General features: G+C 44.3%; 17 protein-coding genes, 1 non-coding gene and 1 pseudogene across 36 annotated transcripts; 6 read left to right on the forward strand and 13 right to left on the reverse strand.

Moving 5' to 3' along the window:
- Positions 1-19,719: 19,719 nt before the first annotated feature.
- Positions 19,720-33,621, forward strand: hook2 (hook microtubule-tethering protein 2). The gene is made up of 22 exons (XM_076752907.1): positions 19,720-19,928; positions 20,818-20,900; positions 21,455-21,527; positions 21,637-21,687; positions 21,789-21,921; positions 22,610-22,677; positions 23,013-23,078; positions 23,246-23,326; positions 24,922-25,088; positions 25,311-25,451; positions 26,524-26,725; positions 26,881-26,991; positions 27,783-27,870; positions 28,332-28,398; positions 28,777-28,914; positions 29,660-29,747; positions 30,356-30,390; positions 30,476-30,558; positions 30,650-30,753; positions 31,282-31,386; positions 31,475-31,546; positions 31,688-33,621. The coding sequence occupies exons 1-22, from the start codon at positions 19,884-19,886 to the stop codon at positions 31,814-31,816; spliced, it is 2,130 nt and encodes a 709-aa protein (XP_076609022.1). The 5' UTR covers positions 19,720-19,883; the 3' UTR covers positions 31,817-33,621.
- An 874-nt stretch (positions 33,622-34,495) lies between these two features.
- On the forward strand, positions 34,496-36,341 carry trir (telomerase RNA component interacting RNase). 2 transcript variants are annotated; one of them, XM_076752345.1, is made up of 4 exons: positions 34,496-34,590; positions 35,057-35,358; positions 35,714-35,785; positions 35,873-36,341. In XM_076752345.1, the coding sequence occupies exons 2-4, from the start codon at positions 35,062-35,064 to the stop codon at positions 35,978-35,980; spliced, it is 477 nt and encodes a 158-aa protein (XP_076608460.1). In that variant the 5' UTR covers positions 34,496-34,590; positions 35,057-35,061; the 3' UTR covers positions 35,981-36,341. The 2 variants fall into 2 exon arrangements, with proteins under 2 accessions (XP_076608460.1, XP_076608459.1); XM_076752344.1 differs by having other exon boundaries at positions 34,500-35,358.
- A 94-nt stretch (positions 36,342-36,435) lies between these two features.
- Positions 36,436-46,334, reverse strand: ubn2b (ubinuclein 2b). 3 transcript variants are annotated; one of them, XM_076752341.1, is made up of 17 exons: positions 45,645-46,097; positions 44,661-44,789; positions 44,452-44,553; positions 43,725-43,856; positions 43,488-43,591; positions 42,743-43,238; positions 42,178-42,248; positions 41,964-42,093; positions 41,528-41,634; positions 41,332-41,442; positions 41,104-41,247; positions 40,935-40,985; positions 40,800-40,842; positions 39,302-40,597; positions 37,999-38,206; positions 37,367-37,435; positions 36,436-37,102 (listed from the first exon to the last, which is right to left on the reverse strand). In XM_076752341.1, the coding sequence occupies exons 1-17, from the start codon at positions 45,957-45,959 to the stop codon at positions 37,056-37,058; spliced, it is 3,555 nt and encodes a 1,184-aa protein (XP_076608456.1). In that variant the 5' UTR covers positions 45,960-46,097; the 3' UTR covers positions 36,436-37,055. The 3 variants fall into 3 exon arrangements, with proteins under 3 accessions (XP_076608456.1, XP_076608455.1, XP_076608458.1); XM_076752340.1 differs by having other exon boundaries at positions 43,488-43,594; XM_076752343.1 differs by lacking the exon at positions 37,367-37,435 and having other exon boundaries at positions 43,488-43,594; positions 45,645-46,334.
- A 1,629-nt stretch (positions 46,335-47,963) lies between these two features.
- Positions 47,964-50,704, reverse strand: rpsa (ribosomal protein SA). The gene is made up of 8 exons (XM_076753583.1): positions 50,664-50,704; positions 49,913-50,082; positions 49,613-49,731; positions 49,044-49,289; positions 48,580-48,708; positions 48,314-48,473; positions 48,192-48,212; positions 47,964-48,102 (listed from the first exon to the last, which is right to left on the reverse strand). Exons 2-8 carry the CDS (start codon positions 50,043-50,045, stop codon positions 48,008-48,010), a joined length of 903 nt encoding a protein of 300 aa, XP_076609698.1. The 5' UTR covers positions 50,046-50,082; positions 50,664-50,704; the 3' UTR covers positions 47,964-48,007.
- On the reverse strand, positions 49,365-49,504 carry LOC143334760 (small nucleolar RNA SNORA62/SNORA6 family). The gene has a single exon (XR_013078362.1). It is a non-coding gene; the product is annotated as a small nucleolar RNA SNORA62/SNORA6 family (small nucleolar RNA).
- Positions 50,705-52,411: 1,707 nt separating the features above from the next.
- LOC143334090 (mitochondrial glycine transporter A-like) lies at positions 52,412-58,228 on the reverse strand. Of its 2 annotated transcripts, none has more exons than XM_076752623.1 (8): positions 56,714-57,202; positions 55,993-56,069; positions 54,734-54,858; positions 54,420-54,504; positions 54,102-54,281; positions 53,727-53,895; positions 53,452-53,612; positions 52,412-53,319 (listed from the first exon to the last, which is right to left on the reverse strand). In XM_076752623.1, the coding sequence occupies exons 2-8, from the start codon at positions 56,011-56,013 to the stop codon at positions 53,197-53,199; spliced, it is 864 nt and encodes a 287-aa protein (XP_076608738.1). In that variant the 5' UTR covers positions 56,014-56,069; positions 56,714-57,202; the 3' UTR covers positions 52,412-53,196. The 2 variants fall into 2 exon arrangements, with proteins under 2 accessions (XP_076608738.1, XP_076608739.1); XM_076752624.1 differs by lacking the exon at positions 56,714-57,202 and adding an exon at positions 58,150-58,228 and having other exon boundaries at positions 52,418-53,319.
- A 151-nt stretch (positions 58,229-58,379) lies between these two features.
- On the reverse strand, positions 58,380-88,846 carry LOC143334472 (myosin-9-like). Of its 2 annotated transcripts, XM_076753293.1 has the most exons (41): positions 88,611-88,846; positions 77,176-77,507; positions 74,993-75,149; positions 73,743-73,770; positions 73,520-73,613; positions 72,837-72,857; positions 71,339-71,431; positions 71,180-71,243; positions 70,957-71,055; positions 70,676-70,819; positions 70,445-70,540; positions 70,075-70,346; positions 69,737-69,910; positions 69,443-69,616; positions 69,132-69,246; positions 67,762-67,949; positions 67,321-67,442; positions 67,157-67,226; positions 66,902-67,062; positions 66,706-66,814; positions 66,452-66,583; positions 66,056-66,262; positions 65,789-65,926; positions 65,490-65,613; positions 65,171-65,342; positions 64,811-65,023; positions 64,569-64,713; positions 64,258-64,464; positions 63,910-64,014; positions 63,387-63,539; positions 63,020-63,268; positions 62,676-62,888; positions 62,369-62,581; positions 62,056-62,217; positions 61,819-61,947; positions 61,637-61,725; positions 61,366-61,489; positions 61,044-61,252; positions 60,538-60,646; positions 60,096-60,268; positions 58,380-59,977 (listed from the first exon to the last, which is right to left on the reverse strand). In XM_076753293.1, exons 2-41 carry the CDS (start codon positions 77,500-77,502, stop codon positions 59,869-59,871), a joined length of 5,883 nt encoding a protein of 1,960 aa, XP_076609408.1. In that variant the 5' UTR covers positions 77,503-77,507; positions 88,611-88,846; the 3' UTR covers positions 58,380-59,868. The 2 variants fall into 2 exon arrangements, with proteins under 2 accessions (XP_076609408.1, XP_076609409.1); XM_076753294.1 differs by lacking the exon at positions 72,837-72,857.
- A 6,336-nt stretch (positions 88,847-95,182) lies between these two features.
- On the reverse strand, positions 95,183-99,796 carry txn2 (thioredoxin 2). Its single transcript, XM_076751518.1, has 4 exons — positions 99,697-99,796; positions 97,988-98,265; positions 96,288-96,411; positions 95,183-96,090 (listed from the first exon to the last, which is right to left on the reverse strand). Exons 2-4 carry the CDS (start codon positions 98,263-98,265, stop codon positions 95,974-95,976), a joined length of 519 nt encoding a protein of 172 aa, XP_076607633.1. The 5' UTR covers positions 99,697-99,796; the 3' UTR covers positions 95,183-95,973.
- Positions 99,797-109,667: 9,871 nt separating this feature from the next.
- On the forward strand, positions 109,668-117,515 carry LOC143333841 (CCN family member 1). The gene is made up of 5 exons (XM_076752205.1): positions 109,668-109,885; positions 111,430-111,643; positions 112,368-112,808; positions 113,292-113,470; positions 114,839-117,515. The coding sequence occupies exons 1-5, from the start codon at positions 109,835-109,837 to the stop codon at positions 115,142-115,144; spliced, it is 1,191 nt and encodes a 396-aa protein (XP_076608320.1). The 5' UTR covers positions 109,668-109,834; the 3' UTR covers positions 115,145-117,515.
- A 496-nt stretch (positions 117,516-118,011) lies between these two features.
- On the reverse strand, positions 118,012-123,118 carry ddx39ab (DEAD (Asp-Glu-Ala-Asp) box polypeptide 39Ab). Of its 2 annotated transcripts, none has more exons than XM_076752203.1 (10): positions 123,044-123,118; positions 121,912-122,133; positions 121,383-121,510; positions 120,976-121,252; positions 120,706-120,824; positions 120,407-120,538; positions 119,644-119,753; positions 119,296-119,440; positions 118,999-119,146; positions 118,012-118,589 (listed from the first exon to the last, which is right to left on the reverse strand). In XM_076752203.1, the coding sequence occupies exons 2-10, from the start codon at positions 122,117-122,119 to the stop codon at positions 118,573-118,575; spliced, it is 1,284 nt and encodes a 427-aa protein (XP_076608318.1). In that variant the 5' UTR covers positions 122,120-122,133; positions 123,044-123,118; the 3' UTR covers positions 118,012-118,572. The 2 variants fall into 2 exon arrangements, with proteins under 2 accessions (XP_076608318.1, XP_076608319.1); XM_076752204.1 differs by having other exon boundaries at positions 121,912-122,128; positions 123,044-123,112.
- Positions 123,119-124,796: 1,678 nt separating this feature from the next.
- LOC143334633 (volume-regulated anion channel subunit LRRC8D) lies at positions 124,797-137,340 on the reverse strand. 2 transcript variants are annotated; one of them, XM_076753497.1, is made up of 6 exons: positions 131,522-137,340; positions 130,339-130,713; positions 129,000-129,590; positions 128,527-128,777; positions 127,408-127,785; positions 124,797-127,209 (listed from the first exon to the last, which is right to left on the reverse strand). In XM_076753497.1, the coding sequence occupies exons 2-6, from the start codon at positions 130,684-130,686 to the stop codon at positions 126,087-126,089; spliced, it is 2,691 nt and encodes an 896-aa protein (XP_076609612.1). In that variant the 5' UTR covers positions 130,687-130,713; positions 131,522-137,340; the 3' UTR covers positions 124,797-126,086. The 2 variants fall into 2 exon arrangements, with proteins under 2 accessions (XP_076609612.1, XP_076609611.1); XM_076753496.1 differs by having other exon boundaries at positions 130,339-137,340.
- Positions 137,341-138,878: 1,538 nt separating this feature from the next.
- On the forward strand, positions 138,879-145,585 carry LOC143334475 (uncharacterized; annotated as a pseudogene). The gene is made up of 6 exons (XR_013078334.1): positions 138,879-141,959; positions 142,717-143,053; positions 143,313-143,525; positions 144,842-144,991; positions 145,126-145,291; positions 145,389-145,585. The product of XR_013078334.1 is annotated as an uncharacterized LOC143334475 (transcript).
- A 27-nt stretch (positions 145,586-145,612) lies between these two features.
- engl (endoglin, like) lies at positions 145,613-158,004 on the reverse strand. The gene is made up of 18 exons (XM_076753295.1): positions 157,219-158,004; positions 156,831-156,897; positions 156,464-156,584; positions 155,831-156,003; positions 155,302-155,439; positions 154,991-155,165; positions 154,603-154,774; positions 154,371-154,515; positions 153,847-154,039; positions 153,421-153,590; positions 152,420-152,575; positions 150,997-151,080; positions 150,650-150,904; positions 149,801-150,328; positions 149,275-149,419; positions 149,099-149,200; positions 148,059-148,170; positions 145,613-147,210 (listed from the first exon to the last, which is right to left on the reverse strand). The coding sequence occupies exons 2-17, from the start codon at positions 156,855-156,857 to the stop codon at positions 148,061-148,063; spliced, it is 2,694 nt and encodes an 897-aa protein (XP_076609410.1). The 5' UTR covers positions 156,858-156,897; positions 157,219-158,004; the 3' UTR covers positions 145,613-147,210; positions 148,059-148,060.
- A 2,571-nt stretch (positions 158,005-160,575) lies between these two features.
- On the reverse strand, positions 160,576-190,089 carry pkn1b (protein kinase N1b). Of its 3 annotated transcripts, none has more exons than XM_076751832.1 (22): positions 189,465-190,089; positions 173,485-173,785; positions 172,696-172,841; positions 172,035-172,155; positions 170,908-171,053; positions 170,464-170,677; positions 170,105-170,299; positions 169,722-169,831; positions 169,300-169,443; positions 168,957-169,032; positions 167,768-167,909; positions 166,990-167,080; positions 165,307-165,398; positions 164,809-164,881; positions 164,061-164,152; positions 163,767-163,943; positions 163,512-163,574; positions 163,334-163,410; positions 163,025-163,167; positions 162,201-162,308; positions 161,918-161,998; positions 160,576-161,828 (listed from the first exon to the last, which is right to left on the reverse strand). In XM_076751832.1, exons 1-22 carry the CDS (start codon positions 189,489-189,491, stop codon positions 161,625-161,627), a joined length of 2,823 nt encoding a protein of 940 aa, XP_076607947.1. In that variant the 5' UTR covers positions 189,492-190,089; the 3' UTR covers positions 160,576-161,624. The 3 variants fall into 3 exon arrangements, with proteins under 3 accessions (XP_076607947.1, XP_076607946.1, XP_076607945.1); XM_076751831.1 differs by lacking the exon at positions 189,465-190,089 and adding an exon at positions 177,814-178,066; XM_076751830.1 differs by lacking the exon at positions 189,465-190,089 and adding an exon at positions 176,289-176,554.
- A 2,494-nt stretch (positions 190,090-192,583) lies between these two features.
- On the reverse strand, positions 192,584-229,223 carry prr36b (proline rich 36b). Its single transcript, XM_076751666.1, has 6 exons — positions 228,832-229,223; positions 214,060-214,784; positions 213,602-213,680; positions 202,358-202,593; positions 198,846-202,052; positions 192,584-196,048 (listed from the first exon to the last, which is right to left on the reverse strand). Exons 2-6 carry the CDS (start codon positions 214,676-214,678, stop codon positions 195,069-195,071), a joined length of 5,121 nt encoding a protein of 1,706 aa, XP_076607781.1. The 5' UTR covers positions 214,679-214,784; positions 228,832-229,223; the 3' UTR covers positions 192,584-195,068.
- Positions 229,224-234,627: 5,404 nt separating this feature from the next.
- Positions 234,628-244,945, reverse strand: mcoln1b (mucolipin TRP cation channel 1b). 3 transcript variants are annotated; one of them, XR_013078311.1, is made up of 14 exons: positions 244,730-244,945; positions 243,497-243,747; positions 243,159-243,320; positions 242,617-242,773; positions 241,988-242,069; positions 241,772-241,868; positions 241,477-241,576; positions 241,258-241,364; positions 240,419-240,568; positions 240,237-240,338; positions 239,985-240,107; positions 239,147-239,353; positions 238,384-238,594; positions 234,628-238,344 (listed from the first exon to the last, which is right to left on the reverse strand). XR_013078311.1 is itself a non-coding variant. In XM_076752068.1 (13 exons), exons 1-13 carry the CDS (start codon positions 244,770-244,772, stop codon positions 238,460-238,462), a joined length of 1,716 nt encoding a protein of 571 aa, XP_076608183.1. In that variant the 5' UTR covers positions 244,773-244,945; the 3' UTR covers positions 234,628-238,459. The 3 variants fall into 3 exon arrangements, 2 of the variants coding, with proteins under 2 accessions (XP_076608183.1, XP_076608184.1); XM_076752068.1 differs by having other exon boundaries at positions 234,628-238,594; XM_076752069.1 differs by lacking the exon at positions 239,985-240,107 and having other exon boundaries at positions 238,335-238,594.
- Positions 244,946-245,122: 177 nt separating this feature from the next.
- Positions 245,123-248,642, reverse strand: LOC143333781 (trafficking protein particle complex subunit 5-like). Of its 3 annotated transcripts, none has more exons than XM_076752072.1 (3): positions 248,522-248,642; positions 247,104-247,376; positions 245,123-247,028 (listed from the first exon to the last, which is right to left on the reverse strand). In XM_076752072.1, the coding sequence occupies exons 2-3, from the start codon at positions 247,371-247,373 to the stop codon at positions 246,732-246,734; spliced, it is 567 nt and encodes a 188-aa protein (XP_076608187.1). In that variant the 5' UTR covers positions 247,374-247,376; positions 248,522-248,642; the 3' UTR covers positions 245,123-246,731. The 3 variants fall into 3 exon arrangements, with proteins under 3 accessions (XP_076608187.1, XP_076608186.1, XP_076608188.1); XM_076752071.1 differs by having other exon boundaries at positions 247,104-247,379; positions 248,522-248,588; XM_076752073.1 differs by having other exon boundaries at positions 248,518-248,566.
- Positions 248,643-251,171: 2,529 nt separating this feature from the next.
- pglyrp6 (peptidoglycan recognition protein 6) lies at positions 251,172-255,172 on the forward strand. 2 transcript variants are annotated; one of them, XM_076751865.1, is made up of 5 exons: positions 251,172-251,659; positions 252,543-253,364; positions 253,455-253,665; positions 253,769-254,063; positions 255,007-255,172. In XM_076751865.1, the coding sequence occupies exons 1-5, from the start codon at positions 251,212-251,214 to the stop codon at positions 255,025-255,027; spliced, it is 1,797 nt and encodes a 598-aa protein (XP_076607980.1). In that variant the 5' UTR covers positions 251,172-251,211; the 3' UTR covers positions 255,028-255,172. The 2 variants fall into 2 exon arrangements, with proteins under 2 accessions (XP_076607980.1, XP_076607979.1); XM_076751864.1 differs by lacking the exon at positions 255,007-255,172 and having other exon boundaries at positions 253,769-254,981.
- Positions 255,173-256,495: 1,323 nt separating this feature from the next.
- Positions 256,496-277,085, forward strand: wizb (WIZ zinc finger b). Of its 4 annotated transcripts, none has more exons than XM_076751859.1 (17): positions 256,496-256,798; positions 257,334-257,511; positions 257,600-257,801; positions 258,083-258,158; positions 258,743-258,891; positions 258,995-260,656; positions 261,703-262,146; positions 262,980-263,384; positions 265,405-265,551; positions 265,992-266,555; positions 266,647-267,114; positions 267,275-267,775; positions 268,598-269,173; positions 269,252-269,463; positions 271,704-272,028; positions 273,092-273,257; positions 274,091-277,085. In XM_076751859.1, the coding sequence occupies exons 2-17, from the start codon at positions 257,404-257,406 to the stop codon at positions 274,470-274,472; spliced, it is 6,387 nt and encodes a 2,128-aa protein (XP_076607974.1). In that variant the 5' UTR covers positions 256,496-256,798; positions 257,334-257,403; the 3' UTR covers positions 274,473-277,085. The 4 variants fall into 4 exon arrangements, with proteins under 4 accessions (XP_076607974.1, XP_076607975.1, XP_076607977.1 ...); XM_076751860.1 differs by having other exon boundaries at positions 271,767-272,028; XM_076751862.1 differs by having other exon boundaries at positions 271,770-272,028.
- Positions 277,086-281,199: the final 4,114 nt, after the last annotated feature.

The following is a 281,199-nucleotide window of genomic DNA, read 5'->3' on the forward strand; positions in this document are numbered from 1 at the left end:
TAGCTCGGCACAGCAGGCCTGTCAAGCTGTGGATTTGTCCACATGTTGGAAGTGTGCGTAGAGCTGAAGTGAGAAAGACGCGTGGCATTTAAAGAGTTTGGAGCCTGGTGTCTTTTTTACCACCTTTTATCACCAGCGTGTTGGTCTGACTGCAAAAGGTAGTTATCCTAGTAGTGAAGGCAAAGGGTGTGTCATTCACTAACTCAACTGTAATGTGGGGTTACAGGTTATGTTAGAAAGAGACCTGTTGAAGTTTGGAGCTGTATGAGAGCTGAGGGTGCTTTTATATCCGATTTAGAGTAATGATAGCGGCTCTGCTTGTCAAACCCGTCTGTTTTCTCAAAAAGACAATACGAGCATTAAATCATAAACACCGCTTTTTTTCTATAATATGTGTTCAAAACAACCAAGTGCCACAGCAGAATGAATGATATTTCACTTCCATTTTATTCAAAGAAATGTCATGTAACACTAGATTGACAGTGCTTCTCCTAATTTCTTCTACATTGATTGTCAACCGGTGAGGATGCTACCTTTTTCCCCATAGACTGTGGAAAATGTGAAAAGAGTCCAGAACCAGCCTGAGGCTCACTGACAGCAGCTCCAACGAATCAAAAAAAAGGGGCAAAGAGGCAGAGCGAGGGCGGAGCTGAGGCTGGCCGAATGAAGCCTGGTTGCTGAAACCTGGCAGCTAGCTGTCAGTCAGAGCGGCCGTGCCGTGCCCACACCGTTTAGGCATGTTACATTTCAGGCCTCACTGGTATTGCTACTTTAGTTAAGCAAAAAATCAGAGTATTCTTCCACTGCTGGCATTATATCATACATGTAGCCTTCAAGAGTCAGCTTGAGACAAAGTTTTCAGCCAACTCAGGGAGGTTTACCTCTGGCATGAACTCAGCTACAGCCAGCAAAACCTACCTGTGACACACCTGATGCCCACTTCAGGGCCACTTTATTGTCATTAGGGAGCTGCTGCTGCTGCCACCACTGCCATCACCCCTACCCCTTCCGCCATGGTAACACAGACACACAAACAGGAAGCAGCTGTTGCCAGGGAAACAGCTAGAAGGTCTGTGGTGCTTCAATGAGGCAGAGAGTGAGCGAGGTAAGAAAAGAGAGAAAAACGTGGAGGGAAAAAGGGCTGCTGTGGCGGAGGAATCTAATTACACTGTGACAGAGGATAAATAGGGATATTTCCAGCACCCAGTTTGCGTTGATAGAGTGAGAAAATGTGTGTTCTGTGTGTGCCAGTGTGTGTATATATACTCTGATTTGCGCAGATACTGTACCTGCGTCTGAGCCTGGGAATAGGCTGACTGACGCACGCAATGACAGACAAGCTTTGGAGTCCTGGCAACCCTGCTATTTCTCTCTCCCATCGCCCTCCTCTCCCTCTCCATCTTCCTCCTCCTCCTCCTCCTCCTCCTCTTCTCACACCCCCACACCTCCTTCTCAGCTCTAATCCCTCTGTCTCCTCTCTGCCATCGCTCCTCCACGTCTGTCTTCTCCCTTGGCATGAAGTGATTGCATATGGATCGTCACATAATCCGATTCTGTCACTGAGAATAGCTTTGCCTCTTTGGATCACTTAGAAATTAACCGGTTGGACCCAGAATCATTAGCTTAGTATTCACCATGCTACACTGCAATGGCTCACTGTGGGAATTAGTTTCATGGAGGCTGACACGGCTCTCACCTGTGAAATGGTGTTACGAAGTGGATAGTCTGGTTTTTGGATCAACATTAAAGAGCTGGCTCGCTCCTCCAGGTCTTTACTCAGCGTTGACATACAATGCAAACCCCTACGAGCTAAATTTAAGGCCACCTGACTTTGATCTGGTGCCGAGAAAACAAACAGGGATCTATCAAGAGCTACCCGCTTTAAAGCTGAGTACATACACACATGGGCACACACACATTCAAGGAGAACAAACAATAGATGTGTGAAATCAGATAACACAGAGTGGAATGCCAAAGACAATACATCATTTTTCATCTGATCTTCAGATCACCTTGCCATGTATTCATTTCAGTGATTTAACTGTAAGATATCGTTGCATAAAAACTAACAGTTAGACTTCAGCATTGGTTTTCAAGCCCTCAGGAGGTGAACACAATGCAGTGTTTCCAACAAATCAGGGACACAGCCCTTGGATTTTCCCCTTGATTTGGCAAATAGCCATTTCCTGTCTGTGTATTTTTCCATGTTTCCCTCAAACTGCAGCTGCCCGTGCTCTCACTTTTACTCTGCTTGTCTTGGTCAGCGCCCCAAAGCTTTCACAATAGATTTACGAGAAAGGCCCTGAGAGCAGCAGCAGCGCTTGTGACAGGATGCAGAATCCCATACGCTCTCCCCGCGCCTTCAGCAAACCTACTTGCAGTCAGACGGATTCAGAAAGCCCCTCTTGCCGCACGCTCCCCGTGTCGGATTGAGGAGGCTGTGACCATTTCTGCAACTTTCCAAAACCAACAATCCAGCTGTGCTCAGCTGTGCGGAGGTCAGACAGTAGGCTGGATTTGAGCTCCTGTCTCTAGCTCTGCTTATTCTTTTGTTACATCGCTATTTGTCGCTTTTCAGGCGAACAACTGACTGCCACCAAGTCAGGTGGATTCGTCGTGAATGTATGTGCAAAAGTTTCATGGCAATCCATCAACAGTTGTTGGGATAGTTCAGCCTGTCTCAACACACAGCTTACACCCTCCACAAAGGCACAAAGCAGTTGCATGTCATTATACATCAGCTGTGTGTTATCTGTTCGCGGTGTTGATCTGATGCAACAGAGCCACAGGCAGCGTTGCGATTATCTGGAGTAAATTTCCTTTCTAATACACCAGGAGTTTTCAGAAGTCGAGTCATCAAGTTTAAGTTGTGTACGTCAATGAACGATGTTGCTCAATCATCTCACAAACCACAAATCGAGGAAGCCATGACCTCACCAGCACCTTGCTAAGTGTGTGCAAATTAGCAAGGGTGGCGGGGAAGGGAGGGGTTCGAGGTAAAAGTTTAGAAGAGCATATTGTAACTGTTTCCATAGCAGAGGAATAAGAGTAGCCTCCTAGTGTGAGCCATGAGTCACTGGCGATTTTTCCATTAGAAGAAGGTGGTGTTCAATATGTAGTTGTTTTGGCCGGTTTCTTGATCAGACATTCATTAAATGTGTTGACTGACCTGAAAACCTGCACATGCCGCTGAGACTGAATTTATCCATTGATTCAATGTATTTCATGAAGAAGCGACTCCGGTTTGTTTACTAGTCGATACAGTATGTGGATGTGTGAGTTCACACGTACGTATCCTGTCTGGCTATCGAGTTATCTAAAAACAATCTTGAGTTAAAAAAAACACAGTGATGACATGAAATGATGGTAAACCACTCGATCATAGCGCACACCTCTTCAACACGCAGAGATCATGGGTGGATCTGGCCTTCGCAAAGTTATTTTGGCCTGAATTCCATGACCTAATCTAAAAATAACGCAGAAAGGAAGTGATATTTTTCTGTTTTAAGCTCCAACGTCAAGTTCAGCGGTGACATGAGATAGATGTCACGCACCGCTCTTCCTCCCCTCCAACTTCTCTAGAATCACAGAGTGAATGAAGTAACCTTTTACCTTCAGCCTGCTTCCCTCTGAAGCACGGACATGATGTTTGATGATGTCCAGCCTTCATCATGTTGCTGCTTCTCTTCTTCACTTCTCAGCCGTTATCTACATGCCGACGTTTTACTTAAAGCTTGAATGAATCCTGACAATCTTCTTTGTAGGGATGTAAAGAACAACAAATAAATTATCCAGACCTGAAGAGATGAAGAGCTCTGACTTCGAAGTTTCAGGCTCTCGCTGAGGTTTATCCTCAATACATTTTGACAACTGGTGATTTTTACCTTAATGTCTTGTATTCAAAATGGTCCAGGGAGCTTTTTCAGAGCGAAACTTACAGATGTACAGACGACAAATGACAATAGAAAACAACATAGCACAGGAAATTAAGCAATCTAGCCTGATATACATCTAAATACAGACAGGAATACAGATATTTTTGTGATATAAACAGATGCAGATGGCAGTTTAGTTTATTACACGGCTCTCCTTAGATCCCTGTCATAACTGCGGTACCTTTACAGACAGGACTGCAGTTGTCTGGGTATTTACAGTTGTACTGTACTTCTTCTTCACTGACATGCTGCAAAGAAAGATCCTGGCTTCCACAATAAAAAAAAAAAAAAAGCCATATACCGGAAAACCATACACATTCTGATGAATGCACGCCCACGCAGTCAGTGGCAGCAGTGGCATGGAGCTTGTGGTTTCTGTTTGAATTGGTGTTGTTTTATTGTTTTGGGTTTTTTTTATCAGTTCTGTGCCTTTGCCAGATTTTGAAGTGCTTTGCATTTTGGAGAGACTGCCATGCAACCCATTTCCTTTTGGGGACAAACAGAGTGACTGAGCGGTTGATTCACGCCTCTGACTCGAATGATTTTTCATGTTCTGGACCATTGCATACAAATGCCTGTTCTCTACTTTGCAGAGAGCTTGTTTCAGCTCAGTTTCGACGAGAATAGGTATCTCAAGCGAGTTTCAATTGTCTGCACAGATATTTTTACACTGACATGAGCTGAAATTAACATCTCAACTCATCCTGATAATCCCAGAAATGTATGGTACACTGTGTTAGCCGTAATGTTCAGTTCACACAAGTATCTGAATACTACGACAACCACCATGACTCTTTAAATGATCACCCTTCTGTGAGGGGTCTTACGAGCAGGACCATTGTTCTTAACCATCAAAGTTACTCATGCCAGGTGAAAACCCCTCTCTCTTTCTCTTTCTGTGTGTGTGTGTGTTCTCTGACCTGGTTAATGTCTGCGTTCCCCTCACTGACCTGGAGGACCACACAGGTGTCAGACCACCGCAGTGATGATGTCAGACCACCAGAGATGTAAGGAAAGGAAGGATGGAAGGAGGAGAACAACAACATGAGAAAAAAAAAAGGAGCTGAGGAGAAGAGGTGAGGAGGGAGACGCTCTTGGTGCCAGTGATGAGTGTAACTGAAAGTCAGCCATGCAGAAAGTGCTATGTTGGAGGGGCATTTGAAATCTAGATACAAGCACAGGGACAGACCCAGCTTTTCATATTGTACATCACTGAACAATGGTGCTCGCTAGCCCCCTAACATGCAAAGCTACGAAGATGATGTCACGTTCTTTATCCCACTGCTGACAGCAGACAATGAGTTATACAGTGTTAATTATTCATATTCACTACACATGCACTGCTCATGGTTCACCATGACGCTGACATAACACAGGAGCCTGAGTGAAAACAGTCATGAAAACAGCATTCTCAAATAAACTTGTGTGTGAGTGTGTTTTATGTATCTGGACTGTATGTGTGGATTTATAAGTGCAGCCCTATGACAGAGGGAGAAATCCCCCATGGAGCATCGGGGGAAGTCATATTTTCTCCCTCACATGGTTGTCAGTCACTGAACGTCACTGTCCTGGATTCCAAAAGCAGCCATCACTCAAAGCAATACCATGAGTATTTACATCCATATTTTGTGTGTGTTTGTATACCTGTGTGTGTGTGTGTGTGTGTGTGTGGCACGCGTCAGTGCACATTATTTGCATATGTCAGAGCATGTGTTTGAGCCTTGGATGAGTCGAGCCATGTGAATCCGTGTGATTTGCGTCGATGACTCACGGGTGAAAGCCCACAGACCCACTGCCGTCCTCTTCTAACACGAGAGGCCTCTCTGTGGACTTTCTGAACAGGATATGGGAGAGTTGGAATCACTACTGTGGAATCTGACTGCTTTCTGTTTATGGCGAGCCTGTCTCACTTCCTCTGCCTGACCCTAACCTGAAACCTGACTCACAGGATGCACCAGAAGATATAGATGTTACTGCACCTATAGACCAATCTCTGCGTAGAATATAGGCGACTGTAATCAGATGATGTCGGCGTCATTTTGTTAGCTGAACTGACGACTGTCGCTAGCATATTTAATCAGTGGCGGCTCACTTGCACAAGCTAATGCTAATGCTAAAACCTCATGTGTTGGGTGAAAACTTTGCCATCGGCTGACAAGTGGTCATGAGGAGAAATCCAAATCTTGGCAGAGCTGCCTTGCCTCGTTACGGTTGCTAAGCTACGATTGGACAATTGCTGTTTGAGGCGTGTGTGTGTGTGCGTGTGTGTGTGTGTGTGTGTGTGTGTGTGTGTTGGGGGGCAGGGGTTAGATGTACCTATATGTGGACCTGCTTCTCAGTTTCTCTCTTTAGGATTATTCTATAAGCAAATTCACAGCACAGACGTGGGTGGTTGACAGAGAGAAAGACAGACAGAGAGACAGTGTGTGTGTGTGTGTGTGTGTGTGTGTGTGTGTGTGTGTGTGAGTGTGTGTGTGCGTGTGTGTGTGTGTGTGTGTGTGTGCGGTATCTGCACGCTTACTAAGAGAGGAAGGAAGTATGAAAAAACTGATAACAGATTAGAAAGGATGGATAAACACTCTGATAAGACTTTATTGCTCTGTAGGGGGAAATGCAGGCAGAGCAGTAGGAGCTGTAAAGAGGAACGACCGCTTTTAGAAAATCTTCCCTGCTGCTAAATCACAAGGCTCTGCATTAATGACCTACACATGCACAGATATTAAATTCATTATGGCAATCATGTGCTGTATCCTCCTTCTCTCTTTCTTCCTCTCCCTCCTTTTCTGAATCAGCCACTCCAGGCCACAGCTGCCAGCTTCTAATGGCTTCCAGATCTCCATCTCTTCCTCCCTCCGTTCCCCTTCCCCGTCTCGCTGTTTTTCTCGAGCGTTTCAGAAGAACGGGCCAAAGTGGAAGTGGAAATCCGCTGTACTTCAGCCAGTGAGTCAGCTAGCAAAGCACCCGTTTGAAGGAAAACCACAAGCAGGGGTTTGGAGAAGTAATGGATTTTGTTTTTCATAAATCACGGTAGAGGTTGTTGGGGGGTTTTTTTATATTTCAAACGGAAGGTCTTTGATGAGTGTATTAGTTAAATATGTGTGTTTATGCACAAGGGAGCACATTCAGAGAAACGCTGTTGAAGTTATTTACCTTTACTGGAAACTGAAAGAAGCTTGTGTGTAATTGCTGTGGGACAGGATTTGTGCTTTTAACATAATACAGGCTTATTAATGTGTATATAAGTGTGTGTGTGCGTGTGTGCGTGTGGACTAGCTGTGTGTTACACAGACATAAAGAGCGACAGAAAGTTATTTTAAGAATTTTCCACTGAAATAAATCTCATTTTTCACTTTCAGTGATGAGAAAAGTGATGTGCTTTAGATCGGATTTGTTTGTCAAAGGGGATTTTTATATCCGTTCATAGTCAAATGAGTGAAGAAGATTCGATGGAAGGAGAGGGGGGAAGGTAGGGCAGGGGCACCGTGCGAGCTGTTGTTATGAATACAATGTGTGTTTATGACTGAAGATGGACAAACCCCTCCTGACAACAACGGGCACGTCAACAAATAAAGCCTGACAGGTGACACAAAGCCAATAAGGCCTATATGTCACAACTAGCCAACACGGAGCACACATACGCGCGCACACACACACACATTTCAAGCCAAGTATTTCGACTGTATGCACGCACTGTTTTTAACACAACCAGGCCGATCGTCTACCGCAGCTGACAAAGGCGAGAGACGCTTGTCCACAAGAGCAAACACTGCCTTATATCAAGTGCTTAATGACATTTTAATGGCAACAACCATCTTTGTGAAGCAGGCCAGTTTCTGCGACTGTTTTGATTACTCACTCTTAGTCATCATCAGCAGCAACAGCAGCAGCAGCAGCAGCAGCAGCGCAGAGGCCTCATGTGCCACATACCACGACAGCCGCACTGGCACAAAGAGCCCAGTTAGACTGAGGCCTATCAATCAAGTGAGGTCACCGCGGTCGGACTGAGAGGACAGTGGGACGGCCGCCCTTTTGTTGTACGTTGTTGTGTTGCGGGTGCTGACATCATCCTTTGTGTAGCCTATCATTAAAGAGTGATAAATATCCTGTGTGTGCGTGTAGCAGAGAACAGTGGAGAGAGAGAGGCTCGGCCCTGGGAGCTAAACGGCCCCTAATAGAAGGTTTGAGGGTGTTATTGTGCAGCGCGCAGGGGGCCCTCTGGGGAGAGTCCCTAACCACAAAATGATGTCGATGATCAGTTAGTGGAACAGAGCGCTTTAAGGACGAATGAGTGGTCACACAAAAGAGCTGACATAAAAATAGGAGTAGAAAGAACAGCAATAAAATGTGTGGTTTTCTCTATGAGAATTTAAGCACTTTCCATTATGGAGCGCCCCTAAAACTGCTGTAAAAGCTCCTATATTTGAGCCCTGTCATCATTTTACAAGCATTCGTCAGCATGTTATTGTCACACAAGATGAAGTTAGCGGGTAATAAATTTTCAGCATGGTAGCAGATATCCAGTGACTCATCTGACCCACTATATTTCACCTGATCACACAGACTGTTTAACACATGCACACTCACAAGAACAAACCTGAGTGACAAACTGATGGTCGGAGCCAGCGGCCGTTCAAGTCAACGCATGCTTATTTTTTATTCATGCTGCAAGTCTTAACTTGTTATCTCCTCAGGTTTCAAAGTGTGCGCCAACAAAGAGCGCTTATGACGGTGACAGCCGCGCAGACAGCTGCGACTCTGGCAGTAACGTTCAATGTGAGCCACTTGTCAAAACTCAAGAGGGCCCATTGAAAGCATGACGGGGCAATCTGCCGGGGAGCTTTTCAAGCTCCGTGTTGCGATGCCAAAGGGGGGAGCGCCGGTAGAAAAGAAAAAGTGATGACTCACCAAACTTCCCAAAATCCCCCTCCCTCCCCCTTACTGGTTTACGGGAAGTGGAATGCTGTTTTTTTTTTTTTTCCCCCTCCAGTCTCAGACGTTCATCTTCTTGACAAGCTGCAGGGTCAGGCCCTGGGTTAATGTTTGTCTGTGGGACTGTTTCATCCCGCTCTGTGGGGGCCAATCCGGCGAACGGGTTTAATTATGTGAGGCGGACATATGAAAGTTTGTTAGTAGTGCGGGGGAGATGGAGCACTCACTTGTGAAACAGATAAGCCTTTGTTCTGCATCATAACCAGACCTTTTATACCAGTGATTTACACTGGTGAGGTTGGGATTTACAAACTGCCAAATTAATTCACTGTTAATCTAAAAGGGATTACAGGACCAATTCAAATGAGCTGCTTGGTTTTATGTTTCCTAAAGAGATTTTAATAGACCGCACTGTTTTAAGCCACTTAAAGAATTCCATAAGCTGTTCATTTGATATTATTCGATTTTATTTAGCCTGGGTCCTATTTAAACATATTCCCTCAGCCCCAAGGGCCTGGACAAGCTGCTTACAAAGTAGTTAAATGGTGATTTTATGGCATTTAGCCTACATGGAACCAGTCTGTATATTATGGTATGTGCAAGTGTGGGACACAATAAAAGAAACACCTCAGCATTAATGGGCCAGTGTGCAAGTTGTGATGTTCAGAGCACATTTCATGCTTTTCATCAGTAAATGAACTAAGCCCAGGTGTCATGATGCAGCCTAAGAGTGTAACATCAGTCACGTGATGACAGCACTGACCCCATCACATTTGATACTCTGGGTGGATTTGATCTGGTGTGCACAGGCAGGTTTTCAGGAGTTCATTCAGTCTCTGGTCCAGAGTCCTTCCTGTTTCACTGATGTTTTGTTTCCCACAGCTGTTTCTTGTGATGCCATGATGATGTCATACGCCCATCCAGTCTCCCTCTCAGGGTGGGTCCTCTTTAGGGTCAACAAGCAGATTTGAAGGTTTTCAATGGTTTGTGGTGAATCTCTTTTATTTCATAGTGGATTTTCTTTACAAGGACACTTTTAATAACTTTTTATTCTGCAGCGCCACTTCTCATGACACTGGTTCCTCTCACCTCCAGTCAATCACATGTCCCCTCCCTCTTAAGATAACGAGCTCAACAGCTGATACCAGATTTGGCCAGTTAGCTCTCTAGAGCAACAACAATGTCAACGTAATTCTGAACCAACTATCTGCTGATGTAGATATACATTGCAAAGACACATAAAATACCCTCTTCTTTAATTTACATGGCTTAACACGGCTACACATGCTACTTACCTAACTGGCTAACAAGCCTGGTGGGGCTGTGATCTTAGATTATTAGACACAAAAAAAACTCAGACAGACTTTCTCTGTGGTTGCTTTAGCCAACAGGAGATAGCGAACACTGCTATCACTGGCCCTCCACTGTCACCCCATTTACACCTGGTATTAAAATGGAATCTGCATAAGGATACATTACGATAATAAACTGTCCTATCTTGCTGTTGCATTTATACGTGGTGTTTTTAATGCATTTTCATTATCCTCATTGGAGTTCTCCACAGCTTTCTGTGACAAATTTGTGATTATTTGTCAGCTGCTTTAAATTCAGTAAATGTAATACGTTTAGTTATTTCTTTCTTTGTCTAACAATATTTTGTCAGTTTGTCACTGCATGTTGCAGAACTGGTGTGTAAGTTACTCTGTGACAAAATGAATTATCTGCTTTGTTAACATCAGATCAGATGAACAGATTATTTCTTACTCATATTGTTTTCATTTTTCATGCAGTTCTGTTGAATAAAGTCTATTTTGGCACTTTCATGGCACAGTATAATCAGTAATTAGAGGCCTGTCTCTGTCAGCCTTCTCCTTCGCTGTATATTTGATGTCAGCTAAAAATAAATGTTCTGTTTTAAGACTGATGATTAAAGTATGTTGTATGGATTGCGTTTACACCTACCTAAGATTAGAACACAACATGAGCAAGACAAACTCAGGTTGTGGTCAGGCAGGTCCGATCATGATGCATTTACACCTTGCAATAACATTCACTTTTCCTTATCTGGCTAAAGCACCCAGATACAGATCGCATTTTAATACCAGGTGGAAATGGGGTCAATGATGCTAGTAATAATCAAACCTCATAATGCACCCTAGCTAGTTCACTGGCTAGGTAATTATCATGTGTGAGCTTGTTTACATTATTAGATCTAGATACGAAACGTGAAAAGGAGAAAAACGCAAATTTAAGATGGCAACCGACTTTTTAAAAAGTGCATTTTGAAACAAAAGATGTCGACGCCAATAGCCTAAAACCCTGTTATGATATAGAATGAAGAAATAACATTTCATGATAACTGAGTTTTAATGCTCTGTTGAATTATTCCATTAGTTCAACACTGAACACTTTGGAGTTTATATAAAACTACATGTATAACCAGAAATGCAATAACAGTGTAATAGGCTCAACTTTACAAAACTGTTTAGTGCGATATAATATGTGTGATTTCTTTTTCTGTTTTACGCATACAAATATTATGGCTTCTTAAGTTACATGCAATGCAAACTGAAATAAATCTTTTACATTGAACTTTTGAACTTTGCCGTATTTCTCATGTTTGTAGCACCTTAAAATTTCATCAGCGAATACAATAAAATCCGAGATGATTACAGGCATGTTTCCCACAGATAACAGTAACAGTGGTGTAACTGTGAGCTGGGAGTGGGAGTGAGATCATCTGGCTTTCTGTGGTTAGGGAGAGCAGTGCTGCAGGCGTTGTGCTGGGAGGAATTCAGGCCGACCCTAAAGCGCGAGTTGAAAGGTCATGGAAGTTATCGCTTCAGCAAGGCTCTAATCCCACATGACAACTCCCTTTTCAAACACCTTTCAAACTAACCTTTATTCATGCACCTGTAATTATCTCCCAAACCACAGGTGCTATCACTTCTTCTTTGTCTATGTATTTCTTTGTAGCAGTGGTTGTGACAGCCACATACCTTTAAACGTGTGTTGACCTTGTGATAGCCATCGGCACTTCAAAGAGGCTTTGAATTTGCGCTCAGAGTCCGGCTCAGCTTCTCAATCATCGAAGGGGTTTTACCGAACGGAGATCAGAGACCTGACAAGCTCAACGCATGTTTATGCTGCATGATGGATTCTCACGAAATGGGACAACATGTGGGGTCAGCAGCTTTCACTCTCTCAGGTCATCAGTCGGTTGCGTTTCATGGCGAGTCAGTCAGCCGAGCAGCCCTTCCATCATTTGTGTGTGTGAGCTGAGATGACAGTTAGTTCACCTGTGTCCAGATCAGTCACTATACGTGGTTGTCTAAATGGATCAGTCTCAACTGGACAGTCCACTCTGGTTTTGTGCTGACAGTGCAAAAGACAGGTGGGTAAGCAACAAGTGGGCAACCAGGTTAGTGCATTCATGCAGACATACTGTATATGAATATATAGTCAGTAGAAAACCAAGTCAGCCAGAAAGCAGTCATTCTGAGACACGACAAATCATGCGCGGATATTCGATTTATATTTGTCCTAAATCATGTGAACACAGTAAAAATACAGAAAACATAAATGCAAATGTGAGCACTCAGTATTATTTTCATCCTAAATTTATGCTTTGCAGTATTGTATTGAAGGCCAATTCTTTTATTTTCATTTTAACATCGTCTGCAATTGGAACATTGAATTTTAATTTGATTTACTGTGCATTATGCGCAGCCAGTGAAGTGAAATGTAATTTAGCATTCTCAGCAGGATAATTTATGCAGATGCTTCCACTGTGTGTGCCTGTGTGTTTGCATGGTTAAGTGCACTGTGAGTGTGAGCCATATTTGTTGCCCTGCGTGCCCGACTGGCTGCGCTCTGATGTGGATGAGGAAGGACAAAAGAGGAGGGGGGAAATGAGCCTCCCCCCTCCCCCGGTCTCCCCTCTCCTGGCAGTGATGAGGTTAACAGTGGAATTACAGTCAGGCCAGATGCAGGCATGTTGATTGCGGTGGACAGGTCCAGTAAACAGGGCCTGTGTGCTGCTGAGTCAGGTGGAGTGTCACTCTGGGTGAAGGGCCGCGGCTTCACTCAGGCCACACTTGTTGACAACCCACTCTCTGCCCTCTAAGCCCGGCTGTGCAATTTAGGCTGTTAGGGAAGGGCATCAATTAAGCTGGGCTGGCTGCAGAAGACTGAGCGAGGGACTGAAGGGTGAACATTGTTTGGGTGTGTTTCAGAGTCTGTCGACCAAAAGAATAGGGAAGTTGTGCAAGGTTGAAGGTGTGGTTGACTTTTTTGGCATGTGTTGACAACTCATTAGAATCTGGTCTCACACCCAGCAAACGGTCAGGAACAGTGGCGTCTGAGATCAGGTGGCTAGTAAAGATATAGATTCACATCTTTTTCATATGTATGTTAACGTGCACTCATGCACATGTGTGCATTGAAGGAGTTATTGGTGAATGTAAACATTCCTAATGTCTATACAACTGAAAGGATATCATTTCCTAACATAATTCCAAAACTATAGAGATTTAAGCTTTAGAAGATCCTCACTACGTTTGTTAAAGTAAGACTGTGGATTTTGTCTGACATCACTCAAACTGGGATCACCTTAGAAACTGATTTCTCAGGGCCAGTATGAATAGGATTAATTGAAGACACCGATGACAATGAGCTGGGACTTGAAAGAATGTGAACCTTTATCCTTTAATACTGGCCTTACCGACACACAGACGCACACAGGCAGAGAAACGTGACAGACACCACTACCTTACCAATTACTTCACTTTTTTCTGCAGTTTTGACACTGATGGCTCGCTTTACTGGGATAACAGGCCCTCTTGCAGGTCCAGTCTTGTTAGCCATACACCCTGTCAGTGTCAGTCCAGCCAGCCGCCACCAGCACAACCACGCCACCACGTCCTGTTACACATGCAGCACCCCTGTAGGACACAATATTAAGGGTGTGTGGAGTGTGTCTGAAAAGGCAAGCAGGGCGGAGGCAAGACACACCTGGCTTGTGTCCACGAGGTGGAGCGACATGCACGCTCCGCTATTGTTACAGTTAATCGTGGGTGTATGAGGTGTGTTTTCTGGTTTGTGAACATGTGCAGGGAGGACCAAGCTTAAGCACTGTGCCACTAACCTGTTATTAGTTCAGCACAGTAATTATTGCATTCATGACCACTAAATAATACCATATTCAAACTCCTCTAAGCCACACTTCAAGAGGTGATATTTGCAGATATTATAGAGTACTTGCAACTGATGACAGCGATATGAACAGCTCCTGTTGTATGGCAATAAAATAAACAAACACATATTAGCAGGACTCAGAGGGCGTGCACAGTATAAACAGCTGATGTATAAAAGTGAGCAAAACAGCAGTTCCTACAGTGAATAATTCCAGTAAATTTCAGGAAATTGGCGAATAAGGAACTGAGGGTTTAACTTTTAACAATACAGCAACTTGAATGTAATACTTCATCCCAAATTATTCTCAGCAACCCTGTGTTTAAATGCGTTATGTGTCATTACAGTATGTGACAGTAAATAATACTGTCAATATCATTTATTTTCTAGTTCAGTATGAAATTTGGAATGTGAAAACAACATGGGCGCAACAAAAGATGTGACGCAAATAACTAATCTAGGTCACTCTACAGTTACAGCCTAAATACCATATAACACCACATGGATTCAGGATAAGTGTTTAGCACTAATTAGCAATTAGCACTGATTAGAAGTTAGCAAAGTTAACCTTTTACCTGTTTAGCATGATCATGTCAACATGCTCACGATGTACTGTTCAGCCTCTTAAGGCCACTAGCATGACTGTAGGCTCTTGTAAAACAGCCATGACCACATACTGTGTTATATGTACCCTGTGTTAGAATCTACCTTGACTTTTTTGGTAGTTTAATTTCATTTTTCAATAGCCAGCCTATCTTATCATACTGTAATCACGTTGTGCGTAGCAGGCACAGCGGTTGTGGCTTCTGGGCAGGTCGACCCTTTCTGCATACTGTCTGTGAGCCCATGTCAGCGAGATATCCAAGTAATTGCATCCTCCAGAGTCCCAGTGTCTCATAGAATACGCTTCAACATTTCTATTTTTAGATGCACAAGTGTCATGTCAAAACTGTGTCTAAACAACAAAAAGGAATGAAACTGCAACTACTGTCATAAAGTTTAAGACGTCGAAAACCTTGAATATCCGTGGGGGTTTGTATGCTCCGGCGTGAGCTGATTTTTATCGTGAACTTGGCGACAATGGAGCCGACGAGCCTCACGTTGCCCAGAGGAGCATTGCACCTGATACACTCAAGGGGATTGGCCCTAATCACAAGGACACAGGGACTCTCCCTGAGAAGAGGCACTTGTTACCAGACCACTGTGACTCACTTGCGCTGGCCATGTGCTGCCTGTTTGTGTGTGCGTGTGTGTGCCCGTGGTGTGTGTGCATGTGTGTGTGTGTGTGTGGGCGTGTGTGTGTGTGTGTGTGTGTGTGTGTGTGAGACAGAGAGAGAGAGAGAGAGAGAGAGAGAGAGAGAGAGAGGGTGAGGCAACGAAACAGAAGGCAAGACATAGAGAGAGAGGCAGAGACTGAGATAGGAGCTTATCAAAAACACAAACAAAAAGCAAATCAAAACTTGATTGTGCGCTAAGAGTAAAGGTAAGCAGAGCACACCTGCTTTGATTGCGTTTGGGGACGCCCGCTCCCACATCACAGCTGATCCCTCCTCCTCCTCCTCGCCCCCCTGGGCCTCTGGCACAGCAGGTCAAGCTTAAAAAGAACAGAGTGGGGTTGGACTGCTGCAGTCTCCGCTGCTGCCATGAGTCATGTGAAGATTTAGATCAATAAGTATGAGGGTCATTTAGTGCCTGTTACATAATATGAGTAAAACTTTGCTGCTGTTAAGTGTCACAGACACAACAACCACTGAGTCACCAGAGAACTGAACTAACTGGCTGTATATTCTGCTGGGGGAATGTGTTCAACACGTGCTATAATTCAAGTGGGATTTTAGAACTGGTTTTTAGAGGCGGGCACCTTTTCTCTGGGTCAACAGTCTTTATCCACGTGCACGGATTTCAAAATGGACACTCCCTGCGAGGTCCGAGAGGTGAGGTTATTATTGACTCCTCGCCCTTACAAAAGAGATAAATCCATGGCTCGAGAGCAAGGGAGGAGACACGGCCATAAATCTGACTTTTTTTTCCCTCTCGTCTGTTTTACGTGTCTTGACAGCACGTAGCCGTATGTGTGACCTCATGTCTAGAAAGGGGCTTTCTGATCAGACTCCTGCGTGTTTGTCACCTACAGCCACACACCCTCTTATTTTTATTTTTTTTTTTACTCGTGGCCTGTCCATCTCTGCTCCATGGTTTTGTTGTTTTCCTTTCCCTGTAACACCTGGGAAAGCTGTAGGGGAAAAAAAAAACACTGCCAGCTTTCCAACACATTCCAGCTCCAAATGCCTGGGCACAGCCGCACATTGTTGGCATTCTTTCATTTAAAGGTGCAGCAGTTCTTTGTCTCTCCAAATCACATGGTTCTTTCAAATGCAGGCATAAGGGGACCTTTTTAGACATTAGGTTTTCACAATTTCTTGGTGACTTTCGTTGTTGAACTACAGCCTGATTTGAGGACATCGAGGACAAACGCACTTCCCCTTTCAGACATGTGTTAAGACACATGAAAATACTCTGCTTGGTGTCCGATATGGTTTTGCCACAATTTAAAACTCAATCAGCCTCTTACAATAAGTGATGAGGTTTGACATGGACACATGGTTTCTGTCAAGGTCAGGACAGTTTCAGCTGTTGCACGTGAGAGGTTTTCAGTATTTCTGGGTGATGTTCTCACTGTTGGAAAAGATGACGACACGCAGTTTGTGCTCCAATCAGGATTCAACTTCAACATTTGAATTATAATCAAACCATACGAAGTCCTAATAAAGCAGATGTTTTTTAGCGTTAAATCTTGATAAATAATACCTAAATGTTGCTGATTTAGTCATGAAGATTTAATATTTTGGAGAAATACTGAGATTTGAAGTTTTCAGAGGCTTGATATAATCTTCCCTCACTGAAAAATCTAGCAAAGTGTGTGTATTTTTCATTTCAAAAGTTTAACAACTGAAGTCCATTCTTAGTATATATATATGTAAGGCTCTGAGTTTCAGCATGAGTCTTGATCAAGTTGCATATTGGACCAATAAACAACATCATGCTGATGCATATATGTGTTAAACTGATGTTTAAGGTGAGGACAGAGAAACTTTCCCCATCCAGCAACTGAAGGTGATAACAACCTTGTAGTGTCAAACTCTGCACATACATCACTCTGCAGAGTGAAGCTCAAATATTAACAACAAGAATTAACAGTACGCTAAACACATTTTGTGAGGGGAACTTTAAGAAATAAAAGCAAAAATGTGAAACGTAATCTTCTGCTATTTAGAAGAATGTCACAAAACTGTGTGTCCTTGTCGAGTGTAGAACGCAGTGGATCGTTTGCTCTTTGAACTCAAAGAATCTTTTAAAAAAGGAACTATCCTCGTTTTTTTTCCAAACAAGAAAACCACAAGCTTCAAAAAAAAGGAATAATTACTCAATCTTAGCTGCCGGCCCTCCCACCTCCACCCTGCTAGTTCCCCCCAGAGGGATGCAAGTGCGTCAGTGTGAGGTTGGAAAAGAGGAGAAGTAAAGCCTTTTGACTTTCAGGAAGGAAACACATCTGGGGAATAAGGAAAGAGAGAACGGGTGAAAAGAGGAATTAGTGTGGAGGAAGAGGAGCTGTCCAAAAATAGTCAGCCTCCGCTCGAGCCTTGCCTCGCCAGAGCCCCTACCACACCTCCTTCCACTCAAGCATTAGTCAGCCCTGACCTATCCCTCAGCGGGTGACTAACTTCTCTGCTGAGCCCCCTCCCCTCCGAGTCATGAACCTCACTTCCTCCCAGGTGTCCCAACTCACTCAACTTGAGACCCTCAGTCCAGCATTTTCTCTCCTGAAGCAAACGCTACACAACTGCCCTTATAGGATTGAAGAAGTGATTTTACCTCAATCAGAAACTTTCCACTGGCACGCTGTGGGCCCTCAAAGAACCAAATAGGCATGAACAAACAGATAAAATCTAAATGGAATCGTAAAAAATACATAACTGTAATCAACTGAGAGATAACAGAAGTTAACATGATTGAGGTATGACTTATAATAACAGTCAGTGGAGGGGAATGGGTAAACATGTGCATTCCTCTGGCTAAAAAAACCACAAGCAGCAACTCTGGACAGACAAATATGGAAAAGGCAGATGTAAGGAGGTGTTGTGACCACGCTGGTTTTGAATTGGAAGGACCGGAAGACGAGTGATGCAGGTGTTCAACAGTAGATTGTGGTATGTGTTCACTCTGGTGGGTTTGCCAAAGCAAACAGGAAGTGGTGGGCAGTGCTTTGTGATTGGTCACTACAGTCTGATTTGTGACAGCGACAGAGAAGGCAGGAAGCAGACGTGCAGGCAGGGAGATATGCTATGCAGATTACCAGGGAAAGTGAGTACGTGTGTGCCAGCATGCTAATAATACGAGACAGAGGCTTTTGACAGAAACCTGGGAAACTTTTTTCTCTAATCTGAAAAGCACAAACCAGACTGAACTGGTCAGTGTGTTCCCCTTTGGACCATTATATCTTATCAGGTTGTTTTAATTGTAATTCATTTTAGCTTTATTTTCATTTGTTTTTATTGTTTTATCACACGTTAGTATAATTTGATTTTATGGTAAGCATTTTGTGTTGCATTGTATGCATGAATTGTGCTGTATAAATAAAGATTATTATTATTATTAGTTGCAGTAGTAGTAGTAGTAGTAGGAGTATTATGTCATAGAAGGTGTCACATAATAAATTACAAAATGCTAACTGTGAACTAAAGGGTTGATTTATATTACTCCTGCTTATTAAAAGCAGTATTTTGGCTTCTCTTTGTCTTTTATAAGACACCTGTCATGTAGTGGAGCTCACGGTGGGGAAGCCAGTTGTGCATCAAGTTGTTTTCTATAGCTGTTTGTTAACTAGAGCCATCCAGTGGTGCTTTAAGGAACTTTGCATACAGCAAGAAGAAAACAGCAGGGCCATCATGGTGAACTAGTCACCGCTTGTCGTCAGAATTTTCACAAGAAAAACAAAACAATGACAACCAATCAGCAGAATATTGTTCTTTATTTCTACGTCAGTGAGGTGGCAGCTTTTCATAGGAAACAATCACAGTTATTGATCCATACATATTCCTCCCTTTAAAATGGAGGATTTCCAAGTGTTCCCCCGAAGTTTTGATATATTTCCACTGGTCTTGTCTTAAGTAGAAACTGGCTGTGGATGTTTTGGGGGTATTTATGGCGTATTAGTCTCAATAGAAAATACTGTTTTTGATGGGTTGTAGTTATTTTCATGCTTGGATGGCTCTTGCGTTGTATTAAGGTGGCATTTAGGTTGATTTCTGATGAAGTCTTGTTATTATTAATGTTATTTCTAATTTTCCTCTTAATTAATCTTTTTTTTCCGTATTAATCGTTTCATGTTTGCCTGTCATTCATTGTTTCTGCTGCTTATCTTGGTCAGAAAATTGTCATCTCATCAGTTTTCCTGGTTAAATTGATCCAGTAAATTCAATGTAATGTATGAAACTGTTTTTAAATCGCCTGTATGCGAGTCAATGTGATTATGAGAGCTTAAAAAGACAGGAGGCTATTATTATCATCATTATTGTTCTTCACCATGACCAGACAAGCTGACCCGCAACATAATCCGTTTCCATGGGAACGCTCTTAATACGGAAGCTCGCTTGGATAACAGGAGCTGAAACGCAAAGGGGGTAGGAGCAGCAGGAGGCCGTGGCTGGACAATGACTGACGTGGAGAGTGTCAGGAGTGGGTAACAAACTTCGGGAGAAACAAGTCTCCAGAGCAAAGCCCCTCGTCTCGCTGTAAGCTGCTGTGGGTTTCAGTGGACACGGCACAATGAGTCTGGACAAAGCAGAGCTGTGTGATTCTCTGTTAACCTGGGTAAGTTTGATGTTAGCGAGGTTTACTAGCAAGGCTAACCGCCGGCTAACCGGTGACAGCAGGTGTTGGCAAAGTAAGAGGAAAAGTAACGTCACTTCTGTGAGTGAAAAGCTCGCATAATAGAGAGAAAAAGCCACTTTGTTGGTTAAGCAGGTCAACGTGTGAGCAGTTTTCAGGTGTGAAAGTTTTGTGTATGGAAGCTAACTATTGCTAGCTAGCCAAGCTAACTAGCAAGGTAACGTTAAACACATTGGAAGTTTGCTCTCGGTGGTCGGTGTTACCTTGATATCTGTAGCAGACTGACTGCGGCGTCAGCACGAGCTGACTGGCAGAATGCAAACCCAAATAGCTTAGTGTAAGCTTAGAGACTTATGCAGTAATGTAAGGCTATCCGACAAAGTAACTTCTCAAACCCACGGAAAATCCACCTGTTTGGCACTTTTCCACACAGAGGCAAGTGTAAGGCTAAAACCAAGAAACCAGCTAATTTAAATATCTTGCTATGTAGCATTGTAATCCCTCCTAACTACTTAGGACCTGTCATTTAAGTAGTGTTCACAAGACGAAGTTATTTACCTGCATTATTTGTCAGTGGTTTTTCAATACTCAAGCCACTATAATGTGTTTTTCCACAAGTGGCAACTCTCTTTTTAGTAACATTCAAGCTGTTCCTTTGCCAAGCAAATATGTGCATATTATTATTAATGCTTCAGGAGGGCTTTTACGCACATTAACAGATTAAGCAGTCATGAGTAACACATTCACCAACATACATCAGTCTGGTTCCATTTAGTTCAAAAGTTTAGTAAAATGCATCTGTGCATCAAATGTTTAAGCCTTTTTAAGGGTTGCTTCTTTCGTGACTAATTCTTACTGTCCTTCTTCTCAGTTGCAGACATTTCAGGTGCCATCATGCAACAGCAAGTACGACCTAACAAGCGGGGTGGCCATTGCACATGTGCTGCACAGAATGTAAGGGCACACATGTGCAGAAGTATTTGTGGTTATTGTGTTTTGGATTATGTAGCTGCCCATCCTGAACTCAGATGACAAGAGAGTCATGCAGAATCTGTTCCCTGAGATTTGCCTATCTGTGTGATTTGCACTAAATTGCCTTTTGACTTGCACAAGGCCATTATCTATGCAAAATTTAAGCCATTTGAAGAATAGTCTGGATTTATGGTCATCTTTTTCTATACGAAGCTGTGAATTTGTTTTGTACATTTATGTGTTTATTTATTTGTGGGTCTTTTCTGTTCAAGCGCCCCACAGGTAAAACGACAACATCAATATATTTGAATCAAAGCAAATATTCCTTTTCGTTTAGCATCACTTAAACATAGAATCCAACGCTCAACTGCTCTCATGTGTGTGGAGTGACTTTAATGAACTGGTTGAGTCAAATGTCATTGTGCTTAGCAGAAGACGCACAGGGCCTCATTGCCCTGTGGCCTCCTGTGAGTCTTGATGTCCAGAGATGTGTCGCCCTTGTCATCACCAGAGTTCTCTTGTGCTCTCATTAACAGAGACCCCTCTTGGTTTAATGAGACATGGCTAGGCCGGATCAAGGAGGAGAGTGGAGCCAACTGGCGCCTCAAGGTAATTTGTGAAACAGAAGGATATGACAGTGTACCCCACGGTAACACTGAATGACCAAGATGTCTTGGCTTTTTTGTACCTCTTTATCTGATTTGTTTTTTTCTTCCAGGTCAGCAACTTAAAAAAGATTCTTAAGAGCATGCTGGAATATTATCATGACGTAAGAAGATTTTATTGTTTTTATTCATTTTGCCACTTCTAGTTCACGTTTAAATTTGCTCTAACTCAATCCCAATGTCTCGCCCTGCTCTCCATCAACAGGTGCTCGGTCACCAGGTATCAGATGAGCACTTGCCAGATGTGAACCTTATTGGAGAGATGGGAGATGTCACTGAACTGGGGAAGCTGGTGCAGCTCGTATTGGGCTGTGCTGTCAGTTGTGAGAAGAAACAAGGTAAACTGTGTGAAGTAAACAGGGTGTGTACCAAGTCTTGAAAGTTTGGAAAATGATTTGAATATGCTCCTCAAAAAATGCTTGATTTTCAGCATACTCTTTTGTTTCATCTACACAGTCACTCGTATAGTGATTCAAGATTCAAGTCAAATTGGCAAGCCTTAGATAATCATGATCAAAACATACAGCAGTGAACAGCTGGTAAAATAAACAAAGTGACAGGATACAATAATTGCTGTGGCCATAAAGGAGTTCTGCTAACTTTATTTTTCATGATTGCATTGATACTAACAATGTAGATGTGATGATAAACACTTCGAGAGTCTGGAAATCTTTGGTTTGGTATCTTGAAAGTACTTGAAAAACAAGGAGATGCAGCCATCTGTGAAAATTAGCACATTGGATTAACTCAAAGTTGAATCACATGGTTCCTGCTTTACATCAGTCAGGGTCTGATCATCACATGTTGATAAACTGACCGCATGCTGCCCCCCCACACACACACACTAAAGACCATTTTACAAACTGCAGTTCAGAAGAAAAACTGATTATTTGTTATTGAAACATTAGCTTGATGAGCACAAGGTGTCTGAAAATACTGGTAGACGCAGTGCTGGTTAGGAGTATTTGTGTTAATCTGCATTTGGCTGCACCTTCACTGCTCTGTGTCGTCTTCTCCTAAACACAGAGCAAATCCAGCAGATAATGACACTTGAGGAATCTGTCCAGCACGTTGTGATGACAGCCATTCAGGAGGTGAGTGAGCCTCTCGCTTATCCTCCTGGTTCTCTCTACTTTGCATTAATCCTAGCTCTTAGTCATGGTTAATTCACAATCAAAGAAATCCGGATAAGCATAAGACTGAACAGAGTCCCAGAAACCCTACTCTGAGATATTTCAAGAATATGTTTAGTGTTTCATTGGCACACATAGGACTGGAAAAACATTGAACGTGGGGGGAATAAAAACCTGTTCAAGGTTTTTCCAAAGTTATTCAAAAACCCCCATAAGCCTGCTTTTGGGAACACCTTCTTTCATTTTTCCCGTAATTTGGGTTTTTAATTGACTTTCTTATGACTGCTTTGTTTCAGCTCTTATCAAAGGAGCCTTCATCTCAACCAGGAAGCCCTGAGACCTACGGGGACTTTGACTACCAGGTGAAACCCTCAACACTTTCACTCTCCCTCTGTATATTGTACTTCTTCTTTGCTCAACAGATCTGTTACATCTGCCTTTTGTGTTTTCCCTCATTCATTAATGTTTACTCCCTCCCACTGTGGCTAGTATGACACCTTCTCTGTCTCCATTGGTTCTGTGTTTGCAGTCCAGGAAGTATTATTTTCTAAGTGAGGAGGCAGACGAGAAGGAGGATCTGAGCCAGCGCTGTCGAGACCTGGAACATCAGGTTGGTACACCAAATTGCATCTTACTAAGTAAACATTTGCTGACACCTTTAAAGTTAGAATCCTTAAGGGTTTCATCCTGCTTGGTTTGGTGACACCTGTGTTAATGGTGATGGTAACTTAAAGGGAACTTTAATGCTGCGGGACCCAGATTCTAGGGGCATCAAACACTCCTTTAACAGAAATACAATAGCGAGCAAATAGTGTATCTGTTTACAGTGCAGCCAAACAAATGTGCTGCTATATAAAGAGGTAATTAGTGAATATAAATACACTGAATTGGTATTGCTGAAAAACTTCTGACCATAAATAGTATGAAAAACAGATTTTGATGGCATGAGAATCTTAAGTATTATAAATTTAAGATAGCATACTGGTACTTGGGTTTGTTTTATTTACCATTTATCTAACAGCCATTGGCTTTGTCTCAAAGGGCAAACTGTGTTGTGGTTTTAAAGTAATATAAAACCATTTCACCTTTTGTCCACCGGACTTTGACACAGAGGCATAGTTTAGCTGAACTGTGGTTGCAGCATGTTGTTGAATGTGTGTGCCTGCTGCTTTTGTGCTCTGGCCCTTATTGATTAGTCTGCCTGAGACTTTGTTTGTGTTCCCATGGCTTGTTTTTGCACCACTGACTGAGAGGGGACTAATTTAGTATTTTTTAAAGATACATTCTAGTCAATAGTTGCATAACATCAAGATAAAAACTGACACGTTGCCTTGGGATGGAGCAGTAGCCAACAATAATTTGTACTGCTCTCAGCCCACCTGTTTGTTTACTTACTTAGCCCACGCGTTAGGGATTAGTCATTTGTGTTGTTTTGAAAGCTATTTACTGTTCCTGGTCCTGTGCTAAAGCATGCAATCTGTCCTTAAAGTTCAGTGTAGGGTTTTGCTGTATTCAAACTGGGAAGATGTCCAGCAGGTAAGTATACACTCCCCCTTTTTTAATATTGGAATGCCAGCTTGTCTAACTGTGACTCAAACAAAACATTTTATGAGCCTTTTGTTGCAGCTCTAAACTGCAGTCTCTCCCTTTCTCAGCCCAACCAACTTCATCAGCCTAATGTTACATTTCTCCCTCCTGCACCATTACTGTATAAGAAATGGCATTGATGTTCCCCATTGAGCTCTGTGTATTCATCTATTTATATGAGAATCTGGTTTTGACCCCGAGGGCAGTGCTAACAACTTCACTACTGAGAAAGTTATATCTGCCTGAGACATTGCATCAGCTGACTAACTTGCTTTTGACTGCTGAGCATGTGAAATGAGAGCAAAGCTTGTGTTCGAGGTCCTGTAAGCATGAAAAGTGGTGAGTTTGTCGTGGCGTGTCTGTGTTTTACGTCTTTTGTGTGCCAGTGTTGTGGCTTTCTCGTGTTTATTTTCAGAAGGATGTCAATTGTTCACGTCAGCGCTCTTGATCAGTGTCGAGGACTTCTCTGATGCATCTTCTGTGTCTCTTCCACTTTCTCTTCTTTGTACAGCTGTAGACTTGCACCACTTCTCGCTGAGCAGTCCGTGACCTAATCTCCTGGTCTTTACACCTCTTTTTACAACATTTGTCCTCTGTTCCTTTCTCTTTCCCCCACAGCTGTCCGTGGCTCTGGAGGAGAAGTCGTCCCTGCAGGCTGAGACTTGCGCCCTGAAGGAGAAGCTGAGTCGCTGTGACTCCCTGGATGCTTCCACCACAGCCATCACCGGCAAGAAGCTGCTTCTGCTGCAGAGTCAGATAGAGCAGCTTCAAGAGGAGAACTACAGGTACAAGCTGTGACACACACGTAGAGTTGCTGAAAGCAGTCAGCCCTTTAGAAATTCAACATTCAGTAGTCATGTACACATCATGTGCTAACATCGTGGACACATGCAAATCAGATGCTGTTGTTGAGTTGATTTTGTGCTATGAAGTGTCTCACAATGAGTCCTTTGAGAGGAGATTTTACTCATAAGTAAACCGCTGCTCTCGTATCATGTATATGTCAGACTGGACAACAGCAGAGATGACATGCGTGTGCGGGGAGAGATACTCGAGCGCGAAGTGACCGAGCTGCAGCAGCGTAACGAAGAGCTGACCAGCCTGGCGCAGGAGGCCCAGGCCCTCAAAGACGAGATGGACATTCTCAGGTGAGACCAGTGCAGGCGCTGAATTACTGTGGAGGCCAAAACAGTGCATGCCTCCTCACAAGCTAACATAAGCTTGTACTCAGTCAAACTGCAGGGAAGTCGCGCTTGGTGGGCGTTGAATCACATGAACACTGAGGGTTTCGTGTTCTCTGCTTTTGTAGCTTTCCAACAGAGCATGTGAGATTGTGCAGTGTCAAACTAAGGAAGACTTACTGCGTTGAGGGTGTTTTAATGCAGTTCATTCAGAATTAATAAGATTTTTTTTTCTGTGAAATATATTCTGATATAAAGATATAGGTATGTAGATACATATACATATAGATATATAGGTGTGTGTGTGTGTGTGTGTGTGTGTGTGTGTGTGTGTGTAGGACATTATTGTTAAGCAAATAGTTGGTCAACTTCTGTTGCAAATAAGTCAACTAGATGGTAATTATTATACACCTTAAATCAACCTTTATATCAGCCTGTATTGAGAGCGTAAAGCACCGTTTTGGCTAAAAATATGTCTCTTGTCTCTAATGAAAAAGTCTGGTGGTCTTGTACATTTTTTGTTCCCATCAGTAAATCCCATGAAAAGACCAGAACCAACAATTGATCCCTCTAACACGTATTGTCTGTGTAGCCAGAGCCTCCTGTAGCTCATTCCTCTGTGCCCTAGAGCTCTTAACAGAAACTATAAAAAGCACATCAGTGAAACACTGGCAGGAAAATTGAAAAGTAGAGAAGCAAAGAGAGACAAACTAACACATTGTTTTGACCTTTCAAGGAATTTATTGACAGTCTCAAAAAATGTAAAGTATCACCCGCCTTTTTGCTTTAAGCAGTAGTTCATCTATTATCAGTTTACACTCACAGAAACAACTCCCACACTGCCCACACACAGACGTCCATTCAGCTCCTCTCCCTGACATCTGTGTTGATAATATGAATTTCATGCATTGACACTAGTTTGCGTCAGAGTTGTTGGTTTTCAGTGGATAAGTACATATCTACACGGACTTATTGTGTAAAAGTCATATTCCTGTGCTGGGACTCGACGCCTCCCACACTGTCCTCTCCTCCCCCTCAGGCACTCGTCTGACCGGGTGAACCAGCTTGAAGCACTGGTGGAGACTTACAAGAGGAAGCTGGAGGATCTGGGAGACCTGCGCAGACAGGTGCGCCTCCTGGAGGAGCGCAACACCGTGTACATGCAGCGCACCTGCGAGCTGGAGGAGGAACTCCGCAGGGCCAACGCTGCCCGCAATCAGCTGGACACCTACAAGAGACAGGCAAGCCGTGGGTTGGAAGGAGGGAGGGAGGGAGAGTGATACTTGCTCCCGCGTCGACGTCCAAGTGATGTTGAACACAGTCTGGCTTGTGCACGTGTTTGGAAAACATTGCAGTTTTTATAAAGAGCTCTGTTGCTATGCTCTCTGACTTGCAGGCTCACGAGCTGCACACCAAGCACTCAGCAGAGGCCATGAAAGCTGAGAAATGGCAGTTTGAGTACAAGAACCTTCACGACAAGTATGACGCACTACAAAAGGAGAAAGAAGTGAGTCGGTGAACGCTGTCGGGACATAAAAGTTGTGGTGGGCAAAGAATGAGCGCTGACAAAGTGCTTTTAACGTGCTGTCTTATCAGTGTGGAGCATCTGTTTGTAGTGGCTCTGTCTCATATCATGGTCACACACTGAAGCCCGGTATTACTAGACAAGATGCAGCGATCTAGTTTTTATTTCAGTCCTGTGTGGATCAACATTTGTTGTGATTATTACCTCCCTGCAGGAGGAATTGTTGCCAGGCAAATATCGTACTATTCTTCAGTGGACTCCCACGTCCTGTGTCAATTCTAGCACCTTCTGCAATCTGACAGGAGTGATTAATGTCCTCAGTTACTTGTGGGAGTGATTAAGAAATACATAGTGTACTGACATGAAGCCTACATTTCCTTTATGTTACTTGTAGGTCGTGTGTGTGAGTCGAGGTATACCTATGAAACTCGTCGCTCCATGGCGTTTGAGGGTCAGAGCTGGTCTAACAAAACCTAATGGAACATTACTTTTTTTTTTTCTTAATAGTCTTTTGGCATTTTAGCCTTTACTTGACAGTCAGACAATAGACAGAGTAAATGTGGGGAGAGAGAGGTCATGTGGTTTACACCTTAACCATTAGTCCATCAGGGCGCTGTGTTCCCTTTGTTTTACATCCAGTGTTCCTTTCCACACTTGTCAGCTTTTGCTGGATAGAATTTATCGATGTCATTTTTAGCCTAATAACTCCTTTAACACAAACTAAAGCGGTCTGAATCAAAGCTGGAGCCCGTGTCATGTGCTTTGTTCTGTAGCGTCTGATCTCGGAAAGAGACACGCTTCGGGAGACGAACGACGAGCTCAGGTGTGCACAAGTCCAACAGAGGTGCCTCACTGGAGCTGGTGAGTTGGAACTGCGCTCAATTTAGAAACAAACGATTGAACTGCAAGATGGTGAAATACTCAAATGCAAGATTCCTCTTGTGGGAGAATACGTTCACAGTTTTTTAGCAGTATGTGTTGGTGGCTGACCATTAATTAACTTTGCACAGATATATAAAATCGCTTTTTCCAAAGAAGATTCTGAAGTGTTCTCGAGCCCATGTAGTGATGTCAAAGCGGTGAATCTCGCTTCATCAAATATATTGTCTTTGTATTGTTTATATGTCAAAAGGATCAGCAAATTATCACTTTCTCTTTTATTTATGTTTTCCACAACGTCCCGACCTTTTAGAAATGAGGTTATAAAGATGTTTCCTTCATATGAAATATTTGTTTCCCAGAATAAAACAAACATAAGCAAATCGGGCCTTTTAATACAATCTGTTAATTTAGCAGTTGACAGTTAATGTCTCTCTCTGCAGGAGGCTTGTGTGACAGTGGTGTCACAGTGGGAAACCTCGCTGCAGAGATCATGCCTACTGAGCTCAAGTACGTCTATTCTGTTGTATCTGCATTTCTAAGCCACGGTGTGGGGGTTAATGTGTGTGTAACAACCCAATTTAAGCATAACAGATGAGATTTTATTTCTAAACCTGTAACATTGCATTGGTGTCACTATCAGTAGCCCACTTGTGCTCTGTGTTCATCATCTGTAGCATGAGGCGCAGTTGGCGCCTGAAATAGCAACACATGTCAGTGCTGCACGTTTGGCCGGGGCGTTGTCCGATAGCTAGCTCGGCTGGCTCGGCAGACCTTCACTGACCGTTGCTCTCCGACCCATTTCATCTGACCTCCACCTCTTTCTCTGACCCCTTTCTTTCCTCCTGTCTCCCCCACTTCTTGTCATCGTCCGCTCCCTGTCGACAGGGAGACAGTGGTTCGTCTGCAGAGTGAGAACAAGATGTTGTGTGTCCAGGAGGAGACCTACAGGCAGAAACTAGTGGACGTGCAGGCTGAGCTGGAGGACGCTCAGCGCAGCAAGAATGCCTTGGAAACTCAGAACAGGTAGGGCAGTGTGCGTGTGTGTGCGTGTTGTATATCTATATATATTTAACACTACTGAACAAGACGTTGGACTGTATGTTAAGTTTAGAGTAGTCCACCATATTGTGTGTTCCTGGACATTAAGCTGGTTGTTTGGCTGATGGTAGGAGTGCTATCTGCCTAAATGTCAACTCACCCTCTGGACTGTGTGCTCAACTGAGCTGTGTGGGCTGGACTGGAGGACAGACAGCAGAAAGCCAGATTGTCCCTCGACTGTGTGTGTGTGTGTGTGTGTGTGTGTGTGTGTGTGTGTGTTTACATGGCTGTGGGCATGTGGACATGTGGGTGGACTGTGTGTGTGTGTTTGTGTGTGTGTCCATGCAACACCAGGCCCAGGGTGTGGGAAGCATCCTCAGCAACAGTAACAGGAGGAGAGGAGTGGAGTGGGCATGCTCAGTCGAGCAAAGCGGTGAATGGCCAGGCAGCACACTTGGTGGAATGGCTGAACACTCCCTGCAGCAGATGTACAGAGATCCACATGATACTTTGCAAACATCTTCCACCCACAGCATCAACTAAATAACCTTGTGTTTCATCTTTACCATCTGCCTCCCTTTTCTTTGTTACTCTCTCACACAGTGTTCCCTAAACCTTTCCATTTTCTCTCTGTTAGCTTGTTTTTTTGTTTTGTTTTGTTTTGTTTTTTTTGTTCTGTCTGTTCCTAACCTCTCCTCTTGTTCCTCGCCTGTCCTTGTCTGTTTGCTAGACTGAACCAGCAGCAGATCTCAGACCTGCGTTCTCAGGTGGAGGAGCTCCAGAAAGCGCTCCAGGAGCAGGACAGCAAGACTGAGGATGTGAGTGGACAGACTTTCCTTCTCCTCTGCCCACTTTTGCCACTTTTGTTGTAACTCAAATCAAGAGATCAGCCCATGTTTTTGATCTTCATCAGCTGATTATTGTTTCTGTATTAATTACTGTATGGATCTATAGCTGATATATACTCTGATAATACTGTGAAACATGAATTTTCATGTCATTCCAAGAAATCCTCAATCTTTGTGTATTTATATATATATCTGATTAGAGCAATGATGCTTCAGGTCGCACTCCCTGTGTGTTTGCATGACACTCAGAGTATATTGAAAGCACTTGTGTTTGATGTACTTTGATACATGTTGTGTGGGAATTTAACCCATGTTTGCTGTGGTGATTCACTGTTGACGCCTGCCCCTCTCTGTCTGTCTCTCTCTGCCTGCCCCCATCGATCAACTCCGCCAAAATCAGGCCATTGTAAGTACGGCCCACCCTCTGTCCCTGGCCTATGATTTAACTCTTTGACAGCTTGACTCTCGCAGCTTATATGTGTGTGTGTGTGTGTGTGTGTGTATGTTTGTGTGTGGCATTTAAAAACCCTGTGTGTTGGGTTTTGAGTGTAATGGGTTTTTTTCTTCTTCTTTTGAAGTCCTCTTTGCTGAAGAAAAAGCTTGAGGAGCATTTGTAAGTACTCCACTGCTTCTTTCTTTGTCCATGTGGCTTCCAAACACAAGTGAATTCACACACTCTTCATATGTGCTTATTTTAGGGAGAAGCTCCATGAGGCCCACTCAGATCTCCAAAAGAAAAGGGAGGTCATTGATGACCTAGAGCCCAAAGCGGACAGCAGTAGTAAGTCCACTCTCTCTGCCTCTTTGAGCACCTGCCAGTGTCCTCTCTCTCTCTTTCTTCTTCTCACATCGTTTATTTTTTCCCCTTTCAGTGGCAAAGAAGATAGACGAGCTCCAGGAGATCCTGCGGAAGAAGGATGAGGACATGAAGCAGATGGAGGAGCGATACAAGCGCTATGTGGAGAAGGCAAGAACGGTCAGTCCACCTAAAGGAACATGTTGTCCTCAGCATATGGCTCTAAAATAGAAGTGTGAGGGTTATTTTTATCACTGGTCAAAGGGCAACTTCACTGATTTTAGTCATCAGAGGCTGTTTACAGGTGTTGGAGAGTACTGCTGCATATTTGAAAATGGTTACATAAGTGTTTTGAGGCTCCAGAGGGAGCTGTGTGAAATCTGATAAATTGCCTCATGTGATGTCACTTGAGTCAAAGTCAGTTGGGGCTGAAGACTACGAGTTTGAAAATGAAAAAAAAAATCTGGGAGTGAGGAGTTAGAAAGAAGTGAGCCCACTCCCCATCTCTGCCTGAGGCCAGCGGCTTAAAGCTACATTAGCTGCTGCTAGCATAACACACCTGAATCTGACAGAACTGTTGGCGGTGGAGTGGCATTATGGGTAATGTTCGTGCTAGGGTTTGACAAGGAGAAAGTGTGAAATCAAAAAAAGATGCTATCTCTGTCACTGATATAAGAGAGGAACGGCATAAGAAATGTGTGTGTGCAGGTGATCAAAACTCTGGATCCAAAGCAGCCGGCGCCCGCGACTCCTGACATTCAGGCACTGAAGAACCAGCTGACAGAGAAGGAGAGAAAAATCCAGCATTTGGAGGTTTGAGCCTTTGACAGAATGACACAAATGAGGTCACTGTAGCTCTTTAAATGTCACTAATACACAACGATCTGTTCTCGCTGTGCAGCATGACTATGAGAAGAGCAGAGCCAGGCATGACCAGGAGGAGAAACTCATCATTACCGCATGGTACAACATGGTAAGTGAGTGTAGAAACAGTTCTTTGGAAGGCAAACGCAGATTTTTACTGGACAGAGACACAAGTCCTTACTCTGCACATCCATAATTTTTACCCTCAACCCCTGATTCTTGTCACCTCCTCCGTCTGTCTCACTCTCAGGGGATGGCGTTGCATCAGAAGGTTTCTGGCGAGCGGCTGGGTCCCTCCAATCAGGCCATGTCCTTCCTGGCCCAGCAGAGGCAGTCCACCAACGCCAGGAGAGGCCTGACGCGACACCACCCGAGATAAAAGCTCCAGACAGGAGAGCAAATATTCTGAAGGGAAGCATCGAGAAGATGAGGTGATCTGCAGAAGACTTCATCTGAACGCCCTGTACCTTTTTGCCTTTATGCCTTCACTGGATCGCTGCACCTCAGAGTATCCCTCGTGCTGCTACTGCCCCCTGCTGGCTCGTAATGGTACATGAACGTTTCTTTTCTCTGTGGGGCCCCGGAGGAGAGAGATATTGTTTAACTCTGCTGTTGATTTAGAGTTAACCCATAGAAACAATGGAGCAGAAGGAGCTGTAGGGCGTGAAAAGAGGCTGTCTCACCTTTTAAGGTGACTTTTATTTCTCTGTAGCCTCTGGGACTCTGTCCTGTTAGTTTTAAAGCTTTTTTTTTTATCTTTTATCTTCTCTAATAGGATGAATTGTGAACTAGTTTTGTCAAGGTAACAGTGAGAGGAGTTAGTAGGGGTATTACGATTACTGTTATATAACTGATATTGGAAGTGCTGAAGAAGCCCTAAAGCTGCACAGACCGTGGACTGAAAACAGATGTTCACGTTCAGCCGTTAGCACGTCTCCTTGGTTTTGTTAATTCGTTTTGAATTTTCTAGTAGCTTTTATTTTTGTCTTCTTGATCGTGTGTTTTGAGGTGAGTTTGAGTTTTTTTTTTTCTGTCTCAATTTGAAGGACCTCAAAAAAAAAATGTAGATCATGAGATCATGAGGGTGTGTTAATGGCCTTAGTCCCCCCCCCCCCCCTTCGTATTCACTGGAATCGTTTTCTCTAAACTTAATTTTCATTATACGAATTTGTTTCACAAGATTCACCAAAGCACTTTCCTTGAACTGTGGGATTGTTCAGTGCCTCGCAGAATACTCCAAGTACTCCATTTGTGGATGCGACTGAAGTTTGAGATATCTGCAGTGTGAACCCCTTCTCTCTCTCATTCAACACAAATAGATCTTAAAGAAAACGTCCCACTGCAAGCTCATCTTCGTACGGCTTATGATGATGTGACTTGTGCACATGATTTTTCTCAACTCATTTGCTGCCTATGAATTTGATTGATCACTTAAAGATTTTTTCTTCTTCTTCTTCCCAAAGACTGAAACAGGGTTTTGTTTGTGGGTCGGACCTAGTTGCACTCACCACTTTAGACTCCAAACTGATGTGAATATGAGCAAATGTAGGCCGAGTTTATTGCAAAGACTGGAAAAGCAATGCACAATTGAATCCATCATGAAAACACTAAAAATAATGACTCAGCTAATAGCTGTTTACCGCTGCTAGAGCTCATTTACAGTTTAACTGAACTGGAAGGACACACACTCATCAATATGCTGGAATTCTGTCTGTTGTCTGTCTGGCAGGAAGTTGGAGGCGGGTGTAACGGTTGAGCCTGTAATAGACGGCACATCCATCAACACTATGCCTGCCGTCATTTGCGACAGGTTAATTTTCCTTTCAAACAGTCGCAGTCATTTTAGTCTGTCCCATATCAGAGCTGCTGTTTTGTGACTTGTACTTTGTCCCTGTGAATGTTTGTGCTATGGTCTACGCAGACCAGAATCCTGCTGTTTTGTGCACACGTTTCTACTGATGTTTCATTATTTGAGTTAGTATTTATGGTGTTAAGTCATTATCTTTGCTGCACATTTCCATGGCTTGAAGGGGTTAACTTTTTAAGTTGTCAGTGTTTGTATCATATTACTGGTCTAGTAGATTATAGCATGGTGTACTTCACACAGGGATCTGAGACAAGTTAGAGATTTGTAGTCCTGTCTGTTCTACTTTTGCACTACAAATAAATGGGATCTTAAGACAAGAGGTGGTGGTCGTGTTCTCTTTGCCAGTACATTTAAAGTAAACATTAAGAACCCCTTAACAGCCCACACTGACTAAACCATGCACGCAAACTGACCCAGCAAGATCTGAGAGAGAAGACTGATCCAGATTTTACCACCTTGGTTCGTACACTTTAATTCTGTCATGATATAAAGTTCAAACTGATTAGTCAGACTTCTCACATCCTTTGTGGAATGGCCCGAGCAGTTGCGTGAGATGGTGAAAGCATTGCTGATCTATCACACCACTTTCAAAAAGCATGAAAGACTTGATCACCAGCTAAATCTATCTACCCAACAATGAGCCACAAGGCAAAATCATGTACCTTGAACATGACATGCTCGACTGCAAAATGTTTTGTTTGTTTGATTTTACAAATTGTGGTACAAAGTTTCATTAGGGAGATGCATCCTGGAAGATATAAAATGTAGTTGACAGTACTTAAATTTCACTTTTCAGATTACTGTTACTAACTTTTATATACTAGCTGGCTATACTGTATTCTACCCAGAATTTAATGAAGCAAATCCAGAGACAAAAAAAAAAAAAAATTATATATATACATATATGATTGCACTGATTCCTAAGGGAACAGGTCAGATGGGGTAGATAACAGCTCTAGATTAATATTGCTTTCTAAAATATTACAGTGAGGGACAAAGATGAAGTATACGTGCCCCTGTACACGCTCAAGACGAAAGGTTCCACAATCCTGTGGAAGTGCAACATGTTTCAACCCCAACAGTACAACAGTAGTCTACTAAGGGCGCCATTAAGAACTTTGAAAAAAAATGTAAATATCACTTTCACTTCCGGCACAGCAGAGGGCGCCACAGCCGCGACGTGACGTCATTAGCTGAAAGGAAACATGGCCGACAGCAAGTGATGGATGGCTAAAGTTAGCGAGAAGCGGTGGTAAAATCTGCTAACCTCCTCGTCTGCGCTGCAGGTATTCGGACCTGGCTGTACAGTTTGACTGTATTATTATATTTGGATGCGTCACACACATGAATGAAAGTTCAAGTTGAGTTTGTTCGTGCGTGAAGGCCTTTCTAAACCTGGCCATTAGCTCACAGCATTAGCCGCGCTAGCAGCCGAACCAGCGCCTGCTTTTGTTGTTGTCGGGGGCTAGCGTTATGCGATAGAGGGCCCCCACTGTGAAGCATTTTTAGCCTTTGTTATTGCGATTTTTGTTATTACAAAGTAGCATTTTTTTTCCTGAAGCGGACTTAACAACCGTTTAGTTAAACTCCGGGGCTTTTTACATTGCGTTGCGGGTGGGGTCTACTTCGTCTGGCAGCGTGTTTGGCAGCGCTGCTCATTAAAGGCCAACTTCGCAACAAAGCCGTACTGTTCAGTGATCGGGCGTATAAGTGCTTTGAACCGCTGGACTTTGCCTGTCAATTAACGCACAGGAAACATGGATTCAAAGCGGGCACACGGCAAACCTCAAACAAGCGGCGGCGGCGGCAGCAGCAGCGGCGACTCCAGCTGCGGCAGCCCGGCGTCCCCCTCCAGCAGCCCCGCAACGACAGCAAGCAAAGCCCCGGTGCCCGGGGGAAACGTGTTCGCGAACGACGGCAGCTTCATGGAGATGTTCAAGAAGATGGAGGAAGAGAAGAGGAAAAAGGAGACGCAGCACACAGGTGGAGAAGCGAGAGCCACAGAGCAAGGACAGACATCAGTGGAAAAGAAGCCCCCTCCCGTGACGAGCTTTGTAAGGGGTTTGGCAGTTGTAAGATGAGATAGCAGTAGTTCAACACACATCCAAATTCATGCACCATGCTCTGATTGACAGTCTTACTCTAACTGGCACTGGAGTTATTACATTGTAGCTTTTCACACACATGCCAGTGCTTTTATTGTACTGAAATTATTTTATGAACACATTGTGGCAATATGTAATATTTATAGACCAGTCAAGACTAGGGATGCTCCTCACTGATGATGGTTTCGCTGGTGGTGCGGCAAGAGACTAAATGTAGACCTTCTGCTCTGGTGTAGTCTCCTTCATTGGCAGTCCATCTGCAAGGGCTCCTATAACGGTTTCAGTCTTCTATCCCCTAACCCAGGTGGGGAAACGCAGAGGCGGTGTGTTCCTAAAGACCGGCATGGTTGCGAAGAAGCAGAAACACGACACAGAGGTAAGCGGGGTTTGGTGGCTGGGTGGAGATTTGGATCATCTACTCTTGACTCCACCTTTGAATCACCTTGTGCCTCCTCTCCTGCAGGCCGAGCCCGGCAAGAGCGATGCTTGGTCAAAGTACATGGCTGAGGTCAAAAAGTACAAAGCCCACCAGTGTGGCGACGACGATAAGACCAGGCCTTTGGTCAAGTAGGTTCCGAAAGGCAGACGTGAAGCGACAATGTTTTGAGGGGAAAACCATCTGGGAGAAGCTCCGGGAGGGCCGGCCAATCCTGACCTTCTCATACTGCCAGTCCAAGTTACCTTTCACACGCAGTCTTTCACAAACTGCTTAGATTGACAGACCGTTTTCCCTTTTTCTATTGTTTTTTGTCCTGCTTGTTGTTTGTTGGACTCTGCTAATTTGATCTGGTGTCAAAAGGTATTTCAGGAACATCCATTATGGTTAAACATGTTCGGATTTGTCATGTCTGGGTTAAGTTGGGGCTCATTAATACTTGAATTTGATTTAATAGTCAAATCAAGGTGTCAAATAAATGTACACTGCCCATTCATGTGTGGTGTTGTGCCTCAGTTGCGTTTGTCTCTTCTACCACAGGCCCTCCAGAGGAAAACAGTTTGAAATATTTTAAGCTTACATCAAATTACTCCATTGAAGGGAAAGATTTTAATTAAAAGTAGGTTTGAGTTCTATACAGAAAAGAATTCATTCAAGAATTCAAGTACAATGAAAAAGTGTACAGCTCTCATTGGGGGGAAAAAAGCTCAAATTCAATTTGCAGTTTACATTTCTTACAGGTATCAGTGATAATTACATTATGATAAAAACAGCACCAAATAGACACACTGACCATGCATCAGAGAGGGAGACATACAAAAGGCACACTTTCAGTCCCACCACCCACACACACTCATTCAAACCCTCACTCACTCACACTCACTCTCACACACAAACACACACTCGCCTAAAAATCCTGTTCATTCCTTCTCCCTGTCCACAGTGATAAAGGTCTATCTTGTAAACATTGACAAACTGTATTTGTCATTTAACAATTCTATGAAGAATAGTATTTAAAAGTTATCAAATTGTTTTAAAAAGTATATTTAACTGTGGTATTTGTGAAAAGTTGAGCTGATCTCAGATCAAGGATCTTAAGTGGAACCCCGTCCTCACATCAGATCCCTACAAGTCCATCTGTCACAGTTCATCCTGATTTGTCCCAACACTTCATGAGACAGCGTCCGCTGGGCGGTGACTTCCAGCTGCATCATAGATTCTTCCTTTTAGCGTCTCCCCCCTGGCTTTGACTCACATCTGGATAGGAATCAAACAGTTCTTGAAAAGTCAGTGAAAAGCATTGACGGAAACATAAAGAACACATATTACAGAGAGTGGACAACAGCTAAAAATGACTACACAACAGGCATGCGGTTACCAACAGACGAGCAGAGGACAGAACGGGACCAGACAGAAAAGGACAACCTGAGACAAAGCACACCAGACACTTGAAGAGAGAAGGAGGGCGGGGGGGGAGTAAATGGAGCAGGCTTTGAGGGTGGAGGGAGGGTCAGATTTTACCTGAGAAAGCGAGCTGCAAGTGAGGAGGCAGAGCAACCTGAGACCCTGACTGGAGACTCTTATACAGATCTGAGGAGACAGGACAGGGGCACAGGGAGGGAGATGAGGGATGGGCAGGTGGCAACATGATGGGGAGGAAAGGAGGCGGGAAAAAAGAGGAGAAGGAGCAAGATGGCGTAGAGGTAAAGGACAGGTAACGACAGCCAAACAGAGGAGGGGTAAAGATAGAGGTATGAGACAGTGAGTGACAGGCGGGAAAGAACCAACACAGGATTGGTGTAATATTGGTAGGAGTGCAGAAAAAAAACAGAAAAGGAGAAATTTGGGGAAATGAAGCAAACAAAATGGAATAATGTCAAACAGGAGAAAAATCACAATCTGACACACAATATGGTGATAAAACAGATGATGCTCTGACGTACGACACAAAACGAGGCCTATACAGAACATCCAAACAGACGAGCAGAGAAGGCTCCACACAGCGAAGCCTAACGCGTAAAAACACCTTCATTTATCTACCTGACAATATTTTACATGTTCTACTATATTTAGCACCTGCCACCAATGTGTGCGGTGCGTCATGCAAACGTCATCAGAAGCAGCCACATGTCTGCCCTGCGTGCGTCACTCACTCTGGGTCAGGGTGGAGAACGGTGCATTGCTACTGGCTGCAGAGCCGCTGGCTGCCGCGCCGGAGCCTGCTGCACCCAGCTGAGGCAGGTTTAGCAGCGGGGGGAACTGGAAGGGCAGGGACACGGGCACCAGGCCCCCCAGCATCCCGAACCCCAGGGGAAGAGACGAGGCGGAGCCGAGCAGACCGCCGCTACCTGCCGTGGAGACCTGAGCAGACACAGGGCGTTAACAACAGGTTTAATACAAACCGCAGATTCTGGATGGTGTGTCCGGAAACACAGGAAGGGTTTGGAAGCCAACAACAACTTCTTTTCCAACCCTTTCCCACATACTGCATTTGACTTACAGTTCACCCACGTCACAATAAAATATTCTCTGACTCAGCAGAAGTGGAACAAGTACTCAGGTCCACTCACTGTTGTCTTTATTTACTACTGTTGACTGCTGTTTGAAAGCTGCATTGCCCCATGGGAGCATTAAAGTTCTACTCTACTATCCTCTGCTGAGTACTGCAATGTTAACATATTAAAGACCTTCTTTAAATAGAAGTATGAGTATTATCAGCAAACTGTATCAAAGGTAAAGTACTCATTATGCAGTAGAGTGGGCCCTGTCAGTATTATCCTGTATAATGGGTTGTGTAATTATTATTAGTGATGCCTGAACATAAGCAGCAGAGCTACCATGTATATTTATATACAGCTCTGTTGTTCATTTTCATCTATAATAACATAGAGCTGCAACTAATGGAATAATCTGCCAATTCTATTCTCAATAAACCACTTAATGTACAAAAAATGTGAGAAAAAATGTCCATCATAATGTCCCAGACGACGTCCTCTGAATGACTCGTTTTGTCTGAGCAACAGTCCAAAACCCAAAGACATTCAGTCTATGATGATGTAGACCAGAGGAACAGCTGAGAGGAGGGAACTTTGATGTTTGGTGCTTTGACTTGAAGAACGACTGCAACAATAAATCGATTAGCAACATAATTGCCGATCAATTTTCTGTCAGTCAACTAATTAATTGTTTTAATTCCAAAATAATGTAACATTGTAAAAAATTATGTTTTTTTTGTATTAAATCTGAATCTGCAAAGTAAGTACAGCTGAGTACAAATAGAAGGTATCATGGAAATTCTCGAGTTAAAGTACAACATTGTTCTGAAGTACAGTACTTGAGTAAATGTACTGAGTGAATATTACAGATCCAGCTTTGTATGGAGGATTACTGTGGTCACACAGTGACCATGTGCCCCTCTTCGGTGGTTAGTCATCCGGACATGCTGACAGTACAAACCTGTGGCAGCTGAGAGGAGACAGATGACGATGGGACAGACGCGACTGGCTTGGCCCCCTGAGGTGTCCCACCCCCGGGCCTCTGACGCTGGCCTGGGTTGGCAGAGGCTGTTGTGGGGGAGGCACTGGATCCTGAATGCTTGCTTATGGATATGGTGTTAATAAGGCTGGTGTTGGTGGCGGTGTTGTTGGTGGGGGTCTTCTGGCCGCCTGGAGGAGTGTAGCTGCCTTGCCCCGGCTTGGTTACTCCTCCTTGGGCACCTGAGAACGGCGGGCGGAACCCTGTTGCGCTTTTGGGAGAGTACTGGTGTATGGAGGGGGTTGCCTGAGACCTGGGGCTTTGAGAGATGGAGGGGGACACTGAGGTGGTGGTGGTCACAGCAGGGCTGGGGTTGCGGGGAGTGAGTTTGACGATGGGCGGGATGCTGCTGTGGGTGGACTTGGTGAGAGTAGCGTGCATAGGGGTGATGAAGTTGGACTGAGGCCGGGGCTGGGACTGAACTCCAGGGAGCGTCTGAGAGAGGGAGGGGGACGACTTACTCTGTGGGGTCTGGGGAAGGCGAGGTGACTGGAAGGTTTTGGGGGTCATGTGTGAGGGGGACTGGAGCGTGTGTGGCCGAGACTGAGGCGAGGTGATGATGAGAGTGTCACCACTGTTGGCTTTATTATTATTGCTGCCTTTGAGGAGGCCAGAGGTGGGACTGGAGACCCCCATCTTTGATCCTGGGGCCACAAGCGGGGACGCAGTGGGTGGGGGACGTGGTTTAGGTGGCGACGCTGAGGCAGGCGTGTTGATTTTAGCCACACCCACACCCAAAGTTCTCTGAGTGTTCAACACCGAGTGTCTGTGCGCCTGCACCGTGCCCTTGATCACCCCCATCCCATCCACCCTCACCGAGGGCAGAGGGGAGGACGTGATGGAGGGAGGCCGAGACAGAGAGGTGGAGGAAGACGAAGAGGTAGAGATGTAGTGAGGTGCATTGGAGCTGGGAGTGCTGACAGAGTTCTTTTTCTGCTGCTGTAGGATTGGCGTGGCATGGAGAGCAGAGGGGTTGGTGGCGGCTTTGGGTCCATCTGGGGACGGGGGGCTGTCCCCGTGGGCCAGGCCCTTGGCTGCGTTGCCCAGGATGGCCAGGGCCTGGGAGATGGAGTCCAGGGAGGGAGCCGTCAGATCCTCGTCGAGGGAATCGAGACATATGGGCTCAGACGGTGACTGAGGCGGTCGCTTGGCGACCTGCACTGCAGGGGAGGGAGTGGAACCCACTGAGGGCGTGGACCTCTGAACCCACACCGCCTCCTGAAGGACAAAAAGGACATTTACACAAACTGCGTCATAACTGACTGCAGATTGAAAGGACGGGTCCACACTGTTTCACGTCGAACTAATGACATCACTCACATGTGCATATGTACACTTCAAACTTCAGTTGCTATAAGGAACCATTCTATGTGTCAAACACTGCATTCACATGTGACGTGCAGTCATGCTGAAGTCTCACCTTTGGCTTGGCCTTGGGAGTAGGGACCATCTTTTTCTTTGCTCTGGAACGAAAAAAACAACACGAGTGCGTGAGAACAAGCTAGACGAGTCGGAGCTGTTATGAAGAAATGAGTAAATAAGTCACAGGACTCACGTGTAGCCTGTGAGGTGACCGTGAGCCATGGTGCTCTCTTTGAACAGCATCCTGTGAACAGAAAGAAACTATTCAATACCCAGCCAGCCGGTGAACTGAAGCCTGGCTGCAGTCCTGCTAGCTCTAGCCGTTGTTGAAGACCTATAAAGCAGCAGGTAGATACACACACCTGGCCTGCATCCAGCCTTTAGGCCACAGAGGTTTGACTTCAGTCTCCATGAAGGCTTTGAGGTAGTCTTCTAGAGACAGCGAGTTCTTGCCCTCCAGCTCGTAGCAGCTCAGCTTCACCCGCACCAGGTTACACAGCAACGACCTGGAAGTCACGCACAAATCCACAGTGAGGACTCCGTCGCTGCACGTTATGTACATTTACAGCCACCTCCCTCTGTGAACTGACCTGAGTTTGTCGTCCCAGAGAAACTTCTTCCGTGGGCCCATCACCCTCTTCCCTGGTTTCTCCTCGTCATCATCCTCTGACCCGTTCTTCTCTCCCTCCTCAGACTGCTGCCTGTGAACACAGAGACAAACACCATGTAGACGCACCGAGTCCGACTCAAAATCAGAGCGACAGCGGGGTCGAGGCGTGCCCTTACTTTGCCACTTTGGCGATGCAGTCCATGTTGTACCGAGCGATCTGCTCCGGCATCACGCTGCACACCGCCAGCTTCAGCTTCAGCAGGGGCGTTCGAAGGCGGTCATCCTGGGCGACGGGGATGAGCACAGTCAGAAATCTCACACGCATATGCTGGGCAGCGCAGTCATGTGCTAAATATAGAAGTGGATAACAGGCGGAGGGCCAGCGAACGCAGCAGGAACAAAAACAATGACTTTGCTTCCCCGCAGCTACACCTGCCAGCTCACCGGCTCCGAGCCTCATCTGCTGACCAATTTAATAGAACAAACTGAAAATTGATTTGTTTTTGGTTCACAGTTTACCGTTTCCTCTGCAGTCCTCCTGCACTGCGGCCTGAATTGAAATGGCTTTTTGTTTTAATCCTCGTGTCTAAGAATAATATCACTCCCACACACCTGAATGTTGAGGCTGAGCTTCTTAAGGCGTTTGAGCAGGGCTTCTTTATTGCAGGGCACAAAGGCCTCCAGGTGAGAGTAGACGGCTGAACGCACCTCTGCGGGCTGCTCCTGAACCTGCAGCTCAATACTGAAACACACACGCAGGCTCAGAGATGTACAGGGTTTCAACGTGTTTTTATACCAGACGGCAAAAATGAAACTCGAAACTCACTCCAGCAGGATGTTGTTCATGTCCAGAGTGAAGAATTTCTTCCTGCCCTCTTCATCAAACAGACGGGACGCCTGCGCCAAGAGACGAGCGTTAGACAGAGTTAAATCGCGTCTTTGTTCATCCTGTCACACACTTGACAAACTCGGCTATTAAAAATGGCTGTTTGACCTCTTTGTGCCAAACACTGTCAGGATGGTTTTGTGCAGCTGTCGCGTCAGAACCAGAACATGACTTGTGTCGTGAATGTTCAGATTTAATTCACGCTAAGGCTTCAACAGTCAGTTAATGAGTCAATTAGTCAGTCAAAAGAAAATCAATCTGCCGCATAACCGATTCATCCTTTTTGTCATGTTTCAAGCAAAAGTGACAGACACGCTCTGGTTCCAGCTGCTTGTCCTAATTTCATAAATTGACTGAAGTCGTTGGGTTTTGGATTGTTGGTCTGGATTTTGGGCTCTGGGAAGTTCTACTACATATGTTTCACTGTTTCCAGACCAAATGATGAACAGACAAACCAAAAAAAAAAGCCCTGATCTAAAACATGTGACCCAGGGGAAGTCCGTACCGCTCTCAGGTCTTCAATGCGCTTTGTGAGGGGGCCTGGGAGTCCACCAGGCAGAGGAGGGGGGGTCATCACGCTACCCTGCGACACTCTGCTGCCACCTGCTTTATGTGCCATCCCAAAGGAGCCGTTCTCTCCCTGCACTGGACTGGAGGGCTGAGGGGAGTCCAGCATCCCAAAGTCCAGGTCGCCCATCATGTCCTGCAGTATGTCGTTATTGGCCGAGCCCAGCAGCGACATCACGGCCGGGTCGGCGGTCAGGTCGGCCATGTTGCAGTCGTTGCCTCCAGCAGCCTTGGAGTGGGTGTTGAGGAGCGCGCTGTTGGCGTTGGGCACTTTGGTGTGGGGTCGTGGCAGACCGGCTGAGGCCATGTTCTTCTTGCGCATCTCTTCCTTCTCCCTGGTGAAGCGACGCAGCATGTTGGCCAAGTGGAGAGAATCCTTCATCAGCTTCTTCCTCTTCTTCTTTTCCGGCCGATGAACATTCAGGGCTGAAACTCTGCCACGACACAGGAAGAGAGACATTCAACTGACTGGCACAGAGAACGTGGACTGAGCTCAGGAATAAATCTGCAGTGATTAACTTTCCATAAGAGAACTTAAGCCTTGTTCCAATCTATACAACTGGCTCATAAATTAAACTGCATGACCACACAGAGTCGTGAAAAGAGGAAATATTCCACGCATGAAAATTATTGGAGAAACAAGAAGCCGGAGATAAAACACTGAAGAAAACCTAAAAGCTCACCCGGGCTTTGGTACTTTATTCTTTCTGGGTTTCTTTTCCTCCAGAATTCCCCCTTCTTGCTTTTTCCTGCGTTTCTTAATCACCCGCTCCTCGCCATCTTTCATCTTCTGCACACAGGAGGAGAACAGTCGGTTTATTAACACGGTAAAACAAACGGTCAACAACAGACGTCTGACTTCTTAACGTGTGGGTTCTGCCTGTGTGCACACTTTCCCGCCCGCTCATACAAGAACCGACCTTGAAGTGATTATCCTCCGCGCCTGCATTTTCTCCCTCAGAGTCCGACGCTGCCCTGAACTGCAGAGTTCCTGTGTTGATGTAGAAGCCTCCATGTTTTGTGGTGAGAGAGGCCGGTACCAGCTCGTCATACTGAGGCCAGGAGAGAAGTATAATTACTGTTAGTTTTCTTCTACCACTGCACAGCCCCAGCCTTTCACCGGCGCTTAGAAAAACAACAAAAATTACACCGTCCACATCCACATCATTCTTAACTGTGTGCACTTTATACTAATCTCTGTGGTACACTGTTTTTGCACATAGTATACAAGAAGGTAATGTGTTTACCAAGATCTTTCTAAAGCACTTTCACCACTGAGAACAATCTATTTTACTATATTTATTCCAGCACTCATTTCCATTGCAAATTGCATGGTCGGACAATGCCATCCATGACCGGCACACTCTAACAAATAAGTACATAAACAAATAAATCATGCAAAACTGACAACTTAGCTTAGTATCTTTGAGTGTACTTAATTTTGTTACTCTTGTGAGAAAACTTGAACATCACAGGCAGAAGAAATGGAAAACTAAGAGGATTGTTTCAGCACACACTTTGGAATTAAATTTATTTTTGTTTTCACTTTAATTATTCAGAAATTGAAGTGACGATCTATGAGCGATGCAGACAGTGATGTGTTTGCTTCAGCAAAAAAAAAAAAAAAAAAAAAAAAAGGGAACTCACAGCCTCTGAATTGTCTATGAAAGGGTCGGTCTCGTCATAGCCATAGCCGATGTCAATGAGATCCTGCATCCTGTCCTTTTTCTTCTTCTTTGGGCCAGCGCCCTGCAAACAGAGGCCAAATACAGCACTTAGAAAATACACATTAGACATCCACACAGTTACAGGTGTAATAACACTATTCTCAGACATCTTAAGACTACAACACTCACATATTTGTTCTCAAATTTCCTGGCCAGCTCTTCTACCTCCCGCCTCTCTCTGTCATCATCAGCAAAGGGGTCGTTGGGGTCCAGGGGGGGAGTGAGTCCTTTCGGGACTGTTGATCCTGCAAGCTTTACCTGAGGAAAACAAGGAAATTGATAAAGGAATGAAATGAGAGCGAGGGGCTCTGGGTGTTTTTTCTTTACGGAGTGCCTATTCTCACAAATGGATATGAACATCACCAGTCGGACTACTACATCTATGGAAAAACAGCTGTATAAAGATCTGTGTGCAATTACGAAATTCAAACCTGTAAACAAAGTTCAACATCAAACCTGTAATTATAACTGAGGAACTCTCGACTGTTCTGGGAGCTCTGATATAACCGATTTAGCACTTTGTAATACAGAAGCTTCTGAAAATCATGCAAACAGGGACACCTCCCATCAGCCAAAGAACATTTAATGGATATAGTGTAATATTGTCACGGAAAGTATTTGTAACCCTCACTCAGGCAAGTCTGTAATCACACAACTGTCTTAAACTGTGATGTGGGCGCTTGCAAGTCGTAAACAGAGAAACTACCATCTATCCCACATGAGGTGAACGAGTTTCACTCACACAAAGCACTGAAACTCAACATATCTCCACATCTGCCTTACCAATTTCCTGTCTCTCGCAAGTCACCAAATGTCATGGACATGCAATACGCAAGTCGCTGGATTGCTCCTTCAATATGCAACTTCTCATCCTGGTTAACTTCCTGTCTTGATCATGATAAATAAGCATCAGAACAGTAGCTCTCCAATGGGACACTGTGCCCTCTCAGCCCCACATGTGCACAATGAACACTTTAAAGTAAATAACAACATCTGTAAGTGTGACAGCTCAGCCTCACAAACCAAACAGCGCGGCACTCCTGAGGGGAAGCCAGGTTAGGCCCCTCCTGTGCACACCATGGTGCCTACAGCGCGTCTCCACTCACTCCTAACCTGAGAAAGAGTTGAGTTGACCAGCTCGCCGTAGTTGAACTCCGCCGACGCTCGATCATTTGGCTCGGTCAGCGGCAGGTTGAGGCGGACGGTGGGCTTCACCTCCTCGGTCTCGCCATCGCCTCCTTTCGTGTTACCGAACAGACCTCCGCCACCTCCTGACCCGACCGCCGCGGCACTTCCACCTCCATCTTTCCCAAAAGTGATGTCGATGGCCTCATCTTCGCGGCGGCGCTTCTTGTTGGACTCCGGGGTCGGCGGCGAGGTGTTGAAGGACGAGATGGTAACGAACGGCACTTTCCGCGGCTCTGCCATTTGACGCTCTCCGTCCGACGACCGGGCACGCAAAACCGGGGAGCGTCGCACTCCTCTGAGCCGCCGCTGGCTGGAAAGCTAAACCTGGAGATGGTCGACAAGTACAGCTAGCTCGTTGCTCTGCTAGCTAGCTTCCTCAGAATGAGTGCTGCAGGCAACACAATTACTTTTATCTCCTCTCAGCCCGTATTAATCCATATAGTAGTATCCCTGGCACCGACCCCGTCACCTACGAGGGACTTAAACTGTGGGAAATCGCAGTTTTGAGTGCTTCCATGAAATTGGTGGTTAGCTACCGCAAGGAGGATTCTGTAGTAGCCATCTTGATCATTATTATCATTATTCAGTGGCTGGGCGTGCGTATGAAAAGAAAGCGGAAGCCGGGGAGGAAAGGGAACAGCGTTTGTCCAATGGCAGAGCTGGAACACGCCCACCTGACAGACTAGCGCGAACGTGCGGGAGATGATTGTTCTGAACAGGCGGGATGTCCGGACCCTGAATGCCTCACTACTGTTTACTACAAGCAGGATTTATACTGGATGTTGGATGATTAATCTGCCCTGGTTGCTCGTAAAATCCGGAAACCAAACATTTTATTCCCCCATTCCTCCTAAAGATACAGAGATACACTTTACACACAGACTGTATCATGTCAATTTTGTAATATAGCTGCAGAGGAATATTGAATTGAATTGAGTTTTTTGATCACACATAAACATCTGAATAAATAGTTTTTACACCAGAAAAATCCAGGTTGGATTGATTTTTCAGAACAGGGATTTTGCATTTCTCCTCTATTTTACAGTCATGAATGTAAACAGTGCAGAGTACACAAAATTAAATGGTTGCTTTTCAAAAACCTCTGATGTATGAGCGGTAAAAACCTCAGATCACTGAATGTAGTAACAGTAGAATCTAATATAACCCCTGGTTTGACTCTCTTGTTTGGTTTTTTCAGATTTTTAGATGTGTTGGTTGTATGTCACGTGTCCCTGTATGTCTGCTCAGTCCTCTTTCTGGTGAGGTTGAAGATTATCACTGCCAATGTGTCTAGTAAATATGTGGTTTCAGTAAAGAGAAAAAAAACCTACAAGCTATACAAAGAAAACTGTATTTTCTGCTGCAAATGCAGTGTTTTAATAACAGTGAGGTTCAGTGAAAACTAAGACATGTGACCTTTTCGGCTTGTGGCCCTGTACAATAACACAAAGTTAACCAATGATCCCTGGAGACATAGCATGCACGCAAGCATGAAGTTTTGCTTTTTGCCAAAGGAATTCTGCCCCCCATACATTCCTATTCACATAACTGCAGACAACTTGTTTTGTAGATACACTCCTGCAAATAGACCTTGGATTAACCCACTGTATTATTGTTGTATCCTCTTTATCTCTCAGCCCTTCACATGGGTAAACTGTTTTCATCAACAGCTAGTCAAGTGATCCTTCATTCTGCAGTGTGCAAGGACTTTCAGCTTGTCCATTACATTGAGAACGTGGTGGTTTTTGCAGGCCTATGTGGCATTTGAGGTCAGGTATTTCAAGTAAAACATGTCAGCTAGTAGGGAAGTCCTTTGCTTCTGTAATAATACATACTACGGAAAGCACAGACACTCACTCTTGCATCTTTGCCCTCACCTGTGGTGGACTGAGAGAATTCAGTCATACACTTGTGGTCAGTCAGTCTTCATAAGTCTGCATTTACATACTCCACATAGTGGTTCTCACTAAACTCTTCTCATGTCCTCCAGTTTAGTGGTCATTTTTATTACAACTTAACCAAAGTACATTACTTTCAAACTAAACTTCCGTCATAATCATTGGTGCTATTGAAGGATTTGGCTTCATACTATGCTAAACACAGTAAATGGTGTTTTCACTACCAGTATTCATTCTTTAAAATGTCAAGTTCCACTGGCTGTATCATTTGATGTTGATTTAAAGAAATATTACAGCTAACAGTGACCTTCAGAAAAGAATCAAATGAATCAACAGAACTTTAATGTCCAAGTGTAGAAAAACACTTTTATTGTTGCCATTGTTGATGATTTAAGACCAATCAGAATTGGCACCACCCCAGTCAGATGCCTGGGCAGTGGGGGCATTGGACCAGTCCTCTGTGGCAGGCTGAGAACTCCAATCCTCTGCAGGTAAGAAACAGATTTGTCAAGTGGGGAAAACACTACATTTGTATTTGACATTCCATATAAGAAAATATTAGAAAATACTTCACCTGTCTTCACAGCTGGTGCGGCTGTAAGAAAGTCATCAAATAGTTTAAGTGACAAATAAAATCAAATTTCACTTCTGACATGTTTGAATAGTGAAATGAAGTTTTGTCAAAAGACAACATACCTGCGGGGAACTGCTGAATGGGCACAGATGGCACAGCAACACCTTCAGACCAGTCAGCCACCTCAGGCTGGGTGAACTCAGCGGCAGGGGCGCTCCATTCACCCTGGAACTCCTCCTTTCCGACTGCCTTCTCAGCTGCAGCCTGTTCCTCCTTCTCAATCTGCATTGAAAACACACATTAGCATGTGCAATTCAATTCATCTAGCATTATATACAGCAATCTCAAGCCAATGTGCATCTCTGAAGGTATGCTGCATGTGTCTCACCTCTTCAGGGTCCCTGTAGAAGTACAGATCAGGCATGACCTCCCATGGGTGCTCCCTGGAGATGGTTCCCCTCATCCTGAGAACCTCCCTTGCCAACATCCACCACATCAGACCCACAGAGTGGTGACCCTGCAACACAGTCACAGATTAGCTATGGATTACCATTGAGTAAAATAAACACCTGCTGTGATTTTTGATCTTGTATGTTTCATAACGTCCATGAAGCTATGAAGATCTACACAACAGTTTGCCTTTTTGTTGCAAGTTCTCTACATCCGTCCCCCTGTATGGTTCAGAGAGGGGAGGTTAGAGGCCAAGCAGTTTTATTTCGCACACATCCTACACCCCGCACAGCACAGACAGGACAGCACCGGGCTCTAACAGTGTGCAACATGCAAGGATGTAACATTTAATGGCCAGAATCTGTCAAAGTACGATTGATTATTGCATTCAGCTGGTCTCACCTTGTTGTTACAGGGGATGGCAATGTCCACGTATCTCAGTGGGGAGTCAGTGTTGCACAGGGCAATGGTAGGGATGTTGACATAGGAAGCCTCGGTCAGTGGCTGATGGTCAGCGCGAGGGTCTGTCACAATCAGGAGGCGGGGCTCCCTGAAAGCTGCCTGGATCTGATTGGTGAATGTACCAGGGGTGAACCGACCATGGAAGGTGGTGGCACCGGTGGCAGAGGCAAACTTCAGCACCGCTCTCTAAAATGGACAGAAAGAACAAGTTACACTCAAAATCTCAGTTAAATTCTCTCAAGTACTTATGTTTGTATGACAAATTGTGGCTCAGGTCACTATCAAACCCCAGTCATGGGACAACAGTCCTCATGGTGTTAGCGAAAACCCGGCCGGCTCACTCTTGCACACTTCCGACACCTGAACACTGACATCAGTGCCCGGCTTTAACAGTGTGCATGACAAATTAACTGTACTGGTGTCCCACTGTGTAAAGCAGCAATCACCACAGCATAACAAGAGAATCATTCAGACCTCAGATTTTTATAATCTATTTTTTTAAACATTACCTGTCCAGTGTTCCTGGAAGAGATGACACACACATCAGCTGGGTTTTCAATGGCAACAATGGCCCTGGCTGCCAGGAGCAGCTTCTCCCAGGTCTTCTTTAGGTTAATGATGTACACACCTGATGATTGAGGGGGAGAAAAAGGTATTCTTACTATATAGTCTTTTCTAATCTGAGTATCATAGGGGTGAACCGACCATGGAAGTGCTTGGGAGTGCTTAAGACAGGTTTATACTGTTGAATCTGTTTATCATGTCCTGGGGTACAATAAATAACTGCTGCACCATGTTTCACCACTCACCGTCACTTTTTCTCTTGTACACATACTGATCCATCTGGAAGTCCAAGTTGGTGCCTCCCAGATGGGTTCCTGCAGCCAGGAACTTCAGCACATCCTCCTCCTTCATCTGAAGGACATCCAGACTTCCGGACATCGTGACCACTTTCCCTGCGTTACGAGTGATGGGAGAGCTGGGAATAGGACGAAAACCAATGGTCAGATCACACCCGGTTTACATCAGTGTGTGCGTGCCAGCAGTTTAAAGCGAAAACTCCAATTACATTGTGTCTCACGAATACCACTATTTAGTTTCCTGTTACGGGACGTCACAGTGCATATTGACTTCAATCCACGAGGATGATGGGGCTTCAGGCTCTTGCTAAGTACAACAAGCTAATAGGCATTAACTTAAGGCATCCGGGCAACCGAGAGCTTTTGAGAGTGTAAAACCACAAACCAAGACTACGTCCATTTTACCTTATTCTTAGATCTCTAATGGCAGACTTATAATTGTGTTTCGTCAGGAACTATCAAGTTTGGCCGTATTTTAAGTCAGGCGCGAGGGGGACACTGCGAGTCGAGAGCGTGTCGGAAGCTAGCAAGTTAGCTATGATGTTAGCATTATCTATTTTGGGATAATTTAGGACTCCAAACACGCAACAAACCAGGTTTGTGTCGCGCTGTAGCGTGTTTTATGCACTATCTACCACGTCTTCGTCTACTTGGCGTGATTTAAAGGTTTATTACCGAAAAGTGACCGTTTAACACTCACCACGAGACAACGCCGTATGGAAGTCTGACCACACGGTGAAAAAGAGGGCGCTGTGAGGAAATGACGTAGTATAAGTACCAAATTTCCAAGCGTGTGATTGGTTGATTATTGTGAATGGGACGGATGTAGCTCTGCAAGTTCGCCACCAGGTGGGGCTTCAAGCTCTGTGCTGAACTGAATGAGCAGAGGTAACCGCAGGTCAGATCACGGGTCGGATGGTGATCCCATATTAAGACAATGGGGATGGAAAGACCATATTAAGACAATGCTGAGACGCTGACTTCTCGGTGAAAGACTGACCTGTGTTGCAACTATATTTGCTAGAGATAAAGAGTTCCAGGCAAAGGGGACATAGTGTGTACACGATGATACAGCGTGTTGAGAAATAATTTCAAAGAAAAGAAAGAAAGTTATGAATTATACTGTAAATCCTGAAAGAAAATTAACATGTAATGATGAAGCAGTTGTGGTGGGAGACTGAACAGAGTTACGGGCAGATATGTAGATCTGTTGGTAATGATTCAGAACTTGAGTTTGGATGACTGTCAAGGACATTAGAGGAGGTGGATCTTACAAATAAGGTGAAGGAAGAATGGGGTGCAGTGTCACTCGATGGTATAACATGTTTTGGACCAGTTTTCTGGGAAAATCCAGGTTGTCAACACACACATTTGCAATTTGTCCAGGCACTAAATATACCCCATAATTAGACATTGTAAGACAGTGGCAGACTGTAATTCAGGCTGTGAAACTATGGCCCATAATCCTGACACACATTCACACACTGTCAAATTCCACATTTAATGACTGATCTAACAGCCAGTTGTTGGAAGTTCATGCACAGCTTGTTGAAATGCCACAATGACAGTTTAAAAGACAAAAATAGTTAATGCAAATCTTGCCATCATTCACATATTAAATAGATTTATGTATCAGAATAAGAAGTACAAACACAATATTTGGAGACAAAATCAAACAAAAATTCTAAGGAATGAGTCTTTATAAAGTATGCATATTTTATCAAAGTAGCTGATCTTTAATGACTAATTAACTTTGTTTCAGCAGACAGCTCGCCTTTAACAGCTTAATGTCTTACTTTAGCCTGACAGTCCTTCACTCCCTGTCCTTATTTCCCATTTGCCATCATGCCACCACTCCCCCTCTGCCGCTTATCTCTAACAGTGCTATGAAAAATCTTTGGCCTTTGTGTGTTCTGACAGTTCTGTGCAATATGCTGAGCAATATGACTTCCTAATCTCTTGGAAGTGCCTTTGATAGTTTTACACCACAGATGGACCAGTCAGACAATCAGACATTGTTTTATCTCCCATCCAATTAACAAGAGAAAATGGCCTCAGTACATGAACTTGAGTTAGTAGGAGAGAGGTTTTAATTTTAAAAAAGTGGGTATCCATTCAGCTATTAGTCATTTTAATTTAGTGAAGGACTTAATTCACTCCCCCATTGCTGCTATTTGACTAATAAAAGATAACCAGAAGTATCAAAGTAACACATGCCACTGCTTATTTCTGGTTCTGCACACTAGTAGGGGACAGATGAACCTCTGGGTTGAAATTATCTTAATGAGTCAAAGTGACCAGCGTCAAGCCTGAGCCAGGAATTCAGCAGGTCATATGACACAGCTGCCTGTCGCACTCCAACATTTCAGAGGTCAGTCAAGCACTAATGTGAAACTCTCACTCTCTGTTGCATCATTTACACTGAAAAAACGGCTTCATGTTCCACATAGATTTACTGCACAGTGTTTTATTTTCTAAAACAACCATAAAATGGTAGAACAGTTAAACAAGGGTCAGTAGCTTTGCATGCAATCACACTTCAACAAATATCAGAACACAAATCAATGCATTTTAAGGCAGAAGAATTACTATAAGCACATATTTTGTTTCCTCAATATCAGAATATAAATACGCATCATTATTGGAAAGGCGTTTATGAGCCTCTCCTGGTTTTAAACTGTGTCATGGCACGACCACAGGAGGTTAAAGTGCATTATGTAAGTCTGAGTAGTATCTAGGACACTGTCTCGAATCATGATTATTAGTGTCACTGCAGTATTTGCAATCGTCTGCATGTTCCACAACTGCGACAAATCTGGAATTCCCACCGAGGCCTAAAAAGTGGACAAGTCCAGTCCAAATACTCATTAAGGATCAGTACTTTATACAACTTGTAGTGCAATACAGAATATCATAGCAAACCTTTATTATTTCAAAGAGTTACAAAGCACTGGCCAAAAATTCAGCCATAACCCAGCAAAGCACATTTCAGAGAGCAAAGTCTCCACACCTCTCTTGTGATGTGCGTGTTAGTCATTTAGACAACAAGTCTACTCTTCCTTCGCTCACCAGTCTGCATCTCTCATTACAGTGAAATACTGTTTAGTCCCCGAAAGTCTTTGAGACTCTTTTGAGCAAAACATCGTCAGGTTAGCAGTTCCTTCCTGTTCAGTCATTGCTGTCTTGATTTTTTCCTCTTCTTTCTTTCACAAGTTTCTCATCAACTCTCCCCTTCAGGACTTCAGTCCTACACGAGCCATCATTTGCTCGTACACTGTCCACGCCATGGCAGCCATCATGGTCCTCCTCAGTGCCCGTGGAACTGCCCCTCTGAAGAACCCCTGGAGTCCATGTTCCTTGAGGACCAAGAGGAAGAACAAAGGCAGGCGTCAGATATAATCATCGATAGCATCACACAGCCATGCAGTTAAAATCTTGTGAAATGTTGTGACCTGACAATCTAAGTAAAGGAGGAGGGAGACAGTTACCATATAGATGTATCGGATAGCCTCTGCTGTCCTCAGCTGTGGATTCACCTGGACGTGTGTTTTAACCACATCTGCAGGCTGAGTGATCAGGGAGGCCGATACACCCGCCAGGATCCCACAGCTGAAGTTAGCCAGCGGGGCGGACGCAGACGTGCTGATTTCTTCAGAGAAGACAGACAGACAGCAGGCATTTAATTCAAACAAACATCAAAACCAATGACCTGCTTGGTTTTGTGCTGCTTGTTATTACTGAATGAACTCAGGTGCACACTCACCTTTTGGCAATGAGGCCTTGGTCTGGCTGTAGAACATGACGTAGATACCAGAAAAAGGAACATCTCTGAGGAGAGTGGCCATGAGGCCAGAGAACAGAGCAGCAGGACCTTCAGTCCGGCACACACTGCGCAGAGCCCCTGCCACGCTGCCATAACTGTACCTGCCACACTGAAACACAGAAACACACATTTATGTGAGTTTAACACACACAAGACACAGTCGTCCAAATACAGGCAACAAACAAAACCAAACCACACCGTGCAACTCATTCATATGGCAGTTTGATGTTTGGATTATAGTCTTCTTATGATGCACACACACACACACACACACACACACACACACACACACACACACACACACACACAGCTTACTTCAAAGCGTGTCTTGATGACAGTGACCGGCAGCATGAAGACCCCTGCCACAGTCCGGGCACTGCCTCCCAGCAGCACGGCCTCCATGGGCCCTGGGCTCCTGTCCTGGAAGAAGTGCTGCTTTAGGGAGAAGTAGGTGCTGAAGTAAATCCCCACTCCTGGGATGGTCCGAGCAAAAGACTAGAGGAGCAGACGGATTAGAGTGAGTCAGAAAAGGGAAAATTTGAAGCTGCTTAATTTGTGAACAGTTGTTCACACACACACACAGACGACTTTCAATAAGACAGGGTTATGGAGGAAAGACAAAGATGTTCTAACCGGTGACATTCCTTTCCACAGTCCCAGCAGCCTCTCTGTCCGCACCACACTCAGCAGCACAGTCACCATCCCCACTCTGCCCGATCTGGCAGAGAGACATTTAGATAAGTGGATCAATGTCAAATAATGAAGGGGGCCCATGTGCTGCATGTGTGACACAAGGTTTAGCTTCTGTTTATCCACTCAAAACATCAGTTTTGGGAGATCACAAGGCAAGAAAGCATGTGACGGAAGCTAGCAATACTGATAACTCTGTGTGTGTGTGTGTGTGTGTGTGTGTGTGTGTGTGTGTGTGTGTGTGCGCACGGACTCACCCAGGCTGCACGCTGCTCTGCAAAGTCTGCAGACGGGTCTTAACCAGGTCGAGAGGCTGGAAAAGCAGCGTGGAGCATGTGCCGCTGAAGGAGCCACACATGAAGGCTTTGATAGCTGGGTGAGCCTGAGGAGAGGGGAGGGGAGGGAAGGGGAGGTTAAAGACAAACACAAGGAGACAGGAGGTACGGAGTAAAAGGGACGATACGATGAAGGATAGACAGGAGGCAGCTTGATTTGCAGCAGTAGTGTTGCTAACAGGTTTGTGCACTCCTTGAAGTCTCTTTGTTGAGCAATAATTACTTTCAAATCAAACTATTTGGAGTAATAATTACATTCTTTACAGATTGTTAAGTAATTATTTTGTTCATGAGGACCTGGACCCCAGAGATATTGATAACCCACAAGAGATTCCACACTTTATCACTTCCAGTAGTTATGTAAGAAACATTAGTCAGACTGTAATTAGATGGTGGCACGCAATGGTGATACCATTAGTGACCCAAGTGACTGTTTCCATGTTTTATCTTTCCACAGAAATTGAACTAAACTGGAATTCCTCAGTGACTGGTTCTTTGAGCGTTAACTCATCGTTTTATCAATTCTATTTTTTTCTTTGACCCCCACAGCATTAATGCAAGACTATTTTTGCAGTCAGGAAATTATTTACAGCACAGGTTAAACTAACGTCTTTCATGTTAATCTTACTTTCTTCTGATTTTCAGTGTCTACGCATGCTGTGCTAGACCATGAAAAATGAACTTTGCCATGTCTGTTTTGATTAGTCAGCTGTGATGTAACAACACAGTTTGCCTCCCTAAATGTAAGAATGCTGCTGCAGCCTTTTACCTGCCCTCCCTAACTTTATCTGCAGCTCCGCAGCCACCTGTGGACTCCGTGCACATCCACTCAGAAAGACGAGGGTGAAATGTGTCATGATGACTAATGGTTTCCCACTTACATACTAAAAGGCAACGACAAGGACAGCCCTTGTGATCAAACTGAAAAGAATGAAGAAAACCTCATCACTTCTCACTAATACCAGTTAAACTCAACTTGCATTCTGCATTTAACCTGCATTCTGTTTGCACTGGACATTTTTACTTTTAACTTTTAATTCTTTGCTTGCTGTTCTTTTACATTATTTATTGCACGCCTTTAACGTTAAATTTGTGGAATATGCTGGAATTTGTGAATTTCCCTTGGGGATGAATAAAGTATCTATCTATCTGTACACAATTGTTCCGGCTGGAAAACTCACCAGTGACAGTTCCATAGCCATTCAGGACGAAGACGCTTCTTATTGTCCTCCTCTTATTGATTTTTCACAATGCACACCTTAAAAAAAAAAAAAAGAGGGAAAAGTGGCCTTTCAGTGCTGGGATCAGCACTGAACAACATATCATACGGAGCATCTCTTACAGATGATGATGGAGCATGTGCGCGGGCATGCCGTCTGTATCAGGCTGCAGAGGATTAAATACACACAGCAGGCTAAATGTTTAAATCAGCTGACTGACACCATGCTTCCTATTTGTGACCCACAACCCAAGGCTACTCATCAGCTAAACAAAGATCACTGCGCTTCTTATTAGCATGGATCTGCTGCATGACAGTCTGCAGCACGTCTTCCGTGTGAGTGTGAGCTGGTGCAGAGTGTGTGTGTGTGTGTGCAGAAGGCATGATGCACTGGAGATGGATGGATTCAGCACAGGGGCTCTAAAAAGTCTGGTAGCATCACGTGTTTTTTTTTTTCTTCTGTTTTGGTTTGTTGTCTCCAGATGGAAGTTTGCAGGGTTACAACAACACACTGACAGTGTGCAGCTCATCAATTCAGGAAGCAAACTAGATCATGCATGCTGTATTTTCTCCTCAGGCACAAAATGATTATTTGTCTTGCTATGGGGCTACTGAAATGTTTCACGTGATGTCAGGATTATCAATTGAGCCAACAGCATACAAACACTTCAGGTGATGCTTACCCCCTGCAGCCGGTCCCCACAGTCCTCTGCGGTATGAGGCGGCTGCTGCCTGAAGTCTCAAGCCACTAGTTAGCTACTAGCATACTCCTTGCTTTCTTCAAAGGCGTTCATTAACACATAAAGGAGACGGTGAATAAAACACAAAGGGCTTATTTGACAGCCCCCGGTGTGATTAAAACAGTTTTCTTCTTCTTTTTCGTCTTCTTCGTCTCCCTCTGACAATGCACCGGCCACGCACTTTGCTATTTTGTCGCAGTCAATTTTTCCCTCTGTCGACGACCCTAAAACAAAAAATCACCTACTAAATTAAATGTCAGCGTAAAACCTTCTGACCGACTGTAACCACTCCAGCACAGACACACTTGATCCTCAGTCGTCTCCAGAGGTCCGTGCAGCGACTGAAGATACGCCAACCGGTTCATTGATGAATTAACCGGCCGGTTACTGTTTAACGATGCAGCCTGTAGTATATGAACAAGCCCCGCCCGTGAAAGAACTGCTGGCTTCTGATTGGTTAACTAGTACGCCCTCTCAAAAACTTCAATGCAATACAAAATCGCACAAATTGACGAAACACTCAGTGTGATAGAGAAAATTTAAGGATGTTTTTCAGCGCCATCAGCAAAATGTACTCGTAATTTAAAATGATTCATTCCCGAGTGTTACACTATCATAAAGTACAGAATTCTCCGCTTATTATTTCTTGTGCTTTCTTTTAATATTTTATACATGGATGTTCTTTGGGTTTTATTTGCGTAAAGCACACTTAATTGCCACTGAATGCTATAAAATACATTGATTGCTATTCAGTTCTACGGGTTTAGGAGTATTCTTTGGTATCTTCTTGTTCTTTCTACCCCGACTCTATAATATTAAAAGGACTCTATATTTTTGTCCAATAGCGGCTTAAACAGTTACTTCCACCAACCTCACAAACCCCAATATTTTACATATTATCTGCACTACTGCAATATTGCACATACGTCTACGGTTTACATTTACTTATTATCTGAAACTGCACAAATTTTTTGCTGTAAATACTGTTTATATACTTAGTTATATTGTATATACATATACATATTATTATAATATTATATATGTATTATACATTATAATACATATTATATAACTACATATTTAGTTTTACTCAGTTATATTTTTATTATTATTCCTGTTTCTATGTTGTTACTTTTTAAAACAATTGTTCTGTATATTTCATGTTTGTCTGTTTGTTTAATTGCTACTGCAACAAAACAATTTCCCAAATTGGGATCAATAAAGAGCAGTCTAAAGTCTAAAGTCTAAAGATAATCCATCCTTAAATCACAAATGTAGTAATAGCAAAAGCAAAAGAATACTATCATTGTATCATCTGGTGTTGCACTGAAGCCTGTATAACAACAGAAACATGAACAAAATAATATCTGAGTTCTCACCCAACTTTGCCCTTTCTTGTTTACTATTTTGACTCTCTGGTGAAACTGGTTCTGACTTGCTTGCGCTCTGCTGACCGACAGAAAACCGTGACTGCCCTCTGCTGGTAACAACACGGCATTTCATAAACAACTCTGGACTTTGCCTTGAACCCTCTTCTCTGACATAAGCCCTGAAAACAAACCTCAGTATGACATGAAATGATGGGAAAAAAGCACAAGTGTTCAACATGTAGCAGTTTAGAAAGCCTCTTTAATTGAAATTATACCAACATTTGACAACATGATTTCCATTCCAGAGGTGCACACAGATAAACATTAAAGAAGACTTGTTGGAGATGCAGTTTTCCTTCTTTTTTTGGATTTTTTTTAAGAGCACTGTGAGCTGTTATTCTCAAGTAACAACGCATTCCTCTCACTTCCCAGCAGTGTGAGCCAAAAGCCGCCTCTGAGCACAGCCTGCGAGGGGTGAACATCATCTCGTAAGTCTACTCAATACCTGACCGCACATCAACTCAGAGTGCAGTGCACAGAGGTTACGCTGATGAAATACGTCCCTTCCCCCTGAATCTGCCTTTGGTTTGCAGCAACCTCAGTTACTCCTCCATCAACAAGCCGTGCTCGGAAAATACAGTGTGTGCTGTGAGTAATAAGCTACCCCACCACCCCGTTTAAACTTTACCTTCAACGTTAAGAAAAACACTGATAGTGATAAATGTAAAAAAAAATGTCCAGAAAAGAAGCCAACCACCCTGCCCTGTAGACTGCAGCTGTATTTAAGGCCTTAGTGTGTGTTGGCAGTCTGTGCACTCACTAAATGAGCATGTGCACAGTTTCCCCAAAACTTCCAAGCTTCTCTGTGAATGGTTCATGACACGAATGCAGTGGTTTTATAATGTCTAGGCTTAAGTGTTTTCTGTCATCTCAGTGCAAAATTAAGAAATTTCAGCACAATCAAATGCCTCCAGTATGCATCAATGAGTCTCCAATTGTGTTATTTGAAATCTGCTTCCAATTTTATGTCTCCACATGACGTGTGTGCATATCAAATTCGTAAGCTCAAAAAAGCATAGTCACGAGCACTAACTGCAGCTAAATTGATACATTTCAGCATATAAACCTTCATTATAAACTGAGGCGAGAGCGCGAGCATAATAAACATGAAGCACTTCCATTCTTAACCATTATAAAAATTTCTGCTTTAAATACAATTCTATAGATTGAGATATTACTTTGGTCCCCTTTCATTAATCCGTCTTCATTTACGTATACTTCTTTCTCTGTTTTCTCCTTCTTCAATTAGAAAAATAGATCCTAAATCAGGACTATTAGAATTGGAATGTTTCCTTATAAAAATATCATTTTACTGTTTTATTTTTCCCAGAGAATGAAAAATCAAGCAAAACAAAAATTTGGCCCAAAAATAACGTGAGTGTGTGTGTGTGTGTGTGTGTGTGTTTGTCAGCATGGTGATTGTCCCAGTTTACTGGCGTCTGTATGTGTGAAAGTGTGTTAAGAATGCATAGATTGTCAGTGTTGAAGAGATCAGACTGTCGCAGGACTACACTTGGAGGACTCGGCTGACTGCCCGTCTCTAGTTTCAACGTTCTCATGTTTGTGTTCCTCTCTGTTCAGTAGGTACAGTAATGTGTGCTCAGATGTCAATTTGGGTCGGTCTATTTATGATGCAGTTCTAACGGAGTCAAGTGGCACTGCGGCTGTTCATTCAGGCTTGGGCTCGGAGGTCTCGCTCTTGGGCTCGCTCTCCTCGTCGCTTTCGATGCCAGTGCGGGGAATGGTGCGGCGCACGGTGAAGGGGAGGTCGCCACGCCTAAAACAGAAAGGGTGTAAATCCCAACTTTATTCATATACAGCAGGACAATTCAAGGGCTGCTACAACAAGCTGCGTAAAAAACTGGATACAAAAATGAAAGCTGCTGGCTCTCTACCTGAGCTTGTTCTTGAGGGTGGTGACTTCACGGTTCATGGCGTCTGCTGACTCCGTGGCATCCTCCAGCTCCCTCTGCAATTTCCTTCTGTTGGCGTTTGCTCTTTGAGCCTCTTCCTCAGCCTCCTCCAGCTGACGCTTCAGCTGCTTCATGCGAGAGTTCAACTTGTCGACCTATAATTGGACACAGATGAAGTTAGCTGAACAAAAAAAAATACAGTGCTGATAAGCGTTCTCCCAGATGTGGGCTGCAAAAGCACAATGCTGGTCTTCATTATACATCTGACATTCCTGTTAGCAGGAACGTGGAGAGTACAGATGTAGATCAACACAAACATTACACTGATAATACTCAGGAAAGCCACAACAGGGAGACAGAAACAGCCAATGTAACGCTCCTGTGACAATGGTTAGCTTCACGATGGTGAAGGAAAACCTCTGACCTGGTCCTTGTGCTGCTCTGTGTTGCGTCTCTCATCATCCACCTGCAGGATGACTTCCTTCAGTTTCTTCTCTGTACGTCTCACGAGCTTGGTGGCACTCTGCCTCTCCCTGAGACAAGCACAAAGCTGGTCAGTCATAGTGACAACTTCAGTGCAAAAGTAGTATTATCAAAATGTAGTTTAAGTACTCAGAATGCAGAAAAATGACCCACGCCAGTGTTCTACTATCGTACAGAGCACCACGCTTCCCTGCTGGTATGCTGCACACCCTGGTATACCTGCTTGCAGGTCTCGTATCATTAGGTTATTATTGCTGATACATTAGCAAAGGAGTAGTATTTTACTGTTGTAGGCCATTAACATTACAGTACACTGTTGTATTGCGGATATTGTTTTTCCATGTGAAACCTTAATCTGAAAAGAGACTAGTACCTACAGCTGTCAAAGTAAGTGCGGTGTACAACATACAATATCCCCATCTGAAATGTAGTGAAGCAGGCTTATACCTGGTCTCCATGTCCAGCTGTTCCTCCAGCTGAGCGATCTTTGCCTCCAGGGCGGCCATATTGGCCTTGTACTTGGACTTGACCGTGTTCTCCAGCTCCTGCAGCTTCAGTTTCAGCTCCTTGTTCTGACGCTCCAGCTGAGAACGAGCTCCTTCCACACGCTGAGAGCAACTGCGCTCTGCTGTCAGCTCCACATTCATCTGGTCAGTCTAAAAAAAAACATGGTTGGGATGATTTAGTAGGACTGGAATTTGAGGAAAGATAAGAACTTAAAATACAACCATTTAATACAACCAGCTGCTCTACGCTCTTCTCCACAGACCTGCAGCATTGCTTTCTTCAGCCTGTCGTTGACGAGCTCAGTGTTGCACTGCTCCTCCTCCAGCTCTTCCTCCAGCTGAGCAATACGAGCCTCCAGCCGTCTCCTCTCCTCTACAACCTGAGCACTGAGAGATGAACACAGGCAGGGAGGAGATGAGAGATGACAGGACACAGGGAGCGATACAGAATAAAAAAAAAAAAAGCGGCCAATGACTGATGAAGCACACAACTGACAGCTCTGCCACTCTGCTGCAGTTTGATAGATGTCTTACTTCTTGGTGGCCTGGTTGTTAATCTCGTCCTGCAGTTCGTCTCTCTCCTGCTGGGCCTGTCTCTTTACTCGCTCTGCAGCTGCCAGCTCCTGCACAGGGATGAATGAGAAAGAGCTATAAGTTTAAACATGAAACAAAGGCAGGGGAAGAGAACACAGAGAGGAGGAGGTGAGCATGCCGACCTCTTGCATCTGCAGCATTTCAGCCTCCATGCCCTTCAGCTTTTTCTCCGACTCCTTGCTCTGAGCGAGGATCTCCTCTCTGGACATGCGAGTATCGTCCAGCTCTCGGATGAGCTCCTTCATCTGGGCCTGTGGGAACAAACTACAGGGTTAGCATTCCAACACTTAACTGAGGGCATGTGGACACAGCAGTTTTGTGTATTTTGTGTATTTAAGATATTCCAACAACTGACTCACTTGGAGTTTCTTCAGCTGTTTGAGGGCCTCGTCGCGGTTCTTGTTGGCCATGTCAATGCCTCCCTCCAGCTCCTTCAGGTCCAGCTCCAGCTTCTTGCGCACAGCCACGGCTGCAGAACGCTGCTTCCTCTCATCCTCCAGCTCCATCTCCATCTCCCGCACCTGAAGGAGGACACATTTGATTTCAGCCACGTCCCATGACCCATTATTCTGATAGTAATGAAAACTGTTCTAACATACTATATACAGACTGTCCTGAATCCAGCAGAAAGCATATGTATAAGGCTTGGTTCAGTCTATATCCTGTTAGTACCTGTTTGATCAGTGACCTCTTCTTCTCCTCGCCCATCTCGTCACGTCCTGCCAGGTCTCTCTCATACTGGGCCTTCATGGCCTGCATGTTGACCTCCAGACGCAGCTTGGCGTCCTCTGTGGCCTGCAGCTCATCCTCCAGCTCCTCCAGCTGAGTCTTCATCTCCTCCAGCTGCTGCTCCATCGCACGTTTAGCCTTCTCCAGCTCGTGGACCTGCAGTAACGGGGAGCAGGATTTGTGATGAGGATGACAGTATGAATATTTGGCACAAACGCACACCTCCAAAAACACCTTTTTCCAAACTTACATTCTTGCCAACATCATCCTTAGAGGACACCAAGTCCTCCATCTCAGCCCGCAGCAGTTTGTTGTTGCGGTCCAGTTCCTCCTTGGTGTCCATCAGAGAGTCCAGCTCACGGGTTAAAGCCAGTGCCCGGGTCTCCTTCTCACGGGCCTCAGCTTCAGCTCGGTCTCGCTCCTCGGCATAGCGCGCAGATATGTTCTTCTCCTCTGCTAGCATCTACAGAAAGTCAGGATGACAATGTCAAATTACAGTCCTAAAATTTCATATCAGTAAAATTAAAGAAGCATTAATAGCCCCCATCTTTGATTTATATCCATCTCACACACACTGAAAACACATTATGTCACCTGGTCAAACTTCTTCTGCTTCTTCTCCAGGTTGGAGACGATCTGTCGGAGGTGGTCCTGGTCTACCAGCAGGTCATCCAGCTCTTGCTGGAGACGTGTCTTGGTTTTGTCCAGCTTCTCATAGGCAGCACACTTCTCCTCCAGGCGCTGGTTGGTTCCCTCCAGTTCTCGTTGAAACCTCTTCTTCCCCTCTTCAGCTGTCTCTAGACAGCTTGCATCCTGCTCCACCTTCTTTTTCATATCAGCAAGCTATAAAGAAAGAGGTGGCGTCACTCAAACACTCAATGTTGTGAGGCTGATAAGCGCTTCAAAATATCCCTGATGAGGACGCACTCGCTGAAATGAGGGACACGTTCATGTTTCTTACCTGAGCCTGCACCATTTGAAGCTGCTTCTCCACATTTCTCTTGGCTTCTTCTTCCTCCTCCAGCTGTTCTCTCAGGTTGTTCTGATCCTCCTCCAGCTGCCGCAGACGTGTGGTATGTGACAGCTTCTGACGGGTCTCTTCCTGGAGCAGCTCCTGTTGTAAACATGGACATGGAAAGCTGAATGAAATGGAGAAGACCGTTTGATCCTACATGTACACATGAGCGTTGTTTTGCGACTCAGTGTGCAGCAAAGTGTGGAAACTCTGTAACGTCACGTCTGCGATGTGACAGAGCTGTGCCTGGTGAGAGTGGACTTTACAGTGAGGTAAGAGACGTTTATGTCCAGTAGAGAAACGTTTACTATGACAATTATTTACAAATAAAAGAGTTTGGATTTTTTAACACCTCTATTTCAAATGAACATGCCCTGTATGTGCTGGAAGCAGCCAAAGGGATGGCATTGTTTATTAGTTTTCTCTCTGCACATACAGGGGGGTATAAACAGCATGTATGTCTGCTTACCTGAACATCCTGCAGCTGGGACTCCACAGCAGAGTGGTCTTTTGCTGCCTTGATGGACTTGCCCTCCACATCACTCAGTAAGGTGCTTACATTATCCAGTTCAGCCTGTGGACAACAGGACAACAGATGAACCATTGAACAGAAACAACACATCGTAGTAACCACACTTAGCATTTAACACTGTTGTCACATAAAGGGCATCCTTTACTGACCACAGATGTGCTGAGGAGCACAGACACACAGCAGTAATCATCAGTGTAACAGTTGTAGGTACAAACAGCACTGACAAAAGAAAAAGAAAACCCTCAGGCATATCAGTGGCTACTGAAGTGTTTCAAAGAGTTGTACCTGCACTTTGACCAGTTTCTCGGCCAGCTCGTGCCTCTGGCGCTCGCTCTCTGAATGTTTGAGCTGCAGCTCCTGGACCTGGGCTTCAGCCTTCTTTCTGCGATGCTCAGAATCTCCCTTACCCTGCATCAGCGTCTGCACCTCAATGGCTAGCTCGTTCCTCTCGGACTCGAGAGCCTGCTTGGCCTTCTCCATGGACACTTTGTTCTGCAGGGGAGGACAAGTGTTAATGGTTTCTGCAGTCCAAAAAACACGTGCATCTAGGAGAAATCAAGCAGTTGGATAAAGGTTCTGAAAAGATTTAAAATTACCCTCTTGGCCTGCTCCAGCTGCTCATTGAGCTCGTCGAAGGCCTGGCCGTGTTTCTGTCTCATCTCAACCAGCTGCTGTTCATGAACTTTGGCTTCTTCATCCAGAGTCTTTTTAAGGTGTGCCACCTCTGTCTCACGTTTTGTCCTGAGCAGGGAGAGGACAGGTTAATCTGCTTGTGTCCAAACTCAAAGTAATGCCATGCATTGAACTGTTGTAGCTATTTCTCAACCAATGTCGCTACCTTAGTTCTTGCTGAGCGGCGGTGGAGTCCAGAGTGTCCTCTAGCTCAGTCTTGAGGGCCTCCAGCTCTTCTCCCAGGTCCCTGCGGTGTTTCTCTGCCTTGGTGCGGGCCTGCCTCTCCAGCTCCAAATCCTCCTGCAGTTCAGAGAGCTGAGCCTCCATCTCACGGATCTTTTTCTGGGCCAGGTTCTTCTGTGCTGCCTCCTCCTCGATCCTTCAGGGAGGAGTGGGTCAGCGAAAATGAGTAAATGGAGCAGGGGGTGGGGAATCTTTATCAAACGGATTAAAATAACCTACAATACTATTACTGACTGATGGACTGAGTACAGGGTAACAATGGCAAACAATTACACATACAGACCTTGCCAGAGCTGCCTGGAGCTCTTCCTCTTTCTTGGCAAGTTGGGCACGGAGCTCAGCAATCTGGGCCTGCAGCTCCGCAATCTGGTCATGTATCTCAGTGAAGTCGCCTTCCAGCTTGCGTCGGTTCTTTTCCAGCTCCTGTCGCTGTTTCTCCTCCCTGCGCAGACGATCTGATGGGGGGAAAAAAAAGTAAGAAATACAAGATTACGGGGAGGAAAAAAAAGATGCAGAAGGTTCAAAACTGTGACCAAATGTAGACCAGTGGGATCTATAATGGCTATCATATAAGGTATGTCTCCAGTGTCTTCTCTTCCTACCCTCCAGATCTGTGATCATGGCCTCATGTTTGGTCTTAAGTTTCTGCAGGCTCTTTGATTTCTCCTCCTCCTCCGCCAGGTTGGTGGTGAACTCAGAGATCCTATCCTCCAGCAGCTTCTTCTCCTGTATCACAAACAGGGTGAACAAGGGCGAATTAGTGGAGAGAATTCTAACGATCACAGTAGCAGTCACTAGCATCATCTTCGTTTCGTTGTGTGTTTACACCAAAGAAACCACATAATCACACTCTTACTGACAAATCACAATGTCCATCCCAATAGTTCAAGTTCATCCTAACCTTGTTTAGTTTGTTGTTCTGGTCATCTAGAAGTATAACATCCTCTTCTATCTTCTTCATCTTGGCCTCCAAGGTGACTTTCTCCAGCTGGAGCTTCTGTCTGGCTGCCTCCTCCTCATCCAGCTGCTGCTCCAAGTCCTGTGTGCAGATAAATGCCAGCAGGGTTAGCACAGCAAATCAAACAGTGTGCATTCTCTATAGAGAGTCTACAGTGCAAACATATTTAAATAAGTGGGTCTATAGAGTGAGTGAGCCTTTCACACTTACTCCAATATTTTGCTGCATCTTCTTCTTCTCTGTCATGAAGTGAGAGGCACGCTCTTCCTCCTCCTCCAGGCGGGCCTCTAGATCATGGAGGATCTCCTCCAGCTCCTGCTTCCTGGCAGCCAGACGGGCTCTCATCTCCTCCGCCTCAGCGCAGAGTTCTGTTTCTGCCTGAAGCTGCTCCTGCAAGGCCATCTTCTCAGCACCCAGCTGCAAGCACAGCAAAAATATGACTTGAGCACAGTTAGCTTAAATCCAAAATAAACAGCACATACGACATTAAAAACGAGTATCCTGCTTCGTCATCCATCAATGAATCCGATGTGGATGGGCAGGGTGCCAATGCCCTGGCATGCAATAGAAAATGAACTTAACTGAGACTGTGGTCTCTTAGTTTACCTGCTGCTGTTTTTCCTCCATATCTCGGATCTGCTGCTCAGCATGCAAATGCTTCTCCTTTACTTTAATCAGCTCTTCATCCTTGGCAAGCATCTCCTCCTCCTGCCTGCTGACTTGAAGCAGAGGCTTCACCTGAGAACAACACAGCGGAAATGAGGGGAGTTAGAAAAGATGAAAAGGGAAGTATGGGCATGGTTGTGACAAGTACAGGAGCCAAAATGTTGGCTAAAGTGTTGTAGACGATGGAAGTTCACCTTGGTGAAGAGCCTCCACCACTGCCAGTTCCTGAGTTTAAGATAAGCAGCACAGTTCCTCTGGATCACCTTCATTGCAGTCAGCTGCTGCTGTCTCTTGGCAAAAGCCCTATAAAGCAATATTAGACACAGACTCAGAATCTAATCCTGATATAGGCATAGACAGTCACAGACAGTGGTGATCATTTCTTCTCACTTGCGGGCTACGTAGCCTCTGCACCAGGCCTGGAAACTGATGATGATGTCTGTGATCTTCATGTCCCTCTCCTCCTCCAGGTGAGCGAGGACTCCTGCTCTAAAGAAGACTTTACTCTGACCAATCCGGTACAGGTTGGGATCCAGCTCCAGGCTTTTGATCTGATAGGACAGGAAACATACAGATCAATCACACTGCAGGTTAGGGAGGGACTGGTTATTGTGGAGCTTAGCTAGAAGTCTTTAGACCTCTTACCATGAGCACACAGGCCTGCTTTCCATCCATGAAGCCCTTCGGGATGGCATTGGGAGTGAGGATTTCATACCTTGGAAAAGGGGCAGATGACAGGATTTTATTTGTTCTGTCACATACCCTCCAGAGAACAAGACATACTGGGAACAGTGTTATTATTCTGTTACCTCTGTCTGAACTCCTGGAAGACGATTCGATTGGGGAAGCCCTGTCTGCAGATACGGATCCCCTCCAGCACACCATTACACCTCAGCTGGTCCAGAACCAGGTGGGGGTCCAGTTTACCAGCCTGAGATGAGGGGACATTTGCTGGTTAGCAGTGTGGCAAAACAGAAAGACAAACAGTTCTACTCTGCATTACTTATAGCACTTCTCACCAGGAACTATATGTCCATCTTAAGACTTTTTTTCACATGACGACAATGTGTTGACCACATAAGAAATCACTGAGCTCCATGCATTTCTGGTTGTGTGACCGATGTTTTTGTTACACCTGGAGTTATCATACTGGAACTAAAGTGAGTCTCTAGTTTCAGTCTTAACACAGGTTTCATTCCTCAGTTCCTGCAGTGGAAAAGCTCTAATAGGTGGCAACATTTCTCCAATACCTTCTTCTCGTGGTTGGGGATGATGCAGCGAACAAAGTTGGGGTTTGTGTTCCTCAAAGTGGCCATGAGCTTGGAAAGCTGCTCCTTGTACAGCTGGCCCACTGTGCGGAACATGCCCTTGCGTGTCTTAAAGGCACCGGGCATCTCGGACATGCCAGACACCTTATCCAGACCCACAATGCGGTCCACTGAAAGAGGAGACAATAGAGAGGGAAAAAAAAACAGACACAGAGAGGGGAGAGACATTATGTAAGAAGCCAGTGGGGTTTAATTTAATAATTTGAATATTCAACCAGACAAACTCAAACCAAATGCATGTCACAAGGTAGAATGAATATGACCATTGTCTCTCCACTTCCTCTTGGTAAACACACACCAGGAGAGAGTAGAGGCAGTTCATAATACCAGGACCAGTGAAACACCACACAAACAACAAGTGAATGTGGAGGGAAACAGGAATCAGGAGAAGAATGACAGAGTGGAGTCACAAATAGCCAGTGAAGCGTGGAGAGATTAAACACCATGACGGAAAAAAAAACAAAAAACAGTGCAGTGAATGGAGGGGGCTGGTCAACTGTTTACAGTGCCAGCTTGTAGTTCTGAGTGGAGACTATGTGTGATGGGTCAATTAAATATGTATGTGTGTCAGGAAGGTGACAAACGTTGGCGGTTGCAGTGGACATGTATTTTCGTGGTGATAAAGAAACCAAACCAAACCCATGCAGTATATACCCATCGCTGTAGTACCCATGACCAACACCAGGAGTCCCCAAACAACACTATTACACAGAGGGAGAAAAGGAGGAGAGTTCAATGACAGAACATCAAGAGGCAAGACGACCAGATGATTTTGCTACTGCGCACACAGCTGGTTAAAGACAGAAAGAACTCACAAAATCTTAATCTTTGGAAAGTTTACACCAAAAACACATGTTTGAACATTTAGGAGCAAAGGATGGACAGCAGAGAGGACTCATGGTGGAAATAAGCATGTTTAAACAGACAGCAGAGGTAAGAGGGAAAGGTTAAAATGAAAAAGAAACCTAGTCACCTGAGTCTGAGTGGAGAATAGGAAAACGCTGATAAAAATAGGCTCTCTGACAATTCTGTACCTCTGAGACCCAGTAAAAGAAAAAAATGACAGACAAATTGGGCCATACAGAGGAAGAAATGGATGGAAACAACAAGTGGGATTCGAGAAGGTAAAAACAGAGGTCCACATACCAGACAGTAAGAGAGAAAGAAAGCACTATGAAATGCAAAAAACAGGAACAGGAAAGCCACCATGAAATATATTCCCACATCAAGCACTGCCACCACAGAAGCAGCAATTCCTGGGTTAAGACAAGTTAACATCTGCCTCAACTCACCGTCCCTCCAGAGCTCAGAGACAAACTTGTCGGTGGACTGGTTGAGCAGTGTAGCCACGTTGTCATTCAGGGGGTCCATGTTCTTCATCAGCCACTCATCTGCCTTGTAGTCCACCTGAGGAGTTAACATCAGGCAGGAATTGATAAGTTCCTTTGTTAGACTCACATACCTCTGGGATATAAAGTCAAAAACTGGACAAATGCATGACAGAAAAGGCAAATGCAGGTCTAAAATAGCTGAATATTTCTAACAGCGTAGACCTAAGAAATGTATTAAAGAGAATGTATCATAATGAACTCTGCATGTTTACCTTGCCGGCATAATGGATGATACAGAAGTCTGCTTCGTCCTTCAGTTTCTTGGGCTTGAAGAACTTGGGGTGAGTACCCTGCTCCTGGAGCACCTTCTCCACAAAGCTCTTGTCTGTGGCTTTGGGGAACCAGCACTCCTCATCCAGCAGAGCGAGGATACCGGGGGGACTGGCCTGCACACACAAGGGACAGTACAGATCTTACTGAAATACAAAGGCCATGAAGTACTGAAGACAGTGGTCGAACCAACATCTTCAAGAACAAAAACAGGACTTGGTGGTTTTCAAACTCACAGGTTTCTCAATGAGGTCGATGCAGGGCTGCAGGTCCAGGCCGAAGTCGATGAAGCTCCACTCGATGCCCTCCCTCTGGTACTCCTCCTGCTCCAGGATGAACATGGTGTGGTTGAAGAGCTGCTGCAGCTTCTCATTGGTGTAGTTGATACACAGCTGCTCAAACGAGTTCAGCTAGGGGACAAAGGAGACAAATATGTAAGAACACTTTTGATCAACAGCACAAATAATGACATGGATGAGATTTTATATATTTTTTATATGTATGTGTACATACACATCAATTAATGGTACATACTACACTGTTAAGTCATGTACAATTTGTCTCACTTATGTACCTCAAAGATCTCAAAGCCAGCAATATCTAGGATGCCGATGAAGGAGGCTCCCTGTCTCTTGGTCTTGTCCAGAGCTTTGTTGATCCTCATGACGAGCCAGCGGAACATCCTCTCGTATGTGGCCTTGGCCAAGGCCTCCACAGCAAACTCTGCCTGCTCCTGGGTCTGGGCCTTCTGGACGTAGTCTCTGCCCACCTTGATCCTGGGCGACAGGATGGCCCTGGTGAAGTCTGTGACATTCATGCCCATAAGGTGGCTCACCTTCTGGGCAGCTGTTGCACAGGAGACGGGAGGAAGACAGAAGAACAAGACTGTAGTTTCGTAGCAGGACACAGCCATTTAGCTAACTTCAGGTTAGGATAAGACTTACCGGTGTTGTCGGGCATGGAGGCCTGGTCTGTGTGGCGCTCCTTCTTGAAGTTCATGTTCCCGAGCTGCAGCACAGAGGCCACCACCTTCAACATGCCTGCACAAAAAGAACAAACAGGAGCATAAACATGGTTTTATGTTGCACTGGCTCTAGTAGGTAAATATATACAGAGTCCCACTCAAAGCATACAAGACAGAAAGTTGTTTTAAAGTTATTCGCCATCTGCCTCACCGATCTGCTCGTCTTCTGGGATACCCATGATCTTCATGGCCTCCAGGGTCTCTGTAAACAGGTCCTTGTCCTGCTGCCCAGGAATTGTAACATTCCCGTTGGACAGGAAGCGATAATTGTTGTAATTTTCAAGGAGGAGTTCATCTGAAAGGAGAGGACGGTCGAAGTGAGATGAACGGCAGCATAAAATCCTACTGATCACTACTGCTCTGCAAATCCTTGACAAATCTATAATTATAATCTATATAATAATTATATAATCTATATAATATGTTGCTTACTGCGCAGTTTATCCCCGGCCCCTGTAAGCAGGTAGTAGAAGACATGAAAGGTCCTCTCATCTTTGGCTTGGCGAATGGCACGGGATTTCTCCAACAGATCTAGAGGTCAACCTGTCAAGGAAGCGTTTTCTTATACTATCATAACTACATTTCCAGATCAGGTTGTACATTGTAGTGAGACGCTGACAAAATCCTGCAGTAACCCTGACTGTGTGAAGGATACAAGTTTCAATGTTGGCACCAACGATGTAACCGTTGACATCGAAGTTGATCCTGATGAATTTTCCCTAGAGGAGAAAAAAAAAAAGCAAACATTGGTCATTTAAGAAAAGGTATGTGGTCAGGCGGTTAATGAGGAGTCTGATGTAGCGTTGTGTCTTACGAATCTGGAAGAGTTGTCGTTTTTGACTGTCTTGGCATTTCCAAAGGCCTCTAGGATGGGATTAGCTTGCAGCAGCTGCTTCTCCAGCTCCCCCTGGTTGAAATAGAGAGAGCAGCAAGGCAACATATAAACACTTTCCATTTGCCCACCCATTAAAACAGGAGAGTTCTCAGATGGGATGATGATGATGAACCTCATATCACGATCTGCTATTAATTTACTTCACTGTAAGAAACTGATTACTTTACATCTTTTTAAATAAATATGCTGACATAGTAGTATCTGTTAATTTACCCGTGATGTACTTACGTCTGAGGGGATAAGAGAACATGGAGGGTACAAAACATTGAAACAAAAGGTGGTTTGAAAAAAAAAAAAAAAAAGGAGGGATACCATATACACACACACCAGCAATACACACAAACACACCCAAGCATTTTCCCCAAACATAACGTCATGTTAGTGCAAACACCCAGAGACCCTGTGACCCTCATCTGTGACCCATCACCTGTTACCCAGAGCAGAATAATCCAGTAAACCCCAAAGCACAAAACAAACAGTCCATTCAACTTCAATGTCACGTTAAACTTCTTCCTTCAACCTATACTGGCCTTCAGTGACATTTCTGCACCAAAACAGTACACACCATGTGTATTACAAAATGAAATCATAGGCCTATTCGTATAAAGATTTGGCTGACAATTACAGGTATCAATCCAGCAAAAACATGGAATGACATCAGCTAAAATCCAAAATCTACTACTGTGCTGATTCATAGCTATGGCACATATTATATGTTGAGATTGGAGAAGGCATAAGAATTCAAAGCAATGACATGTAATGTACAAATGTTTTCCAGAGGTCTGTGAGCTGATCTCTAAGTGCCCGAAGGCCCTGGATTATAAAATCATTTTCAAACCATACAGCAAATATGATTCTGGTCTATTGTCCTTTAACCGAACCTGTTCATTAAAAATGTGTAGGTCCATGGTACAACATTTACAGTGTGTCTGTCCGGAGCAGACTGAATATCGTGTTGGCATCTGTACACTATGAACACACTGCACAAGCACGTTTTTAATGCAAAAACAGAAAAGCACAGTTAAACTTTGGGCTCAGGTGCACGCACAGAATAGCAATACAAATAATGAAAAATTCAACCAGACAAATATAGAAATACATCTATCAAACAAGAAACATTGCTGTGTTTTTTCAGCAAAGACCCCTCCCTCTTATCCTACTATTGTCTGGCTGAATTTTTCACAGGAACACATACGGCTGCCACTGATCTGCGAACAAACTTCCACCCTACTTCCTATTGGCTGGCAAGACATGTCACCTCTGCCCTTAATGCAAAGGGACATTCACAACAGTGTATTCCAGCGAGGGAAAAGAGAGGGAGGATGAGGGGTGAGGGCGGGGGTGGAGGAGGAGGAGGAAGGTGATGACAGAAGCAAGAGGGGGAGGAAGAGTGAATGGAGGGAGGGAGTTAACTCACATGTGACAGGACCGAGCTGTTCTGTTGATGGGAAGAGAGAAATACAACAACCTCAAAAAGGGATGATAGATGTGGTTCTCATCAAACCCCACCGTGTCGCATCTATCGTTACGCTGGCAGGCCAGATAACAGTAGAGCAGGTTGTTCAGCAAAGCCTCATGTAATGCTGAGTTTTATTTCTCATGAGGACAAGGCAGTAAAATCAGCAAAACTGAACACAACACAGATGAAGTTAGAGCTCCTGTCTATGTAAAACGCCGGAGTGAGAGAAGCCTTTAAATCTGCGCTGCTGTTTGCAGGGCTGGTACCCTTTTCCTTTGACGGCAAGTCTTTTCTGTGGCAGCTGCACCAAATAGGAACTTGTCTACTGCACAAAATATGTCATTTGAAAACAACAGTGTGATGATGGTTTAGCAATCATTAAAACAATCAGGTGCGCGCACACACACACACACACACACACACACACACACACACACACACACACACACTGTTATACGTCCCTGGAGGAATTAGGGATTGTGTCTCCCTTGAAAATGAATCAAATTAAGAGTAACAGCAGGGAGTGAAGTGAGAGACGTAGGTAGGAAGTTGACAGATAAAAGGCATGACTTGGAGGATGTCAAAGAATAATGGGAGGAAGGCTTGAAGGATGAACTGTGTGGATGAGAGGCCGGACTGACCTGATCTTTCTTGGTCTTGTGAGAGGAGGCCACGTGAGCCAAATACTGGATCACCTTCTTGGTGTTCTCTGTCTTACCAGCACCAGATTCTCCTCTATAAGACAAAGAGAGAAAGAGGGTGTTTTAAAACACAGGAGGGAGAAAAAATAAAAATGATCAAAGCACTATTTACAGCTAGTGTGTTGTGTCTGTGTCTATGTCTACGTGTGGATTTATAACTCACGTGCAAAGAATGGACTGGTCTTCACGGTCTGCAGAAAAGATGAGCAAAAGTTGATTATGAAACCTGTGCAGAGCAACAACGCTGCATGTTCTAAGCAAGCATATGTTATCATCGCAGTGCATACAGTTTTTGTATGTACTACAGGAAGTACATTGGCCACAGACAGGAAATCAATATCCGGCTTCCTGTGACTGGAAAGAGCTGCTGCTGGGTTGCTGACTAACTGGCTAATTACCCATCACGTCCCATGTGGTATGAACATTTCATTAGAGCCAAACATGGAGACAAAGAGCACCAATGGGACAGAGGGGAGTTGCTTGGTGTGTGGTGTGCATGACAGACAACACTGCTCTGCACATCAGGAAAACAGGCCTGAAAAAATATTTCCAAGCTAAGAGAGTACATACAGGAGCAGGACTAAAGAAACAGATTACAGTACAATAGCCCTGCAGGAAATACCAGCAAGGAGCTTGTAATGTTCACACAACACTGCATATTCATGTGAGTAATATAGCTTGGGTAAAAGCCTCAAGATAAGTGCAGATATAATCACTGTAAATTAGTGCAGATATAATCACTGTAAATTATAGTCTTAAAAATTTAATTGAGCTGCATCAGCCTCAGAGCACAGAAATATTATGTGCTGAAATAAATTGGTGTCTACTGCAGATTTTTTTTATTTTTTTGACGTCCCTTTCAAAGAATGTGACAAATGAGGTAGTTAAGAGACCCACAGGCCTCATTTTTTAAAATGCAACCTTTCTTAGCTAGAACTCTGAATCAGAATTTTCTGAGACCAGTGAGGAAAGTAAATCATATGAAACACTCTTCTGGCATCACGTTCAATAGTGTGCAGAGATCGGTCCCTACTGTCTTCCACTTGGAGGTCCAAACCCCATGTACAAGCTACTCTCATGCACTTCATTTACATTTTTAGGGAGAGTACTGATACAAATAAACGGACAGTATTACAGTATGTATGCTTACAACCGAGTCTCTTCAGAACCTTATAGTTTATAGCTCTGTGTGGTACCACTCGAGCAGACTAGCTTCACTGACAATGAAATCTTAAAAGACCCATATTACAAGCTTAGGGATGCTAAAATAACTCTGGCAAAAGTTTAAATCAAAGCAAAACAGAAAAAAACACCATGAATGCAGGCCAGTAAAGTGAAGTAAATTTCACTTCATTATTTCCTTTTAATGTTCTCAGACAATACTCATGTTTTATAGCGTAAGCAGTGACTTACCCTGCATCATGCTTCTGTAAGATGTGTCAGTAATGGCGTAGATGTGAGGTGGCATTTCATGCCTCTTCTTGCCCTTGTACATGTCAACAATCTCTTCTGAGTAGATTGGCAGGTTCTTGTAGGGGTTTATGACAACACAGAAGAGTCCAGAGTATGTCTGTGGGACAGATAGAAGTGCCATTTAGAAAACGCTGCACTTGAACATGGAAAGGTCTCCATTTAATGTGCAGAGCAGAATCAGGGCTGTGGACTGGGACACTGGTCGTTTGCTCACGTGAAAGTGCATCCCTTAACATTTGCTTCATTGAGAGAACATTGAGACGTTGGAAGGCCTTCCCATCCCCCACCAACAGTGAGCTCAAAGTTTCTCATGAACCGTGCTCAGTTAACCCTCCTATATTATGTAATGTCAGCCCCACCCTGCTGCAAGTTTAAACTGATGATTGACCTTGGCATTGTAACACTACAGCTACTTGACAGTTCAGCGCAGATCGACATGATACATCTATCTGTTCTGCTTTTTTGGCCCACATTAAAACCCTCCTCCAACCCTGTCTATAAACTCCGCTAAATCACTTCTTTTGTTTATCTGGACATTTCTCCTCCTCCCATAACTTCTCATTTTTCTATGTGCTGCATTCCTGTGCTGCCCTCCCAACATCTCTGTACCAGGCATATCTCCCTCTGTTGTGCACCAGCTCTCCCTTGAGAGAGGGTCAACATAATGACTACAGAGCCTGGAGGCACTCAAACCAACCGTAGCCTGGATCTCTGGGGGGGTGCGCGCAAGGGAGGGGCTTGACTGTGTTGATGTGACCGGGTCACACCACAGAGCCAAAGACACAAAATCACTCCCAGCCAAGCACATGGGGATAACTAACATTAATTATGGCGGCAGTAATAGCAGTTACAACACGATTTACATTCCGTGTCCATCTCGGCAAAGACTGGACCCTGAAGCCCCTCCCTTCCCGTACTCTTTCTTCACATCTCTCATACTCTGGACTGCATTGTTCCCTGCAGCTTCCTGTTTACAAGAGAACTCCAAACAGAGAGAGAGCAAACAGGGAGACCAGAGAGACAGAGGGCAAGAGAGTGCAGGAAGACAGCCTGCATACCATAAGTACAAGTATAGGAGCGTGTTCATGGATTGCACTCTTTCTTTGCAGAGGCAATTTGCACACAGTGGGTCGTCTTAAACAATGAAGCTGAATGAGATAATTAGGAGGTTAAACAGGGAGATAAATTGGTTTGGAGACTGGCCATGGCAGATTGTTTTCTATAAGCCAGTGGGAATTTTACAACAATTAAAAAGGAAAACGCTTTAAACCACGCCAAAGGGACCATTACCCTGATAATTGTTTGGTGGACAAACACATCAAGAAGTAGTAGTAACACAGTCCCGAGGGAAATGTGACGCAGCTGTGTTCCATTCTAACAAACACCAGCATTTTAAATTTTAATAGTCCAAATATATGTCTTGGGTTAAATCACAAGATCCTATAAAAGAAGTGAACGGAGCCACTGTGATGTTATCCACTGGACTACTGATCTGACGCCTCCAATTTGGCACTGTGGCCATTGCCATCTTGTTTTTTGGAGCCAGAAGTGATCATATTTGGATGAGAGGGTGGAGCTGGGGAGGATACACACTGGTATGACTCTATCCCTGATTGGATCTGACTGAGAACCCAAAGAGGCAGTGACTTGGCAATCACAAGGTGGTCACGCCCTAAAGCATACTCTGCTTTATCATGTATTTTACTCTAAGTGGGACCATAATTTACTAAGTGAAGATCATGCTGTATTGAAGAAGACTTGAAACTAGTGACTGAGACCATAAACTCATTGGGAGAATGTTTACTGAGGTAACAAATCAAGTGAGAAGTACGGCCATTTTCTCATAAGCTTACATACACTCAGACTTCTTTTTGCAACCAGTGAAGTAGCCCCCTGATGGCTATTAGAAGGAAAGCAGGTTTAAGGCACGTCGCACTGACTTCACTTTTTGGATCAGGAAGCAGTCCACTGATTTTACTGTCTCAACGGAAAACACTCGCACTGGAACCATAACTGTGAAAGGAACTAAAATTAGCCCTGTTACGTGTCAGCTAAATGGGGCACAATGTATGAATTAGTGCTTTGTTAACGTTATTTTGCATGCATGACTGCATCACACTCACATAAATGAGACCAGAGTAGTATCTCTCCTTCAGGTTATGGAGCACAGAGGCCTCGTTCAGGCAAGTGAGCTCGGCCATGTCCTCAACCTTGCTGAACTTGGGCGGGTTCATCTTCTGGATGTCATCCTTGTTCACCCTGATCTTCTTTCCAGAGTCTGCCAGCTCGACCACACACTCGTCGCCACGCTCCTCCTTCACAGAGCCGGCCTCGAACCCCAGGCGTTCTGAGGGCACCCATACCAGCTTCTTCGTGGCCCAGTCAGCCTGTGCCAGTGGGTTGTTGACCAGATTGCGGTCCACGTACAGGAACTTGTCTGCGGCAGACATGGTAGCTGTTTCAGAGGGAGAGAGAAGAGCATTTGGGGTTAGTGCTGGGAAACTGAAAAAAAAAAAAAAAATTACAGGGGTCAGATTATCATTTTAATGTTTGTTATCCATCATCACACTAAAATCAATTATATATATGTATGACTTCAACAATAGCTGGCAGAAAAAAGGCAGGGCGGATTCATAAAAACGGTTTCGTTTACAGGACCAGACCTTTGCAACCCTTCCTTCTTCACATGCAATCGCTGAGGAATGCAAAGGTCACCACTGATGGGATGTACAACAGGAAGAGTCTGGGCCATTTAGGTCGGGTCGACATAAAACACAACCATGTCAAACAAGGCTCCATGTTACTTCTTGGCTAACTGCTCTGAATACTTAATCAAATCTCCAGCTGCTGGACCATCCATTTGTCCAAGTTTACAGAGATTTAAGTTCATCTCCTGGCAGAGGTGCCTCCAGTTTGGCTGGTAGGACAAAATGTGAGGGAGCATGTCTTTGTTGTCGTTGTCCTTCTGCTTGGGGACAGTGTCTGTTCAGAAGTGGGAGGAGGGGAGCTGACTGTGGGAGATCTTGGAGAGATATCATAAACCTCTGCATGACTTGTCCATGACTTGGTCCTTATCAACCTAATAGCTACAAGGATTAAACCCAGTCAATAAATCAGGAAACAAATGTCTCTTTTGTACATTTTATGGTTCCTCTGAAACGAGAAAACAAAACACAACAATAAAGGAGCAGAAAGCAAGCAACATTTTTTTGTGCAACTCCAGAGTCATCATGTGGTTTGTAGTTTACAGTTTCTAGCATTCTCAAAGTAGTGATGATGTGTTTAGTACATTTAGTACATCAGTAAAACAATACAGTAAATACGTTTTCTTTCTCTAGGTAGCCTACCATCTCTATTTAGGTTTCCTTTAAAAAAAAACATTGGGTGTATAAGTTTGTTTTGATGTCAATAACATTAGATCAAATTCCTATCCCAAGTCCTAATATTGATACGAGCAACAATCAATGAGTGGCAGAGTTTGACCAGCCAGCAACGTTCAGTCTTCACCTCAGATTTTCCTGAGCTGTCAGAAACTGTGTCGGGGCCAAAAACTGGCCCTAGCTTATGTGGTCACAGTCCAGGTAAAGCTCTCAATTTCCTAAAAGGCTTCTGTAGTGGAAATGAGCCACTGGCAACTTGCATGCCAAAAACAGAGCTTGGTAGCTAGCTTACAAACAAGCTTCTACAAGAAAGTCAACATGTGCTGTCTGCTAACAATTTGTTTCTCAACGTCGTGTTGCAAGAAGTGACTTGCTATGAAACGAAACAAATGGTTAACAATGAATGCTGTGTGCAGGAGTTTCATATCAAACATGAGCCGTAAACAAACATGAGTTCATACAGTCATTTGGGTGACAAGCTCTGCACAAGGTGTTCTTGCTTTAATACGCCTCATGAATATCTTGTTGACAAGTTGTAGTGTGTTTAAGCCATAAAGAAAGTGACTAGACAGGTATTACCAGTATCCAGGAAAGAAGAGCGTGCGCTGAGCCAACACGCCCAACTAAAGCAAGTGCACAGAGACTCTTAGGCAATTAACTGAATACGATGTGCTTTCACTGACAAGGGGCACCAAACTTTACCACCTCAATTATGACTCCAACACAGCAGGAGCACGACACAGATTTTTCAGCACCAGTGGGGTCGTTAGCCCGTCTCGATGTTCCCTCACCTCCAACAGAAAACTGACAGCTGGCCTATAGGGGCTTGTTTGCATATGCTGTGTTGCTCATACGCAAACAAGGAAAATCACAGCAGAGGTCAGCTTCGGCAAAGTCTTCTCATAATGTCTGAAATATTAGATTAGCTTGAAGCGCTCCAGATGTCCATGAGTGCATTTTTGCATTACAGTGCTGTCCATTGAAACAAGGTTTTGGTGCCAAATTCTCTTTCTCAACATCGTAAAGCACTGCTCAAAAACGGTTTTAAAGAGACATGTGCATTTCAAGAACAGGGGAAAAACAATGATCTTACAAGCCTTGTGTGTATCCATCTTGATGACAGCTTATTATATTAGATTAACTTTGATGTGACTTCATTTCTCAAACGTCTCTCCAAAATACCTAAAATTATTTTGAGTCCAACCAATACTGGATTTTGAGAGAGATGCCAGTATTTGGGAGTTATCAGACAAAAGTCATTTCCTTTTCACATAAACACATACGTATGCACAAATATGTAGCCTTTAGTCATAATATACAGAGATACCTATATATCTACAATAAACTAATACTGGGAAATATATTTAGGCCAGGCCAATTTACTGTTGGTCTAGGTCTACTCCTGATGTTGTTCTAAAAAAAAAAATGGGAAAATTCCAAATATGCTCTTGACAAAATGCAAACCAACTGTGCAGCAGTCCCCAAGTGTAGTGAAAAACAGTGACAGACCCTTGAGAAGAAAAGTTTAACAGGGTTATGTCGGTCCAGTCTGTTCCAGCACATTAACCCCGATCTGTGAGAACGAAAGCGGGGGGAGAGTCATTCTTCTCATGACCCCTGCCTCCCTCTACCAACACTGTCAGGCTGCACTACAGCTGACGTCCATCACTATCCAACCCGCCTCCCAACTCATCTCCTGTGTACGACCCCATCCTGTAACAGAACGTGGGGCAAATTAGTCCTGCTATACCTCTCAGCTGGCTCCACACTCCCTTCTCTGCCTTCAGACGCCCCCTCTCCCTCTTTAGAAGCCTAACAACCCCCCTTCCCCTTCTGTTTATCCAGTTTTTTCAGGGTCGCATTCCTCCCATACTCACTCTTTATCAGGGAGAGACAACGAGCAAAGGCATTCCACAAATTTCTGTCCTCCGTGGCCCCCCTCCCAACATCTCTCTCAGACCTATTTTCCAGCTTTCTTTCCTCTTTTTGCCCTCATCTTATTCTCATCACATCAGCAGGTCATGTGCGCCTTAAGGGGTTTCACCACTGAGGGGATGACAGCATCAGCTCGGACTGGCAGCACACCCATAGCTGCATAGATCGAATAGACCTGAGTGTCTGAGCGTGCTCCCATGCTGCATTAACATCCACTTGACCATTACTCACTCCAGAACATTTCCAACAGTTGGCCCCACACAGGGTTGAATATGAGCCATGACTGATTATAATCCCTGAAGCTTTGTTGTTTGGCAAAAACAAGAAGTGAAACAGAACAGGCTGAACACGCCCAAAGCTCTGGTGTTGCTTTAGCTTGCTATGTTTTACCATTATACCTGTTGGCCAAGTATGTATTGCTTAAAAATTGACTCACTAATATCAGCAACTGTAAACAAGGAGACTTGTTCACAACAGACTAGAGATGTTTTAGAGGCCGAAACTTGGGAATGGTTGGTAATTTTGTTGGAAAAATGCCTTACATTATTACTAAAATAGTTGTCTATCAATTTTCTGACAATCAACTAAGTATTTCAGCTCTAATTTGGGCAATATTTGTTGATGTCTGCCTCAGTCTGACTCACATGCTTGCCACAGATAACTCAGTGACACACTTCAAACTGCCTCTCCAGAGAGTGGCATGAGGACTAAAATACTCCAGCAGCTATTCTAGTTTGACAAGTGCTGTTCTATATTGAAAGTAGAAAGAAGAGGAGGGGAGAAAGAACTCCCACCAGACAGTTTGATGGAGGCCTTCCCTTGTGGTGGCCAACAGTTATTGTAAGACATGGGTGTTGACTTGACTTGGAGATAAAACGTATATTAACACTCATCACGGCCCGCCTGACTTCCTGCTGCCACCCTGCCAAGTCCTCCATAATCCTATAAGGCATCCCTGATTCCGTGTCACTTTGCAACATCGCTCAGCTGTGAAAGCATTCACTATCTATTCTCTTTAAACCCGTTTACAATGAGATTAGCTAGTCTAGATATTCATAACAAGGATTATTCTTCAATTGAATACATGGCAGAAAGCAGAACGCACAGTCATCCCGAAACCAACCCTTAGCAAAAATCCCTGAACTTGAGTAAGATACCATTTGAGGATAATATTCAAAAACAACTGTGAATGAAAACAGTGTCCTGTGAAAGCAGCAGCCTGCTTCAAAGAGGAAGAGGAACTAAAAAATAAGAGAACAGAGGCCACTTTTAGAAACGGGCATCATCACAGAGACCAGAATGCGGTTGCAAAGTGGAAGTCATGCAGTAGCCAGGACTTTGAGAAAGAGGTGGAGGACAAATAAGGAGAGGAGAGGAAAAGGAAAGAGCTACAGAGTGTCCTTTTCAGTCCCGGCTGTCCCGTTTAGAAAGCAGGTCAGCCTTGGTCTTTATAGAACCGAGGCCATCCATCCATCAGTCAGACTGCCTCTCATTCCTTTCCACCTCACTGACTCTCCCGGAGTTACTGTAAAAACCAGGAGTCGTGACAACCTTTACCACAGCATGACCATGTACAGTCAAATATTCCTGCTCCAGCTAACGAGAACCTACAAACCAGCTGTGCTGTGTTGGCCGCCCCATTGACAGGAATATTAATAGAATGACAGCAAAGTCAATAACACTGAACTCCCACCAAGCGCATCCCACCACAACAGCCCAGCTAGCTTAAACTGAGCCAAGTCTCCTGGTCCTCGGCTGTCCTGCTCGTGCTGTGGATTTCCTTTTGAACTGTTGTCACTCACTGTTTGGCTTCAACTGTTCATATGACTCTTTCCAACAAATACTCCGATCTCTGTTTCTGGCTTTACCACTTTCATCCCCTTCACAGTCCAATGACGTCCTGACTGCGGGGACGCTCTTTCATGAGGGCGAGAGCGGGAGTCAGACTGGGACTAGAAAGGTACCGAGTCAGTTAAAATTCCTTATGGGCTCACACATTGACGCTCTCTCCCTCCCTCCCTGTCTCTCCCCTTCGCCCTCCTTCCCTGAATGTAGGAAGGGTGGGGCAAGGAGAAGAGAGAGGAGGAAAGAGGAAATGACAAACTGAGAAAACTATTTTGCCATTTGTGGAACTTGGTGTGCGTTAGTCTTTCAAAGAGGAGGGAAGGTGGCGTTTCCTTGAGCACATGCTGAGTGGCTCTGTGGACCGAGGAGTAAATTAAGCCCTTGCTGGAAAATACCCGCGCTGCATGACAGATCTACATCACTTTCCACATTACTTTTCACATTCCTGCCACAACCAGGATCCAATTTCACTTGCAACTATAAGCTGGCCAATGCCATCTACCATTTACAACTAGAGGCCCTTAGTAGGTCTTACTAAAGCCCTCAGCTCACCGCCACATCATCTACACCAGTGGTTACCAGCCTTTTCTGTCTGATGTGCTCCCATGATATTAAAGTGGATAGAAGAGGATACAATGATCTCATACAATTGAACTGTCAAAGGGGCCCTTTCACACCTACCTCGTCTCGTTTCACAATGTATCCATTACTTTAGTTATTTCAACTAGGGCTGCATGATATGGTTCAGAAATCAACATCAAAATGCGACTATTTTGACAGATCTTCCGATGTTTCCATACTACTCATGACAATTTTCATTTTAACTGAAATACCTATTGAAATCATGATGATGAGACATTTGTTGGAGTCTGTATCAAACAAACGTGTTTTCTTCCATCTCTCTGGATGATTTGTAGGCCAGGGCACATCAGTGGTTCATAATAATGCTCTCTTGTCACACTTTTGACCTTTAGTAAAAAAAAACAAAAACTGCAGCCTCTGCAATTTGGGTAATATTTCCATTAATTGTTCAGCCCTAATTTCACGATTACTTTACCTTAACATTCTACATGTCTGTTTTACATATTTCAACCATTTGTCCAGTGGAAGTCAGAAGACAGACCCAGTGAACAATTAAGTTAAATGACAGGGAGGGCAAATAATTGGAAATGGGTCTGATGAGCACAAACTTTTCAGGGTCATAGAACAAATTCCACAAGTATCATTCAAACAACTATCTGATTACACCATTGAATGCACAACTGACTGGTTATTTGACAAAACAGAACAGATACTGGACTATACCAGTTTGCCCTTTTACTGAACAGCCTGGCAGTATTGACCATTAGATAAATAGATAGCTGGTTACGTAAGCCTTTTAACAGACGGTGAAAGAATGCAGAGGAGTTAAGATACACATTTCAGTTCGTCAGTTACACCTTCGGTGGAATGCTGAACAGGCATTGTGAAGTATTTGATTTACTCAGTGAAGAAAATATGTCATTACTACTTAACTTTGACTCCCGTGTTCTCACAGTATTCATCCTTTACTCTCATATCGTCCATCCTATCACCAGACAGCCCTCCTTGCTTCACCAGTTTGGAGTATCACTTGTTATCACTACCTAGGGCACTCCCTTTGAGTCACTCATACATGGTACAGGGCTCATTTTAACAATCACCTTATCAAACAATGCATTCAGAGACCTCAGAGAACCACGTTCTAGTTTGATAACCTGGAGATCTGCTGTGTGATACAGTTTGGACTGACACAGGAATAAAATGTCTAACTGAGACCCCTTACGTAGCATGTTTCAAAGTTCACAGTGTGAAGGCAAGTTCAAAATGTCTGGAGATTGTGCAACACACTCATCACCACAAAGTACTAGCCACTTCTCTATGGAGTCACACACCAGACACCAGGTGTGCAGCTCTCACACACACACACACACACGCACACACACGCACGCACGCACGCACGCACGCACGCACGCACGCACAGAGCCACAAACAAGTGGTCTGTCTATTTTGTGAAATGTACAGTAACACAACCGTGCTTCACCACAATCACTGATAATCTCTGTTCTGTTTTGGGGTTATTACGAGATGTCTCACAGCTTCTGAATAAGAGCATGGATTTACTTCATATTTGCATAACCTGTATTTATGCCAATGACTCAAATGTTTCGCAAAAAGAGATGAACAAGACTATCACCTGATATAACCTTCCAAAAACCTTTTTCTACAAGGAAGATGCACAGGGAAATGGACGGCCGAGTACTATCACAGTAACAACAATAAACTGGCACAGAGAGGGCTGACTGTAGGTCAGCAATCTCTGATCGAGCATCATCTTATCATTTATGACCCAAAACTGAAAGCAGAATCATCTACTCAGCCAAGTGATCAACACAAGAGGCGTGGCACCTTTTCTGTCTGTAGTCCAAGTCAGAACGTAACCATTTCCTGGTATTGTTCGGTCCTATTGAAACCTTACAGGTGCGTGCGGCAAAAAATACACAAGGAGAGGAAAGGGGGAATAGACAGGGAACAGGGGTGGCCAGGAAAGGCCTGATGAAAATACTGGCACAATGAGGAAAGAAGAAATAAACAGCAGTGAAAGGAAACAGGAAACCCACAGCAGACACTACTTCAGATATACAGTATATCGTTGTACCCAGTCAGTTCACCCAACCATTTCTGACTGAAACAACTAATTATGCTGTTCTTGTCAACCAGAAGATATATGTTTGGGCAGAACAAAAATAGACGAGACATTCAAAAAAAGAAGAATGTGAATTAAAGGCCACCATTAGTGATATATGGCACAACGTACAGACTGCACATACAGTGTGTGCAAGCTGAGGTGTGCAGTGTTTTGTCTGCATCACAAGCTTTCTGAAATTTAAAAAAAAAAAAAAAAAAAAAAAAGACATCATGTCTTTTTCTGGGTGACTGTGAGCATAACTACATACTGAGAAACAGCATGATCAGCTCTGCCATGGTTAATGGAATCTTAACAGTCTCCGCTCTGACTAGACTGTTTTGCCTGCATGAATGAATATCAGCTGACTGTGTAGGAAACTAGGATATGCATGGCACTTTAGTGCCTTACCAACCTGATTAATTTTCTTTCAAATCAACTTATTGTTTCAGCTCTAGCTCAAATACACCAGCTGCCTGGAGCTTTTTCAGCCTGAGTTAGCCTGACAATCTGGGTGTAAGGGATAATTGAGCCTATGAATGCAGTTAGGTCATACACAACAGATAAAAGACTAGAAATACTTCATATTTGTCAAAAGACCCGTGAGACTTCATACTCGAGCACAACCAAGGGTTGAAGTGCGCCAAACTGTGTCACACTGCACTCTCATTTGCAACAAAAACAAGGGGCCTGCAAAGAAATCTGTCTCAGCCAAGACGACCGTCCTTCAATGAAATCCAGACATCCACAGGCATGTTCACTCACTATCATTCTGAGAAGATTGAACAGCAGTGCACAGGAGCTCCCCGTTCACATCTTAAGACGTCTGTGTGTAATTTTGTCTACCCTACAGTGCATAACTCTCCCAGGGGGCCGTGAGTGCGGACATTACTGACACACGAATGATGGAATGTAACGATCTCTGCAGGGGGCTCCATAACAACACTGAAACTGGCAAGAGCTGGCCTCCAGAGACGCTGTTGCACAATGCATTGACGGAGTTAAATCATGACTCATGCAATAAGAGGATATGACACACCACATGTCGACCAATGTGCCCCCTTTAAGGTTAGGTATGTGTTGATGTGTCTTTGTCAAGCAAAACTGACTGGGACTGCTCAATGAAAGAGTGTACATGCATCTTCCGGAGAAACATCACCATGAGAGAAGACTCCGATCAAACAAGCCACACAGAGACACATACAGACAACTACTGTAATTACTATTTCAACATGAACCATCATTTGCCCAATCATTTCCATGCCTGAGTATCAAAATGTTATTAATGTGGTAAACTCACACTGTGGTCAAATAGCTTCTGGGCAGACTAGAAGTGTATGGTTCTGATTACTACAAATGAGAGCAAAGAGGTGCTGCTCTCACTCGCTATGAGACCACGAACACTTTGCAGAACAAGAAGCAAGTTAGGCTGCAGGAATGCCAGAGTCGGGAAGGCTTCAATGCCCACTCTGACTTGAGGTTGAGTTGACGCAGAATTCCTTTGCAAATACTCAGCCATACAACTTGCATACTCAAAATCAGTAGAGCTTGTGAACATACCAGAGTCTGTTTGCTCCTCAGAGTGCAAACACAATGATGTGCCATCTAACAGAGCAAACAGGAATTGTACTGACAGCACAGCATTTATGTGCAGTAGGTGCTGAATGACACAGCACAGATGAGCCAGATGAGAATGAGACACTTTATTGATCTGAGGAAAGTCTATGACTGTAAAAAAAAAAAAAAAAACCTGTCGGAGATGGGCCCGTGGGAATGAAAAGATCAAGTGTGTTGCTGTATCATGTGCATTAGGCTACACAATCAAATCAAAGTTAGCTTCCTGTGAGTGTTCATGTACTTCCTGCAAACTGAACACTTCATAGGAGCCAGATAACCTGAGGAGACATTTACAATAATCAGAAGATGTTCTTCTGCCTAGAAGTGTTTCCTGGTCCACATTCCTCACCCCAATGCTTTGAAACGTTTAACTTATCAAAGTCAACATTTTGTTCATATTACCTTTGTACTTTATTTAGCTGATATTGTCAATCAGTTTCTTCATATTGTAATTTCAACATTACTGCTTTGGTCTACTCTGTATATACTTCATTAATTTAACCGTCTGTCCATCCTGGATGAGGGATCCCTCCTCTGTTGCTCTTCCTCATGTGTCTATGTGTCTCACTTGATACCCTGTGGAAGGGCTTTTTTTTCCTTTTTATCTGAATCAAGACTGCAACGCTGTGTTTTATAGTTTGTGAAGCCCTTTGAGGCAAATTTGTGATTTGTGACTTTGGGCTATATAAATAAAACGTTCTTAACTTGGCTTGATATTGATACATCCCATAAAATCACCATGGAAAACTCTTATGTAGCCTAGATGATGTTCATCACAGTGCACCGCACTGTAATTAGAAGACAAACCTGGTCATTTTCAGCTGGCGTTCATGTGCATTTCAGGAATCATTCTGACTAAAATCAGGCTCATTGATATAACAACCAATGCCTATTTCCCTCTGTAAAATGCTTTCTGCTGCTTCACTTATCAGCCTGTCCTCACCTCGTCAAAACTGCATTTTCATACTACACACCCAGGGCCCGGGGAAACTTTCAAGCTTAACTTCTTATGGAAACGCCGCCTTCAATTGAGGCATTCAGATGTCACATCCTAAACATGTTTTATGAAGAATGCAAACGTTTTAAGTAGCCATATGTTAATTTCCTTACTTTTAAAAGGAGATCATGCATCTCAAAAGACTTCACAGTGAATTAAAAAAAAATCCATATTGCAATTACAGACAAACAAATATTGATATAATGAGCTTTCAAAATAACCATCTTCCTCCACCTCATAATTTTGTCCCATCCTTTCATTTGTCCCATGAAGGGTGCTCATCATCAAGATAATCTACTGTGTATGTCCTCCCGTGAACTAAATCACAGTCAAATGTATTCCTGGTTTGCTGGGGGCCCCTTGAAAACCCCTTAAGGTCCCCTGCATGCCAGCAGCAGGAGCATAAAGAAAGGCGGAGAGTGCACAGACATACAGATGGCATGGTTCAGTGAGGCTGCTCGGCGGCGGAAAGACACGGCGCCGTTTTCTCAGTCCACCGGTGAACCGCTGACGTCATGCCGCCAGCCAGACATTAGTGGCCACACACAGCGCCTGTTTCTACAACCAGAAAAGTTCAACCCGACCCAAATTAATCCCACACTGCCCCGTGGCCCCGGACGGAGCCGGTGCACATGTGTTCTGAATCCACTTTTCTTTCATTTCTTTCTCACTCGAGCTCAAACTCTTCACCGGCCTTTTCTGCAACTCATTCAAGCGAATCACTTCCTGCCTCCGCCGTTATGGCTTTCAGCTCCTCGACAACTGCCACAAGGCTGATGCTGAATTTGACGACTAGCGTCTCACATGTAGCACACATGTACGTGTATTGGGGTTTGGGAAGAATATATTTATATGCACAAGCTATGTAGCGGGGTGGGGTAAAGTTAAAGAAACCTCGGATTAAATCTGTTAAGGAGGTCTCACTCCACCCCGCGCGGTTGCTGAAGTTGCAGCGGCGAACTAGCAACCGCGCTTCCTGGTTCAGTGCACTTGCTGGAGTGACGGGCAGATTGAATGAGTTACAAAAAGAGCACAGAGAGAGAGCATGGCGGACAAAAGCGTCCAAGTTGGAAATATTACCTGCTTTTTGGATGCAGGACGCCTTTCAGAGGGTGGCTAACGACAAGCGGGTGGCTCAGTCAGCGTCGCCGTGAATCAAACTTCTTTTCCTGTCGACAGCAGCTTCGCAGAGTTCAGGCTAAACTACAGCGCTCCCCTCCTCTCTCTCTCTCTTCCTCTGCTTCAGCCACTCTTTCTATATTTTTTTTCTCTCCCGTTCTTCCTTCTGCCCTCCCTCCTCCACTGGCTGCTCACTGGTTCGCGTAATTTCACTCAGTACGTCGACAGCAGGAGCCGGGGTGCGGTCCAGGATGAGGCGGGCTCTAGCCCGTACGGACCGCGTCTCTGGCCAATGGCAGCCGGCGCTTTGCTAATCCGCACACTTTAGGCCAATCACGTTCTCCTATACTGGAGGGGTGAGAGCCACGGGGCAGGGCAAAAAGCGCAGAAAAAAACTAAACTTGAAAGAGTGAAGAGGAGGGAGGGTGTACAGATAAAGTTGTGTTTAATGAGAAAGGTATGTGCATACTAAGGATTTTTATGACCATATAAGTACCAGTCACTCTCAGGATGGACTGCATCATCCAGGGTCTCCCTCGTGTGTCAACATGGTCTGGTCTGAACACTGTCTGCTTTGAAAGAAAAAGCTTAAGTGATGCTCCAACTGCTCCATACTATTTCTGCTGTGAGGTTGCCAGATCAGACAAATCCTATACACACAGACGTGTGCGGCCAATTCTACGCTGCTACTTATATCACTAATGTGGTGTGATACAATACAAAACAAATACTTTCACACACAAAAACAACAACAACAACAACAACAACAACAACGACAACTCACAAAAACTATGGCAGTATTTTAACTGTCCATAAACTGGACACTTGCCTCTGTCAAATATTGGAATAAAACTAGTTTATTTTTAGGTGGTATATTAAGAGTACTTGCACTTTATTTATCCATGTAAGTGGCTTTCTCCCCTCCCAAATAAGGTCAGAGGTCAGCAGCAGAGCAGGACCAGTGGAGCTGATAAGGATTCAGTGTCTGACCCAAGGACACTGACTGGGGGGATACTGGCTTATAGGGCCTTGAACCTCTCACTTTTGAACAGTTTAAAACACTCAGCGATCATTGTTAAAAGAAATCAGTTTACCCCACCAGCTCATTTCCACTGAAGGAAGTACAATATTCCATATAAGCTATTTTATGCTTGTGTTACGTCATGGGTTCTTATGGAAGTGAAAAAAAATAATCCAAGTTAAATTTTTAGTAAACTGAGACGTTTTTGAATCTATTACACGCATAAATCAAAGGACAGATGAGCTTTAAAACACTCTTCAGTTAAATAGTAATTATAATTCAGCATTCAAGTGGAAATGCCAGTTTGATCATGACAGATTTTTCCAATTCTTCTTTACTGAAATGAAGGAGAAAACATAAGAATTTTAAGCCTCACAACTTCACATTTAAAGCTCCATAACTGCACTTTTCAGCATGTTCTGCCCACGCTCGTGCACGTTGATCTTTTGCATTTATTCAAATGTACCAGTGCATGTCTCAGATAAAGGTCTAGATCAAGACACCTGACAAAATAAAAAGTGCAGTACAGTTACGTGATTTACTCTCACAGGTTCCCATCACTCAAACAGGTAAGCCAAGATTCATGACCAGACACGCTAACACTCTATGGGAACCGCTGCAGGTGATGAGCTAATTAATGTGAGGGAGGGAAACCCTTGTTCAGCCTTCAAATCATTCCTGACATTTGTTTTCCTTGGCTGTGCAGAAAGGCCTGACTTGTTTTTGTGAAGCGAAAGCTATGAAGACGTAAAATAGGTGCAGAGAGTACTGCAGGTGAAATCAAATACAAAGCAACAGATATCTGCGAAATGGTTGTTTAATTGGATGCAGGCAATGAGGAATAAAAAGAGAGGAGTGTGGCAGAGGTATGAAAGAGTTTGAGGTGGCGGGATGGAAAACTGAGCAAAAAAGGGATGAGTGAAATGATGGATGTTGAGCTGAAACTTCTGCAGCTGCCAAAGTCTACACAGAAGAATGGAACAGTACAATGTGAACCTGTTTACTTCAAATACTCTCCGAGGATTCAGATTGGGTGATCTGAGCCCAGTATACCGAGTGGAATTGAAGGCAGAGAGCCAATGCACATGCCACAACCAGCAGGGAGACATTAGCAATGGAAAATAAATATTTTTCACCTTCTCAGTGTGGAACGTGGATTGAACACCAGCAGCTTTGATCAGTAGCATAAACTGAGATGGAAAGAAAATTTAGAGCAGCGATTCCCATCCCAGGGGGTACTAAACGCAGCATGCCGGGGGATACGTGGAAAGACCGCAGAGTAGCTCGACAAATTTGAAAAGAATTTAACTCACGATTTGACTGAAAAGCAGGTATCCACTTCTGAGTCAGCTGTGCCACTTGAACACCACGGGGTGTGAAAAGGGCATGCATGTTAGTGTCTTAACGTTTGGTTAACAGTAACAGATAAATGGATGAAATTGCAAGTTATGGATAAATTGATAAAAACAGCTGATGAATGAATAGTTTAAATAGCTAGCTACAATAATGGACAAATGGTTAAAATAGTTAGATTACAGTTACAGCTTCTGCCACCAGTATTAAGGCCACAGATGCAAACTTGACAAAAACCTGTCTAAACACTGACAATTCAGCTGTATAAAAAAAACAGTCATTGTGTTAATAGTGTTAAAATAATTCAGTTCATATCTGGGAGGGTCCTACGTCTGGAAAACAAAGTTGAGAACCTCCAGTTTAAAGGGAAAGCTCGACTTAATATTTTGTCTTCTCTTCTACAGACAGATGTTGCTGTTCTGAGGTCTAAGAATAAACAACTTTCGACATGACCTGATGCAAATATCGTCTGTATGCAAGACATCAACACACACAGTGCCATCAAATTGCAGAATTATACATTCAGCACACCCAACAACGGCATCTCTAATGCTGATTTACTCCAAGAAGTCACATCATGACAGAGCCACAGGCACGACTGGCATCCACTGACAAACAGGAGAATCACATTTTCAGTTCAAGTGTGATTTATGTTCTCTATGTGTTATTATGAAAGGAATGCGTCTGTGTGTTTTCCTATACGTTTAACAGCTGGGCATCACATGAATGTAGAGCAAAACATTGAACGTTCAGCATGCCTGCCTGGAAAATTCAATAAATCTCACACTCTCTCCCTCTCTGGGATGGATGGGAAATATCCAAAAATTTCAACTGAGGGGTCAAAGGTCACCCTGTCACCCGTTACTTGAGCGGGGCCAGATGCCAGTAGAGGAAAGAGGCCTAGAGGAAGAGAATGAGGGGGAGTAAAGGAGAAAGAGGCGTCGTAGATCGAAAAAACCGTTAGAATAGCACATTTTAATTCAAAGCAAATGGCAACATAACAAAAAGCTCTCGTATAATAAAAACCTCGTGTCCAGAAAGTACATGACTCCACAACAATGGCAGAAGGGAAAACAAACAGTGCCGGGTACAGAAAGAAATGTGGGATTAAAACGCAGGCACGAATTACCAAATATGGACACTTCTGACCTCACTATCTCCCTCCCTCTCTGCCTCCCGCTCTCCTTTTCACTGTGACCTACTCTCTCTCTTTTTCCTTAAGTTGGTTGTAATAGCAGCAGGGTGTGTCTGTAATTCGGGGTGTGTAAAAGTCATTATATCATCCAGCCAGAAAGAAAGGGACCCATTCAGTGACAGCATGTTAAAAGGGTGGCATGTTAACTCACTGACCACTCTTGCTGTGTAATTACTTGTGTGAATTCATGTGTATGGGCATTCACGCTCCAGTGTCTTGGTGAGAATGTGAGTGTCTGCTCCCTCATGCGTGAGACACATATGTGTATTTATGCAGAGTGTATATCCAGAGGCTCAGATCTGTGTCAGTTTCAGAGTACATAGGTTGTTTAGTGCTCCGGTATGACCCACATCCTCTTACCTGACATACTCTGAGAGAAACGTCAGCACATGGGCTTGACTGTGAGCTCACTGTTGTTCATTCCAGCAACCAGCCCTTGTGTTTTATTCAGCATCGTTCCCCAAGACTATTTATGCAGCTTGCCTCGGTTCACACAGCCTCCTCACACTTTAAAGCAAAGTTGTTTGTTTGTGTGCACCTAAAAGACCAGAACCACAAAGAATAATTAAGAGCACCTCCAGCTTTTAAAGCACTGCAATAATGAGATTATGGCAGAGAGAGTGGTTATTTATTCTGTCTTCTGTTCTTTAGTCTGCCTGGTTTCCTCCTCTTTTCCTTTGTAATTAGCACACAGGAAGGAGTGATAAGACACATGTTGACACACAGAACTAAGGAATGTGGAGTAAAGGGAAGGGACGCAAAGTTTTCCCTCTTTTGTTGAGACAACATCTCTAACGCACCCTAAGTCAATATTGTATTATAAGCCACAAGCATGTTGCATGGGAAAAAGATGGAGTGATATGAAAAGCAAAAGTGGTTGCATGGTCGGCCTCGGGTTGGACTTTGTCTGGAACAGAGCGGAGACCTAACAAGGTGGAGGGCAGCGTGTGTTTCAGCTACAAACACAGCCTTGTATTTACTACAAACACACAACGTGCCAGATCTGAGTGTTGTATAGAGTTGCTTGCTCTCACATGCGCAAATTTCAACACACACGGCTAAAGCATTTGGATCGGTGACAGGCAATCTTATTTCACACAAACACACAGCAAACATTAACAGTTTCTGACTCTGAGAGAGGCGGGCAAACAGGGACGGAGAAGAGAAGAAATCTGCCTCTCAGCCCGTTTGTTCAGCAGCAGCTGCTGGCTTCCCCTGTCTTTTTTTGCCTTATATGGTCACAAGAGTGGTGGAGTAAGAGAGAGAGACAGCGGGAGCGAGGATGGAGGTGTGGTCTATTGTTTTTGGCGGAAGAGGTGTAGGGTTACGTGCTGGTCTTGAACCTTTGGAGCTTGTCGTCATCTATTCAGTCACCTCTTTCCCCTGTCTGAGGCCAGACAAAGAGGATGAGCAGACGACATGGGGAGGTGTGGAGGGGGGCAGCCTGGTTCATGAGTGTGAATCCTGAGGCCGAGACTGGTCACTGATTATCAAGGGGCAGAGAAACAGACCGCGGAGGCAGAAAGTGGTTGAAATAGCAGATCATTAACAAAAGGTGCAGTCATGCTGTCTCAGACATCTCAAAACTATGCAGGAATGTCTTTCATCCGACACACAACAATGGCGTTTGTACATCTGGATCACTTGCTTTGCTCACACCTGCTTATGTAATGCCAGTGGAATTCCCCCTATTCAACAAGCACCGCTTGCTACCGAGCAGCACATCCCCAGGCTTCATCTGAAGATGATCTAATCCAAGCCAGGACCACTAAAAGTGCAGATGGAACATGTCAAATGATGTGCGCTTAATAAGCAGTCTGGAGGCTCTCGCCACAATTCTGTCAGCTGCGGGCTCTGTGATGACATGCCAGGATGGGAGGGCAGGCAGGGGTGGGAATGTTTTTCAGTTTGCGAGTCGTGAGAGACGAGGGGATGATGAAACGATGACTGGAAGGGGCCTCTGACGACTGCAGGTGCTCTCCTGTCTCCCTCAGCCTCATTTGACCTCATTAACGTGAGTGCAGGCTATGACACAGAAATGCTTTAATCCCACACTCAACACACACAACCAGTCTTTATAGTCCCTGCATGGAGAGCGTGTGCAGCAGCGCTTCCAAGTAAAACAGGTGAAACACTTGATATAAACATGCCTTGCCCTGCTATTCTGTGTTAATTATTAAAATGTCCAGTCATACCACACTAATTTAGCACTTCAAAACAAGCAGAGAGTCTGAAATCTACAGCTTAGTGGGGTCCAAGGTCCCACACGGTGTTGGTGTAATGTTTACACTGTTTAAAGGCTGGAATAATACACATTTGGACTGGTATGACGCAGCCAGGCAGGTGAAACTGAAGATGAGGGGTTGAACGGGGCAGTCAACCACACGCTGGAGAGGGTCAGAGTCCACCTAACTGCAGCGTATTGTATGTTGACACCAAGTCTGATGGAGTAGAGAAAGGTTGTTTTGGTGGAGGATTTTTTTTTTTTTTTTTTTTTTTTTGTCGGGTCAAGACATTGTAAAGTGAAGATTAGAGAGAAAGAAGGCATACTGTTGATGTGGGGGGACGGCAGAAGGGAGGTAATTTAAAGGGCAGCAGTAAAGGGGAAGGTGGTGTGTAGGCGTTTCAGTCACACTGATGAGAAGGTTGTAGCGACATGAGTGACGCCTACATGTTAAGACGGAGGGCAGAGATGAGAGACATAGGACACTATACACACAGAAGAAACACAGGAACGACTGAGGGCCACTTCAAGTTCATCTCCAACAGTCTGACACTCTGATATGTTTTCCCTGGTGAGAAAGAAAGTCCCTTCTCCTCCCACAGCTTCACTAACGTCACAGCAGCAGAAATCGTGTGCATCCCTCCAGTGCTGTCAAAACCACCACCACAGGGAAAGAGCATAACTTAATAAAGCTACGAGCGTTGTCTTTTTTTTTTTTCCGACCACAGACAAAAACACAATTCAAATCCAGAACATCTTTTGACTCCTTTATTACTTCACTTGGTCATGTTTCTGGTACAACAGAGTTCATTTTAGTAACAAACTAAATCAAACTCATATTTTCAATTCCTGCTTGACTGAAGTTTCACAGTCAGGATCCAGAGACACACGCACACAAAGAAACGCACGTCTTCCTGTCTCACATTGTTAGGCATTATGGTGTAAAATGACCATGTGTGGCTCCACGCTGCTAGAGAAATGCCCCCATCGTGTGGACACAAGCAGGAACTACAGGTAACACTGTCAAAAACCCCATTCAACATTGTCAGGTTTTAAATTAAATCCTCTCCACCACTAAAATCAGACATGTTCATCCCCCATGTTATCAAGTGTAAGTGCAGCACAGCGGTGTATTCCTACAGACTTTTACAGCAAACTGTTAGACACCGGCTCAGCTGCACTGGTAGTGAGAAAAGAACCACAGAGCTGTCACATTATTAAAGAGAAACTGAACTGCTGCAAAATGGAGCTCGGCATGAACTAAAAGGTTGATAGAGGCACACACCCATCACTAGACAAAAGAAGCAGCTGGAGACAGAGAAACTGATGCAATAAGGAAGCTGAAGCAGTGTGTCTTGGGATGGGTGTGTGAGCAGTTGACAGTCTGCCAGCTGGGACTGTTGCATGGTTTTGTTTATCTGTTGACTGTTGCTAAACCGGCTCACAATGGCGGCTAAAGGCCGCCGACCGTGCCAGAATCATACAAAACAGCACCGTAACGGTGGTGAATGGCAGGGTGGGACAGCTGCTTTTATTGTCCAATGATCTTGCTGACAAATGAGTCCAGCTCATCATCATCTTTGATCCCCACAAAATGGTCCACGACGTCACCTCCCCGCATGGCGATTACTGTTGGAACGGCGGACACCTTAAGACAGACCAGGTTACAGGTTATAGGACAAGACGAATAACATCAGGACTTCACAACATGTGAGAATCACATTCTGTGACTGCAAATGATGTCAATTCAGCAACGTTTCATCAAATTTTCTATACAATATTGAACAGAAACTACAATGCTCAAAGTTTTAATGGCAGATCAAACTGCAGTGCAGTGTCTCTCACCCCGTATTCGATAGCCAGGTCTGTGTGATCGTCTATGTCAACTTTTGCCATGGCAACACGGCCTTTCTGTTTTGCAACAGCCTTCTCCAACCTTGGCCCAAGGATCTTACAGGGACCACACCACCTAAAAACACACAAACAGAACCAATGTCAAAGTGCTCGTTCTGGAAAAGACCGGAGGATTGAGTATACTTAAAGTTTTACAACACAGAGTGCATCAGCTCACAAGGGAGGATCATAATTCATACAAACATGAATAACAATGATTATCATGAATGAATCTTAAGAACTTTGTGTGTGCTTGTTCTTCATCTGGCAAAAAGCTTAGCTTTCTTTTTTGCATTTCAATTACATCTTGGCCAATTAAGAAAAATAAGGTCCAAATATTCCTTGTATTCGGCTGTGTGGTTATTATTAGACCTAAGGTTTCATCCTGAGCCTTCTGTGATGTCCTGACAGCACAGAAGATCTATGATCAGTATTACAGTTGCAGTCTTCAGGTGTCCTGTTAAACTGTTGCTTCATTATTTCAGATATGATTCCTCTGTCCTGCTGTGACAGGTCTAAATGTCTTCTTTGAAAAAGACCTATAGGTTTAACAACAAATAGGTTAAACAAGAGTCACTGCCATTTGGTTTTCTGCCTCCTCCAACCAGTCAAGCTGCAGTTTTCATCGATGTCTGTCCACACTCATGTAATATTTGTAGTGTATATATGTATGATTCCAGTGAGAAACTTGCTGTCTTCACTTAAACACTTTTTTTCCAGAGGGGCATAGAGGACTGACAGAGAGCTTCATCACATGGAGCAACAACAGTCACCTGAAGCTCAACATCAGCAGAACCAATGAGCCTGTGGTGACTACAATACTTCAGATATAGATGTTGCTGCAAAGAAGTTACTCATTGTAAAATGTAGATGCTTCACACACATCTTCAACCCGACAGCACAGAAGATCTAAACAATCAGCACAGTTTGAAGGTGGACGCACAAGATTAGAGTCACCAATTCAGTATCTGACCAAATGTGAAATATGGCCACAGTCTTCCCTCTGTTCCTGAGTTATGGTGCTGAATACTGGCCAGAAAATTATTGTGATGTCACAGTGAAGTTGACTTTTGACCTTTTGGATATGAAATGTCATCACTTTATCGTTGTGTCCTTTAAGAATTGTGTGAAATTTTAGAGTATGAATACTTGAGCTGTAGCCAAAAATGTGACAGTGACCTTGACTGTTGACCGTCAAAACCTAATCAGTTCATCCTTGAGTCCAGAGCGAGAGCGAGTGAACACCAAATTCAAGGATATTCCCTCAAGACTAAGATATCGTGTTCAAGAGACTGAGATGTACAGACTGACAAGCCAAAAACTCAACACGTGAGATCCGAGTTTAAAGGGATGAAAGCAACCGCGTTAAAGCTTTATAGATGAATAAACTTAGTATTTATGTATTAGTATTTCAAGGCAAATTTTGCCATCTTTCAATTTCAAGTAAAATGCAAAACACTATATTTGGTCCTCAAATGCAAAGAGCTGCTTGCTTTTTTCACTTCATTATAATTTTTGTCGTAAATTTTACAAACACAAACATAATCTAATTTTGCATTACATTTAATCACATTAATTCGTCTATAACATCACATAGTTGGTCCGTTTGACCAGATAAGTCATCTATGACCATCGATCCCTGAGGTACTCACTGTGCATGGAAGTCAATGAGCACGGGCAGCTGGCTGTTGATGACCCTCTCTGTGAAGTCGTCGTGGTCCTGAACGTTGAAGGAGACTTCGCGGCGGGAGGTGTGAGGAAGGGAGCGAGGCAGAGTGCGTGAGGGAGAGAGGAAGGAGACCCGGGCTGTGGCGGACTGCAGGGAGGTGGAGAAAGAAGAGGAGGCTGTGGTGGCGGTGGGCGCTCGGAGGCAGCGGATTTCTTTCGCGGACAGCGTCCAAATTCTACGTGCTAGCAGCCTGTGAGCCATCTGTGTCAAAGAAATAAGAGAAAAGAACAGAAGAAGAATGTTGACTGACAAGAGTTTGACACTAGCTGAGGCAAAAGCAGAGGGACTGCAAAATGCCTTTACTGTACCACAAAAGAGGACACTTATGTAAAGATGATCAGCTATTATCTACATGCAGAGTGTACTGTACCCTGGGTGGGTGTGTTTTTCTGCAGGGATCATGTGTGTTTAGTAGAAGTGCACACAAGGCTTGACTCCCCCTCCCCCCCATCCATCATTGTAGTCAGCATTAGGTAAGCTAAGAAAGCTCAAACGTCTTTATGAAAAACTGCCACAGGTCTCATCTGACTTAAAATAAAAGGAACATGCAGCATTTCAGGTCGACACCAGTGATGAGCCAGGACTAGGATGGGACCTGAAACAATCAGCTGGTTCACTGAACATTAACCTGCCACAATTTTAATAACATATTAATTACGTTATTTTTATGCAAAAACAACAGAAATCCACTTGTTCCAGCTTGACAGGTGCGATGGGGTTTGATATGATATCACAGCTTCCTGTGATGGGAAGCTGAATGTCTTTGTAATGTGGACTATTAACTGGACAAAATCAGACATTTGAATGAGTCAACTTGAGTTCTGACACTGAATTATTCCTCCACTAACTTCTTAAAATCCAATGAAAATGACTTTTGCTAGCAGCCCTCACTGAGACGCCATCACTGCTTGGCAATTAAAATCATTTTACAGCTCTGGGGACCATTAAAGTGGATCAGCAGCTCACCTCTTTAAGCCAGCCGACAGAGGAAATAATTAAAGTCACCATCAACATTTGACCCTCTTTCATCCAGAAACACCAGCATCTGTGATAAGACCTTCATTCATCACTAGTTTATCTAAACTCTGAAGCAGTTTAGTTCGTTTTTGTGACTAGTGAGGTAACATTAGTTTACTCTATCAAACACTGAGCAGCAGAGCAACTATCATCTAGTATCTGAGTCCTGGCCATGCCTGGTAAACCTGTGGACTCAGAAGTTAAATGAGTTGAGGTTAACATCTTTAGCGGACCGGTTCTCTCTGTAACACAGCCATGTTGCTCTGCTGTTATAACACACTCACACAATCCACAAGGAAACAACTGAGCTTAAAGCTGTCACAATTGTCTTGATAAATAACTCCTCAGTAACATCTAATCCATTAGACACCAACTCGGTCGGTATTTCCACAGCTTACGTTTAGCTGCGTATCTACCGGCGGCTCGTTTCCTCCATTAACCTACGTTACGCAGGAGTTTGCCCTCTTCGTCCTCCTCCTGCTCTTCCCAGCCTTTCCCGCCGTCGACTCCTCTCGTTGTGAAACACACAAATACTCAAACCGGACAGTTTCGCAACACGTTTCCAAAATGTCACACACAACAAAAATTAATTAAAAGAGCATTTCGTGTGTTTACCTTGATGTTCAGCTAGCGTTGATCTTGGCCTCGCGGACCAATGAAGTACTTCCGCTTTGGTGCCGCAGACAGAAAACGGACCGACAAGCTTTTTATAACCTCACGGTCGCAGTACTTTGAGTGGCGCCATCGCCTGGCCAGGCTGGGAAGCACAGGATGAGCGGTAAAACTAAAAGCCATGTAAAAGAGGGAAATTCATCCTTCACAACAATTCAAAAACGCATTATTTCTGTAGTACCTACTGTCTCTGGTGACAAGTTGCTAGGTTCCTTTATTCAACTACTTTTCAGTACAGTTTTGATATGATCTACTTTACTTCAATTCAGAGTGAAATATTGTACTTTTCACTCTACTACATTCACGACAGATTGAGTTTCTCACCTTGAGGACTGAGAATTTAATCTTATACAATACAACACATTGTCAAAAATTATACCAGTTGTTCTTAACCTTTTTGGCTGATGACACTTTAGTTGGGGTCCCTTTCACCAAACTTCTCAGATGGTTTAATTAACCAAAAGAAAAATGCTAATTGCCTCCTGGCTTCATAAATAGTGCACAGACATGAGAGTGTGAATCTTCTCATCTAACTCTTAGCAAGAATGTCATGTCAAACTATTCCTCTAAATCAGGAGCTGCCTTGAAATATGGGCAGCACGATATCATTTTAGACAACAGACTCTGTTGTAGAAAGACAGCCTGTAAATATCTGCGATAACATGACTAGAAGAAACACTTGGGTTTTGTATTTTTCTTGTGTTGTTATGAATATGAAAAATAAAAAAGCAATGCATTGATCCATTTTTAAAATTTAATTTAATTTATTTATTTTTGGTAAATGAATAACATCCCCTGTTCTCTGCTCAGGATTAATTCATAATTTATTGAGATGGAATAGTTGATGGACTGTGCCTTTCATGTCCAAGAGGGCAACAGGATGAAAGAGAGAGAAGGTGGGTGGGTTGTTTGGAGTCGAGATGGGTGTCATCCTAGGCTCAGTGAAAAAAGACTCAAAGAGACTGAACAACACAGAGAGGACCACAGATGAACCATCTGACAGGGATAATATTGTCATCCTCAAGAGGAGAAGGCAAGTCAGTGTTGTAAACCACGTCCAGGAGTAGATGATGAGCATAAGAGGATGGAGGAAAAGCCTTGGTTCTTGGAGTGACTTTGACTAAGAGGCATGGTCATGCATCACGAGAGCCACAAACATCCTTTTGCATGGATGAAGAGTCAGGCTCCCTCTGTGTTGTACGGCTGATTCAAACACGTTTCACTCAGCCGTCACAGCCCTGCTCACTTACTTCTGCCTCCAGCTATTTTCTTTTTCTTTGTGTCACATCTTGTTGCTGCAGAAACGAAACCACTGCCATTTGGACATGTTTTTTTCTTAGAGGAATGAAGCTGTAAAGAAGATTGCTTTTATAAATACAGGGCAAAGTCCTCTTGATCACCCTCACTTTGCACTCTTGTGGATGTGTGCACAGGAAGTATCTGAACACTTTTGAACAGGATGCATAAAAGCATTGAGAGAAGAGTTGGAATTTCAAGACCCTCTTCCAGTCTTGGACCTCCTCCGCTGTTTCGCAGCATCGGACTGCCTGGGCTCTCTGCCAACCTGCCCCCACACAGACGACTGCGCTCTATATTCTGCAGGTCCAGAGCTGTGCTGCCTGCGAGCACACACTCCATTGAAGCTTCAGATACACACATCTTCACGGACATACAGACAGGCAGCCATGCTCGCACAGTCATGTGTCCGCTGGGGTGCAATGATGTGCTTCCAGAGGATATTCAGACCAGGACAGTGTTGAATGTACTTCAGCCTGAAGTGGACTCACATCAGCACGGGAGATCTGTGTTTAGGTCAGGATTTTTTGACACACAGTCCAGAGTGCCAGCAAGCCCTCAGGCACAATGCAGGCAGCAGGACAGACAGCTGTTTTCTCACCTTTATCCACCTGCACGACCCAGTGGCAGAAACAGAGGCAGACAGGGCAGATTGGTGACTCCACTTCAGACATCAGAGGACCCAGCGATCAAAGAAAAGCAGCATCAAAACAGGAGAAAGAGGAGCTATAAGGTGGACTGTGCAGGGAAACAGAAATATGTTGCGCCATCCCTCACTGAGAGAGAAGGAGACGCCAAGCTGTGTGAGTGGCTGCAAAGTCTGGGCATTGCAGATAGCCATGGGAGGGACTCGGTCACTACAAACAACCAGCAGCGGCTGTTTGTGTCCAGATGCAGGGGGGTGATGGGCCACCGGGAGCAAGACACAGCGGCAAGCCACAGGAGAGACAGACGGCCCCATTTCCTACCTCCCATCAGTCAGTCGGACTCCCTCCTACATGTGCCCTTCCTGCTCCCTGAAAATTCCCCCCCGCCCTCACCCCGCTCCTTCCCTGATGCCCCCACCCATTCACTACCTGTACCGCTGCTGCAGCCGATCTCATCGAGGAGGATGTGAGATGCTGTCGGCCAGCCAAAGCAGGGAGACCCCTGACTCCCTCAAGGTCTGCAAGCTGTGATTGAATACAGACCCTCGTTTCAGATTTCTATCTCGTTATGTTCTGACCGAATGAGTTTTTTTTAAACATATTAAGACTGTATGGGTACACTAAAAGATCTGTGAAGGTTATTCTACAGCTTAATTGATTGTTCCCTTAATGAGATTCATCAAGAAGTGGACACAGTAAGACAAACACTTGTACAGTCTGATGCAATCCAGCAAACCATCACTGCAACAAACTGACCTCTATGAAGATACAAGGATTTTGTTGAGTAGTAGGTGGAGCTGTTCATCTGTATGCATTATTATGTCACGTCTTTTACTCCTAACATATTCCATACAGGGGGACACGTAACATAAACTCCTTGCATTATGTAGCCATGGGTACCTGCAGCCCAGGGGCGTACTTCTGCAGTTGGCAGAGGGTATGTGGAAAGATTTCACACTAGCTCAACGAATTTGAAAAAAAGAAAAATTCTGATTTGATTTACAATTATACAAGGACGTATTTATTCTGCTGAACACCATGCGCTGCAATTGAGAGCCCTGATGACGCCTTGACGACACTGCTATGATGACATTGCTATCGTGGGCTGTATCAGGAGTGGACAGGAGGAAGAGTACAGGACACTGACCCAGGACTTTGTCACATGGTGCGACTCCAACCACATGCACCTCAACACCACCAAGACCAGGGAGATGGTGGTGGACTTCAGGAGGCCCAGGCCTCATCTGGGGCCTGTGACCATCAAAGGGGACTGTGTGGAGTTTGTACGGACCTACAAATACCTGGGAGTGCAGCTGGATGATAAAATGGACTGGACTGCCAACGCAGATGCTCTGTGCAGGAGAGGACAGAGCCGACTGTACTTCCTCAGAAGGCTGGCGTCCTTCAACATCTGCAAAAAGATGCAGCAGATGTTCTACCAGACTGTGGTGGCAAGTGCCCTCTTCTACGCAGCAGTGTGCTGGCGAGGCAGCATCAAAAAGAGGGACGCTACACGTCTAAACACTCGCCTAAACACTGAGAGTTCACTTGTATGAAAACATACTGTAACAATATCTACTCTCATAGAATTAATGGTTTGATAACATCAAGTTTAAAGATCAATTCAAATAAAGACATTTGGAACATGATGGGTGGTGCTGATGTATTGGCACTGTGGGGTATGTTAGATTAAAAAGGTTAAGAAGCACTGTTCTGGAAATGTTCATGGCATTGCATCCGTCCCCCGTACGGTGCATGAAATTACTCGACAAATCTCACTTGTTAAGTTATCACAGCGCTGAGAGAGATGTTTATTTCAGGCTCATGGTGTGTTTGCTCTGCTGTGTTTTTCTGTCATGTCCTCAGTCCTCCAGCAGAGGGCGATGTCCATGGAACAGACAGGAGGTGGCGGGGGCATGTTTATTAGACTGTGGCAGTTGGGGCCTGAACAGAGCCGTGCTCTGTGTCCCTGCTGAGGTGGGATCTGTGTGTCAGGACCAGAACACACCGGCCTCAGTCCCTCTTACCGCTCGCCTCACATCCCCCTCCTGCACATGTTTACCCTCAAACGCAGCCCAAACTGTTTGTGAGTGAGGCTCTTTTTTCAACACAGATCGCCCCCCAGCCCTCTTTCTGCCAAATAAACATTGCACCGGAAATTGCAGGGATATCTGGGATTTTTGAGGGGTCCCGGTGGAAAGGAGGCGAGAGCTAGAACAAGGGTGCTCTCTGTGACACCTTGGAGGTGAGGGGAGGGCAAAGACGCAGGGGGAAGGTGAGGGGTGGGGGGGGTGGGGGGGTCCAGAGGGGAGGGCCTGACCTTGCCTTGGGTGGTGGGCAGCTTCAGTAAGATACATATCCACTGACCAACAGGTACAGGTGACCCAGTTTCCTCTGACCCCATCAGGAGCGCCACGGCCTGGAGTGCGTGTTAAGGCTGACCTCCTCGTCACAGAGGGCGCTGTCCCGGGCTAAAGGTCAAGAGGAAACGATACTCTGTGACGCAGAGCAAACTGTGCTGCGTGTCTCCTGACAGATAACGACTTCCTGAGATAGTTGTAACTGCTGCACCTGACTGTTCTCCTCTTCAGGGCTGTTTACTCCCACTCCCATCCAGCCTGCAGTTGGGAATACAACAGCCATTGATGAAGCTGAGGTTTCATAACAGCCTCTGACAAAGCAGGCATGAATGGCAGGGTGTGTTAGTTTTGTCCCAGCTCCCTGCCATAAATCCAGATGTCTTTATTTGATAATAACAGCCCATTGGCGTCCCCGGTGGAAAAGCACACAGTATACAGCCTGCTGTTGAGCAGATTGTGCCAAAGAGATGATGACGGTTGACCTTGTGTTTATTTCAATTAGCGTGAAACTGAATCCGCTGTGATTTCTTAGTCTCCTCACGTGTCCTTTTTCTTTTTTTAAAAGTTGCGATGACTCCTCTTTCTTTCTGTCTACACTTACCATTGGCCTGTAATTTAAATATTCTGTCTGTTCCTTATGTACACCATCTCTTGATTATAGTGGATCAGGCCAAATGATATATATACATATATATATGTGTGTGTGTGTGTGTGTGTAAAAACAGGAATTGTACAAATAGAAGTGCAAATGACTGCCTTTCTCATCTGTCCTTGAATGTCTTAAAACACAGAGCGACACTCTGTATTTACATCACGATGAGTACGCTGCCACACGTCCTGGTGAGAGTGTGGATTTGTGAGCCTGTAACACAGCAGATGTTGACAGGAATGTGCTTGGATGTAACACGTATGGGATGACACACCTGACAGCTGTGTGAATGTTTGTGTGCGCGTACCCTCCCTGTCTCCTTTTTCCCAGCTCGACTCTTTTACCGATCTATGTTTCAGTGTTTGGGAAGTCAACAGTAGAGTTCCTGTTCTTGGGTTAAAAATAACTTTGGGACTTAAATTCCTTGCCCCCCCCTCCCCAACCACCACCACCACCATCCTTTCTTACTGGCACTCTCCTAACCTCTCCCTTTGCTTGTTTTTCTCTCCCCTTTCCCTCGTTTTTTCTTTCTTCTTCTGTTTTGGAACAGGCTGTGCACTCTGTGCCTTTCTTTTTCTTCCAGTCACCTTATTTATATCTGTCCATGTTGCACACACATACACACACACACACACACACACACACATACATACATACATACATAGAAATTTCAGACGAAATATGATGGTAATGATATGTTGATACGGATGCAAAGAACAAATTTACTTCGCTTTGCCAAAGTGGTTGTGCTCTTTAAAAAAAAAAAAAAAACATGTTTTAGAGCCATTTTCAGACAGAGGGAAGGAGTGCAGACAACAATGAGACATATAAAAAGAGAATAAAAACCATAATCATAACAAAAGTAGCGGTAAAGAATAGAAAATATAGCAGAGGTAGAGCAAAAAATAAAACAAGGCTGTACTGAGCTTATAGCTCTAAACACCCACTGGGCCTAAAGTCGGCATGCTAACGTGCTCACAGCGACAGCGTTAACGTGGTGGTGTTCAGCACAGGCGGTGATCACTACCTTAATTCAGCATGTTAGCGTGCTAGGATTTGCTAAGTTGGAGGTTAAAAAGACTCTTTTCACCTGTAGCTAATATCAAGAATCACAAGAGAATAATCTACTGACACTCCCACGTGTATTGAAGATGTGAAGTCTACATTTAATCTGTACGAGCTGGAGTCGTATACTGTCCACTTATAGATTTATACTAACAGGTATCACCTGCCTTTTCATGTACCTGTTCATGGAACTATAAAGGAAGTCTGATTAAATATATATATGCTGCCTTTATTTGACAGTCAGTGAAGCTGGAGATGAGAAACAACTGGAATTTAGAATGAGAAAATAAATAAAAGGCCCTCAGCTGTTCAGACTATGAAAAATTGCAGTACCATGCCCCTTTTTTAATCCCCTCCCCCCTTACAAAGTGTTATATAATAAAGGCATCTGTCTTGCACCTAAAGAAGTGTGGAGTGATATTTTGTAGAGTGGACAGAGGAGACTGTCAGGCTGTTACACTGCTTTGACATCACAAAGCTTTGCAGCTAAAGACATTTTAAATTAAAAAAACGATTTGTTGGAATTCCATGTACGGCTTTAATTCCCTGAAATGATGTAAACTCATGATGAAGTTCTTAAATTCTGGATCGGCCTGAGAAAATCGTGTGTGTGTACCTGTGCACACACTGATGTGTGTTTGCAGGCCGTAGGATATAAAGCGTTGGAGGAGTGTCGCGGCAGGTGTGGCAGCTGCTCTCCTAGACAAACACTCCACACCTGTCTTCCTCTGCCCCTCCTCTCCACTTGCATTCCCCCCATGTACAAACACACTCTTTCTCCCAGACACACGAAGCTTTCCTCACGTCAGCACCACCACCTTTTCTGCCTCACTCACGGTGTTGTGCTCTTTGTGCCACAGAATCAGAGCTGCTTTTGTTCCACTGACCTCACTCCACTATCCTGTTCTATCTACTTTCTAATATTTCCACGGCTCTATCATGTGCCTCACACCTCTCTCTCCCTCACCCACACACTGTCTGCCTTTTATTTCCACTGACTTGTTTTTGAAGGTTTGATCTGTTTCTCACCTGCCGCTGCTCGCCTTTTCCCCCCTGTTTTTACCCTCTCCCTCCCTCCCTCCCTCCCTCCCTCTTCCTCCAATCATTCCTTTGACTTTTTAATAGTAGCGACAGGGAGGTTTTCCAGTGAACTCTTAAAGCAGACTTGTGTCACTTTAACCATTACGAGTTAACGCTCACTGTCAGCTCAGAATGTAAAGGTCACAGCGCAGGGCAACTTCCCAGTAGCAGTGTTTAGTATCCCCAAGAGCTGATGAATGCCTCCACTTTGGTGTGTTGGAAATTCTGCATGTTTGTTTATGTCTAGGATGGAAGCCACCGAGACCAAAGTGGAAAGGACACATTCTTTGATGAGTCAATGGAACTTAAATATGAATACAACAAAAACATATTTCTCTCTCTGTATGAGAGGGTGGGTGCAAAGACACACACTCTCACTCTCACACACACACACAAGCTTCAGAGAGTCCAGTGGTTTTTCTTCATTTTCTCTCTACATGTTGGGTTTGTTTATGCGGCCCTGTTACATCATCTCCGCGCACTGACAGAGAGAGACGGATTGTGTGGGAAGAGGATGGAAGCTTGGCGAATACATAATTTTGCTCTCTGTGTAGGCCTCTGTGTGTGAGCATATTCTGTGTACAGTGTACTGCATGTACGAAGGTATGTATGAGCCACAGGCTGTGCGTCAGGTGTGACCATTACATCAAAGTCACAGAGTCTCTTTTTCTGAAGAATATTAGATTAACAGAACTTATTCTGATGGTATTTCATGACTCTTGTCACCATCTAGATGATTAGGATTTAGCCTGTTGCATAAGAAATTGGCTTTAAAATTAGTTTTTCAAGTTGCAAATGTCTAAGTAGAAGAAAGTTACATAACCCCAGACTTGCTGGTTTGTTAGCCATGCTAGCGGCACGGCTCTATCATGGCAATGTCAACCTGCTGGTCGGTCCGCCGCTTTGGTCCCGACTGAAATATCTCAGCAACTCTTGGATAGATTGCCAGGAAATTTGGCACAGACGTTCACCGTTCCCTCAGGATGTATGCCCCTGAGTAAGGTGTCCCTTGACTTAACCTCTGGTGTTACCAGCAGGTTAACATTTGAAGTTTTTAATAAATGTCTCTGCAACCATTTGGTGGATATAATCACTTGGATGTGTTCACTTCTAACCGGAAAAAGGTTAGCATGCTAACATGCTAAAGCAAGATCATGCATGATAAAAACTGCACCTGCTAAACCATAAGATGTTAGCATTCTCATGTTCATTGTCATTGTGAGCATGCTGGCAAAGCCTCAGAGCTGCTGGCACGGCTGCAGACTCGTAGTCTTGTTGCACAACGTGTATTAGTGTCTTATTTTGTTTTAAATTACAATTTGGTACAAGTTAAAAATCCTGTTTGACTGTCCAACAGATGGTTAGAAGAGTCCCTGAGGATTCAGGAAAAACTTTCAGAACAGCTGTCGGAATTTTCAAGTGGTTTTCTGGGTGTTTATTTTTCAGAAAATTAGATGCTTCAGTCTGTGACTCGAGTGTAATGGTAACACGAGAGGCACAAAACACAGCTAAGTCTGTATGTGCTTTTGTACGTCTGCGTTAAGTGCTTTTGGAGTGAGTTGATGTTATGCAAATGCAAGTATCCCTTCAAGAGGTGTATGCAAGTGCAAGTGTGCAGCACAAGACCACTGAAAGCACCACTCTACATGTAGCCATTTGGTTAAGTGCAGGGGTGGTTTACAGAGGATGAGGAGGGATGATCTTCCCTGTTGACACAAATGACTGCAGGCATCCCTCTGCTTAATGATACATTTTAGGGGAACTGCAAGGGAAAACAACAATTTAGCCACCCACAGTCCCTCTCACTGTACTTCAACAAGCAGCCCACTGCTTGTGCTTGTGCCACTGGTGAACAGTTTAATGTAGTGTCAGTGTGTTTGAGAGTGCATAAATGTTGAATATGTATTTAACCCTCTCACATAGAGTATCAGTGTGTATGCTCGCCACCAGCTCAGGTCCTGCAGATGGCTGGTTTCCTGAGTGCGTGTCTGCGGGGATGACAGGAAGATTATCCAGGCGGTCCTCACCTCCGCTCTGCACTCTTCAAGGAAAACCTTCAAGCAAATGAACTAAATTCTTGTCTGTTTACATGGGTGGCTGTTTGTGTGTGTGTGTGTGTGTGTGTGTGTGTGTGTGTGTGTGTGTGTGTGTGTGTGGAGAGAGGTGGCCTGGGAACCTCTGACTAGGTAAAAGGGATGTGGGGGCTAAAGACAGGATATGGAGGGAGGAAAAGAGAGTGATGAATTGCACGGGGAGATTATCTTAATCATTTTCAACATCACTATCACTCAATCATGTCGTTATACGCAGCTCCAAGGAACACTCTGCTCTCCTTGTACATGTACTTTATCTGTCCAGCTCTTGTCTAAAAGTATTTTTATAAAGTGGGGGAAGGAAATTCCGAGCTGTTTTCCATGGCTGCCCCCAGTATTAATGTAGCACAGACTAGCAGCTGAGTATATTTATTTTACTTTTCACAAAGCAGCAGCCGGACAGAGGTATGTGTGTGAAAAGAACTTTAAAGCATCGAAAATATTATTTTCGCTCAAACATAAATAAATAAACACCCAGAAGCCAGGTCCTCTTTGGAATGTAGTAATTCTGAATTTTTATGAATGACTGCATTCATACTTGGCCACGCCCCCGTCCCGAACCACAGCTCTGCTTGCTGGAGCTCCAAGCCCCGCCCTCTCCCTCCCCGTTGGGACACCTTGGCGCGCGCGTGCCTCCTAATTGGTCAAAGGAAGTCTGGGGTGGGCGTGGCTGCCATAAAAAGCACGGGGCCGATATAAAAACAAGCCTCAAACTTTGATCGATGAAAACTTGCAAGTGATGAGGGACGTTTAAGGACCGTCGCGCATGTCGGATTTAACCATTGTGGACAAAAGCTATTGTTTCTGAGCCGGTGTTGGATTTATTTTCCTGTGACATAAGTTGCTGTTGTTTTAACGGTTTCTCGTCTTCTGTGTGAATCAGCTAACAGCATGGGCTTACTGCTGTTATTTGCTATCTTGCAAGTGGTGACAGTCGGCTTGGTAAGTGTATGAAGTTCATTTTTCTGTCGCTGCTTCATGTAAATACTGAGGACTAAAGACTCACGTGCCTGTGCTGCTGCTTTCGTCTGGTCACATTGCCATAGAGCCTGATCTTTCATCCATCTCCTTGCTGGAGAATATTGCATGTCAAAATAATGGTCTAGCTCTACTGTACACACACTTTCTCCCAACAGGACTCGGTGTTTGTTTGGGGAATATGGGGCAACATTTGATGCTATTTAAAGCAGGTTTTGGGGACCACAAGAGGTCCTTGAGGGATGTTTCAGGGGGCCCACAGGAAAATGAGTATCAGGATAGTTAATGATGAGCACTGTAAAGTAGAAGTACTCATAATGCATAAATTGTGTGTGCATATTATATTATAGGATTACTAATGCATTAAAGTGTAAGTAGCATTTACTGTTTTTACTATTTGAAATACAGTTGGCTGGTTTAAAGTTTAATTATGCATCATCCTCAATAAGATCATAATGTTTTGTAAAATCATAATCTGGAAAGTAACTGGTAGATAAAAGCTGTCAAATAAATGTCCAAGAGAGACCAGTATTTCCCTCTGATATGTGATGAAATACCATGAAATGGAAAGTACAAGTACAAGCAGCTCAAATTTGCACTAAGTTACAGCACTTATTCCACTGCTGCCTATGTCTACCTCATTAGCCACAGTTTAGACACTCATTTAAATGTGAATGAACTGATGAAACTTGGAAGAGACTTCTGTGTCAGGTGTGTTTCTTAACCTGAAAAAACATAACCAATTCACCGTTTTACAAACTGTATGTACGTAAGCTTCTATCTCTGTGTGGCCCCAAAATTACCCGACAGTAATATTATCCAACAGTTATACAAATGGAGACAAAAATACACTTAAGGTCAATATCAACTCACTGCACACTATAAATATCTGCAGGAATAATATGGGACTTTTTGTAGGGGATGTTTCAAGGACCAGGTTATAGCCAGTGGTAATGCTAAAAATGGAAAGCTATTGTCACTGCATAGCATGTAAAGTCATATCCAACCGTCATGCCCACCTGAGGCCCACAAGAGTGAGTCAGTGGCACACCAGGACCTGGCCTGGGTTCAGACCATGGCAGAGTCGGGAAGGGATCCCTTAATGTGATCTGACCATGGACAGTCAGACTGGCAGCTCTCTGTGATCTCAATACCTGCTGGGAGTTGTTGGAGTGGCGCTGGTGTGTGGGGGTGAGAAACAAAAGATGTAGGAGCAGGAAGGGGTGGGGTGGGGGAATTTTGGGTCAAAGAACGTACCTTTCATCCCCACTTGCCTGGCGAATGCCAAGCGGAAGGCGACAGAGGGTTACAGATATCCCTGTGGGGCTTGGGACAGTGCTGGGTATTCAGCAAATGTTTAAGCCTCACACACTTTGAGGAATTTCTGTGATCAGTGTAACATGAGTCAAACTATTGTCCCACTTGGTTCCACTGTGGCTCCTCCTAACATGGAAAATGTACTGTATGAAGTTGGTTTGCCAAAATTCACTCTATGTCCCTTCCTGTAGGTGACTGCTGGCTGCCCGGTGGTATGTGAGTGTCCGGCGGGGCCTCCATCCTGCCCCCCAGGGGTCAGCTCAGTCCCAGACGGCTGTGGCTGCTGCAAGGTGTGTGCCGCTCAGCTCAACCAGGATTGCCACGAAGGACGGCCCTGTGACCACCATAAAGGCCTGGAGTGCAACTATGGCAATGATGTGGGCCGTACCCATGGCATCTGCAGGGGTACGTAGCACAGAGGTGGTGGGGAGGCTGAGAGGGAGAGGGGAAGGCAGGGGCTTGGAGGGTCAGATGCATGAGGAGTTTTTGGGTTTAGATTGGGCAGAGTTTGAAGTTTAGCTCAGGGTTGAGTGGGGGAATGTGTAACTTCAGGGTGGGGAATCTGGCTTCCGAGCCAGGCGGCTGGACTTTCTCTTTGATAGGGGCTTCAAGTTTGAAGCCTGTGCCACGTTTCAAAAACAGAGCACCTTCATGAGCTGTGACTGAAACCTGGCCAACTCTGGGATTTATATAAGTAGTTCAGTGTGTACACAAACAGCCCCATGAAACACACAAACACACATGCACACACAGGGGTATTTTTATATGTGTGTTCATTTGGGGGTGTTTCTATATAAAGGGGGGTATCCGGGGTGTTGTGTGGGGAGTCCCTCTGAGGGACCAAGGGGGGAAGGACATTGTAAACAAGTCAAAATTCCTCTCTGGTCTAAGAATAGAGCTTGCTTCATAAATCTGGAGATAGTGTGTCTCTCCCTCTCCTCTTATCCACCTTCTGTGCATATTAAAGATGCATTTACATATGAGCCTCTTCCTGTTTGTTCTTTTGTTCTGTTATTTATGTTATCATTAGCCTCAGACTTGACTTTGGAGGCTATTTGATATCTGAACACTGTGCTTTTACTCATCAAAGTATTTTGACCGGCCTGTCTGTTTCCTTCCTCTCACTTAGCGAAGGCAGAGGGCCGCTCGTGCGAATACAATGGGAGGATTTATCAAAATGGGGAGAATTTCCGCGCCGGTTGCAAGCACCAGTGCACCTGCATCGATGGAGCGGTGGGCTGTGTGCCCCTTTGCCCCAGCCATGTGCCCCTGGCGTCCCCTTCCTGTCCTGCGCCGCAGCTGGTCAAGGTGCCAGGCCAGTGCTGCCTCACCGTCGACTGCCACAAGGGAACCACCGTCGTGCCCCCAGTGCACCGCAGACCCCAACCTCCAGCCTACCCACCTTACCCCTTCATTCCCTACCCAGCCTACCGTTACCCAAAGCCTTATCCGAAACCTTACCGGAAGCTGTACCCCTACAAACCCAAAAAGGACAAGGACACCCTGGGCAACGAGCTGGTGGAGGTGGGGCGCAAGTGGGACAAGCCCCGTGGAAACAAGCACCTGGCAGGTAAGAGAAGGTGCCGCCGTGTCGCCTCAGAGCGCCGTCTGTTTCCTCTACGCAGTCATGCATCATGTTTATGTTTTAGCCATTTTAGCCTCCTGACGCACAAACGGCCTCACTGTGAGCTTTCCCTCTGCATTTGCGTGTGTGTTAGCATTTATGTGAGGCTTGTTTTCCACTGGCTCCTTGCACACCAGAGGTGCTCTCTCTCTCTCACACACACACATACACACACACTGCTCTCATACAGCACATACCTCTGTCACCCAGCTTTCCCCTCTCTGTAATCACCCTCTCTATGCGTCAGTGTTGCCTGTTCAGTGAATGAGGCTAGTGTGCTTTGCATCTCTGGACCTTTCCTTCGCTCCCACCAACCCTCTTCCCCAAGCTTTACTTTTGCTGATCTGGCTTCTCTTTCTCAGACCTTCCATATTTTTGCCTATCCATTGTCGTTCTCCCTCACACATCCTCCCTTTCATCTCTCTCCAGCCTGGAGGCAGGTGGGAGATCAATGTGTGGTTCAGACCACTTCCTGGTCCCAGTGTTCTCGGAGCTGTGGGATGGGTGTTTCCTCTCGTGTTACCAATGACAATGCCCGGTGTAAACTGATCAAGGAGACGCGCCTGTGCAACATTCGGCCCTGCAGCTCCATGTCAATCCCTGTCAAGGTGAGGAATGTGTTTGCTGCTTTTAAGATTCTCATAAAGGGGTAGATTACAGTCCTTCCTCTAATGGCCCACAACCATGCAGCCCAGCCACTATGCTAAATAGATTCAGGAAAGGATTGCTTTCAAGGGGTCAGATTGGTATTAATATCATGGCATGTATACGGCCCCCGCCCCTGAATCCCTCTGTTGCTGAAGCCCTTCCTAGTCCATTCTGTCTATTCACGGTTCTGTTGCTGTGTGGGAAACATCCCCCACAGGATGACGACAGAGTTGATTTAGGCCACGTCTCCTCTTTGCATTTTCATGCTCAGTTCATGGTTGTCCCACTGTGGGTGAAGCTAATTTAAAGCTTAAACCAGTGGTTCAGCATTTTGGGAAATGCTCCTATTTGCTTTCTGGTGAAGTTAAATGAGGGGATTGATACCACTCTCATATCTTTATGGTAAATATGATGCTGCAGCCAACTCGCTTAGCTTAGTCCAAAGACTGGAAACAGAGGGACATAAAATCTGCCTATCATGTCCCTATTTCTCATTTCAAAAAGCTGAAACTCACTGTAGCTCGTCCTTAGAAACAAAACAGCAGAAATGAGTTTCACATAGAACTTTCAGAGACGTGACAAAGGAAAAACTCCCCCCTCATTTGTCTGCGGGGGTTGGGTTTGCAGCTCTTCCACACTGAACCTGCGACACTGTGGTTGTCAGCCGCACTCCGCGGCTCTTTGCTATGTGAATTAAAGAGCACTCGATTCGCCCACTCTGTTGCTCTCTCACATTTCATACACAACACCCTCAGAAACATTCAGCCTCCCGCCATGAGCCACTCACAAGGCTGATGGGTTGTTGTGCACCTGTTTCTCTGTGCTCTCCCAATGTTTGCAGAGCTGCTGTGGGTGTTAATGTGTATCAGTGTCAATCCTTAACTATTGTTGGCATGCTCCTCTCTCTGGCACTCATTTGTTGTTCTGACCTTTATTTTGTTTTTCCCTGTCTCTCCATTTAACTGGATTAGCTTTGTTAGTCGTGTCTCGGAGCTTGAGTAATGAGTTATTTCATTCTGCTGTGCGGGTATGGCAGTCCTGGTTCCAAGCAAATGGCAATGTGATCCTACAAAGCTTTCACTGGCAAGCAGTGTTCAGGTTGTTCGACATTTCTGAAGAGTGTTTCGCATCACAGCTGAACCAAAGAAAATGTTTTTAGTCATGCTAGTGGCAAGGCTGTAAAGATGACAGCAATGGCTACGATTCACCACTTTTGTCATCTCAAACCACCATTGTGCTTGTCATCATGCCAGCATATGGCTGTGGAGTCTTATTAATCTCCTTTCACTGGAATATTCACTTTTTCTTTCTTTTGTCTTGCTCCACAGAAAGGAAGGAAGTGCTCTCGTACCCATAAGGCCCCTGAGCCACATCGTCTGTCCTATGCCGGCTGCAGGAGCACTCGCCTGTACAGGCCTAACTACTGTGGTGTATGTAGGGATGGTCGTTGCTGCTCACCCCGTCGTACACGCACTGCCAGCGTGACCTTCGCCTGCCCTGATGGTGAACGCTTCAACAGGTCTGTGATGTTCATCCAGTCCTGCAAGTGCAGCGACGAGTGCAACCATCTCAATGAGGCCGCCATGCCTCCACAGCGATGGCTCTACGGAGACACACACAAGTTCATCGACTAGTCGTATCACACCCCCCCTCCCCCAACCTACAGTCCCTCACAAAAAAGACATTAACTCCCCCATAGTGATCCCCATTATAGAATAGCTGTCCTTAGTGTATCTATGAATAGACGCAAGCGAGGTGCACACGTCAAAACATCTTTTCTGGAAGATTATTTGGGGAGGAATGGGGAGAAGAAGAAGAAATCAGATGGGCGCATCTCCGACTTGGAAAGAGCAAAGTGAGCAGCCCCTGCTTTAGCGTAGATAAAAAGTTGCGTCTGGCCTGGCTAGACTTCTACAGAGTTTGACAAAATCTTTATGGAAAAAATGGATGTAACCAGCCACCGTGTTGCTGCCATGCACCAAATGTCCCTTGAACTCTGAGACTTTTGTTGGGGACACTGGAGCAAGAGCTGACAAATACAAGCGTAACTGCTGGTGTAACTTGTTGGTGGTGTGGACTCACATCAGTTGCTGAGCAAAAAAAAGGCCCAACGAACCGACAGAAATTTGGTCTGACATTGCTTTGGAGCCAAATCTGAAACCAGCTGGAATCATATGTCTGTACACTCCAATGACTTGATAAACCAAATGAAGACTCACGGAGAAGACTTGAGAGCCAAGACTGGGATCGTGATGGCAGAGGATGGAGGAGCATCTCAGATGTTCTCACAGGATCTGGCTCGTGTCTTTTTATGGTATTTATTCACTGGTATTTATTGTTGAAACAGACATGATGACAAAGTGGCCTGCCACCAGGGAAGGCGGTGCCGCTATGTTTGGAGCATCGGCGTGGCTAAACGGGCATCTGAGAGGGACAAAACAGCTGAGAGCTGTCAGCTTTGAGAGGGAGAAGAGGACTCTCACAGATCCGGGGCCTGAGCCCGTGGTCGCATCAGAGGTCATAGCGGTCAGATAGCTATATCTAATGATGGATGATGAAGGCTACAGGAGAAGAGGAGTTATGTACTAGAAAAAGACAGAGTTGAACCTGATGGGTTGAAGCTTTGTATGCATTAGTGGGGAATATGTCAAAGGTTGTTTACACAGCTGGACTCATCCCCTGCCTTGCCTCCACAAGAAACTGAGACATTTAGCAAGCACCAGAAGAACAAGCCTGGGATTCTGGCGCCAAGAAGTCGAGCGCCTAATTCTGTGCAAATTACAATCCTGACTCTGAAGGGCAGCGAGAGAAAATCAGCCACTCTCTTTTGCTATAAAAATAAAATTTGAAAACTGTGGGTACTGAGGTAAACATGTAATTTGTGACTGGCGGGTGGAACCGCTGTGGTGCCCAATCTGGCCTGTGATTGAGCAGCATGCCAGCTCACTGAAACGAAACAATAACTCATGCTTCTTCAGGTTTAAGTGGTGTGTTTCTGAGAAGCGCAGTTGAAGGCTGTGTTGTCAGTTGACATCATTGTCAGGGTCAGAAGAGCTTCACGGCTCTACGGAGGACGTGCTGCCAGAGGTCAATGAGAACCTCTGAGGACATTTTGAAGGAGAGGAATTCTGTGTTATTCTACCATTTTTGTGGCCAAAATCCTTGACTACGACTGAAGGACCCGAGCATCTTATTTGACTTGGACTTGAGTTAAAGTTCACGCACCTTACGACAGCCTTCATTTATGTCCTTTTATCTCAAGCAGAAGTAACAGAGGGATTGACAGGTCAATTCAAACTGATTTTTTTTTTTTTTTATCATCTTTAGTGAATACACATTTAAAACAGGTGATTCTAAACTATTTGAAGCACCGTTATATATGTTTTCTCTTGTGCCATAAGATAGTGGCTTCGACGTGTTCTCCGTTTTCTGTGAATCTGGAAAATATTTGCATTTTCTACCATCTCAGCTTTCTTAGTGAAGAAGCTGCTGCCTCTAGCCCCTCTAAGGGGGTTTCGAACTGGTTATTTAAAACGATGTATTTGGTATGCCATGTCGCCATTGCTATTTGCCTTTGTAGATGCTGTGGTTTTGGTACTGTATGTCTAGTTTTGTTAAAGGACACTATAGAGCAGCTATGTACAGATGCATTGTTACCTTCTTTGTAGTTCTATCTGCTGTATAAGGGCCCATCCTTTTACCAAGTTATACTGAAGTAGTCCATGTATAGTTTAGCACTGAACTAAACAGTGTTCGGATCCAAGCTGGAAGCATGATGATTGCATATCTGCTAGTGTACATTAACACAATCTGTAATGATAAGTCAGTGTTTTTTAAGATTACATATTAAAAGAAATTTGTTCACAAAGAGCCTAAAATGTTCAATTTTCCATGCTCCTCGCAACTACTTGTCTTGAAAATCGGTTACCTAGCACACATTTGAGTTTAAGAGTTGGAATGAGTTCATCACTTTGCATTTTTCAATAAAGAAATTTTCATTCCTACATTTGATGTCCAGTATTTTAATATGAAATCATGTAGATATGATCACCTAATGTTGAGTTTCAAGTCATTCTTAACCACACCAAATCTACAGTCATGCTAACTCTGAAGCTGCTTTCTGAGCTAAATGCCAACATCAACAATTACACTGCATGTTAGCATGCTAGGTTGACATGGATGTCAGTTTTGGAGGTAAACCAAAGTAGTGGAAAAATTTTAAAGTCAATGGACCACTGAAGTGATTGGGATTCATCCTCTTGGGCCCATGAATGTACAAAATTTCAGTGGTGGCCAGCCCAACAGATCCATGCTGCTGGTGTGAATAAAATCCTGGCATTGCCAGGTGGTTTTTGCTTGTTTAACAAAACAATTTGGCATTGTGATTTAAGTTTGTGTAAAATTTCTTAAAACCTCAGACACATACTAAGAAACAGATTATTTCACGATACAGTATACTGATGACATTTAAAATCAAAATTGGCAAATTCACCACCAGGACTCCACTTGGTGACTTCTTTTATTGGAGACATTCAATTGGAAATTTATAGAAAGCTGCCATATAAGCTAAAATTGTTTTACTTAATGGTCACAACTACTTGATTTTTGTAACAATTAACTCTTGCAGTGGGGAAAAAAACAAAAAACACAAAACTTCCTATACAAACTAAGTTGAACATTTAAAAAGGGGCTACGAATCACTTTTACATGTCCTCAGAAGTACTTTTCTATAATTTTCCCTGAAGCTCTAATTGACATTGAAATCATTGAATTGGGGTACAGACAAGGAAAGCCCCACAAGAGACCACAATAGTAAAAATGGCATTTTATAAAAAGTTTTAATGTCATTAAGCAAAGGAAAAACAAAAACAAAAAAAAAAAAAACAGTAAAAGACAAATTAAAATCGACCACACCCCTTTGTCCCCAAGGACTGACAATAAAAATAAACGTTTCGTGAACATAGGAACAGAGCAGAGCTTTCAAATCAACAGTGAAGTACGTCTACTTCCAAACACGAGACACAAGATCCATGGAGAGGAGACTTCTGCTTGGCTGGAGGACTCATCTGGACTGCTCGACTAGAGGGACAGAGGAGGAGACACAAGAGTTGAGCATGTAAAATATCAGTGCAATGAGCAACAGCTGAGCATAGCAACTTTTCACCAACAGGTTAAACATGTAACGGCAGTTTCCTTTTGATGAGAGCCCCACGGTTACGTGGCAGCACCAACTGCTGTTTGTAGTTGCCAAGATGTCTCTAAAGGTTTCTAGAGCCAGCTGATTAGCTGTGGGCGATCTTTAGCTGGCAAGATCTCACTGGATTACGGCAACCCAGCAACAGACAGCAGTGACTGTGTCGTTTTAATCAGAAAGTGCTTTGAACTCATTAATTACAAAATTTGAATCATTCAACGGCTCAGGTAACAGGACATGTTTATTAAGGGCATCAATGCACTTCAGCAGCCACTCAGAAATGGAAATACTTACTGTAAGATGAGATGTCAATCTCATCTGGCAGCTCAGCCACATTGACTTCAAAGCGGTCCTGCACATCGTTCAGAGTCTTGGCGTCGGTCTCGTCGGACACAAAGGTTATAGCCAAGCCTTTGGTCCCAAACCTACCAGCACGGGCAACCTGAGGGGTGCACAGAAGGTCTGAGTGAGTTAAATCCCTCATATAGCAAAAATGTAATACCATAGGTGTTATGGCAACCTGGCAAAAGCTTCACAGAACAAACACTGAAGGAAAGACATGTGCAGCTATCACCCCTCCACAGCCCTCACCCTGTGTAAATAGGTGTCAGAATCTTCAGGCATGTCGTAGTTGAAGACGATGTTGACCCGCTCGATGTCCATCCCTCGGCCAAAGAGATTTGTGGCCACCAGGATCCGCCTTTGGAAGTCCTTGAATTGCTGATAGCGAGACAGCCTACGGAGGGAGGGCAGAGGCCAGGAGAGAATTATCAACACAGCTGCTGCAGGCATTACTGGACAGCAACCCCCTTTGAAGGCAATGATGTGTTGAGTTAACTGATGAGGCCTCATGCTCCATGAACATACTTAGCATTGGAGCTCAACAGAACACATGTTTAAGAGGGAGGGTATGCAAGTGGAAGATTGTGTCTCTCTCACCTCTCCTCCTGAGCCATTCCCCTGTGGATGGAAATGGCAGGGAAATTTTGTTCCACCAGAAGCTGGGACAGGGCCATGCAGCGCTGGATTGACTTGACAAAGATCACCACCTAGAGGCAAAGCAAAGGCACTGAAATAGAGCTTCGGCAGCCTTGGCCTGCAAAATTGACCACCGGTTGGACGCGTGATGGGACACCTTCACATCATTGAGTCTGATTTTAAATTACAGTGAAATTTATCTTAGTGACTGCTTTCAAGGAATAGTTAGTCATTTTGGGAAATATGATTAACTTCCTTGCTAAGAGCTAAATGAGAACTTTGATAGCACGTTGATGTCTGCATGTTGAATGTATGCTACAAGCGGCAGCCAGTTATCTTAGCACAAAGATTGGAAACAGCTGTAATTCACCCAATAGCACACACAAAGCTCACAAATTCATGTGATATCCATTCATTTAGTCTGTACAAAAAAAGTGTAAAAACATAAACTTGGCATTTTATGGGGGTGTCAAAACCAGCAACTTCCTGGAGTCTCCAATGGATGCCTAACAACTACTCAGAGCCTAGAAACAGTCTGGCACATAACCCCTGTAAAAACAGATGTCTGTGGAAACCCTGGTGATAAGATTTTAAAGTCACGTAAATAATAAAATTACTCATTTTGTTTTAGCCATTACTTGTATGTTTGACAATTCTCAAATCTAGCAAAATTAAGTAACAATATGCAAAGTGCTATTGGGAGGGCCGTGCACCATCACTTTACCTGGTTGAACTCCAATACATCAAGCAGGTCAAAGAGCTTGCGGTTCTTCTCACTGTCCTTCAGCTTGGAGTAGTACTGTTGCAGGCCATGGAGTGTAAGTTTGGTCTCGTCATCCACAAAGACTTCCATGGGCTGCACAGGAGGTGACAGAGGCTCAGTCAATAAACTTGTTGAGCATATAGTTACAGTAGCACTATGTGAAATTCACATGTGCAGCAGCTATGTATGCAATCAATTTTCTTACAAAAAAACAATGTTATTGGAAATTCTGAGAAAGCAGCGCTTCATTGATCACTCACATCCTGCATGAATTTGCGGCAGACTGGTCGGACTTCCTTGCTCAGAGTTGCACTGAACATCATGACCTGCTTCTCATGGGGTGTGATCCTGAAGATTTCCTGTACATCACTCCTCATGTCTGTTAGACAAAAAGGCATCCAAATGAATAATGGCCATGATCCTGTTTAAATACTGTGCTCAGAGGGTGGGTTTCCTCACCAGATACACTGACGTACAGTCAGTGAGAACTGTGAAGAAATGTCAGCAAACATTTTGAGAAAAGAACACACCTAGCTGCTCCAACATTTTGTCGCACTCATCCAGGACAAAATGCTTGACGTTCTTCAGACTGAGGGTCTTGTTCCGGGTGAGAGCGAGGATGCGGCCTGGTGTTCCGACAACGATGTGAGGGCAGTTCTTCTTCAAGACCTCCTCGTCCTTCTTGATGGCCAGCCCACCAAAGAATACTGCTGCCTTTACTGTGGGCATGTACTTGGAGAAACGCTCATACTCTTTACTGATCTGGAAGGCCAGCTCTCGTGTGTGGCACATGACTAATACAGAGACCTGAGGAGTAGAGATACGAGAGATAAGGACTCAGCTTGCTATGCTGGGACTAGATTTAGAGGGTGTAAACGAATGCTAGTTTTTACTTGATCCAATACATAAACCTTGTGTGCTGAACGTGTGTACTAACCTGTCCATCAACGGGTTCAATCTGCTGCAGCGTGGCCAGCACAAACACGGCAGTCTTGCCCATACCAGATTTGGCTTGGCACAGGATGTCCATGCCCAAGATAGCTTGAGGGATGCATTCATGCTGGACTGCATTTAAAAAAAAACACCAAAACATGATTTAGGGCAGAGCATTCACATTATTGTTGGTGCAACAATTACTTTCAAGGTATTGTACAAAGCACTCAGACATGTGGCGATCCAGCTCTTATGGTTACATTGAACAGGACATGGAAACCAGATCCAGCAAATGCAAAACAGTGGATCTCTAGTTTTTGATTTGTTTGAGACTTCTTTTTTTGCAATGTGTACACTGATGCAACAAACAATAAGCCACTCCTCCAGTTTCCAAGGGCACATCCAGATCTTTTGATCAATGACCAAGTGTCCATACTGGCTAATAACACGGACACTAAGGGTTGGTGTTATTATGACAAAGGAAACAAAGGCCCTATTCAAAGACAACAAGTGAAGATAACAATTCCTCTCACCTTCAGATGGATGCTCAAAACCACAGTCAATGATGGCACGGAGCAGCTCTGGTTTGAGCAGAAAATCTCTGAAGCCAGAGCTGTGGATGGAAACGTAGGAACCCTTTATCTCCTTCTGCCCTGCAGGAGCTGCGCTCTCAGGGGCTCCTTGTGGCTCCTCATCTTCTTCATAATCGAGCAGCTCGCTTTCAACATCGTTCTCGGCCATTGCGTCTGTCTAAACTAGGAGAAACAGAGTTTGTTGTTTTTAAGTCTATGTCTGACCGTCGTCTAGCATGGCTGAACTCCCTCCCCGGGGTGAGTTTTCAGGGGGGCTGTTAACCAAGCCCACCTGTTGTTACCGGTCTTTAAGCACGGTTTCCCCACATGTGCGTAGAACATGTACACTGTTACGTTTGTTCGATGGTTGAAATATATATATTAATTTCCATATGTTCAATACGAGATGGATTCGGTTTCACATCAATTGTGATACTAGCACTGACGTAAAGTCGACACTGAGCGTTAGCATTGTTGCATGCGCCCGGCAAACCCCATTGTAAAATGCGAGGCCGGTGGTTGAGATACGCTTACCAGATTTCGCAAAAACCGCGAATACGCACTTATTAAACCTGGTCTACATTATAGTAACATACAAATCTGATGAGATGTAGCGTTCCAGCTTAGCCAACACGGTCGGATTACTGACCATACCGAACAGCGTTTGAGCCGTGTACAACGCTGGAAAGCTATTGTGTTGCATAACCGTTGCTAACGTGGCAAGCTAACTTGATACACGGCGTCGACTATTGCGCTATTTGACCACCTAAATTGTATGAAAAAGATAACCAGTCAGCATATAGATATTTTTAAAGAATGCGCTACGCGAAATATAAAAAGGCTATGCAAAGACCGAATATTAACAAATATGTGGAAGATTGGTGGGTTGGCTAAGCTATCTAGCTAGTGCTAAACTTCGGCATTTAGCTCAGTAGCACCCTACAGCACACAATGAAGAGAGCCATTTTATTCCACAGTAGGTGAATTTCTTTGCTACTAAAACAAAACTAAGTCTCTTTTGCGACTTTTGAGACACAAACCAAGGCTTTAAATGACTCTAGCTGTTCCACTGAAGACAATATTACATTCTTACCTTCTCGGTGTTAGCTCCACGTCCAATCAAAACCGCATGGACAGGCCTCAGTTGGTTTATACGAGTTACCGGAAGTTCCGCCCCAATTGTTGCGCGTTGACATCATTGGTTTATTTGGAAAGCCACCGGCAACAGCAGCCAGCGATTGGACAAAAAGTGTGCCGCAGTCCACCGCAGTTTAAAAAAGCGGGATACGGCACTGCCGGACTCTCCTGTAAGTGAGGAAGCTTAGACATACATACTGAATGAATAAATCAGCATAATAAAATAGATTCATTTTTTGATTATGCTAAAGAAGAAAACGGGCACTTGTTTATATGTAACTAATATAATTCCGATGCTATTCATTGTACAGATGAAAAGATGCTGTTTCCCGACCTTTGTTTTTATTGTTGTTATGGTTGTATTTTTTGTTTTGTTTTGTTTTTTAACTTCTAGAACGGTTCTTCTTTTTTAATGATTTTTTCATTAATTTTGTTCCCTACTTCTGTTATGCCATTTTTAAAAAAAAATGTATTTATTTATTTATTTATTTTGTTATATTTGTTGAAATTCTCTTTACATCCCGACAGCAATCAATAAATCAGGGAATGGGTTTTTTCAGCTGTAGGCCCATGCTTTGAAAAGATAACTTACTTTTGCCGATATCTCCAACGTTACCAACTCCAGCTTTAATACATTCTGCAGCAATCAATTATCACTTTATTTTCAAGATTTTACTGAAGGCCTGCTGTATGGTATGGAGTCTTGCCTCGCTGATGTTGGTGTTATCAGAATCAGAAATCTTCCCTGCCCTCCAGTGGCTACAGTGGGAAACTGCAGCACAAAATTAAACTTGAAGAGAGCAGCAGCAACACCAGTATTGTGGTAATAAAAAGCAATTATAATCTTGAAGTTGTGTGTAGAGAGCTTTTAAACCTGCTAGAAATGGTCATGCTGGCATCTGGCCGGATTGGATAGAATATAAATACTTTCACTTCCTTTTTCTAGTGACTTTAATCATACCTCTTTGTCTTCAATGTTACATGCTACAACAGAGACACTAAAATACTGGATTTATATTATGCTAACACCAAGGAGGCATATAATTCATCACCTCTCCCACCACAGGCTGATGAGGCTTTGAGGGATTGTTTTGATACATCTGTGTGGGAAGCGCTTTGCTCATAGGGAGGACATTGACAGTCTCACAGTATAACAGACTTTAGCAACTTCTGTTTGAAGAATGTTGCAAACACCAGAACTGTTAAGTGTTTGAGGCATTCTTCACACAGAAAAAACCCTGGATTACTCCTGACATAAAGGCTCACCACAAAGAAAAAAGAAAGTCTGTAGGTCATGAAATAAAGAGGAGCTAAAAAATGTACAGAGATCCACAAGGGAAAAAACAGCTACATGAGGAAGATGGAGGATCAGTTGGAGCAAAGCAACATCAGCGGAGTCTGGAGGGGCCTTGAAACCATCTCCGGCTTCAAGGAACCCAACTCCCAGCCTGTGGGGGACCAGAAATGAGTGAATGCTCTGAACCTTTTCTGAAGTAGATTTCAGACATCTGCCCCTCCCCCCTGTCCAGTGTTCCCTGCCGCAACCCTCATCGTCTACAGCCCCTGTGTATTGCCACATGCTCACCTACAATCCCTTTCCACAACCTCCAGCACCCTTACTTCTTCTTTTTGCACTATGCCCATTCTTATCTTACCTTATTGTGACCAAATGGGAGCAATCAGACACAAACACATCAACAGAAATTATTAATTAGAACAAATAAGTAAGTTTATTGTTTTATAGTGGTCACATTTAGACACTACAACTTCACCTTCTTCAGTGGGAATAAAGTGTCTTAGAGGTATCAAGAGGGGGTATCCATACTCATTTTAATACTAATTATAAGAGCTTCTGTATTAATGATTTACATTTTGTTATCAAACAACATGAACCTTTGCTCCATATCATATATTCATTCACAGCCCTGCAAGAAATACTACTTTTGAGAATATTTTTCTCCTCTTTCAGGTAAAGCATTATTTCCCCATAACAATTATTCAACCATACAACACATGCAGTCTCCTCATCTTACTGTGCATTCCAGGAATAACATGATGTCTACAGTAAGATGTTCACATTTACATAGCACATTGTTTTGCACATGGATGAATGTTTTTTAATCTCTCTGCATGCCTTTGGTTGACACTCATTTCAGTGTGGTACAAAAATCAGTGTGCAGAATGTGTACTCTCTGGGCTGAAACATAAATGCAAATGCATGGTTAATAAGCCTCACATTAAAAGGAGCAACAGGAAAACTACATTACAACTACTTTCTTGTGCCACACCACTTTTCGCTGTTATGCTATGCCCCGTTAATGTTACCAGTCCACAAAAGGAGAAAGGCTGTTTGGTGTGCTGCTTTGTTTGCTGGTGGTGTTTCTGGAAGTTGTGAATGAGCCAGTACAGGAAGGATTGTGGTTGGATCTGTTGAAGGATGTCAAGTTGATGGATCCTATTCATTTTCTACGGAGAGCAGGAGATCCAGCCATGTGGTGCATGATGGATACAGCATGGTGAATGGATGGACAAGTCGCCACATCAGAAGCCATGCTGTTAAAATATTAATCAAGCTGTACTAAAATGCAGCATCCTAAAAGGTTTTTAGTGTAAATGGTTCTATCATCTGCATTATCACTTAGCAAAACTCAATATACACACAGTGAAGTTGCCATGCAACTAACATCAGTGTAGCAGGTAGAAAACCCAGCTCTGCCACACCTGTGTGACACAGAGTCCATGTCCAATGTATTTCTTGGGAAAGAAGTTTGGTGCGTCTGCTATGAGCAGACAACACAGAGGTCAGGGAAGCTTCCAATGTCAGAGCATAAGAGAAAAGAGAAAATAATAAAAGAGGAGCTGGGTTTTTGTTGACCTGGTCAGTGGTGTAATCCGGGAATATCAGTTATGGTAAGTGATCAGAGAAGAGGTTTAACTGTTTACATAATCGCTTACAGTAAATGTTCAGTCTAAGTGTAGCACTAAGATAACTATTAGTCTTATATCTGTGATTCCAGAGCAGAAGAGAAGCTCCACTGTGTAGGAGACAAGTATGGGAAACTGTCAGACTCAGGCCGGGAATGATCCTCTGAGTATGTACCAGAAGGGGGGGCAGAACGGCTCAGGAAGTCCCTGACATGGGGAGGCAATGAAAGAAATAGCCAGTCTTCCACCTGGAGACCACCTGCATGCAGCCCTGAGCAGCAGCCCAGTTCAGCAGGCAATTCCTCCAGACTGTTACCACGCAAGTCCAACCTGCACAGCTGACTTAAAGCTGCAATCCCCCTTGGTAATGAACTAAGAGAGTTGTGAGCAACATTGAGGATGCGCAGCTCCAAACAGCTATTGAACAGCCCAGGGGGAAGACTCTCTACCCTGTTCCGACTGAGGTCCAGCTCTATAAGCAGTTGCAGTGACTTTACCTCCACAGGCAACTCCTCCAGCAGGTTACCAGCAAGCAGGAGCCTACGAAGGCGGCGAATAGTGAAGAGTGCTGGGGGAAGGCTCTTAAGCTGGTTGTTAGATAGATCTAGGAGCTCTAGGCCTCGCAACACACCAACACTGGCTGGCAGTGCCAGAACACGGTTAAAGGCAAGTCTGAGGCAAGAAAGACGTCGTAGATGAGCCAAGCTAAGTAGTTCCTCCAGAGTTCTCAAGTTATTATGCTGAAGGTTGAGCGACCGCAGGTTGGTGAGAGCCAGCAGGGCAGAGGGCAATCGCTCTAGCTGGCAGTCCTGCAGCTGCAGCTCTGTCAGGCCAACCATCCGCTTCAAGCCCGTCAGCACAAGCAGCCTGGTCCCCTCATTGTAGATCTCCAGCCTCACCAAGCTGCATGCCACCTCACATAGCTCCCCAGGGATCCGCTGTAACATGCCTTGAATCACCAGCACACGAAGGTGACGTAATTGGCGGAGGCTCCCCAATGCCCAGCTGCGGCCCACCCCACTGTCACTACTCAGACGACCAGAGAGGTGGAGCTCATGCAGGCTGCGGAGGGAGAGGACCCAGCTGGGGATCTCTGATGCCTGAGTAAAGGTGAGGTGGAGGACCTCCAGACGTTCCTGAAGGACTCCAAGTGCACTGGGATCCACAGCTGCTGTGCAGTGATAGAGGTGGAGCTCCCTGTTGTAGCAATTAACAATCAAGGACTTAATTAAATGTGTAGAAAAACAAGAAACAAGTTTATGTACATCATAGCGTTAAGAGCAACCCTTTTACTGTATTTTTTTTTACACAATAACTAGATGTCACATGTAACTTTTGATTTAGTGTGTATTGTTCGAAATGTGCAAAGCACGATTGCAACACCATAAAACTCACCTGAGTGAGGTCATGTTGGCCACCTGTGCAGTAAACCTGGCATCTGTGATGAGTTCCAGTTTGAGGACCTGAAGGTGGCTGAGGGTGAAGAGGGCTGGAGGGAGGCGAGGTAGGGCCACGAGCTGAAGTTTAGAGCGGCCTTCTGCATCCACACTAGTTATGGCACGAAGCTTCTCCTCCCCCCAGTGCCTCTCCAGGTTTTCCTCTAGCAGCCTGCTCTCACTGACAGGGGACAAAAAAACGGAGAGACGCTGGGCCAGCAAAGGGTCATACTGGTCTAACATGTGTAAAAGAAAGGCCAGGTCATTTCTGAGGTCAGGAACGTCTCTCAGGGAGCCCAACTCCTTCAGTGAGTGGAAGGAATACTGCCGTAGAGAGCTAAGTAGGAACACAGACCAAAAAGAGAATGAGAAATATTTTACACAGAATATACTGCAGCCCAAAACACAGCATTGCACTCTAATCCTATTATTAGGCCTCTGGTATGCTCAAGCTCATCGGCATTATTCTGTTTGAAGGCCCTTTGAACAATCACAGTCTGTTTAGTTCAACAAACTATCAATCAAAAATTTTCCATCTTGTTATTCTTGTTCAAACAGTGCGACAAATTCTAAGCCTGTTTAACACCGTAGATGCACATTGTCTCCCCTTTCCTCCTGTACATAACATATACATACATAACATTTTACCTCACTCAAGTTGCCTGCCTTTCACATGACACTTAATCATTTTATCATTTATTAAGAGAGGGATCAGCAATTTGGGAGAAAGATATTTGACCCCAACAGCCAAACAAGCACACCCTGCTCCCTCCCTCCTCCTTCAGATGCTCTACCCCTCAAATCCATGGACATGCATTGCCAAGACAACGACACCATCAACTGGGCAGGCTGACCAAGAGAGCACACCGGCTCCAGACAGCATTACTCACAATTCTCCTGCTACTATAGCTAACATCACAACAACAGCAAATCTTAGCAAACTGGAAAGTAAGATGTCTATGGTAATTTACCATTACCTGTAACACAAATCGCAAACGTTTGCAAGCAGGACAAAACATCAGCGACCTGTTGGTTCAGTGAAACATAATGTTACCCAAGTAGAACAGAATACACTGACCTGTGTAAAATCCAACCAAGGGTGTAACAGTTCAGCAGGCCGTACAGCCCCAGCAGAGTCAGGTACGCCACCAGTAGTTTGCGTATCAGACAGGAGAGCACGTGGATACACTCAAAGGCAGTGTAGCCCACTAAGGCTTGCTGCTCAGGGTGACAGGTGTGAGTGAAGGAGAAGTAGCTGAGAAGAGGGATGGTGTAACTCACGATCAGCGTTACCATCAGTAGTTTGAATATCGTCTGAGCCAAGTAGACCTGAATAGATGGAAAAAGGGTGATCGAATATTGACTACTGTTGTCAGAATAAACCACACACCTAAAATTAACTGTACTTTAACTCCTCCAGCAGGTTGCTATAGATATAAAGTCCTACAACATCATATCATAAAACATGTTTGAACAATGAAAGAGTTAAAGGAAATGTAGATAGACAGAAAGTAGATGATATTATATCTTGTACATTGGAGAATTTCTCACCTTATAGATGACATCTGAGCTTTCACAGTGGGACCGAAATTTCCGGACCCTTTCGAACAGTGCCCTGGCCTGTTCCCCGTCACTTTTATCCAAGCAGATTACCTGCCTGGGATTGTCAACCATGAGTGAGGGCTTGGAAGGGGGAACATACACCTGGGAGCTGAGGGATACAGACGACATGGTGGAGGTACAGGAGAGTGTGGAAGGGCATGGGGAGGGAGGGGCAGCAGAGGACGCACTGTCTGACCTCTTCAAAAGCGGGCTGTCTGCACCCGAGTCTATGCTTGACCGTCTTGTGCTGGTCACCTGGGGTAAAGATGAACTTGATGAGGGAGGAGGTTTGGGTGATCGCCTCTCCTCCGCCACCTCCTTCTCTTGGATGTTCTCCTGTCGGGCGGCACGGGACAGGGCCTGAGATGTCCAGGGTGACTCGCAGCACTTTGCCAAGATGGCCAAGAAGTGCTCTATGCGGGCGGAGGTGTGAGGAAAGTGGAGCCAGAAGGAGCCGCTAGCTACCAACACTAGAGACTGCAGCAAGGCCATGTAGGGGAAGAAGCGGGAGCACAGAGGCAAAGCCTCATGGTAGCATACCTGGATAAACAGATAAACATACACTTAGACCTGCAAGAATGGACTTTTTTGGCCACTTGGGGCCAGCGGAAACAAGATGAACAACACACTGACATGCTAAAGTACAATATGTTAGAATTTGCCACCTGATGAATGTTGTTCCAAACAAACAGGAGGCAGCATATCAGCAGAGTAACTACTAACTGTTCACTATACTAGTTGCCGTTGCCATCTCCAGCTTGGAAAAGCAACATCTAGAACCAGGGTATTTTCACGCCTAACTCGGAGAACCAAACCAGAGATAATAATTGCTGTAATACTGGAAACAACTAGACAGTTTTACTTTGTTTCTGCTGAGTTTAAATGAAATGTGTTTTATACCGAGTTAACATGGAAATTCAGCTCGTCTTAGTTCTATAAATGAGAGAAACCAGTGTTCAGAAGGTGTATGGTTGTGCTTTTCTGTTTATTACAGAACATAGGTGTAAGAATATTTCCTCTTGACATTTTGTGAGTTTGTTTTGTTTATTTATTAGACTAAAAAAAGTTATGGATGAAACACATCCACCTCACATCTCCCTGCTCTCCTCTTAGCTCTGATTTTTGTCTCTTCCAAAATCCATACAAGTAGTCATGTGATCCATTGTTAAAATACAGATATTGACAATAAGTGCTTAAATGGAAGTAACAGTCAATAATTTAATTGGTTTCACCTGTTCTCTTGCATCATTTTCAGTGGCAAAGGCAACTCAGGCTAGCATTACAGTACCTGGCTAATGTAAACATACTGCTGGTAGACCAGATGTGTGCGCCGACCACGGGCTGCAGAATGAAGATTCGGGCTGTTGCCTGGAACATGGGTCGGGGTCTTTGAAGATGGAGTCAGTACCACATCCCTGCTAGTTGAGGGACTGTGATCATTAGTATTTGCAGTGACAAGTGGATCCAAAGGAATGCAGACCACTCGGTCCCTGGACAGCTGCTCAGTACACGCCAGGACAGATGCCATCAGCATCAGGACCACCAGGTAGTCCATGAAGACCTCCCACCAGGGCTTCAACAGTTTACACCTGCTCTGATGCTGGTTCAGAGGTGCCAGCTCAGACAGAGAAAACATGGCAATCTCTGGGTCCTACAAGGATGACTGTAAGAGTAATTGTGAAATCATTGGGTGACGCACATTGTGACTGATGTAGTGACGTACAAAGATGAGGACAGCTTTCACCATCAGTGTCAACATGTTAAATCAAAATCTGTGACTCCACCAATTCTGTGATACTAGAGAGTCGACAATAGAAACAATCCGGACACGCTGACCATTAGCAGGTTAACTATTAGGACTCCAAAGGCAGATCTAGAAACTACAGGCCACCAGTGTGCAACAACAGCCTACAACAGCAAATATTACAGTTTCTCACTCTATCTAAACATAAGACTTTTGGTATCAGCAATTACACTACAGTACCACAGAACAGTATGTGACCACAGCCTGATCCAGGAACATCCTGATCAGACCACAGACTAAGAACTATCTGGCAAAGATCCTGTCTTAGAGTCCCAGAAAACACACTTTCTAAATCAGCTTCTTAATAGAGTTTTCAGTGTCAAACTCTTAAGAAATAATAGTTAAGGAGACTTACTTTTCAAACATTAACTGATTGCATTTTTAGCTATGAACAATTTAATGTTAAATGGAAATCCGTTAAAAGCAAGCTTTCAGGGCCTTTAAGCAAGCATTTCAATTTCAATAAAGAAAGCAATGTACAAAAAAACGTTCCAAAATCATGTCAAAATCTATTGATCAGTGGTTGAACATTATGAGTAGACTAAATAAAATAGCACAAACATTTCCACAGCAGGCAACATCTCTAAAATCTACTTCTTGGCACAGATACGAATCAGACCTGAACAATTCATGTTATTTTTGGAGCCCAGGATTAACTTTCACCTACCAGAGCGAATAACTTGGTCTCCTGTTTTTCTCTCTCTCTCCTCTGATCAGCTCACAGCCGCCTCACAGAAACTTCGTTCCGGCGCTGTCTGGTTCTGCCGTGAAAAACTTACAACAAACTCCTCCTCAGCTGGACGACACACAGCTTTTCAACGGTTGCCATAGCAGCGGAGGATGTGTGGCTGAAAAATCTGATTCAGCACTAGAAGCCCGTTCAAGACCCGGGGAGCATGCCTGCACACTTTAACGCCTTCAGGACTGACTCTGAGGAAAACATCAGAGGACTATAAGACAAAAGTATGTGCATGGTGTGTATTTATATACAGATATATCAGAAGAAGTAAAAATACATTCTTTGCAGATTGGTCCCTTACTCAGAGTTTTGGAATTACAGCCAGTTGGTCAATTTAAGTTGAAGACACATTTCCATTTGTTAAACCAATATTAAAAGATTTCCTGTGAAATAAAAATGATTATAGGCATTTGCTGCTAAATACTGATTGCGACTGCCATCATCTCTTTTCATGTGCAAGTTGAAAATTTACAACATTGTGTCCAGGATCATCCAGCAGGGGCTGCTGAAGTCTTTGCACTGAGTTCCACTGCAGCATTTGACTTCACAGTTCTAATCCAGTTGGTGTCAGACTGCTCTCACCTCTGCATGGGTGGATGTGTGCTTCTGTAGAATCACCAGGTTTCTTTCTTCAAGGTTACAGAAGTCTGATGACCAAGGATGCTCTTACGTGTGTGTGCGTGAACGTGTGTGTGCAAAGGACGGTCATATGTAACTCTTTGTTTCCTTTGTATTTGGGCCAAGAAGAATGTGGAGCAGAGACTCAAACTGACAATGAACCACAAAGTGATCTACTCTACACAGCTGGTGTGTGTGTTCTGTGTGTCTGTACTGTATGTGCGAGTGTGAAAATGTGTGTGTGTGTGAGAGAGAGAGAGACTGAGTGAGTTTGGGGATGTGGAGTATGGGTTTTATGAACGTGAAGGGAAAAAAAAGTTGTGTGTTAGCTGCAGAAGTGGTGGCAAACAGTGTGTGTGTGAGTGTGGTTGGCATTTATTGTTGCCACAGAGAAAAATCTCGATGAGAACGTGCGAAGGTGTAACTGCGAGGCACAGGGACAATTCGTATAACAGTGTCTACCACACGTCAAGCCCACTGTACTGTAGCAGGGTGTCTTTTTTAGAGACTTGTTAAAGCTAAAATCTGCATCAGAGGACACATGCTGTGAGTGAGTGCAGTCCTCAGAATCTTCACAGTGCAGTGTGAGGCTGTTTTATAGCATTTATAAGATAAGACGAGACAAAATAAGATAAGATAATTACAGTGCACGTGTCACATCTGACTTTTTTGACTCAGGTGGCCCAAATGGGATTACTTACTCAGGGGTGGCATGAAGTGTGTGTGCACACACAAGCAAACACACACTCGCACTTAGCAATAGCATTAATTTACCATTTCTCCTTATTTTTTAAGTCTTCAAAAAGATATTGTACCCCCAAAAGTAGGCTACGTACAAAATAAAATGCAAACACAATATTGATATATTATCAGATTGGTTAAAATTCACCCAACAACTATGAACTGTAATAATTTACAGTATATATCTTGTTTAAGTCAGCCTTGCTCAAACAGGGTGTCTGGCTTCAGCAAGGGTGCGGTCAAAAAATATCATGACATTGCAAATTGTTACAACATACCATGAAAATGCACATTAACCACCTCATGCTTCACCAAAATTTGTTTCACATGCCCCTTTCCTCATGTCACAACTTCAGCAAACGACTACTTAACTACTCACTCTGTTAATAGCTAACAGTTTTTTTTTTTTTTCATTACCGCGTGATGCATGCAGGGTTATGAGAGGTTGAATCAAGTAGTTGGTGCACACAAACTAGCATGCAATGTGTTTTGAAAAGAAAGGCGCCAGAAAGAATCAGATAAATCTGAATCTGAGTCATCAAATCATTATCTGGCGGTAGCCGAACAGCGAGGGGACAACCCTGATACCGAATAAGTTGTGACGCTGTGTAAAACATAAATGAAGACAGAATGCAATCATTTGCAAACAGACTTTGCACAGTTTAAGGAAGTGTTCCCGAGTCCATGCAGTAATCTCCTTTATCCAATCATGTGTTCACTTGTGAACGACTGAGCCTTTCCAGGATGCTTCTTTCATACCCAATCATGATACTATCACCTGTTACCAATCAACCTGTTTACCTGTGGAATGTTCCAAACAGGTGTTTCTGGATCATTCCACATCTTTCCCAGTCTTTAGCTGCTCCTGTCCCAACCCGTTTGAGACATGTTCAAATTCAGAATAAGCAAAAATCGATGAAGCTGATGAGGTCAAACATTAAATATATTGTCTTTGTATTGTTTTCAAGTGAATGTATGTCCAAAAGAATTAACAAATGATCATTCTGTTTTATTTATGTTTTACACAGCATGCCAACATTTTTGCAATCAGGGTTGTTGCAGTAAGATGTTGTATGGTTTTATCTTTATCAGGGATCCATCCTGCCCTCTTCCTCTCTGCCTGGTATGTGGCATGAAATTGTCAAATCAAGCAATGGTGCCGAGCAAACTTAAAATACACCTTTTAATGACTACCATTACTAAAGAAAGGTTGAGAAACACTTGTTTAACTGGTACATACGTGTTCAACTTGTCAAGTTGTGATTTTCTAGGGAATAACTTAAGCAAGTGGCCACTAGGTCCACACTTATCACACAGATATGATATTATATATATTCTCACCTTACTCTGTGTACAAATGTATTTCCAAAAATGTTTAACGATTCCTTTAAACTAAATGTGTTGTTACGTCCTGCAGGGGTCAACTATAACACCAGTAAACAAGATAATATTTTACTAAACAGTCATCACGTAGCTTTAAGATATCTCGTCTCTTCGCTCTGTTTTTTTCTCCTAATGTCACTCTTTTTTTTTTTCTGTTGTTTGTCCCATGATCTCACTGCAGAAGATCTTTCTGAGCTTTCAGCATCTCTTTCAGGGAAATATGACTTTAAAATTAGACAGCAGGGCTGTGGTGTGGCAAGCTCAACAGTGCAAAGGCCCAATGTCCTAACAACACCCTTGGTTTCAGAGTTCTGCTGTGAAAAGGCCTGCGGCTTCACACCTCACACAACCATGCCCATAGGCAGAGATGTTTTGGGTGGGGTTGTGTTATGTGACAGGATTCACACGTGCATGTCATGAAAAAACATCACAAGCATGCCACAGACATTAGCACATCACATAGCTAATATCTTCAAACCTGAGTTTGAAGATAATAATAAACACAATATGCTGCTGCCCAGTTAGTTTGTGATCAGTGTGTAACATTTAGCCAAAATGCTGACTGAGGCCCTGACTGAAAAGGTTAAAAAAGGTTATGATGGCGCCCCTATAGCTCAGCTGGTAGGGTGTGTACCCCATGTATTGAGGCTGTCGGTCCTCTGCAGTGGCCGCAGGTTTGACTCCCGCCTGCGGCTCATTTGCTGTGTGTCTTCCCCTCTCTCTCTGCCCCATTTCCTGTCATGCCTTCAGCTGTCACTTTCATAAAGATTAAGAAGTCCCCAAATATATATATATATATTAGAAAGAAAACAAAAAAAGGTTATGACTAACTATCTAGGTATCTAATGGTTGGTTTACTACTATGTTCAAAGATTTTGGACAAGGAAGAAATTTATCTGCAGTTGAGGATCTAGAAATGCATTTTTTATATTTAAAATGGAAGCAAACATACAACATGGACATCATTAAGAATAAGACAATAAGACAGTGGTCCATAGTATAGTAGGTATTAAACAAATGAGATTTTCCTCTAGTGCCACAATGAGGTTGATATTTCTGGTTTTTGATAAAATGTCTCAACAACTATTGAATGGATTGCTATTAAACGGAGTACAAACACACATGTCTCCTTCACGATGAGTTCTTGAGCCATCATCATGACAAACTTTAATTTGTCTAATACTTTGGTTTATAATCAATTCACGGGAAAACTGATGACATTCCCATCAGCCTCAGCTGTGCGTTCAGTGTAATTAGCAAATGTTAGCATGCTAGTATGCTAAACTAACTGATGAACCTGGAAAAAATTCTGTATACCTGTATACCGGCGGCCTTTGGTGCCTGCTGCTCGAGGAAAAGGGCCTTTCTGTGTGGAGTTTGCATGTTCTCCCCGTGTTCACCTGGGGTATCCTCCATAAAAAAAAATACCCCCACTAAAAACATGCAAGAAGATCACCACCTGCCCAATGGTGACAAAAAGAACTGGGTCCCCGGGTGCTGGTCGGATGGTAGCCCACCGCTCCTGGTCTGCCGTGGAGAAAGGATGACCAGGATGGGTTAAAGGCAGAGGACAAATTTCGCCAGTGCATGGCGTGTGTGTGTGGCATGTGGATGTTACTGTGTGACAAATAAAGAGGACTGTCCCACTGATTCTTCTTAAACATCAGTCATTGTGTCATCGTGTTAGCATACTGACGTTAGCATTTAGCTCAAAGTCTTTCTGGGACTGTAAATGAGGGCATCTGTCTTGATGTCTTGATGTCAATCACAGTATATAATTATATAATAGAAATCATGCATTTATTTACTAGCTAGGCTTGTGGTTACAGGCTCTCACTCTGTATACAGCACCACCAATTTTGCAGACGTGGGCAGTGGCTTTCTTGGGTACCATGTCATTGTGGAGTTCTCACACCCCCTTACCTTTCTGTAACCCTCAATTATCAGAGCGATACAAATCTGTGAGAGAGTTGACTGCATGTGTGGGAGTGGGGATGCCCATCTGTTCACCTGCCAACCATCATCATAATCATCATCAATATCACCAACACCCTCACTTTCATTCCTTAAATGGTGTTGTGACGGTTGTTTAGCAAGAACGGAACGCAACCAGTTTATTTCCATAGACACCACTGGAAGAGCACTTCATCTGACCTCAAAATGCTTTTTGACAGTAAAGACTTTCATGGAAAACACTACAACTGATTGTAATCTGAATCTGTGATGTTTTCAATCTGACAGCAATTGATTGAAAAGAGTAGGAGGATGTGATAAGCCGTAACATAGAAAGAAAAATACCTCAGCAAAATACTTGTTTCCTGTTCAGTGGGAGGCACAGGCAGAGTTGATAGAGTTGTGGCTTTACTTTTGTATATGACTCTGTGATATATTGTGATATTGAGAGTTGGTACAGTCCACAGTTCTCAAAGTTGAAGTACCACTCAGGCTTCTTGATTTCCGTTCCCTCGCCTAACGAGGAAAAGAAAGTCCTGCACTGTCCATAACCTTTGCTCTTTCGCCAACCGAAGTAAGACAGAGTTCAAAGGCTCTGAGGAAACTGCTGTAAAATGGGTGGGTGGGGGCAATCTGGTGACACACAGATAGAGAAGTTGTTGGTCGTGAGAAAGTGGCACAGCGCTTCATTCGTCAATTCCCCTGACTGAAACCACAGCAAGCCACCAGCTGCAGCAGCTTCACAGGTCAACACCAAAGAGCCGATACTGATGCCTGACCCCGAAGCTGCCTCACAATGTGATGTTTCTCTTCCTTCATTTCCTTCAGTTCATTTGATGAAATGATGTCATTTAATGTGCTATAGAACATCTCCATTGCTATCACGAGTGGCATATTGAGAAAGTACCTGAGTGGGTACACAAATCGATATTCAAACAGAAATCACATAGATGTGCTTTGTTGCTTACTTTGTATCAACAATGCTGTATATTTTATTTGAAGCAATTTTAGAAAAATACATTCTTAATTTTATGTAGATGAACATTATCTGTCCATTTATCCATTCAATCCAAATGTGTACCTATGTATTATTCACATTGCCATGCTGTGATGGTTTCTATATACATGTGTAATGCTTCTGCATTACTGTGCTTGGCCCTGTGTATCCTCCAGTTACACATGGACAGTACTACCCATAATGTGCACACTTTTCTTAAAGGAAGATAATATAACCTTTGCTCAGCAGCTGCCATGGTGACTACAAGTGATTACAGGATGAAGGTAAATGCTATAACATAGTAGGACAAGTAACAAAAAGCAAAACTCCTGCATGTATTGAATTGAGGAAGCTAGGAAGTCAACTTTTGATTTTTAAGAGTAAAACATTTTTTTTTGTCTTTCAAAAACTACATAGTCTGATTTTACTGCATGAGATTTGTTGAGGGCCCCTTCAAAGAGACAGGGCCATAAGATACCAGTTTACTGTTGTTTTTAAAGCTGCAGTAGGCATCAACTGAACACAAACAATGCAAAAACTTCTACCACTCTGCTGCCTCTCATCATTCTGCTGAGGCCCTCCCTTCAAACCCACATCTTCAAATGGCAGCAGAAGGAGTTGGCTGCCCTCATGCATTGTAGGGCCCTCTCTCACCTGGCTAACAGCCCGATCGTCTCGCCACGGCCTGACTTCTTAAAGACAACCTTTCAGCACTGCGTGTCACCACGGAAGAGCGCCCCAGACCTCAGAATCAGTTGTGATGCTAAATAACAATGGAATGACAGGCTAGTGCGCACACACACACACACACACACACACACACACACACACACACACACACACACACACCACTCATTGATAAGAGCACCATGGCATCGAACATGATGAGCCTTGTGGAGCCAGGATGTGTTCCCACATGTTTTGTACTATGCGCTGTTGTAGGCAAAAGAGGTATTCTAAATGTATCACAAGATGCAGGATTTTTTCCACCACTGAATCTGACTTTCACTTTCACTGTGCTCTGGCACGGTGCTAAAATGAACTGATGAACAGTGGAGATAGGACGATCAAAGATGAGGCTTTCACCATCCAAAGGGACTCACAAGCACATCTGCATTTGTAGAACAACCAGTAGGAACGCCCTTTCTCTGAAATGATCTGTGATTGGTCAAAATTTCCTGTCACGGACTGACAACAGAGCCAAGAGGAGTTGCAGAAGTCTGGTTTTTCTCTCAGATCTCTTGAATTACAATATGATGAAAAGTTGTCATGGAATGTGATGCCTTCCGCAGCTTTCATAGAATTCACATGCTAGTATTTGTTTTAGCTGTTTGCACTAAGAAACCTTAAACCCCATCAAAAAGTATTTGAAACGGTGAACAGCATTTATTAATATATATATTCAACACACCAGATAACTCATATCACACATATGCCACATTTGTCCTACGTAATTACCATAAGTCATACCATGGTGAGTACGCATCAGAAACAAAGCTACAGGAACATGAGCATTTAACGCCCCCCCCCACCCCACCTCCCTGAGTTTCAGGTTCCTAGAAAGGTAGTTTTTTTTTTTTTTTTTTTAACCACCATCAGGGGAACAACAAGCCCCTGAACCCCTCAAAACAAATGAGGCAGAAACCCACCGAACCCACCAGCCCGTCTTAGCTCCCAGCGCTCCTCTCGTCTGCTCTCCTTGACAGCCCCTAGGAGAGGGTTGCAAGCCCCCCACCACATCAACCACAGTGCTCTGACATGCCTCTCTTCATGCACATCAAGGTGAACTCAGCTCCATCTTAGGCTGCTCACACCAGGAGTCAAATGAGATGTTTGCAAAAATACAGCCACACTGAGAAATGCTATGGTTTTGGTTTGCATGCTCCCGTTGATGATTTGATTTCAATCTGAGGTCAGAGTCAGACCTCACTACTTAAACAAGAAATACAGATGAGTATTTGCAAAATACTTTTTTTCACAAGTCAAGAAAGTGTCATTAGTGATTGCTGAAGCAAGGTTGTTTTAATTATTACTGTCTTGTGAAGAAATGGTAGTTTTATTCCTCTGAAAATTTTTATAAGGGATTTGTGTATTTGATTATGGTGTTCTTCTGCTGCAGTCCAGCGTCATTAATCAGGTAGATAAAATATTCCTGTAGAAATTACCTTAAAGATTATATTCTTCAGTGTGGCTTATAAGTGTTTCTTCTATTACAATAGTCTAACTAACACAACAAATTGAGTGTAACACACACACTCAAACAGTGGTGTGACTGGTTTCATATTAATCATATTTTTAAGTAGTATGTTTATTTTTATTGCTGCCACTCCCTCAGTCAGGAAAAGTGCTGTGCTCTTTATGACTTTCAGCAATGGTGTGAAATTTAAGGATGAGCCATATAGAGTTTACACAGAGCGGAATGCTTGGTACTTTTTCTGAGTGACCATCCCATCAAGACCCATATGGTTAAAATACGGTATATTTTCAGTCCACCCCAGAGGCTTTGTGGATTTGACAGATGAATTAGTATGTCATCTGCATACGGACTGATTTGTGTACTTTCGATTCAGGCAGATAGTATACTTTCCTGTTGTGATAAGATATAGTAAGCAAAGTGTAGTTTGTAAAGATGGTATGAATCCATTATTTGGCAACCTCGATAGGTTTTTGCCTGTCTAAAGATTAAAGCTCTGAAAGCAGTCAATCAATCTAGTGTGGCACTTTAATGTTTTGTATGAAGAGTAGAGACTTTCTTAGTTCGGTTTTTGCATTGTGTACAGGTGTGTATGATTCAGAGTGAGCTGATTAAGGACAAGTACTGATAAGTTTGTCGATTTCTGATCTGTATCTGTATGTGTCTTTGTCATCAGCGTGACTCATTGTTTTTCTCTGCTATGTTTCGGTTAATTATCTAGTTTTTTTTCCCCCCAATTAAAGCCTAGTCATATCAGTTGTGTCACTATGGTTACATTGTGGTATGTGTAATCAGAGTAAAAATTAAGAACTGAGTAGCTTTTTATAATTGATTTCCACTGACTTCTATAATAGTGCGCGTGCCTCACAGCAAGAAGGTTGCTGGTTCGAACCCTGGGTCGGGCAGGGCCTTTCTGTGTGAAGTTTGCATGTTCTTCCCGTGCATGCGTGGGTTCTCTCCGGGCACTCCGGCTTCCTCCCACAGACCAAAAACATGCTCATTAGGTTAATTGGTCTCTAAATTGTCCGTAGGTGTGAGTGTGAGTGTGTGATTTGTCTGTCTGTGTGTCTGTGCATGTAGCCCTGCGATCGGCTGGCGACCGGTTCAGGGTGTACCCCGCCTCTCGCCCATTGCTAGCTGGGATAGGCTCCAGCCCCCCGCAACCCCAAAATGGGATGCGCGGGTATAGAAGATGAATGAATGAATGAATGACTTCTACAAGTGCAACAGAGCAAAACCCAATTTCTTTGTCCGTTGTTTCGTTTTTTTTTATTTTACTTACTTAGCGGAGTTGATACGATATCATCTTCCATCCAATCTCAAATTTGGATTTAAGATTTGGATTTGGATTTTAGATATTTTAACAATTGATTTGGGTCTGAAACATCTGCAGATCATTTGTAACTGGTGAGGAACTGAAGGTGGTACACCATGCGTTTGTAAATACAGATCGATGCAAACCTGCAGATCGTTTGTAAAGGTATAACAAGCACACTGTGTTGAGCGGTTTCCCCTTTGAGTTATTTGACTCAGTCATTACTTATGCCCCTTTTGTATTAATGCACATCTGCATTTGCTTTCTGGCATTAATATGTATTTATGATTGTTCTGGGCATCTCTGGCCACCAGATTTCATCGTTAAAGGGTGTGTGAGCCTGCAGTGATTAAAAGTGTCAGCACAATGAGATAATGCAGAACTAGCGTTTTTTTGTTTTAGTTTTTCTGTTGAACAGGTAGCTAAGACTATGAAGCTGGTGAAAAAAGAAAAAATCTCCCTCCTCTCACAGTTGAAACAATATGGGATGGCTGGGTACCACATAAGAGCACACACACACATACACACACATACACACACATACACACACACACACACACACACACACACACACACACACACACGGTCCACAATCAGAGAGACAAGTTAAAAAGAAGCTAATGTGAAATTGGCACCTTTGTAGTGGTAAAGGTCCACATGTTCACATGAGAGCAGTGAGATATTCAAACTTTCCAAACGATGCTCAGTGTATTTTTGAGTCCGCCCACATGAACAGTCATTATAGTGGTAACTCCAGCCATGACACACACATATTGGCCCAGCAGTAAATTAGGTTTCATCTTGACTTTGGTACATTTTATTAGCCACTTTTATTCACAGTGACCTGAAATGTGCAGTCTAGCAAGTGTCTGGAGAAGACTTTGAACTTGTCAAAATGAGGATAGCAACAGAGGTTAAAATGATTGAAATGAGGAAAATATTTTGAAAGCTATTCATAATTTTTAATTATTTTGTATTTCAGTGAACTTTTGGTCATATTTCCGTCCCAAACCTCCAGCCCTACAGTCCTCAGCAGCCTTTCAAAATCAAATCAAATCTCTTTGAGTCATGTCATCAGTTGATGGGTGTGAGAAAGAGAAAAGAGGACGTAGCCAGCAAGGAAGACACAAGAAACTCTCGAGACGTTCAGCTGCACAATACAGAGGTAAGATCAGCGATTCAGCTGGAATTTCACTGTTACAGTATCAAGTTTATATCTATTTTGTACATTTTTCAACCTTTTCATATGTACCTACAACATGGCAAATTCTACTGGTGAACTACAGCTTCCTCTGCAACATTAGCCTGTGAAGGATATTATTTTCTAGAATTACATGATCGGCAGATTACTAAATTAATAATGTTTATCGTGGAGGCTTGTACAAAATCTACATGAAGTTTTACAGACAAAAATCTGAAACAAGTTCGGGAAAATGAAGTTGCTAGTCTGCAGCATAGTTCAGTTGAGTTGTCTTTTAGTTTTTCTTTCAGGGTTTCCTCTTTCTTTACCTATAATCTGATATCAAGTTAAAATCAGTTCATACCAAAGAATTATTTGCAAAATGCCTTGTGATAAAATAATAAATTCAGCACTTTGTAAATGCAAACTTTATTGATTTGTTAAATTTTGGTCATGAGGAAATAAGATTCAAATCCATCTTGCTGTTGTTCTAAATGTCTAAATAGGGTACACACAGTTCAGATTGAAGTGCAAAAAGTGTACCACAATGCCAGTTTAGCAGTTGTCTGACACCACAGCAGGGTTATCCTCAGTGAAAGCCCTGAAACTTTTGTGCAGGTGCCAGGCTCTATTTGTGAAGGAAACCTCAAACTTTAGCATTGTAACTGAACATGTACCAACAGGTGTGCGACATCTGAGTGTGTGAGGCTCTAAAAGTGACATGAAAGAGCTGACTTTTCAGACTCCTGCAGGTTTGTTCTGTGGGATTTTTACCTCGTCTCCCATCAGCTCCGTCAGTCACCATTCTGCCATGCCACGGTCGTTCCTCGTCAAGAGTAAAAGGACTCATCTGCTTGGCCCATTCAAGGACGCCTTTAGACAACACTCCCAGCCCCACACAGACGCTGACCCGCCTGTGCAGCATGTGATGGGACAGGACAGGAGATATCCTGAAGATGCTGTGCAGACTTTGTCCCCCACGGCAGGGGTCAAAGACCTCCTGGCTGAAGCCTGCTCACCGTGGGATGGGATGGCCGCCCGGTCTCACGGTGCCCCCAGAGATGACGTTTGGCCTTCAGGTACCCAACACTTTCTCTAGCAGTGAAAGTTTTATTTTGTGTGACTGTGAAATTGTTATAAGTGAGTATATTGCTGTGTTGTGTGAAAGTACTGTTGATCCCACTGATTCAATTGACAGTTGAGATGAAGATGATGTGAAGTGTGAAGAACAAAGTGAAACTCAATATTCAGTGTTCATTTTTGTACACTCGAGGCCACAAAATGCTAAGCAACTAAATGAATCTCATTCTCAGCCAGTATCTAAACTCTGAACTAAAGACATTCCCATCATTGTCGTCCTTCTAACACATTCAAACAAAAGCCCCTGTGGAGAACAGAGACGCTCGTCTGCTGGTCACACCTTGGTCTGCGGACAGACACCAGGCATCTGAAAGAGAGAGAGAACTGGAGAGACTGGTCTTCATGTTACTGAAGCACACATCACACACTGACCTCAAATCCCCAGTCAGCGACTGTCCGCTCTGTGTAAAGGTAGGAGGCTGACATGTTCTCACTGTCTCTGTCTTTAGCTGCTTTTATAATGAAAAGAGGAAACCAGAGTGAATAACGACAACTGCCATGACAGAGAAGCTGGCAGCATGTCAGAAGGTGACACAGCAGAGAGGATCAGTGTGCAGAATAAACTAGTGCAGTCTGAGCTGTTTTATAGAATAATGATTGCAATTCGTGTTGTTGTTGCAGACAGATCAATATTTAGTCTGGGCTGCTTTACTTCTGCCAGTTAAATATATGGAGGGAAAAGCGTGCCTTTTCACTCTATGTTTTTTTTTTTTTTTTTTTAAATCTATGTATAAAAAAGCTTTTTTAACTCAATCTCAAAATCTCCAACTGTGGATAGAAAAATTTGTGACTGTTAGTGGTAAATAAAAGTCATTGCATACATTTGTTTGCCTAGTTTAGCCTCTTTTTTAAAATATTTTTGTATATTTACAGATCATTCAAACAAGTTTCATCCCATTAACACTGAAACCTTTGTCAGGAATGTTTCCTCTAAAAGAAAAATAAATGAATTTAACTGTCACCCATCTCTTGACTACAGCCTGATTGATACTGGATAGTTATATTAGTTATGAAAAAAACATAATAATGAATATTAAATAAATACAGCTGAAAAATGCATTTGTCGGTGTTCTCTTGTGGACAAACTGTGGTGTCATGGTGTCATTGTTTCTACATCACCTCGAACATAGCTTTGGTATTTCTTGTTACTGATCAGCTGACACCTACATTAATACCAACACATAGACATATCCGCATATCTGATGAATACGTCAACCACCATGATGGTGCAGCTCATGTGCTTGACATTTTGGGAATTATGCTTATTCACTTTCCGGCAGAGAGTTAGATGAGAAGATTGATACCACTCTCATGGTTGCACAATAAGTATGAAGCTATTGCCTGCAGCTGGTTAGCTTAGCATAGCATAAAGACTGAAAACAGGGGGAAACAGCTAGCCTGGCTCTGTCCATATCAAAATCTAACTAACAGCAACTCTAATGCTCACTCACGATATGTTTTGTTTGTTAAATTTGTACAAACATTAGTAAAAACAACAATTCGCTGTCGTACAGGGATGTGTCAGACTGCTTCCTGGCTCGAAGTGGTTGCAAGTCAACCAGCAGCAACTCCAGGAAGTTACTCATCCCAGTCTAGAAAAAGTGAGCTTCAGAGGTGCTGGTAGGCACATTTCGTCACTGTTACACAGAGCCATGCTAGCCTGTTTCCAGTTTTAAAGCTAAGCTAAGCTAACTGGCGCTATTTCACTCTCGCACTGTCTCCCTCAGTCTCTTTCAGAGGTGCTCATATCAGGAGGTGGCCTGCAGGCTCATGTTCGTGACGACCTCTCTGTGCCATTCACAAGCTCACCCTCAGCCACAGACATGCCGCATGGGCCCTTCGGCTTCAGAGCGATAGGCAGCTATGGCAGAGCTAAGGTGCAGCATACAGTGATAATGTTTACAAGTGCAGTATTTTTTGTCATTTTGACCCATTGCGAGCCCTGAAAGAAAACATTGCTTCATGTCTATGTATGTGGGCATGTGTTCTTATGTACTGTACATGTATCCAGGAGCGTAGCTTTGGCTGCAAGGTGTGTGGAAAGGTGTTCAAGCGCTCATCCACACTGACCACGCACCTCCTCATCCACTCGGACACAAGGCCCTACCCCTGCCAGTACTGCGGCAAAAGGTTCCACCAGAAGTCAGACATGAAGAAACACACCTTCATACACACAGGTGAGTGAACAGAGCAGTAAATAAAGCACGCTGTTGAATGCTCCTACTCTGAGACATTTAAATCCTGCCCTACGTTCTCCCTCCTGTCTGTCCTCAGGGGAGAAACCACACGTGTGCAAGGTGTGTGGAAAAGGATTCAGCCAAAGCTCTAACCTCATCACCCACAGCCGAAAGCACAGCAGCTACCGGCCATTCAGCTGCCCCTACTGTCAGCGCAGCTTCCAGCGCAGGGTGGACCTACAGCGCCACCAAGAGACGCAGTGTGGCTATGGAGACATGTACACTCAAAACTGAGTTCATGATGGAACAAAGCGATGGCCAAACTGGGTGAAATGGTATTTGTAAATAATTTGCAAGCACTTGTAAATGTAAAAACAGAAAAATATTGCAATATTGAAGGTAAATTTCAATAAATCTTGGCTGATTGCTTAAAAAAATCCTCTTGGTTTGTGTTGTTGAACTTAAAAACCTCATGTGTGTATTGTGGATTTGTGATAGGCTTGCAGGCCTGAAAGCCATGATGAGGAAACTCACTGCCAAAACTCATTCATCACTCATGATTGTGTTATTTTCTCCAGGATGTGCCAGGCAACAGTGTTCTTTGAGTAACATCATCCAATCACGTTGTGTAATTTTCAGGAACAATATCCCTCAGAAAGCTGGGAGAATGTGATTGTAGTCTGTGTTCATGCGCATGTGTGTGTGACTCCTCCATTACTGAATGAAGCAGCCGTCCTTAATCCATTACAGGTGGGCATCTGACAGAGATCACAGATGATGACATATTCATCATTCAGGATGACACTTTGACTCCTGCATGTGCACGTGTGTCTGTTTTGAAATTACTTAAAACACATGCAGTAGATGTTAGCATTTGAGCATCTTTCAGCCAAGAGTTTTGGTTTTGTGGATGTGATTTTAATGTTTTGGTTCACTCATGACTCAACAGGCACATTTTGAGCAAAAAAGCTCTAAAAAGCCACTGCAGTGGACCTGCCCAGCACCAAACAGCAGGCAGACACAGCTGGTGAGTCACTAACAGTGGAGTAAAGTAAACACATTTAAGTACTGTGCATAAGTACAATTTTGATAGTTACTTGCAGATTCTGATTAATAAATGTGTGTAAATAGGCAACAACTTGCCAACACATGAGCAACATTAACATTATATCGTGTTCACACCTTGCTCAGCCGTCCTTATGCTGCCAAGGGTCATTTATTAATGCTTTAAACAAATATATTAACATATTTTACTGGATACTTATTCACAACACATCAACTTCCCTTGCTTTATTTGTGTTCCGTGTGATTTGAGTGACACAGCAGGTCAGCATGACTTTTAGCTCTTGCCACATAAACACAAAAGACTCACATACAGATAAATGCAGTGTTGATATCCAGCTGAATCACAGTTACAATACAAATAGTGGAAATGACTCTGTAAAACACTGACTCTTCAAACAGGCACCTCCAATAACCACTCAATTTATCTTTGACCTTGTGTTCCGTCTTGAAAGACGACGACAGTGACGTGGTTTCTGTTTGAGTCACTCCAACAAGTTTAGATCCTGTTGAATCCACATCTCTTCAGGTGACAAGTGGCTGCCAGTTTTGAAATGACTTGCTGTAAAATGGCTTGCAGCAATCAAACAAACGTTTCACTTTGAATCAAACATCAGTAAGTGCGACTGTATTCGCATGGTTTCAGTCCTCTCGCATCTCTGCTGCACAGCGATGATTGCATGAGGAGAAATGCACAAACAGGCCTTGCCCACACACACTGGCAGCTGTGCTCACTCACGCACACACACACACACACACACACACACACACACACACACACACACACACACACACACACAGAAGTTGTTACAACCTCTGTCCCAGTTCTCCTCTGACAGATTTGCAGGGAGGAAATCCTGAGAAAGAGATAAAAGAATTAAACTGTTCAGACATGTCTGGCATATCACAGTTGAAATCTGCAGGTGCTCGCCTGATGCTGATATATTTTCTGGAACTGCTGGTGTTTCTAACCACTAGTTTATTTTAAACGCATCGCTTTGACATTAGGTTCACTCTGTGCCGCCCAGCAGGAGTAACCTGTGCAGTTTTGTCCTGTAAGCTTGTAAAAATGTTTTTCATTTGAACAAAGAGGATTTTGTGACAGATACTGAGTGGCAATGACCAATATGATATGATGTGTGTTGTTGGCATTTTATTGAACAGAAGTGACTCTGTTTTTGCTAAAAGAACTGGTAGCATTTGAAATTGAATAGTAAAGCTGCTGAGAAATGAGGAAGGCTGTATATGCTACATAACAATAGGTATGTTGTATAAATTGATGTCAATTTAAATGTCCAGTGTGTAGATTTAGGGCCATCTATTGGCAGAATATGGCAGAAATGAAATCTGATAATCCTAATTATGTTTCCATTAGTTAAGAATCACCTGAAAATAAGAATTGCGTTCTGTTGTTATTACCCAAGAACGAGCTCCTTATATCTACAGAGGGAGCGGGTGCTTTCCCATGGAGTCTGCCGTGTTGCACTGCCATGTTTCTACAGTGGAACCACAACGGACAAACCAAGCACCGGCTCGAGAGTGCCTTTCATTTTTTGGGAGTTTTGTGGCCACTGTGGGTTCTCCCTCACTGTAGGTAGGGATGAGGCAGGGGGTATTCAGTTGGTTGAAACCTGTAACCTCACCACTAGATCCCACCAAAACCCACACACTGGTCCTTGGAATGGCCGTCCTCACCAGATCTTACCTCTACACGGAGCTGGAGGACTGTTCCGGCAGTGAAGGTGGATTCCAGATGTTGTGGACTCCATGTGTCTGGTCTGTTACGTGACCTTCTCCAAGAGATGTGAGGCGTGTCCCTTCAAATATACATTTAAATAGTCCCTTTATAATGTCTCCACACAACCACACTATCAACTATAAAGAATAGTTAACTTTGATACTTACCTGACACAGAACTTAATTATGGGGATTTGTAACTGTTTTCCTATTAGAGCAGAAACTCTAGAACTACCTTTTGCATTTTTCATAGCCACCGCAGGGGACGGTGAGGTGAGGGATTCACCTCACCACTAGATGCAACTAAATCCTACACACTGGTCCTTCAATATTTAATGTGAGATATATTTCTTATGACTTTATGAATATGTAAGTAAATGGTTTGTGTAGCTCCCTGCTTTCATTTTCTGCTCCATCCCATAGACATCCTGACAACTAGACAGCTGCCTTTAAAGACATACTTTGGAGAGTTACTAAGAGTCCCCAGCCATGCCTGTGGCAGCTCTGTGAGGTGATATAGGCACATTGGTGCTCTCAGCTAAATGCTGCACCAGAATCATGACATGCTAATATTTAGCAAGTATAATGTTTAACATGTTCAGCAAGCTAACATTTGCTAATTACCACAGAACACAAAACTGAGGCTGTTGAGAATGTCATTTGTTTTGCAGGCATTTGGTCATTGATCAAAGTGCTGAATGAATTCAAATTTTGCCAAATTTAGTAGCCAAAAAAATCATCAAAAATCTCCTCAAACCTAAATTGTCCTGTTAAAATAGCAAATGCAAAAGCTGTCATGAACTGGCTTTGTGCTGAATTACTTGTGTCACATTAATCAGTGAGTGATGGCAGCAAAATAGATGTTAATGGATCTGATGCCAAAAAATTAGTTTTGTCCAGCTCACATGTCAAAGGTGGTGTTCATTCAATGGTGTGACTTTGGATTTTGGATGATAATGTATTTGGAACTGTAACTTTTCAGTGCTGAAAGGAAGCTGATCTCATTACCTGTATAACAATAGATGCACCACAGCCCCCCCATCAGACAGACACCCATCCCAAAGGCAGCAAAGATAATTCCCATCACTGGTCCGGTCTGCACCACAGAGCCTAGAGACAGAGTGTTCATGAGGGGGTGTGACAATATGTTAAACAGCTGCACAGTAACATTGAAGAATACTCACTGCCGTGCTCTGGGTTTGGACTGGCCGCTGGGGAGAGACTCAGTCTCTTAGTTCTTTGGCCAGCAGGGGGCCTCCTCATTTTAGGTGCCAGTGAACTAATAGGCTGGGTGACCACCATGGGCCTGGACAGGTTTCTGGTCTCACACTAACAGGTGAATACAGGAGAAGGAATACTGTTACAACCTTGCAGTGCTGTGATAGTAGAAGAAGCACGTGAGAGTGTTACAAAGCACAAACTGTGATTCACTACTACTGTAAGTGGGCAGGTTAAAAACTTAACTACAGTCCTATAATTCACATAAACATTTTGCTGTTTGAGTCAAAGTTGCATGAAAGCAATATTTTATCATTTTTAGCATATATGCTTATTTGCATTCTTGCTGAGAGTTTAATACGAAGACTGATACCACTGACATGTGAATGTATAAGGCTACAGCTCATAGCCTGTTAGCTTCATGTAGCTAATGCTTTGTCCCTACCACGAGTTTGGTGCTATGAGATGTAGCTGTGTTAATTGTTGCTGTACCTGATGTCTGGGTGATCTGGACACGAGTGGAGGGATATGTGTCCCGCCCTGACAGTCGTTCTTCACTGCTTCCTTCATGGGTTCCCCTCTTGTCGAGTCAGAGACACACAGGCGGAGGCTGCAGTGGAGGAACTGCATAGAGTCATTATAAACTGGCCGCAGGATGAAACTAAATCTCAAAGGTTTTATCTCCTCCTCCGCCCTCACACTTGTGCTGCTCTTTTCCATCCTTGCTCGTGTGTCCCCCCCTCTTTTTTCAGCTTTGTATCGGAGTGAGACTTCTCCATCTCTGTCATGTGTTCTGCTTTTTTCCAGGCCTTCCAAGTCTCCCTTCTCCTCTTCCACCTCACCATCCCCTTTGGTGTGTTCCTCTTCCTCTTCATCTTTTGCATTGAGCGTCAGTGAGGGGTCTGAGGAGCAGCCATCCCTTATGACAGTCCAGAAACGAGACTTTTTTGGGTCTGACAGAGGGGAGACCACACATGAGTTCACCTCCACGACATCTATGAAGGGCCCATTGGCTGAAATCTGCAATACGACAGAACAAAACACTGATGAAGGACACTGGTTGTAGTTACGTGTTTGGACAAGATGTATGATATGAAGAGAATCAAACCAATGTAATGATGCACCATGAAGTTAGTTTTTTGTCAGTTTTTATTCTGTTACTTAAATAAATGAGTGAGTCCGAGTACCTCATCCACATAATTTGCAGTGATCAAGATGCTTGTTAAAGTTTAGAATAACAGAAAATCAATGCCAATGAAGTCCTTGGCTTTGAAGAATTGGTTTTGGTGCTGAAAAGGCGAAATGGCAAATAAGTGCAGTATATATGCAACACACACAGACCTCAACAAAGACACGGTGGTCAGCAATTATGACACAGGGGCCAATCCGTTCCTGCTCATAGCTCTCAGTGACAAAAAGCTTCAAAATTAGAGCAGGACCAGATCTGCGTCTGGGTGTCGGTAGGTGGCTCAGTCCTGGGTCAGGCCCTGGACCCTCCGGTGCCCATGGGACCAGGCCTGCCTGAGGAGTGTTTACATCAACATCACCAGCGTCTGCAGGGCTGGAGAGGGTGGGGACTGCAGCCAAACAGCTGAACTGAGGGGAGAAACAGGAGAAACGGGGGGAATAATGAGGATTTATGGTGGTAGACGTACACACAGACGCACACGTATACACAGATAACTTACATGTATGCCGAGTGGAGATTTGGACTTCTTTCCTGTCTCATTGAGTGCAGGAATGGTCTGAGGCTTGTCTCTCCACAATAACACCTGGACAGAGAGGACGCAGGAGAGGGAGACAGGATGGTATGGGATGTATGGGATAACTCACTGCATCAATGTAAGCCCAGTTTTTGACATCTGTTCTCAGCCTGAACAGTACAGGGTACACTCTCATGTTGATCAGTTTTAGGTCCACTGTTGGTTTCTGTTTACGTGCTTCCTCTAGTGGACATCACTCCCAAATAATATAAATGTTCATTTTTATGCTGATGACACCCAGATGTTTGTACTCCTAGAGTTTATAGCCATCTCATCACTCTCAGTAACTGCCTTGACAAGATTTAGTGCTGGATGTCCTCCAACAACAATAAATCTGATATCATGTTATTCTGCACACTCAACTCCACTCTGCTCATCCATATTAACCTTGGCAATCACATGAAACCAAACATATTCAAAATTAGATGTTTTCTATCCTCTGCTAACTCTGCTAACAGATTTTATTGCAGATCAAATAAGAAACACTCAAGATAAGTTGATTTCTATTATCAGGATGATGATTTGAACATGCTGTCTAGCTTGGTAACATAATTATTTTGCTGAGGATAATTGTGACTTCAGATGTTCATATTGTTCCATGCTTTTATTTCATCCTGTTTGGATTCTAACAGTTATTCATGTTTAATGTTTATGTCATGTTTCATTCATGTTGGCAGTTATTAATATGTGATATAAAACCTGATTATTTTTACACATTATAGATTTTTCCTTCAGTGTTTTAACACATAGACCTCCTGCCTCTGCTGTTTGTCACTTTGCCACTTCTCTGAAATTACTTTAGGTCATCCTTTATTCCAATTTCCTGCCATTGAAGTGACATTTTCTCTCGCTTAATTTGCCCGTGTGCCGCATCCCATTTTTAGGCCTTGACTCAGCGCTGTTCAGATCATGGTGACCTGGGTCACGATTCTCACCGGGGACAACTTCCACTTACCACAGTTTCAAGCGTCCATTACGTGCTTTGTTTTTCGTTTTCACCACTGCCTGATCATCTTTGATCTGATTTTCAACTCAAACGTTTCCCTTCTGTGCTCTAAAAGCTTCACTCATTCTGTTTCTGCTGTCTGACTTCTCAAACCACCTCTCTAATTTTCTCTGCCTCCTTCTGATAACATAAGCTTTTAAAATCTCCCACAATTCTATCAAAGTTGAATGACACAGGAAGAAGATAATATGAAATTTTTTATAGATTAGCTTGGAGTGAATTAAACAAATTGAATAGAATTCTGTAAAATACACAACATAGAGTTTAATAGACTCCAAAGAATTAAAGCTACAATCATTTTCTGTATCTCTAATCCCTTTCTGTCCAAATTTCTCATCTTACCATGTTTTTGTACTGAACCCTTCTGGGCTGTCCCAGGAGCAGACCCTCAGTCCCACAGGAAATGACTGGGAACACCAACAGGAAATGGCTCCCATTGGACTGAGCCTGGCACGCCACGTCTCGTAGAGTCACGGCAGCCACTGGGCCAGACAAGCTCTGAAGGAGAGAATTGACGTGAGACCACCAAACTCTCAAGATGAATACTTAATTACATCCTCATTGCTATTTCTGCAGCCATCATAAATATAGTTTTTGGCCATTAGGGGTCAATACAACAAGCTGTAACACAATCTTGTAATATTATCAGCATATACAGTTGCCTATTTACATATCTAGCAGACACACTCTCATTTGGAGTTGTGTTTCTGGCCACCTGATGAATCGGGTGCAATATTCACCAGCCCAGATTTTGATCTCCACTGAAACTCCTGAGGGAAATATTTGACTCAAGCTGCTAAATGCTCCACTATGTTCACCAGCCACAAGCTAACTTTGTGTGTCTGCTGTTAAGAGCAGAGCGACTAATATGCAGTGGGCTTATCAGAGGTTTTTCCTGGAAACCAAGCTTGATGAGAGTGTAGAAAGTGAACCAAAACAGTCAAGTTTCAGGGCATAAAACCCAAATAATAAGTTAAAAGACACTAAAATCCAGCGTAGAGCTGAGGGGAAAAAGTTGGGTGATGATTCTCTGTGGGTTAATCGTTCTTATATTACATATCATGTGATCAACAGGTAATTTAAAAAAGGATTGATAGGAGCAGCTTTTAATATGGTGTTACAAGATTTTAAAGAAAGTTTAGTATACTGTATTTTATTGATTATAGTTAAGTTTTGCTTTAAATAAACATACCTTCCTAATCTGAAGTTGATGCTACAGCAGTACAAGCAGCTGCTATCCTGGTCTTTGTGAAGCCAGTGGATTTATTAAGTTGTGGTAGCGACCTTCTTTCTTTATGAACTGTTTACATCTAACGCTGCATCTAATACTGAGGTATGAAGACCTGCAGGATGTGTTGGTCCACGGTCACGCTGAGGCGCCCGTCATCACACTGCACTGTGAAACTCTCTCGGCCTGCTCCTGCTCTGCCTCCACCATTCAGCCACTGCCTCAGCCTGCGCTCCTCAGCCCAGGGAGGCTTCACAACCAGAGGATTGATCACTGCGGGCCCGTCTGTAGTGCAGACAGAGAGGAGACACAGAGACGGCCATGCGGAAACATTAAATACTCACACTTACACATCAACATATATACATTGATGGCTTTCATTTCTCATTCTCCATTTTAAAAGGGACACCGAGGACTAAGCGAATAATTCTCCTGGATGTAAAGGAAATGAGAGAATAACTAGAGCGGATCACAAAATAGAGCTGAAATGTTCAGGTCACTCACACAGTATTGGAAACAAGAGACACACAGGGGTCCTGACCTGTCCCGCCCCCAGCCAGCTGGATCACAAAGCGATTGGCTAGGTCAGCCTCAGTGTATGAGGTCACCTTGGTGTAGCCGCTCTCACTGACCCACACAAGAAGGTCAGATATGGTGGACAGGTCAGAGTTAAGTGTGCTGGACAGGGTCAGGTCAGGCTCAGGTGGGTCGGGTGGGGATACACTGTTGGAGGACTACAGACAGAGAAGACAGATACATAGACATGATAATATGTACTGTATGTAATGGAAGTACAGCCGAGTAAAAGATGTGTAAGACAAGAACGAGACATGCAACACGTTACAACTTCCTGCAGCCTTAAAATTCAAATGTAGACAACAAGGTGGAGCTGAGGAGTGATGAGGAGGGATGAGGAGGGACGAGGAGGGATGAGGAGGGATGAATCAACTTGCTGTACCTAAAAAAAACTCTCCAGGAGTTGTTTGACGTATGAATCAGGTGACAAATTCAGTTACAAATTCTTCAACCAGTATCTGGAAAAGCAAAGAGAGAGGGCGCCCTTACATGAACAGAGATATGACCCCGGACACCATGAGCCGTAATGGCCCAGTTGACTGGCACCGAACTGCTGAGAATCAGCACAATCTTCTGGGTCTTTGAGTTGGCCACCAGGGGCACAAGAGAGACAATCACCTCCACTTGGAGATACCTGAAGGAGACAAAGAGACAGACGAAGACTGAACTTTGAATATATGCTCTACTCTTGCCAGGACTTTCCAAAGCTGCATGTTCTCACCCACAGAGCCCTGAGCCCGCTGAATGGAGCTTGATCACGTGGATTTCAGGGCTGATCCCATCTGCTGGTGTGTTGGCGCAGCCCTGCACTTCCTGTTGCTGCAGGTCAGAGGTCATGTAGTTGTGAGAGAGGAACATAGACTGCAGCTGGCACACAGCAGGCAGGTTTGGATCTGTAAGATGGAGACAAAGAAAGTTTTGTTTTTAGTTTTTTTGAAAGGGAATGCGAAAGCTTCACACACACACACACACACACACACACACACACACACACACACACACACACACACGCACACACACACACACACACTACTTCAAATTGCCATGGATATCATGATGATTTAATATGATTTTTCGTCACTATTATATTTGGTTTCTTGGTGGCTGACCTTCTCCCAGTGGGACGTAGACTCGATTGCCATGTGTCGTATGTGTCAGAGAGGACAGGTTGCCGTGGTGTTTCAGAGCCCAGCGGTGCAGCGCACGTGGATGAAAAGGGAGTGAACGCACTGTTTGGACATGCAAACGAAGGCTGCGGGACTGTACGCTGGAGTTTGAGGATAACTGGCAGAAAGGGCAGAAAGACAAAGAAGGAAACTTCAGGGGAAAGAAAATGGTGCAATGTAGAAACTTATTGTTATGTATTGAGGATGTCGTATCACACAGATGTGACACACTCGTGACGCACACTGTGACTGACCTGCACTAGCACTGGGAGGTTGGGGGGCAGTCTCTCAGCCTCCAGCCACCAGGTGACTGGAAGCTTGGAGCTGAGCAGCAGGTGGAGGACTCTGAGAGGTGAGGCGGACAGAGACAAAGGCTTCAGCAGCACCGTCACCTGCACACAGACACAAAGCCAGATCTCTGTCATTACAGTGCTCTAACTTCATGTTCATTATGTATAACAGAAGACAGAATCTGATGCATTTTAGACAGTAGAACTCCTATATGGAGTCTGACACTGACAAAATTGAGTAAAAGTTTATCAGACAAGTCAAAAATAGTCAATGCATAATAATGTTGTCAGTTAAAATTAAGATACAAAAAAAAGCAATATAAAGATTCTCCCTTTGACTGCCAATGATTTGGTGAAGAGGCAAACATTTAAACAATTACTTAATAAAACAACAAACAGTCAAATTTGACTCTTCTGTTTGTTTTTTAGCAGCAGTCTCACACTGACTTACAGTCTGGGGTGTTGACCTGCTTGGAAACTGACAGCTCTTTACCCTGTTTCCGGGGCTGTTTGTCACTCTCCCCACTGCAATGACATGAGTCTCCTTGTTCCCGCGCTCTCTCGCAGCGCAGCCCGGACCAGCCTCAAACCTCTCCAGCAGACCCTGCACAGGGTGCTGCTCCCCCACCGGACCAACCACAGAGCATCGCATCTCCACACTCTCAGCTGAAGAGGAACAGCAGATGACTGACTATGAAGTGTAACAAAAATGAAACCATAACAGCAGGGAGGCGTACGACAGTGTTCTTCTATGTCAAATAACAAATCACATGAGTTATGAGTGAGATCAGAGCTCTGCTTCCTCTTCATGCAGGCAAGCTGGTCCAAAGCCTCCATGACTGCAGTCTGCTGAGCCAGGTCTCCAAACTCTCCTCCTGTGCTCTGCTTCCTTTCACTGTATCTCTCTCTGATGTGTGGGTGACACTAACAAAACACACAGTCTAGCCGTGCATACTGACCTTAAATCCCTGCTGGAGGGGAATGGAAAATTTCCCAGAAGACACTGTAACAATTTTCAGTTTCACTCTGACACTTAAAATAAAGACCTTTGACGTGTTGCTGCTAGAAGCAGAGGAAAAGTCACAAACTTGGGTGTAATGTTAACAAGTTCTAATGAGGTTTTTACCTGCTGTTCTCACCCAGAGCAGAAGGAGACAGTAAACAGTCCACCCACACCTGGACAGTGAAGGCATCACGAACATTTGACTGCTCCACTGAGTTAAAGTGAAGACCCCCCTTGCAGCATCCTGGTGAACCGAAGCATGATTAGGCATTAAGACATACAACATGTACTGTACCTCATACACAAGCCAACTTTCAGTGCTTTCTAAATTAGCCAAATCAATTCCAGCGTAGACAAAGTGATCACAGTATGAGGCCGATGTCGGCTGTTAACACAAAAATTAATATAATGATAACACAAACTATGTGCCAAGGCAGTAAAGTGATATGGCCATTCATTCATCTCATCATCAGAGCTGCAACACAAATACCTGAATATCAGTCTGAAGTCTGCTCATCAAAAAGGAAAAAACATCAGCACGCACAGTGTAGAGCCATCTGAAGCAACAGACAATGGATTACAGAGGAACACATTAAAGCAGAGATCTGATCCATATGTGTTAGACTCAAACAGCAGGAAAAGAAGGCAATCAACTAAACATTTAAGTCGATCACAGCCACTAAAACAAATCCTAGAACTTCACAAAGAAAGAAGATATCATTTCCCAACCTCTGCTATAAAGTTTCTGATATTATTTTCATGTATGTGTGTGTTATTCCCAAAAGCCAGCTCAAATCTGCCGCGTCTAGAGTTCATTTCAGGATCCCTGAAAGTCTGAAGCAAAAAATTTCTGGACTAAACATGAGAAGAGGACTCACCTGCGGCACCGCACGGAGGGACGGGAGGACTGCTGATCCAGCTGTTGCACTGCTGTCTTCACAACTCAACACACGCCCCCCTCATTTCCTAAACACGCAGTCACACACACCCTCCGTGAAATGCATCAGCTGTGGGTCGCGTCAGGCAGCTCCACCCTGCAGAGGTGCGACCCGTGAGGAGCACTCCTCAGTGGAAGTTCATTTGACACAGCGAGAGGGGAGAGAAGGGGAGAGAAGCTGGGGAGAAACGACTGAAGGGGCAATGGGAGGGACTGTGGGATGGTGTGACAGAGTGGAGAGAGAGATGGCGAGAAGAGGAATAAAAGGCTCTGAAAACGTCTCCAAGCATAGATGGCAACAGGAAGGAGGGCTACAGGGAGAGAGGGAGGGAGGAGGAGGGGAGGTGGGAGGGCTGGAGGAGGAGATGGAGTTTAACTGGCGAGTGAAATGTTTGGGAGGGGAGTAAAGAGGGGCAACACATACTCAAACTGTGTCCTGTCTGACCCTTGATTTAGCTCAACATTCTGCCCTCTTCCAAAGAAAACAGGACAATTTCTGAGTAAAAGCCAAAGCAGCCTGCAGCCATGCTTCCAGATCCACAGTCACTCCTGCTGCACGTCACAGACTGGCAGTGCTTATTTGTTTTTTATCCATTTATATTAAAAAACAACAACATTTGAGTTTGTTTCTGATGTGTTTGGATGGAGGATGTTTTCAAATCATGCTGCCAACTATTGTTAAAGGGGCACTACTGCGAAACAGCCCTGAATGTTCCTTTTTAAAAGCTAACAACAATAACAACAAAAACAAAAAAACACCCTGATGACATCACAATGACATCATCAGGGTGTTTTTTTTTTTTTTTTTTTAATCTGGGTTTGGCAGCGACTACAAGCCCATTTACATACCCACACTTCTAATCCTGCAATTACCAGTAATAATTCACACAAATGGGCACTTGCCTAGTTGGAAATCCTGCAAGTGTGGGTATTAGGTCAGAATCTGCATACTCTGTGTTTGAGAAGATAGGCGGCAGGTGAGGAATTTAAAGGACACTCGTGTTAACCATCAGACAGGAAGGGTCTAAAGCTGTCCACTTGCATTATGGGGACTGTAGGATCCAGTATATTGTAGTTTGACTCATCCCAGGAACTAAAAGTCAGGATATCTCAGCCTCGGTCGCACAGATTTTCTCCCTTTAAAAGAAAAAATCTCTCATGTTAGTCCCCCAACTATTTCAAATTGCAATACTGGATCCAATACAATGCTGGAGAGGCCCTTTAATGTTCATTTGTTGCAAATGCTTGATGTAATTTTCACATGAAAAGTACAAGCATGTTGCACAGCCATGCCAAAATAAAGCCTCCATACTCAGTTAGAATTTACACACACTGGCTCAGGAGACCTTCAGACAATGTTTCTGATGATGATTGCCATCTGACAGGGAGTTTTGGTTGGTGTTTTATCACTGAAAGTCATTTGTGATTTTTTGGAATAATCAACATGCAGCAACATTACAATTCAGTTTTCTGTTTTTAGAGGCATTTCCAATAATGACACCTGTTTTTAAATGTTATCACTCATTAAATACATCCATACACTCCTGTCATACTGATCATGGTCATCCTTACCCTTCATATTAATATTTTTTACTGGTTATATGTTTTCATTTTTCAGAAACTCATTACTGGCTGTATTGTCTCATCGTCTCATTTTAATTTGATGTATTTTTATTTTATTTATCCATTTGTCAGACTCAGTCTGGGGCTGTCTAGTTGTACTGCTTGTGATTGTGTATTTGACAGTAAACAGCACATGTCTGCGTTCGTGTGTGTCCACATTCATTCCCACTAATAATTCCAAGAATGTTTTTAACGATGACCATTTTAGGACACCATTAATATAACAGCTGGGACCAGGCCCGGTTCTGTATCAGTCTCCTTTCACAAGCATTTACTGTGCAACATCTACCCAATGGTACACAGAGATGGAAAATATTTTTACCAAAGTACTGCAAAGCATGCTCGGCCTTTTCAGTCCTCATATTACAGTTTGGCAGTTTGTCAGACCCCAAAATCCATCTGAGCTTTTGAGAGTTTGGAGAACTGATGTGGACATCAGCTGATGCAGCTTTGTTCCCTGTAGTGGTGTCAGTGTGACCGTGGACAAAATTACATGTACAGCTATCCGCTGTTCTGTGCTCTTCAATTATTATTTTGAAAAACTTTGAAAACATCCATACAATCTGTCATCAGTCAAAACTCTTGTTTTTCTATGCTGGTAGTCACAGTCTTTATGTATATGTAGCTTATTGTGAAGGATGTATGTCATGTCTAACAACAAATGGTAAATGCTCTGTATTTGTGCAGTGCTTTTCTACTCACAGCACTTTTACAACACAAGTCTGCACTCACCTGTTCGCTCACACATTCGTACAGCAGCTCAGCCACCTGCTCATTACGAGCGTTACCCATTCAAACACACACACACACACACACCAATGGCACAACATTTCGCCATTCAGTATCTTGCCCAAGGATACTTCGGCATGTGGACTGCCGAGGCCAGGGGTCGAAACCAGGGACCTTCTGATAGGTGGACGACTGCCACAGCTGCCAGATCTGAGCCCCAGCCGATGAAGAAGAGTAGTATCTAATCATTGTTGGGGTCTAAGTTTTAGTTCAGAATTTCTGTCTTCTGTCAACATGTGCCCTTAATCTGATACTGCAAGACAGTCTTTCTGTCTTCCTCCTTCCTCAACATCAAAATGACTTACAGTAACACACTATCAGCCTGAGGCTGGAAGAAAAATCATTATTTTCTCAGCGGCTTTGTGATAAGACCCCTGACAGTCATCCTCCTCATCACTGACCAAGTTATTCCTTTACTTCAGTGACTTGCTACAGTTGTGTGCGGTGCTTTGGCCGAGGTGTTCCCTCAAGAAGCTGCCCAATCAATGCCAACGTCCGCAGCCTAACATGCTCAGGACAATGCTGACATGCTGATGTGTTGCAGGTGTGTTACCATGTTCATCACCCTTGTTTAGTGCTGCTGAGGCCGACGGGAATGGCAGAAGTTTCTGGAAAAAAAAAGTATTGCACAAATTGCAATTTTGACTTGATGATGGGGCTAGATGAAAGGTTAACGGATCACCGATCGTCATGGAGAAGTCTCACAAATCAAAACCACATGGTGGTGGGTGGTGCTGGAGGGAAAGTTTGTAGGATTCATCTGGCAATGTTGAAACTGCAGAGAGGATTCGGAGTTACAGCGAGGTGTAAAGAAGCTCAAAATTCCCCTCAAACTGTACTGATCAACTGAGAGGAAAACCTGCCAATGACAACAGACGATCAATGCTTCTGTGTTGGGTTCACATCTTTACTGAGTCACAGTTCCGACACATTTCAACAGCAAATGACAGACGAGGAAACACAGATGGGAAGAAACTATAAATCACAAAAAACGAACACAATTTGTAAAATCTTTTTGTCACAGAGAATGATTGTAGTTAAAAATCTGCGTTTTACTGAAAGACAGTGGAAAGAGAAGACAATGAAGAAGGTGTCCTATGTGAGATGTGTGTGAGCGAAGACACACAAGCAGCACCCGACTCGTTCTCCGTCTCTGCTCAAATCCCCCACTTGCTCTGCTTTTTTTCCCCAACAGGCAGCAGCAGCAGCTCTCGTCAAACATAAGCAGAGTTTCCTCTTTCCTCTGGCTCCCCCATGTGTTTACAGGCGGTGCATGATCGCAAGTGATGTGGATACATTCATGACTGAGGCAGGGACACCGTACACAGCGAAACACACACTTAGCAGCAACAAACAGCAGAGATAAAGGGACAAGAGACTAGAGCAAGTGCAGGAAGAGAGGAGACCAACTGCTTCCTGTCAGAATAATCACTTCTCACTCTTCGACTCGAATTTTTAGGATCTCTGATCATTTCAGTACAATTGATGATTGTTTTTTTTTATGCTCCAGTGTGTCGCCAGGCAGAAAAAACAGCAGGATCCATGATTTCATTTTCCATTTGTTACATAATCTGGATTATTTTACGTTATCATCACGACTTCCTCTCCTTTAAAAGCCACTCAGTGTCACAGATCTATGGACCTCTAGAGGTCAGCAGATCTGAGGCGCTGCGCATGTGTGCAACATGCCATCACACTCCACTGATCCCTGTCCACACACGCATGGCCCAGCCAGTCCTTAAACCCATCCCAAACACACACACACACACACACACACACACAGACGGAGAGAAAGAGGACAGTGAGGGTGATCCTCGCCTCTCATTATCACCAAGTTCCTCTCTCCCTGTGCGGGACAGAGTCAGCCTTCACTTCAGTCTCATTTCAGAGTCTGTGGCTGGCAGTGGGCAGCTAATAACCCTGTGACCCCTGACCCTAGCAGAGGTCAGAGACATAGTCAAAATCCTTGAAGTAGTCCTGTTCCTTGCGGGAGAGGGTGCGGCGCTCGCGGGGTGGCGTGAGGGCAGGAGGCTCAGCTGTGAACTCCACGTCAAAGTTGCTGACGTCTTCTTTTGCTGTGATGGTCGGGACAAACGGCGGCGGGACTTTCCTCTGCAGAAGAGCCTCCCAGTCCGTTCCCTAAACGACATCCATGTTTAGTTTCCCATCAAGATGCACCCGCTGCACTCTCAGTACGCCCTCGTTCGGATTAAAAAGTGCACACTCACCCTGAAGAAAGGTTGTTTTTTCACATCTTCTGCATCCTTTTCTCCAGAGCCCAGACGTCTCTCAGGATTCCTTCTCAACAACTAGTAACCCAACAGAAACAAAAAGTACCAGTACTCCATCATTCACACTGTATGCTTTGTTGCCTTCTTCATAAGCAACTAAAAATGTCAAATCATACTGCAGATCTAAAATTTACATATTCGAACAATAAAAGAAAAAAAAGGGGTGAGGTGAAGAAATTCCAGAGCAGGAAGTGACAGAAAACAGTGGGTGGAGTCTAACCCGTCTCATGATGCCGATGGCTTCGGTGGTGAGGAAGCGAGGGTAGCGCACTTCATCGTTGACTATGCTGTCGAAAACCTCCTCCTCATCGTCACCTGGGAATGGAGACTGAAAGAAACACGCGATGATTACATTCCACTCAGGAGGCAGGTATCTTACTTCTCTCCATCTTTCCCTTAAAACAGAAATGAATATTAAAAGGACATCCTGGTGGAATTACTGTAAATAAATGAGACGAGAAGACTGTTGGTCCGTCTCTCGCCAGCTGTACTATCAGTGCCAGTACTTCTGTTTCCCATAAAGCCCATTGCTTCCAGGTCCTAAGAGGACGTTGTACACCTTTCCTCATCAGATATTTTTCAACATCCTGTCATCAGCTGTTCACTCCACCTTTCACTATAAAGACTTTGATCTCCCTCAATCTCTTACTGAGGATCAATAGTTCAGTTCCTGTTCTGAGCTGGAAAGCACGTTTCTCTTTCTGCTGGAAGACAATAGCTTGACATTTTGGGAAATACGCTGATTCACTCTCTTGCAGGGAGTTTGACAAAAAGATCGATAACACTCTCGTATCTATCCGGTAAATATAAAGCTACCAGCCGTTGCCAGTTATCTTAGCATAAAGACTAGAAACAGATGAAAGCAGCTAGCCAGGCTTTTTGATGGGAACAAGTAAATTCCTGGAGGGTCTGCTGGTTGCTTGGAAACTGTTGCTGCAAATAGCCAGACACATAGTCAAACTGTTCCTTTAAATCCCTGCAAGATGTCCAAAGGTGTGAAGACACAGATTAAGATGCATTTCAGCATCTTGGATAGACTCTTACCTCTCCAACTAACATCTCATAGACGAGCACCCCGAGCCCCCACCAGTCGACCGCTCTGGTGTACGACGTGTCTGTCAACACCTCTGGGGCCAGAAACTCAGGGGTCCCACAGAAAGTACTGGTCCTGTCTCCATAACCCATGCCTGAAGAGGAGAAAGAAGTGGAGAGGAAAGAAAGGGGGTTTGAGGGGTGAAGACGGAGAATTACTGACTATGGAAACGATGAGAGACACATCAATGCCTGACAGATAAATCAAGTGTTCTTAATGTACAGAACTGAGGGCTGATCTGATCAACGAAGGACACTCACCTTCTTTACAAAGCCCAAAGTCTGCTATCTTCACAAAGCCCTCTGTGTCGAGCAGCAGGTTGTCCAATTTAAGATCGCTGACAAAAGAAAGGGAGGGGGATTCATGCCAAACATTGAGCGTGGAGAAAAGAAAGCAATCTCTCCTGTAGAGTACATGCTGCCTGCGGAGCGTACTCACCGATACACAATCTTATGGTCGTGAAGGAACTGCAGACCCAAGACCACACAAGCCGAGTAGAATCTGTCGGACAAAACAACGGGCAGAAAGACGGACAACTGAACACAAGCGTTGCTATGTAGTGACGCTTCGTAGCTTAATGGATGCATAGACATAGACACACAGAGCACGGAGCTTTTCAAGAAGGCGCACACACACGCACACACCCTGGTTCTTCTCTTCAACACAAGCATACACACACACTGCAGAACTCACACAGCGCGTGGCTCAGAAAAGACGTCGGCATGTATGTGCATCATGAGGTCTCCTCCTGCCGTGTACTCCATGACAAAACACACATGTTCTGGCGTCTGGAAACATGCAAACAGGTTGACCAGGAAGGGGTGGTGGGAGCCGTTGACGGTCTCAAAGATCCGCTTCTCACACATCAGACTGGAGACAGAGGGGAGGGGGTGCGTATGAGACAGTAATTATGAGGTGAATGAGCTTTGTCGTGTAGCTGAGACTTGAGGTTGTGGTCACCCAGTGATGTGTGATTAAAAAAATTACCTTTCCACTTCATCCCTCGCAACAATGTCTCCCTTCTTCAGGGCTTTGATGGCGTACAGGCTGCCTGTGCCTTTGTACTCTGACAGCAACACCTGAAGACATTTATATTGTCGTTACTGTCCACAAACATCACAAAAAGGCCAAAAACCCAAAAGGGTCATTTCATTTTTAAAAAAGGCTCGGCCCTTTTCTAATACAGCTGGACACTGTAGCTTTTATCAAAAAGGGGGAAATAGTGCATTTGTTGGGGACTATTTTCAGCTGTGGATTAATCCACATTTGGTGCTCTAGTGAATATTTGGGGCAGCAGGATGGTATATGTGGGTATGTGAGTCAAAATAATCTACAGTGTCTGTGTTCATGGTGTTGAAGGAACATGTGACCCAGTGTTTTTTAGTAGGTTTAGGACAACAATGAAGCATGACGGCACAGAGGAATAAAAAATATGTGGGTTTGGATACAAAGAAAATACTGAAAGGATCAATTGGAAGAGTATTTCTGTCTGGTTTGGTTTCATTTAAATCACCAAGCATTGCCACGGCGTCAGTCATTACCAAGAAATAAACTTTAAACCTGCACTAATTCCTATTTTGGTCACCTGGTGCAGTGCGCCTCCAGCGAACACAGAGCAACGTTAGCATTTAGCATTTATTTGAGTTATACTGTTGTTATACTTTGTGACAAGACAGATGTGCCCTTTAGATTAGCAGTGCAACTTTTCCTGTGAGGAAACATGAACTTTGCGTACCTTCCCAAAGTGGCCCCTGCCGAGCACTGCTATCATCTTGAAGTCCTGCAGGCAAAGAGGGCCTCTGTTGGGGCTGAGAGAGGGATTAGAGACAGATTGTAGGCAGTGCATACAACAGAAAATAATACACGTCACACTTAAATGTGCCTCATTTGCTCAACAACACTGGAAAAACATGCTCCACTTCCGTAGCATCCATGCTGTGTTTTGTTATGAAAAAGGCTAACGCTGCTCAGGGTGTGATTCTGTGTTTTGGAGTCCAGCACAGCCGAGGGTTTCTCATTCGCAGCGACATATGCTGTAATCCACATTAATGATGACTTGGCTTTACTACCAAGTGTTAAAAAAAGAGGTTACAACACAGGACCATATTGTGTGTGGGGGTGTTTCTGGTGTCAAGCTGTGCTGGCCATATTGCAAAAAGATATGCACAGGTGTGGTTTCTATGTGTATGTGTATATGTGAGAGAGCGAGCGATGTCCCTGTGTGTTTGTCCACCTGCGTAGAGAGTTCTGGGACAGTGATCTGGCTGGCTGCTCGTGAACAGGGACATCCGGCGAGGACGGGGTCTCAATGACCGGCGTCTGTTCCTGTGAAACACCACAGAGAAGAAGAAGAAGAAGAAGAACAGAGGGGAAGTAAGAACACCAGCAAAATGAAAATATATAGAGCATGTAGAGGGAAATGACAGAGAGTGAGTAACAAAATGAGGGAGAACTGGGGACAAAATGATTGCTAACATCTGGAAGGACCTTCAGTCACAACAGACAGTTATTGCAACACATCATGTCCGGTTGCCAGATCCCCTGCTGGACGACAGCCCCACTCCTCCCCTCTTTCTGTCCTCTCCACTCCCTCCTCACTGCTAATTAGTCCTCTAAAAACATCAGAGTAATTAATCTCATAATACTTCAACCCCATTGAACACACCATCTGCCACAGGCCCTCTCTGACTCTCTCTGTGCTTCCCTAATTCGGTGTCTGTCTGCCGCTTTGGTCTCTGAAATTCAAACTTGCTTTAATTGGTGTAACCAGAATTAAGCACCATTTTGCCAAAAAAATGTACAAGATCCAAACCATCATTCCGAAGGTAGGAAAAAAATCATTAACCAAATAAAACATAATATACTGTATGGTAAAATGAGATTTAATCTCTCTTACCACTCTACTAAATTGGTTATGATTACTTGTGGGGTTCCTCATGGGTCAGTGTTAGGCCCCTTATTGTATATTGGTAAACTGTAAATAGACTGTATTTACATGACCATTTTCTAGTCTTAACGACCACTCAAAGTGCATTTTACAACACAATTCAGCATTCATCCATTCACACACACACATTTGTACACTGGTGGTTATGTGCCACCTGCTCAACACCACATTAGCGTTCACACTCACACACCGATGACACAGCATCAGGGAGCAGTTTGGGGTTCAGTATCTTGCCTGAGGATACACTGACATGTAGACTGCAGTGGCCCTGAGACGACCACTTCGCCTCCTGAGCCACAGCTGCACAAAATGTATTTTGTACGTTAATTATATACGTACGTAAGATAAGAGTGGCATGTTGTACCGTTAGTGTTGAACAGCGCTGTGAAGATTTTGTCTGACTTTTTAGATACACAGAAGAAAAAAATCCACATCATTTTCTACTGTTTCCACTTCACTACTGTTATTCTTGTCTTTTTTTTTCTTTTATCCCAAATTTCAACTTCAATTACGTCCGTCTCTAGATTTCCTCCTGTCGTCTGTCCTCTTCTCTCTCTCTCTCTCAAGTGCTTCCTCTCCTCATTGTTCTCTTCATGCCACCTCTCCATTCCTCTCTCCCACATTATCACCCTCTGCAGATTATGTTCCTCACACCGGGAAATTAACACGGATTTGGCCTTGATCAAATTAAAGCTCCCCTCCATCCAATTATGTCTCATTAAGGCTGTCTCCCTGAGTTTTCAGTTCTCCGTTTCTCTAATTGTTCATGCTTTCTCTCTGCTGTCAGGCCCCTGCTCTGTCTTGGATTTCACTGCAGCACACAGCGCGGCGGCCTATGACTAGAGCACTGTTCCTCAGCCAAAAGCTGAACGTAGGAGGTGAGCAAAATAGTAACATGATAGTGTTAAGATGCCCATCTTTGCCTCTGTCTGCCTCCCTTCCTCTTTGGCTCCCATCACTCTCACTCACCAAGGGAGCGGGTGCGTCCACCACAGCTCTCCTGCTTTCAGCTTTGGGAGGTGAGTCGCTGTCCAGACTCAGCTTCTCCACTGAGATTTCTCTGCAGACACACAAACAAAATGAAGACAACACGTCTGAAACTGTGACTCAAGCCTGTGGAGGGAAATGAATAATGTGTGAATAAAGGAAACGCTTGAAGAACAATAAGATCTGTTGCATGAGTACGATGACCAGAAGCTGAGGTTTTCGAAGCCAGAGGCAACTTGACTCGACTGCAGACGTTCAGACAATTGAATCTGCTTTCCAGGTTTCCACTAAGGTGTTTGATTCTTCAGGTTGTGGGCTTCATTCATGAGGTTGGTTGTTTTAATAACAAAAATGAATCAATGCAAACCTGAAACAAACATGTCTCTTACTTTATATTCAAAGAATTACGTAAAACAAAGTTCATTTAAGATAAATTACGGACATTATCCTTCAACAACTATTAAAAATGGTAAATTATAAATGAATCATGTTTATCTCAGAGTATCATTTAGAAAGTGCATGGCTCAAAAAAAAGGAAAAAACACGAAGATTAAGAAAATGCCTCCTTTTCACACCAAACTTGAGAGTGTGATGCTGTGGTTCATTTCTGCTCTCAGCGCTTCAGATGAGACTTTGCAAACCCAGCTTGTCTCACCAAAGCATGTATGATTTGAAATACTTAAATGTACTTCACATCTAAAAAAAATGCTTATAATTTTAGCATTTTTTGCTGAGTGGCAGGCATACTCTGGTTGCATACCCTGTGCTGTGTGTGAGGGTGTTGCTCGTGAAACTGGGTGTGTAAGCGGGAGTGTTGCCTCCGCTGGGGATGGCATTCCTCAGCAGACGGACCCACGTAGCAATGTCCACATTCATCTGACGAGCACGCAGGAAGGCTTTACCTGAGACACACAGAGTGGAATGAAACTGGATAAATGAAAGGTAAAACACTGCAACGTCTCCTGCTACCACATCTCTTTACTGTCTGTACGTAGGAAAAAGAAACAAAGATCCATTCGTGCCAACTTCAGCATGTGATGGAGTAAGGTGTCCTGTGGCTTTAATGGTGTGATACAGCTGAGCTGTTGCATGACCTGGTTTTGCATTTCCTGTAAATGTTTATAATCCCACTTCCAGAAAATACCACAAGCCATTAACACTTCATCTGCAGCAGCACCTCTGAACCTCTTTGGCTTGTTACTCCTTTAAACAAGGCAGCATCACATACGCAGAATGGGTAAGCCACTCTGTCAGCGGCCCATCGGACTGGATTTCACTCTGTATGTCAAACAAAAATCAGAGATGGTACATTTGTATGGAACAAATATCCTCTCCCTGACCTCAAGGCTGGGAATAAGTGATCTATATTACACTATAATAATTCATTTGGCAGAGGATTTTCAGGATTAATTTGAGTTGTAGTGCCTTCCTAAAAGCTTTACACCTGAATTACAGCCAGCAGTTGATGCTGTGGCAGAGCACCGTCCTCTAAGCAAAGTGAGTAGGGTATCATTCAGTCATTTTAGCTATATAAAACTAACAGACAACCTAAGATCATCCATTAGTAAACTAACTAGGCAAGCATTCATAACTCAAACATATTTAAAGATGCACAACAGAGGAGTTATCACTTAGCAGCAGCAGAAGCTGACCTGTGGGAAGACGTGACCTGTAGATATAATATACAGTATAATATACAAAACTAAGCAACAGTATTGTACAACAGGGAATGACATTTCCCAGCTGAGAAGTTGTTTAACAGTATTGTGTATTGTGTATATGGATTGTGAATGATTCTGTGTGCATTCATTAATACTGATCTGACTCCATTCTAGAGGAGGCCATAGTGTATTTTTCGCAAATCCACCAAATCATCTGATTGTAAGGAGACAAGCACAGGAACCACAGGAACAAGCTGTGTGTGTGTGTGTGCATGCACTTGAACACACCGTGCTGTTTAGAGAAGACTTTCTTCTGCCTCTGGAGTCTGGAGCCTCTCTCGATTACTGGGTTGAAGAAAGTTACCTAAAACAAAAAAATGCGTCAAAAAAGCAAAATTAAACTACAGTGTGTGTCTGCAGTCAACACAGACTACTGTGTCTTTGTGGTAAGTGTGTATGTTACTGTATCTCATGCAAATACAGGTTACAGGTATAAGGAGCCGTGCAGGCTAATATTTATTGAATTCTACCTGCAGCATGCACCTGTCCTGTGCATAAGGTTGATGACTGCAGCTCATATTGGGTGATATGTCCTGTGTGCGTGTTTACTGTTTTTGTGTCTTTCCTGTACCTCAGCCAGCAGCAGCCCCTGCGGCTCCAGTTCCAGCTGGACTCTGTGTCTTTGGTTGTCCAGGAACTCTTCCAGCTTCAGGTATTTCAGAGCGCACAGGGAGCGGTAATCTCTCCAGTACACAGCAATCTCCATCTCCCTAGACTAATCACACAACACAGACGGCAGAGATGTGAAGTGAAGGTTTTTACATTTCAAAACTAAAAGTCTGTCGTTCTCTTGCAGGATTACAGTTCCAGACACAGGGCCCTAAAAGACCCTCTGCTGTTAGGAATACTGCATGTCAAGGGCTTCTTATTGTCAGTTTGACCTTAAAAAAAGCACAAGTTTGTCCAGATGTCTGTTATTGTGTGCACCTTTTCTTTAAAGCCTGATGCAGTGACACCAGGGTGAAAGTTTAGGATGAGTGTGCTGTGTCTTACTCTCTCCAGCTCTACAGTGAAGGTCTGGTCCCAGGCCTGCTCTCCAACCGTTCTCCAAACTGTCTGACCCACCACTGTATTCTCCAGCTTCAGCACCGCACTCACCTCCGCTGCAAAAACACACACACAGAGGACACACAGAGGCTAATTAAGTGCGACGCTCTTTTATTCATTTCAACTGTAGAATTCAATTGAACCATCAATGTGAGTGAAAGAGGGGAAACAGGGATCTTTAATAAAGGTCCTTGGATCCAGAAGGTTTCAAATAAATATCACAAATGTGCTTCTTTGTGTTGAAATGAGGTCAAAGACAAACTTCTGATTCATTGGAAACTGTTCGACAGCACACGTTTAGCAGAGTAGCGAGTGTGAAGAGCACTTACTGGACAGGTCTTCGTTCTTGCTGGGGATCTTGAGGCTCATGCTGCTGCTGCTGCGGCTGTAGAGGCCACTCAGTTTGAATGAGGAGCGTCCATCTCCCGAAGCATGAGCGGGAAGGACCACCGGGGTCCCTCTGCTCCTCCCGGGGATGACCTCCAGCAGCCCCACGCAGCCCAGAAGACGCACCTGAAGAGTACCTGGGAGGACAGAAAGGCGTCTTTGATAAAAATGACCTTGATTTGTAAAGATCAGGGGTTGAACTTTTAAGAAAATGCATGAAGCAGCTCTTGAAAAGACACAGTGAAATAGGAATTAAAACCAAATATCTAATTCAATATTTCCACAGAGTTTCTGTGTCTACCTGTGAGTGGTGATGGTTTGCTCAGGGTGCTGTATTGGTTATGGACATAGGGGGTGCTGTGGCGGGAGCTGAAGGCCGAGGAGGAGGCCAGCACTAGCTCCTCCTTGATGAGGCAGGCCTTGGGATGATCCTCGGGGAGCTCCAGCAGCCTCTGTTCCAGAGAGCATCTGAGCAGGTCCAGACGCTGGGACGACTCACTGAGGCCACACTGAGCCTGCAGACATCATGTTTCTTTGTTGTTGTTGTTGTTGTTGTTGTTTACATAAAAAAGTACTGATCTTGGTGGGGAAAGTACGTTATTGCAACAGCCAACACAAGGTCACAGTTAAAATGTGCAAATGTGCAACAAAAACAGAATATGAGATGGTAAATTCCTGATGAACTGAATAATGTGTGGAACATGTGTATGGTCAAACACACGTAGACTTCAGGTAACTCTCTGACCTCAGCCATGGCCTTCTTGTCTTGGACCTTTCCTGCACCCAGCAGTCGCAGCATGTTCTTGGCCCCCTCGGCCATGGCGTGCTCCACGCGGTAGTGATGCCACAGCTCCTCCACACGCAGCTCCACTCCACACAGGTCCGGCTTACCTGGGACACAGTGTCAGGTTTAGTCAACAGCATGTACAGCAATGCACACAGATGATAAATATTGACAAGTCGGGTGGTTGGCAACAACTGGCATGGCATCATGGCACAATATTTAGATAAAAGAGTTGTTTTTTTTTTTTACTGGGAGGAGAATTTATTGGCTCTTCAGCTGCTAAATGTTCCAATACGTTTGCCAGCTACTTGCTAACTGTGTTTGTCCTCGGTTTGGTGCTGGGCTGCTAGTGTACATTGGCTTTTTAGAGGTTATTCTTTAAGACAGCCGTCTGCTGTGGATGAAAACAATGCTGATGAGGCCGGCGTGAATGTACCAAACCGTAAAGCAGTGGGCCAGAAAATAAAAACCCTTTCCCAAACAAGCAGTCAGTAGTAGGCTTTAAACTGAAGAGACAGCATGTGGGGAAAAATAAAAGCGAGTGGACAGAACACAGACGCCCATTAGAAGCTTATGCCGAAATTAGTCAGCTCGCTGTGCTCTCCAGGATCACAGATGAACTTTCTGCTGCTCTGAGCTTTTCTTTTCCTTCCATGCTTATCCTCTCTTTAATCTCTGACTCCTTCCTTCCCCCCCTGCTTCACCCTGTTGTCATCTCTGACTCAGTCCTTTCAGGCTCACTCCCTTCCTGGCTCCCTGCATCTGTCCTGCCTCCTCTCTAACCTCTGTTAAATGAGGCATGGCTTTTAGTTGTTGGGCAACATCAAGGGGATGCAGGAACATCAATAAGGCTCTAACCTGAGCGAGTGAGAGGGCTGTAATGGACTATGTGTGTGTGTGTGTGTGTGTGTGTGTGTGTGTGTTTGTTTGTGAGACTGGAAGACTGTACACTGTGAAGTTCTGAAGCAAGAATTGATCCATTACTACCCACATCATAAAATATGCAGTGTTTATCAGCTGAAAGAGTGACAGGTGGGATGAAAGAGGAACGATGAGAGTGAGGAGAAAAACAAGAGCATGATAGGTACATTGATTGTCCTCAGACTGCTCCGTGGCCTGCATGGCCTTTCGGATCTGCATGCGGATGATGTCGATCTTTGTCTTGCTGTCCTGCAGCATCTGCTGAGCCGTCTGGAGAAGTTTCTTGTCCTGTGGAGGGACAGAAAAAAAAGAGGAGAGATCAGAGGGAGTAAAGGTGCAAAGAGTAAATATTACAGCAGGGGTGCAAACTGGTGATGGCCCATAAAGATAGCGACATATTTATGCCTGAAAACAAAGAAAACGAAATGAAAAAGTCACTGATGTTCAAATCTACTTTATGAAACTGGACTAACAAGAAAAACTCAGTCACATCCATTAGAATTTTTCAAATATGTATTATAAGTCACGACATAAACTCCATAATATCTCACTGATAACACACTTAAAATGTCAATGAACTAAATAACATCCCTGACGTCACAGTACTGCGTGACGTTTAGAAAGAATGAAGAACGCAGACATCAGTTAGTATCAGTCTTCCTTCCTCTGCTCCTCATGCCTCCCACAATTTACGAGAATGACCTATTTTGAGGCGGCGAATTTTGCTGAAAGGTGACAAGTTTGCACCCGTGTTGCAGAATCTGCAGCAGACAGTAAAGTCAACGGGGTGAACAAGAGTTATGGCTGACGGTTGAGCTAGGTGAATACCTTGGTACCTCCATTGGCATAGATTGGGATCATGTTCTCTGCTCCCTGTTTGACTTTCAGCTCAATGTTTAGCTGTCGCTCCAAAGCTGCGATGCGCCGCTGGTTGGCCGACGTCCGACTGACTGACCCCGGAGACTTGGGAGCGTCTGGGCAAGAGGAAGTGGTTGGATGGTAAGTGTCAGGTTACTGTTGGTGCAGTCCTTACAACATTATACTTCATCCTAAGTCATTTTAAATTTTTTAGCCCATAAACTACTCTTCTTGTCTAATGCAAAAAAAAGGCTTTGATATTGATTTCCTGCCTCTGAGGAAGTCGTTGTGTTCAGTCCTAATTAGCAAACGTTTCACTAAGTCAAAGTGGTGAATACGGTAAACATTATACCAGCGAAACATCAGCATGTCAGCATTGTCATTGTGAGCAGTTATGCTAATCTTAGCATTTAGCTAAAAGCACCACTGTGCCAAAGCACAGCCTCACAGAAATGCTAAGATGAAGATGGAGACTCTTAGTTTTGTTTAGGTTAAAGTCTCGGTGTTTTCAAGACATCATATCTCATCTTGATCTCATCCTCTGCTTGGAGGGTAAGGAGCTCCCAGAACTCAACGTCTCCCAAATCTGCAGAGATTTTCTGCTGCAGTTCTTCTTCTCTGATTCAGCTGCTACGTCATCAAAACAGCACACCCCTGTCCACATTATAAGTATGCTCAAGTTGTTTCAAAGGGACGAACTGGAGCATATCACAGCAGAACAGAAGCTGATAAACCACGTCCCCAGGGCGGATATTTTACCTTTGTTGTCATCAGGGTCCTTGACCACGATGTGTGCGTCCAGCTCCTGCAGCTGAGCGTGGAGGGACTCCAGCTTGCGCTTGGAGCTGCGGAGCTGCGAGTCCACCTGTTGAGCATTTCTCTTGTCGGTCGTGGCCCTGCGCAGATTCTCCGCACCCTCCTTGATCTTCAGCTCCTTGCGGATCTCCCTGCGGATCCTCTCGCGGTGCTCGTCCAGGCACTGTTGCACGCTAGAATCGGAGAAGTCCGAGTTTTGGTCCAGACCAAGCTGCTGGAGCACTGACAGCCCGCCTGGATCAGTCTGAAGGAGAAAAGATGGAGGGTGAGACGGTGAAAGAGAAGGTACAAAGGGAGAAGGAGGCAGTGGCAGAATACAGGAGGGAGGAGGCCTTGTGGCTTGTGCAGAAGATACTGCACAAATAAGGAAAAGAAAGTTAAACTATATTTAGCCTGCTGTGTATGAGGGGGATTACTCAGTTTGAGTTGACAGAGAAACCGATTCAAAGGGTGACACCTCCAGCTGAGAGCGGCTGAGCTGAGGTTCTGACAGACAACACCAGAGACAGCCACCTTGCACAGTTATAATTAAGTGGAGCACTGAGGAGATGAAAGTAGGTGAAAACAGCAAGCTGGTGTGAGTCCGCCACATGTGAAACCTGCAGAGCTGAGACTGTGAGGCAGCATCAAAGCAGAGGCAGCGCTTAAGTGTGCAGAGAGCTGAGTGCTTCCATCAGCTCTCCTCGTGATCGACACCAACCAGATTACAAGCGATCAGGACAGCATTAATACAGGCTAAAATCAATGAGTGTCATGTCTGCTTCTGGAGGGGTCACGAGTAAACATAAACTCAAAGAGGGCATGTGTATAAGAGAGCTGTGCAAACACAATCGCACAAGCTTAAATTTGATAAAAGCCACAGTGAGAGCGCCCCCTTCAGTAGTGTTCTCCACTGGGTGTGAATTAGCGGTTATGACTGACAGCGTTGGAGCTATAATTGTATTAGAAAAATATCTGTATGGGTGAGCAGTAAAAACAGTTCATGCTCTCACTTAGTTTCCAGCGGCCAACCGAGCAGTAAACCAGAGTTAACATTGTTAGCTGTTGTTCTTGCTGTCGGCCCAGCTGTGATCTTCAGCACTGCCTACCTTACTTTGTGATCCTGTACATTACTCCCTGATGTGACTGGAGTCACAGAGTAATGTACAGACCGCTGCTGTGAGTTTTCACAGACTGTCATTTGCCGTGGTGGCCCTCAAATGTTAGTCAACGGCTGCCATGAAAGCGCCCACCCAGAGGCCTGTAGCTTACACACTGTTCCCACAAATATGTCCAAAATCTGCTATTCTGATTTGGAAAATGGAAAAAAGCACAACAGCAACAGGATCCTTACCATTTATATTTCCTTAAACAAAAAATGAGGCGAACTCGAATTTCAATTTGCTTTTAAAATCCAGTTTTCATCCGCATTAAATATGAATTAATTATTGAATTAAAAAACAAAAAAACTAAAACATCTGACCTAATATTCACATAAAAGCCCCAAAACAGCTCTTAGCCATAAGAAAGTTTACTGATCAATGACACCGCTAACCCAGACATGAGGTCCTCATGCACGAAGGCTGGAACACAAGACGGGACAAAATAATGTGAACACACCTGACCAACCCCTGCAACACTTGAACTCTAAAATACTGCAGATAAGTCAATCCCTCTCTGACACAGTCTTAACTGAACATTCTAAGCTTTACAACATGCGGCATGATGCACTGAACAGTTCATGTTATTGCGTCCATCCCTGCGTTTGTTTCCACATACAGTAAACCACACATATAAATCATGAACCTACTGAAAATGTGCTTGAAACCCTGGAGATGCCATGCATTCATTTTGTGTTGTGACATTAGATCTCATCACATCTCTCTCTCTCTCACACACACACACACACACACACACACACACAGACACTGAGACCAGAGTATAATGACGGGGTGCTCTGGGCCTTTCACTGCACCATGCAGCCAGCCATCCAGCTTAGCAGATCTGATTACAACTTCTTAGGTCTCTGTGTCCATCCAGCTACATGCAGGCTGGGGCTACAGCTCTGCTCTCATTAAAGCCATAATCCATCTGCAACACAATACAGTACAACAGGCAGGCTCGGCCAGAGCAACTGACCAAACCACATGGCACACTCCAAAGGCTTGCAGGATTTTAACTACTGCTTTAATGCAATGTTATGTCATTGCACAACTTTGAGCATGTTTCACAAAGTGGATGTGGAACACAGTCATGAAGAGTAATAACGGTAGAAAAGTGACACTTTTTGACTATCTTTAGTGACTATCTTTTTCAAGATGTAAACCTATACAGACACCGCCATCACTGACAAGCACACAGACATTAACAACATGAACCGCTCAAATCCTTAATGTGACAGGCCGGAGGAGCTCAGCAGCGGAGGCCACAGCCATTCAAGGCAGACGAGAGAGCAGAGGCAGTAGCACGCCATGAACGACAGGAAGGGAGAGTTTGTGCTGTGACGCACTCCTGTGCAACACAATACAACTTAATCCCTGGTGTTTTACAACAAAGAACCTCTGGAGCGAGGTGTAAGACAGCTCACACAGCGGGGTGAAATCACAGCAGCAGACAGGAATGAAAACTCACGAGTGATTCAATGTCAGAGAGGAGATGTTTTTACAGGAAGTGAATGAGGAAGCCAACAGAAAAGAGAAGGGCCATAGTAGTGGATGGACAGAAAAAAGGCGGCCATGTTGAAACCTGCTTTGGCCATAGTTGCCTACCGAAGACTCTGTGTCACTCAGCTCAGTGTGTACTGTGGAATCAACCGGTTGATCTGCTGGCAGGTCCTCCAGTACGCCCTCACTGGCCATGTTTGGCCTCCCTCTGGCTTCGCTCCCGGCCCCCTCCCTAACCTCTGTCTCCTGCCACATGCACACACACACTCAGGCAGCCATTGACAGCAGCACCAATCAGGCAACACCAAGCTCTATTCCTGCCTCCTCAAAATCCAGGATGTCCTTCCCGCCGGGAATCAAAAGCCAGTCTAAAACAGGAGCGAGTGAACGAGTTGGAGGAGAGGAAGAGAGAACAGCACAGACCGAGCCCCACCTCGCTGCTTCCTGTTCTGCTCTTTGCCAGATAGAGACTGAGGCGTCATGCACTTTGTGCAGACACACACACACACACACACACACACACATTGGGGTGGTTTTGTAAGTGAGAGAGCTCACAGCCAAACTGCTTCCTGCTTCTGGGTCTCTGAGAGGCAGGCTGTTGTGATAGATTGTGGTCATGTTAAATGGACTATCAGACCATGCTTATCTTTGTGTGTGTGCGTGGAAGTACTGTACATGCATACCTGTGAAGTAGTAATTCTATTATTTACATACAGGTGGATTAAAAAAATAAAGTAGATTGAGAGAAGAGGTCAAAACATTACACGATGAAGCACTTGATGGGCCTTCTACTGAGGGACTTGAGCTGTAAAGAGGGAAGGGCTTCATTGTATATGTTGTATATGAGCTAGCTGAACTTTCCTCACATGAATACTAAGTCACAAACAACACTCTTTCTTTTTTAAATAGCGAAAGGAAAGGACAACATGAAGTGACTGTGCACTAAGCTCTGTCATGTCCTCTTCATGTAACACCACACCATATGGAGACAAACGACACACACACACACACACACACAGGAGACGGACATTCGCCTGCTACGTACAAGTCCGCTGAACAGATTTTTTGGAAGCGGGCACAAAATCTAAATCCACAGCAAAAGCGGAACAACAAAGTGAGTCGTCGCCTCCCAGACATGAACGAGCAGAGATCACACACCGGCAGCGCTGACCGATCGCAGACCCTCGGCCTGCTTCTGACGGCCCCATCGCTGTCTGACTTCTGTCCTCTTCCTGTCAGTGAAAGACACACCGGGTCATGGGTTTGTCTGACTCAGACACTCAGCAGTGTGAGGTCACTGACCCTCCGAGCTCTCACTGTGTGGCAGATGGCCCTCTCTGGCTCTCTATCTCTATCTGTCGTACCACACAAGCTTAAACAAAAGGGTACATGCTCACAGACAGAGAGGGCAAGGGACAAACACACACACACACACGTTCAAAGAGGCACCAAACCACATCTAGTTCTTCTTATTCTGCCACACTGCTGTAGGGAAATAGGAAGTGAAATAACATGAAGTTCTGACAATACATGCAAAACACAGACAGTTTCTCTTGCTTGGCATCGTTTTGATGAAAGACAAACGCTCTGGGTCCCTCATCTGTGATCAGGTTGGACAATATTTCCTTACCAAGCAGCTGTGGCTGTCAGCGCTTCGTCTGCGATGTGGAGCGGCGGCTGCAGAGATAGCAGCCCCCATGCATCCATACTGTCTCACCTGTACAAATGTGGCTGAGCTGTGTTAAATAAATCCACTGTAATGAAACGGAGAACTTAAAGCTTCAAACGTAAACACGAGCTGCTATGATGCTTTCTGTACCTAACTGCTCGTGCTCATCGTGTCTGTGAAATAGAAGTGGTTACTAAAACTGTACCAACACAGTATCAGGAACTAAGATCACATCGGTTTTTACATACAGCTCTTAAAGTTACAGTCTCATCCTGTTCACCTGGCTAAGATTGACCTGAAACACATGCTGTATAATTAATCCCTCAAAAGCCAAACAAACAGAAATCTCAGCTGCTTCCATACTGAATCATAAATATCCTGTGTCTACCTGCATTGAAGCTGCATGATGTTTACACTGGGAGAAGTCCTCAAACCCAAGCCTTCATGTCCACCAATGGAAATATTCTGCATCAATTTTTACACATTTCCCCAGAATATAAGACAAAGTTCTGTGATTTTGTTGGCTGCAACAGCTTGAGCGTGTAATGACCGACTCCCCATCAACTTGCCCATTAACTCACTGAGCCGACACAAGGCAACATAAGCCTTCACTTGGTGTTCGTGGTCATCTGGGGAAATATTTCTCTCTTCAGCTGTTAAATGCTCTGCTATGATCAACTGCTAATGGCTAACTGTGTCTGTCTGAAAGTGGTGTACAGTGGATTTTTAGATCTTTGGCAGTGATGAGAGCGGTGGCAGAGAATCAAAATAGTAAAGTTGTGGGTCATAAACCCCTAAACGACACTAAAAAAATCTGTAGAGTTGAGAGGAACTACAGAATCCAGTATTACAATCTTGATTATAGTCACTGCAATACAGCAATGTGGTTAAAAGTCAATCTTGTCTCATTTTTTCAATGTGGGCGACCGTATCAAAATAAAGCAATAAGCCCAGAGAGGCATAATCAAGGACTGGAACTATGCACTTTCACGATGCTGAAACTGTAGCAGATTGAAATAAATCAAAGCAGGAACAGAGTTTGTTTCAGCTTCTCAAACTGCTTTATGTCCCTGTAAACTGAATATCTTTTTCAGAAAGAGAACAGCAGACATTCGAATTGTAACCGCACATTGTTTTCTAACATTTTATAGGCAAATTTTAACTGATTGATGACACAAATAATCAGTAGTTGCAGCCGTAAATGGATTATAAAGTACAGAACAATATGTATTGTTGGCTTCCGGTTAATGGCAGTCCAGTCAGGCTAAAAACAGACACCATACTGTCGTTCACACAGGACTGTGGTCTGCTGTTCACAGGCCTCCTGACCGCAATGAAACACTCTGTTTCTTTCGTATTATCCTCCCTTTACACTTTTTTCTTTTTTCATGTTGCTCTCTCTTTCTTATCTTTCATCATCTTATTGCCAATCCGTCACGCTTTGTCCTCTGTCACACATTTTGGGTAGCAGACTTCTGCCCCGTGCTGCCAGTGGGTGACAGAAAGCCATTTGATTAAGTTTTAATGGCCCGTCAGCTCATCTTGGCTCGCCTGTGTCTATAAATAGAGATTAAGTCCTTTTTGTTGGGGTAGAGGCAGTGGAGGAATTCTCCAGCTGCCGGGCCTTACTCTGTCATTTTATTACTCATTCATTCACTTACACACTGACACCTGCAATTCGCACGAAACAATAATAATAATGGGGTTGGAAGTGGACTTTCAACCTAATTGTTACAGTTTAGTGTTGCCAAAAATAAGCATCATTCAATAAATGTGCCCTAAGCCAGATATTGCATGGAGATGTTTCATAGTGGGAAGGAGGATTGGGATTTCCAGGATGTTACTGGTGATGAAAATATGTTTATTATCGGAAAATGTGGATTAAACAGTGTAGCACAAGGTCATGATGGGAGATTTAGCGTGTGTGGGTGTGGGCGTTTTTCGCAGTGTGTGTGGCCTTGATGTTGATGAAAGCTGCAGGGACAAATGTGACCTGTGGGCCTGTGATTGTTGAGAGGGAGAAGAGTACACTTAAGAGGCCAGATCTTTCTTAATAGTGGCATTTATCACTTGAATGGCACACGTGTCTGTGTGTGTGTGTGTGTGTGTGTGTGTGTGTGTGTGTGGTATGTTGTACACTGAAACACAGCATGTGAAGGGGAGAGTGAGACAGACAGAAATGCAACTTTAAATTCTCCTCACATCCTGATGTCTGCACACAGCCTCATTCAGCAGGCAGTGGATGGGATTTGGGTTAAGAGGGGGTGGGGGGGTTGTTTGGAGGTTGAGGTGGAGCAGGGAGGTGGGGGAGTGAACAGTGAATGCCAGTTAATCTCTCTAAAGAGACGCACACACACACACACACACACATGCTCATGCCTTCATGCCACTGCACAGAAAATAAAGCAAAGCGATGGATACCAAATGAATAATATCAATACACACTCTGACAGACGAAAAGCTTGAGCACAAAGTCACATTAACACTCGTTTCCATACGCGCATACGCACACAAACACACACACAGAAAGACTAATGTACTGTAACTGGTCGGTAATGAATAAAACAGCACAGCAAGGCAATGTCAGCTGGAAGATCAGAGCACTAACAGGAGGAAATGTTGCTCCTCATAATGTCAACACAGCAGTTCAGAGGGAAGTCTGCGTACAACAGACTGCAGAGTTAACTTCAGGACACTGTTACACTCAGCGAGCAGAACAAGCTGACTCTTATGTGGGTAAGTGGGCCAATTTGACTGTAGAGCTGCGGAGTTAAGTATGATGTTGGTCGCAACTCTCCTCTGCAACAATTTGGTCCGTCGTGGCTGGTTTGTCAAATAACAGACCAAAGACCACAATAGTTAAATTTAATGCTGCATTTAAAGGAATAGTGATTTACACCGGTCTCTTTTCTGAACAGTACATTTGAAGCTACAGCCAGCAGCTGCTAGCCTAGCTAGCATAATGGGTTATCTGCCAGACTATTTCTTAGCCAGGCCTGTTAACAAATGAGAAAAAAATGTGTTAAATAGTGAGCTGCAGAGGTGCTGGTGGGTGGATTTTGTTACCTTTGGACAGAGCCGGGCTTTTTCCCTGGCTCCCGTGTTTGTGCTCGGCTAAGAAAACCAGCCCCTGCCTGCAGCTTCATATTTACCATACGACAGCGGAATCAAACTTCCTATTAACAACTGAATAAGTGTATTTCTCGTCACCAAAATGGTGATCTCTTACTTTAAAGGGGCACTGTGAAAATTACCCTGATGATGTCATCAAAGGTTTTCCGCAGTTAGGCTGGGAAACACACACACACACACACACACACACACACACACACACACACACACACATATATATATATATAAAAAAACATTAAATCACTGCAGTTTTCCTTTAAGACCAGGAGAACTAAACATACCACAAAATTACCATAGCCAAAATCCCTGGCTGGTGTCGAGTCTCATATTACAATTCTACTTTGGGCCTCTATGAATGAGTTAACATCTTACACAATGTACCTTGGACTGAGTGTGTATTGCCTGTTAATCCATAAAATCCCTCATATTCCAGGAGAAATTCTGTTGCCAAATCTCCTTTCGCCGTTTTACAGTGCAACATGGCTGCACGTATGTCCGCTGCACTGCCAGAGCTTGATGAAGGCGTCACGTGCATGAGTGGAGAGGATTCTTCCAGCCTGCGTAAACAGGAGGAAGACTGTGCAGAAGTTTAAGTGAGAGAGTGTGTCTTGTGTGTGTTTCGGCGCACATCTGTCTGTGCGCTGCAGCAATGTCCGCTACGCCGCATGAATGGCATCTTTGTGAAAGGGTCGATCTTCTCAAGAGACTTCAGTAAACGCTTATGTGTTTGTGTTCCCGGCTTTGTCCATTGTGAACTCTGCAGCAACAAACAGTCGCTCTGTTCAGGCCCCTGAGCAAAAGGCAGCATAAACCCCCAATGAGAAAAGCTCTACAGACCACATACTTAATCCACTTCTGTCATGCATGCAACGGCAGCTCGGGAACATGAGACAGGTGAGAGACACTGAAACAATTCAAAAATACAATTTTGCAGACTGAGCAAACACAAAATCTTCAAAAGCAAACAGTGAAGCTGGTGAAGAAGAGCAGGCCCTGACCAACTCAGAGGTAAAAAGGTGCCTGGACTTGAGTCCAGCAGACATAGCCCACTTTCCTCTGAATGCTCCACTGAGCACCACCTGCATATAAAAAAGGCAGCAAACAAAGTTGTTGACCTACAACAGTCAACCTGGATAAGGGTGTTACTCAGAGAACTAATGAGGCACTTCATGGCTTTACAGTCACGGCTGCTTTAACCACTGTCATGCTCCGGTTTTTATCTCTCCAGCCTGGGGAGGTGGCTTTTGGAAAGGAAGATAAAAAAAAAGACAAACAAGAAAATGTGGAAGGTCACAACGGATATGAGGCACACTTGAATGAGAACGCAACCCCAGTCATCTGAGCTGGAATGGAGACGGCTGTAATCTGAAAAAAGGCGTTAAATGTTTGATGGCGTTGAAGTGTTTTCGTATTTAGTTGCTACCAGCTTAAGCGCGAGGCTTGCACGCTGCTATGTGATGAGGCCATGATGCTCACGTGGAGATTTTCTGCAGCCGTCCAACCATCTCAGGGTCCGTATCAACGGAATATCCTACACGTCCTCCTTTTAGTGACATGAGTCTACGGGGACAGAGCGAGGGCTAGAGCCATGCTGCTGGTTCACTCTTACTTTTTCACTCTATACCCAAATACACACACACACACACACACATAAGCATGACACGGTGCTGTGATAGCACCAGGTAGACTGATTGGTGGAAAGACAAAAAGTGCTTCACCGCCATGCACTAAATATAGACTTTCCAGTGTTGTGTTCAATCATGGTTGTTCCATAATTCAGCATCTTACAGGCCTGAAATCTCACAGGGATCCAACAGTTGAAAACATGAATGAGATACATGAGCCATCAGCATATCCCCGACTCCCTGGGACAAATCCAAACTCAGATATTGCGCAAATCATACACAGGACGTTCACGAGAGACTTTAGCAGAGGACCAAACGCATGCATTTAAATCTGTGGTTGTTAAGACTGCCTATCTGTCTCTTACTTATGAATCTAGCAGATAACAGGTCTCTGCCGTGATGTATGGCAGATGCTTTCTTTTACACGCAATATGCTCTCAAGTCATCTACAGCGGTCAGGGGGGGACACAGCGAGCGGAAGGAGTCCCGCTATGTAATGGAATGGTTCAGCAGGCATGATGGTAATGGACATGGAAAGCAGATTAAAAATGATTCTGGCAGAAGGGCTGAGGGGGATAAGAGGTCCATTCTATAATGCACATGATTATCCCTCTTTACTGATGCCGTTGATTACGATAGCGCGGCTCTCATAAACACACGGCAGGCGGAGGAGAAACACACAAGTGGCACAAATGTGTACAAATCTGTATTTTAATTACAGTATAATAGTTAATGAAAGCAAGACCCCATTAGTGAAGGAAAATGTGCTTTAAGGCCGGTGCAGCCCACAGACAGCAGTGGCTCACCTGTACAGAAGCTGTAGGTCTTTAGCTTTGTGCAACTGTGAACACTTCATGACTACCCTGTCTAAGAAGAAGAAGAATCAAATAATAATTTAACATTTTCTAAAACAGCTGCACATACAGAGCATTTGTTGGGGACTATTTTCAACTGCGGATTAAAAAGACTTGATGGACACAAGAAGGTGTATGTGGGATTGACTTTAAACTACAGCTCTCATGTTCATGTTAATGAAGGAACGTGTCCCCCAGTGCAACAGTGCATCTCATTGTTATGTTCTTAATATTTCATAGCTACACGAGCAGTGTGAATGTATGGGTGGAAATGTCCGTCACTCAGTCTGTCTTTGGTCCAGGCTGAATGGACTACAATGAAATCTGTCCATTACCGTATGGCCCCACTGTCCCCTTTAAGATGAACTGTAAGAATTCTGCTGATTCTTCTGCACAGCCTCACAGAACCACAAGCATGTAGACTCTAGTCTTGTTGGACAACATTGGACGTCTATGACACAGAGATATGCTTTAAAAGAAAAAAAGAAGCTTCAAATGTAAAAAAAATGATATTTGGTAGAGCCCTAATACTATGCTGTACTATACTATATAAAATATAGCAAGCTACATGTTACAATGAGCCTGAAACTAGTCCTGTGAAAGAAGAGGATCGAGACAGAGCACATAAAACTGCCACACTGCCTATGACAGATCACACGGTGGCAGCTGCACAGACGACAGTTGGTCAGGTAGCACAACCAGCCGCCACTCATCTCTCCATAACTTTCTCTCTCCTGTCTTTTCTCTGGACTTGCCCCTGCAGACACTGCATCCTATTCTTTAAAGACTATTTATACTGCTCCAGTTACAACTCCCATAATCTCCCACGCACTGTTGACGCTGGGTGAAAAAAAAAGGCAAACTCACAATGGCATCTGGCCGCTATTTGCGCCTCAGTATCCCACTGTTCCAGCATTTCAGCCTCAGAGACTTTAATAACAACAATGGCTCCAGTTTGGGTTACGTTTTGAAGGGTAGGCTTGTTGCTGGACTACCTATCTGTCTCTCCCTCTCAAGCAGGTAATAATAGCCGTTTTTCTTCCCTGTCTGTCTCACTTTTATGGCCTCTGGGCTGACAGAACAGTCAGTCCACTGTTGAAGGCGGTATCGTGGCCGAGCGCGCCGCTGCTCCCGTGAAGCCTCGGGTCTGTGCTCCCCTTAAACCCAACACCGCTCCTACAGCACAACACAGAGGCTATCACATGACCCCTGCACGGTGGCAGGATAACTCATCTCATGTGCCTCAGGTGTAACCACAATCAGGTCACACAGCACAGGTTCCTCTCCTTTCTGATAGTTTTGAACTCTGCAGCTCTCTGTTCCCTCAAAGGTCAAACCCAGTCGATACTGCTGTTAGTCCACCGTGCACTGCATTGTCAGAGTTCAGTAAAGCTGAAGCATATGCAGATTTACTTCTATTGGAATTCATTGTTTTTGCTGCACAATTTCCAGTTATAGTCGGAAGCACCGGCACTGTCTTTATTCATCCATTCAAATGTAATTTCTTTCATTTTTAATAAATTGTGAAGCTCTGTGCAACCCTAGTTTTGTAGAAAGCAATATAAAAACACAATTTTACTTAGTGGAGAACATCATATTCCATCAATGTTTTACTTCCTGTCAGAAAAGGCTACATTACAATACGCTGATGCAATTTCCTAATTTTTCTTATCTGGCTGTTCTGGCTGAGTGTCACTCATTTGCTTAATGTTTCCTTAACAATTTGACTATCATAACCACAACACTACTGTTTAATATCCAATGTTCAAGGTTCATCCTTGACTTTGGAAACACAGTCAACCCGGTCAAACGTTTGAAAGCATCAATATCCAACAAAACATCTGCACATGTTCACTTTAATGCTGTAATTTTCAAAAAATACCACATCAGTATCGATCAGCTTTAATTCTATTTTTGTTGATTCATTAAACAACCTTGATCTTGTTTGTCCCCAGTGTAAGCTATTTCACGAGCACTGCTGAGCCTCAGTGCCCACTGGCTTTACAAAACCACTTTAGCGACCAATCAATGCTCGTTTCTCAGGTGAACACGTGGCTCCTACATGGCTCCCTCGCACTGTGACCTTCCTATCCCCGAGTCATCCTGAGAGAAATGTCATTTCCAGATTGAATTTACGTTACGTCGCTCCCCCAACGTAACACCAATTCTCTAACTTGTCCTTCATAGCAACACATTCTTCAATCCTGTAATACCACAATCCCTTAAAGCTCTAAAACACTCGTACAACCAGCTTAGAAAAAGCCTAAATGTAGCTGAGCACAAGTAGCCACTATAACTAACATTCAGCAGTCTCCCTGTTGTATGTCTTTTTTTATTTTCTTCCTTCTCTTGGCTTGGTATCAATGATAACTAATCCTCTGAAAGCCTGGTCCATGGCTGGCATGTAGCAACAACAGCTGGTGTTCAGACTGGTCAGCTGAATGGAAATGGGCCTGGTGAAGGGTCAGTAGGAGCCGCCACTAGAACGGCATGGAAACACGAGGGAGTCATGGAGACAAGCTTGAAGGGAGACTGTGAATTTTTTAGATTGTTTTCTCTACATTGGCATTTAAGACGTCAGCTTTCCTCCCTGCCACTAACTGGGACTGCTTGATGGCTCCCTAATAAGTGAGCTTAGGCTGGACGCACCTATGGAGTTCACTGATGAATGCCGTTAAGATGTCCCACCGATGCATCAGAGCTGTACTGCAGCAGTTACAAGCTCGTCTACTGGTGTGTCTGGGACAGAGACAGATTTCTGCAGACACGGTGTAATCCTGGATTCAGGCAGGAGGGACTGGATGCTGGGGGGTAGTAAATGTGTGTGAGTCTGTGACTGAGGGCACTAATGCTACCCTCCTAGGAGGTCAGACACAGTGAAGTCCACAGTCTCCTAATCCTATTATCCATAGCAGTGGCAGCTGGAGACACACATTATGGTGAGTATGATGCAAGACATCACTGTGTATTATAACACGTGTGGGGCCATCAGCGGACCTCGGCTTGCAGCGCCGCTATATAGAAGTCAGCTCAAAAGTCTGCAGATGCCATTAAAGAAGTGAGCAAAGTTGCCTCCGCTCTCTGGCATGATCAATAAAAAAGTAATTTGGTCAGGAACTGAAGGAACTGCCTTTGCTCTTCACCACTGATTGAAGAAGCAGCAGCAGCAGCTCCTCTGATTTGCAAAACTCTTACAGATAATAACTACAGGAAACCAACAGAAATAAAGAATTCATGAGAGGGCGACCACAAAGTGTAGAGCCGCCTCAAAGTGTATGCTACGTTATCGGCTCGGCCAGAGCTCACATCCTCAGCGGGAGCCTTGACTTACATTTCTTAGAGCCATCTGAAGGAGAAGGAGGGCGTAGGACAGCGTTAATCCAGGAGCGGCAAACAGGGTAGAGACGGCAGACTGACACCAACAGTTAAGATACACTTCATGCTGATGGCCTCCTGTGCACTGGGGCGTGGGGGCAAGACAGGGTCATTTCAGCTGTGAGCCCAGCAGTTGTGACCTCCAGCGGGACGAGTGTCTGCAACAGCACAGCCCTGATGAGGCATTCAGGAGGAATAAAAGGGAAGAGAGCGACCAAGCCAGCTTAATCACCACACCGCTGTGCCTGGGTCCACTCCGACAAGTTCGTCCTTACATCATTACCGCCGTGGCCCCTCGGTCCCAATCAGCCGCCGCTCACCGACTGTCTGCCGGCCTGCAGTAATGATGACCGAACCCCTGTCACTGTCACAGACGGAGGCTGAATTCATCAGACCGGGTACAAACTGCAGCTCAGGCAATCATCGAGGTGTTATAGATTCAGTCATTAAACCTCAAGCACGTTTAAATGTGACAATCAGCTCAGCAGGACAGGAGAGATAAACAGCTCATTGTGCTGTATGTGACTTCACGAGCTCCTGCAGGTCAATGTCATAATGATGCACAACATGACGGTGAGCTTACAGATATGACAATAATGAGGCATTAAAGGTGCACTCCACCTATTTATGTCCTCTGTGACTCTGGTGGGAACACAGTCTGAGAAAATAACCCTGATGATGTCATCTTGGGTCAGGCTTTGCAGACTATAAATGTATATGCCTGCATTATTAACTGGGGCTGTGTTTCTGAAACATATGGGCATTTCCTAGACAGGGAAAGTCTAACAAAAGATGCTACTGCACTGCATTATGGGTAATGCAGCATTCAACATTTTTGGATGTTGACCCATACTGAAGATTGAATACAGTCACAAGGTGCAATGATGGGGGTCCATGCAGACTGTGAGCATTTGTAGTTCTTTGTTTTGGAGCAAAGATGCAGAGGACTTAAAATGATGAACGAGTTTGGACTCGACGCCAAGCCGTTTGAGATAAATACGAATATGTGAAGTTAATTATTAGGCCTCCACCTTGAGGTCAATGAATGTCTTTTTATGCACCCAAGCAATGGGTGGGTTCACGTTTATAAGCATTTTGGGGTTTTTTTTACCAAAAAAACAAAAACAATAAGCTTCCAGCAGCGACGCTTTGCTGCATAAACAGCTAAAAATCAGGATAACTCACTGTTTTGATTTGGATCATTCTCTTATCAATGTATCAATGTTGTGGAAGTGCAAACACTCCATTTGTGGAGTACCGCTTTAAATGTGCTGCCCTTATTTACAGGAAGCTTTTCACTGATCAATGTGCTGTGGAAACAATGTAAAAAGTGGCCTTAGAGGTGCAGTATGGCCCATGTTAGCGGTTACAGAGGCAGTGCAGCTTTCCAAGAAACACTCCCCGTCCGAGGAGACTCCTAAATGTCAAGAAAGAAGCCATCTTTCAATTACAGCAAATGATTGAGCAGGGTCAGAGTCAGATAGTGTATAGGATGACCTGAGTTAACTGTTTCTTGTACACATTTGCACTCTGGGTCTCACTAATGACTTGTGTGAAGCCAAATCGACACAGGCTGACTCGTGTGGTTAGACACGGGAAATACGTTGTGCACATTGTATTTCTTTCAGCTGTGGAGCCCAAGTCAAAGCGAACCCTGAACCGGCACTCGGCCTTTAATTTTTAACATTTCCTTCCATCGCGTCCCTGACCAGGCTCACACCAGGGCAACTGTAACCCAACCCGTCTAAACTAGACCTAAGGGTCTGACACCGCAACGCCTTCCATGACTCACCCGACTCCACCTGAGGGCAGCTGCTGTGTCACAGATGGGAAATCGTTGCATTTAATCTGTGTCAATCTAATCCGTATGAAGGCTTTTCAGGAAGTAGTGGCTGTAGTGATTTTATTTGTGAAACAGTGTTTGTCCACTTTTGTGTGTGAAATTAAGTTGCTGTAAGGTCACACTAGCATTGCAAGTAGAGTCCACTGTCCTGGAAACATCAGGTCTTTCCCTGATTGGTGTTTGTATATGTTGATGACTGACAGCAGACGTTCAGAAGGGCGGCAGCACCTTTTTTACTGTGATGTTACTCTACTTTTCGTTTTCCAGTTTATAGCAAATTCACTGCTGCTTTTATGCAGTTTTCTCCAATTATTTCAAACTCTTACTGTATTTAATGTCTGTGTTTGGTCACACAGAGTTTAACATACAGCTGGTCAATAATAAAAGTCTTTCAGTTGTGGAAAGTAACTATGCGTTGAGCTGCATCATGGGAACTGTAGGCTTTTAGCACTTTTGGAACATGACCCATTCTAGGGAGTAAAAGTCAGGCTATCTTGGCCTCTGCAGCATCAATTTTTACCTTCCCAACTTCCCGGAAGTGCAATAGTGAATTGACGGATTAGCTTTCGAGAAATCTGTCATCAGACATCAGGAGTTTAACCGTTTCCACCACAGACCTTCTGCTCTCACCACCACTACGACAGATCCAGGTAAAAACACCTCCAGATGTCTGCCACATTGGATCTTTGCATGCAAGTTTAAGGGCTCTGAGCTCTAATGTGCAGATAAACACAGCATCGTTAACATGGTGGGGAACGAAAAAGCAAAATTTGGGAAACTCACTTGTAGCTCGTTGTTATTGGCCATCATGTGCAGCGCGACCAGCCAATTAGATGGCGACGGCAGGTGACTTCGATTAATGTTTGTCTCACTTTACAGCCGTCAGATCATTGTAGAAATTATGGCTGAAGTCCTCCTGTGATTGAATACAAGCAGTCCAACGTTGGGTGTCCGGTACAAAAAAAAACAAAAATAAAAAACACTCAATAGTTCCGGTAAAGTCGCAGTTTGATGTAACGAGTTGCGTGAAAAGCAAGTGAATAACATGTTAACATCGTGGCGTTTGGAGGCACGACAGAGGAGCAGGTGAGCAGAGGAGAGAGGAGACCATCACCTCCCGGCAGCAGGATGTCAACTCTTGGACTCTGATCTGCATCACGCAGCGCTGTCCGTCCTGTGGAAGTGAGAGCGACTGCTGCCGCAGGCTGTCTTCTCATCCTCAGGGCGAAAAAAAACAGTGAGGATACCCGAAACCCACCGGGATCACCACCACACTCTGCTCTGCTCAATGAAAGAAACTAAGGCCATCCTCCCCGCGGCGGTGCACTCCTGCTCGGCTCTGCGGAGAGCTCTGAGCCGGTGAATGATGCTGGGGAGGAGGGAACAAACGTTAAGTCAGTAAAAGAGTGAGACGCGCAACTTCCGGTTACAACCTTCAAAGTAAAACTCGCATTGTATGTCGATTTACTACGGTAGTAAATGTTTGCAAGTAAAATTAGATACAGAGTTGCAACAATGTGTTTTCTCATCACTGTACTGTAAATTGGGAAGAAACCTGGTTAGCTAACAAGCTACACCAGGGAAATTCTTATGAAAACTAATGTGACTCACGTAAACAGTCAAGATAACAACACCGGTAACGTGTGCTAAACAAATGAATGGCAACACACTTACTCACAGCCAACGGTTCGAGAAGCATTTGTTGTGGCAATTTGGTGTCCCATTGAACGTGCAACACATATAAACACGTTTTACCCACAAAGCAAATATATGATAGTATTTTGCCAACTTATTACAAATCAATCCACAGGATTGCATTTCAGCAGACCTTTAGGAGTTTGGGGCGCACCACTCAAATCTGCAGGGGCCCCGCTAGAGGGCGCGCGTGCTACACACAAAAGTGGGGAATTTAATATGCTGCATTAAACGACATATGTAACATAATCTTAAAACACAGTACTGACTAATAGTAAATAATAAGGCGAGTAATAGGCTATTGCATTTAAACAGTAGTCAGTCGTTTTCTATTTTTCGTATTAGCCCTCTCTGGGTATTTGTCATCAACTGTTAACAACTTTATGTGCTTTTATTTCCAGTCCGGCACAGTTGTTCCTGTGCTGTCAGTGTGGCTTCCTGTATTCAGCTTGACATAGCTGTGAATGGGCGCAGATCTCTGCGGCAGCGGAGCGCCCTCCTGCTTCCACCTGAGACCTGTTGATCACATTTAGATCATGACAGTACAGCACAGTGGCCTGCTGAGAGAGCTAACGAAGAGAGCTAGCAAACGCGTTAGCCTCACTGCTACTGATGTAGGGTCAATATGGGTGTTCACAATTTGTGTAGAGGCATATCATGTACAGGCTCTTCATGTATGCTTTAGAGGACATTTATGCCTTTGAATTTCAGACTATGAACTCAGAGTTTAAGCATTCTAGGGTTACAATATCTGTCTTTTTTAAATGAATATATAGATACTAAAGAGCATGGCCACATTAACCCAGGTATTATGTTCAGGAACACTTTAGCAGGAGGAAGGCTTTCTCTCTCAGGAGGCTGATTTACATGTCAAACCCTCACATTTGCTCTCATCTGCAGTGTCAGATGGCGCTCATTTGCTGTCAGAAAATCAGCACAGAGAAGAGAGCCAACTAGCCTGTGCTGCCCAGTCAATGGATGAATGAAGGTCTTATTGCCACCAGAGGAATTTGCTTGGAGTTAAGGGTGTGGCGACAATATGACCACTGTATCACTGGATTCTGTGTCAGATGACAGGAAGAAACGCCCTGAAACATAAGCAGGAGGAACAAATTCACTAACTCTCTGTCATGTGTTCATTACAGTGTAAATGAAGAAGGTGCACTGCAAAAAAAAGGCTTTTGCTCAGGAAGCCAAATTTGGAGCATCTTTGACCCTTTAATACGATTAACAACAACAGTTTGATAAAGAGTGGTGTCTTCACACCGTTGATGTTTTTCTGCTGTTGTGTATTGTGTGTTTTCTGCTCCTTGTTATGTTGCCTGCAAACCACATGTCACATATCAGACAGTAAAGTATTAAACTGAATTCTTCCACGGTTTCATTGACCTCTGACCGTATAAGGTAGATACTATCGGAAGCTGTCAAATCTATCAGATACCATCATAAGATTTTTGCAGTGTGCTCATAAGATACTGGTGAACCATGATGTTTCTTTTTTTTATTTCTAAGATCACACCTGCTTCAAATAACAGTTTTTCTTTTTTTGTGATTACTTTTCCTGAGAAGTTTATCCACATGTTCACATCAGCTGGTTCCAGTGTGACAGATGATCAGCAGCACAGTGCAGTACAGTCACTGATGGTAAACTCTCATCGGTGTGTGAATGTTGCAAAGTCTGTATAATAGCACATAAAGTTTTAATATTAAACCCTGTGGTAGAAAAAAAGTACTCCAATCCTTAATTAAAAATACAAATAAAAGCAACTAAAGGCTGGGAAAATAGTGAAATGCTCCAAAAACACCTGTTGAAACATTCCACAGGTAAACAGGTTGATTGGTAACAGGTGATAGTATCATGATTGGGTATGAAAGGAGCATCCTGGAAAGACTCAGTCATATTGGTTAATTTGACCTCTTTGGCCCTAGAACAGTTATTTAAAGTGAGACTGAGTAACTTTCAAAGACCTGAAATGTCATCTGTGTTATATGACAGTAGTCCTGACAGCACAAAGACAACTCTATCACTACTGTTATCTTGTTCCTGTCTCTTCGTCTATGAAGACCTTTATAACCAAAGTTTTGTGATGTGCCACATAAACATCATGTACTGTACTGTAAGTAGACTGAAAAATGTTATATGGCTTCCTCCCTGAAAAGCAGGCATTACAGGACCAAACATAAGCACCACAACACAAGCACTGACACAGATTTCAGGCAATTTTATTTCATAACTTCTGAGCAGCGATTTTTCACATTTCATCCTGACATTGATTTGACCACTGGCACAAGGAGGACAGCACAAAGAGTTTCTGCAATACAAAAGATGATCATTGCAACTGTTCACTAATCTATTGAAAACGTAAACACTTAAATTGGTAATTGTATTATATGAAAATTAATTGCAAAGTTACACATGAATATCAATATAAGGGAACCTGAGGCACTGTAAAACAATATAGATGCACATATAGGTTTACTCTCATAAATGCATGCATTATTACTGTTGTGCTTGCTCATATACTGTATATATAAGGTTATAAGTTATGATAAACTGGTAAAAACTCTCAGATATGATCATATATGCATACAGCAGCAGTAGCTTTACTGTTTCTACACAAACGTTATTCCACAAAACATGCATTGTGTGGCTGCGGTATAAATTACTAAGTGATTTAGAAAACTATATTCTGTACATGCTGCTTTCAAATGTCATAAATATTAATTTGGGATCCACGTCACTCTTCAGTTTCATATAAAATTGAGCATTTTATGAATAGTAGCAGTGCATAAAAGCGTATTGGGTAACAGATCTGGGTACAAAACAGATCTAATGATTTATTGTAAATCAGCATCACTGCACACTGAACATCGGGTTAGTGTCTCACTCATGCAGCCAACAGGTGGCAGTGTTGTTTTTTTTATTTCCACGGTCTCAGACTGACCTCACCTACCTTGTGCAGACACAAAGAGACAGACACAGGTGCTTTTTCTCTACGCGCCAGACATTTTAAAGTCACAGTAATTGATAAAAGACATCTTGATACGGTGTGATGCCCTGATTTTTCCACTCATCAGTATCAAGCATGGTCCTGATGCATTGCACAAATCACAAAGCAGAGCAAAATATATGGAGAATGTGTAGAAAAACAGTCTTATGTGGAACACACAATAAGTATTAAGCATGTTTGACTACCCCACCACCACCCTCCACCCTCCCACTGCTGTGCCTGGCCAGTGTGGTGCATTGTCTCATCTCAGACATCCTCCTTTCTCTCCCAGCATGACATCATCGGTCACCTCAGAGACTCCCTGAATACTGGCCGACCCAGGAAATGAGGTTACAGCTTTGGAATGTTTGAGGGAAGTCAACAACCAGCACCCTCACCCCCGCCGGTCCAGCACCCTCCGAGCTTTCCCTCTCTTATCCCTCCCCATCGTGGCAGAACAAGGAGGGCCTTCTTCTCTCTCACGCCCCCTCTTCCTCCATGACTGACGACTCCATTAAGTCCATGAAAACCTGGTTGTCCAGTGAAGTCACAGTAACATTTACTGACCGGAGACTGGTGGATGGTGCATGTGGGTGGGTGAGGGGTGGGTATCTGACACACACAATAGCTTATTTCAAATATTCTGTTAGACTGAACTAGAAGGATTTTGGGTTCATACGTCCACAATATGTAAATTGTTAACAGTGCTGCCACTTACCTGTGTAAATACTTTGGCCTACATGAGGGAAAAACAAGTGCAATTTGTCATAGCTCGATCTCTCATTTGAGAGGGAGACCAATATTTGGTCTCAGTTTCTTGTTTGGACATATTGTATATATAAAATGAGACTATACACACAACACATGACAACACATGACAAAAGTGCTTGGAAAGTAGTTGCAGTTCATTTCACAGAGAGTCAGCTGAGGATTGTGCTTCTGGTTGGAAAACATGCTCTAATGCGCCGTCACAGTGTGTAATATGCATGTCTGGGGAACAGGAAGCAAAGACATGGTGCATCTACAGAGTATTTGTTCTAATACGAATAAGGATGTTGATCTGAAATCAATTGGAAGTCAAGCTTGGATGGTCATATGAGAATCTGACTTGTGACAGGATTAAAAGCTTCATGAGGTTATCTGGGAAATCCCTGTATGGCTTCAGATATGACTGCATCGTGTGATATGTTTTACAGTGATTTTCTTCCTATATAAATACAAATCTGCCACTAAATTTAAGTCTTAGGGTATATTGCATATACATGATTAAAGGAATAGTTTGACATTTTGGGAAATAAGCTTATTCACTCTCTTGCAGAAGATGAGAAGATTGATGTCACTTTGTGCTTGTCTGTTAAATGTGAAGCTAGCAGCCAGTTAGCTTAGCTTAGCACAAAGACTTGAAACAGCTAGCCTAACTCAGTCTGAGGATAACAAATTTACCTGCAAGCAGCTCTCAAGCTCACTAGATTAGACCAAGAAGATGTAACATGTAATTAGTGAAAACCTTTGGACAGAGCCAGGCTAGCTGTTTCCCCCATTTCAAATCTTTATGCTAAGCTAAGCTAACTGTTGTTGCTGTAGCTTTATATTATACTGTAGTCTATGCGGTATCATTCTCTCTCCACCAGAAAGCAAGTAAGCGTATTTCCCAAAATGTTGAACTATTCCCTTAACTGACTTGATCATTGGTTGACTGTATTCAGTGCTGGGTCTCCACCTCCACCACAGTCCAGTCTCCAGGCGAGGAGCTGCCCTGGCTATCTGGGGAGTAGCTGCTGACGGAGGTGACTGTAGCAGCAGGAGGGCTGAATTGGGGCAGCAGATTGGGCCACATGCTGCTCTCCAAGGGGCTTAAGGTGCCTCCTGTCCCCACAGGGAGGAGGAGGAGAGGAGGGCAGTCTCTGTCTCCAGACAGCATCAGGGTCTGGTTGATGAGCTGCTGGACCATGTCCACCTTCTTGTTCCATTCCAGCTCCTGTGGAGGTACAGGACGCAGCTGCCTCTGGAAATCCTGTGTGATGCTCTGGGAGTATGGCACCCTCTTCCCTACCACCTGTGTGCTCCTCCTCTGAGCTCCTCTGGCCTCGTCCTCCTCGTCGCTGGTTTCCATGGCTTCATAGATGGTGCAGAGACCGGAGGATGGGGAGAGCATGACTCCGGTTGGGCTCCTCCTCAGCTGCTGCTGCTGTTGGATCTGTTTCTGCTGCATGCGGTACTGCTGCTCCAGCTCTAGCTGCCACTGCAGAACCTGCCTGCGGTGCCGGTGCTCCTGCTGCTGCTGTTGCAGCTGCAGCTGGAGAAGCTCCCTGCGCTGCTTCTCCAGCTGCTTCTGCTGTTCCAGCCTCAGCCGCTCCTCCTCCAGCCACTGCCTCTTCTGCCTCTCCTGCTCTTGACGGTGCTGCATCTCTCTCAGCTTCTGTTGGTGCTGCTCCAGCCTCCTTAACTGTTCTCCACCAGTGCGACTATCAGCACTGGTTTCTATCAAAGGAGCAGGGGTCGCGATCTTGGCGAAATGTGCTGCAAGAGTCGGATCGATGGGCCTCCTATTGCCTGGGACCAATGCCAAGTAGTGGCCATTGGCTATTGGAACAGTAGTAGTGTGGTTCTGGTTTCGGTTGTCTTCCTGGGAGCGTGTTTGCAGCTTGTAATCTTCATCCGCTTCGTCTGTCTTCTCGTCTCCTGTGAGACAGTCAAGATCACTTGGTGCATCCATTAGAGATGCATGCATCAAACAGAACGGGTGGTACAACAACAGAAACCAGGAAGAGGAGGGTTCAGGAGAAATTTGACAAAAGGACGAAGGTGTAACAAAAAAAAGAAAGGGGCTTTCAAAATAAAGTGATGCCATGACACAGGAATATCATATATTGTATCTACAAAGCAGGAAACAGGAACAAATCAAAAGGAGTTACTGCGTATGTTTTCTCTCTAAAGTTGCATTTTCTTTAATATAACCATATTTCCCCCTCGATTGCTTTAATAATGTAAACTAAAGTGCTTTGGTACCACATTCATATGCACTGCTTTGTACTCTTTGAATATGGAGGTTATCATGCAAGACAGCAGTCATATATACAAAGTACAATACACACAACAGGTATTTGAAGAGACAAATGAAAACACGTGGGATTAAACAGACAAAAACATCACAAAGATTGACCCTGCTAAAGTATGGTATAAGACGCCAAGAATGGAACAAATGTGCTAACAATTATGCTATAGGCAGCTGATTCACCTTGTTTTGAGTGCACCTTGTTAACAGTGTATTTCCACAGGGAAAGCAGTGGTGCCCCAAAACACAAACCTGAAACAGGACTTGCACAGTCTCATGAATAATATTAACAACTGAGAAAGCCATCAACGGGGTGTGTCTGACTTTGATATGGAGGTCTGAGGTGTTTTTTCCATGTCAGGGTTTGTGTGAGAAGGAGTGGGCAGGTCAGAGGAGAAAGGCATGAAAGGGAGGAAGTGTTTGGTCTTCTTGAACTTCAGCATTCGGATGCATTCAGGTGGCTCGTACAAAAGGTCAGGGGAAGTTCCAACACATCTGTTTATATGTTTGTCTGTGTGCTGAATGTGTGAGTGGGACATTCAGGAGGATGCAGACAGGTCTGAGTAGGCTTCACCTTGATTGAGTGTTTAAAGCATTTGTGTATAAAAACCTTGATATAAGTATAAGGTGTGTTTCCTGCCTCATTACTTTTGGGTACCCTGTGAAGTTTTTGACCACTAGCAATGCTGTGGAGCAATGTTTTACTACAGAGTCTGTGATATATCAGTGTCAGTATGTTGGCTGATCGACAGTCGGTGGCAATAATGCACCAACAAACGAAGCGATGCACCAACAAAGGCAAAGAAGAAGACTGCAGGCTAGCAGACATGGATGGAAACAATGTAGGATTTGAAATATTTGGCTGTGCAAATGTTTTATGAAAAGGGAAATACATTCAACACATTTGTAAGAGGATGCACACAATGCACTTTGGTGACAGACACTGATTGTCAACAGTTTACAAGAAACCTCCACAGGGTACCTTTAAGTGAGCGCCACTCCAAGGATGTGGTCTGAATGTGATGTGGGTCAGCTAGTGTTGAATCTGAAGATGTCATGAAGGCATAAGCATGCTGGAGAACAGGGCACTGGGACACCATTTGGATCACTTCTTTGATTTGACCAAAATTCCATTTTAGATACAACACCATTGTACAGTGTTGCATCACTTCCTGTTTACCGGTTATTCCCATGGTGAAGCGTAGGAGACGCCATGGGAAATAAGTTGTGTAAACATACAAATACACAGCGACTCAACACAGGGACAGTAAGTTCAGGCATGCTGGATCCACAGGGAAAATAAGAAACAGGAACAAAATGCCTTGCAATGATGTTTAATGGAATTTTGAAAGATAACCTAGTGTGAACCATTCATTTATGAACATGTCTAGTGTTGAACTGTTTCAAATTCAAGGTAGTACACAGTCTTTGTTAGTTAAACATGCAATATACTGTTGAAATAGTAAACCAAACGCCCACTATGAAAACGTTTCAGCGAGTGTAAAGCTCAACTGTGATAGCGATGTAGGACAATGCAGTGTCTCATCACAAATAATAGGCTAGTTGTTAGTCTCTTCTGGAACACAAATGATCAGCTAACTGAGGCTTAAAGCTTGAGCCACTTAAAATCAAATGCCTGAAACACATACTGTACGTGACTGCACGTTATATACCTTAACAACCTATGCAAAGAGCGTAGAACCTCTTGAAGCACACATTAAAAACTTCACCAACTGCAATCTAATACTCCCATACCTACCTCAACAAATCTGTAAGGGCAAAACAGCCGTGTTAATATCTAGCCTTTATTTTGATAGCTAAAAGTCTTGAAACAAGAACACAAACTTTTAAAAGGAGCATCTGACTAGCGCTATGGTGCTGTTGAATATGAAGCGTGTGTACACAGGGTAGGGAGGACCAGGTTTCAACAGAAAAAACAAACAAAAAACAACAAAGAAGCAAATACAAAACAAAAAAAATCATTGACATTTGTTCGGTAAAAACAGTAGGATAAATACACAATGAGTCCATTTTTTTTTCTTGCTTTTTCGGTTTAAAAGCTCAGTCACATTGGACCAATCAGTCAATACCCCATCAGGGGCTACAGAATATGCAGTGTTACTTAAAAAGAACATTCTACTAGAAAATGGTAGTAGCTATTGTACATAAAGGAGTTGAAGCCATACACTCATCAACATGACCATAACAGTATGAAAGAGGGAGGCTTCAATTAAAAATTGCTACAGTCTTTTTTCCATCTCCTTTGTTCATTTTTTTAAATCTTTTCCTACAATCTTGCTCTCCTTTTTTTTTCTTCTTCTAAGCCATCTAACCCAACTGGAGAGAAAACGAACAACAGGTAAAGGGGGAGGGTTGCAGGGAAAAGGTGCATTCCAGGGGTAATAGGAGGGGCTTATACATTACCTGCCAGAAAACTATCAGTCTTATCACATATGGTAGAGTAGTAGGCTGGCTGGCTGTCGCCGGAGTCTCCAGGTTCCTGTGCCCCAAGGTGGTGACTGGGCTCCAATGGATCAACCTCCTCCAGGTGGTCTGCTGCAATCTTTCCCCCCAGCATGTAGTGGTGCTCATCTAGACTGGGCTGGTTCTCTCCAGGATGGCCCAAAGGCATCAGGTCCACGTGTCTGCCCAGCAGGTCCTCTGCCTGGGCAGCCGCAGCAGCTGATGGAAGGGTCAGCTCCTTGATGAGGGAGGGGTCCTTGGCCTCCTCTGGAAGCTGTTCCTCATTCTCCAGGGAGAAGATCCCTGGGCTCTTTCCGCAGCTCTCAGCCATAGAGTGGGCGTTGGAGTTGGATGTGGTGCAGTCGAAGCCATAAGATGCCACAGAGTTGGCTGACTGAGGGGTGGTTCCGCCTCCATCCTCTTCGCCCTCTCCTGCCGCTGTGTCCACCGCCTCCTCATCCTCCTCAAGAGCAGGCAGACTACAGGTGGGAGTAGGGCTTTCAAATCCAGCACTCTCATCCATCATCACTGGTGCATCAGGGTCGTTGATTTGCATTTCACCCTCTGTGTCGCTGGCCTCGTCTCCTGAGGTGGAAGGGGAAGACGGAGCGGATGCTGGAGCAGTTGGGGGTCCTGTCCCTAGGACCTCGTCAGCAGGGAGTGTCTCAGCCTCCTCCTCTTCTCCATCGCCTTTCTCCAAGTGAATACCCAGGTCCTGCTCCATGTCAGGCTGGACTGAAGCAGGCACTGGGGTCTGCTGTTTGTCAGAGTGAGACTCCACCCCAGAGCTGCTGTCATAGTCACGGAGTTCCTCCGGTGTGCTTGTCTCACTACTGCTATGGGCAGGCTGGGACATGCCCATAGCTGGGGCAGCAAGTAGGACTTGAGCCTCTTCAGGGGCTGAGCTCTTTATCTCCTCATGGGCTGACTGATGGTGTTCAGGTTCTTCCTCTGACTGACCAGCAAAGGAAGGGGCACTGCTGTCCAAACGTGCCTGGGCAGGAGACAGGGTGGGCGTCTCGGATTCAGCTGCACCATGGTCAGAAAGAGGGCTGGGCGAGGAAACAGAGAGCAGTGAGGCTGGTTGAGCCCAGGGATCAGAGAAGGGGTTGGTCTGACCCCAGGAGGAGGCAGGGGGGGCGCAAGGCGGAGGACCAGAGCGATTGAAGTTATCCAAACGCTCCTCCTCATTAAAGTCATCTTCATCTGCATTCCCACAGCTCTCTGTCACTCCTTCACTGTGCATCTCTACATCTTCATCCTCCTCGTCCTCATCTTGTTCCTGCTGCTGGAACACTTTGTGATGCTCCTCTACTTGCTCTGAACTCAGGTCCATATCATCCACCCGCTCGTCCTCTTCATCCTCATCTTCCTCATTGGCCAAGGTCTCCACATTGGGAGAACCCATGAGATTACAATCTCCCTCAGAGCCCCGGAGGCTTGAGTCGACCAGGGCGTCTGAGCTCTGGGTGCCTTCCAATATTGCGGTGTGCAGGGTGCTGCTGAGGTCAGAAACTCCCTGCTGCCTACTGCTGGTGCAGCTGCTCACATCCTCAGAGTCCATCCCAGACAGCAGGTCCTCACCGTGCCACCCTGCAGAACCTCCAAAGGCTGAGGACCTGATTTGGAACTCCTCGGAGGGCTGAGACGTGCTCATGTCAGTGGCCATGGATGAAGGCTGATGACCTAGTCTCCTCTGCTCCTCATCTTCATCCTCCTCCTCATCATCATCATCCTCATTTATTTCCTCATCAGCCTTTTCTACTGCCTCCTCCTTTTCATGAGGGGAGACCAGGTGCCTGGAGGTGAAGTCATCCATGGGTGAGGCACCCAAGTGAGGGTGTGCCATCATACCGAAGGCCTCCGCAGATGGGGCAGTGGAGGTAGGCATAAACAGGTTCTCCTTCTCTTCTTCCTCATCCTCCTCTTCCTCCTCCATTGTCTCCTCTGCCTCAAGCTGTTCTTTATTCTCCTTTTCCTCTTCTGTCTGTACGTTCATCATATTGATAAGGCTCTGGGGAGCAAAGTCAGATGGAGCCTGGGGCTGGTTGTTGTCCCAGTGATCAGGCTGGATATGCATATCCAGCAGAGAAGAGGCATTCTGTGCCTCTCTAACAGGAGAAACCGGGCCTGGTGGGGAGCAAGGGGGAGACATGACAGTGGTTCCCAAGGAAGGAACTGAGTTGTTTGCAGAGTCCTCGAATTTGAAGAGGTCCAGCTGGGCTGACACCTGAACATTGGAGGGTGGTTCATGGACTTGTTCAGCTCCTACATCTGGCTCTGGTGTTGGCTGAGACTGTGGTTCTAGGAGAGGTTCAGGAGATGCTTCTCTTGCAGGTTCTGGTGTTGGCTCTCGTATAGGTTCTGGTGTTGGTTCCCGTACTGGCTCTGGTGTTGGTTCTCGTACAGGTTCTGGTGTCGGTTCCCGTACTGGCTCTGGTGTTGGTTCTCGTACAGGTTCTGGTGTTGGTTCCCGTATGGGCTCTGGTGTTGGTTCTCGTACAGGTTCTGGTGTCGGTTCACGTATGGGCTCTGGTGTTGGTTCTCGTACAGGTGCTGATGTTAGTTCTGTTATGGGTTCTGGTGTCGGTTCCATTATGAGTTCTGGTGTTGGTTCTTGCAGTGCCTCCAACACTGGTTCAGCAACTAATTCTGGTGTGGGGTCTGAAGGTTTTTCTTGTACTACTTCAGTATGGCTTCCCATCAGTTCTGGTGCAGCAGATGGCTCCACAGCTGCTTCTGCAGGAGTTTCTGGTTCCTCTGGCCTGGCAATGGCAGCCGCCGCAGTGGCGATAGCAGCAGCAGCTGCTACAACGGCAGCAGCAGCTACTTCCTTTTCAGGTTCTGCAACAGTTGCAGCTTTGGGGGCACGTTTCACAGGAGTTGGAGTACTGGTGCCTGCAGGTTTCTTGGGGCTGGAGGTCTTGGTTGCTTTGGAGCCAGGGGTCTTGGAAACATCCTTGGAAGGTGTCTTACTGTCTTGTGTTTTGGAGCGGTTCGGTGTCTTTATGTCCGTAGCCTTACTAGCAGTAGGCTTTTTGGCGGGGACGTCTGATTTTGAGCCCGATTTGGGAGTCTCAGGTTTTGCTGCCTTCGTTGTAGAGGATGGGCGGGTAAGGGGTGACTCTGAAAGCTTTTTGGGTGCTGCAGTGGCTGGTTTGGTAACATCTGGGGGGAAAACACAGCAGAAGGAATGATTAAACGAGGATATAATTAAACCAGACTATGGCATATTATAATCCTCAAAACACAATACTGAAGCTTTCTGTAGTTATATAACTGACAGTGTATTCACATTAAGGATGTGGAGCATGGAGTTTAAATGGATCAGAGTTCAACTACAAAAATCAATGGATGGTTGCAGGTTAAACAAACTTAATTTCTTACTTAATAGGAAACTCAAAAAAGAAAAAAACCCTTGCAAATGCTCGCTTGTGTATCCCTACTCATTACAATATATGTCTTTTCTTAACCTTTTTTCACAGGAGTTGTATTCCTGGATGTTTGTGATGTTGGAGGTTTGCCACCAGAGGGGGTAGTGGAGGTTGGTTTGGAGGCAGCAGGCTTGGCAGTGGTAGAGGAGGAGGTTTTAGGGGTGGCAGATTTGGCTGTAGTTAGGGAGCTCTTGGTCGTGTTGTTTGTGCTAGCAGTGGGTGGCCGGGTTGAGCCTGTGGCAGGACGAGGTGATGCCGCCGTGCCAGCTGTAGGCCTGAAGAAACAAGACAAGAAGGTTGATATATAGTAAAAGTTACAACAGCATTGAGATCTAGGGCACATAAACTACGTTGACTAAATGTACATTTATTCTTTTCAAATCATTAATATCTCTCTGGTGGTCCAATCTAGGCTTAATTTTATGATCATACAATATTCCCATGAGACACAGATATTTCAGTGAGCTCAATAAGATGGTGATTTCACTATTAAAAATAAGGTATGAAGATTAATTGGAGGTGAGTCAAGTGTTTGAAATTCACAGCTAGGGGCAAACATCAGGTCTCTCCCAGCCTATGCAATAAGTGCCTCAGAATAATTATGAGCAAGACTTTGACATCTCACTCATTAGTCACTTCTACTGCCAGAGGATACCCTAAGAAGCAGCACAAGCACAAGCAAGATTGCGTGCAAAGATTGTAAAACTAAAAAACAATACAATGGTATGTAGGCATATGGACAGGATAGACCGTTCTTAATGTGTGGACAAGCAGCCAAGGCCCTGACCTAAATAGGCTTTCAGATGTGGCACCAGCCCAAATCCAATTGTACTTGTAAACAGGACAGAACATATTATAACTATTTTTAAAGGCTTTACAGTGGCGGCCTGTCAGTTTTTGTATTGATTAAAATTGCATGCTTGCAATGTATGAACCTGGACGACCTGTCATGTCCTCTGGGATGAGTCTTGGAGTCGTTCCAAAGTGCAGGACAGAAACTTTTAGTAAGGCAACTTTTAGTTTTGATGATCCGGGCTGTTGGAATAGTCTACCTGAGGATCTGAGAGCGGCTCAAAGTGATCCGCACTTTCAGCCAATCTCAGATCCTTCACGCTAACTTAAAAGTGGCTTCTGATGAAAATGTGTTATGGTCATGATTAATTTTATTTAATGTTATTCTGTTGTACTACCATTTAAAAATGAGTTAAAGGAGCTATACAAATAAAGTTTGATTGACTGATTGATTGGTTATAACAGGCTATAAGCAAATAGTGGACCATGAGGAATTTGGATTAACTAAACACTAAGTCAGTTTTGTCTTTAGTGTATCAGCATCTGAAACATTGGTAACAACAGGCCCATGTCCATCTCACTCCATCCACCCCATGACAAACTCTGCTGGGGGGCAAAGAAGTTTGGGAGTTGAGTCACAACAGACCCCAGAGAGGCATCCCAACCCCTGTCAAACTCATTCCTGATCCCTTGTCTATACCCACTCCCCACAGGGGAATGACACTTAGGGCAGTGTGCATCAGCCTGCCTGCTCTGGCAGCCTGCCTGGCCCAGAAGCTGGCTTCTATGTCACATCTGAGCGAAGTAACCTACATGTAGTAGTCCTGACAAGGCTGTGGTGTGCAGTCTCCTGGGCCCACGCTACACTAACTGCCTGTTTCTAAAAAAAGAATTGAGCTAGTACTGGCAGAAAGAGAGCACGGAGGTAGCGGGGGAGTGAAGATGGCTGGGACCCTGTTAATCTTTAATACTGAAAGGAGAACAAAAATAACTTCTCCAAATCCCCCAGCTGGATCCATGGGCTGTGTTAAAAGCACACTCATTGTGTGAGGGCACTGATGTAGTGCATGCTATCCACAACCTGGCAAATACAATGGAATATGGTCTGGTAAGATGAAATGAGATTAAAGCCAGGCGGCAACACAACAGGGGTGTGGTCACGTTCAAACAAGCTTTTACTGTTGATCCACATCATCTAGAATTGGCTTTGGGCTAGTGAAAGGTGTGCTGCTAACATGGAGATTGTTGAATCATGTCAATGCAGTTTTACTGATATAAAACCCTTCTGGCTATACAAAACCCTCACTGACTCATTGGTGATGCATTGATTTACTGCTAACCATGTCATGAAAATCAGAAAGGCTGAAAAATGCTGATGAGGAAATTTGCTTTTAAACATGTTAGTGTTCTTGTGGCGAAAACAAAGCCCTTACAGAATTAAATAAATTCCATCTAAAAACTGCATTTACTGCAAAGCTCTGTGTCCAAAACTTAAGTTGGGACACAGTGACTGAGATGGTAAGATTTTAAGGCTAAAAGTGCTGAAAGTAGCCAACGAACAAGATGTTAAAAGGTGAAATGAGAATAAGCTCTTGAAAAAAGAATATTTGAGTCTGTGGTGCCTGAATTAGCGAGTAAAAGATAAGAAAAGAATTACAGGGAAAGGAGAATGGGGGGGATTAAAAGATACAGACCCTGGCATTAGAGATGAAGTATGCTGAGGGGATATTCACAATAATCTGTCTGATAAAAGGAAAATGGATAATCCAAAAAGGCAGGACTACTTCATCAAGAGCTGGAAATGAACCAGGCCACAGAAAGGAGACAAGAGGGAGATAGAGACAAAGCACGAGAGATGGGAAGGGAGGGCAGATAATATTCACCCGATTACACATTATCTTATATCAATGTCTTCTTCTATCAAAGAAAGCATTCTGCACAGTTGAAAACCAATTACAGTATTTAAGACACTGGGCCATGTCTATCGCTTTTCCAACCCAGTTTAGATGAAACCACACCCACTTCCCTACCAGGGTTCTAAATTAACACCCGCCAACCCGCCAAATGCGGGTTAAAATTCATATTGGCGGGTGTAAATAAAAACTTACTAGCCAATTTGGCCGGTAATGCATTAGGCAATCATGTCAGTCAGAGCCGCTCTACAGTTCTTGGTCATTTGTCCCCCGGACAGTCCGTCCTACATTTCCCATGAACACTGACGTAATGCTACGTGATGACGTACAAGACGCCCATTGGCTGTGCGCAGGCACACTACAGTTTGTAGTGCAACCGGCGCGAGAAACCACGGAAACGCAAACACAAAGAAGAAGAGGAAGAATGAACGGCGGCGTATAAACTGTAAAAAAGGAGACTGAGCTAGCTAAAAGTAAAAAGTAAAGTTAAACTAAATGCGTGGTTGGGACAGACGTCTGGGGGCGAGAAGAGGAAGGAGGCAGGGGATGAGAATGTCGACAAAGCGTGCGAAACGAAGAAAAGAAAGTTTAACGCTAAATGGCTGACAGGTCGTGAATGGCTTGTGTTTGATCACGAAAATGCCGTCATGTTTTGTAAGGACTGCCGCATGTACACGAAAGAAAAACAAGACGAATAATTTTGTGGTGGGGACTAATAATTTTGAAGTCGAGGCAGTAAAGGACCATGAGTGCCCGAAGTCATCAGGAAAGCCTAAGGAGTCTGCAATACTGACTGCTGCACTATTTGTGTTTTCTAGTTGTACATACATAATTCAATTTATTACCAATGCAATTTTTTGCAAGTGTTTAAGTCATGGCTGTTACTTATATATATTTCTTATTAAAGACGGGAAGCAGAAACACTTTAAGTTGAAAGGAAAAATACATTTTATTAGGAATGTAATGATACTAAATACTGGAAAAATGTCTTTTATAAAATAATAAATCTGACAGCATTTTTTGTTTGTATAAATTAAATGTTTGCACTTTCTGTGTATATTTTGTTTCATGTGTTGTACTTTCTGTGCATTTTTCATGCCAACAATGTAAATAAAATGATCAAATGCATTCAGTGGCACTCATAATCTCTCTTATTTTCACCGGGAAAAAATTTGGCTAGTGGAAATTCTGATTGGCTGGTAACTTTAGAAGGTCACCAGCCACATTGGCTGGTGATCAAAAAAGTTAATTTAGAACCCTGTTCCCTACACCGAAAGCCTTGACGGCTGCGCTCCCATGGAAACTTCCTTCACATGGCTCAAACGCATCATGGAAAACATTTGAGTCAAGCATAGAGTGTATATTACATGTTGCCCTGCTCATGCCTGTTTCTCTTGCAGTTGGTTTGTAAAACAAACAACCAGTGGCGGTGCTGACACAGCAGATTGTTAGCTGTAGCTTTCCCAGTAAACACTCAGACCTCTTCGGCGGTCGCAGTCCCTGCTTCCCGACCCGCTGCTGCTCCTCTTCGTGTCAATCCTCCTACCACTGCCACTGTCTCTGGGTGAGACAGAGTGGACAGGCCAGTTGTCCAGAGAGTTGGCTGCCACCTGGCTACCACTGTCCACTCTGCCTCGCCCAAAGACACAGCCGCGACAGCCAAAGAGATCGGTGTGTTTACTGGGGAAACTGAAACTCACAGTCTGTGGAATCAGCACCGCCGCAGGCTGTTTGTTTTACAAAGCAACTACAGGAAAAACAAAGACACAACCAGAGAGTACAGCTTCTACGCTTGTGTCTAACTGTTAACCATCAGAATTAACTTTTCCCATTACTCAGCACTCCGAAAGTTACTACAGCAATGTTAAATTCATCAACATCAGTGCATCGCGGTTCCCATCGCACCTCCAGAGGAGGAGTGACCCATATGAGTGCAGTTTCCATGGGAACGCAGCCATTGAGGCATCCGTCATACAGAAGTGGGCGTGGTTTAATCTAAACTGGTTTGGAAAAACAACAGAGGCCACACTAAAATAAGCTCTTGTGTTCTGAGATCAGACATTGTTTAACAACACTTGGCCGTGACTGAATACAGTGATTCATTGATGCTTGAAATATTTCAAGCTTCCATATATTCTGTAATTATGCTCACTGTCAGTCGAATGACAGAGAAGGCTCCAAGAGTAACTGCACTCTTTAAATGATAATAATTTGCATCTAGGTTTAACTCAAAGGGCAGCCTGTAGGAAATAAAAGCTGTGTTCATTGTTTATATTTCACCACAGGTCAGGCTGAGAGAAACAACACTATAAATTGGGGTTAAAGCAAATGTTGAACAGAAAGCCTCTGATGCTTAGTTGCTATAGGCAGACTGAGGCACACAGCAAAATACTTAAAGTTCTCCTCAGTCGCCTGAGGATCATTAGTCACATTTTAGCTTCACTGCAGCTGTGCACATACTCACTGGAGCTGAGAAAAGAGTATGTGTAAAAGCATGGTTGCCTGCTGGTGTGGCTTTGGTTCAATACAACCGGAGTCAGGTTGTGATTTAAATAATGAGATGCACCATGAAAGGGGCAAATGAGTAAGCAGGAGATGAGCGAGCATGCAGGCAGTCTTCCCTGCAGCAAAGACGACAAACTATGGTGGGCAGACCTCCATCCTCTCAGGACAAGCAGCAAATTAAAGATGATGCCGAGTTAATTAAGCACCACAAATATGGAGGCAGGATCTTCATCCTGGTTAAAGTGGCCGCAGCCAACTCAGGAAGCATACAGCCATGTGACTAGCGGCACTTTGAGAATTGTACTGTTAAAAGAAACTGATCAGAGGTCTCCTCTCTAAACGTGATCATGACTGCTGCTCTCCGTTTGCTAACGTACCTTTACGGGACAACTTCAGCTGGAACTCACTGTGGTAGCCACAGTGCAGGAGGGGCAGACCTCTGGTAAAATAGGTCAGCACAAGTACTGTAGTGTGCAGACACAATAATCACTGTACAGGGAGGCTATTAAAGCTTGTGAGATTCCCATGATGAGATGATGAGATGTTATGAGTTCAAATTTCCCTTCCCTCTACCTACCATTTCTGTCACGCCATCAAGAAAGGAGTCACACCACTTGGACTCGAGTCAGACACAAGGCACAAATTTCATGACTTAAGACTCAACAAAATCAAAAATGACTTAAACACCAAACACACAGACAGATATGTAAATATATAATTAAGTAAATTTGCTCAAATATAATTAAAATAGGGATTGTTCAACAGGATCACAACTCAACATCAGAGATTTTTTTTTAATGTTCAGCTTATGTTTGAAAATAGAACAGCTCATATGTGGGTCTGGTAGAGCGAAAAACACACTGCTTTCCACAAAGCAGAGCAAATTCTTCAATATCCATTACATCTGAACACACCCACAAACACACCCATGCACACTCAAACCTTTGTCTCACACTCAAACACACACGCCTCCTTCTGTTCCTCTTTCCTTCCCTCCCTGCGACTCACTTCCCACTAAATCCATTTGGTAATTGGCTCTGTGGCTGAACCTCTATAAAATCATGGCAGCGTAAGACTGCATCACAGAGACATCGGCCACACCCGTAGCAGGACGCAAGATTTACAGCCTGCGCAACATGTCGTCTGCCTCACACTGGACTGTAGAACAGCGTCTGGGGCGAGGACTGACTGCTGCTCACCACACACTAGTGCTGGACCATTACATCAGCAGCAATTTGTTAGATCATGAGGAGGGTTGCATTCAAACCACAGCAATAAAGATTTATCATCCCTGAGGGACCATCAATGAGGAAAACAGCATGACTAATGTGGGAACATGGGTGGCTGAGTGGAGGGCAGGAAAGTGATGGCAAAAAAGGAAAACCACCTGATCACCGGCAGAGAACTCATCCCTCATCCTCCTCTGAGTTTGTACAGAAAGGACTGAATACCCTTGCCTTGTCCTCTAATCTACAGTAGGGCAATATTTCCCTGCTTCACACAGAGATACCCTCTGGTTCCCTGCTTCTTCTTTCCACCTCTGCCTCCCTCTCTCTCTCTCTCTCTCACACACACACAGACACACACAGACACACACAGACAGACACAGACACACACACACACACACACAAATTTGTGCACACAGTTCACGCTCTCTCGCAGCCCTCACACTCTATCTCTGGCAGCAGTGATGGGAGCTCAGCAGGGACACATGACTTATTCAGCCATGTAGCTTCCGTACTCCACTGCCACCATTTTTGTTTTACTTCACTCTGCTGCATCCACAGACAGCAGGGCAGGCAGGAGGAAGCAGCTCAGCGCACGCACCATGTGTTCAGCAAGGCAGCGCGTAAGCCTCCCTTCCCCCTTTACCTCCACATCATACTGAGTAATCCATCGGTAAATTAACACATGCTCTGCATTCTGATTACATGCTGCTCCTTCTATGCAGGCGTCCATGAACAGCACATACATACGCACAATGATGCACCTATATAGCGAATGCACAGCGTGCTATACTGTCCTGTTGGCCAGTTTGCATGCTTCACACCAGTCCCCAATTACCAATGCATAACTGGACACGACTCATCTTTGCAGCTGGCCAAGAAAGCAAAAACTGGTACGTATTTATACACACAAGCTGACACATAAGCAGTTAGCATACATCCCAGCGTGCTGACATGATGTTCAAACAACCCATGATGATTTCTACTTTCTCCATGTGCACTCTAATCAGGCTCAAACTTTTCCTGTCACAAGCTACATGCTGCGGGCAATCAGCTTCAAACAGCAGGTGCCCACACACACACACACACACACACACACACACACACACTTTAGCTGTTAAACACACTTCAATACGCAATCCTAACTTATGGTGCAATAACAATACAATACCACTGACTCAGCTTCAACACTGTCACTGAACTGCTGCAGTTTGTGTTGACAGGTGGAGAGGACTCTGTGAGGGGAGCAAGTCTTTAGGTGCTGAAATGTGACGAGAAATTTCCTTCACTCGTTCAATAAAGTTTTATTTTGACTCTTGAATTATGTATGAATCACAAACAGGAAGTTTTAAAAATGGAGATAAAAAGTAAAAATAATAAAAAGAGAAGTCAGTAAAATAATAAAACTTAGGAGCAAATAATTCAATTAGATTTTAAAGCAGATGAATTAACTAAAACAAGAACAGCTGAAAATGTAATGAGGTTAAACATTTTAATTACCCAAAGGATAAAAATGAGGTAAGCTTTAGATTGTTCTGCACGTTATTCCATGAAAAAACTCTACTTTCCAAGTTCAGGAAAAGCAGGCGGCACCTGCAATGTCATCCAGTCATTTGAGTGGATTATTCCTATAGAAGAAACTTTTTTTTCCTTAAAATGGTCCCCAGTTCAGACAAAATCATGATATTTAAAATTACTTTCTCATCGATCTAAATTCCTACATACTTGTACTCTTCCAATACTTATACCATCCTTAGTAGAGATAAGGAGATAATTGGAATTGATATTTTTGCTTTAGGGAAAACATGAATTTGGTTTTCTCCGCATTAAGAAGTAATTTCTGGTTATTAAGTGTAGTGCTGAAGAGACTTGACAGCTATGTACATTATCAGCAATACAGAAGAAAACAGTATCATCGGCATAAAGATGCACATTACACCTTTTTACAGGAGAAGTGATATCATCAATATAAAGAGTGCAACAAATAGACTCACAACACAGAGAAGACTCTCTCTTACAACTAGAAAAAGTTTTTTATATTCAGCTTTCAACCCATTCAACCCCCAAAAGTCTGTTTTTAAAAAACGGAATGAGGACAAGCTACAATTAAGAGTCACTGGCAGCCTCAACTAAAAAACCTAATTTAATTTGGTTAAAACCTTGAGCTGAATGGGTGGAACAAACACTTGTGAGTGGCCTTAAATTAGATTGATGTCACTTACTGCAGTGAACCTGCATTTGCTCTGCACTTTGTTTGCCTGATAACTGGAACCTGCTGCGGGTGGAATTAAATAAATTCAGCCTCAGAGTAATTGAGAGACCCACTGGCGGGTGTGTGTGTGCATGCATGTGTGACAGCAACAGGGGAAACGGGGTGTGTCTGATGTGGCAGTTAATGTATCCATCGAGCTCTCTACCACTCCGCTGATAGTAGGCCTGAATTAGGGGCGAAATCTAATTAAACAAAAATTTATGACCCTGTCAAAGCACATCACACACACACACACACACACACACACAATGAAGTATGCCTACAAGGGTGGTGGAGGTTTTCTGCCGCTAAATCCTTCTCAGGGCAACACATCCACTGTGTGTAAAACATTTCATACTGACTTGACCTAACAACACAAAATACTGCATCTAAAGTGCAATCCAATCTTAACCTCATTACTGCATTAGCCTCGGCTAGTTTCCAGCTCAGTCTCTTGACAAATTTGCCCATGTTACCTACAAACCTCATTACAGTCTTTTCATTTCAAAGCCTGGCTGGTCACTTGATGGGCAGCTAGGCTGCCTGGGAACATGAGCTGAGCATGGACTATGCAGGTTCCACTTCTCTAAAACCAGGCTGTCTCAAATATATCCATAGGACAGGTGTGATAGATGCTTTCAGTCTGTTTTTGGCATGACTATTATGACATGAACATACATACATCTTTAAAGTGCTGATGGTAACTCTGACAGGGTCCATTTGTGCTGCCTGATTTCGCTGTGTGGTATTTTCACGTCAAAGAAGAGGAGGGGATTCATGTTCCACACAGAACTGGGTGAACATGGTGAAGGTTACGAATGAAATCCCCTTGACAGTTCATAAAGGTCGCACAATGAGCATTCTGTACTGCGGTGGCGATTACCAACGTACCCTTGTGTAATACTTTTTAATGAGATGTTTGCACATCAACCATTGTATAAAGCTGTAATCTGAGTGTAATCTCCACAATCCAACTGCTACCCGTGGCATGTGGAGTGTGGAGGGGGGGAAGGGACCTGAGGGATCTTCATGTGAAACACCTTACTGTCAGGTGGAACGGAGCAGCCAGCATCTTAGTGTGTCTGTTGTATTAGTCTATTGGCTATGGCTAAATAGAGCAGAAACAGAAGAACATATTGAAAAGATGACCATACCTGTGTTAAGTATGTATATTCCATACCACAGTCATATAAGTGCTGTGTCCTGTGGAGTAGAGTCCAGGCAATACAGGATTTCTGACACCAATACCTATTTTAATATTTGACAAAAAACCAGGAAACTATATATCTGCATTTTTTCAAATAAACATTTTTGATAAGAATGTCTTAAATGTGGGTCACTCATCATTACATTTCTGATGCCTCTCTGTCTGATATCTGACCATACTTAGTCTGGTGAACAAACCATGTAGTGGAAACCATTTATAATTTACCTCAAACCTATCTTTGTCATTTCTGTAATACTCTTTCTCATTGGCCGTTAATAAAACTATCCCTTTAAACATCTTCCTGGGATTACCTGCAGTTTACGGTTATTATCCCGGTTTCTATGTGCTGTAATGAGTTTGCTACAAGTAATCTGTCTGACGCAAGTGTCTCTGACTGAACAATGTGTCTACACAGAGACATACCGACATGATGACATAACGCATCATACCGTACGCCAACAGTAAGGAAGAAAAGACTATTGCTCCAACAAACTAACAAACAGAAGAAGAGGCAGCGGGATAAGACACTGCAAACAGAACAGTCAGACTCCCAAAGGCTCTATCTGATCATGATCGTCACAGTCTCAGACAAAGGCCTCTTTCAGCCCCCTCTCCTGGTCTGTGGCCAAGTCACCTCAGGAACCAGCACCATGCAGACAGCGTGATTCAGGTGAGGAGCACATGTTGACCTGATTGCACATAAACACTGGCAGCACATGCTGAAGCACCGAAACAAACACAAGCACCCACTTTTAAGAAACAAGAACTTTAAGGCCATGCTCTTGTTCTCAGTTCATTCTTCCAACAGCTCCTCCTCCCCTCTGGAAATTGCACTCCTTCCCAAAACTTGCTTTATTAATAAAGCTGCTGTCGAATGGTTGCTCTGGTGAAACCCTGCGAGGCATTCCTCTAAGGCTTGTTCTGACATTGGCTGCTTGCTGGCCTACTTATACCCAGCTCTTCCAAGCTTCTATGTGGGGGATCATTGTCCCTCATTCCTCCAGGGTGTTTTTCCTTAAACAGGGTCTTCTTTGAACCTGTAGCCAAGTGAAGCCTTTTGAACCAACTGCTTCTCACTTGGCATGGAGGAGATTTACAATGCTGAACTTATTCCCTGCAGTTCTTATCTATATGGCAATTTATTCATATTTGCTGCTGTTCTGGAGCAAATTTGCTGATTTGTTCCATTGGAGAGACTTTGAATAAAAGGAGCTCACTTTGGACATTTTTGTCTGGAGGATGTCTGAGAAGAGGACCACTTATTGACAGCTGTCTGTGCCTTCCACAGACACACAGGGTATCTCTTTGGCACACTTGTGTGCACTTGCATGTCTACAGACACACTCCGGCGAGGGTGAGGCTTCACTTCTACACAGATGTCACACCTACCTGGCTGTCTTGGAAACAGGAGGCTTGGGTGAGGCAGCAGAGCTTGGTTTGGTGGGAGTTGCAGAGGCAGGTTTGGAAGCTGGAAGAAAGTAGAGAGAAAAAATGTTAAGACCAATAAGGTCAGTATAATGCAGTACAGTACAACAGTATATAGCAACATATATAACAGATAGAGGTCAGGCAGATATATCTTTCATATATATGTTATCAGGATCTAGGGTAAATGCATGTCTACATAAGCAAGAGCCTCTCTGGCGTGTCTAATATGTGTACTGAATCCATCCTATTTGCATCTATCCATATGTCATCACATTACAATGAACACTCAGGGTTGGAGCCGTGAAGACATTTCATGCTAGACTTACTGTGGATGTATTTTTCTTGCAAACGGCCTACATTCTGAACTACACTTGTGTTTCTGCACTGAACTTTTGCTTGGCGATGACATTTTCACCAACCTGGGGGCTTTTTAGCAGCAGCTGCAGTGGTGCTGGATTTGACACCATTAGCAGTTGTGGATGGTGTCTTCTTGGCTGCTGTTGTTCCGGTCGTCGGCTTTGCACCGTTGGTGGCAGTCCCTGTGGCTTTCTTCTCAGCCACTTTGCTCTTGGAGGCAGCGGCTCCGGCCGGGCCTGTTGGTTTTTTGGTAGAAGCTGTGGTCGGGGTGCTCTTTTTGACCGCAGCAGGTGGGGCCTTCTTAGCCTCTCCATTGGTCTGGGGCTTAGACACGCCATTCGAAAGGCGGCTCTGGGATGTGTTGGGCCGTGCGGCAGATGTGGTCTTGGGTGGGCAGGTGGTGCCAGGTTTTGTCTTGGCTGTGGCCTTGTTGGCAGTCTTGGCTTTGGAGTCTCCTGAGGTCTTGCTGCTGGTCTTGGCAGCTGGGGTTTCCTTGGCCTGGTCTGGCTGGGGTTCCACCTGGCCCGTTTCTCCAACAGGTTGCTGTGGCATCTCCTCCTCCACTGGACTGGCTGCCTGGTTGGGCTCCTGTCCCACGGTTGGTTCTCCCTCATTTACTGGATTGGATTCCAATGCTTCCATTGGCTCCAGTGCTGCCGTGGCAACCCCATCCGGCTTCATCTCCCCTTAAGTGGTAGTGGTCCGTCTCTGCAAGCAGGGCTGATGGACTTAATTTTCACAGGGTGGCCACAGGTCTGCAGGCTTTATGAAGACAGCAAGGTCTGGTCTGGAGAGAGACAGGATAACATACAGTACAACACAGTTAGTCAACAGCAAGACCAGACATGAAAAGCAGTTTATTGTCTCTCCTATCAGTAGACAGAGGAATGTTGTTAGACGTAGGAGTAAGATGAAGCGATGGCTCGGACCTTCTTACAGTTTCAGCATCATACACACACAGTCGTGTTTCCATCATTTTTGGGCACATTACATAGAAGCCCAGGCTAAGCCAAGTCTTAACCCTAAAATTCAATGATTTACATTATGGAGACCTGCATTTTGTCCCCATAAGGAAGGCTAGTCCCCATAATGTGACAGTGTTAACAGATTTGTGTTCCCACAACATGAGGAATACATGGAGACACACACACACACAGAGAGACACACACACACACACAGAAATACTTTTATGTTGGTGTACAAAAGTTAGCAGGCTTTGTGGGACAGAAATGGAAAAGGATGTGCAGTAATACTGTATAGGCGACTGAACTGCTGCATAAACTCAGGAGAAGCCTTTTTAGGACAATGTAGCACATTTATAAAGACATAAGCAGTTTTCTAAGTCATACTGGGAGGAGAAGCCTCAGGACACACAATCAGACCAACACAATTTATGATCAGTTGAATCTGCGTACTGTCTCAAGGGCTACAAAAGGAGGGGTAGACAGAGGACATGTCTACTGCAGAGACAACACATTATACAAATAGCTTTCTTTAATTTCAATGCCAACTGCAGTGCAGTGGTAAATGGTCCCCTCTGTGACACTAAAAAGCTCAGTGACACACTTGGCCAGCGTAGCTGCTACAGATTGGCTTCATTTTTTTTCCTTGGTACAAAATGGCATCAAAGCCACTAGTGTGGAAAACTAGTTTTCTGGGATAGCACACTTAAGGGAGTGCAGAAAGCTTTAGCACGCAAACTACACGCACACATGTGTGTTCAGAATGTGCCACCTGTACTTAATGTTAAAGCGTGCAACTTTTTAATCTGTGCATGGATGAGAAATGCTAAGAAAGCCTGCTTCACGCTACTAAGCTAACATGGTTATAAAAAGAAAAGTCAGGTGAAATGGGAAATAGGCGTGGATGTGTTTGCCAAGTGGGTCAAGGCATGTAGCATCAACCCAGAGACAGGCAGACACTTTGACTCATGGGTCACAAACAGAGCAGTCAGAGATATGAGCAACTGAGGACAAGAAGTGGGACGCAAAGCATATGAGGCTTGATAAAGGGAAACCATGTGTGATACGAGCTGTCATATACTGTCTGCATCAATATTAGACAACTCCCTTGTTTTGTTTGCTCAGATACTTTCAAAATGGAAGGATGGAGGAAAAGGGTTTTTTTTTTTACAAGTCCAAGAGAAGTGGCGAGAGGGAAGTAGGGGGGAGTAGCAGGAAACTGGCTTGTCAAAGTTTACAAACAGAGTGAGGGGCAGGAGGCTAAGTGGTGAGACAAACTCTGAGGCAACACAGAGGCCAGCCCAGAGGAAGAGGCTTGGCCTGCGGAGCATGGGAACAGAAAGGGAAGGTGGGACAGAGGGAGAAAAGAGAGACAGGGAAAAAACAAGACGTAAAATGAGCTCACTATTGGCTGATGCTCGCTGGTCCCACTCTAAAATCCAGACATCACTAGTCATCCTAGTTTCCACTGACCTAAACTTGTATGCACAGACTCACTGTCCTATTTCTAGAAGAGGACAGACATCATCTTTATGCCGCCAGCTTTCTGGAAACAATTCCCGCACACTCTTTGCCGTCTTTCTTTCCCTCTTCCGTCATCCTTTACTCATCCTCCAAACTAAATCTCACATGTCAAAAGGCTCTCTTTCATTCTCCACTGATCCTGCCTTTCTCCATATCATTTTCCCCTCCTCGATTTCATTCCTCCCCCACCATGACCGCTCTCCTTCCATCCCTCTGTTCTCTGTTTGCCTTTGCACAGATGGCCAGAGCAGCTGAGCACGACCAGAGGGGGAGAGAGAGAGAAACTGAGATTGAAAAAAAGAAAAAAAAAGTCTGTGTATCCCAAACAACGCATAAGAACGGATACACACAGCTAGTGCCGCCACCCAAAACAACTCAAGAGGCTGAGAGGGAGACGACGGGTAGCTGCGAGAAGCTGTTCATGCCGCACCCTTTGGTCGCAAGGGGTTATTAAATGCCAGTGAGGCTGAAAAACGTGGACAGTTGGCTTAATTATGTCACTAACCACAACCCGTCACAGCTTTTAGGAGTGGGAGGACACCGGTGTGAAAAGGAAGGGTGGACAGAGACAGTGTTTGAGTCCCACACTGTTTTTTATGTATGTTTCTCAACAACCTGTGGTTCAGACTGTCTGTCACTATCCTCTGCACTCGTATCTCATGTAAAGGTATATTATACATGATTTTGCAAAGAGAAAATTCTAAATGTTTAGACTGATACAAAAGTGATCTCTCTCGATCATTACATATGACCCACTGCAACCCACTAGCCTGCAACCTTTGGGTGGTGGGTGCCTTTTTTTTGTGGGACAAGCACAGGGTGACTGCATTGAGACAATACACAGTGCAAAATATGCATATAGGTCTCTCAAGTCTTTACACATCAAACCACCAACATGACGCTCCGCTGTTTGACTAAGACCCAGTATAGCTATCAACACTGTGACCTAAGTCGACCAAGCAGTGAACCAGGAAATAAGATTGTCTCCAATTCCCTCCTCCCTCTTTCAGACTCTGGTGTTCTTCCCACAGTAGACCTCAGCATCTGGCCAGGCTGTTCATTTCTCTGCTCCACTCCAAAGTACCCTACACTGCTGTGTGTGAGAAAAAAGAGTGATAAATCCTGACTGCACGCCACAGCCAGAGGAACATTTCTCTCTCCCCTGAAAGTCTCCAGACAACTGTGAGATTGCGCTTCTCTCTCTCTCTGGCTCTATTGCTCACTCACCCTGGCCTGCGTCAGTAGGACCATCAGTCAGCGGTAAGCATAAACAGGCTAGAAACCAGGGCAGGAACACACTTCAGGAACATACTTTTTATCTACTCTTCACAGAAACTGGAGGTGCAGGGGATTTGAGATGCGTCGAGACGCTTTCACGATTTCAGCAGCCAATTAAACAGACATGACGGTTAAGAATTCATGTTTGGCTTGCTGACAAAGTGAATTTCTCACCCTGCCACTTACCTTTTAAGACCCCACTGACCCTATACATACATTTCTCATGATTTTACTGTTCTTATTGCACCTTCCTTACCAACTTCCTTCTTGTTAAACGTTTGGTCCCTTGTAATTGTGACCACATTAAAAGCATTCTGAACTTGGCTACAATCAAAATGCATTTTCCATTTGTAAAGCTTTGGAATGACTCACAATCATTTCTTCAATGTGTTGCGACAGCTTTGAATGATCTTTGATTGCATCCCAAATTACTGCAGCACTCCTAACTGAAACATCTAACGTAATGTAATGCTATTACAGCTTTTCATTAAATCTAATTAGACTGAAGAGAGTAATCACTTTCAAATGGACCGAGTGAGCTGTTGCCACCAGGGACCACATTTGGTGAGAGTTGACAATTATTCAATTGTTCCTAAGTTAGCCTATTCAGAAGCTGTCAAGTGTTTGCTTACAATGTTAATGCGACTAAACGCCGTAAAGCCGAACCATATTTTCTAAAAACTGGTTGCAAAAGGTACATTTACAAGTTAAATTCCTAAGTAATCGTTTTATTCTGCTTATCAATGGACAATTTTGCTGAGAAATCCCCTGTTTTTTCTACCATCTGCTTCACATTCATGCAATTACACACATTTGGACCACAGAGATGTGTGGCACAACTCTAGTTTTCTCCATTATTGACTGAGCAGCTTCACTAAAGCAACTGGGGATTAAATGTTTTGCTGGTTCACTGGAACCTCAACCACAGCTGCTGATGAGGGATTTACATTACTCGAGGGGTTTACGATGGGATTACATTACCATACATTACATTACATAGTGCTACATTACTCAAGTACCTCTCTCCAATCACAAAATTTAAGAGGGAGCAGTGGGGACCAAGTCAGTCTTAGGTCTGTGCCTTTGACCTGAGGTCCGCCGGTTTGACATGAATAAATGTATAAGGCAGAGAAAACTGAGGCTGTGGCATTCAGACCATCTGTAAAATTCGCCTCACATCCAACGGTCTTCATACTGAAAACTCAGATTGGCTGTGGGAAATCTTCTCTAACACCATCTCTGGTACCGCCATGTTACAAGCTGGCATTTTCGACCCATAGGGGACAGAATGTATTCAATGACCTGATGCATAATGGCTTGTGAGTTAGTGCACACTTCCAGCAGCAGATTTCACCCAGATGGCTGTATGAGCTACATTAGGTCCATTTCAAAACATTTAGGAACAGTGCACCATGTGAAATATTTGGAACTTAAAACGGCTTAAATCTGGAGAGATTTTCCGGTCAAGCTGTCTCAGACCAGGCAGCCGGTCAGCTTTCCTGACCTCCTGTGGCCTGAACGACAACACAAATGCACACAAAGGATGTGCAGGAAAATAACTACTTCAACAGGCCATTGTTGTTATCTTCAATATTCACCTCAAACTCATAGCTGGGGATAAAACAGAGGAGTATGGAAGGTGGAGTGCGAGTTTCACGCTGGTATCCATAAGGTTTGGCAGATTTTTCACTGTAAAAGTCTGAATGCAGTTGACTTTGCAAAAATGTGTTTTGCTGGCCTTCGCATTGTGTCCAAGTCATGTGGTCGCAGCTTCCAAGCAGCATCCCACTCCAAATTCCCCGCGAGCCTCAACGATGAGCTACACAGTCACTGTGAACAAAGGAAACCCACACAAATAAAAAGACACACAAACACCAAAGGCAGTGGACGAAGCACAGGATCAGGAAAGACCAGTGAAGGACACACAAAGCACTGCGTCGTCTATTGTTGTTGTTGTCGTTGTTATTATTATTACACTCAACTGGCTCCAAGCAGTGAGCTAATGACCAGCAAGGTGCGATCATCCTCCGAGGCATCACACCTTCCTAATACAACACTGGGACAGGAACAAAATGTGTGTGCATCCCTGACACACAGCGGTGTTTGGGCCTATACAGTCAATAACTGGAAGACATCCAACTCCACTGAGGGATCTAAGCTCTTCTCACTGTCTAGACACAAACATGCCGTTCTTGAATAATCAGGTCATCAGCATATTTAAACAGAAAACCGGTACTTTGACCCCCTTTTGCATTAAGCACAATCTACTACTGTGTGTGCAAGGGGGTGCACATGCACCAAACATGGCCATCTACAACATGGGGAGGAGTTTACATTTAAAGAGCTGCTCACAGGAAAATTTCTGAATCTAAATGAAAAAATAATTAGTGCAAAGGGTAGCTATGATTCACTGTGCTGATTACAATTCAGAAGCTGCAGTGTGGGTTAGTGAGCTAAATGTTAATGTCAAATCTGCTCTTGGGCTGTGGTGTGTGTGCTCACATCTAATCACAACCACTGTCTGTTAGAAACAAGAGACTCCTCGCCTTCTCTACACAAAGGCCTAGATCAACGTGCTCCCGCTCGCTCCCTCACTTTCGCCAGACAACGATCCAAGGCCATGTATGAGTCGCCGTGGTAGAAAGTCGGCTCTGCTTTCACAGTACAAAACTGTGTACACACACACACACACGCGCGCGCATATGCATTCTGTGAGCCTTCTTCTATCTCCGGGGCCTACTCTAAATAGTAGTCAAAGAGAGGGATTGTGGGGGAAGGAAGCAGTGGTGGTGGTGGTGGTGGGGGTGGGGTGGCGGAGATGATAGAAAAGATGCAAAAAGAAAGTGAGCTTTTGTGGCCGATGTAGCCATCCACTAATGCTGACATGAGCTCATGCAAGCTTGACTGAAGACCTCAAGATATAACTAATGCGTCTGTAAGAGCGTGGAGGGTGTGAGCAAAGACGTCGGCAGCGAGGGGAGAGGATGTTAGCGGGTTGGCTCTGGTTTCTGAAGGCAGTTTTAACGAGCACTGACTGGCCTCTGACCCTGTAATTGACAGGCTTTTATCTTCACGAGCAGCAAACACAAAATACTGTGTTTGCTCTTTGACACCGCTAATAAACCGTCCTCTCTCCTCTGACACAGCCAGGGTGGAACTTAAAAAGCACATCTCGTGATGTAAAGTCACAAATGTCAATGCAGATGACTGCTAGCACTGTCTTGACTGTCCTTGCTTTGAACAGCTGTTTGTTTAATACATGCTACATCATTAATATTATACATATCCATAAACTGGACTTCAGTCAAACCGTTTATTCTTCCTGATTGTGTAAAATGGGACAACAGCTCCAAACTTGTCTGGTCCGGGAAGCCGACTGCAAGATTTAAGTAGCACTGCTTCAATAATTTACTGCTTTCTTGCTTACGGCGCAACTGCACATGGGCAAGTGGGCTGATGCAAGTGGCCGCAGATTTGACACAGTGTTACTTGTGACTTACAAAAAATAAAAAAAATAACATTGAAGGCAAGTATTTTGTTTTTCATCCGTGTGTGTGTGTGTGTGTGTGTGTGTGTGTGTGTGTGTGCATCACTCCTCCTCTTTGCAAGGGGGAGAATGTCAGATTCAAGATGACACATGCTGGCACGGGGCCTGAGATTGTCCATTCAGCCAACTCTAAAGCACAACAGTAGTCTCAGTCAACTCTCCACCCTATTAAGAGCCACTTAGATCCCTGGCTTCAATAGTATAAATTGTACAACCCACAGACAAGGCATTGTTTTCTTTTCAAAAAATTGATAAATTTAACTACAATAAAGTCCTACTCTAGATGAGAATCGACAAAAATGATGTATTCCAAAGAGTGCTGACACAATAAGTTTATCAACTGATTAGCTGGTCAACAAAGAATTAATCAGCAACAATTCTGACAATGGATTCATCAGTCAAGTCACTATTACATCATTGTAAGGTGAATACTTTTGGGTTTTGGACTGGTGGTTGGACAAAACAAGACATCCGAAAATGTCCTCTGGAAAATTATTTTTCTTATTATCTATCAATTAATCAATAAAATGATCAGCAGATGAATTGTTAATGAAAATAACAATTAGTTTTGCAGCCTTAACTTCACTGTAACCTCACAATACAATGATCTAATAATGACTGCAGAAAGATTTAATTTCCCTAAGTTGATGGGGTATCACCCTAAAATCAGAAGTGAGACAAACTGTCAAAAACAGTCCAGTGTCAGTACACAAAATATTTCATTAGCATTGGCGAGGTGGGGTTAAGACCAGGGAAACAGGATCGCTGGCAGAGGGGCACAAATGCAAGAACATGACAGCTACAGGGAGATGCATGTTTACCTCTTAGAAAACTGAATCAAAAGGAAAGATGTGTAGCGAAGACACCCCACTGCTGAATGTTTCAATTACTCTCTGCCAAATCTTGGCAGGACACCAGCGACAGGCAAACAGCTACCATCACTCCTACGCTGTTTGAACAGGTAGAGCACAAAATACAGTTATTTCCACAGGCAGAGGACATGTCAGATGAAGCCATCCCATCTATAAAGTAAGCCTCCTTATAAGCGTACAGGTATGTGACGGCAGTCAAAGATCACAGCAAAACATTTCAAAGCTTCTACCACTTTTATCCACCATCACTGCAACCACTGACTCTCTCTCATGTCACTTAGTCGGATGGTTTCTCTGCGTGTCACCGCCTCTTCCTCAGCCTCATCACACATCAGTGCGGCTCGCTGCTGATCTCTGGAGGAAACCCAAGCCTCTAAGTGCCATCCATGAGCCAGAGGCTGATTATTACCAAGCAAAGCCCTGATGAGAATGTGCATAGGTCCAGATGAAGAGAAATGATAGGCGTATGTGTGGGCGTCGGATGAGGGGTGCTGAAGTTACATGACAGCCAGTTAAATCCAGCTGGGGGTTACCAGTGCTGCCACTGCCTCCATCAACTCGATGCTAATCACAGCTCACACATTCTCCAAACACCCCCGACCTGAGGTCAGGAAACCGCCTCTGTCCTGCACACAAATAAACTCCAAACAAAGCCTGCTGCTCTCCATGGCATTCCCCACAGACTGTGGGAGGGCTGAGCGAGAGAGGGAGAAAGGAGGGAGAGAGTGAGGGAGCAAGCAAGAGGGGGAGAAAGATAGAATGTGGGCTTCCATCAACATGTTGTGCACAGAGCTAATGTCAGAAATCTGGCAAATTATGTAACCCTGTGTCTTTTTTCACTGTTGCAACTTTTGTTTTAACTCTTTGTTGTTGCTCTACTTTTCTCTCTATGTTTTAGGCTTAAAAACATCTTTTAATCTTTATTTTTAGCTGCAGTGATGGACATGGTTTTAGTGCTTTAAATATATCAAAAACAAAAATGCAGCATAAATTTCTGCTGTGTTGTTAATGTTCTAACTCTACCAAAAGTCATGTTTCATTTCTTAATAGAGAATGATTTATGATATATAATGCTGTACTTGCATCTTGACTGTGAGGAGCCCCGTGCTTTTCATTATCCAAAGAGCTTTCACATTCTCTCTTTATTCACAGAAGCTTCCACCTCACCTAAGCATAAATCATGACATACCATTTTTTATCTTGCCTTTTACTCAAATTAACAAACAAAGGCAACAAAATACACTCATATTTATCCATTAAAGTTAACTCCTTAATGGTGAACAACACCGTTGTTCCTTCCATTTGATTTCCATTAGTCAATAGGCTGTCAGGATGCTCTATAAGACAAACTGAGCCAGAACAAAGGCCCCGCTGAGGGGAAGGAACAAGTCTTTCTCTGTCTCCTTGTGTACTTGGCTGCTGGTGTGTGTGAGAAAGAGCAGCAGATTGTGTGACAGACACCTGGATCACAGAAACATGTGATCAGAAAGGCTGGCACTAATCCTAAGGACTCCTTGGAGCTTCACACTGAGATTTTACAATGTCCTCAAGTGATAATTCAGCTGAAATGTAGAGATTACAAGACTATATTCAAACAAACCTCTTTGTTAATTACATTTCTCACTGGAATAAGATACAACAAATCAGCAAAGGGCAAGTATGACTGCTGCAAATGGTAGAGAATACCAATGCCTGTCACAGTTTAGGGCTGCACATTGTGTGTGTTCACACCACCCCCCTCTTTCCAACAAACACCAAACAAGCCGATGCACACAACACACACACACACACACACACACAAACACTCAAACACTGTCCTTCCCATGGAGCGTCCAGGCTCGGAGAAACTCGGCCCCCTGGGGACGGGCAGATTAACACATGACAGAGCTTGTTAACCCTGGACAAAGAGAGACGCTAATCTTGTACAGTCGGCCTCGACAGTACTCGAACAGTACGCAGACACAGCTACGGGGACAGAGAGACAGAGACTCGGAGAAGGCCAAGAAAGACAAGAAAGAACGAGGGAGGGATATGCAGCAGCAACAGAGGCGTCAGTATGTCCCAGAAACTAGACAATACTGTGGGGAGGCAGGGCTCGTGAGTCCGTCAGCCCCAAAACAATAAGGGCAGAGACAGAGCCCGACTACAAACAAGGCCCCAATGGCGAGGGCCCTACTACAGCCTGGCTGAGCTCCACCGCCTGCAGGGACGGCCAGCAGGGCAGCGCAGAGCTCAACTGTGTGGATATTGATCACACAGGAGGAAGTGGGGAGCCAGGCTAGCAGCTCCACAGATGGGAAGGACAGAGAAAGAGACAGAGGCAGACAGAGGAAGTGCATTAGTGAGGCACGTTCCTCTGATGCTGTTAGCTCTCTCCCCTGGGAGATAAGAGAGATAGTAGTGACATGGTTTTAGGAAAGGACAATTAAAAAAAGGGGGGGGGGGGGTTAAAACAGGACAGAGACAGTGGGCAAGCGAGAGAGACAGAGGAGCTGACAGAGTGGCAACAGAGAAACTAAGGCTAATTTGTAACTTGAAGAGCTGCTGGATCATCTCCATAATGGGCCGTCTGCCCACAAACAAGCACCTCTCTGGGGGTAAATGAGATCAGGCCAGCCCAGGACCAGCTGGTGGCTTGGATCAATGACGCCAGATAGAGCAGATACAGAGACGGAGGAAGAGGGCAGAACCGAGGCATCTGGACAGGATGGCAGAAACACACCCAAGAGGCTTCGGTGTACTCTATCTCTCTTGAGACTTTGCACGGGGACACGGGCACACGCAAAGTACAAGTGGAACGACAGTGTCCATAAGAGGATTATGCCCTCCTGTTTGAAGTGGAACAAGGCACGTTCCAGATGGAATCTGATCCCTCGCAGGACAGCAGACAGGTTGGATGGTTGGCCAGATCAGCACCTACTTAATACAGCTTTCTAAGAACAAACCACAGAACCGGCCTCAAAATGTCACAACATGTGCCTACTAACTGCCAGAAACTCAACTTTTTCACCACATCCAAACATAGAGACATATGTTTAGCGCTTCACAGAGAGTTGATGATGCGTCTTTACGGCAGCATGCAAATACACCGAGACACAGTCGAGTTAATTATCAGCAGGAGAAACTGATACGTCAGAAATAAATGGGCCTCTACAGCTGCCTATGGTAAAGGGAGTTTAGCATTCTGTCAGCACGAGTGTCTGGTACAAATGCCTACCATTCCACACGTGGCTATGGTGAGTGCAGGCTGGGTTGCCTCTGACATAATCTCAACCACATCAGCCACTGGGCCAGACCAGCCGACATACAGTAATGTCAATGTAGAAATGGAGCCTGTGACACAAATATCTGTGAGCCACAGGTGGGAGAGCAAACCTAATGATTGGCCAAGCAACCGGCCTTTTTGGCCCCATTTCTAACATTTCCGACGCTGAATTATACCTAACAACCAGGCACCGCTAATACATTGTGTCATGAAAAATTTGGTCTTGAAGCCTAGCAACAGGGCTGTGAACCATGTCTATTATCCATCCTCCCACCAGAGGAATTCAGAGCGTCCAAACACAGCAAATTACTGCAGCTGCTGGCATATACAGCCTCAAAACCACACCGCCAGTTGCCAACTGTGTGCCCTGACAACTGTGACAACCAAAGCTGCTATCATGACTGGAAGCACGGACAACAGCAACGTTTATCGCTGCTTTATCTTCACTGTTGTGCCGGAGGCAGTTTCCTCAAGCCTCAATCACCCAGAAACCAGAGAAAGAAATTCAGTTAAACATCCAGCTTCTGTTTGTATTTTGATAATCTTTGAACAAGAAACTATTGTGCTGTTGTCGCCACAGATTAAAACAGGGCAAGAGATGACGGTGGTAATTTTTAATTGCACAGAGAAGTGCAGCGGTCACGGGTTGAAGCTGAAAAAAAGCCTTGATGACCAGAGGCACAGGCTTGCCCTTGTCACAATTGAGAAGTTCAGAGCTGGGGGGGGGTTCTGACTCACACACCCACCCAACACCAGTCCTTAGGCTAAGGGTAAGCTGACACACAGGTCTATTAAAGGGACAATCATCTCCGCTCTCAGGATGGTGGCATGGGTCGAGAGGCCAGCTGGGGGCAAAGTAGGTTATTAGAATTTAAATTGCCCTAAAATATGAGCTTATGAAAGACTTTCTATGTGAAAAGATTCTGTGGCAATTTCCAGGCATGTTTTGCACAGAATAAAGGCAGTAGAACAGGAACGTTATTATACTGGCTCCTATTCTTGTGTAGCTGTTAGAACAGCGACTAAGGACTGTTCATTCACCATTATTAATTAACTGAATGGAGGAGGCAACTGACACTTATCTGCCAACCACGTTCTCAATTAATTTATTAATCATTTTGTCGATAAAATGTCAGAAAACAGTGAAAAATGCCCATTTTAATTTCCCAGAATCAAAGGTGGCAGCAGTCCAACAGTCGATACATATTCAGTTTTTTTTTTTTTATATCTAACAAAGAAAAGCATCAAATACTCCAGTATTAGACCAATGAATGTTTGGCATTTTTGCTGGAAAAAAAAAAAAAATGACTAAAGCAATTAATCAATAATCAGAACAGCTGTAGATTAATTTTCTGTTAATCTACTAGTTGATTAATGGACTAATTGTTTAAGTTCCAGTTGATATGATAAATTACTGACAACAAAAAAGTTTGAAAATTAGCAGAAAACACAAATTTTAAGGCACCAGAGCCCAAACCTGAGTCAAATTAACTGATTATTAATTAGCACCCAAATTACAACTATTTAACAGTTTATCAAGCCAGTCATTGATTAATTTCATAGTATCACATTAGTATTAGTACCTTCATTTTTCTTAGTGTTTGCCCATGTGGATGGTTTCTGGCACTAGCAAAATGCTCTTCTTCTTGCTGCGATGAGGAGCTAACACTGCCGACACTCACACCCTTGATTCTGGCTCATCCACCACAGCGCACATGACGGCAAACAAAGTGACACATCCTAATAAAAACGCTAATAACAACAAAGAAAAGATGTAACTAGGTCCCACTCCACAATGGAAAGGAGATTATTGTAGCCATTTTTATTTTTTATTTTTTTTTCATAATTACAATAACCGGCTTCATTTATTCAAGTGCACTTTCTGACAAAGCTTCTCCACACACAAAACGCCTCAGGCAGTAATCCACATCCTCTAACTAATAAGCCTTTAAAACCATCTTAAATAACTTCATGAAAACAGAGTGTGGTTTTTAATGGCAGCTAAATTTAATTTCAGATGATTGCATTAGGCCGCCTGTCTGTCCTCCATTTCCCTGCCTCATCCACCAACACTGTGAGTCAGCCATTCTCTCATCCGTGCACAGAAGGGGGGGCGGACTAGCTGATGGCTTAGCCCACCTCTGACTTAAGAGTCCTGGAGTGTCTCCAATCCCTGCATGGCCGAGCCTTAAAAGTGCTCATATTAGTCGCCCTGGGATGCCATTTACTCAGGATGACATCAATACCTCGTGGTCGATCGCCACACATTATTGACCCACCCATGCCCACTGTGGCCACAAAAGATTGAGACAATTTATGTCACTGTCTGTGGCACCTCAGGGGAGGAGAATAGAGTTGTGGGCTAAGGATAAAGATTTCCAATGCGTGCATGTTTGCAGTTTATTAAATGCTCTTGGCCAGGCTTTGAGAGCTGGCAGTGTTTTCTCCTCCCCATTGTTCTACAGAGGGGAGTGTAATCTGTCTTGTTGCACTCACTCACCAAAAAGAGCCAGAGTCGGAGCAGCTCAGGGGCCTTCCAGCCTTAACTCTCACCCCACAATAGCCGATCACTTTTGGGGGTGACATTAATCACCTCTGATTACATGCCAGCTTGAGTCTGTGCACAGCCCTCTCAGAGACATTTGCACACTCCCTCCAAGGTCTGAGGAAATTATTGCTTTAACATGCCACAAATGCCCCTCAGTTATTCTGTTCAGTCGACGTGAAGAAGGGGTGACCATCTGCAAAATGATTAGCTCTAAATTCGCCGGCTTTTCCCCCTGAGGCGACTGAAACATTTCTCAGCACTCACACCACTTGGCCCATCACAGAACAATGGGCATCCGCGCTGGAAGATGGAGAGGGAGGGGAGACCAGGGGAAAAAAGTTCAGGGAGGGAAAAGGCAGACAAAATGGTCTCACAAAGAGGGAACACGTTGTGTCAGTGAAGAAGAGTATAAATAGAAGCGATTAATTTGTTTTAGGTTAGCCTAACGGGTCTGTTGAGCACTTCCAGCTGCCATGCAGCCTGCCACCGCCCCATCAGTCCCTTTCAACAGGAACCACACTGAATCTGAAACACAGCGGCTCATCGACTAAAAGATGAGGTGACACCAAAGCAAAACCTCTTACACATTTTCTACTGCGTATTTTACAGAAAGATTCATTCACTAAAAGAGACACCATAATTCCGATGCTCTGTTTAGTTAAACTGAGGAAACACGAGTAATAACACGATAAGTACAACTGAGACTCCACAGTCCAAAATGGTCGGTACACATAATGTTCATTTTTAAAAGTCGGTTTGGCTGAACGTTAATTAGCCTGGCAGTAGTTACTAACAGACATTAGCATGCTAGCTAAAGCTAAAACAATCTCGCCCTTACCAGTCAGTGCAGCGGCGAGCTAGCAAAATCCTCCCCAGCAACGCCCTGTGTTAGCAGAACACCCCGACTGAATCCTCGACTCAGGAAAAAAAACTGAAAGTGAGGCTGAGGATGGAAATGAAACCGGGAAGCACGAAAGAATATCGCTGAAGAGCAGAGCGAATCGTTCCGAGCCGACAGACAAGAAACTTCTGGGTCTCAGGCGCCGTTTCTCACAAGTGATGCGCGTTCACTGAAAGGAAGAAAAGAGGAGAATGACGCTTCACTCCACTCCACTCGCGCACACACACACACACACACACACACACACACACACACACACATACACACATACACACACACACACACACACACACACACACACCCGATAGTAAACCGGTGAGCGGATGGATGGACAAACGGAGGAGAGTACAGGGCTGCCGCTGCCTTCAGGTGCTGCTGGAAATGTCGACACAATGTAAGGTGTACATATGAAAGACTTGTGATAATTTTGAGCTGCCGCAACATTAAAGCTGGGGTATATATAATTTAGAATCATTTTTGTTATATTTGTTACAATGCTCTTTGCATTACAACTACAAAAAGATTAAGGCAGTAGGTCAAATGGGCTGACAAAAAAAAAAAAAAAAAAAAAAATCTGTTATGTTGTGGTTGCATGCCTGTGATAATAGCATCATTCAGGCTGAATGAAATGAATGGATGGTCTACCTGCCTGTCTTCTGACATACCTGCCAACCCAGTGGATTCTGTGCACTCATTGCTAACTTGCTAGCTTGACAGCAACAAATACTAACAACAGCCATGTTCTTAGTTTAGATTCATTATGATGATGTTAGATGTTTTGTTAGATGTGAATGAGATAGTTGGATATGGTTAGCAATGGCAATGATGCACTGGGCATATAGCGCAGTCACGTTACACACACCCTAAGCAGACTCTAGTTCAGCAGCTAACCCTGTAGCACAAAGCACACACCTACAGCGTTTAGCAGTAACTGCAAGGCCAGGCCAATTCAGACCAAAAGACTGAAAGGTAAGTTTGTGGTGACTGTTTTGCTTGTGTTCATACAATTGCTACATTTAAATATGAAGCTACAGCCAATAACAGGTTAGCATAGCCTAGCATAATGACTGGAAATGGGGAAACAGCTAACCTGGCTCTGTCAAATGTGTAAGTGTACTGTATTTTGGCAGGTAAGGGTTGCATCAGAGCCATCAGGAAGTTAATGGTCTCATAGACTAAAATGAATCTGTTAATGGACTGTTAATTCAGAAAAAAGTCAGCAGATGAATAAATATTGAAAATAATCATTTGTTGATGCCATTTGGTTTGTGATACTTCAATTATACAAGGCTTCCATGAAGTTGGGGGACTTGCCAGAGACAGATTTTTAGAGAGAGACAGCAGCAGAAGCCAAGATGTTGAACAACCCCAATGAGATCGTCAGGCTGAACTTTAGAAAGCTCCTCACAGAGCCACAGAAGACAAGTTACACCTGGTTATAGCTCTAACCATTACAATTGCTCCTTTAATTGCACATTTGTTTTGAAATATGTACTGCTAAAGCACAATATCAAGTGAAATATTAGACTTCCTGGACAGGAGTGGCCTAGCTGGTGTCTGGAGCTTTAGCAAAAGTGTAATGAAGATGTAGATGTGGATACTACAGTAATGCAGAGTGGAAGGACAGGGTGTAACTGGGGGGTCCTCAGTTCACTGGGGATCCACTGGGTATGCCAGTCCCCGGCTGCTGGCATACCTAATGGCATTCAGGAGCTATTAAAAAATGTTATCAGTTACACCTGTTTGACAAGTCTAAATTTCCACCATTAGAGATGTCTTTGGATGAGTTGGGATCCACCCTACAAGTTGTGGTTGTGACAAGAAAAATACATTTCAGTGGAGGAATGACGGAGAACAAATCAAATTTCATTAGTCCAGTCAAATGGGCAAACACTGCTATCATTTGCATAATGTTAATTAAGTTTGTGTGCTTCACCCTTTCTCTGCACTGCCAGCCTGTTAACTGGCAATAAATGGAGGGTGGAATGGTTGTTTAGCTTATTATGGCTGGCCTGGCACATCCTCACACCACATAAAAAGACACGTGTTACCTGTAGAGAACACAGAGGCCATGTCAGCTGATTTTAACTGGATTCTTGTATAAATTACATTGTACTATAGGCTCGTTCCAGATGGACACACAGTGGCACGGAATAACTATGCTCGATCACTATAAATGACATCACAGTTATCAGAGTTAATTTGTTTCATTTCAGAATTATTCAAAAAAATTTTCACAGCTCCCAACCTCAGAAATAGGAGGTTACTATGTGTCCTTGAAGGCAGCATTCACCACGACAGCGCGCCATGCTGAAACTGAAAGGGGTGAATAGCGAATAGCAGGGGGAACTCTGCTTTCTCTAAGCACAGCCAATCACCTCCCAGGCTGGGGGATTATTCAAATTAAGGATGATGTCACCTCTTGCAAGTCACCCTACTCTCTTGCCCGAGTTCCTCCCGGTTGTCTGTTGCCCTCCCTCTTAGGCCCCTGCACCCCCTTTTCTCTTCTCTTCAAACCCTTTTCTTCCTTTCTCCATGCCCGACTGCACACACACTCACACACACACACACACACACACACACACACACACACACACTCATGCTTTAACGGCGCTGCCCCACATGCATCAAGTTGCCTGCATTGTCTGTCTTCAATGTGACTGTTGCATCCAGAATTTCAAATCTCTTAACAGATTTCAGACCTGTTGATTGTAAAAAATGTGATTCAAATATTTATTTGAATGGGATTCTGGCCTTTCCAAATTAGGATGTATTTAAGATTGAAGGTCTTACAACTTTTTTTTTATGCTTCTTTGTCTTTAAAGTCAAATTTCCTGCAAGCAACAGACCATAGATGAGGCTGAGGGTGGATGCAGTTTAACATGTCATGTGTTTTCTCTCTGTCACAGACGTTGAAGGGCGTCTTTTCATGGCTTACGAGCTTTTGTTTGTGTGTGCCATGCTCCTCACCAAAACGGGCTGTTTCATCAGAGGCAGTCTGGGTGGGCATGCCGTCTGTCTGCCTGTCTGTCTGTCTGCTGCTGCTCAGCTCCCGGCAGCCGCCTGCCCCTGTCTGCATGAGCCAGGCTTTTGTGTGCTGCTCTGTTCTGGATGGGCTTCTTTTCATGCCGAGCCCATGGTGCACTCTTCTCGTTCCAAGTGCTGGAGAGGGGAGATTTGGCCCTGCATTGGTTGTTTGAGCTCAGGGTGGGAATGTATGGCACGAAACTGAAAACATACACGACACGTGCACCTATTTCTTGGTCTCTCTTTATCTTTCTCTGTCACATTTCCAAAGGAAGTTTTGTTTGTGTTCCTCTGGAGTGGATCAGTTTGGAGGGCAGCACCTACCTCCATTTAACGTTGTCTTATTATTGCTTGTCATGCCACTTGTCTTGCTTTCGAATCATGAAGGTCAAGCCATAACCACAGAAATATCTGTGGGATTAATCAAGTGATTCAAAGGATTGCTCAGACTTGAACGCAGTTGAGAATGATAACCCAGGTACTGTAGCTGTGTGAGGATTTCATTGTCTGAGCACGTGATCATCCAGCATGCGCATGCAGGTGTGTGTGCAAGTATATGAAAGACGTGGAAGGAGACCAGGAAGAGGGTGGGGACTCCGGGGGGTTTCGATGCGTGCTGGCTTGATTCTGATGGACGTATTGGCATGGTCAAGCAGGCGCAACAAAGAGAGGAAGGTGTTTTTTTTTTTTTCACACAGGCAGTGGTGTGCCACAGCGGAGACAGGAAGGGGCAGGGCTGTGTACCCCGCTGCACAGTTCCCGTGTTATTTATCTCATTGTTTTTTCCCCCCGGCCCACAGTCCAGCTGGGGCAGCCATAGCACAAAAGGGCTGGCGCTCAGTCAAGCCCCAAAACCTGGCCTCTAGTCAGGGGTCTGCTACCTTTGACGAACTCAACACATTAGTTATTTACAGCGGATGATACAGGCATGCTCTCATTGTGTTTCATGTAATCCAGCATGTACAGTCAGATTGTGCAGAGGTCTGACTCTCCTGCTCGTCAGCCAAGCCTCACAAGAAAAACAGCTGGCACTGAGAGACACACCCATCACATCAGACACAGTCGCCATCTTTTCAGATATTCACAAATTACCCCTCATAACATAATTGGCTTCAAAAGGCAAGAGGGATATTACCATGCATAACACTTCACACTCTAATAACGCTTATATCATTACCTTAGAAATGGGGTGTGTGCGAATGAATGCCAGGCAGATACAGGTTAGCACTCGTGGGTGCAGCTGCTGCTCTCTTTGCACAGCATGGACTCCCTGAAGAGCACAACGTGCCAGCACAGCATATCATTAACATGCAGGATACTCCCGCACTCACCGTCAGGCAACATGTGAAGAAGGACAATGCACAGGCCACATAGTGAGTGAACCTCATTAATGGACCATTGTCTTATACCTTGTATGTCTGCAGTGTGTGGACCAAGCACACAATACATATGTCTCCTCTGCATAGAATATGATGATGAGCGTCCTGCAAATGGAAATGAATAACTCTGGGATTCAGATTCTTGCTGGTTTTTATTCTAGTCATTTAATAAAGGATGCATTTCTGAGTTGCTACGTGAATGTAGTTAACTAGCAGAGGACACCAAGCCTCTGACCTACAGTATGTTTATTTTCCGTGAGACTGTTTAATCAGCTTTACTCTGAAACCTGATCATATTCAGAACAGACCAGCCAGTTCCTGTCAGTCTGATTCTAAGTGCTTTGTCTCTGCCCTGGTAGCATCCCTGAGTAAATAATGCATGCAGGTACTGAGGATATTGGACAGCCACACCACTCCTCTGTACTAAGAGGAGTGAGTGTGCACATATCTACCTTGATCCCATATGCTCTCCCATGTCTGTCCATTTGCATCTTCAGTCGTTTGGCTGGTGCAGCCTGACCCTGACTCTGGGTTCATTTACCTGGTGTTGAAATGCCGTTTGTGCTAATGGTAGGCTTGAAGGTTGTACTGTCTGCATTTTTTATCTTTAACGATGGCAACAACCCCCTCCCTTTCTTAATGTTCCACCCGTCCTCTCCTCCTCAAAGTACCCATGCTTTAGCCTCCTATCATTTCTTTATTGCTTCTGGATTGTATTGATTTCCTATGATTGGTTTCCTGGTTGGCGGCTGCAGAGAGAATCAGCTCTCTCCCTCTAGTGGTGCCAAACTACCACAACACACTAAGTGCTCATCAGCATCATGCCATCCTTTGTGTCGTACCACTGACTTTTCCTCTGATGGCACCATTTAGATGACATTGTGGTTTTGAGTGAAATGTGTCCAACAACTGCTGGATAAATTTTCATGAAACCTGGTACAGATGTTCATGCCTGCCTCAGGATGAATTGTCAGAGCTGTTCATTGTGCACCACCATCACATTGAATTTTCTCTGTGTCCAATTATTCAGTTTTGGCATCGCTGTTAGTCTTCAGACTCAGCTGTACTTTGTGTTTGGTTCTAATTAGCATTAGCATTAATCAGCATGATCAAATGATACAAATTTGAATCAGCATTTTAATATCGTCTATGTTAGCATTTTGTTCAAAGCACAATCATGCTTGCGTGTACATAAATGAAAACTGCATCAAGAGTTTGAGCAGCTGACTTTTAAAACTGCACACACAACGTGCCTGCTGTGGGACAGAAAACATATTTTAACCGGAGACACTCATTTGGCTCACTTATCTCAACAAACTTGACGCAATTTCAGAGTCTTTCCAGTTTATTTTGCTGACATGTACTTTCATTCAGAAGGCGACATCTTCACAGAAAAGATTCAATACAAATGATGGTAAAAACCTGTATAAGTTCCTCTTATACAGACATTGAGAAACTCCCTTTTTAGCACTTACTTGCTTCTTAAAAAATAAGTAAAATAAGTAACACAGCATACAAAATGTGAGGAAACAAATGTAGTGAGCAATAACACTGTCGCTACTAAATCAAAGTAGCATTAGAGAACCTTCCCACAAGTGTCAAGAGAACACTAACAGATACATAAACAGTACTTGGCTCCATTGTGCTGTATGGCTCCCAGGTGACACATTTAAATCAAATTAAGCTGTACATACCGCCAGTCTTCCTTAAGTGCAAAAAAGTGAGTGTACATTAACATTCATTAAAAGAAAACACATGTAACTGTAAACAATATCATTAATTTAACATGTCAGTGTGCATTACAAAATGTACCCTTTAGTCCTGAAACAAGTTTTGTGCAGTGAACATGCCTCTTCCACTGAACAGTGCCCTTTATATGTCTCCACGCAGCATGCTGGAATGACAGTACTACTTCAGTAAGTTTCTGTAATAAGAGTGATATTCCAAATATTCATTTTTCTTTACAAAGAGTAAATGAAGAACTGCTGGTCTATAGAGATGCCTTTGCTCGCTCACAGATTAAAAAAAAAAAAAAAAAAAGAGCCATTAGCCTTTGATACGTGGCTTCAATATCAGTGCAGAGTGTGTCTAACACATCATATAAAATACAGGCACAACTCTGTAAGCTGCCTACACACTACCCGACAACACAAAGCCAAAACACTTGAACTACATATTTGGTAAAAACTAACTTAAAGGTCCAGCGTGTAGGATTTAAGAGGATCTATTGGCACAAATGGAATATGATAATCAGATTTTCATTCGTGTATAATCACCTGAAATAAGTGTTATTGTGTTTTCATTAGTCCTACATGTTGCACTGACATGTTTGTACAGTAGCCCACAATGGACAAACTGAACACTGGCTCCTGAGAGCCCCTTTCACAGCCACCCTAAGTTCTCCTACATGCTTGAAAGGCAAAGGTCAGGTGAGGAGTGTTCAGTTGGCTGCAATCTGCAACCTCACCACTAGAGGCCACTAAATCCCTCACACTGGACCTTTAAGACAGGGATCTGACTTTTTTGACATCTTACTATAAAAATTATTAAATCCTTGAAACAGGGCTCGACACTAACAGCGAGAACCATAGGAAATGGATTTCCCAGCACACCTCCAGGATGAAAGGGATTTTTGTACATACGTATGCATTACTATCACTGAGCAACTGACAAACCGAACCAAGCGCAGACTACACCGTCCTCATGCTGTTACTGTAGTTGCTATCTATCACTCATTAATGTGGCTGATTCTGTGATGTTTTGGACTGCAGGGACGTTGCTAGGTACGCGTCCTGCGTCTCTGACACGTTACAATCTGAAAGGATGCGGTAAACTCACTATCAATGGGGGATGCACCCCATTTTTTCCCTGATAATACCACATCGTGAACAAATCATCAGATAGCTACTTAGCGGTCAGCAGCCAGTGGGCAGAAGAGTCCTATGGTGCATTCGGCTAATGGAGCTAACAACTAATGAAGCTTATAGAGCTTACAGCAAACGGAGCTAATAGAACTAACATAGCTAACAGCTAACAGAGCTAAACAAACACTGAGAATTTCTGTTCAGAGGAATGTGAAGCGTTACGCAGTGAACTGCAGTTTAATTTAACGACACGGCAAGCTTACAGTAAGTAAATGTACTGAAGTACTTCAGCTGAGTACAGTTTGGAGGTAAAAGTACTTTGAGTTTAGAGTTTACTGTAGTTCTGTAGTGAGGTACACCGCTGACGTGGTTTTATGACAGGAAGTGTATGTGCCAGTTATTGATTACAAAGTGCTTTCCATAAAATATTTCACTAACAACAAACTACTTTAGATAATAATAAAGAGACAACATTTTGAATTCTGAATGGTTTTTCACATTGGGGCAGCTAAAATTGTTTTTTGGGACAGTCCTGGGATGACGGTGGAAAAAATTTGAAACCTGTCTAGAAATCTGTCATTTTTTGAGAAGAAAAACGGCATGAAAAATTCCCAAAAACTGAAAAAAGGTGATAACTGCAGCGCAGTGACAGCTAGTTAAGGCTAGCCTTGTTGAACGTGACTTAAACACAGCCATTTAGACTCCTGGATAAAGTTGCACCTCTGTCTACCACTACTAACTAAACAGTATTTACTCAACAGGATAGTCAAAGAGGTTTACTCGCTGGTTTACTGAAGAAAGGCATGCTCATTAGCTGGCCTGCAGGAGACTGGAGTGCGAATGCCGCCAATCAAAGCTGCACATTTTCTACTTCTCATAGCACAAGTGTGAATTGAATTACAAGCATGCTCTGAATAAATACCAACCAACTCATATATCTTATATTTATCTATTCGCAAGAACACAGTGTGTTTTCTATAATAACACATCAAAATTTCCTGATGTTAAAAGAGTAGCTCAGGGCTCTGTTCTCGGCCCCATCCTGTGCCTGCAAAGGGGGCTGATCATTCTCAATCTATTAAAATAAAGGCCTGCTTATCTGCTGTTAAAAACTGTGTTTCATAATTTCCTGCTTCAAAAAGAATTTTAGTGTTACATTTGATCGTACCATCTCTTTAGATCAGGACATTAAATTACCCAGACCACCACTTCTTATCTACGAAATACAGCTAAAATTCTGTGTTTTATGTCCATGGCTAATGCTGAAATCCCCATTCACACATTTGTTTCATCTTGACTTGATTATTGTTAAGGTTTTGTTGTCAAACATGACTTTGCAGCCTTGCAGGGAGTACTTTAAACCAAAGGGGAAAAAGGCTCTGCTTTGTAGCGCATTAGCCTGCACAGTCACCTGGCTCTTTACAGCAGGAACAGTTCATACATATTGATGACTGAGTGGTATGGCTGCAGGGCTCGTCCTTCATGGTGAGGCCGTCATATCCCTCAGAGAAGGGCATGGACAAAGGGGATGAGGAGTGAAGAATGAAAACAGGAGTGGAGGAATAGCTTTGACTGAAAATGTAGGGGCTATTGCATATATACAGCAGTTAATGAGCGTTTTTCAGCTTGCCTAGCTGTCTCTTGTGTCTGTTCTACCTCTGCTCTACAGATTCAGAGGAAATACATATATTTACATAATCGAGAGGCACATCACTCCTGTCATCTATGTGGCTATGTGGACAATGAAAACTGCACATAGTGGGTCAGTCAAGTGGAAATTTGAATCCATTTTACTAAGTGGACCCTGTGTCCAGTCTACAGCAATGAACATGTTTACTGGCATTATGCGTCCAGTCATCAAAGCTTGAACAAACAGACATTGCAGGAAGACGCGGTAAATTATTCATACAGTACGAAAGCTGAAGCAGGTAATTGGGCTTGTGACTGTGCAGTGCGTTCTACTGTTCCAGCACAAAGTAAAATGCAAAATTCAAACACTGACTACAGAGGACAACACGGTCCAAGGTCAGTCTGTTCACTCTCAAGGCATTTATTGTCCCTGCTGGCTATCTGGAAAAAGGAGTGCAATTGCAGCCAGCTGTCACTGGAGTGGAAATATCGTGCTTTAAAGAGAGAAAAAAAAACCCATCAAGACTCCCTTGCCCACACACACACACTCACTCACACACACACACACACACACACACATACACACACACACACACACACACACAGTCACAGTCATACACTGCTTACTCCCTCTGTGCATCCACTTCCTCCTCCTCCTCCTCCTCCTCACCAGTCATAGCAGCAGAAGAAGGAGCATGAAGACCCCTCAGGCCCACGGAACTTGCCAGAGCTGGGCGTGTCCGTGCACTCTGCAATGAACGCGTGCAGATCGTTGACACGTACCTGCTCCTGTGTTTGGGCCTGTTGGAAGACGAAAATGTTCGACATACTAATCTCAGCACTGATTCACAACCATGTTTCATTTGAACAGAAAACTGTGACCATGCACGCTCTTGGAAGGGAATTAGAAAAGACAGAATCTGATGATGAGTGCTATACTGTATCTCACATGAACACTAAGTCCAAGCCCTGGGCCATTGTGTGGATCTGAGATTGAAAAAAAAAAAAAAAAAAACCCTACACGCATCAATAGTTCGCCTTTGTTCCAGCGCTCCATTTCTAAATCTAATATATTGTAATTGGTCCTGACTTCAGTTTTTTAAATCAAATAACCTTTTCATATTCTCAAAGGACCCCCAGGCAGCTCTTAATGGCACTTACAGACAATTCAAACCTTCCATCATCACTTGAAAGTTACTTTATCGTTTTAAACTTTCCATTGCTTCACCCAAAGCTATTTTTCCACCTGTCATGCTTCTTTTCTTTTTCGGGCTAAATGTCAAAAATTTGAGCTGATGATGGCTATCGGTTGACAATGCAAAGAATCAAGAGCAGAACTAAATGAAACCATACCATGATGGTGTCATAGGCTCCGGTGATGAGCGCAATGAAGAGGGACAGCACCATGTAGATGAAGAGGGAGATGAAGGTGTAAAGGTAGACCTGGCTGAAGATCCACACCAGCGTGCCGCTTTTCTCCATCTCAGCGAATGTTACAAACATGTCGTCTCCGTTGATCAGAGAGAACAGGCACTCCGACACCATGGACAGGGAGCGGAACTGTATGCACACATGAAATTAAGGCGAGCGATATTGATGCGGTATGTAAATGAGGAAATGGCACTGAAGCGAGAGGCCAAAGTGTTTTAACATGTAAAAGGAGTAGTTAGACATTTTGGGAAATTCCCATTCTTGCCAAAAGCTAGATGAGAAGATTGAAACCCCTTTCAAATAAATACAATTTAAATATTAGAGCAAGTAAGCAAATAAGCAATTTTTCACAAAATGTGAGACTTATTACTTTAAAAACAGGCAGTCCCATTGATTTTACTCATCATTTCCTCGTGCTTAGAAAAGCTAAACTGTGATAAAATGACAATTTTTGCCTTGTCCTTTATGAAATTTAACTTTTACAAATGTGTTTGTCGTCATGTTAGTTGCTATTTGTAAAACTGTGCTTTTTACCAGAACACAGTACACAATTATTGCAAGCAAATACAGTATATCCACACAGTGTGTTGTCATGATTCATATTTAATAAATGTTAATTTTCTTTTCTCATTAATTATACATAACTACAAAGATGATACGCTGGAGGGCATTTTATGTTAATCAGGTTGCTCTGACATGTCCTAATGACTCATGCCAGTTCATTCCTGGTGAGAAACACTGCAGAGTGTGAGTGCAGTACCTTGGTGTGATAGGGCCCCAGCACAATCCATCCACAGAAACAATAGCCCATATAAATGGCGGCTGCACAGCAGCAGAAGCGGATGACATTAGGGAAAGCAGCTCTTAGAGTCACGATCAAGATCTGCGAGATAAAGAGAGATGGAGGCAACCAGCAAAATACATTTACTGAAAAGCAGCACTGCACAAAGCAAAGCAGAAAAAGATGCCTCCTACTGACATCTTTATTTGTGTGTGTGTGTGTTTCACCTACGTTGTATTTCTGAAAGAAGCTGAGGTAGCGGATGACTCCCACCCACACCAGCAGAGTGGAGGTTCCCAGCAGGATTCCACAAATGTCATATGATGACAAATTCTGCATCACAACAGTGACATCATTCATTACCAGAAATGGAGAATTGTACTGAACAGTGATTTCTCTGTGTGTCACGCTACCTTGGACTCAATCCCAATTTTGATGAAGCTGCCGATGATGGTGAACATGTCGCTGATGATGAGCAGAATATACCAGCCGTTGATGAACTCCATTCTGTCGCCCCAGCTCACGGTGCGGCCAAGTTTGTGTTTGAAAAACTGCACATACTCCTGTTAGAGAGACGGAAGATGATTGAGAAGACGGGAAGCTGTGCTGCGTTCTGTTTGGATTTCCATCAAAATGTAACAGTGATATAAAAACATATCACTAACTAATATGTTATATCCTGCATCTTCAGAAGCACTTCCTCAAAGGTAAGGTCTGGTGATACTTTCACATCAACAAAGTCCACTACGAGACCAAAACTAACAATGAACTGATCCTATAACTGAGTATTATCTGTAGCCAAAGCGTGACAATGAGTCAAACTGTTGCACTGCGTGACACATTCCTTCATGATTAATTGCCAGACTGCAGCCTTGTCACCTTTCTGTGATAAAATATAATCATGTCGCTTTGTTTTTGCAGCAGTTTAAGAAGGTTCGCTCAAAAGATGCATCCTGCACACGAGGACACACGTGCAATGGTTACACATTATTCCAATGACCTACAGCTGGTGGTATCGTTGGTGTTGTGTGCAATGTGCAAGCAAAGGCAGGTGAGAGGAAGACTGTGCTACCAAGCGAACATGGATGTAAACAATGTGGGTTTCAAAACTCTATGTTTCACCATGAAACTCTTTGGAGCGCATTTAATTTCTGTGTATTCAAATCAGCAACATATATAAAGTCTGATTCTACTTAGAAAACAAGATGGAAATTTTGTTGTCACCAAGTAAAAGTTCGGTCTGCTGTCTTACATGCTGCAGGAGGATGCCTCTGAGGATGGAGCGCCCACACAGCAGCAGGGACAGCAGACAGACGAACGCCACCAGCACGTCGAAGAACACCCGTGCGTAGCTCTCCGCTGACACGGGTAAGGTAATTGAGGAAATTACAGATGAAACAGTTGAGATTAAGAGTCAGAGGAGTGAATATCTCCACAAATCATTACAGCTCATCCACCAGCAGTTACTCACCTTGTCCTGACACGCTGGTGTCTTTACATTCCTTTATGGACGCCTGGTTCTGCAGACTGATCTTCACTTTGCCGCTGTGTGCCCTGTTATCCATGACGATCTGATAGCAACATAAAGCAGGGTGAATACACAGCCTCTGAGCATGGAGATCTTTACACAACTCCACCAGTTTATCTCAATGTTTTGCTCATTTTAACATATAACTTGGAAAAACTGCAACTTCACAGCTGTGATCTGCACTGTACTGTGACGCAGGGAGTTCATTTAAACAGAAATAACAGAAGAGATGACTCACTGTGATAGCAAAGGTGTAGCAGTCAGGGATTTCATTGTTTATAATGGTCTGAATGTTGATGGCCTTCAGCTGGAAGTCAACTGTAACATTTATCAGCCTGGAGACAAATATGTGATAGAGAGAGACACAATTCAGTGTGAAGACCTAACACTGTAAAGAAAAGGGACATTTTTTTATTTAGAATGTTAAAAAAAACCAAACATAAAATCAACTGACTTGTAAAAATTGAGAGTGAAATTCTTATAGTCACTGTTTCCTGGAGCAGAACTGTAAGACGGTGGATTCAGTCCAATACAATCTGGAAATGAATCAGAAAATAGCATTAGAGGAACTAAGGAAATATCCCGTGGGGAAGTTTTAAGAGCACACAGAAGCATCTTTTTCCACATCACATGAAGCGTCAAGCTCAACCAAGCTTCCTCAAAGAGTCGCGTCGCCTTTTACTTGTCTTGCTTTATTTTTGCCATAAGGTTTGTCAGCCATTTCCAAAGGTCACCTCTGCCAAATCAGCAGGTGTATGCAAAAAAAAACTCCTTCCCTTAAGCAGAAACATCGTGTGTTGCTACTGAAGTATATGCAGGGAAAAAAAGCTTTTGTGTTGTGTTTTTGTGATAGGAACTATTTCCAGCCTTTGAAAGTAGGGCACAGTTGGAGGGCACCTCTTGACTTATGTGGAGCAGCAACACAATGACTCACTGACACAGTCATTTCCTTAAGGGCCCAAAAAAAAAAACTGGCACTGAATAAATAACAAGGCTGTCTGTTTTAATGTCAAATACCCCGGGAGAAATTTACCGAACACCACGGAGAAAAAAAAAATCCGAAAGTCGGAAAAGTCATCCTACCGCTGACAACATAGGGATCGATGTCAAAGGTGTCGTTGACGGGGTCGATGGTGCCCCTCCTGTAGTACCTCTGGCACAGGGACAGCGCGCTTCCGTTGAAACCGACACCCGACACGTATGCGTAACGTCCCAGTGAGATCTGAGGTAGAGCCATGTACTGGAGGGGAGAGTGGAGAAGTGGAGCGGAGAATTACAGCAGAATATTAAAAAATACAGAAGTGCACCTTGTAATGGGCTCATCTCAGGTATCACATCCGGAAAAACCTTTCCAATGTAAACCACGTGACACTGAAAGTCCCATCTGAACCACAAGAGTCGTTTCACCCAAGCTACAAAAAGAAACTGCATTTTGTCCCTCGCCTCTGGTAACATCAAGCCCTGCAAAAGGTTTTTCATCTTATATCCAGCAGATTTTGGGATGCACGGCATGCATAGGCTCATCCTGTTTAGTCTGTGAGAGAAAAATATTTTTTTTTGTACTTTGGTTGAATCGACCTTTCAGGCAGTGCTCTGACATGACTCACTGTATGTTATTAGGCTACCTGGTCTATGGCAAAGTGGATGTGGCTGTACAGTTGGCTCTGCGTGTGAACGGCCTGAGGAGCGTTGTCCTGATAACCCTTCAGGAAAAGGTGTCTGAATGCAGCTGTGTTTTCCTCCTTAAATGTCACCACCATCTGGTTGCTGAGTCCAAACAGCACCAACTGAGAGGCAGAGACAAAACAGATGAGCTTCAACACTCAGGCAATTGCAGAACATTAGTTAAGACTCATTTGGTGTAGAATGAAACAAACAGGATGTTCTTGGACTGCAGCCCGTCATGTTCTCATGTAATCTATATGGCATTTAACGTCACATCATAGCACCAAGCTGTACCCACCTGCACAGTCACAATGATGATTTTGAGCAGCTGCAGGCCCAGTTTGAACGGCTTGCGTCCTTTGGCGTGATACTTGTCACACGGGCTCATGAAGAAGTACTTGAGCTTCCTCCTCAGGGCCTCCTCCTCCTCCTCTTCCTCCTGCTTCTGGTGGGGCTCAGAGCCCACCAGACACGTGGGGCGGGGGCTCCCACCCTTAAGAAGATCCTGAGACCCATAGGTGGCAATGGAGGAGAGGAGCCTGTCCTTCTCTGGGAAACACACAGAAATCCATGGCGTTAGATAGCAAATAGACCTTAACCACGATCAGCAGTAATAAAATGCTAAAGAGGCACTCAAGAGATTTTGTACAGCACTTAAAAAAAAAATGAAAGTCAGGGCACTCACAAGAGTCAAAATCAAACCGAGAGGCTGAGACATCAAGTCTTTTAGTCATGAGTCAAGCTAATAAAACACTTCCTGTCATGCTGCTGGATGGAATCTTTCAGTCACAGCTGCAACAATTAGTTGAATAGTGGATTTGCAACTACTCTGATAACTGATTTATTGACAAATCAAATGAATTTATTGCCAAACATCCTCCCCATCTTACATTATAGTTAATTATATATCTTTGGGGGTTTTGGGCCATTGGTCAGACCAATGCAAACATTCGATGACCTCAACTTTGGCTTTACAGGGTTTGTTTTTCAACAAACAATGCAATGTTTATTTATTTTTTAACAGACCAAATGATGAGCAAGAAAATAATATGTCTCCTGCATGTTCACTTGTTTCAAATTTCACAGCCTTTAAGCTACAAAGTGTAAGATTTCAAGCCAAATAAAAGAATAACCCTGATGACATCATCGGGTTTATTTTCCCAAACCTCCCTCCAGAGCCTCGGCGGACATTGTTCATGATAAACCCAATGTCTCAGAGTCCCTATGTCCCTTTAAGCTTTGGCTCACCTGTGTCTGTAAATCATTCCCTAAATAAACGGGATGAGCTCGTATGGCACCATTGTTTTAACTGGAACCTGCTCAATGAGTGAAATGTGGTGCAGCTGGCGGATGTTTGTAACGTTGACATTAAGCGTTTCCTTTGTTAGACCCGATATTCATCACATCTCGGCATAATGGCCGCCGCCCCATAGAAATGAACAGATAACAGCATTAGTAAATGTAGAGAGAAGCACAGATTGACTGGCGCCATGAAGCCAGAGAGACAAACGTGGATGTTGTATTGACAAACCTGTGGCGCTGTCTTGGATGCAAGTGTAACTTGAAGATGCCATGGTGATGCTGAGACGATCACACGGGGACGATGAAGACGGACATTACCGGCACAGGGACAGAGCAGGGAGTGGACTCATTCTGTTAAAAAGTGTCCAATTTCACCGCACATCGAGGCTTTTGGGTGTCGCAGTGTATGGATGACACATAGGTAAACAGACCGCAGCTTCCTGGTAACCATGTGACTCGCGCACCACGTGACTGACGGCCGCGCTGCTGCTGCTGGGAGCGCGAGCTGAGCCGTGAGGTGTTCTTCAGTCATCCTGTCTCACCTGGAGCAAGCGTTACTCGTCAGGCAGGTAGCACGCCCTCATGACTTTAATATCCGGTATGCTAATGACTCAGACTCACATGACAGTTCACACTGTTTTATTACGGTTTTACCCAACAGACAAACAAACGGTGCCATAAATAATAATAAACAATATGAGCAGGGCCGTAGACATGACTGTACATGAACTGAGGTCATGAGTTCAACATTTTGGAAAATTTGCACTTGACAGGAGGAGACTGACAGCACTCTCATGTCTGGGTGGGAAATATGAATCTACCGCTAAAAACCACTTAGCCTAGCTTAGCACAAAGACTGGAAACAGGGAAACAGCTAGCCCAGCATATAACCCCCAGTAAAGGCTGCTGTTTTAAACACTTTTGTTTCCTGTGGATACAAACCATCCGCTATTTAACATGTTCATCAGTGAACTTCAGAGGTGTTGGCTGGTGGGTTTTGTTACGTTTGTACAAAGCCAGGTCGTTATGCTAAGCTAAGCTAACTGGCTGCTTCATAATTACTGTACAGACATGAATGTGTGCCACATTTTGGAAAATGCAAATTAGCATATTTTCCAAATGTGAAACAGTTACATAGAAACACATCTTAACCACCTGGTCACCAGGATGCCCCACCCTCACATCTGTCTCACTTGAAACCAAAATGTTCTAGATTTCATTCACCAGTTCAATTTTTGGTATTTTATTTACTGAGTTTACTGTTTATGTTCTTTGTTTACTGTTAAATCCTTCTTCATGTCACCCAGAATTAAATTCTTGGAAGGAAGTGCTGAAGCCTTTATGTATATTATTTTCCTGGATTAAAAGAATTCACACTTGTCCAAATGCTGAGGCTAAAGATAATGGAGTCCGATTGGAAAACCTCATGTTTAAGTTTTTAAGTACAGAACGTAAACTCCCCTATGTTGCTAATAACACCCTTCAATTCTCTATCTCGTACACACAAGTGAGAGTAAGACCTCAGTGTCATCAGTGATAGCTACAGCTCTGAATATGAATCTATTTTACAGACATGAGCTGGAATGAAACAGAAAAAAGTAGTCTGGACCTCCCTCTGGATAAGATTTTCTGAACTGAAGTACTGTGACACCAATTTTTCTTAACATTATATGAATGATGAATGCTCTAGTTTCACTTTCAACGTATGAGGCTGCACCTCACCATTACTTTAATTATCAAATAAAACTGCTTTTTAGGTGCACTGAATCATTGTTTAGTCTACAAAAAAAAAATTGTGTAAATGGGCCAGCACAATTTCCCAGAGCCCAAGGTGACATTATTTAATTACAGTTATTTAATTCTAATATATTGACCTGTTGGGGTTAAATCACTGTTGAAACAGTGCGGTGAAAGTCCAATATTTTCATCTTCTATGAATGATCTTCGATGTAAAAATGTGACATGAAACTACAAATCAAAGATCTTCAGTCAACACTTTTGTGTCACGTCATGAGGTATAACAGGAGTGAGATGATCCATAAAAACTTGACTGAACCAACTAGCTGCATGGTTTCCTCTCTAGGCGTGGCTCAGTGCGGTGCAGGCATCCATCCATAAAGTCACCCAGTTACTGTGGGAAATTCAGTCAGGAGTAAACACTTGCCTGGACTTGGACGACTTCTCTTCAACCCACATTGACTAACATAACCACCCAGTCTCAACAGTCTTCCTTATCTGCCATCCAAAGCCTTGTCCCTGGCTATGACTGACTCGTTAAACTTAATCATTAGCGTGGTGCCTTTGTGCCAGTGGGCAGTGACCTTAGCGGGGAAGCCGCTGTGTGTGAGGATGGCTTCCACGATGCCCGCAGTGAAGGCAGCGCAGTTCAGGCTGCTGTTCTCTTTGGGCACAGAGATGTACGCATTGATAAGCGGCTCCTTTTCTATGATGTAGTAAGTCTTGTCGTCATCGTTGGCCTGCTCCAGCTTGTCAGCCTCCTTCCCGAACAGAGACTTCCAGACGTTAACCTAAAGGAAGGAACACTGTGAGTTCAAAAGTTACTGAACTCTGAAACCATCAGTGCTATTTTACATTTTGCTCACCTTGATGAAGAGCAGCATATTGAGCAGTTTCGTCTCCCTCTTCCCGTTCTTCTCTCTCAGCACCAGCACGTCCAGCATGCTGGCTCCCACACTCTGGCCCATGTCTGCCAGCCGTGTCTGCAGCTCAGACACAGAGTACACGCGGCTCTGACAGTACTGGACCATCTCTGAGAACAGGAGGGCAAAAGCGCTCACGCTGACTTCCGTCTTGGGTCGGGTTAGGGGGCGCTCCAAGATGTTGGATTTCCCTCGAGTGAACCGCGTGTCCATTTTCTGCTGGAGAGTGATGACATTCCACAGCACAGGTCAGTATCAACAGACACTCATTTACAGATCACTATGAACTAGTTAGTGTTGTTAGCTAGGAGGGAGTTAAAATATAAATATTTCATGTGTATGGCCTACGCCAGGGATTCCCAACCAAGGGTCCTGGTGCCCCAGTGGGCACTTGTACAATTGTCAGGGTCCACAAGATTGTAGAGTGGCTATGATTGGATTTAAACAAACAAATATCCACATATTTCTGTTTAGGTGCAAAATAACATCCATTCAGGACTGCAGTGTGTGAAGATACAAACACCACGTGTGTTTTGCTGTGAAATGATTTAAACACATGTGAGTTTAACTGTGACACATTAACCAGAATATACGTAAATAACACCAGTCAGTGGTGACTTAAGCCTCCGGTCACATTTCAGCCCACATCCATTATGTTGACAAAACTGCTTCATACAGCAATCCGGCCTGTAGGTTATTATGAAGGTTTTTTGCAGGCTAACTAACGTAATGCAGGCCTGCAACTAAAGATTGCTTTTCATATTAATGGTTTAGTCTATGTCAAAATGGTAAATGAATCACCATCTCAACTTCCCAAGACCCGAGGCAGCATCATCAAAACAAACGATTCAATATACAGCAATATAACATATTGAAAAGCAGCAAATGTTCACATTAGAGGATCAATTGATCAATTACCAGCACTAAGTAATATATTGTCTTCTTTACTTGTGTTTACATGCGTCATTGAAAACAAAATTAAAGGGATCCCACTCTCACACAGCGCCATGATGAGGTTTCTGTCATTACACTGAGAGGAAAATGTGTGGCCACTTCTCATCTGGAGCTCCTCTTTGACAGCTCTTCCTGCATCAAATTCACGGGACACACACCCTCTGAACTACCGGCTGTCTTTCTACTCCTGCACAGTCTCAGCCTTTCAAACCCAACAAACAGCTGATCGCCACTAGCTGGTAGCTCTTTAGCCACAGATGCTAGCGGGCACTTCCTGTTAAGATAATAGCACGCGAGCCTTTCCACGAGTGGAAACACGCGCGTTCTATGAACACAAACACGGTTTCAGATAACAGGAGATCAATCATGTTGATTTATGTAAGCGACTTCTTTGAAGATAAACGAACCTTGCTGGAGATCGATCAACTACTGTCCAGTTTTTCCTGCTCCTCCTTCTTCTTCTTCTTCTTCTTCTTGTTCTTCTTCCTCCTTTACATTTTTAATTACTCGCGAGATGCAACCAGTATTTCTACCGCACACCGCCACCTACTGTACCGGAGTATGCGGCGTCTGCACAAACACTACTTGGTCATTTTTATCTCGTCCCTGGCAAAATGTTCAAAAGTCACTGTAAAATTGGTAAACAAAAAAAAATTAAAAAACATGCAATTAAACTGCACAATTGAACATTTAACATAAACAACATTATCAAGACCATAAACTGCTATTAAAGCGAATTTCTGTTAGACTTTGCCGAAAACTCCTGGAGTTTTCACAGATAAAGCCCACAGATATCTGAAATATTGGCAAATCACATTTTGGGTTCGACTGATTGTTAATGTTAATGATTGTTAATTTGTGGAACATTTTCATAGCAAACATTATGACTTCATGACGTCATGGCTGCAAAAGCATAGGTCAATATCAGCAATGGCTCACTTACAGCAGCCAGTGCAATGCAGCCATTGTTTATGTTACTAGTTACACTTGTTCTTGAAGAGTCTAAAACGTCGTCTGTGAAAAAAGGCCTGTTCAACTTCACCCTCTCCTTCCCTCTGTCTATTATCACAGTAATTACGGCTTTATATCTTTGACCTTTGATATTTACGTCCCACACCTTCTTCATTGTATCTCCTAGTTCACACAGAGTACATCCACTTCCTGTTCTGGTCAACATATGAATGCTGGAAGTCCTGAACACTGACTTTTGTTCTCAACAGTTTGTTGCACTTCTTCATAGCTGCATTCTCAGCAAAGTTGCTGTGCACATGTGAGCGGACCTAAAAATTAGTGGTGAACAGATCAGTGTGCACACATGTTTCTGACACGTAGCACACACTTGCTTCTCGGTTCTGGGACTTCCTCAGTTTTGCAGCCTGGGTTTTTGTGTTTTGTGAATATTAACATGAACATGCTTGTTGCTTCAGAGAGGACAGCCAGTGATTTGTACAGTAGTGAAGAGTTTGCTGCTGGCTTATTTTATTCCCAGAAGGTTTCACAAGCACCAGCCACATTAACAACAAAATTACATGACTGAGGTATATTACAGAACTTGAGAATTTCTCGAAAATGCCCAGCTCGGTCACGGCAACAGTGCTTGGACGGAAACATGTTGAGCGGGAGCAAAACAACTATACGCTGCCCTCATCGCAGGTGCAAGTTTCCCACATTGCTCAGTCGGCCACACCAAAAGATTGAACGCAGCCATATCTGCAGTATGTCCACAAGTGTTACATAACCCCCAACTTAATCTGCACATGATCTTCTATAAATGAGAGGGAGGCAACAAATGAGGGACACTTGAAGCTTGGAGCCGAAGGTGGTCACAGCTCAGGATGGATAAAGGCTGCTGGAAACAGATCCTGGCCCTTGTGGTGGTTTTGGTCAGCACCTATGCTGAAGGTAATCACATTTTTTCTGATTGACTGTAACTCACATAAATCTTCAGATGAGATTCTTTTGAATTGTGTGTCTACTTGGCAGATTTGTCTCTTTCAGTGAAGCATTTTTATTCTATAATATTTAGTTTTTGTTCATTTAAGAGCTCATAAAGGCTACATCGGCTGCAGCTGAAATGTCAGCCTTTAAGCATCTAATTCATCCTCTTATCAGCATCCTGACAACTAGTGGCCTAGCACTAAAACCTGGCCCCCATACAGAGACAGGATTGTTGCTTCACAGTGGTTCATAATAACAGACAGCCGAATACGACTTCACTGGAATCATGTTTTATCTGCAGAGTTAAGGTGGATTCATTTCCAACAGTGGTGAAGTGTAACTGTGTACATTTAGTCAACTGAAGTACAAATCTGAGCTACCTGTACTTCACTTGAGTATTTTAATCTAATCACTTTCTAGATGTACTCCACTGCATTTCAGAGGCAAATGTTGAGTTGAATTGAGTCACAAATTATGTTTTTTGCACACTTAACATATGAAAATGTAGTACAGCTAAAACAACCAATTAGTCGATTCACAGAAAATTTGTGGGCAACTATTTTGATAATCGCTGATGTCATTTTGCATGCAAAAAGGTTTTGTGGTTCCAGGTTCACAAATGTGATTTTTTGGTGCTTTTCTGTTAATTGCCTTTTTTAAAGAATTTTTACATGATGTACATAACACATTTGGCATTTCTCACTATTTTCAGAATTTTTACAAGCCAGACAATCTTTAATGGAGAAATTATGCAATACATAATAGTAAAACAGCCACAGGAGACTTTTTGTTCTGAGTCCTTTCACTTTTACTTTTACATAGTAACATTTTCAATGCTTTCACTTGTGGTATCAGTACTTTCACTTAACTAAAGGATCTAAGTACTTCCTCCACTGGTTTCTAACGAGCACTGGCCCAGTTTGTTGCTCGATATGTAGGATAGACGCTGCATTTATACCAAAAGTTCGCCCCAATATTAAAAAGAAGCACAGCGTAAGTTCAGGCAGGCACGGAAGTCAAGCTCACTGACGGCTGGCTCAGCTGATCTCAGACCAGTCCACATCAGCTGACAGCTCAAGTGATTCTCCTCCTCGCTCCTTATTGGCATGTCAAGCAGCGCGCTCTGTTGAAGCTGTCGCAGCCTGCCGCTTCGCTTCCCATGAGAGGGAGAAGACGGCTGGTGTTTGCGCTTCAGCTCACCCTGCTGCTCCTCACGTCGATCCCCGTCATGGATGAGGATCTGTGGCAGATCGGCATAGATTCTCACCAGGTATCTGAATCAGAAGAAGCCAACTCCGAAGAAAACGCAGTCCACATTCGCCGAAGCTCTCGTGTGACTTCTGGGAAGAAGAACTGCTCCCTCAACTTCGCTGCAGTTCCAGCTCCCGCCACCGCTCCGCCATCCGACCGAGCACGACTCGTCCCGGAGTCCGGTTCGTTTTTTCCGGCCCGTGTGATGACCCCCTTCCATGCTCCGTCCGCGGCTGCGGGGCCGATTCCTGTGACGCACAGCGATGACGTCACTGCAGTGCCAGTTCAAACGGGGGTTCCTTACTTTCCTCCTGCAGCTGCACTTTCCCCCAACCTGAGAAGCCAGAGTCTGGCAGGTAATGACACCAGTCTGCTGAGCTCTGAGATAAGTGACGGAAGTCTTGTGGATTGTGGAGACGAATCCGTTATGCTGAAAGACAGCGACCCAAGACTTTCTAAAACTCTGACCTTGTTGCTTTTGGTATATTCAGAGACATCATCTGTGAAGTGTATCCCAACCGTAGGGCGGAGCTGGATGCCTGCTTGGCAACTGATCACAAATCATTCTCTGCAAAAGCTGCAATGTGCATCCAGAGATTCAACCGGAGACTGGACTGGTCGGTAGTCGACCAAGCAGACATTTCACAGGCCATCAAGCTCTCTCCCGCTCAATCTGTGGCTCGTTCTCTCATTCCTCTAATATGTGCCAAAAGTCTGTGACCATTGACCAACCATTCAAGCCTGCATCAATGCACCCAAACTGGAGAGACTAAGCTTTTGTGGAGACGGGCATCCCCAGTCAGGACACTGGTTTTCCCTCATCAGTGGCAAAGAGACGCTCTTGTTGGCTGGCTTGAGGTCAGCTCCTCAGATAGCACATCGTAGCAAGCAGAGGACAAAAGCAGAATTAGTTTCAGAATTCAAAATGGATGATCCTCTGCTATTCCTGTCAGACTTAGAGTGCTTTAAGAATATGGAGAAGTAATGAGTGTGCATAGTTACCTCCGCTTAGAAATCAGTGGATCAGAAGTTACTGTTGCTCTCAAACTGATGCCTGGTCTTAATACAGAATGCTGCTAAAGGTTTATTTGCACAGCTACCCTGCAGGTGCAGTGTGTGTGTGTGTGTGTTGGTTTTGGGGTGCACACACAATTCAAGGCTAAGGTTGTCTAGAGTTGAAGAGATAGGTTTTCATCTGAATGACAAAGACATTTATTTGTTTTCTGTTCTCGTCTCCAGCTTCTTTTTCCTGGCACATGGATGACTTCATCCAGGCAGTGCAGCAGGTGGAAGACGGGAACCCTGGGTCACTGCCAGTAGCTGTGTTGAAGAGGCTGCGCAGGGCAGCTGGCCTTAATGATGCGTTCATTCAGCACTTCCTTGGTGATGCCAACTCTGGTGGTCCTGAAATGGATGCTGGCCTCTCAGCTTACATTAGAAAGGCTCTGCATCACAGGGTGACTGAGGATGCTAAAGAGGAAGGTGTGGTCCTGACTGCTGATGGCACCACTGTTGCCCTCATGCCGCTCCTCCTGGGCATCGAGGCTGGTTTCCTCTCCAAGTCTAGGGGGCGTACTAGGGGCCTGTACCAGCTCACACTGGCCAGAGACCTGGACCTTTCATTCAGGCACAGCTCCCCTCTCACCCAGCGTCTGGGACCTGACGGCTGCTGGGACAATATGACCTCTCCTCAAGTCTTCACCCTCTCAGGCAGCCCATCTCCGCTCACCACCGCTCAGCTGAACGGAGGCATGGACGGGGTGATTCTAGGGATGGAGGCCAAATCCGGGCGTCCTCTGAAGCTCAGCAGTCTGCTGACGGAGTACTACTGCCACCAGCTGGAGAACGGAGGACTGGACGCCGCCCCACTCCTCATCAGCAGACGCCGCAGGGGGAACTTCAGAGGGCTGGTCAGCCCTCCAGCGCTGGTCAGACAGGTGGTGAAATCAGCAGAGCTGCAGCAGAGACTGTCGGGGCGCTCAAAGATGGATGTGAAGGAGAAGAAGCAGCTGACGGCTGTGGTGAAAGAGGGAATGAGAGAGTTTGTCCAGAAGTACATGGGTGAGCATGAGACCAGCAACTGCTGTCTTTCAAATTCACTCAATTCCACTGACATATACTAACCAGCTCCTCACTGTTCATCTGTTTCAGATTGCCCACCCATCATACCTCGCTGTATGTGGGGTGCAAAGCCATACAAAGGAACCCCCACCAACCTCTCTCTCCCTCTCTCCTTCATGTACATCCACCACACTTACACGCCGAGCCAGCCCTGCCTGACCTTCGAGCAGTGCTCTGCAGACATGCGCTCCATGCAGCGCTTCCACCAGGAGGACAGAGGCTGGGATGACATAGGATACAGGTAAATGCAGGTTTTCGGGTCTCTTGCACATGTGAAATATACAGCAGGTACGTGAAATTCTGCACCCAGCTTAGAGTGTCTGAGGTACTCTGTGCTCCCAAAGCTTCGTCGCTGGCTCTGACGGGAACATCTACGAGGGCCGAGGCTGGCTCTGGCAAGGAGCCCACACCCTCGGACACAACTCCATAGGCTACGGCATTTCCTTCATCGGAGATTACATGGCCAGTCTGCCCTCACAGCATTCCATGGGGCTGGTGAGAGATCAGTTGGCATCCTGCGCTGTGGATGGTGGGCGACTGATTGCCAACTTCACCCTGCAGGGGCACAGACAGGTGGTGAACACTCTCTGTCCCGGAGATGCTCTTTATAATGAGATCAAAGGCTGGAAACACTTTGGGGTATGTATGAGTATTGACGTACATCAAGTGGTGTTATATGGGCTTAGAAGACGTGGGTGAGCTGGTCATCTGAGACGCAACAAAGCTCCAATATCCAGAATAGAGCTGGTGTAGCCTGCTCCAAATTGCTCTTAATGCCCTGATCGCTTTGGCATAACAGAATAAGGAAGGTTAGAAAGCTCACAGTGACTCTGCGGCCTTTTGTTATTAGGGTGCAGCGTCCCTCACTCTGTCTTTTAATCCTGCTTTTTGGACATGTCAAGACAGTCACGGCATGCCTAGCGAATGCGAGAACATTTAAGTGTTTGTAGTTGCACTGTTTTCTGTTTTTCAAATGATCACAGCTAAGTTAAAGGCTGTACGAAATCGATGTGTTTGACAGGAAATAAATATTCAGAAGCAGGTATTTCCAATTCACAATGTTTACTAAGAAAAGATGAAAGGTTATAGGTAATACGATCCATCTCCTGCTGCCCAGACTAATGAACTCCTGCTGAGAGCCACTGGCCACGATGTCTTTTAACGGCCAGAACATTAGCAACACTGACTGTTCATTACTACATTTTCAAGAACACATAATAAAATTACAAACTAGTAAAGAATTTCTAAATGTTATGCATTATAATATTACATTATACTGTATAGTATCATATATCTTCAAATCAGTGTCAGTAAATCTGACAGTATTTGTGTTTGGGTTTGTGTAAATGCAGTGGTGAACAGTAGCTGACTGAGGGCTGTGGTACAGTCTTCAGGTACTTTATTTGAGTATCGAATGTTTCGTTATATTTATCTGACTGCTAGAGTTGGTCATGACTTTCCAAACCAGTTTGACTTTTTTTCTAAGTTAGAGTCGTTTCAGATGTCCATGAGTTGTTCGCACTGACACCAAGCAGCATAACTGTGTCATTGATTTTATTTCACGCCATTTTCTTCCTTACAGGAGGTCAAGAAATTAAAATGATCTGCTTGTCAAGTGGAGGAGCCCAAAGCTTAACACAATAAACATTTGTCTTATTCTCATCTTCTGATTGTTGCCCTTTTCTATGACCTGCACTACAAGAAATCTTGTGTGAGTACTGTGAAGAGCATTGTGGAGAGTATTTATTACATTATCTGACAACTTTAGTTGCGAGTGTTATCAGTGATGATCTGACACACTATGCTTGCAGAAGCACATATGATACTATGAAACTGATGTTCATTGCAGTGCACTGTTTTCCACTGTTACACATGACATCAAACTCTTCACACATGTGAATAAACAACTTCACTGACTGATTTACAGTTTAAATTTGTTCAGAATCATAAACTCAAACTTGTAGAATTATAATAAAAAAATGTCACAGTGTGATTCTCCCAGACGTTATCATCACAGATAATGATAATCAGCAATAATTTGGCCATGTTAAAATAAATACAAAATACAGAGAATTCCACTCTAAAACAGGCCCATAATAAGTAGTTTTACTTCAGATACTTTAAGTACACTCTACTGATAATCCATCTGTACTTGATAGTGTGGTATTACTGTCTTCTTCCCAGTGCAGTAACTGTCAATTTACTCACTACTAAGTACTAATTTTGAGGTACTTGCACTTTACTTGAGTATTTCCATTTCTGCTGCTCCTACACACTATGCACCTCATTACATTAAAATAAATAAATAAAAAAAAAGTAAGGGGTGAAACCCGTTTGACACCTGCAACATTAACGTGACGCACACATGAATTCATCCAGAATTCAAATCAAATCCAATAATAACATAATAATGAATTATTCCGAAATGGGGCAGTCTGCATAATGAGTACTTTTACTGTTGGTACTTCAAGTATATTTTGACACGAACACTTCTGTTTTTGCGCAATTAAAATGTTTGAACGCAGGACTTTTACTTGTAACAGAGCATTTCTACACTGTGGTGTTACACTTCTACTAAAGGACCTGAGAGGCGTCCTTGCTGGCACAAACGCAGTCCCATCTCCCGCCAGCAGGGAGCGCCAGAGGACCATGTAAGAACCAGTAGGAAGACGTTTATTGATTTCCAGCATTTAAAATATTTTCTTTCAACAAACTAATTGACAAACTCGAGACAGCTGTCCTGTCCTCTCATAGCGGGGGATTAATCCAAGACATGTTTTAAAAACATGTTTTTGTACTACAGAGCTGACTGCGGGCCAAGCAGAGGCCACACACTGAAACCACGTTTACTCACCGGACAATTAATACTTGACTAGTTTCCATAAAATCATGTCTGACATAAATAAAGAGCAGTGTCAGAGAGACGTGTCGACACAGTTGGGTCTCGTGTCTTTCGCAGAGGAGAGAATCACCTCGATTAAAACGCTTTAAAGCAGAAAGCCTTTCACACACATGCGCGTAACAACCCGACAAATACGCATAAAATCGAGGCGCTCGCAAAAGTTCAACTTATTCAACTTGACTCTGCTGCTTTACTCGAAACTCTTCTCGTCACCCTCCCCGTCGACGTTACGTACGCAGCCGTGGCGTGCCTGCAAGCCAAATAACATGGAGTCCTCTGCCTGGCATCTTCCAGGGATCCATGCAGAAACCCTGAGCAGCGATTAAAGGAGCAAGTTAGTCCCCGGGAGCAGCCCCAGCCCGCCGCCAGCATCGTGCCGGGGCGTAAAAGCTTCAGCTCCGTCCCGAAAGTATGACGAACGGTGCTTAAACCGCCTGCCTTTCACTGCGATCCGCAAACCAGGCCGATCTCAGTGAGTATTTGCACTAAAAAAAAACCAGCAGCTTATGGGCGTTTTGGGTCTGAAAGGCATTGTGCGTGGATGTATTGTTGTTGTAGTCACCTGACAGCGACCGGATCGATGTCAGCCACGTCCTCTGAAGCAGCAGAGGCCAAACCCGCGGGACACCTTCACGTACCCGGGCATTTGGCTGCCTTTTAGAGGGGCAGCAGGGGAGGACATGGGCCTGAATATAAAGGCCACTTATTTATGTAACCATTTGGGCGCCCTATTTCATTCTTTAAGAGCAGACATATTGTGAAAATAGGTCAGGCAGTCCGAAAATTGCAGCTGGCAAAAAACAAAATCACCGAGGACAGATAAGACACGACAGACTGTGCAGGTTTGACACTATATTATTGTCTGATATGCTTTCTGATTCCTCCTTACAGTCTGCTGGCTGTTATAAACATGTTGGATGGGAGTTCTGACTGTAAATAGAGGCTGGGGGGACTCTGGGTCTCATGGGTGAAACTTTTAATTTGTTAGTGTGTGTTTATGTTTCCAGAAGAGGAGGAGACTGCACAATGTAGGCAGGCTGGTCACCAGTGGGACTCCATACTGTTCTCTGGGGGACCATGGAGCCAGAAGGGCGACCCCTCACCCCAGGGACCAGCTATGGGCCCCCACCCTTCAACTCAGCACAAAATCCTGTCACCTCCACCTTCCTCAACTGCACCTTACAGGTAAGACGCCATCATTAATGCATCATTATCGCTCTCCTTCCTGCTATTGGTCAGTTTGTAAGCACATATTTTCTATCATGGCTTCTAGTCCTCATGTTCTCCAAATGTGAGAGATGGCCTGATGTCTGCCAAATGCTCGTGGGGCCACGCTGGAGATGAGGGCTCCAAGCAGACCGAGGCCACTCAGCCCAGTGAGGACCCGGGGAGGAGCGCACAGAGGAGATTCAGGTCCTCAGCCTTTCCTTCCTCCCTAAGCTGGGACTCTGACTCTGAGAAAGAAACACTCGATGGTAACACATGGCTTAATATCCATTGGAAACCTGTTGCACACCTCTCAAGGGTAGCACAGTAGTGATTACACAGCAAAGCTAGAAGCAGTACTGAATTTAGCTAATATATGTCATATATAATTGTTGTCCCCTTATTGTTTGAATGTTATTCAGTCTGCATGTAGTCAGAAGTCTCTCATCTTCCTCTCTCTCTGTAATCTGAGTATGCACTGTGTTTGTAACTGTTGAGCTGTGAAGTGATGTTGCTGTGATTGTGTGTTTTGTGTGCTGTTATGTGTCAGAGGAGGAGCTACAGCACTTTTCTAACCCTCATGGTCTGGCTGCTCACAGCCCAGGATCTCCTTCTTCTGGACTCAGGTGAGGAGGAGGAACAGGAGGAAGAGTAGCGAGTTGTTTGGTGGAGAAATCAGCTGGACAGTTCTGGGGGAAATGCAGACAGAGGGACATCACAAAGGCACATATTTTTATTTTTTTTATAAACTTGAAAATATAATCAGGACCGTAGCCCAGATTTCAGAAATACTGAGGTTTTGAGTTGTAGTTGTCCTCCCCAAACTCCCCACAGACAACAGGTTTTATTTGAATGAAGCAGTTGTTTTGAGGAAGATTTGCTTTCTTGATAACAGTGTCATGAGAAGATCAATATCACTGTCATGTCTGGATGCTAAATAGGAAGCTTTTGCCACCGGCCGGTTAGCCTAGCTTAGCATAAAAACTGGAAACGGGGAAAGAGCATCAAATTTAAAAATACAAATATTGGAATCAGCATGGAAAATACTCTCAAAGTCCCTCTAAAAGCCACAATTAGTTTTTAGCAGGGACACGTCCTCAGTGTCCTCAATGGTAATCGATCTGTATTCTTGACTTGTTTCAGGCAGAGATGCTGCTTTCACTTGTTAGAAGGGTTCATGCAGTGTTTTTCCTTTTCCCATGGTCTCCAGACTTGATAGCGAAGATGACCAAGAATCTGAAAAGCTGCAGCACTTGCATAGCAAGACGGACTCGCCTACTCCTGTGGAGGGGCACAACGACAACAATGAGAGCACAACAACAGTGGAGCCAAATGCATCTCAGCTTGGCCCAACAGAATGTAAGTACCATAAGGAAGAAACAAGATCTGCCTGCACACTTGATATCTTCCTTTCTATCTTAAGGCTTCGTTCATTCATAACTCGCCTGTTTTCTCTTCACAGTGGCACACAGCAAAGTCTGGAATGTATCTGAGGGAGATGAGCTGTTTCTGGCCAAAGTAAAACCAAAGGAAGGTTGCCAAATGGAGGAGGAGGCAGACAATAGTGAGGGACCGAAAAGGCCCAAGGGAAAAGAAACAAAGGAGCCTGAGAGAGATGTGTACAGCTTCCCTGGAGACTCAGACCCTGAGAGTCCCCCTCCTGCCCCCTGGGCTCATTGCACATTCATTCAGCGGTGCAGAAAGAAGAGGGTGCTGCTCAAGCCCTTCTCCGGACTTGGAACCTTGAAACGCACGTTGCCTGAGACTGGCAAGCGGGCAAGAGTGAGTCCTCAAAAATCCAAACCTGCTGAGCCGGCACAGCTGAATCAAGGTGGAGGAGTTTATGATTTTGAAGAAGTGAACTTTGCAGAGGGAGCATTGGAAGAGCCGATAAAGTTCAGAGACAGAGGAGGGAAAAGAGACAAAGGAAAAGAAAGTGAGGCAGTGCCAGGTAAAGAAATCTTCACCTGTGTGGAATGTAGCATTTACTTCAAAAAGCAGGTCCACCTGCAGGAGCACATAGTTGAGCACTGTCAGAGTGGTGCAGGTGGTGGCAGCCGTTTAGGAAAGGGCGGCCGTTTTCGGTGCACTGAGTGTGGATGGAACCTTCCAAATCGGCTCACACTGGCAGACCACCACAGAAGGCACCAGGAGTCCCGTCTAAAGATCTTGGAGGAGATCGAGAAGCTGAATGAAAATGGGAAGGCAAGAGAGATTCAGAAACTCGACAGTAAGGTGGTGAAGCATATCAGCCCAGACCCAGCTATTATGCAAGATGCATGTGCAGCCTCGATTCCAGGCAAAGAGTCAGACCCAGAAATAGTCACATCTCCACCTCTTTCCCCAGCCCCAATTTCAACAGCAGACGCAGACCCAGCAGTTCTTGACTCAGATGCAACTGCTCCGAATTCAGTTCGAACTCCAGCTCAGGCCCGACCTGTGTCTGCCTACCGCCGCCGCTTTGTCTGCACCAAGTGTAACTTCAGCACAAGAACCTCCCAGGCACTGGCTAATCACACCAAGACCCACAACAGGAAAAAACCTGCCCTCCAGGCTGACCCCCCATCCCCTGGTTCACCGTCATGTTTGGCATCGACTTCCCTGGCCTGTGGTCATTGTGCCTTCCTGACCTCAAGTCAGACTGTCATGAGGGAACACCAGAAACTTGCTCACCCTGGACAAGTCTCTATCAGTGGGGCGCAGGCTGATGAGACTGGCCAGCATTCAAGATCTAATGCGGGTGCTCGAATTTCAAAACCCATCGTAGATTCTGACCACCTCTCTGGGTCTGGATCTGGATCCCTGCCCGACGCAGCTCAAGGCAAAAGCCAGCAAGGAGATACTGCCTCTGAGGACAGCACAATACGAGACAGCGCAGCAGCTCGGCCCACGAGCCAGGTGGTCTTCAAGTGTGTTGGGAACAGGAGATTCAGCAGAAGAGGCAAGACTTGGACTGATCTGGCCAAGTTTCATCATAGACAGGATGATGACAAGCTCTCCGGGAGTGAAGAAGAAGAAGAGCAGGACAAAGATGAGAGCACAGAGCTTGACACTGAGTGTTCCCAACAAGAGGCCAGCTCACCTGTTGGCATGAAACCGCACACCAGAGCACGATCAAACACAGGTGAGACTCAATGTCAGACTGAAGACTCTGATGCTGAGGGTAAACTGAATCACCTTTGCTTGATTTCTGTGCAAGTTGCTGCAGCATGTCGCCCAAGTCACTGATCACATGTACATGCTAACAAGCCAGGTTTGAACTCAGTTTTGACCATTTGGATAAGACATTAGTCTGGTTTCTCTACAGCCACCGTTTATATGCTACTTGTTCATGGGATTGTGTTGTAATTGTATGGAAAACCTGATTCTAGAGAAAAGATTAAAGCTGCACTAATAAATATTTTTTTTATAAACAATGGATCAGATAACTATGTGTGATGTGAAAGGTGTCGCCGTCTGTGACAAACCCAAAGATAATTATCTGATCATTTTAGCATCTTTAAGCTAATTGGTTTGGTTTCATGAACTGCAACTTTCACTGTTTTGGTTCACTCTTACTGCTCACATGATGGTGTTTCTAGGCAGCAGCTCTTTTCAGTGAAAAAGCTAAAAAAAAAAAAAAAAAAAAAAAAAGCCTTCAGTACCCAGCACCAAACAGCTGACAGTAAAATTAGTGACAAGTTAGTTAACATAATGAAGAATTTAGCAGCAAAAGAAGCAGATACTTCTCTCAGGATTTGGTGGAGACTAAAATTGAGCTGAAAATAGAGAAAATAATGGATTCACATTACAGAACACGACTCCAAATGAATGCTAATTTTATATAATATACAACTGTTTGCTAACACTTTAGCCATTAACAACTTAAGGCGGTGGGATTGCTAGTGCAATGCATTCCTTCAGCAACATTACTGTGGCAAAACTTTCTGTCTCCAAGGTTTTCATGAATATAAGCCCTTATGTAACGCTGGCTAAGGGTTTGTATAAGTAATCAAATTTCTGTAGCAGAAATCTAGCTTTGTTCGAAATTGTTATTTTGAACCCCATTTACCTGACAGAGTAACCAGACTAATGCAAAAAAATAAAGTTTTGGAGGTAGGCGTGCCATTTCAGCGTGAGTAATTTTGTCTGTTTTTTTTCAACACTGCTTTGGTTTTGTTGTCTTTATAGATGAGTGTTCAGCACAGCAGAGAGCTACATCATCGCTCCCTCCGAAGAAGAGTGTGACGAAGGACGAAGACAAGCTGGAAGGGGAGAGAGATGGAAAGGTTTTCTTTTTGAGGAGGAGCAACCGGGTTACTGCTGCTCCTGCAGAAATTGACAGTGATGATGACGACGACGACATTGACGAGGAACGCGTGCGACGTTTCCTGTCAGAGGGCATCTTGGATGAAGACAACGGTGGGATTGATGAGGACGCAGAGGCACTCAAGAGTGTGGAGAGGAAATGCCCCTACTGCCCCGATCGATTTCATAATGGCATCGGGCTTGCCAATCACGTGAGAGGCCACCTGAACCGAGTGGGCGTCAGCTACAATGTGCGTCACTTCATATCCCCCGAGGAAGTCAATGCGATTGAGAAGAAGTTCTCCTATCAGAAGAAGAAAAAAAAAGGTCAGCGGCTTGTTGCATTTATTCCTTTCGGCTGTATAAATGAGCAGAATTTGTCGAGACAGACAATCTCTTTTTTTGTTGTCTTTCTTTTAATATATGCTTCACATGATGACCCTGACATGAGCCATGGTGTATGTTAGCTAAACCATGATTCTTTTAAATGCCCCATTCAGCCACAATAGAACAAATACTGTGAAGTTCTTTTGCTTTATAGAGCTCCCCTCTTTCTAGATTTAATTTTTGATGAGCATCTGGACATACTCTATATGAACTGCTTTCCGGTATGATTACGAGAACACAACACACAACACACAGCTATATTAGTATAAATGGTCACCATGTCAGTGCCATGGCACGCTGGCATGATAGGAATGTCATTAGCTTTGATGGTATTTGGTCCAAAAAAGTGTTTTTAATTTTAAAAATTAAATTTAATGGTGATCCATCCAGTATTTGTTGAGACGTTTCTCTCAAAGCACAAATTCTAACCTGCTGGTGGTGGTAGAGGAAAATGCAGGGGATCACAGAAGTCAAGAGGGTGATCCTGTAGGGACCATGAATGTCTGTAACAAATTATATGACAATTTGTCTGTTGAGATAAGTCTTGACCAAAGTGGTAGCCCGACTGACCGACGTTGCCGTCTCCTGCTAGCATGGCTAAAAATCACTCTTTAGTTGAACTTGTCATGAGCTTCAGCTTGTGAATCAAACCGATCAACACATTGCTTTGATTCCAGGGGTCAGACGCCAAAGAGGTTTTACAGCTGTCAGGTATCAGCCTGCACATGCAGTCACAGGTCTAAACCCACTTGTAATGCCTGTCCTCTCCACAGTTGCCAACTTTGACCCGGACACATTCAGTGTGATGCACTGTGAGTTCTGCAGCGCCGGCTTCGACACCCGGGCCGGCCTGTCCAGCCATGCCCGGGCCCACCTCCGCGACTTCGGCATCACTAACTGGGACGTTACAATCTCTCCCATCCACATCCTGAGGGAGTTGTTCTCCAGCAGGCCTGACCTTGTAATCCCCACAGCACCCCCTCGGAGCCCCGGCTCTTCACTGGAGGAGGGTGAGGAGGAAGAGGAAGAGGAAAAAGAGGAGGAAAGGGAGGGAATCATTGAGGTAAAGCTAGAGGGGGAGACAAGTGAAAGGACGCTGAGTGCTGCTGCTTCTGATTCGCAGCCTACAGCATCTCCTCAACACTGCAAGAAGGAGGACTGTGAAGAAGAATGTGAAGGTAAGTTTTCATCAATGATCTGTCCTTAAAAGTAGCGTTGCTTCCTTATTGGTTGTGCAGTTATTCTGTTGGTTGCTGATCTGTTTGATAGTTTGAACCTGGTGACCCTGCCAGTGTTTGCACTTTGAACCGGGCACAGGGTATATTGACCTCAGTAATGATACCTGGCGAGATGAAGAAGACCATTACAAGTGCAGAAAGCAGTGGGAAATGTGAGTTCAGATGGTGCCACTGTTGTTCTAAGTGCATCTGTCTGTTTGCTTTGTACTGCTTTTTCCACCGTGTGAAGTGTTTGGGATGGTGGCTGTGGAGAAAATCAGCCTTGACTGTGTTTGTGTGTTTGTGTGTGTGTGTGTGTGTGTGTGAGAGAGAGAGAGAGAGAGAGAGAGTGTGTGTGTGTGTGTGTGTGTGTGTGTGTGTGTGTGTGTGTGTGTGTGTGTGTGTGTGTGTGTATGTATGAGTGTGAGTGAGAGAGAGAGAGAGAGTCCCTGATGCCCGTGGTTGATGTGGCACTCGGTGCATTTATCCCAACCTCCGCCTCCACTCGATTGGTCACGCCTTAGCTTAGCGGTGCATATGGGGGCAAAATGGCTGCTTCCACCTCCCCGTAGACCCAAACAATAGCGGAAAAACTGTCTGGCCTCAGCTGCCGGGAGTCCGATGCACTGCGGTTGCGGACCGGTGAGTACCGCGCGCTGTAATTCCTGTGCACCGCGTGCCCTCGGATCACACGGCGGCGTTGCACCGCGCGTCTCGCGCTGCATCTTCTGTCACATTGTAGCCAGACAACAGCCATTAAAACTCTTTAACATGTGAGACCACGTAAAGAAAAGCAGTGTCGCGCACAGCCATGCAGGTAGCCCATGACATGCATGTCAAAAGCTCATAAAGCGGGTCATTGGTATTGTTTCGGGTGTTTCCGTTTTGCACGCGCTGATAAATTGTGCTGATTTTTCCGCTGTTGTGATATCGTAGTCCCAGTTTGTGTTTTCTGAATGTCGGCGAAGGTTTTATTGTGCACGTCTGGGATGACGTCCAGTATTTTCAATGCTGCAGGATCTCTAAAATTACCTAGCCCACAGTTGCCCAATCCTCGCCATTTTACTTTGCTTTGATTTTTGATAGAGGACACGCTGTGCTTTCAAGTGCGTGCATTTGTGCATGTTTTTCCTCCTAAACTAACAGTGGGATTGCTCAGAAAAACGTGGTAACTTTGTGGACCGAAAGCGGTCATAGTCAGTAATCTTATTACAACTTATCCGGATCAACGAAGTATAATCGAAGTATCACTTTTACTTGGAAGTGTCGGGTTGCTCTGGGTTACTCTGCCTGAATGATACAAAGTCAAGTTAGCGGTTTGCTACTTTGTTCCCTTTCACAAATCCTCGGCTGATCATGTACTATTATCTTGGTTATAATAGATGGTGTTATAACGCTGCGCTCCGAGGTGTCACATCGCCGCTCTTTTACAGTCAAGAGATGAACTGACAAGCGCAGAGCCGCCCACCAGACAAAAAGCATTGTCTGTCTCCACGTCTCTTTTGATTTACCGATTTGTCGCAGAAAATGGCACTTTTGTCCCAGGAATGCCTGACTGCGGGGAACCAGGACTGCCATGTTTGTTTCACACAGTAGTGCAATTACTACTTTTTCCTGACAGGGATTCATCAGTTGAATTATTTCCATGCACATTTGCTCGCAGAGGACGTTTATAATGCGCTGCTGTTACAGGGGCTGATATTTTCTAGGCAATGAGTTGATTTTTCTGCTCCCAGCCTGTCTTCTGTTTATTCTCCAGACACTCCAAAATACATTCGTATGCTTCAAAAGGCTGGCTTTTCTTCTCCTTCTTCTTCTTCTTCTTTTTTTTTTTTAGAAGCGTAGAAATTAAAATCAGTCCTGAGACTGATTTGTCAGACACCATCATTTATTTGAAGGTGATTCATTGTCACAGTCACTTAATTGGCCTAATTAACATGGCACCTCTGCACTTATATGGATATTCTGTGTGATGTTTTAGGTGAGGAGGAGGAAGCAGCTGAGGAAGAGGATGAGGAGGAGCTGCAGCTTCCAGCTGTGGACGGTCTGAGGTCGAGCCCTGGGAAAACAGGGCTGTGCAGCGTGGACACGGACAGCCTCTCTCCTGGGGAGGATGCAGACTCCAAGGGTGAGAGAGAAATATGGGAATGCTGACCCCAGAGTGTTGACAAGGGATTGGATTAGCTACAGCAAAGCCTTATCATAGCTGTCAGTGGGGAGATTGTAAAACTGACCTCGGGTCAGTGTTGAGGCGTGGTGACACTACATCAGAGAGGGCTGTCCCTAGGGAGATCCTCACAGAGGCTGACAAATGTGTTTGGAGCTAATGAGAGCACCTCCTACTTGGCTAGAGCTGCAGACTGGGTGAAGATGTAGACAGGAAGGGTAAGTGAGCTGACATGTCCTCTGGGAAATCTGTGGCCTCTAAAAGAACCTCAGCCACCTGCTGTTGCTTTGCAAACTTCCTGTTAAGGCTGCCCTTGGTTAGAGTAATGAGAGAATACACCAACAGAATGTTAACAGTAATAGTTACCTTGAAATAACATCTCGTCCGCTGCTCCTTTGCAGTCCACAACTTGAAGTGTGAGGTGTGTGGAGCTCAGTTTGAGACCCGGAGGGGACTGTCGAGCCACGCCCGCTCTCACTTGCGCCAGTTGGGCATCAGTGTTTCAGAGAGCAGCGGGGCGCCCATCAACCTCCTCTACCAAATCGCCAAGGAGCGCAACGTAGACAGCCAAATAAGCTCACCTCTCCTGGAGCCGCTTTCAGCCAACAACTCCTCCCCGTCTGTTCCTCAGAAAGATGAGGATTTAGAAGACATGGACTTAGACGAGAAACCCATCCCTCTCTCCATCCTGGCCAAAGCGGAGAAAGCGGTGCCGCCCTCTTCTTCCTCCACGCCCACACCTTCTCCTGGTGCCTCTCCAGCTCCGCCTCATTCTGGCTCCCCTTCCTCAGTAGTGAGGAAAGCCCCCATTTCCTCTCTGCTGCCCGTGTCTTCCCCCTTGCGCTCCCCGGAGCACAAGGCTGGGGGAATGAAAACCTTGACCTCTAACCTCTCTGCCCCGGCCACCATCACAGCAAGCAAACCCCTCTGGGCCCCGCAGGAGAATGACGCTCCTCTCAACCTCAGTGAGTGTCACTGCCCTCGCTGAACGTTATATAAAGTTGCGTTGTTCCTTGTTCTTATCAGTCTCACTTTATATTTCTTCTTCTCGTGCAGCGCTGGAGGTGGACCCCAACAAGGACATTGTTTGTCAGTTGTGCGGCGCCTGGTTTGAGACTCGGAAAGGCCTGTCCAGCCACGCGCGAGCCCACCTGCGGCACTTTGGGGTGGAGTACTCCGAATCCAAGGGCTCTCCCATCGACCTCCTGAACCAGCTCATCGATACCGACGACTTCAAGCACAAAGCCAGTGCACTGCAGCTCGACAGCCACACGGAACCACGGGGCCTCACGACCACGCTCTCCTCCCCAAAGCAGTCCTCCTTGCTGAGCCTGTCTTCGTCCTCCTCATCCTCCTCCTCTTCATCCCTCCTCTATAAGGCGACCACAGCTGGGGGTGGGTCGACATCCAAAGCTACCTCTTCCTCTGCCTCATCTTTACTTGGCCCACCTGCCAAGCGTCTCAAGTCTTCTTCCATGCGGGTCTTCCGCCTGAGTAGTGGGGAGCTTATGGCCCTTCCACACAGTGAGTGTTAGTTTCTCATGACTGATGGTTCCCTTCTGGCTATTCTCTAGCATGGTAAATCCTTCGCAGAAAGTGGGCCTTATCTGTAATTATTAGATGTTTCGATGAGGTCTCTGCTGAACAGTGAGGTATATTTCAGTGCACTTCTCTAATCCCTCAGGTGAACCACCAAAGGAAATAGGCTGTGAGTTCTGCGGGGAATACTTTGAGAACCGGAAAGGCCTCTCCAGCCACGCCCGCTCCCACCTGCGCCAGATGGGCATCACTGAGTGGTCTGTTAACGGCTCGCCAATCGACACCCTGAGGGAGATCATCACAAGACGGGGCCTGCCTTGCGCTCTTCCTCTGAAACCTCTCAAAACTCCACCTCCGTCCTCTCCGGGCCCCCCTCGCTCACCTCTGTCGACCTCCTCCTCTCCTTCAGCTACCCTCCTCGGTCGTTTGCCCTTCGCCTTTGCCCGCCCTTCCAGCCCTGCTCAGCCCGCAGTGTCGAAACCGAACTCCGCTCCACCAACGTCTTCTAGCGGGCTGATCCTCAAGCTGAAACCCGAGCCGGTGCAGCTGGAGGTGACCACGCCTGGAGCTGTGGGGAGGTCTGCTGGCTTCTCTGGTGAACCTCTCAACTGGAGCAGCTCTGACAGTGTGCTCCCCCTCAACTTGGGTAACTTGAAGCCCAAATTTTAATTTAATGTTTAATATTTAGCAAATTTTAAAGGAGCAGACTTTTTGTAGGGTGTAAAGTGAGATTAAATTTACTCTTATATCTGTACAGTAAATATGAGGCTCCAAACAGCAGCAGGCTAACTTAGCTAGTTAACTTGCTAGCCTGGCTCTGTCTGACCATAACAGAATCCACCTGCCAGCACCTTTAGAGCTCATTAATTAACATTTTTGCACTTGTTTCTTGGATTAATTGTCTGTCTTACAGGACAGCATGTGCCAAACTTTTTCATGGCAGGGACCAGTTGTCAGTAACCAGCGGAGACTCCAGGAAGTTACTGAGAAATAACCTCCTGTACCACAGCAATTTTTAAACATTAATTAACAAATGAGATATAACGTGTTAGTGAGCTTTAGAGCTGCTGGTAAGTGGATTTTGTTACCTTTGGGCTGAGCCAGACCTCCTGTTTCCAGTCTGTTTCCTAAGCAAACCAGCTGCTGGCTGTGCTTCGTATTTACTGTACGGACGTGAGAGTGCTATCGATCTTCTCATCTAACTCTGCAAGAAAGCATATAAGTGTACTCCCCAAAAGGTTAAACTTGTCCTGTAAGGAAACTTGCAAATCATATTTGCAAATTCAGAAAGTATATTCCTTTGCAAGTCATAGTAAAAAGTGCATAATTATCCAAAGTGTGTAATTATACAGTGCATATTTGCATGAAACCAGTAATGTTTGCAGTTTAAGTCCACTCGTGCTGTTCTGTTGTTCGAAGCAGGATCCTGAAATTCATTGCTGACTTTCTTCCTCTGGTCTTTCTGTAGCCATGGCCCATGAAGTGGAGCCTACAAGAGATATTCGCTGTGAGTTCTGTGGGGAATACTTTGAGAACCGTAAAGGCCTCTCCAGCCACGCCCGCTCCCACCTGCGCCAGATGGGTATCACTGAGTGGTCTGTGAACGGCTCGCCCATCGACACCCTGAGGGAAGTAATGCACAAGAGAGGCGTGGGCGCCTCCTCTCACTCAGACCAGGGAGTGAAGAAGGAGTCGAGCCACAGAGCCAACAGCCCCCCATGGGAGAACACAGGGGGCACGGGCAGTTCAGAGGGTTTGGGCGTTTCAGGCTATCACTCCTCCAAATTCCGCAAATCCCCTCTCAGTTTGCTGCAGTCAGGGTCAAGGCTCCACAAGCAGGGCCTGGGGTCTGTGGGCGCATCTGCTACCCCACCCACAGGGAAGTTCTTCAGGATTTCCCCGCTGGGGAAAAGACCTCTGTCTGAGGAGGCTCAGTCAGTGGAGACTGGCCACTCACCACCTCCTCAGCTTAAGACTTTCTCACCTCAGCCACATGATTTCTCCTTCAAAAGGAAACCTTCCCCAGACAAGCACAGACACCAAGGTGAGTCACTGATAGGTTTTTCTTTTTAAATTATGCAGATAATTACTCTTCACTTTACTCCTCTCCTGTATTTTTCAGATCCCAGCTGTGAGCTATGTGGCTTCTACTTTGAGAACCGTAAGGCCCTGGCGAGCCACGCGCGAGCCCACCTGAGGCAGTTCGGTGTGACTGAGTGGTGTGTAAATGGCTCCCCCATCGAGACGCTTAGCGCCTGGATGCGCAGCAGGCCGCAGAAGGTGTTGGAGATGCATCGTAGCTACATGCAGGGTAGCCGCTCCACCCTCAAGAAGGTGAGGAGAGGCAGTCGGTGGTAAAGCCGTTAATTCATTTCGGTGTAACAAGGCGGGTCAGTGCAGGTGTTTTTATGACCAGAACAAGCTCTCAGACTTTACTCCCGCTTTATCTCTGACACGTCAGCAAAGTCTATTGTTGCAAGTCTGAGTGATTTTTCTTTCCTCAGGGGAGAAAAAATATCAGTGGAAAAAGTCGTGCCTCCCACAAAGCTAAGCAGCGATACAGTTCACCATCATAACCCACTGTGCTACTTTCCTGACACACTCACTCTCCTCGCGGTGTCTTTGAATAGGCGTCATGCCTGGAGATCTCACACGCCTCAGCCGGTGGCTCGACAGACATTTTGTGTCTTGGAAAGCTTCAGACGTGTTGTCTAACAGCTTTGAGCCTTACTGTAGATCCTGTATCTTTACACCCAGCAAAAACCACTGTGGGGACAGATGCCAGAACAACTCAGCTATTGACTTGATAGTTGCCATAGTAACCAGGGTGCCTGGCAGCTTATGTTTCATCCTCAGATAAATTATGGCATGCTGTTGATAGAAGAAAATGTACTTTTTTTTTTTCCCTTATTCTCCCTCCTGAATTAGTTTCTGGTGCATTTGCGTCACTGTCACACCTTTTCCCTGAGCTGTGATGTGACACACATACAGAATGGATCACCTTTTTAAATGTCCTTGTAGTCATATTGTACAGGGGGTTTTTCACACTGGAGAAATGAACCCAGCTAAGCTGCAGGTTTTACACTGTTGTGACCTGAAGGACCAAGCAGTGACTGATAGCATGGACTCATCATTTAGACCATTAATTGAGTAATCGATTGACGGACGTTAATTATTTTGATAATTGATGAATCATTAAGTCTTTTATAGGCAGTAGTGCTAATCTGGAAAGGATGTGCTAATGTCTGGCATTATTGTCTGATAATCTTAGACGTTCAATCAATTATTTAAATAGTTGACAGTTAATTTTTTTTTGTCTAATCATTTTATTGACTGATTGTGACAACTCCAGAGAGCTGCAGCCCTCATATGCGGCCGGTCCAAAGCAGCTGAGCATTGCATATAGTTTAGGATTCATAGTTATATTGCAGGCATGTTGCATGTGTATTAATACCCAAAAAAAGACTTAAGACTAAGAAATAATGAATAAGTGAACTGAGTGGTGTTTCTTTATATAAACATATTTCCTTCAGCTCATTCAGATGCACGTTGATTGAGTGAACCATAGTGCTCAAACATTCCTAAAAGCCCTGCAGACCTCACGTGCGGCTCTGACTGGGTGAAGCTGGGTGTAGCTACTGCATGCTGGGAGTTGTGTGAGATCACCAAAGTCTTAACCACTGATAAGAATGAACAGGAGTTCAGGAGAGGCAGTGAATCAGGCACAGTCCTGAGATGAGCACTAATCAGGAAATGAAGGTGAAAACGCTTGCAGATTTATTTAATTATTTATTTAATTATTTTTGGGCCATTTTTTGCTTTTGTTGAATGGAAACAATGAAAAGGTAGACAGGAATGGGAGAGAGAGAGAGAGAGAGAGATGACATGCTGTTATCCAGCTGGCGCCTGTGTAGCTGCGATACCCATTGCTTTACTTATAACTATCATCATTATTCACTATTATTACAGCTAATGACTGTGAGGTGTGGTTGAAAGCTCCAGAAAAATGCGAGTAAGTGAGCTTTTACGCCTTATCCACACACTCTCTAAAGCAGCTCATTGATATTGACTACCGAAAGCACAAAAGCAGCACACAAGGATCTCTTAATTGTCATGCTGTCAGATCCTAACGGTGCTCCTAATTGGTGCTTTGATAATGACAGGTGCACTTGAAAGGTTAGCTGCTCTGAATGCGTACGGGACGTTGAAATGCAGACTGCACTTAATTAATTGTAAAACAAATACACAGAATGTCACAGCTGCCTAATTGGTTATCAGGCTCTAGGCTTGTCCAATTAGATGCAGATCAATCCCAGATACTTATTAACTTTATCATCTACATATGCTTTAGAATACTGCGCTACCTGTGTGAACTCCACACTCAGCATTTTGCTTTTCAGCAGAAACTGGCCCATCAGAAGTGTGCTGAGAGAGGTGTTTGGTATTTTATTCACATTGGGCCGAATGATGAGCATGTGAGTACAGCCAGTTAATGTACGATGGGGACACGGCAGCTCGAGCGCGTCTTGTTGACATAACGCTGATTAAAAAACTCATCTCTCTCCCTCCTCCAGAAGAGCAGCTCACCTCTCACTGCGTCAGCAGATTCTGATCGTATCCTCCCCATCTCATCGCAGAAGGCCTCCTCTTCCTCGTCCTCCTCCTCCTCCTCGTCCTCCTCCCAGTGGTCTTCGTCTCTGGCTGTAAGCCTGGTGCGACCACTGAGCCGCGAGGTCAGCCAGGAATCCTCCAAGACCGCTGAGGATGAAGCTGGTGCCAATCCACTGGCCGCTCCCATCAGGCCCGGCTGCAGCAGTCCAGGCCTCTCGCAGCTCGCCGGCGACCTCCCGCTTCAAGCACAGGTGGCACGCAGCGAGCTGAACGTCCGCCTGCCCAGAGGTACGTGAGGACACAGCATATGTTCTTGCCTTCGCGCGCTCAGTTAGGCACACATGCCTGCATGTATCCTGCACCCGCTCCTGACAATTGAATTTATTCTTGTTGAGATGAAAAACATTTAAACATTTTGACTGAATTCTCTGAGGCTACTTGACTTAGCTTAATGCTAACGATGTGGCTGTAGGGATAATAAAATGTACTGTATCTCACCTATAGGATGGATTGCCATGACATTTTGAACAGACATTAATGTTCCCTAGAAGAATAATCCCTTTGACTTTTCCTTGAGCACAACCAGGTTGATATTTGTGGCTTGGAGTGAAATGTCTCAACATCTATTGGATGGATAGCTGTGAACTTCTGTACACACATTCACACCCCCCCCCCCCCCCCCCCCATTAGCAAATGTTAGCATGCCAGCGCACCAAACTAAGACGTCAACCGTGGTTAACATTGTACCTGCTGAACATCAGCATGTTAGCATTGTCACTGTGAGCCTGTTAGCATGCTGATGTTAGCATTTAGCAGCCACTTAGAGCCGCCAGTCATGACTGAGACTAGCAGGGTTAGCTGTGGGATACTTTAGATGTAAGACAAATAAAAAGAGTCTCTTACACTAAAAGAGAAACAAGAACACTAAAAGCAAAGGGTTTCATCAGGGGAAATAACTGAAATGTTAGGAGGAGAGCCACAGCACTGTGCTAGCCTTCCTGTTCAGTTACAGCAAGCTGCCTTTTATCCTTTGGAATCAACTCGCATTACTTATGTATTTTATTTCTATGAAAAGAAGCACAAGGGCCACCTTTTAACATCAGCTGTATTGAAGAATGTTTGTACAAATTAACCCTGAAGTACACAGTTAAATGAGGAAATTATTGCAGTTGATGCACCTGCTGGGTTTAGAAAGAGAACTCCGCCGCTGTGGCTTTCAGAGACATGTAATCCTGACTGTAGTAACATGATGATAATAGCTATACTGGACCGATGCACGCACACAGAAGCCTTTTGGTGCAGCTCCATTTCGCACTAACCCTGTTTGTCGCCGCCTCCTCTTCTTCTTAAGGTTTTGAGCGTCGGCCCTTGAAGCACCCGTCTTGCCCAGATGGGACAGAGAGGGACAGCGGCCCTCCTAAACCCCCCCGCACAGGCACCGTCCCCGCCCTGGTGCCCAAACCACCTTCCTACCCACTGGTCAAACTGGTGGGCAAGTTCTACACCCTGAAGTGCCGGTGAGTGAAACCTGTGTGTGTGTGAGAGAGAGCAGGGCTTCCCAGCGCCCAAGAGAAAACGTTCCAGGCCCTCAACAGTAGATATTTTGAGACGGCAGCATTAATAGAACTGTCTGGCTAAATTTTAAATAGTCCCGTAATCCCCAAGCAGCAATCCTCACCCCCACCCCCCGCCGAGCTGTACTCCACTTTTAGTTGCTAATGCACTATATTGAAAATAGTGAATCATTTGGGATTTTCAGGCAGCACAAGTGCTTAAGTTCTGATGTAACTGCCGTGGAAAAGTATCGGCTGCTCCCCGAGGGAGGCGCTGAATTTAACACCATCAGTTTGTATTTTATTGCTTTGTGGGAAAACTTTCCTGTAGCCGCAGTCCATTGTAGACTACTGATTGTGTTATTCTGCATAATTCCCAGCTCTAAATGTGTGCATGTTGTGCAGGATTTGTCGGTTGCTGTTTGTAAACACACTATTCCGAGTCGCGTGTGTGTGTGTATATCGAGACTGTTTATACACCCATGACACACACAGGGAACAGAGGCGAGAGTCAGGGACAGAGATGTAACCTGGTTGCTTGTTTTTGTAAAGTTCCAACCTCACACTGTGTGCGCTGTTATTGGCTGGAGCTGTCACGCCCACTGCTCAAAGGTTGACGCCCAGAAATATCACAAACGCAGCAAAGTAAGAACAGAGTTGGAGGTCAGGGTGTCTGCAGATATAGACACCACCACACACGTCTCGTGGGTCATTAGTGATGATTGAGAGGGATTACTTACTTCTTTTAGGCAAACCCTGCAGAGTGTACCTTTAAGGTGTTTTTGTGTCTGCGTCAGGTTCTGCGAGGTGGAGTTTCACGGTCCGCTGTCGGTGCAGGAGGACTGGATCAGACACCTCCAGCAGCACATCCTCAAGATGAACTACAACAAGCCTGCTGCACCCAAAGCAGCCTCCGCTGGACCCCCTGCCCCAGCTGATGACTCAGCCCCGGTCCAGGCCTCTGCCCCAGCCTCCACCTCCACCTCTACCTCTACTACCACCTCTACCACACCTGCCCTCACCTCCACCCCGACCCTCACCACAGCTCCCAACAGCCGCTCCCCTACGCCTCCAGCCGAGTGTGCTCCGCCTGTCACTGCCACAGAGATAGTAAAGGTCTCAGAGGAGCAGCCCGCCCCATCTCCAGCCTCTGTCGCCCTCCCCACCCAGACAGCGTAAGCTCAAATTCATCGCCCGTTTGGCCCCTTCTGATGTTTCCTGCCTTTCCAGTTTCTTTTCGTCCATCCGATTCTTTCCTTTGGCCTTCACAAAGTGTTGTTGAGGAGGAGTGTTTCCCCTCCAAAGAGCCCTCTGAGCACCTTGAAGCAGCTTTCTAGACTGTTACTAAGTCCAGTTACCATGGGAACGAAGCTCTCCTGGCTTATCTGTGCACTGGGGATGGATGATTGTGGAAAGAGTCCAAGGTTATGAGGAGAGATGAACCAATGTTTTGTGTTTGCCTTGTTCATATTGAATGTCCAGGTGATGATGTGGCCCGTTGCTGTACCTCTCCTCCCATTCACTGGGCGATTTAGGGGTTAATGTAGCCCATTATTTCAACCCACCCCCCTCCCCCCCTCCCCTTATGAACAGTGCGTTACTAAGACCTGTGAGACTTTGGCCGTTCCTATCAGCACGCTGGTAGCACGGCCTCAGCCTCTCACCTTAAAGGTCCTGACTGAGATTGACATTTCTAATCATGCTAGTGTTGTGGTTGAGACTTCAAACATGTGATAACACTAAAAAGAGGCACTTTTAATGTTGACATTGTCACTGAGCACTTACTGAAACGCCCATTTAAGCGGGCGAAATTTGACTAATTCCGATTGGTTAAAGGAGCAAGAAGTGGAAGCACACCCAAAAAGGGAAGAATCCCCCTAGTTAACTAACTCTAATGTAATACTGACCCCCAAATATACATCTTGTTTGAATGTAGCTTAAAGCACCTATTAATACAATATATATGCACACATTCATACACAATCAGACATATACGCCCCGTGTTACTCTCGCCTTGATGGTCTGACCCGTCATGGTGTTACTCCTCCACAGGCTGCTGTTTTCAGCAGAGAGGGCTGCTGTCGTGTTGACGGCACAACTTGGCTTTTTAATTTCCCTCTCTGGATTGCAGAAGCACGGCCATAGAAAACCGTCAAGGTTACACATTTCAAGTTGTTCCATTCACACTGCTGCCATTTTTCTTCCTGCCTTTTTTTTCAACCCAAATTATTATTTATTTATTATTATTATGCATCTGAATGTGGTAAGCTAGGTCATTCTGAAGCTTAAGTAGAACTTTGGAATGTCTGAAAATAGGTCAGCGGTGCACTTTTACACTGGTGCACAATGTGCGTGCGTGTGTGTTTAGTATGTATGTTTGTGCACATACATAGCAAATGCACATTTGTTTTCCCATTCTGAAGAGACAGACGGGAGTAAAACTGCTTGATAGGAAGATGCCCCCATAGCTCAGAGTGAGCTAAATGTGGGAGCCTGTCTGTGTGTAGTCTGATCAGGACTTATATGCATCCATCGTTGTGTTAGGATGTGCCAAAGAGTCTGTTTACTTCCTTGTCTTGCCTCTGTAAAAGCTGTTTACATTGGACCTGATGGTGGAGGAAACTCTGCACAGCTATCGAGTTCCCCAAGGCTCCACACTGAACAATGGACTGAAGCGGCGGTGATCTGCATCCACGACATGCACCGCCGAGTTCCCCCGGTTTGAAAGACTCGGGCTCCTGGAGCGGCTTGATGGGACTCGCGTTGTTACTGTAGGGTTAGATTATTCCAGTTAAACATTGAACACAAACCAAACTCGATTTCACACAGGGCTCTTGAGAACTGTCGGCCCCCCTGTCCAAACACAGAAACACGTCTGACCTCGGGGCTCCTGAGGCTGAAGTCTGTTTCTTTCTGCGTTGCTTCAGAGTGTGTTCATATCAACCCACAACTGAAGCAATAACCAAAGGGTCCATGTAGGCTGACGACCTTTTAAAGTTTGTTCCAGCGTTGCCCATGTTTGAAACATGACTGTTCGATCCAAACAATACCCAAACCCTTTTATGGAGTATAGATACATACTATATAACTACATGTACTTAAGAAACTGCTGATGCTAGTAGAGCTATCAGCAGTTCTATTAGCAAGGTAGTTAAAAAAAATAAGTGATCTTAATTCCTCTATCGTGATTTGATTTAAACCTTTGATGCTATGTATTTTTTATTGCTCTGTGCATTTCTGTATTTGCAGTACTGCAAGGTGAATCTTAGAGTATTTTTTATTTTTCTCTGTTAGTCTCTCCAAGCTGAAACTTTGGTGCTGGTGAGAGTGTTGCAGGTCGGGAGCTGGTCGAGTGACTGAATGAGAGGAAAGCATTTCAGTGCGATTGTCACGTCCTGGTATCAGAGGACGCTAATAAGCAGGTCTTAGAGGGGACCACTTTGCACGGTGAGATATGATCCTCTCTCTGCATTCACAGGGTGACAGATGCTGTGGCCTGTTGCAGGTCTGTGGCTGCGTTACTGCATAAGATGTGAATCAGAGGCGATGCATTCGTGTTCCCTTTTAAGATTACCTGACCAAGCCTCAGCTGGTGTAACTGGCTGTTGTGTGTGTGTGTATGTGTGTGTGTGTGCGTGCGTACGTGATTGAAAGCGTGTAAAAAGACAGTGAGATGACAATGACGACTAAGAAGAAAAAGATGCAGTTGAGGAAAGGACTGTACTGTACACAAAGGGTTAAGTTTTAAGTGAATCAACTCCAGAACAAACAATAAATGTGATTTCAATTTCAGACTGAATGTTTGCGTTTATTGTGACGTCACAGCGTCTTTGCACTCAGGGCTGCCAACGGTGGCAGGAGGTGGGGGCCAGTGTTGTGCGCAAACCTTTGTTGGAATGGTTTTTGGCCACTAGGGGGAGGTACAATATCAGCTTTACATTTGACGCACGGTGAATCTCAAGCACATCTGACTTGAATACAGCCAGATGACGGGAGAGAACAGAGGATCTTGGGGAGTTAATTGGCCGCAATGTGTGGGAATTGTCTTTGGCTTAACCACACAGCATGCGTTTAGAAATAAAACAGTACAGTTAATGGAAGACAGTCATACTCTGCAAAAAGCGAAATCTGAAGATGAAATATCTGAAAATAAGCCAATATGCTTATTTTTATTCGACAAGCTAAATATCTTCTGACCAGGCAGATTTTATTGGCTCTGTGTCCTGCAACTGTACTGCAGCAAAAATCTCTAAAACTAAACCGTACGCTGCCTGTCCAGCACCAGACTCCATGCACACAAAAATCAACTAATGCACGAGTAACTTAAGGACAATTTCTGTGCGGCTTTCTGAAAAATATCATCAGTATTTTCTCTGATCGTCAGCTGTCAGTTATGTGAAACTGCTGGCAGTTTCCACATGATGCAATAATTGTCTGCAAATTGGGAAGTGTCTCGTGTGTCACTAGAGGAAAGAAGCTCTCTGGTTTTACCTCCATTTATTTCCGGCGCTCATGCCTCCCACACTGCTGTGGGGAACTGACATGGTTGACAAATACACGGTCTGTTGCAACGTCCACCTCACAGAGGAAGCCAACAAGTCACCTGCATACTTTTTTAGCAAAAAAAAAATAACAGAGGTGCCTTGTGGTGCACCTGTGTTTAGAGCAATCATCTCCGACACACCCCTTTTCCTAACACTCTTTGTGGTCTGCGGGACAGGAAATGTCTGATCCACAAAATGAGAGCGCCACTGACACTTCAGTCCAAGAGCCTTTTCATTTGAATGAAAGGACAATGAATCAGTGAATACAATTCCAGCTTCATGTGCAGTCTGCTGGACACGTCTGCTGCTAATAAAACTGAATCAGGACCCCAATGTGTGGTCTCAACCGACAGCTTTGTTCCTGCTATTTTCAATCTTCATTATTCTTCATTGTACTGTTGATAGATCGACATGCCTTTATACACACCATTGCACTTTCTGCATACTGTTGACAGATTGTTTTCACCACCTCAGATTGGAAAGATGATGATTTAGTCTCAGGCAGAGCAGAGGAGGAGCTCCACTGGCTCTCCTGTTGTCAGAGACTCACTTCTATCTCATAAAGACAGAATGATTAAAGGTTTTTCTTCATGCTACTTGATGGTCCTTCTACCATCAGGTGAGGGGAGTTATGCACAGTCTATAGACAGGTTTGACAAATACAGAGGTATAAAACAGGCAAACGTGTTCTTCAAACCAGATATAAGTGATTTTTTTTGGCTGTTTGAGGCCAGTGGGACACCCAGATGATACGGATTATCATCCGTCTCAAGTGTTTCTGGCCACCTGATGACCTGTTTTAGCTTGTTTGCTGCTAAATGCTCCACTATGTTCACTAGCAGGTTGCAACTTTGTTGTAAAGGCTGGTAGCAAAGTATTAACACTGAAAATGGACAAAAATGACTCAGTGAGATGGGCGAGAGTGAACCAAAAGACTTAAGCTGTGACATGCAAAACCAACACCTTTAGCTTAGTTAAAAAGCTTTGTAGAGCTGATGGGAACAGCAGAGTTGACTAATAATTCTCTGAGGGTCGTCATGCCAAGTAGCCACGTCGTCATCCATTGTTAATGATCAGATGTTGATTATAGCTGCTTTAAGTTCAGATGCAATGTGGCAGATGGCGCCTCCTTTAAGAGCGTTTGCACATCAGCTCAGCGAGGAAACAAATGAACCTGCGTGACAGAAAGACTTTAATGACTTGACTTATGTTTTATGATATTAATTCTCTTCTTACCCTGAAACCCACGATGTCACTTCCTCAAGATCAATTCTTATTAACCTGACTCGTGTTTTCAAGTGAAAGCAATAATCCTGATCAATGATGAAGTTAATGAGTTCTCCAAACCTGGCTTCAATACCCATGAGCAGTAAATTGCAAGTCCCTTGTCTCTTTTAGTCTTTATTGATTGATGTCATGCAGTGCATCAATATAGTGCCTTATGTTTTCTGTCCAAATACATTGGAGCTGGGTTTACAGGTCGCTCCTGTGACCGAAAATAACCAGAGATAATATCCACCTTGTTTTCCTTGGACATGCAGCTCCCAAACCCATCCAAGTAGACAATGCTAAGCCTGTGATCCTGAAAACATCTGCATGGATCACATTGTTTTTATTCCCTTCAGCTCACTCAGTGATGGGAAACTAACTAAAGGCAACAGCATGAAGAGGCTCCACAGGAACTGAGTTCAAGACCTGAACTACAGACACAGTAGGTTCATTGCTGCAACATCCAAGTGAAAGAACTGTAAGAAGAACTGTTGTGTATCTTAGTGGTTACAGTCTATATTCAAAATGACTCCATTTAAACCCTTTTTCTCTTGAACTTATTTTAGATATTTTTCTTCTCGGCATGTGGAAATGCTTCTATGGATTTCTTCATTTGATATTTCGGCTGTCCAGCTTCAGGGATTGACACAGTGACACCAGCATCAACTTTTCCTGCAACTGTCCAGAGCACTTCCCATCAGATGGGGATGACAAATGAAAGGATGGAGTCTTTGGAAGGGAAAAGGCTGGAAAGATTTCATATCTAAATGACAAGGGGTCACTCACGCTCTAATTAGTTGTTTGGTTTGGACTTCAACAGAAAGAGAGATTGCGTCATGCTGGTACAGCTGCGGATGTTACACCGCCCGCCAATACACAAACACCTTCAGCACGCAAATATCAAGGGTCAGCAGTTTGAATCCAAATAAGAAACGATGCTGCAATGTAAGAAAGTTGAATAACATCAAATTAACTCTCATCTCTAACCAACAAGGCACAGATGGCAATAATTACAGAGGAGTTATTTATTCTGTATTGTAAATAACTCGGTCGGATTCAGATTTCAACAAGTGGACGCAGAATTGTGTGCTCCATAATAGGTTAAAAATGGAATGTGATGTCACATTTTAGTGAAGCATTTATCTGTTGACACATGCTGTAAACATTCAGACCAACATAATGCATAAACAAGTCAGAGCCGATGCAAAGCAGCAACTCTTCATCACTGCACGGTGACTGGTTCATGGCTGCAGATATTTTGTAATGGGAAAAAATTCAGGATATGAATTCAGATGAAAGCAGGAATTGTGTAAACCAAGAAAAAGATGCTTGAAGTGTTATCAGAAGATGTTCTGCTGGAGGAGCCATACTGGTTGTCTTTTGATGATTAAAGCCTCCTGATTATCATGATGTTGATAAAATGTGTCAGAAGTCGGTCCAGCATTTTCCTCAGTCTCTTATCACATCTCCAGCGGACAGCATTGCCATATATCACTAAGCCAATATCAGATATTTGACTGGTAAGATGCTAAAAATGAAGCAAAACCTGTGAGGTGCATCACAGCTTCAGGCCATATCTTTCCTGCTGCTTTCTAAAAATGTTATCAGCTCTTTCTGCTTCTGACAACTTCTTGTCTTTCTTTCTGCCACCTGCCGGTGCTGCCCAGGTGTTTTCCTTTGGTCTCTAACCCACCTTACATGCAGGCTCTGCTCTCTACAGTCCCTGCAGGGGATTTGTATTGATCACTCACAGCGCTCTAGTCTGCTGTTCAATCTCTGTCAACAGAAATCGGCACGCGTACGCAGGTATCTCTTTGTAGAGATTAGCTGAAGTGTTGTCTTCGTGCCTCAAGTTGCTAATCAGACTGTAAATAATGACTGGCACACAGAAGAGGAAGTCTTGTTCAGAACACTGAAACCTTCACCTCCAGAGGCTAAATAGTCCTGAGATTAGAGCTGCTGGGCTCTGAGATTGTATGCTGTTTGATATGCTTTTGCAGAGATTGGTGAAACAACACACTGATGCCAAAGTAAACTACACTTGACTCTATCCACTGTGTTCTATCATTCCTCTTATTACTTGGTATCAAATC

The sequence above is a fragment of the Chaetodon auriga genome, chromosome 16 (assembly GCF_051107435.1).
Source record: "Chaetodon auriga isolate fChaAug3 chromosome 16, fChaAug3.hap1, whole genome shotgun sequence".
Taxonomy (NCBI): domain Eukaryota; kingdom Metazoa; phylum Chordata; class Actinopteri; order Chaetodontiformes; family Chaetodontidae; genus Chaetodon; species Chaetodon auriga.

What these genes read in the sequence shown, in the direction of transcription:
- hook2 (XM_076752907.1), top strand. Translation starts at nt 19,884, where the DNA reads ATGAGTCTGGACAAAGCAGAGCTGTGTGATTCTCTGTTAACCTGG. An exon ending in TGGACACCTACAAGAGACAG is followed by an intron (nt 26,726 to 26,880) that starts GCAAGCCGTGGG and finishes TCTGACTTGCAG; the next exon opens with GCTCACGAGCTGCACACCAA. An exon ending in TTACCGCATGGTACAACATG is followed by an intron (nt 31,547 to 31,687) that starts GTAAGTGAGTGT and finishes TCTCACTCTCAG; the next exon opens with GGGATGGCGTTGCATCAGAA.
- trir (XM_076752345.1), top strand. Translation starts at nt 35,062, where the DNA reads ATGGATTCAAAGCGGGCACACGGCAAACCTCAAACAAGCGGCGGCGGC. An exon ending in CCCCTCCCGTGACGAGCTTT is followed by an intron (nt 35,359 to 35,713) that starts GTAAGGGGTTTG and finishes CCCCTAACCCAG; the next exon opens with GTGGGGAAACGCAGAGGCGG. An exon ending in AGCAGAAACACGACACAGAG is followed by an intron (nt 35,786 to 35,872) that starts GTAAGCGGGGTT and finishes CCTCTCCTGCAG; the next exon opens with GCCGAGCCCGGCAAGAGCGA.
- ubn2b (XM_076752340.1), bottom strand. Translation starts at nt 45,959, where the DNA reads ATGGCAGAGCCGCGGAAAGTGCCGTTCGTTACCATCTCGTCCTTCAAC. An exon ending in ATGAACAACATCCTGCTGGA is followed by an intron (nt 42,094 to 42,177) that starts GTGAGTTTCGAG and finishes TGTGTGTTTCAG; the next exon opens with TATTGAGCTGCAGGTTCAGG. An exon ending in GGTCACCTCACAGGCTACAC is followed by an intron (nt 40,843 to 40,934) that starts GTGAGTCCTGTG and finishes TTTTCGTTCCAG; the next exon opens with AGCAAAGAAAAAGATGGTCC.
- rpsa (XM_076753583.1), bottom strand. Translation starts at nt 50,045, where the DNA reads ATGTCCGGAAGTCTGGATGTCCTTCAGATGAAGGAGGAGGATGTGCTG. An exon ending in GTACAAGAGAAAAAGTGACG is followed by an intron (nt 49,732 to 49,912) that starts GTGAGTGGTGAA and finishes CTCAATCATCAG; the next exon opens with GTGTGTACATCATTAACCTA. An exon ending in CATTCAGCAGTTCCCCGCAG is followed by an intron (nt 48,213 to 48,313) that starts GTATGTTGTCTT and finishes ACTTTCTTACAG; the next exon opens with CCGCACCAGCTGTGAAGACA.
- LOC143334090 (XM_076752623.1), bottom strand. Translation starts at nt 56,013, where the DNA reads ATGGCTATGGAACTGTCACTG. An exon ending in TGGCTATGGAACTGTCACTG is followed by an intron (nt 54,859 to 55,992) that starts GTGAGTTTTCCA and finishes CCCTCTCCTCAG; the next exon opens with GCTCACCCAGCTATCAAAGC. An exon ending in TCATCAAGACACGCTTTGAA is followed by an intron (nt 53,896 to 54,101) that starts GTAAGCTGTGTG and finishes TCTGTGTTTCAG; the next exon opens with TGTGGCAGGTACAGTTATGG.
- LOC143334472 (XM_076753293.1), bottom strand. Translation starts at nt 77,502, where the DNA reads ATGTCTGCCGCAGACAAGTTCCTGTACGTGGACCGCAATCTGGTCAAC. An exon ending in ACGACAACTCTTCCAGATTC is followed by an intron (nt 71,244 to 71,338) that starts GTAAGACACAAC and finishes TTTCTCCTCTAG; the next exon opens with GGAAAATTCATCAGGATCAA. An exon ending in TCGACCTCATTGAGAAACCT is followed by an intron (nt 69,617 to 69,736) that starts GTGAGTTTGAAA and finishes TTGTGTGTGCAG; the next exon opens with GCCAGTCCCCCCGGTATCCT.
- txn2 (XM_076751518.1), bottom strand. Translation starts at nt 98,265, where the DNA reads ATGGCTCACAGGCTGCTAGCACGTAGAATTTGGACGCTGTCCGCGAAA. An exon ending in CTCATTGACTTCCATGCACA is followed by an intron (nt 96,412 to 97,987) that starts GTGAGTACCTCA and finishes GTGTGTTTTTAG; the next exon opens with GTGGTGTGGTCCCTGTAAGA. An exon ending in ACCTGGCTATCGAATACGGG is followed by an intron (nt 96,091 to 96,287) that starts GTGAGAGACACT and finishes GTCTGTCTTAAG; the next exon opens with GTGTCCGCCGTTCCAACAGT.
- LOC143333841 (XM_076752205.1), top strand. Translation starts at nt 109,835, where the DNA reads ATGGGCTTACTGCTGTTATTTGCTATCTTGCAAGTGGTGACAGTCGGC. An exon ending in AAGTGGTGACAGTCGGCTTG is followed by an intron (nt 109,886 to 111,429) that starts GTAAGTGTATGA and finishes CCCTTCCTGTAG; the next exon opens with GTGACTGCTGGCTGCCCGGT. An exon ending in CCATGTCAATCCCTGTCAAG is followed by an intron (nt 113,471 to 114,838) that starts GTGAGGAATGTG and finishes CTTGCTCCACAG; the next exon opens with AAAGGAAGGAAGTGCTCTCG.
- ddx39ab (XM_076752203.1), bottom strand. Translation starts at nt 122,119, where the DNA reads ATGGCCGAGAACGATGTTGAAAGCGAGCTGCTCGATTATGAAGAAGAT. An exon ending in TTGAACCCGTTGATGGACAG is followed by an intron (nt 121,253 to 121,382) that starts GTTAGTACACAC and finishes TCTACTCCTCAG; the next exon opens with GTCTCTGTATTAGTCATGTG. An exon ending in ATGTATTGGAGTTCAACCAG is followed by an intron (nt 119,754 to 120,406) that starts GTAAAGTGATGG and finishes CTTTGCCTCTAG; the next exon opens with GTGGTGATCTTTGTCAAGTC.
- LOC143334633 (XM_076753497.1), bottom strand. Translation starts at nt 130,686, where the DNA reads ATGTTTTCTCTGTCTGAGCTGGCACCTCTGAACCAGCATCAGAGCAGG. An exon ending in AGTATGTTTACATTAGCCAG is followed by an intron (nt 129,591 to 130,338) that starts GTACTGTAATGC and finishes CTGTTTATCCAG; the next exon opens with GTATGCTACCATGAGGCTTT. An exon ending in CTTGGTTGGATTTTACACAG is followed by an intron (nt 127,786 to 128,526) that starts GTCAGTGTATTC and finishes GTTCCTACTTAG; the next exon opens with CTCTCTACGGCAGTATTCCT.
- engl (XM_076753295.1), bottom strand. Translation starts at nt 156,857, where the DNA reads ATGAGCAGACTTCAGACTGATATTCAG. An exon ending in GCTCTGGGTGAGAACAGCAG is followed by an intron (nt 156,004 to 156,463) that starts GTAAAAACCTCA and finishes GTTCCTCTTCAG; the next exon opens with CTGAGAGTGTGGAGATGCGA. An exon ending in GCGGGCTCAGGGCTCTGTGG is followed by an intron (nt 154,516 to 154,602) that starts GTGAGAACATGC and finishes TGTCTCCTTCAG; the next exon opens with GTATCTCCAAGTGGAGGTGA.
- pkn1b (XM_076751830.1), bottom strand. Translation starts at nt 176,438, where the DNA reads ATGTGGCAGGAGACAGAGGTTAGGGAGGGGGCCGGGAGCGAAGCCAGA. An exon ending in AGGGGCTGCTGCTGGCTGAG is followed by an intron (nt 169,033 to 169,299) that starts GTACAGGAAAGA and finishes TTTTTGTTTTAG; the next exon opens with GTAACTTTCTTCAACCCAGT. An exon ending in AAAAACAACCTTTCTTCAGG is followed by an intron (nt 161,829 to 161,917) that starts GTGAGTGTGCAC and finishes GATGTCGTTTAG; the next exon opens with GGAACGGACTGGGAGGCTCT.
- prr36b (XM_076751666.1), bottom strand. Translation starts at nt 214,678, where the DNA reads ATGAAGCCGGATGGGGTTGCCACGGCAGCACTGGAGCCAATGGAAGCA. An exon ending in CCTGTTTCCAAGACAGCCAG is followed by an intron (nt 202,594 to 213,601) that starts GTAGGTGTGACA and finishes TTGTTTCTTCAG; the next exon opens with GCCTACAGCTGGCACGGCGG. An exon ending in GACTGATAGTTTTCTGGCAG is followed by an intron (nt 196,049 to 198,845) that starts GTAATGTATAAG and finishes ACTGTCTCACAG; the next exon opens with GAGACGAGAAGACAGACGAA.
- mcoln1b (XM_076752068.1), bottom strand. Translation starts at nt 244,772, where the DNA reads ATGGCATCTTCAAGTTACACTTGCATCCAAGACAGCGCCACAG. An exon ending in TCCACTTTGCCATAGACCAG is followed by an intron (nt 242,774 to 243,158) that starts GTAGCCTAATAA and finishes TCTCCCCTCCAG; the next exon opens with TACATGGCTCTACCTCAGAT. An exon ending in CGATCCCTATGTTGTCAGCG is followed by an intron (nt 242,070 to 242,616) that starts GTAGGATGACTT and finishes ATTCATTTCCAG; the next exon opens with ATTGTATTGGACTGAATCCA.
- LOC143333781 (XM_076752072.1), bottom strand. Translation starts at nt 247,373, where the DNA reads ATGGACACGCGGTTCACTCGAGGGAAATCCAACATCTTGGAGCGCCCC. An exon ending in ATATGCTGCTCTTCATCAAG is followed by an intron (nt 247,029 to 247,103) that starts GTGAGCAAAATG and finishes TCCTTCCTTTAG; the next exon opens with GTTAACGTCTGGAAGTCTCT.
- pglyrp6 (XM_076751864.1), top strand. Translation starts at nt 251,212, where the DNA reads ATGAGAGGGAGAAGACGGCTGGTGTTTGCGCTTCAGCTCACCCTGCTG. An exon ending in GTTTGTCCAGAAGTACATGG is followed by an intron (nt 253,365 to 253,454) that starts GTGAGCATGAGA and finishes CATCTGTTTCAG; the next exon opens with ATTGCCCACCCATCATACCT. An exon ending in TGGGATGACATAGGATACAG is followed by an intron (nt 253,666 to 253,768) that starts GTAAATGCAGGT and finishes GTGCTCCCAAAG; the next exon opens with CTTCGTCGCTGGCTCTGACG.
- wizb (XM_076751859.1), top strand. Translation starts at nt 257,404, where the DNA reads ATGGAGCCAGAAGGGCGACCCCTCACCCCAGGGACCAGCTATGGGCCC. An exon ending in TCTCCTTCTTCTGGACTCAG is followed by an intron (nt 258,159 to 258,742) that starts GTGAGGAGGAGG and finishes CATGGTCTCCAG; the next exon opens with ACTTGATAGCGAAGATGACC. An exon ending in GGAGGATGCAGACTCCAAGG is followed by an intron (nt 265,552 to 265,991) that starts GTGAGAGAGAAA and finishes GCTCCTTTGCAG; the next exon opens with TCCACAACTTGAAGTGTGAG.